The 255,126-nt window shown below is 43.2% G+C and overlaps 11 protein-coding genes across 23 annotated transcripts in view; 5 read left to right on the top strand and 6 right to left on the bottom strand.

Moving 5' to 3' along the window:
• Positions 1 to 25,819: 25,819 nt before the first annotated feature.
• irf4a (interferon regulatory factor 4a) lies at positions 25,820 to 33,848 on the bottom strand. 2 transcript variants are annotated; one of them, XM_052087837.1, is made up of 9 exons: positions 33,717 to 33,848; positions 32,443 to 32,642; positions 32,140 to 32,326; positions 31,058 to 31,146; positions 30,814 to 30,991; positions 30,647 to 30,727; positions 30,180 to 30,569; positions 28,240 to 28,352; positions 25,820 to 27,563 (listed from the first exon to the last, which is right to left on the bottom strand). In XM_052087837.1, exons 1-9 carry the CDS (start codon positions 33,781 to 33,783, stop codon positions 27,441 to 27,443), a joined length of 1,428 nt encoding a protein of 475 aa, XP_051943797.1. In that variant the 5' UTR covers positions 33,784 to 33,848; the 3' UTR covers positions 25,820 to 27,440. The 2 variants fall into 2 exon arrangements, with proteins under 2 accessions (XP_051943797.1, XP_051943798.1); XM_052087838.1 differs by having other exon boundaries at positions 30,814 to 30,967.
• A 253-nt stretch (positions 33,849 to 34,101) lies between these two features.
• dusp22b (dual specificity phosphatase 22b) lies at positions 34,102 to 39,998 on the bottom strand. Of its 3 annotated transcripts, none has more exons than XM_052087863.1 (8): positions 39,883 to 39,998; positions 39,761 to 39,796; positions 39,480 to 39,513; positions 39,326 to 39,408; positions 37,525 to 37,574; positions 36,147 to 36,221; positions 35,361 to 35,532; positions 34,102 to 34,448 (listed from the first exon to the last, which is right to left on the bottom strand). In XM_052087863.1, exons 2-8 carry the CDS (start codon positions 39,779 to 39,781, stop codon positions 34,311 to 34,313), a joined length of 573 nt encoding a protein of 190 aa, XP_051943823.1. In that variant the 5' UTR covers positions 39,782 to 39,796; positions 39,883 to 39,998; the 3' UTR covers positions 34,102 to 34,310. The 3 variants fall into 3 exon arrangements, with proteins under 3 accessions (XP_051943823.1, XP_051943822.1, XP_051943821.1); XM_052087862.1 differs by having other exon boundaries at positions 39,879 to 39,992; XM_052087861.1 differs by having other exon boundaries at positions 39,761 to 39,943.
• Positions 39,999 to 41,676: 1,678 nt separating this feature from the next.
• Positions 41,677 to 50,592, top strand: ripk1l (receptor (TNFRSF)-interacting serine-threonine kinase 1, like). Its single transcript, XM_052087827.1, has 10 exons — positions 41,677 to 42,271; positions 43,303 to 43,459; positions 43,538 to 43,675; positions 44,552 to 44,783; positions 45,483 to 45,632; positions 45,730 to 45,806; positions 45,886 to 45,961; positions 46,818 to 47,414; positions 47,497 to 47,646; positions 48,110 to 50,592. The coding sequence occupies exons 1-10, from the start codon at positions 42,111 to 42,113 to the stop codon at positions 48,403 to 48,405; spliced, it is 2,034 nt and encodes a 677-aa protein (XP_051943787.1). The 5' UTR covers positions 41,677 to 42,110; the 3' UTR covers positions 48,406 to 50,592.
• A 162-nt stretch (positions 50,593 to 50,754) lies between these two features.
• Positions 50,755 to 71,490, bottom strand: LOC127616316 (opsin-5-like). 3 transcript variants are annotated; one of them, XM_052087840.1, is made up of 11 exons: positions 68,325 to 71,490; positions 64,238 to 65,050; positions 61,147 to 61,235; positions 60,832 to 61,013; positions 60,450 to 60,518; positions 59,043 to 59,199; positions 58,007 to 58,094; positions 56,832 to 56,994; positions 55,017 to 55,144; positions 54,063 to 54,397; positions 50,755 to 53,062 (listed from the first exon to the last, which is right to left on the bottom strand). In XM_052087840.1, the coding sequence occupies exons 7-11, from the start codon at positions 58,092 to 58,094 to the stop codon at positions 52,505 to 52,507; spliced, it is 1,272 nt and encodes a 423-aa protein (XP_051943800.1). In that variant the 5' UTR covers positions 59,043 to 59,199; positions 60,450 to 60,518; positions 60,832 to 61,013; positions 61,147 to 61,235; positions 64,238 to 65,050; positions 68,325 to 71,490; the 3' UTR covers positions 50,755 to 52,504. The 3 variants fall into 3 exon arrangements, with proteins under 3 accessions (XP_051943800.1, XP_051943801.1, XP_051943802.1); XM_052087841.1 differs by lacking the exon at positions 68,325 to 71,490 and having other exon boundaries at positions 64,238 to 64,757; positions 64,931 to 68,318; XM_052087842.1 differs by lacking the exons at positions 64,238 to 65,050; positions 68,325 to 71,490 and having other exon boundaries at positions 61,147 to 63,075.
• Positions 64,971 to 72,272, top strand: mep1bb (meprin A subunit beta b). The gene is made up of 14 exons (XM_052087826.1): positions 64,971 to 65,059; positions 65,139 to 65,157; positions 65,259 to 65,309; positions 65,392 to 65,435; positions 65,526 to 65,604; positions 66,254 to 66,371; positions 66,540 to 66,718; positions 68,350 to 68,568; positions 68,672 to 68,824; positions 68,916 to 69,131; positions 69,557 to 70,024; positions 70,091 to 70,270; positions 71,286 to 71,472; positions 72,056 to 72,272. The coding sequence occupies exons 1-14, from the start codon at positions 64,982 to 64,984 to the stop codon at positions 72,270 to 72,272; spliced, it is 2,208 nt and encodes a 735-aa protein (XP_051943786.1). The 5' UTR covers positions 64,971 to 64,981.
• A 172-nt stretch (positions 72,273 to 72,444) lies between these two features.
• phlpp1 (PH domain and leucine rich repeat protein phosphatase 1) lies at positions 72,445 to 126,103 on the bottom strand. The gene is made up of 17 exons (XM_052087807.1): positions 123,318 to 126,103; positions 89,262 to 89,458; positions 88,708 to 88,833; positions 87,151 to 87,299; positions 82,997 to 83,143; positions 81,411 to 81,638; positions 80,193 to 80,395; positions 79,976 to 80,036; positions 79,597 to 79,692; positions 79,194 to 79,349; positions 78,900 to 79,100; positions 78,411 to 78,573; positions 78,112 to 78,242; positions 77,710 to 77,823; positions 77,252 to 77,446; positions 75,965 to 76,193; positions 72,445 to 74,913 (listed from the first exon to the last, which is right to left on the bottom strand). The coding sequence occupies exons 1-17, from the start codon at positions 124,831 to 124,833 to the stop codon at positions 73,618 to 73,620; spliced, it is 5,208 nt and encodes a 1,735-aa protein (XP_051943767.1). The 5' UTR covers positions 124,834 to 126,103; the 3' UTR covers positions 72,445 to 73,617.
• Positions 126,104 to 126,231: 128 nt separating this feature from the next.
• Positions 126,232 to 175,128, bottom strand: LOC127616310 (phosphatase and actin regulator 1-like). 4 transcript variants are annotated; one of them, XM_052087829.1, is made up of 12 exons: positions 174,890 to 175,128; positions 160,452 to 160,616; positions 151,229 to 151,309; positions 150,489 to 150,692; positions 149,416 to 149,761; positions 148,081 to 148,265; positions 145,779 to 145,935; positions 142,220 to 142,275; positions 132,806 to 132,867; positions 131,312 to 131,456; positions 128,200 to 128,272; positions 126,232 to 127,999 (listed from the first exon to the last, which is right to left on the bottom strand). In XM_052087829.1, the coding sequence occupies exons 1-12, from the start codon at positions 174,996 to 174,998 to the stop codon at positions 127,984 to 127,986; spliced, it is 1,599 nt and encodes a 532-aa protein (XP_051943789.1). In that variant the 5' UTR covers positions 174,999 to 175,128; the 3' UTR covers positions 126,232 to 127,983. The 4 variants fall into 4 exon arrangements, with proteins under 4 accessions (XP_051943789.1, XP_051943790.1, XP_051943788.1 ...); XM_052087830.1 differs by lacking the exon at positions 174,890 to 175,128 and adding an exon at positions 168,669 to 168,818; XM_052087828.1 differs by lacking the exon at positions 174,890 to 175,128 and adding an exon at positions 164,081 to 164,534.
• Positions 175,129 to 175,865: 737 nt separating this feature from the next.
• Positions 175,866 to 182,494, top strand: LOC127616324 (NAD-dependent protein deacylase sirtuin-5, mitochondrial-like). 3 transcript variants are annotated; one of them, XM_052087854.1, is made up of 9 exons: positions 175,866 to 176,154; positions 177,356 to 177,460; positions 177,830 to 177,963; positions 178,167 to 178,392; positions 178,554 to 178,641; positions 178,725 to 178,778; positions 180,519 to 180,642; positions 181,332 to 181,447; positions 181,566 to 182,494. In XM_052087854.1, coding segments are annotated over exons 1-9 (921 nt in total). In that variant the 5' UTR covers positions 175,866 to 176,153; the 3' UTR covers positions 181,639 to 182,494. The 3 variants fall into 3 exon arrangements, with proteins under 3 accessions (XP_051943814.1, XP_051943816.1, XP_051943815.1); XM_052087856.1 differs by lacking the exon at positions 175,866 to 176,154 and adding an exon at positions 176,201 to 176,336; XM_052087855.1 differs by lacking the exon at positions 175,866 to 176,154 and adding an exon at positions 176,343 to 176,605.
• A 9,021-nt stretch (positions 182,495 to 191,515) lies between these two features.
• Positions 191,516 to 236,299, top strand: LOC127616301 (adenylate cyclase type 1-like). Of its 3 annotated transcripts, XM_052087817.1 has the most exons (21): positions 191,516 to 192,468; positions 192,574 to 192,738; positions 198,846 to 198,995; positions 199,914 to 200,032; positions 207,339 to 207,450; positions 221,717 to 221,844; positions 224,080 to 224,238; positions 225,052 to 225,193; positions 227,424 to 227,579; positions 228,866 to 229,063; positions 229,351 to 229,448; positions 229,526 to 229,610; positions 229,919 to 230,008; positions 230,081 to 230,343; positions 231,496 to 231,622; positions 232,966 to 233,121; positions 233,202 to 233,348; positions 233,434 to 233,532; positions 234,401 to 234,515; positions 234,619 to 234,743; positions 235,201 to 236,299. In XM_052087817.1, the coding sequence occupies exons 1-21, from the start codon at positions 192,133 to 192,135 to the stop codon at positions 235,579 to 235,581; spliced, it is 3,351 nt and encodes a 1,116-aa protein (XP_051943777.1). In that variant the 5' UTR covers positions 191,516 to 192,132; the 3' UTR covers positions 235,582 to 236,299. The 3 variants fall into 3 exon arrangements, with proteins under 3 accessions (XP_051943777.1, XP_051943776.1, XP_051943775.1); XM_052087816.1 differs by having other exon boundaries at positions 191,516 to 192,738; positions 232,966 to 233,082; XM_052087815.1 differs by having other exon boundaries at positions 191,516 to 192,738.
• An 8,487-nt stretch (positions 236,300 to 244,786) lies between these two features.
• On the top strand, positions 244,787 to 247,126 carry LOC127616328 (insulin-like growth factor-binding protein 1). The gene is made up of 4 exons (XM_052087860.1): positions 244,787 to 245,174; positions 245,250 to 245,380; positions 246,153 to 246,281; positions 246,363 to 247,126. Exons 1-4 carry the CDS (start codon positions 244,832 to 244,834, stop codon positions 246,486 to 246,488), a joined length of 729 nt encoding a protein of 242 aa, XP_051943820.1. The 5' UTR covers positions 244,787 to 244,831; the 3' UTR covers positions 246,489 to 247,126.
• Positions 247,127 to 247,907: 781 nt separating this feature from the next.
• The window catches only part of LOC127616325 (insulin-like growth factor-binding protein 3), a 7,959-nt gene continuing 740 nt past the window's right edge, over positions 247,908 to 255,126 (bottom strand). The window contains exons 2-4 of the mRNA XM_052087857.1: positions 253,079 to 253,329; positions 251,037 to 251,156; positions 247,908 to 249,268 (exon numbers count right to left, since the gene is read on the bottom strand). Of these exons, the coding sequence (XP_051943817.1) occupies positions 249,143 to 249,268; positions 251,037 to 251,156; positions 253,079 to 253,329 (497 nt within the window). The 3' untranslated portion in view covers positions 247,908 to 249,142. The remainder of the gene's footprint in view (positions 249,269 to 251,036; positions 251,157 to 253,078; positions 253,330 to 255,126) is intronic.

Below are 255,126 nucleotides of genomic sequence, written 5' to 3'. Positions count from 1 at the left end.
GAAAGCATTTCAAAAAGGGGGAGTGGTCCAGTTTGTATTTCTTGCATGCACGCTACGAAGGGCACACCAGGCTTGCATGTGCATCGGCAGCGTCTCGTAAACTGTGACTGACAAGCTGCAGGGCCGCAAAAACTGTTAACGACTCGGCGACAGAGGGAAACGGCATACAGACGTTTGAAAATCGGACAATCCGCGGCTTGTATCTACGGTCCAAAGAATAGAATTGAAACATCAATGAGGATTCCGGGCTGATAAATATTCAGGTGCCAAATTTTCAATGCTCTTGCTGCCATTTTCAAACCGATGGACAACCCAGCAGCCGTTTCTCATCTTTTCTGATCTCACTTGAGAGAACGGAAGAGAAAATCATTCACACACATATTATATATATTTTTTTTGCAGAGTGGGACATCTCCGTCATACTTGACAACACTTCTGTTTCCTTAAGCACCTTTTCGTATCTTGCCACAATGGTCGATTTGGAAGAGATGACTTGAATGCACACCCGCAAACACACACACACACACACACAGACACGAGTCAACGTGCCGCTCGTGTATACAAAGTGAGCAGTAACATGCGGGCCATATTTGCAGGGACAATGGTTGCGTGAGGCCATGCTCCGCTGCCCCTTGCATGCATCTCTTGAAAGGCGACATGAGGGAGCGTGCCGGCCCCAATCGCTGATCATCTATCATCATTTCACATCACACCGGTATTCAAGAAGAAGAAATGCTGCATATTTTTTTTCCCCCTCCTCCTCCTCCGCCTCGTATTTTGGAGCCGGCAAGGTCCTGCATCGTCCGTACCATGACAATGATATTTCGGAGTGAGAAAAATGCTTCGGTCTGACAGTGATAAAGAAAAGAATGTGCAAATGAGTGTCACGTTTTCAGACTGGGAATGCACGGCGAGTACTTCACAAAACCAAAACAACGGGAGCCCGACATAGCGTCGTTGTTGCCGACAGTGCCTTTGAAGCACACGTTTACATTATGTGACTTTGTACATGCACAAACGGGAGGGGACGGGCAGTTATTCCACATGCAACTTGTTTTTTCTTTGCCAGGTCATCGACCTTCTGGCTGGCTATTGAAATTGTTCAGTCATTTTTTGGACAACGTCCGGGTATACAACTTTTTGAAAAACACCATCACGCTCCTGTTGTTCAACCGATCCCATCCACAATCCCGAGTGCTCCGTCGCATGCTTTAACAGTCTGAGGAGAACATTTCTAGAAATTCAAATCATCTTTTTGATTTGCATAGTTGGGGCAGAAATAACGAGTTTGGCTTGAAATAGAAACTCATGTTGACGCTGTCAGCAGCGCTAAACCTTTCCCCAAAAACCACGCTCAACTTGTTTTACACGCCTTAGGGCATCTGACGTGAATGAAGGGAAACTATAACATGTTTCAGTGATGGTGTACATCCCCCACCCCCCTCCCACTCCTTCGGTTCTGATAGGAAGAGATAATGTCATGTTACTCCAGCTCCAGGGTTTGGAAGGGCTTTTCTCAACAGTGGGGAAATTATGACGCAAAAGGCAATTGGAAAATGGATGAAAAAGGAGGAACACTGTGGGGGTGGGGGGGGGGGGGGCGGTTATTTGTCAAATAACTAAGCCCCCACAAAAGTTTAACAACGCACACATCTATCTCCATCTGCTTGGATGTTAATTACAGGGGCAAATACGGTCTTGCCGTCAAAATTTCATGTACTGCGGCGCTCTGGATTCTAAATGTGTGTGTGTGTGTTTACGTGTGTTTGGTTGCCGTTATTTGTTGCCGCAGTTACCAGGGATTTCTTTCCTGATTGAGTCGCCGTGTTGGTGTAAACACTCCGGAGGCGAGATCAAATGCGAAAAGTACGGCCTGTAAAGAACTGAGCGACACGGCAGCAACTCCTACTGTGTGCTTGGGTCTTTGTTTAAAATGTCTTTGTCTGTAATCATAGCATGATGCGGGGATATTTGCTCTGTGCCCTACGACCAAAAAAAAAAAAGACAACAACAAAAAAAATGTGTCTATTGAAATCCTTTGTGCTGAAATAAAGGCAATGTCTGTTTCTTATTTCTTGGTCTCTGGCACATTCCATAAACACATCTCCCTGGTGGTCTGAGACTGCGTGTGCGTGTGTGTGTGCGTGCGCATTTGAGGGGTGGGGAGCAGGGGGGGGGGGGGGGGGGGTAAATTGAGAAAGCCAAGCCATTGATGGCCAAATGCTCGGCACAGCCCAACTCAATCTGACAGCTCAGTTAAATTATATTTATTTCCAGGCCACATGCTTCCAGAGCCACTTTCCGATTCATTCCCGCAGGTGGACCGCCCGATGCCTCAAAACAGCGGCGTTTGACGATAGCGTGTGCGTGTGAACAGACATGTGTTTAGAAAATGCCTAACAACTATGTGTGTCGGGTATGCAAGGTGGATACACAAATTAAAGTGAGACGAATGCTACTTCCTTGTACTTACAACACGCCATAAGGTGCATTTAAGTAATCAGCCAGCTTCTAGCTGACTGTCATAATCCACGCTGTTGCATAAATACCACTGTTGAATCACGCCGCAATGCGACACTATTAAAAAAAAAAAGTCAGCTTTTGCCCTGGAACAAAAATAGGAGTTACTGACATTTCAGTGAGTGCAACAAAGCAAGCCAGGCACTTTTACTTATATCTTTAAGTTCAATAAACTGAAGTCAACTGTATTTATAGAGCACTTTAAAACAGGACAGGACCGGACAGGTGTGTATGGGCGGAGAAAACTCTTCTGTCAACTCATTTCTTTGTGGTGAAATGCAGCGCAGCAAATTTTTGCAACAGCAAAATGTCAAACATTTAAAATGTGATCAAGGTTTGCTGCCTTGAAATATTGAGTTCACACAGTTTTTTTAATTTTATTTGTATTTTTTTTACAGTGTCGGACCCAGTCCACACCCTTGATCGTATCTGACCAATCCTGCAATACTGATTGTTCAGAAGTATAAAGCTTATGATGAAACTACTGAGCCCAAGCCTTAAAATAATAATAATAAAAGAAATTCAAAAATTTATGTTGAGTGAGTCATTTCAATGAGAATGGACTGCCTTCCATATAGTCAACGTAACGTAACGAATTGTAAAATCTGAATAACCTCTTCCAGCCATGAGTGTCACACACAAGGGGCATTTACAGTGTTTCACTGCATGGTTGTGATTCACTAGATATGAATACACAAATTACCCTTTTTTGGGATGGGGGTCTGTCACTTTGGTGACATGTTAAAGTGGAGTGGTATGGAAGAGCCAAATGTCGGCTTACAAACGTGTGCCCCAAGCAGCCTTGGCTCATTTGCTCAGGGCCCGTTGCCATGGAAACGAAGGCCAGATGTAAACGCTGGTTTCGAAGGCCGCATGAATTTTTGACGCCGGCGTGCGGTTGAGGCGCAGCGGAAATTACGTCATGTGGCCTTCAAATGGAGGACGCGGCTTACAAATTTGGACACAATCTAAGGAAATGTCGAAATTCCATTCGTGTTATTGCTAGAGTGGGGAGTTGAACTGATTTGAATGTTATTTTTCTCCCTCAATAATTTCAAATGTCCACACATTGGTGCATAAAAGTGCCGCATTGGTGCATTGGAAAAGGTTTGACCTGAGTTATGCGGCTTCAAGCCACAAAACCTTTCCAGAAATTGAATTTCCGTGAAAGAAATTGAGGGGGAGTGGTGCTACCCTTCGACATCAGACACATGGGCCAGTCAGGCCGTGCGGTAGGACAACTTATCTGATCATTATATATTGTTCAAGCATTTAAAAATAATACATTAAGGATTCTCCGCAGTAGTTACACAGATCTGGTTGGCTGGATCAGATCGGCAGATTATAATTTTTTTGCATTCTGTGCAAGGGTTGTGTTGTCACATTTTACCCCTCCCCTCCCAATTTTGAATTTCGCTCTGTACCCTATGACAAAAAATTACATTTATTACATACATTTCAATAGGCATCCGTTAAACATTCATTTTGGCGATTCGTGGGCCAGGAGGAATACTGGAGTTGAAGATCAAATAAGGTCACGGTAAAAATAAATAAGCCTGAGTAAAATGAATACATGAAAAAAAAAATCTGAATGAGAAAATCTGCCAAAGCCTCCTTTTAAAAATATTGACGTTCTCTGCAGCCCTGAGGTCCTCCTGCAGGCCATTCCACAAACGTGGGCGGAAAACACTTTTTGGCATCAGCAATTCGACAGGCAGTCGGCTCGTCATGAAAAAGAAGTCTAACAAACAGAACGGATGAACCAACAAGAAAAACTAGAAAGTGGTGGGAAACCAAGAGCGAACTGCCAATGGATAATGACGAAAGCGTCCTCCTTCAAGCACCCTCTCTCTCTAATTCCTAATCGCAATATTTTGTCACCTCGCACAGACGACGTGTCCATGCAGGCGCCATTTCATGGAATGCCACTGGTCCAGATGTCACACTGGAGCATTCATGTGTGTAAGCACCTGACAGACACACAGACGCAAGTGTCATAACTCATCTTCGTAGCACGTGTCAAAATCACAGACGCTGCTTTCCCAGCCCATCGGCACATGTGTTAAGCCATCAACAAAGTCGACATGTCACACGTTCAGCCAGTTAATGGGCGTCGTGATCACTGGTGTTGACGGTAAGACGTGAGTGATGAACTACATGTTAAGACATCGGACTGTAAATATCTTGGGGGCTGGGGGGACGAATGCAACAAAAAAAAAATGCACGCCCGCATGCCTGTGCTGAGTATGCAGACAATAATTTGTGGAGCAGCACGCACTTTCGGGCTGCTGCAAAACGACCACCCCCCCAACCCATATCGCGGTGTGTGGCATGTCCACAACAAGCGGAATGTCAACTGCACTTGAAATTTGATCCGCACCTCTTGGAAGTCGTCCGTTTTGGAGATCTAAGGGCGATTACTGCCGCCCGCATTGCTGTTCGAGGCCCAAGTTCAGCTGTCAACCTCAGTCTCATAATCATAATTTCTGAGCAGGCACCGATACCCGGGGGGCATAGCAACTCCTGGCGTTGTTTATGCTCTCTGGTTGCCGTTGAGGCGTTTGCATAATCGAGGGCTAACCTGGGCCTCGCTTGGGAGACTCCGCGGCGCGGTGCGAGAGGTTTTAAAGGAGTCTTGCGAGAACACTTTCACACAACCCGCCAGCCGCTCGGTGCCAAGTTAAGTTGCGTGAGAGACTCTGCCCCACCCCATTTCATGACTCATTCCCCATTTACTCGGTGACATCTGATAAAGGTGAATAAAACAGTCATCTATATAAACATTCCTGATTATGAGAGGCGAACACGAGAGATTATATACGCGCCAGCTCTGCGTGTGATTCATGTGGGTAAGGCTCCGACACCATGACAGAATCTAATGGGCTGATATGCAACCGGTCTACAGACAACTAGGGCGGAAGTCTAAAACAATCTCGGAGACGCTGGGCAATCTCACTTTTTGTTCAGATAGGGAAGCATTTTTGTCATACTAAAATCATACAGGCAAAAAAAAAAAATGTAAGGAACATTCCGAGGGTAAAAATGTCATGTGGGAAACACTCAATCCTAAATTCAAATGAATTCGATAAATGATAGTCGCAAGTAAGGCTGTCGTCAACTGGAATTTTTCCTCAAATCGGCTACTTCAAAGCAAAATGGTTGAAGGTTGGAGCAGGTGCCCTTGATATTTTCTTGAGCCCTGTTATGATTCCCAGACTCCAAAGAAATTAAACGCCGTAAATAATTCAATATCCGTCCGTCATGGATACCTGGTTCCAAGTGAGCCTCATTTGGGCAAATTTCCAAAAAGCCCCAAAATGGCGGCTGCTTGTTCTATTTCATATACAGTAAATATTCCCATCCCTGGAATTCTATGGAAAGGAATATCCTTCACCCGGAATTAAAACCTATGTATTAACATTTTGACCTCGATATTACGTGTTACCGGAACTTGCATAAGCGGAAATTCCACTACCCGTAACCCGGATGGAGGTGTAATGCCGCGGGAGCTTAATTACACACGACGCCCACCCGATGCGACGGAAAAGACACAACACTGAAACGAAGTTTTTACTTCGCCTTTTTCGATCATCCGATTCTAAACAACGACATGTGAGTTTTTATTGCCGTGCGTTTTACTGTAATTGTGAATGATTTTAACTTTATTCACTTACGTCCTGTAGAACGCGGCACTAGCTTAAAAGCAGCACCCACTCGACGCGACCGAAGAAACGTGTTCGTTTCGCCGTTTTCATTCAGCAGATTCGAAACGAAGACGTGTAAGTGACTTTTTATTGTCGTGCGTTTTACTGTAATTGCGAACGATTTTAACTTTATTCACCTACGTCGTGTAGATCATGGCATTGAAACGTAGAATAACTGTAATGACTGGAGCGCAGCGAGTGAAATGCATCCGTTTGAGCGAGGCTGGACACAAAGTTAAAAACATCCAGCAGACACTTGGAGTCGGAAAGACGCAAATCTACGAAACTTAAAAAAAAAAAAGGCATCGATTCAACTCCTGATGACAAGCCACCATCCAGCAAGGAAGCAATGCAAATGGCAACAAAAATCCTTCAGTATGCACAAGAATTACCAGACATCGGTGGTCAACGCGACAGTTACTTGCAACTAGCAAGAAAACTGTATGACACGCAGGCAAATATTGTCATAAACCAAAGAATGCATCCAACAAAACAATCCAAAATACCATTTTTTTTCCCCAAGACAGAAAAAAAATAAACATTGAAATACTGTATGTATTTTTGTCACGTCGCGTGCCCGCCAGCAGGTGGCGGGTTTTTTCCTCCGCCTGTTCTGCACACCTGTTCGTAATCTCGGACTGATTACCCTCCTATATGAAGTGACTCCGGCAGTCCTCTCACTGCCGGAGAATTCCTTACCGTGCCATTGCTCTCTCTCGCTATTTTTTCGTCGTTCGATAATTCTTGCTGCCCTTTTGCCTTACGGCCACTACCATCGTTTATTCGCGTTGCGACCAAATTGTTATTTGCTCTAGTTCTCCGATCTCTGTACTTCCTCGCTCTTTATTGTTTCGCGAGCGTTTTCGGTTATCTTCCTTATTTCCTGGTCCTTATTTGACCAGCGTTTTCTGTTACCGTTTTCCCTGTCGGGCTCTTTTTGTTCATTATTAAAACCCTTTTTGTTTCTTACAAGATCTTTTCGTGTCTGCCTTTTCCTGGGATCCACCTCGTTTTTTTCTGTTGTGCACGAGGCGATTTCTCATCGCCTCGGGCTCAACGTGACAATTTTACTGTTTAGATTTTTTTTGGGATACACCTGCATTGCAGTTTTTGTTATATAAACAGTTTTTGGACAGTATATTTTTTGTATTTTATTGATTGTGTTGTTACACGTGCATTTTGTCAACATACTTGCAGGTTCATAAAGGACATGTACCATGCTCATTTCCCAATTGAGGAATTTCTGTTATCAGGACAAATTGGACAGCGCAAACGAGTCCGTACTAGAGAATATTTACTGTAATAGAGTTCTGCTCACCCATCTATGTCCACCTATTTCTTGATTCACTGGTGAAACAGATACTCCAGCTACTGAGTTAATATTTTATCTGGGTCGTGTTTAGGACCTCTAAAACACTTTTTTTTTCAGAATATTGTACACACTCAGCAGCAAAAAAAGTGTGAGTTTTTGGGCATGTTTTTGGATTTCGCTTCGCCTCTCAGCTTCAGTCTGCACAGACGGGTTGTCACGCTTCATCGCTGACAACGAATGCCATTACATTCCAAAACCTTTCAGCCAAGGTAACAGTCAAGGCAAAAATAAACAATTTCATAACATGACAAGCCCTTAAAAGTTGAGAATCGCTGCTCTGTGTTGAGGCCAAACTTGTTCCAGGTAAATAATCGGTGAGAATCTGAGGTCAATGCGATGACTCACGAGCAGCCTGTTGTTGCTGAACAGGGAAGTTCAGGTTAGACACTTTGCATGTGGCAGATACCTTTCTCAGGAAATTGGGCGCGGGACAAGTTGTGAAAGGATGTTTTTCTTTTCTACACCCAACGTTTGGCAAGTTGAGAGGAGGGTAGATGGGTTCGGAGGTCAAAAAGAGAGCTCGCGGGAGTTGAAAATTCTATTCTTGTGCCCTGCGAGCCAGACGAGGATCTCACCCCTTTTGAGGCTCCACGGGCCCGTCCCTTACCTTTCACCCAGAATACGCGTTTGACGTCAAGGGCAACAGCCAAAGAAGCCCATTTGAGACATACGGGTCAGGTGATTGTGCAGTAGGTTCAATTTTTTGGAGCACAAAGGGCGTACGTGTAATGAGATACGATACCTTGTCCACAGAAATAAATGTGAACAGTAGCAACGTACTGTATGTAGCAGGGAATGCCATAGAAGCGGGAAAGAAAAGTTTTAAAAACCAAAACTACAAACTTCCGCTTCGAAGTAATCTTCTATGCAGTCGAATGCACTGCCACCTTTCTCTCCCACTCCTGGAAGGATTCTTGCGGGATCCACCACAGCTCTGTTCGTCTAGGCCAGGGGTCGGCAACCCAAAGTGTTGAAAGAGCCATATAGGACAAACAAAACCCCCCAAAAAATATGTCTGGAGCCACAAAAAAATAAAAGCCTTTTCTTGGTGTGAGTGAAGTGATCATTAATTTCCGTTTTTCGGAGGCTGTCTTTGAATGCCTCTCAAGTCGAACGAGAAGGGAAAAGGCACGGAGTCGGACGCAGACGTGGCCGTGTTTGTCGAGACTGTTAAAAGCATAAATAGAGTGTACGTTTTAAAAAAAACAACACCACAGCTTTTTTTTGGAGTTGCAACATGTATCTATATCTATTTGAGCTATATTAGCCTGCTATCAAAATCTTTTCCATTTTCAAACATTTTTATTAAAGCTCCAGGGAGCCACTAGATGTCACTAAAGAGCCGCTCTGGAGCCGCGTATTGCCGACCCCCGGTCTAGGCCAGGAAATGGCAGATGCTCAGGGCATGACGAGCACGCATGCCACGCCGAAGCGTTTTGCAAATGACTAAATTGCGTGATCCTTGAATGCAATGTTGGACAAAGCAGCCAAGACAACGAGGTGGGAAAACTTTTCCACGTCACATATCCATGTATGACGTCCATTTACAGGGCCAGTCCAAAAAAAAAAAACGTACTAAATACTCACTGCACTGCGTTATATTTACACAAAATCTGTGAAATGATAAATACCCGTCATGTTCTTTTACTCTATCCTTCATTATCAAACGATGGAACAAAAATTTTTATGTGTTCCCCCACTTCAATAATTTATGTGGCTCTGCCTCTTTGGAATGTTGTTCACGTTTTTGACCCTCCCCTTTCCATGTGCATTGAGGAGGGATACATCTTTCATTTACAAGTTTAAGTATTGATACATCGCTGCATCACTATAGTTGACGGGAGGACATTGTTTTTTTTTTTTTTGCTATTTCCATCAGGCTTTGTGACTGAGACGATCAAAACGCAACCGACAGGAGAAACCCCGCGGTGCGTCGCCAATATTCTAAAACACGACGCGGTCGGAAACCGCCGGTTAAAACACGGTTGCTCATTTGTCTGCATTTATCCACAACATTTGCTGACACATCAGACGTCCTAAACTGAGCTGCCACCGCCCCCCTACCCCCAACCCCCTCCATTGTCTAGAAATGTTATGTAAAATTCCATATTGTAGCAAATATCGGGCATTCCCTTTTTCAGGATCCAATGTTTATGCAAATGCTGGCACCTCAGTGAGATGTGGGAACAAGAAGATCAACACAATGGACGGCCAAAGTCAAAGAGTCAGAAACCATGAAAGCATTTCCCGTCCATTGACCTATTGTCAGTCCGAGCCTGCCATGGTGTGGAATGAGAACAAAACAAGTCCTTTGTAATAGGATCCTCATCCAGCATCAAACAAACTCGACCAAAAAGAAAAAGAAAACAAAACAAGGTAAAAGGTCACAAAAATAGTCGGGGACAAAGCAAACAATGCCATTGTAACCGTTGGGCGACAAGTCGGGTACTCTGATATTGAATTATGCCACACCTTTAGTTTGCTGTTAAATGTTCCAATTACCTGACACGGAAAACTAAATAAAATGTATGCAGATAAATAAATCAAAACAACAAGGTCAAATGTTTCCCACTGTACAACGGAACATGAAAGAAACAACGCTTAACACAGTCTCTCATGTTACAAGCGAGTCTGCAGGAATGACTTTTTGAGTCAATCCGTTTCCTCGTAGGACAGCTGCAAGCCAAGCTCCGGAGTTACCATCCATGTTTTGTAGTCCGAATGCGTATCGCATGATTGAAAGCGCCTTTTGTGTTTGTTGAAAATGAAGCAGACAGAAGAAAGGAGAGAGAGTGGCTCACGACAGTCACAAAAATTAAAATCAGCTGACACGAGAAGGAAAAATAATTAAAAGATTTTGCCTTGAAAACATAATGGGAAGGGAAGTGCATTGTGAGAATAGAAAAACAAAAAAAAGGGAGAACTAGAAGAGCAGAACGTCAAGTGGGCCTTACAGGCACAAAGTTGAATAGAAGTTTGGTAGCAATCATATGCGACGTCTACTCGAACCTGTTGCTGAAGTGACATCTTAGTCACAGTATTTGCACCTGATGCGACCAAACAAACAAAATAAGCAGTCGGATCCCTTTCAAACACCGCCAGCGGTGTAACCTTTTGCTTTGACAGAGTGGAAGTTTTCCAGACGTCTCATCTTTCTGACAAGAAATGTCAATGTTTATTCCCGTGGAATGAGTCATAACTCTCTTGTATTTTGAATTTGATGAATGCGATACAGTCAAATAAATAAAGTCGAACAGAGACACGTTTACCACTTCAAAGTGTTTTGAAACTGAGGATATCGAGTGCTGAAACTTTTTGGGTGGAATTTTTTCCCGTTTTTGCTTGTAAAATTGGAGTCGCGCGACAATCAGACCACATCTCCACCGCTTTTGTCTTGCTGACATTGATGTCACGCCTCCCACAATGCACCGCACCAAATGTAAATGACGCCTTCTTTGGCAGGATGGAAAACGTTGGAAGCGAACGCTGACTCTGAATTTTCTCATTCGAGTCCGAACGGTCAGAGCATGTTGTCGTCAGAGGAATGTTGGGCCTGCACGTGCCGTTCTCCCGATGTCTGACGTAGGATGGTGCAAATGCACGGAAGAAAAAGTAACACAAAAACACAAAGTCCTTAAAACCGCAATACACCAAAGTAATAAAAAAAATCAACGATGACAGAACCACAAAACAACGTGACAGTAACAGAAAAAATATATATATATGATCCGACCGAGAGCTGGGAACTAAATGCAAGCAAACCAACGAAACAACAAGGAACACCTGGACTAGACAAAGGGGTTGAGGGAGCCGATTGGCTAACGCAAGGGACCCAGATGACAAGAACAGGTGTAAACAAAAACCAAATCAAATGGAATCCAAACAAAAACAGAATGAGTAAGATGCAAAGTGGAGAGAGAGATAGTTCTTGTTGTAAACAGTAATGACTCAACATAGCTCAATTCTCTCTACCTTGGCATTGGTGTTGACACGTCTCACTCCCTTTTGGCACGCAATGTGGGCTAAGGAACATAAACAGGCTTGCGTCCGTCTCCACCCGAAGCTTACACACACGCTTCACATGTCTGATTCAAAAATGTCCCGCAACTTGGAGCTCAAGACAATTTGCCGTCGGGTTGAATTGATGCCGTAAAGCCCGTTGACTGAGCGACATTCGACCAAAGCGAGACAAATGGATTATTTCTGTTGTTGGTCTTCGGATTATGGAGAAGAAAAAAAACAACAACAACAAAGGCAATGTGGGAGAAAAATTGGATGTTGGTGTTTTTCTGACATCCATCCAGTTCTTCAATCACCTCCAGAGGGTGGTTGAAGGTCTCCAACTTTGTTTCTGTTCAGCAACTATAGCCCCTTTTACGCTGCTTTCAAGCTTTGGATGCCCTCGGTTGCAGTTGAACCGTACCGACATGGTAAAACGGGATGGTTGAAGTCTGCGTGCAAATGTGACACGTGATACCCGTGTCTCGAGTCCTACTGCATTCAAAGCAATTGGCATTGTCCTGTGAATAGTTCAGACATAACACCAGATGCTGGATTTTGCAATGAAGAAAAGTCAGATTGAGTCAATATTATCTCGTAATATATCATGGACTAAAAAGAAGAAGAAAACACATTGATGACAAATGGGTGGGAAAAAAATACAATAAAATGCAATTAGGGAAATGACAGAGAAAGTGAGTCAGCTGTGCAGCAACAGGCTGCATGCTAAGTGCTCGGAAGTCCCCATGATTACCTGTGTTGCCAGTGTCATGACTGGAACCCATTTAGATGCAATTTTTTCACAAGCTAGCTGGTTGGGAATTTTTTAATTATTTCGGCAATTATTATTATATAAATATATATATTATTATTATTAATTATTCGCTTGACATTGTTGGCAGATTATTAATCATCCATCATTACTTCCCTCTTCTTTTTCAATCATGCCACATGGTATTAGTCATCGAAATGATTTATGGTGTAATGTTGCGGTTAATCAGAGTTAGATTTTTTTTTTAATCATTTATCAGGTTTACATAAGCGTATCCGGAAATATTTCTGGAGGCCATCTGACGTATGGACGCTCCTTTAGATAATATTAGAGCGTGTCTTATCAAACCGTGTTACCAGCTCAAACAAACAACACAATGGCCATTTATTGACACCACCCCCCTTTCCCCCTAAATTGCTGCAGATTTACCGGAATGCCACAAATGACTAACTCGTTTAATTTTCGAGCTTGGAAATATTTAAATAAACACTAAAGAAGTCAATAAGAGCTTTCAGGACAAATAGGCAGATTTGACAAGAGGACGTTTTTCTGTCTGGGTTTGGTCTATCCATGAATGTGGGTGTGCACGTGTGTGCGTCTTGTCAGCTGTTTTCACAGCTGAGCGCAGCAGAGAGGCCTTTCTGCACCTCTTGACAGACGGTTTGTAACAAGTCACGCTATTGTAGTCCTCACCTACAGGGTCTTTTCCAGTTCAAGCAAGTACTCTGCCGTTACGATGACAACCGGTCCACTTTACACACAATACCTTGAATCATGAGGCCAAAGGAGCGCTGAATTCCTGATTTCGCCCGAGTTTTCTTCTTCATCATCGCTGACGGAAAAGCTCCATTAACCAATCTCGTGTGCACGGTGTTTATTTGATCAAGTTGAAAATGCCAAGCCAGAAAGAGAAAGATGGAAGCAATAAGGGGACGCTTATTACCGGGAAGTCGCAATGCCGGCAGTCAAAGTTCAGCTACACAAAGAGTGGAAGTGTTTTAACTTCATTTGGGAAAAAAAACAGTAATTTAATTTTGAAAAACTTTAAAATACGAACTACTGACATCAATAGCAACAATGCTTCTCTGCGCAACACAAAAAAAGCCATTTGTTTGTCCAAAAGGGACAACTATTCTGCAAACTCTCTTTGTTGTGAAAGGCAGGAAAGACAATCTTCACAACAACAAAACCGAAAACATTTCGTTGAATTGCCCAACTGATAAATGTTTTCAAAGTTTGTTGCCTTGAAATTGACGGCGTCGTTTTGCACTCAAAAGGAAAAAGACCAGAATCATACAGTCAACAATTTCATGTAAAACACGAGTGTGTGTAATTTACAAGACCTTTTGCTTACAGTGCCAAAGTTTTTGGCTGCTTTGTTGTTTCACTTCACTTTGAAAGCTACAAATTTAAAAAGACAGACCCTGCTTGAAACATTGAGCGCATGCACACACACACAAATGCATTACAGGTTTCGACCTAACTTTGGAGCATCATTGTGAGGAGGAAGCCATTGAAGTTTAGTGAGGCTGAGGAGAAATTGTTTATTTTCAGTTAATATGGTATTAATACACCCCCCCCCCCACAACGCCCGAATCATAATTGCACCATCCTTATTTTAGTCAGTCGCCATACACCACGAACGAGCCTGGAAAAACAAAAAGCCAAGAGCCGTGGCAGAGGTCTGCGTTCTATATCATGACATTCTAGTGGTCAATTGCAAAAAAAAACATCCAATGTAATCGGACCTAACACTTTTGCATTTTACTGTATGGGGATTCAAAACTTAAAAGCAGTTTTTCACGCAAGCCATATTTGTCACACCATTTATGAAAGTCAAATAAATATTAAAAATGCACCGTTGAAGACAGACTTTGGTCATTTCAGTTGCGGTCACACAGCTAGGGTGTGTCTACCAGCCACTTTTTCAGATGATTTTCTGCCATTTTGGGGAAAGAGGGGAAAAGTAAGGTTGAAATATCACGTTTCTAAACTTGCACAGTTATAACTTGGACGCAATAACGCAATGTAGTGAATGCAAAAGAAGGTTCAACAGCAACAACCAAACAAATTGATCAGAGCCTGCTGATCTTTTACTTATTCCATTCATTAAATGGCTTCGCATTTGGGACAGTGTCACCGATTTCACATTCTGTTTTGACAAACCGGTGAATGTAAATACACAGCCATATACTCACACAGCAGCAAGCGCCACTCCGAATGTTTCCACATCTACAAACACGGTAGAAAAGTGTCGTTGTATCATTGTATGATATGAATAAATCGTTTATTTACGTTTGAGTTAATGGCTTCTAAAAGTGCTTATCTAAACATTTTCAACACAACCCCTCCGTGAACACCTAACTGCACAGCGCCCCCTGCTGGATCTATGTCCTCTGGTTGACCTGTTTATTCATTCATTTCTATCTGACAGAGATCGAATGGTCATTAAACACATGTAACGAAGAGAATGAAGTTACTTTCATTCAAAACGTTTTCACATTTGGAGATAAAAATGTCAATTTGTCAAACTTGGTGCATTCAAGAGTCAAGAGGTGAAAATGCCAAGACGAAAGAGGAGCCTATGCCAAATGACTTGGGCAGAAGTCAAAATCAGAGAGAGAGAGAGAGAGAGAGAGAGAAAGAAAGAGAGAGTACCATTGCCACTCACATCTACGCTGACACTGAATGGCAACTACGAGCAAAATAATCATCCGAGTATTTTGCTTATATTGTCCAAATATTTAGTCGCGATACAGCGGTTGCTTATTCAAATTGGTGTAAACAAAATAAGAAGTGCTTTCATATGTCAATCAAGTTTTCATAATCTATTACATCATCATCTCTGCACTGTATTTTTTTTTTTAATTGGGTGAACTCAAAATTTTAGGTTGATGAATTCAACGAAATGTTTCAATTCTTACTGTTGCGAGAATTGCGTTTCACAACAAAGAAATAAGAGTTACAGAACGCTTGCTCTTTTTATAGCACCTAAAAATAAACAACTTGTTAGCTTTGTTGCGCTAACCGACATTGTTGCCATAAAGGTCATTGTAGATTTTTATGCTTCTAAATTACTTTTTTGTCCCCCTCTCACTTCCAAAAAGCAAGTTGTCTTTTGACAATGTGCCCTTATGAGGGGTGTATTTTGTCAAACATTCTGGAAATGTTGTTTCAAATTTAAATTATTACGGTCCAGACAATCCAGACGATGAAGCAAAACAGGACTAAAACTAAAGACAAGTGTGAGTACATAGCACACAAGTGTGCAATTCATACGGTCAGAACTGCGTAGCTTATGACTAATCTCCATTATCACACAGCACATGAGCATTCCTTGGCCAGATACACTGAAATGACGATCGCGCTGACGTTCTGCAAAGCGTTTAATCCAGCAGCGGGGTGTTTCCCCGTCGTATCAGTCTGCGCGTGTGTTGTTCTAACCGAGGTTGTTCAAACCTGTACGCCGTAGTTAAAATACATTCCCTCGCAGCAGACTTCATATAAAAGCAGGACAGAGCACTCTAAAGCTCCTGTAATGGAAGGTCAATATTGGTATGCAGTTCTCATTTTCACGCTTCATGTGGTGCACTTCAGGCCGAGCGCCGCCTTACGGCCTGCGGTCCCTGAACGCGAGGAGTTCTTGACTTTGGAACACAAAAGGAGGTGGAGTTTTGTACCCATGTCGTCGTTGCTTCTCACATCTCGCGTTTGCATTGAAATTTTTATTTTTCTATTTTGACGTACTCTCGATAATCAACGATCTTTGAGGTATCATAGATATTTGGTTGATGTAGAAAAGTACACAGTAAAAAATAGAAAAAATTATGCGGCAAAAACGAAGTCATCCTAGAATTAATATATATATATATATGACATATATATATATAATATGACAAGATGGTAATGGCGAACCAACCAGACATCGTGATCATAGATAAAGGACAGAGGAAAGCCGTTGTAGTGGATGTAGCGGTCACACGTGATGGAAACATCAGAAAGAAGGAACACGAAAAAACTCGAGAAATCCCAAGGGCTCAGAGAGGAGCTGGAGAGAGCCTGGAAGGCAAAGGTGACAGTCGTGCCTGTGGTGGTCGGAGCACTCGGGGAAGTGACCCCCAAACTAGATGAGTGGTTGCAACAGATCCCGGGAACAACATCGGACATCTCAGTCCAGAAATGTGCAGTGCTGGGAACAGCAAGGATACTGCGCAGAACTCTCAAGCTTCCTGGCCTCTGGTAGATGACCTGAGCTGAATGAGGGACGGACACCACCCGAGGGGGGGTGAGACGAGGAATTTTTTTACATTACAGAAGTCATTTGAGAACTATTTTCTTTTTAGAAAAAAAAACAGGAAAAATAGTTAATGTATTGATAGAAAATAAACTACTCAGAATAGACTTAATTTTTCAAGATTTTTTTAGCAGATTACATCAACTGGTATAATCAATGAATATATAACATATTTTTACTTCTTCCTACTCCTTTGAACATATAATTTGTGATGATGACTATTTTCTTTTCCTTTCTTATATCTTGCCAATTTGTTGCTGTATTGTATATTCAATATGTTCAATAAACAAACTTTAAATCTTCTAAAGTTGCAATTTGTGAAGAAAAGAAAATGCAAAATTGGACACAAGTGATGATTAAAAAAAAAAAAAGGAATCCAACAAACTTGTACAACCCCCCCACTGCAAAAAATAGTCAATTTCATCATACCAATTTAATTTCTTGAAAAAGTATGCTAGTTTTCAGAGTGGGCTAAATTCTCCTTCATACAACCCAACAAACTTCAGAAATATCATCTCGGGATGGCATGCTGACATTAGTTGAGGGAAGGATACTGCACGCTTTTCCAGATCCCGTAACCCCTTTGCCTTTTTCCACCAACCACTGCCATAGTATCGGCCGCTCCTGAGCCATTTACCTCTACAAACGTCAGCTAGCTTAAAACGCGATGAGAACACAAGACACCAGCTGCTAAACATAATCACCCACCTCAAATCTGTCCGAGCAAGGCGCGAACCGCCAGTGACATGCATCTTATCGTCTTGAGTAGGAACATTTAAAAAAAGAAAATAAAAATCTGAGTAGCAATCCACGCAGTTCAACAAAATCTTTCAAATTGTCTCATCAGCTTGTGTGTATGTGTGTGTGTGTTTACAGTTCAGAGTGGGGGCCTGAAAGAATCTCCCGGGTGCTTGTGTTTATTCTGCTGGGTTCCTGCATGGCTGCGCGCGGGACACTGCAAGTCAATTCAACGTAAACAACGGGAAAAGGGGATGCGATCCCAAGGCATTATCGGTACGGCTTCCATTAGGGATGACTCAGGCAAATGTCCCCAATGGACTCTACCCGCTCTGAAAGCATTAAAATCGTGAAGAAATGCAGCGAATGTCCTTGGAGCCATATTTGGAGTAAAAGTGACTCTTAACTCGGCGTCTCTCCAGAGCAATTACACTAAGTTGTGTGTTTATGTTGGCTAATAGGCCCCTTGATGTTGCTGAAGCGGTGACCAACGGCCCCGTTGGCTCCCCGTGGAGGGCAGATCCAGTAGTATCGTATCAACGGGACCTTGCCGAACTATCAAAGCACAATCTCCTTCGGGATAACCTCTTATCACAACATGGACCCTGACTCTGCTTGCCAGCTGCTCCTGGGTGGTCTGAAGGCGTAGCAATGCAGTAACGCGGCCTGGCTGCACTCAGGAAAACGGAGGAAATACAGTGCAAAGGCCTCATTTCACACAGATTGGATTGATAAAGCCAGACCGAGTTTCTCAAAAGGAGGTAAATTCCTGTTTTGGAGCAAGAGATGTGAAAACCCAACATGAAGTGGGATTGAAAGGGTTTTCGGAGGTTAACATTGCAGCTTGTTAAATTCGCGGTCAACACGTATGACTCAAAGTGTGAGGGCTCTGTGTTTGAATCTTGGCTCCTTGGCTTTTTTTTATAAATTATTTTTTAACTGTCATTCTGTATTCCTCCCTCACTCCTAAAAGAAGAGCCACACACCAAATGATGCTGCCAAACGGGACAATCAAAAAGAAAAAAAGTACACCCTGCAACTTGCATCTGTACACCAAGCAATTGACCCTTGCACACAACAGCGACGGGACCCCTGGCTGTACTACCATGTTTTTTTTTTTTTAATCTAAATCCCAATCATGGCACAACTGGAAAAAAAAACAAATTATCGGGGCTGCTGTCAAGCAAGAAAAAAAAAAGTGGAAATTTGAAAAGCAAATGGAAATGATGGCACTATTCATTGACTGCAACCATGCATTTAGGTAACAGAGACTCCCTCCACTTCACTTTTTAGAATGTTATTTTTGTGTAGTTAGGTATAAAAACTAAATCTCTCATCATACCCAAAAACATGTTTTGTAATGAAGGCTCATGTGATACGACATGACATTTGACAATTACTCACTAGATCTGCATTCACCTACAATCCCACCTGCAATTTAAATTGAGTTTTAGCAAAACAAGTGGCCAACACGAATGAAAACTCAACTCTGGCACCTCGCAGACTTCAGTTGTATTTGGTCGCTTCTCTCAGTGAACACTTTAAAAGGTACGAGATGTAAAGTGTCAAATGTTTGATCCCGGAACAGATGGTTTCTATCTATTACAGCAAAAACAGTTTCCAAATCTGAACAAATTGGGGTCATCGCGCAGTGCGTTCAACCTCCAGCGTATGTTGACGACTTAAGATCCTCGCACTCAATCCTGCGAGTGCTGAATGTGCTTTCCTTTCAATTGTTACACCCCCCCCCCCGTCTTGCCACATGTCCCTGACCCGGACCCTTTTAGAGAAAATGGACAGAAATGGGCGCGGGGGTGTGGTCTGTCCTCGTCTAGCACGTTTCCTGCCTTCCACACCAACTCTAATTGGAAATACGGGTGGCCGTGTTTATTTGCATGGTTGAAATGCGGCGAGGTTGTATTTATATTTTCATGGCGCGTTCTCAGCAGTGCCGCATTACATGGCCTTCCCTTGAGATCACTGTGGGAGAGGGAGAGGAGCCCCGTTGGTTGAATGAGTCGAAGGGAAGTATGAGGTCTTATTTCCTTCACTTCGTCCCTAATGTTAAACAATTGTCTTGAAAACCATAAACACCGTAATGAGCCACATTTTAAGCTACTCAAATATGCTTTAAACCACCGTGGAAATACAGCAACAGTAATTGATTAAAAATTAATAGCACAGCTTGAACCTTGTGCTGTCGCCGGACACAAATCAAGGCGCAAATGGTTGTGTTCAGTGTTTGTATGTCACAGACTTGACAACATCCGGGCCGCGGGCTGCATCTGGCCGATCCAGTCTTTGTCAGTATTCAAAATAAAATGTAAAATATGTGGTGCTTTTATTTTGAAAGCAGCACCTTTATTTTTCTGCACAGGCATGTGGACGTTTCAAAAGATGTAACTACATCTGCATATACATACTGTATATGCAGTGTTGTCAATGTTGAAGCATTTTTGCTACTTAGTGATTTTTTAAGCACATTATAAATTGCAGAGGGGGAAAATTGTATGTGATGTTAGTATGTGTATCCCTGAATATCATCATCCACATAGCATAATTGCCTCTCATTTTTCAATTTCAAATTGAGAAAAAACTCTTGAATGCATTGCAGTTTTTTTTTAATTGGCCATTTTTCCTATCGCTTACTTTTTCACCCATCTGGTTGAAGTTTTTGTTACATCAATAAAAAGAATACCAAAACATGTTCTAAGAATTGTGGGGGGTTTTGTCTTCCAAAAATACTGAAAATGTCACCAATGACATAATTTTAACGACTCCTTGCAGTGTTTGAAAAATGTATTTTATAATTAGAATCATACAACTACACAATTAGCAGATTGCTCAAACAAGGCAATTTAATATCTAATATCACAGGTATCAACATCAAGGCTCGGGGGCCAGATCTGGCCCACCACATTAAATCTGGCCCACGAAAGCAAATCAAGTATATCAAGTTCCAGGATGCTTGCTAAAGTCTGAACCAAAATTTCAAATTTTCATCTATAATGTAATAATTACAATGTTTAAACAATCCATTATTCTTGACTTATTATGTCAAAATTAGTCATCTGTTTGTTGCTCGCTGTGCATTTAATATGTGGAGGTGGTTAAACATTTATATGGTTTCACACAATACTGAGTCATAACGGCCCTCCAAGGAAAATCGTAAGTACAATGTGGCCAGCGACAAAAATGAGTTTGACACCCCAGCTTTATAGAAATAATCAATATGGAACATGGATGAGATTAGCATATCGCAAATAGCAATTCCAGTTCCTCGTGTTTTGGAATATTTCCCCACCACTGGTTTAATTTACAATAAAAGTCATTCCACACAATTAAAAAAAAAAACAATTTTCAACCGCAATTCAGTAACCAGATAAGTTGACAGTTCGCCTAGCTTCTTCGCGAGTCTTTCTTGTTTGCATTTTCTGGCAGAGAGGAAACTCTGTGGCACCTTGCTGCCAGTCAGTTTTGCATGGTACGATGACAGATGTCACATGTGGCTTGCTGTGTTGAAGAGCAGTAAGAACACAAATGTCAATTTTCTCCTCGTCGCAAGTGGCGTCTCTCACATTTTAAACATTGGCTCGGCTGTTAAAAATCATGTGCGTATCAGTGTTGTTTCTCTCTCAATGTGAAGTACGAGGCCAACTTTAACAAAAGCGCATGGGGCCAATTTATTGAGCCGAGCGTGGCAGACAATTGTATATTTTGTAAGATTTTAGGCCAAATTAGAGATGGGGAACATGACACATCCCCTCAAACCCCCCCTCCCAAAAAAAACCTCAAAAAAGAAAACTATCACGTTCTGTTTTTGTGTGAAGCTTTCCCTGAACAAAATGTACGAAAGAATGAATTCTTGGCGGTGTACAATACTGTACCACTTAGCAAGATCAATACAACTATTGCTTTTAGTGAGGCTTGACTTTCAGAGAGAACAAACCAACCCCTAAAGACCCTCTCGCGTGAAGGTCTCATTGGTCCCATAAGTATACACAGATAAAACCGATCTTAAGATGAGCTGTGTCGGGGCAATGGCGCGGAGTGTTTATCCATTTCCACTGAAACCCAGTGAGTGCCGGAAGGCCGGGCTTTCTCGTCAAGCTGTGGCCAGAGATCCCGGGGCCTGACTCTGGATAAAGTAAACACACACACACGAATGCACTCATGGAAGGGGCTCTCCCCGTCCTCCCCTTAGCCTGTCAGCTGGAGACCACACACTCAGACCACACAGAGTCTGAGAACAGGCCCAGTCAGTCTCACGCAACATGGCGGCGGAGCCGTCACTCGGCGTCTCTTTCGTCACGCCGGGGCACTGATCACATGGCGCACCAAACAAAGTCTGTCTGTTGTCCGGAAAAAAAAAAAATCTGGATTTGGAGGGAGACCTTCCTCACGTGAAGTAAAATCTGCTTGACCGTTACATTAATTAATACATAATTAAAAGTAAATCACTGAAAAAAATAGCTTTGAAACCAGCATGTCTGTTATCGGTGATTGGATACAGAACTTTAGGAGTGATTCATCATTTGATGATTGAAGTCTGAGTCCTGGGCATCGGGGTTCTTTTCTGCCACAGGCTCGACACTCACTTGAAGCATAGCGGTCCCTGCTGGTCATTTATTTTACTGCAGTAACCTGGGCAGGTCATGACAAAAACAATGAAAATAACCCTAGCCTTCCATATGACATATTTTATAGGACTCTTGGAGCTCGTCATGGACGCTTAGCTTAAGATTGGTTGAAATATTGGAGGTGGAAAAAGGCAAACAGTGATTGAATGGACTTCTCTGGTGCAATTGCTCATGTATGACCAAAAGGAATGATCGAAAAATCGACTAAAAAATGAAAGCATTCCTTGCTTTCTTTACTACAGATGATTAGGAACTCATTTCCCATATTTATTTTTTTCTTGGAAAACGACCGCTTGACTATCATGAGATTGGGACGAGTCTCAGTATTTTTTTTTTCTAATTTAAAGTGTTGAACCTATTACTCTATGTTTTGCAAATGAATGGGTATTAACTAACAAAAAAATAGAAATAAAATGGTAGAGCGAATTCAGACGGCAATAACTTCCTGTGCACTTTTTTTGATTAGTTTTTCTACTCAGCAATGGCTTGTACTAATAATTTAGCAAAGTACCCAACAGTACTTGGTGGGGCGCTGGGGGGTCAAGACAACTTCAGCCAATTAAAAATATTAAAAATTGACTTGAAAACCAAAAATGACACAAAAAGAACTACTCAATTCTAGCAATCCAAATAAAATTCATTTCAGTATGAAAACCTACGTTCCAGTCTGCGTTGTACAAACATGCATTGTTATTAATCAACATTTATCTATTTATATTCGGGCAGCAAAGAAGACCTGAGTGACGCACGGTGTCGGCGCGTGACAGAAGGTACATAAAGCGGCAAATGAGGTCAATGGACCCCTAACCGCAGGGTCAACAAGCAGGATCAGAGGCGGCGAGGGTTAAGTAAAACTGTCATCAAATTGCGGCTTGGGGTGGGCTCGGTAAAACTGCTTACTAAACATGCTTAGGTCACAGGCCTTGAGTCTGGTGTAGGGTTATTACCACAGGTATGTAAAAAGTAAGTACAAGCGGTCCAGTTGAGCACTTTTTTTTTTTACACATTAAATGGTGAATGCACAAAGTAAAATACACTGCCAAGGTTAGCACAACCTTTTTTTCCCCCCAAAAGTATCAATGCTTCCAACATGATCTTTGTAGTTAATATCCAACACTAAGGGTATTCATGCAAAATGCTCTCATGGTTATCTTCAACTGACTTTAAAACATCCACGTCTTAATTAAAAAAAAAAAAAAAACAATGCAAAAGATGCTTGGGTGAGCTTTTACATGTGACAGTATTGGGCAACGAACAACAGCGGTGGGATGATAAAAGTAACTCGCAGCAGAGGCCCTAAAACTTTACATTTTCAGTTGTGCATACTTATTTTTTTTCCTCTCTCTCCCCATAATTCTCTTGATTGGTGTGTCAACCTAAACTTAATTTTTAGTGCAATGAATAATACAGAACAGCTAATTTCAAGTTAAAGCGGAAGTTTGTAAATTACTTTTTTGGGGACATATTTGTCAAAACAGTCAATAAAAATCTGTCAATGGTATATTCGTAAAACGATGTGTGGGAGAAAAAAAACACCATCCGTCTTTAGCCATATTCCCACATGTTGCAACAGTGTAAAAAAAGAATCTGCTGGAGAGAGAGAGAACAGTGATGGCTGTTTGAAAGTGCTCTCTAAATACAGTTGAGTTGAGAGTCAAGTTAGCAAAAAGCAATCTTAGGCTACCATTGTCTGTGCTATTAACGATCGACAAAACTAAACAAAATAATTGCGCCAAAGTCATTTAAGTCAATTTTTCATTGACAAAATGTTTTTGCTGCACGCACGGACTGAGGGCCGTTTCGTTTCTCTGTAAAGGCCACATTGTGGTGATGTTTGAGGTCTGGTATATGAAGGTGATGCCACGCAAAGTAACGGCTGAGACACCCTACAGACAAAGTGGCTTCCTGCACAGGGGAAAGGGGAAACGCGTGGCCAATATGTGAAACAAAAACAAAAAAATTTCAGCGGGCGTTTTGTTTCCATTTTGAATCTTTCTCAGTTTATATTCCATGAAACAAACTAGCACAACTTAGTGTGGTCAGTTTATATTTCACCCAAAAACATTGACGCGTTGTAATAATAGACTAGAGATCAATGGCCGAACAGCATTTCTTGTTTCATGACTCGCTCCGTCACTCAGTGGAACGTTTTTACGTCAATAAGTTATTGGTGGTGTAGGTGGGGAATTACCATCTGTTGTTTTTTTTTTAGTTAAAAAATGTCAAGTACCTTAAATAGTCATAAAACGGTGAGTGATGTGAACACAGCTTCACCCAATTCCATTTCCATTCAAAATCATTGCAACAAATGCATTTTGAGAAAACGGGGTTGCTGGTTAGCACGCACGAGCCATTTTGAGAGTGATGTGGTTTTGAATGAGAAGGAAGTAAACACTGTTGAAACTCTTGAACCACCACAATAATACAGCACGCAATACAACTTGTGACCAGAACAGGGTTTCAACAGTATTTATGAATGAGAACAGAAAATACCATTCAGTTATTGTTAAAAAGAGGTTGTTGGAATCCAGAATAAACAATCGCTTCAATTTTAATGCAGTGGTGTAGCTCGACGAAGTCACAGGAAGCAAGACGGCTCCTCCCTGACCGGAGCCACAAAGGTAGTTTTTCTTCCCATTTGTATGGCCGCTAGTTTCAGGTTAAAGGGGAAACGGCAAGACGATTGTCAACTTTCCCAGCATTGCCGTTTTGAGCTCCGAGTGAGTATTCTCAACTACGCTTCCAATGTCAGTGTTCAAAAGAATGGCATGGATGACTGACTTTGTGGGCTGGTTGGTCGCAGCAGAATGAATTCTGAAGTCTCCAAAACTATTTCGTGCGTAAATTTATAAACAAATGCATCCAAAGTAAATCGATAGAAGCTTCATCATGACATACTGCCGACTCAACAAAGGACTTTATTAGGGAGGGAAAATGGAAAGTTTTGCACTGGCCAAGTCGATCACCATACCTTAACACAGTCTTGAACTCTGGTACGATAGAGGGGATGAGGGTGGCGGGTTACGTGCGACTCTGGGGAACACGTGTTTTTTCGCAGAAGAAAATGGAATAAAGTGTTGTCGCACATCCACTACAGCAGTTGGCAGTGACGCCCTCATTGTCAGGGAGGATTAGCTGTATGGTGTAGGGCAGGGGTAACCAAACTTTTTGGACCGAAGATCTACTTTTCCATCAAGCAACCTCCCGCGATCGACCCGTTACCGTGCACGCACACAGACATGCACGCCACGATGAGCACCTTACACGGAGGCATGCAATGCACTTGTGCAGCCTGTTAACTATCGTAGCTCACACGAACCGTTTTGAAGTGCTTCCTCGGCCCTCTACATTCCTATTCCTTGCCCGTGCCCTCGGTGAATTGTACACGAACAAACTCTGAATGAGAATCATAACGATAAAAGATATTGCGCAACAGCTCTGATCACAAGCTACAATTGCAGACTGCTAAGCACTAACAACTTAGGGTGACGCAGGTACGTGGTAGTTTAAATATTTACCTGCTTGATTTTATTTTATTATTATTGTTTTGATGATTTTTGTGAAAATGAGACTGATAGGACGATTAGGGTGCAGTGTACACTAACGCAAAAAAAAATATATTAACATGCACAAAGACACACAAATGGTTGGTTGTTTTTTTTCTCCTCTACACCCCTAACGATCGACTTGGGACCAGTCCGCGAACTACCAGTCGATCGCGATCGACATAATGGGCACCACTGGTAGGGTTTTGTTTTGTTTGTTTTTTTTGCACCGGACAACAGGGATGAAAAGAAAGGCGGCGAGAGACGAAGATAATGAGACAAAAGAAAGTCGCCCACCTAAGACCAGGAAATATGACGTAGCTTATGTAGCGCTTGGCTTCACGCTGACGATCAAGGGAGACAGACGAGGAAAGACCGGTGTGTTGACTGTGTCAAAAAATGCTGGCTGCGGACAGCACAAAGTCAAATAAATCAAGGCGCCACTTAAAGACATTACACCTCAATCACGCTGATAAGCCGGAAAATTGTGCTGTGCAAAACGTGCTCATCGTAGCCATCAATCCTGACTTCAATTCGATGTAAAAAAAATAAAAATCTGCACAAATTGTTTTTGTGATTTTTCTTTTGGAGACTAAAGTGTTATATATATATATATATATATATATATATATATATATATATATATATGTATTGTGCTCCTGAGTTAATGTTGCTGACCTGAATTTGAATTTGTTATTTCATTTTAGTTTTCACAATGAAATGGTGCAATAAGTTAGTCAAAAATGTTTACAGTTTAAACAAGGATTTTTTTCTTCAAGCAAATTGATGCATGTAAAATCCTTTCTGCTACAGACTAAAAAAACAATACTGTATTCATAAAGTTATTCTTTGCTGTAAGTTTAACTGCATTCGTTTTATTCAATGTTAATAAGGACGTAATATAATGCAGAGTTGTACTCGTATTTTTACATTTCTTTTGTGCATGCAAATACTTTGTGCTTTTTCTACTTTCTTCCCTCCAAATTTTGCTGCTGTAAATTACAAATTTCTCCATTGTGAGACAAGGTTTTCTTATAACAATTTTGGAGATAAATGATATTTTATAGTGGCGGCAGAAAGTGGGGTGTATGAATTGTTATGTTCTCGTTAGGGCGTGGGGGGATAACAGAAAACAATATAGAAGCACTGCCTTAAACCAATGGAGCACAATTTTTTTGATCCTGAAAAGGAGACGGGAGCGGGAAACCCCAAAAAACAAACAAGAACTGAACGTGGCTGCAGTGAAGGATAGGGATACCATTTCAAATGAAGGACGCAACGGTCAATGGGGGGTCAGGCTTGATGCAGTTATTGCAAATAAGGGTCACACCAGCAAATATTCTATGTCATTCACTTTCAGTTCATGTCATTATTAACATCCATTTCAGTACTTCTGCTCACTTAAAAAGTGGTTGGATTTAAAGAAATGCAAGCTGGAATTCTCAACTTTTGTTTCACATTCATCTTTCAATCGCTAACCCAAAATGTCACCAGTACAAACACTCGGGAATTTGACCTTGTCGTTCCAATGCTATGAGAGAACTTGCACATATTTCTTCAAAGAATTGCGTTATCCCTGTGTTTTTTGTGAGGGGTTGTACATCCTGTGCACCTGCGGTAGCATTTCCTGTTCGAGTGCCCTAACCTCATAGCCTCGCTCGGAAACCGCATCCTTCACACACAGTCACAAACACTCACACTAACGTATAAAGAGACTCGGCTCTGTGTAAGGTGTGCTGGGGGGTGGGGGGTGAGTGGGGAGCAGAGGGGTTTCGGTAGGTGACTCTCTGCGTTCTATCATTTCGAGTTGTGAAAAAAGTCGCACTTGTATGTGTCACTCCTTGATGTGCGAGGGTCTATGGGAGGGGGAGGGGATTTGGACGTGTGTTCTGTTCCTGGTTGTGTTGATAAGTCTGCCAGTAGTCGTCATTGCTCTTCTGGTAATAGTTGGCCAATTTTCTGGCAAAAACTGGCTCCACCTAAAAGGAAATTACGTGTGAAATATGTTGGTTACTGCTGACTTTTATACATACATAAACAGGGGCCTTGAAAGGGGTAGTCGGGGTGCCAGTTTCCTGTCAGGGGGCTGTTTCAGTTTTTACAAAATCCTCATGGGATGAATTTGAATTCATGAAAACATAGGATGTTGAAACTGAATTTTTTTTTTGATGATACATGACGAGCGATTGTGGAATACTTGTTTTTATCGTCACAGTTCCCTTGACGTTATATCTGTATGTAGAGTTGCATGGGGAGGGAGTGTTTGCCCGTTTCTGGGTTCACAAAGATTCTTTTAAAAATATCAGTCACAATTCAGTCACATATTACGCTTCATGGTACATTAACCAAAAGTAGAAAAGGTAACATTTTAATTTCATATTTTGACGAAGTTTGATGTTGATAGGTCAGTACACAAAAAAACCCAACAAATTTCTTGTTGCGTTTGCGCACCTCGATTGATATATTTCCATGTTATAACGATGGACACAATTTGCCATTCAGCCAAAGCTTCAGAATAGAGTACCGGTATGTTAATAAATCCACGAACATGTTAATCATGTCAAAGCACATTGCTGTCAGAAGCCATACTAAAAATATTTTCGCAAACTGCTCATGTGACTTTGAATACATGCAAGTGCTGTCGTGCGCGAGTACCTGAGCTGTAATCATCTTCCTTGGACGCTGTGGATTGGGGTACTCGTCTCCAAAACAGAGAACCACTTGGTGTGGCGGTACACGTCGTCCATTATGGGCAAAATCTTGAAGCTCTGATTGAAGTGACAAGAGGATATACATAGAGTAGAACATTATAATGGTGGAAAGTAACAAAGTACAAATACATCATTTTTGTACTTTAGTCGGTTTTTCAATTATCTGCTTTACAATTAGATTTATTGCTCTGACGACAGGGGAAATCTGAAAGTTTCCCCCCCATGAAATCTTCCTTGTCAGACAATTTATCTGAAAGCAACATGAGAGTTGGGTGAAAATTTGGGGCGTGAAACTGCACAGAAAAACAATGCGTTGTCATTGCGGTCAACCACAAAAGGTGGGTTGCCCTACGATAGGAATGCGCTTGGGCTCAACGCTGTCAGGGACATGAAATAAGCCTTCTCCATCTTCAGTCATCGGAAATATGTGCACTTTTCGCAAACAGTTGAAGGTCATAGGATGTGCTGTGGTCACCATTCCAAAGGAAATTATTTTAAAAATGGTCTTGCACTCAAAGTGTCGAATATATTCCGTATTTTACAAGAGGGTGTGTGTGTGTGTGTGTACACATACATACATATATATACATACATATATATATATATATATATATATATATACACACACATTTACACACACACACACACACACACATTAACGCTTGGAATGTGACCCCCCCCAAAAATTATACAAACACATTTCAAAGCCAATCATGAAAAAATTCTAACATTAATCCCGAACGTGTCTTTTAACACTTGAACACTTTGTGCCCTCAGAAGGGCAAAATAATTAGCATGCAAAAACGAAAGCGTCATTACCTGAGTATTTTTAATGAGACGCAATTGAACCACACGGGGAGGTAAAAAAAGACACGAAGCTCCCGTTTTGCTTTTCACGTGTGCCATAACCCTGCGACATAAAGCGACTGCTGAAAATTACATGATCTACTTTGCACGCGGCCGCCGTTTAGCACGTTGTTAAAGTAAGTTAACATGAGCGCAGACGCTCTTCACGGGTGTCCTCGACGGTCGTCTCCCGTCTTCCGTCACACCTGATTCAAATGATCAAGATCGTTATCGGGCTTCTCGCAGCTTGCCGATCAGCTGATGAGAGGCAACCAAATTCCCTGCGTCATCGTAATTTACAGAGGATGAGCTAAACATGTCAAAAATACATCTAAATAGAATTCATGCAGTTTGTATCAAATCCAGAGAGATGTTTCCAATGTATTAATCTCATTATGACCCCTCGGAAGAAAAAAAAATCAACCTCATATTCTGCTGTAATGTTGTCAGTTATAATAATAATAATAATAATGATCAAAAATTTGTGTTTTATGATGTCATCAAAAGTTGCATATAATAAACTAGTTTTGCAATTTCCAATGATTCTAATAATCAAACTACTATTTTGTCAATAAAATCAATCATTCAATTTGATTTTTGTCATTTCCCTTTTACTAAAAAAACAAATAAATAAATAAAATAACGGAAACATTGTTCCAAATTGAGTTTGCTCTGTGAGGTGTCAGAAAATTGGCAAAAATATTGATAATTGTTTTCCAAAGTAAAAGCTAATGCTTGATTTTGATTCAACACAAAAATAATCAGTCTGCTATAGTGTAAGGCAGAAGTCTCCAACCAATGGCCCGGGGGCCAAAAACATGCAAGGCAGGTTCATGGAAGACTCTAAATTGTCCCTAGGTGTGACTGTGAATTATTGTTCGTCTATGTGTGCAATTGGCAGGCAACCAGTTCAGGGTCTACCCCGCCTACTCCCCAAAGCACGCCTGCAACCCTCGTGAGGATAAGCGGATTAGAAAATGGATGGATGGATGTTACATTAATAATAAGATACCTAAATCATTGTTTGACTTTGCTTACCAATCAGAAATTGCTGGGTGTCAAACAATTTACATGGCAGCTCTTTCTCCAGCTTATTGGGTTTATCCACATGGGGAGCGAGGGGCCCCTCCCAGAATACGCGTCCTTGGCAAAGGCGCCGGGCATACAGGCCGTCGCCCGTCATCCACAGCAGCACTCCCCGCTCCAGGATATCAGCAAGCCTCTCTGCACCCCGCCTTTGAGACTCGGGGAACGGCAACGGAAAGAGAACAATATCCGCCCCGCTGTGAAAATCTGGCAAGCAGGAGGATGAAGATGGCGGTGGCGAGGAGGAGGACGGAGGGGTGATGCGGCAACCTTCTGGGCTGCTGGTGGTCGCCTGCTTCACCAAAGATTCTCTGTAGAATAGGGACACATGCAGGCTACAATCTGGGGGAAAGAGACATGATGTCATGGGGCTTGTATGAGTCCCTGTTATGTGATGCCCAGGTGTCATGTTTCTCGACCTGCTATGATACTGCTGTTGTCCGTCATGGCCAAAGGTTGTTGGGGCTCTGACAAGTAGGGGCGCAAGGAGAACGGAAAGCCTGCGAGGTGTCCGACAGAAGGACTATCAAATTGTTACAGTCCAGGCCCTTTTGCATACCCATGTAGCACCTTGGCTATATTTTACCGTTTTCTGAAGGTGGCTCAGGCCAAGCTCGGCTCATCGGGAAAGGGAAGTGACACTGAGCATACGGCAGCTCTCCATGCGATCCACAGTGATATGCAGCAGCAACAACGGGGTATTGTTCTGCAGGTTTGTAATCCCTCCATTCTCTTATCTCCTGCGGGAGCACGTGTGTTTGCATCTGCGGACGGATCATGAAATCTGTTTCCAATAGAGCAGAGGTTGATCTGAGGTAGAAGGCGCTCACCTGGCTGTTTGCTGTTGAGTATGAGATCAAACCAAAAGATTGCGATGCATCCTCCATACTGACGCTCATCTTGGGTATTGCTACTGCACCTGGATTACATTTTGTGATTAATGAGATAGTGAATGTGATTAGATTTTTTTTTTCACAAATTGAAAGAAATATGCAAATATATGCTAATAAACATTCGATATATTTTTTTCCATGGAAATTGTGTGTGTGTGTGTAAAATAGAAAAATAAATAAAACACTGAAAAACAAAACATCTGTGAATGGGCAAACCCACTGGTGCTGAACTGTCGATATGCAGGGATTGAATGAAGTTGTAATATCACCAATCACCACTAGATGGCAGACATGGTTGTTTGTGTTTTAGTTGTGTTTATGCGAGGTCTTGGCCTGCCCTATTTGACAGTGTGAGTAGGCCTAATAGGCCTAATATTTGTTGGGAGGTGGTGGGCGATGGGTCGGGAGGGGTGGGGGTACTTTAGAATGATACCCAGAAAGACCATAGTACCTCAATAATGTTAAACATTTTGAGTGAGTTGATTTTTTTGTGCAAAAACTTTTAAAAAATGAGTTCTTGTACTCGGTGGCTCGTTCATTAGTTTCGTGCCATCCTTGAATGGTCATTTCTATTCAAGAGAACATTTTGCACAGGAAAAAAATGACAGAATGTGATTATTTTGTTGTTTGGTTGAGAATAGTGGACATTTCATACATGCCTTAAAAAAATCAAAGACATCATCATCATCATCATCTGTATGGTGTTAGTTATGTTGGTCGTCTGGTGTACAGTATACATCAATAAAAGGTTTTGCAGGCCCAAAATATGTTGAACCGATGAACTAATACTTCTCAACATTTACATGGCAGCTTACGTTTTGCTTCTCATTCCGTTGTGCAAGTGTGCCGAAATGCTGTGACAGAATTAGTTATGCTTAATTGCTTGACTGCACTTTTGCACTTGGTAACTGAAGCGCTCAAAGGACAAAACAAAAAAGCACTATGTCCTTTTTGGTGCAGGCTTCAACTTCCTTTGTGCTTCCTGCTTCGTCGAAGTCGGTTGTCAGCTTTCATGTTACCTCTCTTTGTCGCTTCTGGAATGATCCTGTAGACTTTGTAAGGCTCGGAGATGTCCAGCTGGGTTCGGTGCGTCAGCTCATCAAAGTCGTTGCTCTTGTTGAGGGCGCAGCGAAGTCTGGTTTTCCACGTGGTGTGATCTGGCTTGTCCACGCCTTCTTTATATTTCCCCTTGAACAAAGCCCACGCCTAGAACATTCACAAAATAAGCCAGTTTCCTCGTTCCTCCATACCAAACATACCCAAAATGTAGGCGGTGAACAATGACTTTTCCTGAAAACATCAATAGAAATCAGATGTGTGACCTTGAAGAGCGCAGCATCCTCCTCTCTGTTGTAGTCCTGCTTGCCCGCATGCTTCCAAGGAATCCTGAAGATGGTTTTCTCATGGTTTTCCCAAACCAGGCCAGGGTATTGCCTGCTGTTGATCTGATCGATCAGCCACTGCCTGAGTTTGCCATTGCAACAGCCCGTTGCCGGGCCGTTGTCCTCCACCAGGCTCATCTCTGTGGAAGGAAATTGAAGCAGAAAAGCAGGTTGCAGTATGACATATATATATATATTTTTTTTTCTGCACTCTTCTGTACTTGAGTACATGCATATTTTTGGAAACAGAATGTGGGTATCTGTGCAAGTAATCCATATAAGGATTGTTTAGCATTGATGGGGCATTCGATCTTAAATGCAAGACGCAAATTAGAAATGCAGTTTATTGCCGGGAACTAAAATACTAATTCTTTCCATCACATCAACATTCACAACACTGCACGTGAACTAATCGTAGAAACACAAGAGACGAGAATCAAAAGTTCAATATGACACCTCACCACTTTTTTGTAACCTCTGTTGTACAATGAGTGACATTCATCATTGTGGGATTGATACTTTGGCTCGTCTATGCCATGCCGTGTCTTCTGTAGTCATCCTTGTAGCTGTTTTATATTTGCACACTTCTGTTGTTAATCAATATTCCAACTCAGATTGCTGAATGCCCTATGAGCTACGATATAACTGCTGCTATAACCAACAGTCCCATTTTGGACGCTGACCTTGAGCGTGGAAACTCCTGCTCCAGAGCCATACTCGAGTCGACAAGATTAAATTCAACCAGATGAGGAATGCTGTATATTCATTATGTATTCATGCATGTATATTCACTTTTGCTATGATTGAGATATGATGCAGTGTATCCTCAAAGAGGTCCACAATATAGTTTTTATCATTTTTGACATTTACATGCTCCTGAACTAATAAGAAAAACATTATAGGCAAAAATGTATTTTTTAACTAATGTGACAATCAGCGACCCAAAAATAATCCTCACAGGACCCACATTGGGCTTCGACAGAGTTTGTGAATGTCAGCTTTTAAGATCACGAAGGTTCGATTCAATCCATCCAAGCCGTACTGTGTCATCACATCTAACATGCCTACAATAGTTTGGCTCAATGACCACAAAGCAAGCAATTTAAAACCCATAATATGATCAGATATTGGAAGTACAAAAAAGGATATTGAAGCTCATTTATCCTCTCATTATACAAAGGGGGGAATACAGAAAACCATGAGATGTGGCTTACCTTTAGCCAGAATAGTTGCCTGACTGCAAGGACTCTCCCGTAGTGTCTGACTCTTAAATCTTCTCATATGTTGATTGGCTGCAGTGAGCAGGGAGGAGCCTGACCTGCCAAGATCTTGGTGCCACACTTCAGCACAAGAGTCCAAAGCTGTGGGGATTCCCTTCACTAGAATTTTTGACTGTATGGACACAAATGTCAGCAGAAAAATACAACTCCAGGCATAAATATTTCATTTTACAGATCTGAGGGGTCCCTTGTGTTCGCATTTAGTGCAATTCCATTTTCTTTAATGGAGCGTGACAAAGAAACGCTGTCTTGATGTTGTTGTTGTTGTTGTGGCCACACATGATCTCTCAAGCACATTAGAAAACAAGAAGACATTCAGTCAGTCAGAAAAGCATCCCCATAATGTAAATGGACTGTTTTTTATTATTTCTGAATTTGAAATCGGAGTGACATTGTATTTAAAAAAAAAAAAAACAGCGGAAGCGTAGCGCAACCTATAAATTAGGACAACGTCAATCAATGGTAAAACAAGTTCTTGGTGTTTGTGTGAGCAGCCCAGCATTTCAGGCTTTCTCAGCTTGAATGATGTCAGAGAGATCCCTGTGAGCTCGTTTCCAAGTTTTCCCCTTGGTCACCTTTGGCTTTCGAAGAATCAAGCAGCTCCATAATGTCTGCTTCGTCGTTGAACTTGGTATTCGTATATTCCCTCTGGAGCCATTTCCTGAACTAGAAGAAGCAACATTTTTTAATTAAAGCAAAACCGTTTTTTTTTTAAATAAAGAACAACCTGAAAGAGGCCATCTGATGCAATCTTAAGCTTTCCACAGTGCAATGATTATATATTACCTTGGGCACAATGACGATCTAATTTGTTTCAAAATATGAGTTATTTTGGAGGATGTTTAACCCCGCCTCTCCCCATACGGCTGTCGCACATCTTTCATGACGTCGTCTTAAAGCTGGTTGCTATGCTCAGTGCCCAGGAAACGGTAATGAACAGTTGTTATTACTCGGCAGACTCGTCCCGCTTCTCCATTGGTCCTAAACAGCCCCACACCACACACCACTACGAGCTCAGTGTCCTTTTGGTTGCCCCTCCGAGCCAACGGTTCATTGTCTTTACTCGGAATATAATTTAATCGGCATTTGGTTCAGTTTTCAAGTTTTTTTTTAAACATGACGTAGGCCATTATTTTAGGAGGGTGATGACATGGTCAGTGAATAAAAAAAGCATGGAACTGGATATCTTCCAATTGAAAACAGGTCCCTTCCAAATGTGGATGAAAATCAGATACATGAGTGCACCAACTTACTTACGAGTTATTCATAATTGTTTTATAAGTTAAGAATCATAGGGTTTTTTTTGCTTTGTTTTTTTGCTCCTATGGTTTAGAGGAAAGACATTTCATCTGCTCTGTTTGTTGCACATAGAGCACATTTAACAATAAAGTTGACTTGACATGACTTGCGAGCCAAAAATGTCAATACAAGTGGGCATCAGGTACATCGCAACGAGATGCAGTGGTGAATGCCACAACAGCAGCCCGGCATGCCATGTCTCATTCACATCTCACTCAGATCCATTTATAGATATATTGAACTAGTGCATATCCAGTCCAAAATTGCAACCTAACTCACTTCATGAACATGAGTCGTCTCGAACTCCTGTAGCTGGCGCTGAAATCCTAAATTGGGCCCAGCGCTGGGCCGGACCACTCTCACTGCAGCCAGAGCCTCCTTCCAACCCAGTCCGGTCACTGTCATGATGTAGGCGACCACCAGAGTGACGCTGCGGGACACCCCTGCCAGACTGCACAGGAAATGGGGATGAGCGCGCATGATGTTGAATAAAAAATACCCAATGGTAAAACAGATCCTGTTATGTAAATATGAGTAGCCCTGTTAATTCTATATTATTTCATATAGAATATTCTGTTGTTAAGATTACACGAAGACACTTGATGCAGCGTGTAGGATATACTGAAAAACAACACTTTGTCATACTCAGAGAATATCCTGTGTCACCAAATTATCCATCCATCCATTTTCCGATCCGCTTATCCTCACAAGGGTCACGGGGGTGCTGGAGCCTATCCCAGCTGTCTTCGGGCAGTAGACGGGGGACACCCTGAACCGGTTGCCAGCCAGAGACGAACAACCATCCACGCTCATACTCACACCTAGGGACAATTTAGAGTGTTCAATCAGCCTGCCATGCATGTTTTTGGAATGTGGGAGGAAACCGGAGTACCCGGAGAAAAACCAGCACTTGACACATGCCCAGTACTTTCTGCTCTAAATGAGGAGTACTTTTGTTTAAACACGGAAGGAATACTTGGCTCCCGTTTCAGTTGCATGTACAAGCAAAGTGCCAGTCTATAGTTGCGACATATTTACGATATGACATCACTGTTTCTGTCTCACCAGTGAACCAGGCAGCCTTCTCCTTTCAGCCGTGACTCATGCATGAACATGATGCTCTGTTTAAAGTGTTGAGTCCTGTGAAGGTCAACAACAACAAAAAAGAAAATCTCACGACATGTTTCTGTATTGCATTTTGAGGGGTGGGGGGGGGGGGGATTTGGGACGTGCTTGCTGGAGAGGAACATTTGGCACAGTGGAGGTGTTGAGTGTGTTTTTTTTTTTGCACCTGGAGGGCCGAGATGGGGCTGCGCTTGGATTAGAGTCAGATTTCACAGTTTACATTTCAAACACGGTTTGGAGGCAAAAGGGGCAGTCAAGAGTTACAAGAGTACGGTATTAGTGTTTGTGTGTGTTTGTGTGGACACACACACATGTCCTTTAAATGCATGACTTCATACATGGCATGTAAAACGGGTGCATATAAATAGCGCCGCAGGAGAGCAGAGAGACTTCCTTCCTAACTTCATATTAAAGAAAAATGACTTTTTAATGGCCTACACACAATTAGTAATTTCAACAATCAATTCAATCTTTTGGTTTCTGTCTCTATATGTACATTCCTGTGACCCAGCCCGACTGCATTTGCGCCCCACTGCTACGTAGTAGAGAGGATCTTTTCAGTAACACCCTTATCCAAACTGAGTTTCTCTGCTCCTCACAGGATCCGCAAGATTGTCCAGAACCACAGTCACTATAAAGCGATGGTGAGAATGTGACCCTGGTCTACCCTGTCTGAAACATGATCAGGCAATGACACAATCACACTGAAACACACACACATGAAAAACTCCCCTGGTCACCATTTTGTCCTCGGGCCAAAGCAATAAAAGCGGTAGTAGTAGTCGCAGTAGTCGTACTCAGAGATGGGCACTTTACCCTATTTTGCCGGTCCGTCCTCTGTCCGCAACGTAGGTACCCTTCCGTCTGAGCATCTGTACTCGTAATTTTAAAACGCTTATGATTGTGTACATGCTTGAAGCATAGTGTTGTGTTGTGCTTTGTGATGCTTTCCATTTCAAACGGCAGCCATCTTGTGCCATCTACAACATGATCACAAATCTTTTTTTTGGAGGGCGTCAATTATTAGTGGATTTTGGCAGCAAGCGTTCACTGTTAAATTGTGGGGGAAAATGCCAAACATACCCCCCGAATGCCAAATGCAGACACATGAAACAAACACCTTTATTCATGTCTCCTCAAGCATCCTTAAAGCTCAAATGTGGCAAAAGTACATTGTGCGCTTGTGGAGGCATATCATTTACACATTTAGCTTGAAGAAACACAACCTGCCACCCACACTGCCGCACCGTAACGGGACACAAAACTGTCCTTTTTCTCGTTGTCATTTATTGTTGAGCACTGTGTGTGTGGAACTTACAGGTTTTCTGTGGGCAGGTCGGCCGCTGAAATGCACAGATAGGTCATCTCCTGGGGGACAGAGCGTACTAGGTGTTTAATTAACACAACGACTATTAGGATCCCAGAGGAAATGCTAATGATCCACACTGGCTGCAACATCAGGAGCCACCTACATGCACACAGTAAATTAAGCAAACATTTGCAGGCATTCTGTATCCCAGTCTGCCGCAGTCAAGGGCTGCACTTATAAAAGCTCCGGTGGCCATTGCAACTTACTGAACAACCTGGCAGACTGGAAGGTGTACTCCTGTTTAAAGGGTTAGATAGCCCTAGTTTCTGGAACTCGAATGTTCAGTTTGGACAATGGTACCAGGTCACTAGAACATTTACATAGTAGTAACTGCATGATAACACAAAAATATAAAATCAAAACACCAGTATGGCGGAACTAGGAACTTTTTGACAACTCTTGTGTGTTGAACCAGTGTCATGTTTTGTCGAAATGTAGTTCCACGGTCAAATGAAGACATTGCTCAAGGGGTCATACTCTCGAAAAGTTCAGGAAGCTTTGGGGCGGCGCCTACAGTGCTGAACATTGATTGGATGACTGTTAATTGATGCTTTTTAACCTATTCATGGTTTGTTCTTCACTAATTGACCTATTTGTGTTTTTTGTGCTCCATCTCTATTGAACCAAGGTGCAACAAGGCATGGCCAAAATGCATGCATAGAGGAATGTACTAATTTTTGTCAAGAGCGTATTGAAGAAGTGAACCGTGACTATGTTGTTTGTCTAGGAAAAGCTAAGTTGGGGAGGCTTCACAGCATGTGTGTGTTTGTGCTCAGCTGAGTACTTTATTAAAAACGATCAAGCTAACATTCAGATGGAGGCCTAATTATTGAAATGTGAAAGAACCAGTTTGATTAAAAGGAACAAAAGAACAGCTACAAATATCTGCAAGTCGGAACGCTGTATGAAATGTTTTCACTTTACATAATAGATTTGTTGACAAGATGTAAGAATTCCAAGATGCACATTTACGTGTGGTTTTGGAAGGTTAATGTATAGTTGGTGTTTACAGTAGATATGGCTTGGCATGCTTCCATTTTTGGAAAAGCAGGCGAAATTACTGGCACTAAAATTAATCAATCTCATGCAACTGGGAGTAAGCAGCATTGAATGAACATTGATTATGATAAGAACCTCCAATAAGCCGACTTAAAAGATCCTGAACAGTCAATCAGATTCCAGGTCAGCACTCACAAAGATAATTGACTTTGATAATGCTGTAACTGCTGGGAACAGTTAGCCTACCTGGGACAGCTGATTCAAGAGGAAATTCAAAACAGAACCGGCTCCTTTAGTCAACATTGAGGGAGTAAAACAGGTCAAAAAGAAGTTTCAGCATGCAAGTACACTAAACAATTCAGCAGACTCTCCATCAGCGTGTCAAAAACTTAGGGCACAAAATCTGACTTTAAATACTGTACTACAATTATGTAAGGTACAAAAATGGTCCAACACAGAGGGGTACACAAATTTGACTCAAAAATATATTCCCGCATCGTTCTGCTGACCTATGAAATGAAAATTCAGATTATCGATGCACAAAATACAGACCATGACACTTGTGTAAATTGAAGTTGTCCTGAGACAAAATATATCTGTAGCTGCAATCAAATAGATTCCAAAGTAATCATTTAAATACTAAATAGCACTTGAGCACCACTCTTGTCCCTCCCATTGGATGACCAACTCACATATGGCCACATATAGGTAATGGGCCGGAACCACCCTTTGGTTGGCGGAAACTAGATACCTGGAGGATGGGTGCTGCTGTGTCATGGATGGACAAGATGTGGGTGATGTTGTTCCTGGCTAACTGCTCTCGGTCTCTTGCATCTGACATGAACCAATCATCAAAGAATATACATAAAATGTCACACGCACAACAAATTTGCACCAAGACCCACCTCTGAAATTTCCCAAATACAAGTGAGGTAGGACCTGAAGGGGAAAGAGAGGTGCAAAGCATAGTGAACGGCAGCATCACAACAGCAGTGTGGATAGTTGCTTAATAGCTGATAACATAGCAAAACCATAGGCAACGGCTTCATGGACAAACAGATGTTGAATGTTACGTTTTCCATCAAGCATTAATCAGAATATGTGCCCAAACTGTTCATTAAGAAGGCGTTGCCTTTACACTTGAACGTCCTGATAACTTGTCACCTCAAGTGCGAGGAGCACTCACCTTATTGATTCCATTTCCCATGTTGAAGGAAGGCGGCTTGAAACAAAAAACAGGTCCGACAGTGTTTACTTATGGACGCTTGACAGCTTCCCAGAAACGACGCAAATTGGTCACATACTCACAATAGAACGCGTATGTGTGTCTGAACCAGACGGTTGACTCCAGCTTCACAGCTCCCCGCAGTGCATTTTGGGAATTGTAGTTCGGAGTCCAAACCAGGAAAAAGTTCCCCAGCATTAGATAGATGGTCTCTTTTTTTAAATATCTATATTACAAAGACGTGGCATTTGCTCGGGAATGCAGACTTCTTATACTATATAGACATTTGATTTATAAAGTATGTCTTTCATGTTCATGGTGTCATTATTTAGTTGCGTTCTCATCGTGTTTCTACAGAGCGATATGTAAGGCACAAAGCAAAGCAGACAATTGAAGTTGTATTTGCCTGACTGATATTGTAAATACGAGGCACACACGCAACATTCAAAACCACTGCACCGCAGAAGCTAACATGAAGCGCTGCAAGATGAAAAGAAATCACTACAATTAAAGAGCACATGTATTCATAAAAACTGGAACCTCAGTGTTCTTCCCACACTATGATAGAACTTGGCGATTAGTATTGAGCATTATTGATTTAGGGAAGGAAGAGATTGTGGCACAGTTCACTAGACAGTATATATCGATTTAATGGGGTGTTTTATGGGCATAAGTTGTGATGATTTGGGGTGTTTTTAAGGGAGTAAAGGCGCCGTAACTACGTTGAAACCCTAACAAAATAGAGGACACAATATGTAAATATTTTACGTGATGTAAGAGACGACTGCCGCCTTTAGATGGCGACATTTCCACACGAATAAGCAACATCTTGAACAGAAGAAATAAAACCGAAGCTATGAAGTAAATTGCCGCAGCACTGTATGCAGGAGAAATTCCACCAGCGTTATATGTCCAATAGTAGGACGTAACTAAGTAGAAAAGCGTATTTGGTTTAGTTTAGTCGATGTTTCAAATATCTGTTGAGTATTTATTTTTTGACAGTTTTTTTTTAATTGTGGGAAAGTGGGTGAGAGTTCTGCTCACGCCCTGAACATTTGACAGTTCCTGGTTGAAAAAAAACACTGGCGTGCTGGAGCAATCTCACTTCTCAGCTGGCCAGAGATGGCGCTACACCGGGGGAAAGGCTTCTAAAGCCCCGTCAGAAATCTGTGTAGCCCCTCCAGTACTGTATATTATTTTCTCAGTCCCTCTATGTATCAGTCAAGCCTTCTGTAGCCCCGGGAGAGACAAAAAAAATAAAAAAATCATGGAACTGTGCCTGCAGCTGTCTCCAAGTACTTTTTCCCCCTTTCTTTCTCAAGCTAAAGGTGTTGATATCGTGAACCCATTTTAAAGACATGGACGACAGATCAAGAGAGAGGGGGTTATGTTACTTTCGTGTGTTATTTCTTCATAATGAAATATATTTTCACTTGATTTCACACTACATAGATAGGTAGATATATGGATCATAAAATGTAAACGATAGCCATGACATGGAAATATAATTTACAGTAATTTGGGGGATGGAGCGGAGTCCATTAATTTCAAAGGGAAACGTTACTCGATCGATGACAGAGTCACGGTACGAATCAAGTTACGAACTTTAGGTACCAGTATATCATTAGCAGCAGTCTTGGTGCTTTTCTGACACACCTAATAAATAATATTAAAAATCAATTTTTACTTTTATCGTCAAGTACATTTCAGATGCTGTTTTTTTTTGTTTTTGACTTTAAGTTACTCAATAAGGAAAAACGTATTTTTTATGCAATTAACTGTACTCCTATTTGCAAACTACTTTGAGTACCGCTTTAGCCACAGCCCAGTTATTAACCAAATTGTTTTGTTGTTGTTGTTGTTTTGATTACAGTCGTCACACAAACAAAACGCAAAAATGCTCTAGTTAATAATTATATAATTAATAAAATAATAACAGGAAGAAACGCGGCGCAACTAGCTGTCCTGCTCTGGAATCGACTGGAATGACTGACTGAAGTTTGAAGATAACCTTTTTTTAATTGTCTTTTTTTAAACCTTACTACGTCACTTCAGCAATTCCAGGAAGTCGAGCACTATCAAATAGCACATTCTGACGCCGATTCTGCTCTCTGTTTTCCACCACTTTTGCTCTTTTTTTGTTTTTTGGACTGCTGCAAAACGTCACGGGGAACTAGCTTAACATTTGTGCTAGCGTCAAAACTTTTGGTCGCCTTCTGCCCCCCTCTCACATGACAAGCTATCCTTCCGCGATAGTTTGCTTTTTTGTTACGATATTATTACGCCGTTAGAGTCGGTTTAAAGTGAAATTATGGCCATCACGCCGCCGTCTTCACTCCAGCTGCGAGCGACAGATGTGCTTCGAAAAGAGCACCTGGACGACGGAGGTTTTGGAGAGGTGTACCTGTGCTATCATGCCCGCCTCGGTGCTGTGGTGATGAAGACCATGTATACGGGGCCTCTTCGCAGTGAGTAAGTTGTTTTCTTCATGTATTTTGCACTGGGGATTTCCACTTTCCAGCATGCACACTGAAATTTGGATCACTTGCCAGTCAGACTGCTGCAGAGAGACCACAGATTATTTTCATAAATGATTTGGTTGTTCAGAAAACAGTTGCGAAAGTGCTTAGGGTTTGGGAAATCGGTGTGAATTTAGACATGGAAGAATGTGATACTACTTCCCCTATGACTATATTGTCTCAATCTGGAGGCGGGGCTCGCTGGCAAGCGTCTGGTGGCCGGTCCAGCGCCCATGGGGCTTTCAACCCGAAAATCCAACATGTGTCCCCCTTCCCATAAACTCACTTCATGTGAGAAGGTTCAAAGGGGGTTGGGTGCCCTGTGAGCTGGGTTAAGGCAAAAGCCAGCGACTTTGGCAGTCTGACCCACGGCTACAGAAACGTCCTCAAGGGACATGGACTGCAGAAATGCGTTTCTTCTGCAGGGTGTCCGGGCTCTCCCTGGAAGACAAGCTGAGAAGCTCGGTCATCCAGTGGGGACTCAAAATCGAGCCGCTGCTCCTCCATGTCTCCCTGGGCATGCCCCACAAGGCGGGAGGCCCTGGCCATGACCCAGAACATGCTGGAGAGCCTGTGTCTCAGGACTGGTGTTGAAATGCCTTGAGATCCCTCTGGAAGAATTGAAAGAAGCGACCTGACAATGGATGGATCTTGTCGCAACTTCCCTATTGCATTCCGCAGTGAAACTAAAACTAATCTGCAACATCCCCTTTCTACCTCTTTCCATCTCAAACCAAATGTAATATCTGCCTAGTTGTCTTAGTAGAAGTCAAAAACAGGCTTCAAATTGCTCTGCATTCAGTATGAGTATTTGTTTGTTTTTTTGTTTTGTCTTTTTGTCGAATCCAACTGTCACCTCTGTTTTCTGCCATGTCAGTCTAATCTGCCCAGGGCCATCAAAATCAGCAGTGGTGGCTGGTGGAAATAAGCATGTACTATTCTGCCATCACTTAAATCTTCTCCATTCTCTCCAAATTAATCCAGGGAGAGCAAGAGGTCTCTACTGGAAGAAGGTAGCATCATGGCGAGCCTGAACCACAAGCGTGTGGTCAGGTTGCTGGGCGTCATCATGGAGGAGCGAGGTTGCTCTTTGGTCATGGAGTTGATGCCCAGAGGCAACCTGCTGGCCATGCTGGAGAAGGTGAATGCTGCGCCCGCTCTATAGTTTATAGTTTATGTATGATGAAGTCTAATATACTCTTTCCTGCTATATATGTAGGTCACTGTGCCGGTATCAATCAAGGGGAGAATTATCTTAGAGATCTTAGAAGGGATGGTGTATCTTACCGAGAAGAAAGTCGTACATCAGGACATCAAGCCGGAGAACATTTTAATTGACAAAGATTTTCACATCAAGGTAAAATGTTCCCCATCCTGTAATGTGGTTTTAGTGCTCTATTATATTGTACTTGTTTACTCTCATACCCTTGCACATGGGAGATCCACAGTGACCAATGCACTTTTCAGCTGTTTATTTAATGCTGAGGCAACGGTAAAACCCAAAAATCAAATGAGCACATGCACTCAGGAATTGCTGTTTGCGATAAACCTCGCATACAGAATCAACAATGTCACAGATCACAGTCACGGCAATAGGCACATCCTTTTTACCCCATTTTACATATATTAAATTATATAGATCCTATTTGGCAAGCAGAACTTTTTGTGTTTGTTGTTTTTTTGTTTCTCTCCACTGTCTTACAATGTTCTACTGGGTTCAATTCTAGGGCCACTGCTGTTTGCATTGTATTTGCTGCTCCTGCGTTCCATCTTAAGAAAGCCTGGTGTTTTTTTTCACCGCTAGGCAGATAATAGTCAGATCTACTGTATGTAATGTCTCTTTCAGGAATTAGGACACTTTCTTCTTTCTTTCTTTTTAAAGCCACTTTTGCCCTGTCTGTAAACCAAAATCTGCAAGGCATGAAACTTCTTCAATGAAAAGAAAACCGACAATATGGTGTTTGGTCCGCTGGCCCTTTGTCCATCTCACCCCCCTTGACATGAGGCTCCTTGGCATTTTATCTAAAGGCAACAGTCTTGATTTTTGGTTTGAAATTGGACAGTGATATGAAACCGGCAAATTGGTGCTGTTGGTCAATCAATTTTTTAAATCTTTGTTCTTCGTTAAATATATTTGCAAGGTCATATTGTCTCTCCAAATTGTAAATTTTCACCAATAGCGCATGGTTCTGAATGTTACGCCTAGCGATAATTGCTTTTCCCCATTGGCCAGATTGCCGACCTTGGCCTTGCCACCTGCAAGACGTGGAGTAAACTCACTAAGGAGGAATCTCTCAAGAAAAGTCGCACGGGCCTGTCAGTCAGGACGAGGGCTGCGGGCACGCTAAGCTACATGGCGCCCGAGCACCTGCAGAGTGTCAACGCCATCTCCACTGAGAAATCGGACATCTACAGCTTCGCAATCGTGGTCTGGGTGGTCGTCACAGGGAAAGAGCCCTATGCAAGTAAGATGGCATTGTTTAGAATTACTTAAATGCGGCCATGCCGATTTGTTTTCATGAAACTTGTACTTTTCTTTACTAATGAAGCCCACCATGTATGTCTTGATTTACAAATTTCCTATAAAGTACTTTTTCTCTTGTTTGTATGCACTTGGAAAACCTTCTGTCGCCCATGTGTTTCCCAATATGTTCCTTCTCTGCATTGCACCTTCCAATTGGATGAAGTTTGTTAAACAATTCTAAAAGTGTAAAGGGGAAAAAAATGTGCTTGATATGGATCTTCAATGTCAACTTCATCACTATCATAATTTGAAGGTCCATCTTTAAGGCTTGACTTGGAGCACGTGTTCTAAACCTCACTGCCCTATCGTGATAAAGACGACGGTCACTTACTTCACTGAAGCCAAAAAACAGAAACTTACTTGTGAGAGAAAAGCAAGTTGTGCAAAAATACAGAAATGTTGATGAACAATTGGACATTCAAAATCGTAGACAAGGCCAAATTACGTTCACTAGTAAAGGTTAGTGTACTTTTGGTTCATCTTCGCATTTCACCGGAAAGTTGAACACCCCCAAATTTTGGTGAGTCATAGCTCTGGAAATCTTAATAAAATTAGTAAGACCGCTTTGGAATTAACAGCGGTTCACTTGCATAATTTAACAAGCGAGATCAAACCAGGCATCTTTTTTCTATCTGTCCAGATGCCAGAAATGAAGATCAAATCAGCCAGTGCGTCCGCAACGGCGACCGCCCAGCGATGGACCTCATCCCCGACAACACGCCGGCAGAGATCATAAACCTCATGCTGATGTGCTGGGAACACAACGCAGTACAAAGACCGACATTTATAGGTCGGCTTGCCACCACACAATTAGTATATCATCCTTAAATGGACTTATTTTCAGATGTGCGACCTTTTTCTTCCTCAATCGACTTCTTTCCTAACAGAGTGCTACAACATATTTCGTCCCTTCTACGAGACGGAGCTCGCACCACATGTGGAGAAAGATTTAGTTCATCTGCAGGTGGATACATTGCATACGTTTGGATTATGCTCACACCTTGACGACATTAAGATTGACTGATTAAATTTTTTGAATGCAGGCTCTGTACGAAGGCCCAGAGCAGCTTGTTGACAAAATGAAGTCTCTATCAATGACTGATGAATGTATTTCAACAGGTAAGCACTGACGGCTGTCCTGACGGCTTGAATTAGGTCATTAGGTATTTATTATTCCATCAATGGATCATTTCTATTTTGACGGGTAAATGTGGTTATTAACAATTTTATTGAATCAATTTGTGGCAAAATTTTTTTATTTTTGACAACAATATTGGATCAAAATATTCATATTTGAAATGTGGGTTTAATAAAAGACGTGTGGCATAACATGTCAGAAGATGCCAAAAGTAATTTCTACTTTCATTAAAAAAAAAAGGTTTCTTCGTAGGTACGAGAGATACATCTAAATATCATGGGAATGCACATTTATTTCAGCTATTCAATGCAAAACATGAAATTCATATTGGTTACAATCACTACACAAAGTGAAATATTTTCTAATTTTATTTTCTATAATTTAAATGATTGTAGCGTACAGCTAATGACAAGCCCAAGTTTACAATTCAAAAAATTGGAATGTTACATACTGGGAAGTGACAATATTTTTGTATGCACTAAAGTAGAAAGGAAAATGATTTTCAGGAGGTCATGTCCTTTTTGTTAACTGAATCTATTTCCTGAACACATTTCACTTTTGGAATTTAACAAGTTTACCACACTCAAATGTATTGAGAGCTCCTGTAATTTTCTTCACAGCTAAACAAACCACATTGTTTAAGCAGAATAGAAAGGCAAAAGAACATATGGCACTCAACATTCAAATAAGAAAAAAAACCCTCCAGCCCATAAACCTGCTACATCACTGACGTGGATGAACTCAATGAATTAATATCAACTGTCTATCCTGCTGTTGATGTCAAATGCTGCGCATGCTCAGAAATAAAAAATGATGTGAACTGTTCTTACCTTACAGATTGTCCAGCTTTTCTGGAGAGCACAGAAAAAAGTGTCAATGGGCCTGTTGAAGCCAGTATTGAGGACATAGATGCCATCTCACATGAAACAAATATAGAGTCAGGGGCAGCCCACATTGACCCAGAGGTCTCCTTGGAGGAGAAACTGCAACAGGAGTTAGACTATCACAGACATGGCAGCTACAAATGCGACAGCCAGTCTGACATTCTCAATAGCCAGCCCCAGGAAAACTCCCCAAATATCCTGTCTAGCGTTACAAATAATAACAGACCTAGCCAACCGGAGCACAACATTCCGTTCGTGTCCTCTGTCCATTCCTGGACAAAAGCGGAACCTGTGCAGCCCAGCAGCCAGGAAGATGCTCAATATCATCCTGCTGCCCGCCTCCACGGGTCGATGACTGCTTCCACGCCAAAGTCATCCCTCTTACAAACATCTACCAGTGTGAATTCCCTGCCACCTTTCAATCAGGAACATCCAGATTCCCACTATATCCGCCAGCAGTCCTGGCCTGCCTCCTCAGTGTCGGAAACATCGGGGTATGCTCGTGACTTGAAGAAGGGTGGAGTGTCACAAGATTTCGGTACATGGACAGGTAGACCTCATTTTGAACAGCTGTGATGTACATTATATGACAAATTCTGATGATGCTAACATAGCTTGTGTTGATCTTGAAGGGTCTCTTTGCATCAGTAATGCAAGGGGAATCCAGATTGGTAACAACAACAACCTCAGTATCCACAACTACGATCCCACTCAATGTTTTTCATTACTTCCGGGAAAGATATGGACCAGCTCTCAGCTCAGAGAAGGAATTCAGAAATATGGTAAATCTTGTCATTTCATTTTGGTTTTATTCCAGTTTATTTACATGTTTAATGCAAGCAAATTTATTCTAGATCCTTAAATCAACCCAAACATTTTCTTGACAATATGTTCTTTGCAGCCTCTTCTAACGAAACACAGCATTCTGATTAATATTGTGTTTGTGGAAAATGAGTTAAGCAGTAAAATCCAGTAGGCGGGGTACACCATGAACTGGTTGCCAGACAATGGCAGGGGACAAAAAAGGTTTACATTGTTTTTATTACATATTCAGTGTTGCATTTACCCGAATATTGGCCTTGATATCTTCTTTAAAATCAGGACTATTATTTAGGTTACTCCAAGTATCGCACATAAAACATATGGGATCAATGATGGATCCTTGTGGAACACGGTTCCACATTTAAAAGTGCTTAGCTGTTAAGCAGTGGTAAAACGTGCTGTACTTTCCCTTTTCACGTGTAGAGAAGTGTGCTGTGACCGAAGAGCACCTTGAAGTTCTGAGGAAAAACATTGGCGCCAAATGGAAGTTGTACGCACGGCGTCTGGGTTTGAGCGATGTGGAAATAGAGACCATCGAGCATGACTTCTCCCTGGACGGCCTAGCGGAGATGGTGCACCAGACGCTTCAACGCTGGAAAATGAAAGAAGGAAGCCTTGGCTGTACAATTGGGAAGCTCTGCTACGCTCTTGAAGGCGTCATAGACGTTGATGTCATTCAGAAAATATTGAACATATGTGCTTCAACTTCCAGTATCTAATGAAATTCTGTCTTACGTAGTTCCCCTTAGATTTCCCAAAATCTCCTTTGATGCCTATAGTTCCAATCAATGTAATGCGTTACTGTGTATTACGCTGGGATTAGGGTGCTCCTCCTTCAACATGAATTCTAATTGGTCTAGAGCAGTGGTCACCAACATGGTGCCCGCGGGCACCAGGTAGCCCGTGAAGACCACTTGAGTAGCCCGCCAGTGCCTGGACATTGTGATTTGCTAGTAGAAATTATGATTTAAAAATGCAAACATTGGCAGTACTGTGAGACATTTCGAAACACGATCAAAGTCTGACAATTTAAATCATCAAGTATTAAAAATAACACATCCTCATATTATTGAAGGTATTTTGGACAAATATGTTATTTCAGACGTGTATCAATTTGGTAGCCCTTCACACAATCGGTACACATGAAGTTGCTCTCACCCTCAAAAATGTTGGTGACACCTGGTCTAGAGCCATATAGAAAATCTGTTTGAAAATATTCAACTCTTGTTTGAGATTATTTTTGCATTTTGATGAATCATCATGCTTGTGAGACAAAAGTTCATGTACCAACACCGAAATGGTTTTCTAAGATGTGGGAACACACAAATGTTGCAACAAAAAAAAAAAGCGCGGTGTGTGCACCGCTCTTAAAGGGCCATATTCTTGCGCACTATTCTGGCAGCGCAGATTCATTTCCGCAAATGAATGCTAGATATGCACTTAGGGTGAAGCAACATTAGCATGCATCCATTCCCTGACAAATCTACATTCTCGAGACGAGGGGTGCCCAAACCTTTTGGATCGAAGATCTACTTTTCGATCAACTAACCTCCCGGGATCTACCCTTACCGGCACGCAGGCGCGTACACGTACACGTACACACGCACACACACACACGATGAGAAATGGCCTGAAACAGAGGCATGCGACGCACTTTTGCAGGCTGTTAACTATCGTAGCTCACACGTTCCGTTTTAAAGTGCTTCCCTGGGCCCTCCTAGATTCCTATTCTTTGCTCGTGCCCTCGGTGAATTGTACACGAAGCAAACTCTGAATGAGATTAATGATGATAAAAGATAGAGCGTAACAGCTCTGATCACAAGCTGCAATTGCAGACTGCTGAGCGCTAACAACTTCCGGTGACGTAATCACGCGCCACCGTAAATTTATGATTTACCTGCTTTATTTTATTTTTAAATATTTTTTGGGTGAAAATGAGTGATAAGATGATTAGGGTGCAGCGCACATGAACACAAAAAATATGATACGAACATGTACAAAGACACACAAATGGTTGTTTGTTTTTTTTCTCCTCGACACTCTTCGGATCTACTTGGGACCTGTCTTGGATCTACCGGTAGATCAGGATCGACGTAATGGGCACCCCTGCTCTAGACAAATTAAGCACTTTTACTCTTAAGAATTCAAGGCCTAGAGAGCTGTAAGTCCAACGGCCTGTGAAGGTGAAAAAAATCATTGCATTGCAAGTTTGGATTCAGTTACAACATGCGTTGCCACACATTGTAAGAGACTCCTAGAAAGCTATTCAATATTTTTTGAGAGACTGAACCATCAATATTTTTTTGAGCCGATCAAAGAGGCACTGTGAGTCGACTTGTAACAGTATTTTTGTTGTGATAATTACTGGCAAAGAATATCGACAGCAGCGGTCTTATTTTCGCTTACAAATGCCATGAGTTGCTTCAGGTATAGTGCCGGCATGAAAAGACGAGCTTTTTTATTTTTTTAAACCCATGTTGGAATTGCTTCCATGTTGGTCATCAAAACATGTGAATGTGATCAAATGACTTGATTGTTCTGTCTTGCAAGGAAGTTTGGGCATTGATCCAAGGAAGGACAAGCACACCCCCTTGAAATGATGGACCTCCAAACATCCTTTCAGCGATCTCTTTCTCTCGCTCGCTCTCTCCCTCTCTATGTGTGTGTGTCAGGCTATCGGGCCTTTGCTGAAATTAAAATCACTTCTCACGTTGCCTTTGTATGAAACGTTTGGCATGTAGTTTCAGTTTCACAGCACAGAAACTGAAGTCTTCTGTCCATTAAATGGCTGACCACATTAATAAATGCCATGCTGTTGATTTTCCATTCACCTTTTGTCACGTTTGATCCTCTAGATTTCATAATTTTCTCAAATACACTTGGGAAAATTAAACTCTTGAAACGTGGTATGGTGTCCTTCAAGTTTAAGTTGCTGGTCACTTATTGCCATCTACACAGTGTCACTGTTAGTTTGTACACAATCACACTGTGCTAATTTCAGACCCCTGCAATCTCCATCAGCTGACACAGTGCAAAAAATGTTCATCTTTCCTGGAATGGGATATGCATTTATTTTTTTTAAATACGATTATTGACAGCGGATATAAAATAGCTGCACTCCCTGTTCAAATGACCATGATATATCATGTTAAAAGTGTGTTTATGTGTGTCTGATTCAATTGGGGGGGGGGGGGGGGGGGACAGAATTCAATGTTTTGAAACGGTTAAGTCAAACAACAACTGAGATTATGAAGTTGCATAAGTGTGCACACCCTCATAACTGGTCAATTCTGAACACAGCCACACCCCTAGTTATAAGATCGTGTGCAACCAACCACATTATCTCTGTTGTATATTTTTACTTCTCTTGAAAAGATTTACTTTTTTTATGTTGCATCAATTGTGGAAAACAAGTTTTTGTTCAATGATGAATCTTTTTTTCAAATCACAGAAACCCACAATTTAAACGAGGTTAGAGTTTTTTACACTCAATGTACTGTATGAAGATTGAGTCATCTCTTGCAGCCTTTTGTCACATACGTTTTTTTTAAAATACATAAATATATGGTTGTACATTTTTTCATGCTACAGCTTCACAAAGACAGTGTAACTTCAATGCTGTGGTTCCAGTTTCTCAACTAAATCAATACAATGGCACCCTGCTCTCTCAAAGTGAATTTTCCTAATCAATGACTATTGACCCAATCAATCCGCAAAGAAACATTGCTGTATAAAATAACCACAAATTACAGAGAACATTTATAAAAATTGCAGTTGTGCATAAATGTGCAACGTCACTGGCGTTATAATGTGGTTATGTCTTCTAAATGAAGTTTATATACGTGCTGATATTGATCAAAGAGAATTGTACATACGGTTAATGGTTTAATTAATACATAAAATATTGACTTTCAATAAACGTGACCACAGAGTAGGCCATACAATATTTTCTTGATTTGTGATCATATTTAGCAGCATTTGAGAACGCAAACTAGGGTATATAGCTTATTTATACGAAAAAGTACTTTTGTCATTGTTCCAAATGGTTCATTCCCTTCTCCGTTTTGCTCTAAAATTTAAATGACAAGAGCCTTTTCTTCATCATCTGTGCTTTTTTTCAGGGCCACTGCAGATGAGTTGCCAATCACAGAGCACACTCAACGACTATTAATTGTCGCAAATGTTCCCAAAAACGTTCGGCAACAGTTTTTGTGATTTTTTTTTCCCTTCTCGATGAAAAATGTTCAAAATTCACTTGAAACAAAAAAAGTACAGGCATAGGTCAGGCAACTGTTTGGCGGACACGTGAACACTTTTTTTTCGACTTTCGTCAACAGTTGGAATTGTTCGCCCCTCATTGGAATAAAGGCTTTAGTAATACTGTATTTATGAATTAAAGATTAGGCTCAGCAACAGGTGAATATTTTTTTAAATGAGTCCTCATAGCTATCAATTACAGTACAACACATTGTAAAATCAGTGTTCTACATGTTTTTTACAAGTTTAAAAACAAACAAACGGATGTGCTAGAAAAATAAGTAAAGGCATTTTGGAAATCTGTGTCAAAAATACATTCTGGGACACATAAAGCCATCAGTGATGAAAATTTGCAGTTGACCGACGCAACTAAGACTTTCATTTTGGAAACGATTTTTTTGGGAGATCCAGCGACACCCTGTACACCTGTAAAACATGGAAACCAAGGTCAATGTCATGGCTAGAGCCTGATGATTAGATTATCGTACTTCCCTTAACAATGTTTCATGCCATTGCTCAACGTCATAAAGAACACCCTGAAAAAGAAATGATAAGGTAAAATTAAGGCCAGGCCACTTTTGCTTTGTCGGGAACCAACTCCAAATTAATATGGAAACTATCTGGAGTTCTCTTTGCACACGTGAGGCACAGCACGGACCTGGTGTGGCTCACACTTGGCCCAACCCTCTCCTTGGACGATTTGTCATAGGCGGCAGCGTTCGCAACACAGAACACTTGAGGACCGTCTCCGGAGCATTCAGCAGTATCTTTGTGACGGTTCAGCACTATCATAGGAGGTTGCGTGGAGGAGGTGGGCAAAGGAAACTGCTCAGTCCGTCTTTGGCCTAACTGAAGTCTCACCTTGATTCTTGGATGGCAGCAGCACTTTCCCGTGTGGTGTTTTAATGCGGCGAGGTCCCTGAATATTACCTTGCGAAAGTTGGGCCTGATTGCGAGGTAGACGATCGGGTTGTAGATTGTGGAGGACTTGGCAAACATGGCCGGTATGGCGAACGCCACAGGCGGGATGTCTTTGATGTTGCCGAAGGAAGCCCACATAGACACCAGAGCGTACGGAGTCCACGCCACAAAGAAACCGATGCTCACCGCCATGCTAAGCTAAGGACAAAAAGCACACAACACGGTAGTAAATACAATTTTAGGAAGAGACCCAAAAAATAATAATAATAAATTAAGCAACGATCGCACAAATATTTTATGATGATCAATGGGTTCAATGTTTCGGGGGATTTTATAATGGCTCCTCTGTACCTGCTTTTGGAATGTGGGAGGAAAGCGGAGTACCCGAATAAAACATGCAAACTCCACACAGGGAGGCCGAAGCTGGAATCGAACCAGGGACCTCGACACTACGAGGTCAACGTGCTAACCGCTGGACAACCGGGCCGACCACACACACACACACACACACACACACACACACACACACACACACACACACACACACAGACACACACAGACACACACGCACACGCACACACACACACACACACACACACACTCTTCATCTGCAAATTACAGACGCCTACTATCTATTTGATTTCTTATCAAATAGAATTACTGATATGATTGTCTTAAATTTATATGATAAGGACGTCACCCAATTGAATATAAAAAAAAAAATACTGGGCTCCAGACTAACTTCTTTTTTTTATGAGTAGGAGCATCATTAACATCCATGATAATAATACTGTACTTTGTACTTTAGCACTGATGTAAAGTTTAACTGTAAATGATAGAAGAACAAGTAGGGGTACAAATTTGATACATAGAGCAGTGTGAAGGGAATGCCATTCTAATTGACTATTACGAGCAGGGTAATGTTAGCTAGCCACATGTAAATACCACATGCGAAAGTACTATTACTCCTGCTACATATTTAGTCATATTAATTGGGCAATGCTTTAAATTGGCTTATGCATTCTAGGAGTTTCTAGAAATAACACATTTCAATACAGTACCATTGTATTGAAAGTGCATTTTGCAATGACCTGGCATTACGAGGATTCCTGTCTTTCAGCATTTTATCATCATCTATGAATTGTGTTCTTTCAGTTAACTAGACTAAAATATTGAAGAACGGTATTTGCCCCTTCACCTTAATAATGACGATCTGGATGCGGCTCATGTGCATGTGTCTGGACGCATGATGCTCCATGGTCTTGTGCGACGCGTGCACGGTGGTGAGGATGCCCGCGTAGGATGCCAGGATGAGGGCGCACGGAAGGATGTAGCAAAAGAAGAAGAGCACCACAGTGTAGGAGCGCACCGTCGGCAGCCGATTGGACAGGCGCCAGTCGATGCAGCAGGCGGTGCCGTAGGGCTCCGGTCCGTACTCGCCCCAGTGGCCCAGCGGGCTGCAAGCGAACAATAACGCGTAGAGCCACGCGAAGGCCACCAGCAGACGGCCATGAATGCAGCTGAATCGGTTTCCTGTAAACATAGATAAGTGCAGGTTAGAGCCTGAACACCCGAATTGGCACCCATCCCCTAATTCCACAACTGTCCACTTGGGGGTGCTGTTCCCTTATCATTTGGTAGTGCCCCTGAAGACCTCTGAGCAGCCTATGTGATTTTCTTCAGGAACTGCGAAATAAACAACTCACTTTGACACTTTCACACACCGATGATGTAACATCAACATCATACATGGTGGTTCATTCATTATTCTGTTTGAGAATCCTGACAGGATGAATCCAATTCAACGAATCATCAAATTACGTAATCATGTGTGTCATCAGCTAAAAACATACTTTGGCCAGCACACTTACACAGTTAGCTTGATCATGCTTCACGTCCACTCAATTTAAGACGTCTGTGCCCCCAGCTGGGAAACGGGCAGTTTCTTGAGGTCAAACGGAGGGCTCCATTGCAGCGCATTAAGCAACATCACAAGCCATACTCATCAAGTGTAGTCCGGCGGACTCGTGGGTCATCAAAGAGAAGGCTTAACATACGGCTCTCGGTGGGCGGATTAGGGCGAAATCAACAATGTGCCATTTGGGGATGCCGCTTGTGCACCTTTCTGAGCCTGTTCGCTTTGAAGACTTACCGTACAGTGGGTAACACACTTTGACAAAGCACACCATGCTGAACAGGGTGAGGGTGCTCAGACTGCAGATGCCGAACAGTATGCCGCAGAAGGCGTAGATGGAACACACCGTAGTCCCGTACAGCCACCTGTGAGGGAGGTGTGAGGGTGTGGGAAAAGCAAAGTGAGGGAGGGAGAAAGAACACCTTCGTGTGCTGACAAAAACAAACAGAGGGATCAGTGACGTAGGAAAAGTGCATTAGCATGGTACTCGGTAGTGTTGTCGTAAAAACCACGATTAGAAAAGTCAAAGGTGCCCTAAAACTGTAATGGGCAACATTTTCACAGCCAAGCTTTGTTCAGCGGAACGGTCGGTGCTATTGGACAGGCTGCGGCTGGGTGGATGCATGGCTTGAGGAGCCGACGATGAGAAGAAAAGAGCATCAGCACAGAGCGCCGATGCGGTTGTGGAACTGGGAGTCGCGGCATGGAATTGAAGCGGATTTACATGGGACTGGATAGGTGAGCTTTTTTCGTCGATGGACGCTACAGCTTCTTGTTTGCTTTCAGATTTAGCTTGTATCAGAGGTGCACAAATTTTCAGCATGACGTCTTTGATCCACTGGTGAAAAGGACACTTTGATCGCTTATCTTTCATCTATAACTGTTTCAAACTTCAAAGTGCGGCCCGGTAGTCCAGTGGTTAGCACGTGGGCTTCACAGTGCAGAGGTACCGGGTTCGATTCCAGCTCCGGCCTCCCTGTGTGGAGTTTGCATGTTCTCCCCGGGCCTGCGTGGGTTTTCTCCGGGTGCTCCGGTTTCCTCCCACATTCCAAAAATATGCATGGCAGGCTGATTGAACACTCTAATTGTCCCTAGGTGTGAGTGTGAGCGTGGATGTTGTTCGTCTATGTGTGCCCTGCGATTGGCTGGCAACCGATTCAGGGTGTCCCCCGCCTACTGCCCGAAGACAGCTGGGATAGGCTCCAGCATCCTGCGACCCTAGTGAGGATCAAGCGGCTCGGAAGATGAATGAATGAATGAACTTCAAAGTGTATGCAGGAAAAGTGGTTACGATTGTACGACTGTCTATGTCTTATGTTTTGTGTTGTATTACTTTGTCATTTTATGTTAACTGTCCTTTTGATGGCGGTGCGGGCACCCGCAGAGACTCCTCTAGTTGTCTTGTTGTCTGATTAAGAGGGAAGAAATTTCATCGGTGCTGTATGTTGTACATACAGCGCATTTGATAATAAAGCTGTACTTGACTTGAATATTTTCGCATTGAAGGCATGGCTAATAAATACTGTGGTACTGTATGTTTACAACATGAAGAACGTCCTTTCTGGCCACAACACTCTGGTCGCGATGGTAACGTTTAAACGTGCCTTTAAAACACGACTCACCCTAGCCGCATATTACGCAGAGTGGGCTGGGTACATGGGAATCTCCCATTGAGATAAATCCGTATTTTAAGTTGGACTCCTGACACTGTTGATTATATGTAGTTTTCTTTTTGTTGAAAGTCGTCAGCTCCTCTACTGTCTCCTGGCTGGGCATTTTCCCCTTTCCAGAGACGTTTGTTTTTCACTCATTTTTGAGCTCCTGGTTTCATTTTAGCGGTAACCTATTACATGACCATAAAGCGCGCCTTGACCTGCGTCAAGAGTGACATACCGTAGATGGATGTAACAGAGACACCGCACACTTCAGAGAGCAGAACGAATACATATCCACATGGTGATTTTCTTCTTTGTCATGTGTGGGGTGGCTCACACTTTGAAAATCAGTTGAGCTAAATAAAAAAAAAAAAAAAAAGAAGATAGGCAACAGCACCTGTGGTAGAAGCTGGATGTTATAGCCAGAGGGTAGAGAGACAGCGTCAGGCCCAGGTCGCTGACGGCTAAGTTGATGATGAAGAACTCGGCCGGCTTCAGGAGATGTTTTTTCTTGTAGGATACATACAGCAGAGTGCTGTTGCCAAACAATGAACATATTCCTGCACCGGGGAGGAATCACACAAACGAAACCAAAAAAATGAGGGTCAACCACAGCAGTACTTCAGAATAATTAGCTTGACGACCTCAAGATTTTATCATTCATTCTTTGGCAATAAAAAGTGCCGTTCAATTGTAGGTGCGAGGAGTTAACTCTCGCCACCTTACATCTAACAGACATTTTTGATTCCAGTGATAGATGCAATACTCATAGATCCCTTGATACGCTGCCACATAATTTATATTAACTGTTCATTTTGAAAAAACAAACAAAAAATAAATAATTGATAATTTCGTGAATAAAAACAGCAGCATATAAACAGTCTGTCAGTGTGTAGCATTTCAGATTGATTTATTTGATTAGAAAACTCTTGTTCATAACTGAACTGCACTATATTGTGTAAAAACCAGTATGATTAACGCACTAATTGTGCGAGGAATAATTTTAAAAAAAAATCCATATTGTGCAACATTGGAGATCACACAGTGAGACTATTTTACAGGTAAATATTGTGCAGCAATGTCCCTGTCAAACATGGACATGAATGTGTGTTTCTGACTCACATGGCATTAGATTATTCTATGCAACACACACACTGTATATTTATGTTTGTTTGCTTGCTTGCGAGAAAATGATTAGATATCGCACTGCATATACCTCATACATACTAAACATCCATCTAAAGATAATCAAATACAAGTGGTGCCAATATCTATGGTACAAGTCAAGTCAAGACAAAAGTATTTATAGAGCACTTTCAAACAGCCATCGCTGCATACAAAGTGCTGTACATGGAGCAATTTCACATGCACAATAAACAGTAAGACAAATCGGTAATAAAGGCGGTAGAAAGCACCAAACAGTAAAAACTGTACACGGAAGCAGTCGGACTCCGGCAACGTTGTTGTTTAGTGCTAGCAGCCAAGCTATTCACAGAGATATTCAAAAGAAAATGAAAAGTCAAATACATTAAAAAAAAGAAAAAAAGAAAAACTGTAGTTACTTTAACTCACCAAAGAGTGAATACACCACAGCCACAGTGATGTCCAGGGGCACGGGAATGTTGGACTGGAATGCAGTTTCGTCATCAAACCCTCCCATCTAAAGATGACGACAACACCGATTTCACAAGCAACTTCGATATACATATACACAAATATGCTTGTAGTGTAGTATTTTTCCATCCAAATCTTAGATAATCTGCCTATACAATATTTGCCCTCAATTCAATACATAGTCGGCAAGAGGGGCAACTATACTGTACAGGCCGGGGTGTTAAATTCATTCTGATCGCAGGCCACATTGCAGTTATGACGTCCCTCAAAGGATGATGATATTATTACCTATACAGATACAACGGCATGTGTATTTCATGTTATGATTTGTATTTTTTAGCAACAAATTGAATTTGATATCAGAAGTCAAAACAGTGTCCAAATATTTAAGTTGACTGCTATAGTTCAATTTAGGAGATTTGGTGGGTGGAAAATTCAGGTTTTATCTGTAAAAAGTTGAGAAATTTAAATGCAATTAGGTTACATATTTTCTGGCGGTAAAAGAGAACAGAACAAATCTGATTAGTAAAAAAAATAGGTCTAGTTTGCGTTAATGGGCCACATTAAAAAAATGATGTGCTGGGCCCTGAGTTTGACACCAATATCAAACAAAACATATATATTGTATTTACTTGATGTAAATACAATATATATTTGTACTTGATGTATACTGCCACGGTTGCCCGGATGTAGTTATTGTGATGTTATGAAGTGGGGAAAAAAGTGTTCAACAACGTAAAATTAAAATTGCATACTGTAAATAAGATTGATGTGTGCATTTTTTTTCCAAAAAAGTGACAAACTTGCTTGTTTTCACTTGGTTAAAAGATATTATCAACCCGTGTCACACAGTTGAACCACCTGTCAATCATTTTAGAGGCAAACTGTTCAATACGTCTAGTCTGAAAACAAAATGGGTTATCGGTAATTATTTCCCCCTTAAAACAAATTCATAACACAAGTAACACCAAAAAAATGTTGTGGTCCTTCTTACCTTGTGTCTTCATTGACGTTTTAAATGGACCTAATTAAGTTCCTCAATCAATTAGGGAAAAGACAAATGTTGCTGGAGGGGCGGGTGACGCCTTGGCACCAAAAAGTGTCCCCGATGTGCTGAGAAGCAGCCGAGGACGGCATTTGTTCGTCGGATGCTATTGACACACAGGAGCAAGAGAATGTGATACAGAGGCTCGTCTGCTCTCCAGAGAGCTTCTCAGCAACCCCCCTGCTAAGCCACCCCCACCTGCCACCCCGTGCCTTCCCATGTCCCCACCCTCCACTGTGCTGCCCACACAATTCAGCATGACGATGTCAGTAGCAACATCCCCTCTCTTTAATACTGTACATCAATGATTCCCAATTTGGGTGGGGATGCTACAGGAAATGTAAGCTATTCAGTCTGTCCCCAATTTTTTTATTGATTTAATTGAAATAAAAAGTAGTTTTCTAATCAAAACTGACAGTGAGCTTAAATTTAAATGCTTAACAGACCGAAATCAAAGGTGCAAATGCCGCTTCATCATGTTTGCTTTGAAACTTGGGCTCCATTGATTGATTCGAGTCCGCAATAAGGTGACAACAATCAGGTCTACTGAAAATAAAAGCATGTATACATTTCTTCTAGTTTGCTCGTGCTTCATCTAGTTTTAGGACTGTTCCATTTAATCCCACCCAAGTTTCCAGCAAGATATTCTTATAATCAGTGTTCAATATTACCGGTATATCATTTGGTAATTTAAGAAGATAACTTGACTCCAAGATAAATGACTATTTAAAATTGAGACAGGTTTAAATCCTGCATGGCGCTTATCTTCTAAGAAGCAGGTTAGATCCGATGTTGGTCGATTTGCAGTCAAGCGCAGGATCTGAAAGAGGGTGGTGTGCACACTTGTGGGAGTGGTCACAGTCAACTTCAACCATAGCCAATCAAAGTGTCTCCTTTCCGTCCAAACATACTCTATAGCTTTCGTCCATCCATCCATTTTCCGATCCGCTTATCCTCACAAGGGTCACGGGGGTGCTGGAGCCTATCCCAGCTGTCTTCGGGCAGTAGACGGGGGACACCCTGAACCGGTTGCCAGCCAGAGACGAACAACCATCCACGCTCACACTCTCACCTAGGGACATTTGTGAGTGTTTAATCAGCCTGCCAAGCATGTTTTTGGAATGTGGGAAGAAACCGGAGTACCCGGAGAAAACCCACACAGGCATGGGGAGAACATGCAAACTCCACACAGGAAGGTCCGGAGCTGGGATCGAACCCGCGACCTCTGCACTGTGAGGTCGATGAGCTAACCACTCGACTGGTCCGCCCTCTTTAGCTTTAAATGGCGGGCATTAGCTGCGCAGTAGAGCTGTGAAGTAGGCGCACAAAATGGAGTTACAATACAGATCTGCTTACCTTATGGCTTTGTTGTGAGAGTAGTACATTTTCCACACAATGTCCACTTGACAGATTTCAGGAAGATATCTAGGAAGATGTGTTTAAATGAGAATTAATTGTACTGTGCTTTTGTACCCCCCCACCCCCAATTACTGTTGCTGATTATTTTCTGACAATGTCGTAACACAACGCTTACAAAATGCTGCTGATTGATCTCCAATGGAGATGATGCATGGAGATTTGAATTTCTATGACCCTTGAATGATTTTACCACTGAAGCTATTCATTTTGTGAGTTGCATGATGGCTACGTGCTGAACAAAAAACAGCCACGGGCAGGTGCCGCTGATATAACCAGGCCTCTTTGAGGAATGGCACTAATTTACAACGTGCCGTTTTACCTGATGTGTGGGAAGGCGCTCAGTGAAAGTGCCTCAAGCACACTGGATGTCTGTTGTTTGTTGAGTGGAAGCAACATATTGCCATGTTTGCACCAGGTCGTCCGCATCGGCATGCAGCGGGTTCACGTAGCATGAGGATGGCCGGCACGGTGAAGATGCTCTTGTGACGACGACAAACGAGTCTGTAATAAACAGCATTAAAGAGGAAGTCAAGACCAAAATCTTTTAGTTCTTTTTATATATATTGATATATATATATATATAGGCGAAAGGTAGTCCCGTGGTTAGCCAGTCGACGTAACAGTGCAGAGGTACCGTGTTCGATTCCAGCTCCAGCCTCCCTGTGTGGAGTTTGCATTCTCCCCGGGCCTGCGTGGGTTTTCTCCGGATACTCCGGTTTCCTCCTACATTCCAAAAAACATCCATGGCAGGCTGATTGAACACTCTAAATTGTCACTCGGTGTGAGTGTGGGCGTGGATTGTTATTAGTCTCTGTGTGCCAGCGATTGGCTGGCAACCGATTCAGGATGTCCCGCGCTTACTGCCCAAAGAGAAGCTAGGATAGGCTCCAGCACCCCCCGCGACCCTTGTGAAGATAAGCGGATCGGAAAATGTATGTATGTATGTATGTATGTATGTATGTATGTATGTATGTATGTATGTATGTATGTATGTATGTATGGATGGATGGATGGATACACATGCACTTTTGTTCTTCTCCCTTTCATAATTTTGCTGCTGTAAATTGGGAATTTATCCATTGTGAAGCAAGTAAAAGTTGTCTTATCTTAACTAAGCATTCAGATTAGTTCGTATATTTGCGGAATATGAATTTAGTAGTAAAATCCACCTCTTTTTGTTTATCTCAGTGAGCAGCCATTTTGCCACTTGCTGTCGACTGAAAATTACATCACAGTTACTCAAGAGAGTGGCAAAATGGCCGCCCTCTGAGATGGCTAAAAACGGGTGGATTTTCAAATGCGGTGTTTAAACTAGTGAAGGCGCATAGAACATATTATTGTCAAGAACATTTGGGGCTGGGGGGTTGACTTCCCCTTTAAGCTTTGCATCCCAAATTGTTGTGGTCATCTGTGCCACCATGCATGACTATCCTCGAGCAGCACGTCACAGTTTCAACGGGTTTATAACACACTTTTCCCTCAATCTCATGTTCAGAGTACGCAGACGTATCGGCTATAGTACGGCTTCATTTACATATAGATTAAAGCTCAAATTGAAAGTAACATCACATCATGGCAATTCTCAGGCAAGTGTTTAGCGGCTCCACTGAATTATCGTTATCGAATTATTATTCTAGAAGTCAAGTGGAATGGACATTGATTTCTCATCTATTTGCTCCTCCAATCACGCCAACTGCATGCTCAAGCGTAAGCACGTGAACGTCAACTCATGACAGCTACTTCTTTGACATGTAGATGGTTATGTCAGCCATTTTTTTTCTTGATGACCTGCATAAGAGGCCTCCCCCATAACTAGTACATTGGTCATTCCACAATAAAAAGACCTCCGGGGAAACATAAAATGTCCTTCAAATCACCACTTACGGTGATTACATTGAGACAAAGATTCAAACATCCACTCATCGATTATCTGAGCCGCTTATTCTAACGAGGGTCTCACTGAAGCGCTCATAAAAAAATAAAAATAAAAAAAAACTAAACTCTTCGCGAAAGACCTGGCGATTGCAAATTAGGTATCGCTGCACAAATGTATTGAAAAGTCACAAAATCTGTCAAATGTTGTTATTGTTGTTGTTTTTCGGTTGTCGATAAAGTAGGTCACATCTGTCGATGTCATTTGTATTGAGGGAAACAATTAGAAAACAGGTTTTGGATAGAACATCAGTATAAACAACTCCCAAACAACTTTTTTCAGGCCATTCTCAGGGAAGTGAATCGATCCAAACTGGAGTTTTGTGGTTTTCTTCGGTCTTGGGAGATCAATTCTCAGAAGCCCAAAGAAACCACAACAGGAGAACCACAACAGGCCAGTGCAATCAATTCATTGTCCTCACAGAGAAATGACCCAAATGAAAACACTTACAGGAATTTTTGGGTCATCTCTTGCTCTCTCTCTCCGTCTGTCTGTCTGTGTGTGTGTCTCTCTCTAATATTTAATTAAAAAAAATATATATGTTTTTTTTTTTAACTTGTGTCTGCAAACTTTGTTACTCCAATTTTTTGGGAGCGAGGTATGTGGGTATTATTTTTTCGGGTCGTGTCAATGATTAAAAACAAATTATGCCTCATGTCGTTTTCTTCATTTGCATCTTTGGGTCACATTCTTCATTTTTTATTTCACATTTGTGATTTTTGTGACTGTATTTTAGGTTGCAACTGTCTTGATTATTGTTTATTCTTCTCAGGTCTGTTGCTTTTTTATTTGTATGTAAAATCAGTTGCTTTAAAAAAATATATTTTATTACATCGATAAAGCAGAATCCATCCATCCATCCATTTTCAATAGCGCTTATCCTGAAGAGGGTCGCGGGAGTCACCGGAGTCTATCCCAGCTGAGTCCGGACGGAAGGCGGACGACACTCTGAACTGGTTGGCAGTCAGTCGTAGGGTACTTATACAGTAGAGACAAACGACCATTCACACCCATATGCACACCGTCACTGAGTGGGAACCGATCCCACGCTGCCCGCACACAAGACCGGCGAGTGTACCACTACACCATCAACAACTAAGGCAGAATTTCTCTTTAAAATAAGTAATAAATAGTTTTGAAATATTTTTGACCATGTTATTTTAAGATTATGTCATATCGATAGATTTGCATTTCTAAGTCACATCCTGTATAATGTATATATGTATATTCTATATTTTATTTCCTACCTAGATTGAATTTCTTTTGAAAGACACATGATAAAACAACCAACCCCCAAAAAACTGCCAGAACAATACGCACGCAGGCACATAAAGGGGTGCATACACACAAGTCAGTAAACAAAAAGTACAGGAAGCGCATCAGTTCAGCTCCATTAGATACATCTCTGTGCCGAGCTCATATTTAAGTGTTATAAAGTGTGGTGCCCCAAAATATCAATAAGTAATCAGCAACATCCAAAACAACCATTCAGTTTGCATGAATTTGAGGGCCAAATTTGTTGGCGCCTGCTTTGGCCCACTTACAAAATACATCGTTTCAAAATCGATAAAGAAAGGTTGATTCGGAGATGAAAGTTTTAAAGGTTAAAAAAAACAACAAAACACACGAAAGTCTTCCTCCTTACTTGGAACGAGACCTTCTACTCATCATTTCTATCACCTTTCAAGTTTTGGCCACGTCATCAGAGCCAAAATGGAGCCCACAAAGCTTCACGATTACAAGCGGGGCAGCTAAACATGTAGACAGACAATACAACAATACAGTAACCTACCTCCATTGGGAGTTATTTTCCAGACTTCTCCCGCCGATAGTGAAATCCGTGCTATAGAAATAAAATGAGCAAAAAAATAGTTAGTTCTTGAAACAGTTTGCAAATAATACAAAGGTAATGTATTGTTTTGTGTAAAAAAAAATATGTTGAGTCAGAGGCGACACTATGGTCGAATGGTTAGCACGTCCGCCTCACAGTGCAAAGGTACAGGTGTCAATTATGGGCCTTGGCCTTCCTATGTGGAGTTTGCATGTTCTCCCCTAGCCTGTGTGGCTTTTCTCCGGGTACACTGGCTTCCTCGTACATTGCAAAAGCATGCATGGCAGGTTAAAGGAACTCTCTAAATTGTCCCAAGGTGTGAGGTTGTTTGTGTATGCGTGTTGTGCAACTGGATGGCAACCTTCAGGGGTGTACCCCGCCTACTGCCCGAAGACAGCTGGGATAATTCTCCAGCACCCCCGCGACCCTCGTGAGGAATTTCAAATGAAGAGAAAATCTACTGAGCTGGCATTATTAAAAACTGTGAAAAAGAAAGAACAAAACAAAACATTAACACGACATTTAAAGATTTGTTAGAGATAGCAGAGCCCGTGAATCCATTTGAAGTGACTGTATCACTTTGACCCTTTAACAATCTGTCAATTATTCACCTGCTGCGCATGAAGTACATCTCATGAAAATCTCATCATGTACCTTACACTAAATGAGGGCTCACGACGCCGTCGATGAACATTATTGTTGGACATGGCTGGAGAAACATCCACAGGTGTATCATTGGCTCTGCACATCGCGTGTTTGCTGTGTGGCGCCGCACTGTGCATGGTGAGAAAATGACATGAAAGAAAGAAATGACATGTATTCATGATTTTATCATTTACATTTTTTTTCTGGATTTCTTCAGCCTACAGAAATAATACAAGGTAAGTAAGGGACAATAAAGGAGTTCGCAGAGTTTGAGTGTGTATGTGTTTTTTTTTTGTTTTAGTTTTTATCACTAACCTAACATGATATTTTATTGCAGACTTTGATGTGGATGGTGGCCGAGATTTGGATATTTTTGAAATCAATGAAGGTATGTGCGGGAAAGCCGGAAAAAAAAATTCGCTAAAATTCTTCCAATTTTGAAGCTTCATTATTGTGCTTTGGCCATACAGAAGCAGGATTAAATCTGGTAGAAGGCGACATTGTGCTTGGCGAGGTTTGTGGTCCTCATGAAATAATATTATTATTCATACTGGAGTGAAGTATCATGTTTTGCTCTCACGTGCTTCTCATTTCTAACCAACAGAAGCAAAGTCGGAACTCCATAATAGGCGAAGAGTACCGGTGGCCCACGACCATCCCTTATTACATGGGGGATGACCTTGGTGAATTTTGGATTTTATTTTATTATTGTGCTGATAGTTTGCATTCTATCATTCTGAAAGCTGTTGCTAATCAGGTCAGGAAAATACAGTGGAATGCTTGTCACAATTTGTGGGGATTTTTTATTTTTTTTTAATGGAAAGCACACCTCCGACCGCGGCACAACTATGTGTTTGGGAGGGTGGTTGTTTGTCACACACAGATGCATGATTGGGGATAGAAGGTGGTCTCCAACGGCGGCCAACTTTTGCGATTTGCAAATGGTGATCTTCTTGCATGCAGTTGTTTTTAAATGTCTCCTGCATTTCCATGCGGCGCAAACTGCACAGCACTTTGCGAGGAATTTAAAGGGAATGAGGGGAGCTGCTTCCATTGGATGGCAAACACGTCGTCTGCGTGCCCTCCCACAACGGCGCAAACGCCCCTTTGACTCGCAGCAATATAGGAAAACATCAAAAGAAAGAAAACTCCAGCCATGTCTACAGTTCGAATGCGCTTGGCGCAAGACTTGCGCTGGGCCCAAAAATAGGGCCTAATTAATCTATGATGAATGAATTTGGTCAACTAGTCTTGCTGCGCTGCGTTGGACCACGAGATTAGACACAGCTTTCAGTATGACAAAAGTGCACATGTGCATTTTTTCGAGTGCAGAAATCAACGCAAAAGGTGTGATCCTGAAGGCTTTTGAGCAGTACCGCCTTAAGACCTGTATTGACTTCAAGCCGTGGAGTGGAGAAGCAAACTACATCGGCATTTTCAAAGGCAGCGGGTAAGGCGCGAGCACAGCACTGTCAAACTTGCTTTTACTGTGCGTCATATCGTACTTGTGGTTAACTTGAGATAAGGCAGGAGTACAGTATGAACTTCTAAATTTGAAGATTTTTTTTCCCTTCTATTTGTGATTTGAAAAATGAATGCTTTCCTTGCGTTCTTGAAGCTGTTTCTCCTCGGTGGGCAACCAGCGCATCGGGAGGCAGCGCCTGTCCATCGGTAAAAATTGCGATCGCATCGCCACCATCGAACATGAGTTCTTGCACGCTTTGGGCTTCTGGCACGAACAGTCCAGAGCGGACCGGGACGACTACGTGCAAATCATGTGGGACCGCATCTCAGAGGGTAAGCAACAGCTGCATTGTAGACAATAAAATATTAGTAATTCTTCGATTAGACTATTTGATAAGTTTTACCACATTTTAACTTTTTTGGGGAAACCCATCTATCAATCTGATCATTAAAAAAAAAAACAAAAACAAAAGTCTGCATCGGCCGGTCGAAGTCATGCACAGAAGTGATCACAATACAGGACGCATTATTAGGGACACTTGGAAAATAGCAAGACGATGATGTGTATTTTTAAATGTCACTGCCAGTTAGGTATTCTTTGAATAATATTGTCATTATTAAATGAGGTTGTGTAGAAATGTACTGTATCTAATATTTGGGTTGCTTTATTTGTTGACGAGTCAAAATATTAAAAACAGCTCTCAGAATGACGTAGCTGATTTCTACACCACAGCTACCTGCTAGCAACATACTACTATATATACACACATACATACACACAGTATATTGTATATACATATGAACCGTTATACTTTATATAAAGAGTGTGAGTGGAAGAGAGATGTCACTGCACTGCATTTAAACGCAATTATTAAAACAATACAAGTGTTAGCAGCGTGCTCAGCATGATTCAAACTGCTATGAACAGAATGATCAATTTATATTGCAAGTCATTAAATTATACGAGAAGGAAACACCCGTTGAGTATTGTACTTTGTTGTGGGCTGTCGTTCATCAGTTTTAGTGCTTAAGTGATAAAAGAGTTGTTGGTGTGCGATAAACAGAGCAACGTGGCACAACTGCACCACCATTTGGACATGAAATCATCAATAGCTGCTGTTAGAGTGCATATAACTTTGATTACACGGTGAGTCATAATAATAGAAAGTCAACACACCCCAGTTTGAAGGCGAGGGATTTTGTCATTTAAAAAAGGAAGCAAGACAAATCATTTCAAAACTTTTTCTGCCTATATTCTTTACAAATCAAGTGAAAGTTGGTTTTATTGGATAGTTACATATTTTCATGTGTGTTTTGGTCAAATGTAAGCATGCAGGCATGGATGTTTTACTTCGGAAGATAAGCTTTCTGTCTTACCCATAACTCAGACATACAAAGTAGACGGGAGACTGTTGTCACATGTGCTAAGAAGCCAGTATTTGCCAGAAATTCTTGCAGCTCCTTCACTGTTGCTTACCTCTTGGCAGCCCAACGGTGGCGACAAATTGGGGCCCCCGCCAGAATTGAGGTTGCCCATCAATGCTATATTTAATTCCTTGGACATTCTTTTGTATCCTATTGCTGTCTGATACCTTTGAGCATCTCTCTGCAGATGATGGCTTGTGCTGTATGATGTGATGACAAAAATGTCAGGAAAAGCCACTGAGAACAGCTGAACTTTATTTGGGTTCAATCAGAGGCCCTTTAAATGATGACAGGGGTACGCAGATTCTTATTTAACATGTAACTGTAAGTTTGAATGAGAGTGGTTAATACAGTATTTTACTTACCCCTCTAAAAAAGTTTTTTTTAATTGTAGACGCGATAGGTAACATTCATGGTGGCGGTAAAAAGTAGCAAATTGAAATGACAAAAAAACCCTGAGCATTTGAACAGAGGTGTGTCAACTTTTTATACCCACTGAATGAATGTAAGTCACCAGTCTTGTTTTGTGCGGCATCCAGGCCGAGAGCACAACTTCAAGATCCACAACGACACCACCTCCAGCTCGCTGGGCATCCCCTACGACTACGGTTCCATGATGCACTACAGCAAGACGGCCTTCCGCAACGGCTCCGAGCCCACCATCGTCACCAAAATCCCCGCCTTCACCGACGTCATCGGCCAGAGGATGGAGTTCAGCGACAGCGATCTCCTCAAGCTCTCCCGCCTCTACAACTGCAGTGAGAAGAATGGCTTTTATTGTCTCGTTTTGGTTGCTGTTCATGAGCCGATTGACATTGACCTGACAAGATGGCCGTTCACAGCCGTGACTTCGTCTTGCAGCTCGGGGCTCCACTTTTCTGGACTCGTGCGACTTTGAGCAGGAGAACATCTGCGGGATGATTCAGGGGCCGGGCGACCAGGAGGACTGGCACAGGCTATCCAAGGCAGCAGGCGGACCCGACACGGATTACTCCAACATGGGCAAATGCACTGGTGAGAGGAGGGCCATAGAAAATCAGTCTAGGAAGTATAAATATGCCCGACGTCAGTAATATGTCATTTTTATATGATTGACTGTCGTTAGGTTCTGGCTATTTCATGCACTTCAACACGAACAGGGCCAACCCCGGTGACACAGCCCTTCTCGAAAGCCGAATCCTTTACCCCAAGCGAGGTTATCAATGTCTGCAGTTTTTCTTCTATAACAGCGGCGGCCTCAACGATTCGCTCAAGATCTTTGTGCGGGAGTACGACAAAGCTCACCCTGCGGGGACACTGCGCTTGATCACCACCATTGACGGTTAATATCACTCACTCTCTTATATCTGTGAAAACTTGGTCAGAGGTGTGGAACCGAAGGCCCGCAGGCCAAGTTTCGTCTGCAAGAGAAATTCAATCTGGCCTAAATGTGACGATGCTGCTTGAGGGAAATTTCAAAGTCTGGAATTGTCTTCCTTTGTCTTTTCAGACATGGGTTTCTCATCATGGCAGGCATGTGACTTTCAAATGTGAGATATCCCATACAATATGATATAAGATACGATATGATATGATATGATTATTTGGCCAATAGCAACAAGAGACTTGAAGAAACTGCCTTAAAAAATGTGAAAACATTGAATCCCCAAATACATGCTCATGAAATGGGCCCCCAATAGGAAAAAGGCCCCCACCCCTGGGTGGTCTTAGATGCTCCTTAGTAACTAAGCTCATTTGATGTAACAGGACCCCCTCAGGACCTGTGGCAGCTGCACCATGTCAGGCTAAACGCCACAAAGAAGTTCCGTGTGGTCTTCCAGGGAACCAAAGCAGGTGCGGGACCATCTGCAGGTGGATTGTCTCTGGATGACATCAACGTTTCCGAGACCATGTGTCCCGAGTTTGCGTGGCGCGTGAAGAATTTCAGCCACGTGATGGAGAACACCCCTGTGGACACGGCCATCTACAGCCCACCCTTCACCTCCAAGGAGGGCTACACCTTCCAGATGAAGCTCTATCCCAGCGGGAAGGCCAGTTCCTTGGAACAAATGGCGGCCTACGTGAACTTGGTGGCCCGCGAGGGCGACAGCGGGCAGAAGTGGCCTTGTTCTTGGAAGCAAATGACCATGATGCTTATGGACCAGCACCCTCACATCCAGAAGCGCATGTCCAACCAGCGCAGCGTCACCACCGATCCCAGCAAGCTGATTACGGGTTTGCATGTTGAAAGACGCTCCTCTCGTGCGAGGCTCGTGTTTAACGTTCGGCTCTGTCTATCAGACTCCAACAGGCTCTTCTGGGATGACCCTCGAAAGGTGGGCGTCGAGGTGACGGACTCAGACGGCTCCAAGTACTTCCGAGGACCAGGCACCGGGACGTCGGTGTACCTCACCCACCTAAGAGCCAGGAGCAGAGATTTCATCAAGGGAGGGGATGCCATCTTTCTCCTCAGCATGGAGGGTAAAAACACTCACCATATAAACCAGGGGTGCCCAAGCTGGGTCGGTCCTCAAGAGCACCGACCCAGCTTGTTTTAGATGTCCCCCTCCTCCAACACTCTTGATTTAAACTATCAGCGCATTAGCAAGATTTGCGGAAGCCTAATGATGGTCCTAATCATTGAAATCAAGTGTGTTAGAGGAGGGCGACATTAAGGCTGGATAGGCGCCCTCGAGGACCGGATTTGGGCACCCCTGATATAGGCTGGACGGACAAAAGTATTGGGTAATTTTGCCCAGTCGTTCTCAAATGCCTCGCACTTCCTATTGTTTGGAGTTTGAATCTCAGCTCCAGTGTGGCATTTGCATGTTCCTGTTTCTGTCCGTTTTCTCGAGCTTCCATCCAGATTCCTAAAATCTTAAGTCCACGGAAGATTCGCAATTGTGCAAATTGTATCTTTGCAAAAATCCTAAAGTTCCCATGGAAAAGGTCCTGGAAACTTTGTTGACACGAAGGTCAAACCAAAAGGTCAACAACCTTCTTGAAAAGTCAAAGCTACATCTTGACTAGCGCTTAATGCGGCTAATGGATGATAGACATCTACAGTGTCCAAAGAAAGCCACTAAATCAATCAGTCATTCCTGAAAAATAATGATCAACATTTTTTTAATTGCGAGGGGAGGCCACTGAGAAATATATTTGCCACACTTGATTTCTACAATATTTCCAATTTCAAATGATCAGTTCGAACACGTCTCATTACTGGTGAACTATTTTTAGAACGGGGCTGCCCCCCATGGCTGGTCATGCATGCCTTGGGGGATATCTGCTGCCTATGGGCAACATGTTGGTGATCCCTGATCGAACAAAGCTCCTTGATAAGTTGATAAGTAAGATAACTTACATCACGTACAGTACTGTACATTCACGTTCTGTCAAACATAGTATCGGACACTAACCTTGTTGCCGCAATCAACAGTCTTTGGATTCATCTGAATTGAACTCAACATCCCTCTCGTGTGCTTTGACTCTTCAGACGTGTCGCATCTGACTGAAAGCCAACCTTTGCCAACCACAACCCCTTCGTCGAGTACATTTACAGCCCCTGCCAATTCATCCATTAGCATGCCGCCTACCACCAACACCGAATCTCCCCCTGGCTCTTGCGTGCGGTGTCAAAATGATGGCGTGTGCGTGCAAGAACACGGGAAGGCGGTTTGCCGGTAAGAGCACACATCTCACACACATACACACACACACACACACACACACACACACACACACACACACACACACACACACACACACACACACACACACACACACACACACGTGTGCGCACAAAGACAAACCCGATGATATTCAAAATCAAATATGTTGCAATTGTTTCAGTTACTGTATGATTTTTTTAACGTTACATTGAATAATGCTGCCATTGAATAATGCTACCGATTATCATGCTATCAAATGTGCACATTGTGCTTAATGCTTTATATCTGGGTTGTACAGCATCAGATCTGGTGCATCAAATTTCACGGTTGGCCAACATATTATTATACACCGACTCCAACACAGCGCTTGCTCCATATTTGACTTTTTCTTGACATTATGTTGTAGTTTGCAAGCAGATAGAAATGTCAACGGGGGTCAACATTCAGCAAGTTCAAATGGGAAAATTGCCACGCGCCTATGATTACAGACTCAGGAAATACAATCTTAAACAACACAAGATAAGATGTTGACGATGGAGGTGAACGGTTATCATCATGTGACGTGATGGGTCTCCAACCTGCCTGCTCATCTCAGGTGTGCCGTGGGGGTCGATTGGTGGTTCTACGGCGACAGCTGCCAGCATAGAGGCTCCCAGGCGGACAACAGAACCCTCGTCCTGGCCTCCTCGTTGTCCGTGCTGGGCGTCATGCTGGTGGTGACCTTGACCACCGCTGTTTGCCTGAAGAAGAAGTACATGAAGCAAGGTTATGAAAACAGCCTCGTCATGGGGAACATGGGAAGAGTAGCGTGAGCGGTGACGGAAAGACCAAAAGGACAACGTTGAAACGAGTCAGCGTTCATCAATACTGTAGTACGATGATCATGCTGCATGTTTCAGATTGCCCCTTGCTGGCCATTTACACAACGGGCCAATTCAATGTTGTCAAGTTAATTTCAAATCATGAAACACCCAGACATTTGAGTTTATATTCACAAATTTAAAATTTATTATACCAAAGACGGGAACATCTGTGTTGTCTCTTTCCCACGTGGATATATATTTTGTTTGTATTATTAAACTCGACATGATCATGCCGGCGGTAACATGGGGCTGTGTTATGAAAATAGAATGTCAATCTCCATGTATGTGTACAAAAAAACCCTAAACAAAACAAAACCAACAAAAAAAAGTCTATTGGTGTTTATTTGATACAGTGTTGACTACAGGACATTGAAATCAAACAAAGAAGGGAAAGAATTGTGTTGTTGCTTGAAATGTTTTGAACTGCAATTGCACATGTATGTGTTGTTATTGTAGTATGTCTAAACGGTATATAAAAGAAGGGAATGGGCATGGTCAACCTCGATAACAGCAAATGCCCTCACATTCTCCACTAAAACCTTCACTGACATTGATCCTTTAAAAGCATCTGGATACAACATTTCTCTTATTTACAATCATTGGAAAAAAACCCCACAAATCACCATTTCTCTCAGAGAAGATTAGTAAAAGTGACCGAGTCACCATATAGAGTATGCAACTCCTAGGAGTTAGTATTCATAGTTTCTACCAACAACAACAACAAAAAAAGGTCTATGCCATTTTCTAGGCCGAGCCATGAATTACTGAAGAAATACAGTATCTTAAGTGCCCTATCTACAACGGTTACGTGTGGTATTACCGGTGTACCATTCCACAAAGTTGAGAGTAAAAAGATGATGTGTGTCGCTCTTAAAAGGGTTTCTGCTGCTTTCAAGTGAAACGATATGGTGAGTTCAAACAAGTTCAACCAAAGCGTGGGATTCAGATTAACACGTATTTGTGACTAAAAAGAGACTAGTTTTGGTTACTGGGGTGTCTAAACTAAAAAACAAAACAAACAAACAAACAAAAAAAAACCCCAAAACAAAACAATGGTCCATTGCTCCAACGTTTGTGTGAACACAAGAGGATGTTCACAATGGATCCAGTTTTATTAAAGGGCAACATCTGCATGTTTTTCCATTGGGGGAGCAGTTGGGAAAGAAAATGCTCAGGAACAGAAAGGCAGTTTGGAAAATAAGTGTGAAGTCCTCAGGTGTGCGCGTCGTCATGGTGATGGCGAGGGAGGGGCGGGATATTGCGTGCATGCTGAGATGAGGTTGGAGCTGGTCTTCTAGAGCGGGGTGTCAAAGTAGTCCACCGGCTGGTCCGTCCCGGGCGGCTTCTGCTGCTTCTGCTGATGCTGTTTCATGATCTCCTTGACCTCCTCTTCAAGCTCGGGGGGGATGATGAACTGGTCGTCTGGGTCGGGCTGTGTCGGGGCGTTGAAATACCCGCCAGACTTCTTGGAGGGGGCGTCGGTGGCCACCTCGATGAGGTTGTGACTCTTCTCCTGGCGAGCCACCGAGCCGTTGACCCTCCGCTTTCCGAACGCCGCCTTGGAGCCATCGCCGCCACATTGCCACGCCTCGTCCCTCTCCGGCACGTTCTCTGTACCCGCTATGCTCATGTCCACTCCTTCATCCGGGGGCTCGGGGGTGCATGGTGGTGGAGGAGGAGGCGGTGGAAGAGGGAGCACGCCGGACTCGTGGCCGGAGGAGGAAGACGCTTGCTTTGACGTGGAGGACTCAGATTTGAGGCAGTGAACATCCGCTTCGACTTCCACGCGGCTTCCGTTGGAGAAAACGCCGGTGATGGGCTCCTCGTCCTCGCTGTCCAGCCCGTTGTCTGAGAGGGCGCTGGAGAAAGTGGCGCTGGACAGCTGGCGCTGGAAGGAGCTGGCCAAGCAGCCGGGGTGAAGCGTGCAGCAGCTGCGGGCTGAAGGGAGCTCAGGGCCAGTGAACAGATACTGGAAGGGCTGGGCGGCGGCGTGGGCCTGCTGGGGCTGCAGCGTCGTGGGGTGGGCCTGGTGGTGCAGGTGAGGGTGGTGGCCCTGCTCGTGCAGTAACACCAGGGAACTCTGCGGGGGCTCGTCAGACGAGGCGGTGGAGCCCACCTCGCTGCTCATCTCGCTGGTGCTTATCTCACTGCTCATCTCGCTGCAGGATGACGGCGGCACGGGCAAGGAGCTGTCCGAGGGGCGCTCCTTCATGCCCGACGATGACGGCGGGTAGGGGCCCAAGCCGGGGCTGGGAGGCGGCCGGGGGGGCTCCGAGCAGCAGCAGGAGCAGCAGTCTTCGCTGACGCTGAGCTGGACAACTACGGCGCTGAGGCTGTCGGTGCAGCCGTAGCCCTGCGCCAACGTGCACAACTTCTTGGCGGCGGCCAGGCCGTCGGGCACGTTCCGCACCGCCTCCACCGCCTCGCTGGGAGACACGGCATCCCACAAGCCACGGCTGCCCAGAATGAAGAATTCGTCCTGCGGGGTGAGCGTGACTGTCTGCACGTAGGGAGACGGGATGACGGACGGATAGAGGAAGGAGTAGCCCATGATGCGGGTGGAATCAGTCACACCGTTGACCTTGTTGTCCTGCAGGAAAAACACAAGATACATTTAGAACATCGTGGGCCGGAGATGCCTTTCCTGCTTGAGTAATCACTATTCTATGCATTGGCCTGCATTACTATTGGTTCTATAAAACTGTATTAATTCCATACTCTTAACCTCATCTGCCCAGGGATTTAAGATTCGGTTGTGCTGGCCAATTTAAGGTACATTGTATTCACAAATGAAATGTTTCTTTAACCAAATCTTAAATTCTCCTCACAGCGCCATTCAACTGGCCGACAACGGGGTCAGTACTGTTCCATCCTCCAATTATGGGTCACAGTATAAGTGTGGCAGCCGAATTCAACTAGCAATACAACATGAATACATTGTCAAGATGTTTCCCATGTTTTGGGAAGAGGCAAATTGAGTGTGTGCCATTATTCGCGGGGGACACGGACTAAAAAAAACATGAGTAACTGACCACTCCACCCCACAATGTTTATTATTGTATCTCCATCCAGAAGTATTCATTTAAAATGCAGCAGTTCATTGGCACCAAGACATATTGTGGTAATTTTAGGGCTATTATAAAAGACTTTGGCACCATCTCCTGGTCATAAGGTGTTGCAGAAGTTTTTTCCAGTGAAAACGGGGAATAATTATTTTTTTTAAAAACATCAAGAACACTTTTGTATTAGCGATGGGAGTTCAGATTTCAAATTCTCCTCACAGCGAAAGTGACCTGGCCCACAATCAAGTCAGCAAACTGCCTTGATCAGTTGTTTGGAGCAAAGCTCTTGCAGCTAAATTTGATTGCATCAATACACTGGATTTTTTTATAGTGGCCGACGGAGAGAGACATTGCCCAAAGGAACCATTTTCAAGGTGGGATTTTCCAGAAAAACTAGACCACGTGAGGACAGTTAGTTTAAACCCGAAGCTTGCTCCCCATTATTCAGCCACGGCCAGCTCAACTGGGCGATTTAGTTAGTGTAGGTAAGTGCCAATTGAAGGCTAAAGTATTAAATGTAGAGCCTGCCAGTGTCTGAAAAGTGATGAGGTCACACATTCTCCACGCTTTAAACGTTACCTCTGTGACGATGGCTCGGTGCTGCCTGATCCGGCGGTATTCCTCCTCCACGCCGACATTATGGAGCAGGGACAAGGACAGGGGCTTTCCGTTGCGGCACAGTATGGCCTGACACTTGCCCACATTGGCGGCCGTCAGAACAAAGCAGCCGCTGGGGTCGGTGGGATCGTGGCGGATGTGACAAAGAGCTGCCGAGCCGCCCAGCTTCTGCCCGGCGGTTCCCAGCTTCCTGCGGTGGTGACAAGGGAGCAAGCACTGATTTATGGATTCTTCATTTTAAAAACATCAAGTTGATATAATGAAGGTTTAAGACAGATTTGTGAGGTAAGCTTTGTCCTGAAATAAAGTGTATTACATTGATCCATTTCTATTGCGCTTGTTGTCACTCATGCCACGGGTGAATTGGAGCCTATCCCAGAAGATTTGTGGCAAGGAGCAGGGCACACTCTCGTCAAGGGCTGGACGATTATGAAAATAACACTAACCACGATTATTTGGATTGACATTGAAATCACAATGAATAAAATGATGATGCACTGACTTCAAACCTTAGAAACCGCAACAACTCAAAACTACCACCATAGCCTTCATGCCCATTCATCCCTGCACAATGAACACTTTATTCTTGAACTCTCATTTCGTTTCAAAAAATGAGCTTGTAAATATGAGGTGAAATTCAAACCTCTCGCATTTTTACTTGACTACATTCACACCTATGATGCCTTGCATCTCTACACACATTCAAGTCATGAATAAGCAAGCATCTGCCTTTTCTCTCTGTCATATTTATTTTATCTTCTGCTATTATGCGCCCTTTATTTTCATACGTCTTGGGACTTACTGGGCTAATCAGGTACTATGGGTATCATATTTTGTGCCGTATGATGTGTATGTGTGTGCTGATATAATGACTTGGATCTTTGTATCCTTGAATTTTGAGGAAGTGGGTGTCCATTAATTGCCCTGGCCTACATAGGACCGGTCACCAGCCAGCTACTTGCAGTGCAAACACACAACGACAAGCATTTACACATTCATTTGTACCTATGGACACTTAAGAGTCTTCAATTAATCCAAGGCATGTTTTCGTAATGGGAGGAAGTCTGTGCACCCATGCACTCTCGGCAAAAACGCAAACTCCACACAGCAGGACGGGAGCAGAGATTAGAATCTCCAAGATGAGGACGGTTAGATGGCCGTATTAACCACTGCCCGAAATAAAGCACTATTTAACAACCAATAAATGCATCACAACACATCCATAGCTATGTTTAAACACATAATGACCTTTGCATGACAAGGAACGTGTTGGTCATGTAGTCTTCTTCGCTCTTGGTCTTGTGCAGCTCCTCCGCCAGCACATCATTCATGGTGCACTGTAAAAGGTAGGGCACCTCCACGTTCCTGTCGCCATCGAACACGCCGTAAAGAGCTTCGCGACTGCCGCAGAACCGGTTCACCGAGAGCGCCGCCACGCACAGTCTGAAACAGAAAGAAATCATATTGCGCGGTCGCGATATTATTGAAGAAAGTCTTCTGCTTGCTTATCGATTGCTCAGCACGCTGATAACCATGGTAACACCACTCCAGCCAGTATAACGAGCAAGAATGGCATGCACAGCTCGCCTCTCTGCGCTATGTCCGCATGGAGATGTTTTAGCACGTTTTCAATCGGCACCCTTAATGACTTAGTGAGGCTCCATTGATTATTCCCCCCCCCTCCATTATTGACTGATGAAACTCACTTGTTTTTTACGCCTGAGGCCTCCGTGTAACCATGACTCCACACGGCGGGCCCACCAGGTGCCTCGTTCGATGAGAAGGTCGGCGGGGGATCAATACGGAAGCAGCGAATATTACTGGGAGAGCAACAAGAAGGGAATTAAATCCACTCGTTTTGAATGAAAGAGAGAAGAAAAAAACAATGGTAAAAATAAAAGCAAGCACATGATAAACCAGGAGTGAGCAAAGAATGCACGGGCGCACTTCTACATAGCACATACAGTCCACTCCATATTTTTAATCTGTCTCATTGAGCATTTACATTCTTGTCAAATCACTAGCGCTCATGTTTCCTGAAATTAGTTAATTTAAATGTAGATTTTAAGTCCATATCAATTTGCTTCATTACACATGCACGCACTCACTTGAGTTGTTCAAGGGTCTTATGGTCCAGGTTGAGACGTGGGTTTCCAGTCAAGTCCAGTTCTTGAAGCTTGGGAGGCAAATTCTCGGGCACCGTCACTTCGCTCAGTTCGTTGCAGCTCAAATCTACACACTAACGTCACAAGAAGACACAAACACGTGCACAAAACACGCGGGCGGCATATAGACTTGTTAGCCACTTGAGTAGGTATGCTTCCATCATCTAATCTTTCAATACAGTTTGAAATTTGATCCCGTTGTCATGTTTTATTGCATGCAAGTGTATCTAAGGTTGCTTTACCTTCATTTCCATCAGCTGCATGACCTCAGGGAAGACCTCAATGGAGTTGGAGTGAGCAATGAGCGTGTGCATACGCCGGCAGTTCATGATGGTAGTGGGCACAGTTTTCAGTGTGTTGCCGCTTAGGTCGACCTCCTCCAGCTCCTCCAGCTTGGCCATTTTGCTGGTGGAATGAGGACAAAATATTGAATACTGTGGAGACTTTCAGTTAGTGCAGAAGGTGTTTTTGGACTAGAGGCCGAAATGGGGCACATAGTATAATCAGGCTCATTCTGTCCAAAGTGAGCAAAGGCCAGATGACCCCGAATGAGATTATCTTTATCTTTTAGAGACGGCTCATGGACAATTTTAGATGATTTTTTTTCCCTCTCCAATTTCTTCAGAAAACTGTGATTGTCATCATGTGTGGAGTGTATCACACTTCAAAATGTGTTGTGCGCAAACCCCACTTTCGATGCTACTTTGGTATAAACTACGAGTGAGCGTTACCTGGCAGGGAAGGTCTGCAAGTGGTTGTAGGCCATGTGAAGAACCCGAAGGTGCGAGTGGCCCGTCAGCATGGGCACGCACTTGTCCGTCAGGCGGTTGTTGGTCAGATAGAGCTCCTGCAGGATGCTGTGGCTCTCCTCAGACAGTGTTGAGGGAGGCAAGTGCTCCAACTTATTGGCTGAAGCATTCACGCATCGTAAGCTGGGAACAAAATAAAAAGGTGAATGAAAAGGAGGTGACACTATCCACACAAAAGACAATGAAAATGCAACAATCTACACTCTTTGCAGCTACCTGACACATTTGAGGAACAGGTTGCAGGGCAGCTCCAACAGTTGATTGTGGTGCACGTCAAGAACTTCCAGCAGGGGGCGCTCCACCCTTTCGGGCAGCTTCTGCAACTGGTTGTGCCCAAGGCTCAGCTTCCTCAGGCTGCTGCTGCATAACAACCTGCAGTAGTGAGCAGCACCCAGACATCTTTGTCAGAAAAGACCTAGCATGGACACTTATGTATATACAGAAAGATGAGTGATGTGCCGCATACAAAGTGACTTCTTTAAGGAGGGGAAGTGAGAATGTTTGGTGTGATTTATGACCCTCTGTGGAGGACAGATGAGCGGCTGGCATAGGGCAAGCTGGATAAATCAGCGCCATACTCCATTTAGAGACTGCAGACGCGCCGCAGTGGGACACTCACCGCACTGGGAGCTCGCCGACAAGGTTGTGGCTGGCGTCCAGCACTTCCAGTTTCTTCGCTTCGCACAGCCAGTCTGGCAAAGACTCCATACGGTTCCTTCGGAGGGGCAGAGGAAAAAAATGGGGCGATGATAAAGACAAATGGTGTGCGGTTTGTTAAAGCGTGGCAGCTAATATTTCTCCCGAGTGTGTTTAATTCATGGTGGTGCAAGGAGGAAGTGTTTTCAAGCCTGAGATACTGATTAAGTGCTTTGAAACATAAATCGAACTCATAGATTACTGTCTTTCTATTGACCTCCGTTTTCGTGTTTCACATTAAAGGTCATTTTATGTTCTTGCACGTGTGTGTGTGTGTGTGTGTGTTTGGCAATTTTTCTCACCGCGAGATGTCCATGTAATTAAGATTGGAGGGCACGGGACTGACTTCCAGGCTCTGCAGCTCTGCGGGGAGAAATCCAAACTCATTAACCTACAGCAAAGACATTTGTAGTAGTCTACAAAAACAGGTCGCTGGGAAAAGGGAGGACAGGCGACCGTTACGTTACATATTCACATCAGCCGGTTTTGTCTCAAATGAAGGAGGAGCTTCAGACCCACCGTTGTTGGAGGCGTAGATGCCCTTGAGCAGGCAGCCCTTGACCTTGAGACTGGTGATTCGGTTTCTCTCGCAGTGAAGCACCTCGAGGCGGGGAAACACAGAGACATCCAGCTGTGTCAGTCGGTTGTCCCTCACGTCCAGCTGAGTGACGTGCCTTAGCAGGTCAGGTTCATCCGGCACCATGTTGGAGATCTTATTGAGCCTGGTAGAACACAGAACAGATGTTTTAAGGGCGCGCGTTAGGGAAACTTGAATTCTTAATTGCTTGTACACAAATACTAATAGTTGGGCCTCTGGTGTGTCACATCAAGGGTGAAAATAAATCCTCTTGCTCAAGTGGCCATCTGTTGCATATTTTAGAACAACCTTGACTAAAAGTATGTCATACTGTGAGGTTAAGTCATGTTTTTTGAGGGGAAAAAAACAAACCAAAAAAAAAAAAACCTCAATGAAATGTTTCATTGAATAACAGTGAAGATTCCTGCACATGTTTTTCAGACCCTGCAATACATTTAAGGTAAATAGGAGTCCTAAACCTAGACAAACATCATAACAGTAACTGAATGGTTCCATACCATCTTTCCCATACAGCACATTCAGAATATTATTTTGTAATTAACATTATGTTTTAAATCAGCCATGCATTTTCTACAATGCTTATTATCCTCATTCAGATTTCCAGTGAGGCTTTGGGCGAGAGGCACAAAATATCTAGGACTGCAGGGGACATGTACACACAAGCAAGCATTCACACATATAGACAATTTCGAGCCTAACATGCAAGTTTCTGGAATGGGGGAGGAGCCAGAGAAGACTCAAAATTCACAAAGGGCAGACATGCTACGAGGCCATGCTAGCTGTTTTAAAAACCTGTGATTCATAACGTATTCTGATGCTGACAGGCACAAAACAACTGCCCTAAAAACTCTACTACCCGGTCGGTGACACGTGAGCATGGCGCAGAGCATGTTGGTTTTCCAATTCTTTTTACTGATTGAGCAAAGTTACAAGGGGTAAGGCATTAACTTGCAAATAGTGCAAGTCATTGCAACTTAACCTATGGCGAGACACCTGTCGGAGTCGCAATGAGCAAATCATTTCCTGATTCTCTGCAGTCTGGCTGTCTCCCTGCTTTGGTTTCCATCATTAAGGGCACAGTCAAAGTTCAATCTTCTAGAAACCACCTGACACAAATTCGCTCCGTCCTTTGCTGTTACCTGAGATCGACGTGTTTGACGCGGAGCAGCCGGAAGTTCTGCAGGGTGAGCGTTTCCAGGTTGTTGCCGGCCATGCACAGCTTCTCTATGGAGGCCAGCCGCTCGAGCACCTGCGGCACGTGACTGAACTGATTGAAGGAGAGGCCCAAGTACGACAGCCTCTGCAGGGAGCCCAGCTCATCGGGTAGTTTACTCAGGTTGTTGCCGTCGAGCAGAAACGTTTGCAAACTGCCAGTGGGGGACAGAAACGCGACACTGATTGGAAAGGAAACCAAAGAGTTGTGGCCTGTCAAGCAGTGAAGTTACAGAAAATGGTCAGCAGATGGCAGCAAGCGCCCAACCGGCCCTACTGGCCACTTCTGGAATGTGCAGGCCGACCAGATCATTCCAACATATTAACTTCTCATCGCTCTCACTCTTGCAGGATGCATGGCTTCGTGTTCGTGTTGAATCAAAGCTGTCCAAGCAGAGCTGCTAAATCACGCATTGGCAATGGTAGTGGTTTGCATAGCTATCTGAAAACTATAAATTGGCTCCACAATATGAATTCTCGCCTCAGTGATGATATTTAAAAAATAAACGGCAATCCATTTTTTTTGAACGGTTGTCAAACGTTCTCAAAAGTTGAATGTGACTCATGCAATGACTTTTAACTCTCGCCCTAATAAAAGCGTAGTCGAAAACTTCAGGTATAAATATTCAGGGAAACTTTTGTTTGTACAAGAAGGTTTGGGTCTTTAGAGTGCCAGCCCAACCATCAATTGAATTTAACAATCGGGTAAGGCTTTTGTTGTCGTTATGCACTTCCACCCCACGGTTATGTAAACAAGTCGCTAATTTATGCAATAAAAATTACTGCCCGCACACATCTACCTCCTGCCATATGATCAACTAAGCTGGGCTCAACATCGAACCGTGCCACTTTCAAACAACTACGCCGTCTGAATACCATGCAGAAACACTCGCATCCCCTATGGATAGAATTGCTATCACTTCAAAGCCAAAACATTGGATGCGCACATTTCCGCTCGCTAAAACCGTTACCTTGTGATTCCAGGCACATAATGTATTTCTCGTGGAGTTGTTGATGTAGTGCCGAGGGTATTTGTGTTTGTTGATATGTCCATGTACCACATACAAAAATTATTGCCTCTATGGGAAATCACCCAATCTGATTATCAGTATTAGGTCACACTGTCACCAGACAAAACCTCAAATAATCTCATGCGGCCTTAAACAACACGATTCATTGTGAGATGATTGTAAAACAAAGCGAAGCTGAGGGTTAACAACAGACAGAGAGTAAACATTTAATTCTGCACGTTAAACGAGCTGAGCATGAATGGCGAATCCCACAAAAGGTGTTGAGCGTGTTGAAACTAATGAAGCGCTGTGTGGCGTTTGCGCTGCCTGGTGTTGTTACTAGGTTACAGCTACATTTGGCTTTGCAAACTATTGACAATCGGGTCAGGTGAAAAGTTCAGCCACTTTGAATCGAGTGATGGCCTGACCTAAGTTCTAATGTCAATAACAAAAAAGAAAAGAGGGCAAAAAAATTTGAAGACTGACACCCTACTGTTACCTACTTGGTCATGGCCCCCACAGAGCTGGGAACCGAGAGCAGGTAATTGCAGCTGAGATTGACCTCAGTCAGCATGGGCATGTCACAGATTGCCAGCGGGAACTGGCTGAGGTGGTTGTTGGACAGGTTGAGACTCCGCAGGCGAGAGAACCTACACATTTAAGAGACACAACACGACGTTAAGATTCATGGAGACTTCCCGTTTAGCAAACAGTCGCAATCCTGACGTCTGTGTTGTCAGGTCAAACAACAGAGCCCGGTGGTGACATTTGGAGCGGCGTCCCGTAGCTGAGGGGTGACCTTCATATGGGTCAACAGCCCCTCATTTGTTTTTACTCACATGCCTGCAAAGAGACAATGTCGGGGTAGTTGTTTAAAATGGCCACAATGGATGTTTTTCATCTTACTATTTACACATACACTGCACATGAAGGTAAAAAAATAAAAATAAAATAAAAAAACACATCTCAGCGATTGATAAGAGCCGGCGAGTCATTCCTGCTGAGGGTGACTACCGCAGGCATTGTGTGTGTCATTCAGCCATTCAATCAACCTCTGCAATCTGCTGAGTAATGCCTGTATCACTTTCCTACTCCTCTGCTCATCTGTCCTATCGTGCCATCGTCGACTACGCTCCTGCGCCCTCTCTGTATCTCTCTGAAGCCGCTCCAGTGATTTTATCTCCACCAGCGAGTTTATGATCAAACAAATCTGTTTGTCTCTAAGCAGGATTAGAGGACAGTTTCACTGCACACAATGGGGGGTGGAGGGGGGGGGATTTGCATGGCCTGTGGTGAAAGAAACCAAAGAGATTGGATTTATTACTCTTTGACTAATATCGCAAAAGCAAATGCACTGTGTAGGTCTGTGCAAAAGTGCACAATTTGGCAGTGGTTTGCCAGCTATTGCTTTTTTATGAGCACTGGTCACGACGTGACCAATTTCCTATTTGCTGTGCCACCACTGCAGTGTGCTTAATCAGCCAAAACCACACGGCACTGATCACATCCTTTGAAACAAATGGAATAAAACGGAGTTCTGCGCCACCAGGTCCATGCGCTGAATTCCCACTAGAGACCAAAGCAGGTCAACTTTGAGAGATTCAATGCCCTCGTCAACACTGTTTTCAAAGCCTATTTGTGCGTCATTTTGCAATTGGGTGGTTTTAATTTCCGTGTCATGTCTACAGAATGAAAGAGCACCAGACAAAACGTACCCTTTCTAATTCAGCACCATGACATCAGAGCAAATAAAATAAGTGCATATATTTTTCTATGACACCCAAAGGGAACTTCTGGCGGTGGGTAAACAAAGAAAAATACAGACTATTATAAATGTTTTCATTATACTTGACTGTTCTACAGAACATCTCCCTTATTTGTGACATGAGAGGTATTTATGCCAAAGTGTCCACCCGAAATTAGTCGTGAGTCGCAAATGTTGTTGATGGTTCCATTCATTTAAATCTCTGCTTTACCGAAATGCTACAATTATAATCTATCTGTGGATTTTTTTATGACCAGAATTGAAGAATTAAAGTCATTTTTGCATATATTTAAACGAGGCCTTCATTTGAGATATTTTAAGCATCGCGGTCACACTTGGTCAACTTTTACTATGAATACCTTCATTCGTGGCAAAAGCTGTCCCTCGTGAATTGCAAAAGCATCCCCACAGATATAAATAAAGAAGCCAAAAGCATTTGCATGGCCAGTGAGGAATGAGCTCAGGCTCAGACAGAGAGAGATGCATGCTGGGAACTAAGGCAGTTTGATGCCAGAGGAAATGGCGAGTCTGATTATTGCCTATCTGATCTGCCACTAAGTATTTGGCCAACAGAGCAAAGATGGCAGAGAAAGGAGGCAGGCAGCATGGCCACGCGTGGCCCTCCTTTTGGGAGATCTAACAAAATCCCAAGTTTGATGTTATGAACAAACAACCAAACAAATAAAACACACACACACACACACACACAGCTGGTATTTTTATGCAACCCAAAACAGCTTTTCACAAAACTGTCCAAAAAGTACACACACGCATGTATGCACACACACATCCATAAAGGCTTTGGTCCTTCTGGTAACGCTGCAAAAAAGAATTCGACTCTCGGCTAAACACGTCTTTCTCATTACTGACCTCCTTTTGTGTCATCAGGCTGAGTCAAATGAGGATGAGCCTACTCAGGTTTGGCAGCACTAAAGGAATGTTTCCATGTTTGGCCAGTGCGGAAAGCTGTGCTTCACTCACATTTAAAAGGAAACATTATGAAAATTAACTTTTTAAGTGGTTGCAAACAAATCGTTGGGTGCCTGGAGTCCCTTGCCCACTCCATCAAGTGTCAAATTAAACAACCAAGCACTCTCTTTTTTCTTCCTGGGACTTGTACGTACATATTAAAATTAGAGGTCAGATTTCCACCCGACATTCCGTTTCCTAATTGCGCAGTGAACGAGTACCAGTTGGACTTGAAATGTGCGCCTCTAATCATGTAAATGTTTTTCTTTTTAGTTTAACATGGGTTATCTTACCTAAAATTCCACGTCGGCTTGTGGCCAAAGGTTATGGCAGATTTCACTTGTTTGGGGGGGTGTTCTGTAATCTAACGCCCTCAATGGAAGGTCATCATATTCCACTCTGGTTTTTGTTTCAAGCAGAATTCGCTGTGGACAGGCTGCCCCGAGTCAGCTTCACAACCACAGCCTAAGTCGCCATTGACACAGCAGTATATGTGGCGCGGTATGCGGTCATGTTCTTGCCTAAATTGGAGTGGGACAGCCCCTCAAAACGACTACCGGTAAATTCATCAAAAAAAAATAATAATAATGTGAAGGAATGTGCAGTGTGGTACACAACGATGGATCATTTGGGTATTTTGACTAACGCATGCCACAGAAACATTATTTAAAGAAACGGGTACTGTTTTAAATTGTAGAATTAAAAAAAAACATAACATGTTTCTTCTCTATGAATGACCATGGAAGAACATCATAAGCGGCCGACTCATTCAGGAACCTCAGATTACACGAGTGCAACCACACACGCACATTCCAGGCATTGCATTTGAACAACAAGACTATGTAGCCGATGGACATTTACTTTCCCTGGAAGAGGTCGGACTTTTCTCTTTCTGCAAGCGCATATAATAAACGTAATCCGGCAGCAACCTTAAGCAGCACAAAAAAATAAATAAATAAAGCCACCCGTGGCCTTTTGCATTCACGTGACTGCACATATAATCACAAATACTGTACTGTCCATAAACGTTGGCTGTGGTACTTTAATCGAGTACCGCAATGAGCATGCAGCAGATGGTGCCCATGAAGACAGGGAGCGAGAAGGGCCAGTCAGTCAGTGACATTAAAAGCGTCCCTGCTGATGAAAATGGCCCTCTGGGCTCATTTGGCTCTGCCTGATATATACAATACAATACAATACATGCTGATATGGCTAGTCTCTTCGGCCCCTGTGTGTGCCCCCCTTATTCCTGTTGTTCAGACTGCAGGTGGACATATAAGTGGTCCAAACTGGTCATCTGCTCAACGGGCACGGACACAGACACACAATATGGGGGCGAGTATGAACATTTTCCCCTATCGTGATCAATCAAAATCAGTAAATATGAACCTATGAAATGCTGACTTTCCCCCTTGATCTGCCCAGAAAATAGTTAGGGTTGATCATTGCAAATGTCAAGCAGAGTATACACCTGCCCGCCCGCGCACACGCACACGCACACGCACACAATTCAAATTCAAGCCTTATCCTGCCCTTGCAATGGGAGTCAGTATTGGCCGAATTGTCAGATATATCTTACTGATTATTTGATGCACAAAGCTGCCTCTCACAGGAAGCCTCGCTACTATGACAAAGATCTTGTTTGGCGAAGGAGATTTGGGCTGGTCAGTGGAGATATGGTTAGATGTGCGGTATGCTGTATTGGTCATCTCGAGTCCACCACACAACATAAGAGCATCAAGAACATGCTGGGGGTTTTTTTCCCTTTGTCACATGTGCCCTTCTCTCACTTAAAAAAAAAATCTGGTTGGGATCTTAAAACACACTCTCTCCTTTCACAATGGCTCATCTTATCTCATTCTACAAAGATTTCTCTCAGTTTTAATCAAACAGATGAACGCTAATTCTGTTATCGCGTTGTACCTCTGCAGCTGTTGCAGCCACTGGTCTGCGGGAAGGAAGTTGTGTTTGAGGTTGAGATGGGTGAGGTCATGACTGTAGAAGAGGTTGGAGGGAAGCTGTTCCAAGCTGCAGCAGGACAGATCCACAGAGTTGATCCTCTGCGACACCATCTAGAAAGGACGAATACACAGCACATGAGAGCAAGCAGTTCAACAAGATTAGCTGGACGACTCTGTGTGCATCCAGATTATAGTTGAAGGGTCAAATGGCATTCAGTGGCCAATCTTCTTTGAACTCGCAAAGAAGAAAGAGAAAGTGGGGTTAGTTCGGTGACCTAATGCACGTTACATCATCGTGTTATTCAGCTAACTGCTTGTGTTCGCATCACTTGCTCGTTGGCTAGGACATCAAATATAGACAGTACGGGACTAATATGTGGACACTTTCTTGTTCGACAGCATGAAATTCGGTGTCATAAAATTATCAGTGGCACCTTACAGCAAAATAAATATATATAGAAATATATATATTAATATATAAAGGACATTTCTGGTGGTTTCTGGTAGGTGAAATTATTTATCATCCTACGGCACTGATCCCGAAGGGGTCATTCTCCACAACTGGTGGTAGGGGAAAAAATGTGATGCAATATACTTTACTGATGCCCAATGGGGAATTCTCCCTTAAATAAATACATGAATAACAATTAAAAAAAAAAATCATCATTATTGAGCCATCCATCCATCCTCCTCACAAGGGGTTGCAAGGCGTGCTGGAACCGAACCCAACTGTCTTCATGCAGTAGGCTGGGTACACCCTGAACTGGTTGCCTGTCATTCGCAGGCGTTTACTGACCCCTAAGGGGAAATTCTCCACAATGGTGGTAGGTAAGTAAAATAAAATCAATGTCAAAGGGGAAGTTGGAGAAGGTTATGTCCTTTATCAGCTGGTATCTTTGTGTCTTGCTCGAGGCAGTGCTTGAATGCAAACTACCCTGTCGCAACATTCTCCGCAGTGGAAACCTTCAGTCCTACTTTACCCGGGCCAATAGCCTGAGAGACTGTGCAACTGACACTTACAGCAGCCACCTTTGTCTGAGGGGAGCCAAACAAAAGCGTTTGTACGGCCGTGGCTTGGGCATGTGCTGCCTCGATGCAGGCTTCTATTATGAGTGTCCCTCTGGGTGCCGGCGACACGCATGTCCCTATTAATATTTAGAAAAGAGGTTTTCTCGCAATAACCTACTTGAGTTCAAATGATAGAGAGAGAGAGAGAGAGAGAGAAAGAGAGAGAGAGAGAGAGAGAGAGAGAGAGAGAGAGAGAAAGAGAGAGAGAGAGAGAGAAAAAGAGTGGGGGCAGGGGGTTAGAGGGTGATGTGACCCTTGAGTTCCACACTAAAGTGTGGACTGCGATGAAGTATGCTCACTTTGCTGTGCTTGCACATGCTGTGTACTCTTTGGGGAGGTTAGAATTTTTTTATCAGTGCTCATGTGCGCGTGTGATTTGTAATGCGGCTGACCCGCGAATAAAGTATATGCATAAGCACAACCCATTCCCTCGCTTGCTTTTCTCTCTTACCTTGGCAGCATGTCTGTGCCAGCGGAGGTGTTCTGTGAAGCTGTCGAAGCTGACATAGTACGTCTGACTCTGGGGCCCGGCCGAGCTGAAGGCCAAACAGTGATTGTGCTTCTTTACTTCCTCCACCTGCAGACATTAACACCCACGCACACACAAATGTAGCAAGAGGGTGTTGTTGGCCATTTCATTGGCTATGCCCGCGGTAAATTAGTTCAAAATTAAGTTATGCTACCAGTGCCGACAACAGGGGTGTCCTGCCTGTTTTCCATCTCACCCTGTTGAAAACAACACCTGATTCAAAGGATTGGTTCATCAGCAAGCTAAGAAGCAAGGTACCGATCCTGGAGAACTTTTTCCTCCTTCTATATAACACACATACGATTGTATTGTATTGTGTATTATATGCAGAAACATTGACTAGGTTTGAAAATAAACAGACTTCAAGGTGAACACATCAAGGACAACTGTTAGTGCTCTGGAGCATATCTGAAATGGATAACGAACCGCATTGGCAGAGCAATTTGAGGACACGACAAATTGACGACGTGACATACTTTCCCTCCTATGAGCGGCAGGATGTGCATCTTCCCCGTCTGGCTCTCCTTGACAGAGGAGACGATGAGACAGGTCCCGCAAAGGATAACCTGCCGCCTGGTCCAGCGGTTGACGGGCAGTTGCAGCTTCCCTTTGCGGACGTTGTACATCCCCGACAGCTGGACCCGCTCGGAGCTCTCAATGTTTTGGGGTTTCCCTGGATCACAAGAGAAAGGGAGGGGAAGGGGGATTATTGTGTGGTTAGCAGAGGCATGTGATGGGGGGGTTGAGTAAATGTTCGCCCTCTGGGGAGAATGAGGGCGCTCTATGAGATTTTACTTGACAAGACGTTTGGGTTTTTTAAGCGCATTTCCAAGACTAATACAATTTAAGTGCCACGTGCACGAAACCAAACTAAACCAAAACACAATGGAGACAGAGGGTGCATAATATTAATATACATGACAATGTGATTTTATGGTATATATACTGAATGTATATATATTTTTTCCATAAATCTTAGAGAATACTGACAATGCTACTATAATACTGCACAGTCCGGTCGTGCACCCGACCTTTTTTCTTTAGTGCACCAACACAAAAGTTAGGTGCGCTCAAATTTTCCACTAGACTTTTATAGCTTGACTTTTTTTTTTTAAACTAATCTACTTGTCTTTTTAGGTGAGATTGACGAGCCAGTGATGAATTAACAACCTGGTCATCAAATAAAGTTCTGTATTTTAATCAAAAAAATTTTTTTAAATGTTAATCACAATTCAAGTCAACAGTATTTATAGAGCATTTTCAAACAGCCATCGCTGCATACAAAGTGCTGTACATGGAGCAATTTAACATGCACAATAAACAGTAAGACAAATCGGTAATAAAGGCAGTAGAAAGCACCAAACAGTAAAACCAAGAACAATTCTAAGTCATGCTGAGTCGAATACCAAAGAATACAAGTGAGTTTTGAGGAGGGCTTTATAGATGGGCAGCGAGGAGGCTTGCCGAATGTTCAGTGGGAGGTCATTCCAGAGAGAGGGACCAGCAAAAGAAAAGGCTCGATCCCCCCTGAGCCTCAGATTAGTTCTTGGTACTTCTAACAAAGACTGGTCCACAGACCTGAGGCGCCGGGCAGGTGTGTAGGGGCGGATGAGTTCAGAGAGGTAAGGTGGCGCGAGATTATTCAGAGATTTGAAAACAAAGAGGAGGATCTTGAAAATAACTCTAAAATGAATGGGGAGCCAGTGAAGGGATGCCAGAGTAGGAGTTATATGCTCCCTCTTACAAGTACCAGTCAAGAGGCGAGCAGCGGCATTCTGGACCAGCTGATGGCGCTTAATGGAGGACTACATTGCAGTAATCGAGCCGGGATGTGACAAAGGCATGAATTACTGTCTCAAAGTGTTATGTGAGAGGAGAGGTTTTATTTTGGCCAGCTGTCTAAGGTGAAAGAAGCTGGATTTAACAACAGCACCAATTTGCAGATCGAGTTTGAAATCACTGTCCAGTTTAAGGCCCAAGTTTGAGACTGTTGACTTAAGATAAGGAGACAGGGGGCCCAAGTCTACAGGATGGAATGTACAAGGGCCACTTGAGTACAGGGGATTCTGTACTCAAACCCCCTCTGCCTACTTGCTCGGATTCTTCACCCGAGATGTGTAACAGATTCCTTCAGTTTTTCATTGATAAGGTCTCTACAGCTAGGACTCCGGTCTCAAATACCGCATCTGACCCCTCTGTCCACGTTCCATGTTCAGCTGTACTAAATTCTTTTGAAACTGTGTCCTTGGCGCTTTTGGAGGATGTAGTTTGCCAGACGAAGCCATCTGGCTCCCCTTGATACTCTATTCCCCCGCACTTCTTTCAGGAGGTTCTCCCGAGTGTAAAACAAGACAGCTAATGTACTACTACAAAGTGATGGTGCTTGAAGTGCTCTGTATGAGAGGACTTTTGAACATATTGGGCCTGACCTTAACATTCATAAAGTTGCCAATCATTCTGAGCATCTTTTCATCCACAGCTATTTGCATGAGGCGAAACCCATTGTGGAGGGGTCGCCAGCCATTCCTAGTGAACATGTTGACACCATTGACACACACATTTGGATCTGTGTGACAACTGAGGGCCGTTTATATATCTGACATGTGAGTTTCTGTAATGTGGAAGAAGCTGGAATATTGGAAAATCGGAAAACATGTAAACCACACGGCAAGACCATCATGCTACCTGCTTGCGAAAACCCATATAATCCAATATTAACAATAAAATTAAAAAAAGGTCACAAACTACTTAGACACAGATCCTGTGTTGAAATTGTGATTGTGTGAGAATTTAAATGGGTCCACTAAAGGTAAATGACTTGTAGCTTATATTAACAATCCCAGATGCAGTAAAACAGTACATCAAAAGCAGAGGGCCTCAAGGGTCAACCATTTTGGAAATTGACCAAAATTCCCTCCATCCATTTCCTTTATCACTTGCTTTAATTGGCGTATCGAGTGAGCTCTGAGTCAATCCAAAATGAATTTGAGCGAATACGGCTGGATAGAACCTGGACCGGTAGCCACTTTGGAGGTTGCCGAATGTGTTCGAGTTTTAAGGTTCCACTGAGGTGTGACCTGAGTGGTGCAACATTGAGCTTGTAGTACTACAATACTTCCACAAAACAGGGCTAGGATCTGAGCTGAAGTCATTCGGCACAACTGTAAGCCTCACATGTCCTACTTAGCATATTGGAACGGAATAGTCAGGATTTGCCTTCAGTGATGAGTATAAGCTCCAATTCAATGCCAGGTGCACTTCTGCTGAATTTTGCTCAGGCGTCACTTGACAAACCGAGCAGCCTGCCAAACCCGACAGTCAGGTTTGCTTATCAGGTGTCCTGTCGACTCACACCGCCTTATCGCCGTGTCGAAACATCCACCTCCACAAAAAGCTTCCCTGGGGCGCCATGTGCCAGTCACTTCCACCATGTCCAGTCTGTTTTAGTGTCTCTATTTCCCACTAGAGGCGTCATACTTGTTGGCAATGTTAGACAAATACATTTAAAAAAGGACCTCCCTGACCAACAGTTTGGTTTGGTGGAGGAAAATGTTGCGCAATCTCCTGACCTCTCATTCACATATTTGACTACAGTGCAAACACAAACTGGGGGGAGGGAGAGATTCTCAAATAAGCATGTGCGAACTTGTATAGGCTCTTGTGTTTTTCCAATTATTGACATGGTGACTGGAAGGACGTACTGCAACCTCCGCTTTTGTTTATTTGAATCATTCATTATTATTCCCAAATGTCTTTTTGAGGGACTAAATATGCCCCAAAGCTTTTTTGTAAACACATGTATCGCTTTAAATGTGCTCAATCTAATGTATTATAAAACTCACTCAATGGTCCCTTGACGGTTGTGCCCCTAAACACCAGTTTCACCGATTGATACAAAACGTCGCCTGCATGGAGGTGAAAAAAGAGGCAGTCATTTTTAAGGAAACACAATCTTACGTGGGAGGAGCACGGCTTCAAAGTTAGATGATCATTTTCAGGATTCGCCACGAAAAAAATCTCCTCCCTCAGTAGCGCCCGTGGCATCAGTCTTAGAGATTGCTGCAATTTAAGCGGACATGTCTAATTTTACTAAGAGGATGCAGGAAAAAGTCTGCTTGAAAGTGAATTGGGAGTAAGCCAAGTCTGATGCAGACATTTTAAGGCTTGTGCTTTAACAAATTCCAATGTGGGATCAGAAGTGGGTATCCCACAAATGGGTAACACTCATCTGTCAAGCCTTCAACATCAACTAACGTGGGCTGAGCATGGCGTCAAAGTTTGAGTGCCAGGGCCCGTCCATCATTGCTTGCAGCTATAATGATGTTTCTAACTATTGAATCAAATTATTTGCTGCTCTGTACTTTCATTTCGGTGTTTTCTGATCATCACTGTAGCGAATCAGATCTGAACGCTTTTCTACTAATCTTGTGTTTGCAACACAATCAATTGCTTAGTTTGCAGGAACTGTTTGCTTTGACCGGTTATTGTGTGGATAACATGTCGATTGTACCGATTGTACATTTTTGTGCTGGGGCAGCAAAGGTGAACGAATTGTCCACGTGTCGCCATCGACTCGTCTTGCGTCTTTTAAAGTCATGTTGCACGTTGGTGGTCCACTGTAATGTTCCATTTCTGAAACAAGTGTGAAGGAAGCAAATTAAGTTCAGCTTTTCTATCTACTTTTAAGGGACCGTTTAATGTGCCAGCACGGTCTATATACAGGTGCTTTTGGCCTATTGTGAGAGCGTTTAGACAATTTACATTTTTGATGCGGTAAACAGAAACAGCAGCTACCTCGTTTTTTTTTTTTTAATTCTAAATACAGTAGATGCTAGAAGGTCTAAGTCCTTTTCACATTGCTCTTGGTTTTTGTGGTGCTTACCACATGGCAGGATGGTGCAAGTCGATGATGACAGCAGTCCGGCTTGTCCATATTTGGTCCTAGTTAATTGCGTGCTGTGGGTAATCTCAAAATATCATATGATGAGACTGCTTAGCTTTTGCTACTGCACTGAATGGTGACGCCAGTGAGTGTAAAAGCGACATGACCACAGATGCACTTTAATTGGAAATTGGAAAAACGTTCAGTTTGGAAGACAGCGCGCAGTGACGAAAAACAACGCGGCCAATAGGAGAAGTGGTTTGAGAGAGGTGTTGAATTGTACAGTAAACGAAACCGGTGAATAAGGAAGAAATATCTGTGAATGCAGTGTCTCAAGTGGGGAGTGTGGGCAGAGAGGGGTTTGCACATGTCGTACTAAACAAATTATTCAAAAGCTTTTAGCCTCAATATGTCACATGGGCACATTTGTACTATTTTTAGGACCTTTTGTTGAAACGTGCAGTCTGCTATGCCAGCGTAATATGCTCCTAATTTACTTCTTGTTCATTGCTAATATGCACAAACATCCACTAACAAAAATCGTGTCCATCTAATCACCCCTCCGAAATGTTGGAGCATGAAAGTCAAAGCCTGCTGCAAAGTTGTTCCTCTGATGATGCATCATCTCGCTCGGATGAAGGAGGCTTCAAGGTTGGGCTAGGGGGACTATGCTGGAGGAAGTGGGGAGATGGGAGGGACGCTCACGTGAGCATCCTGTTTACATTGGCGATCCCGGAAACAACGGGGTCTCCTGAATAACCACTGCAGGCAATCGTTCGATGTTCTTGTCTTAGCTCAGACGTCAACACAATTTCTGTAGTCCACATGCGACACCTAAACCAAGAGTATTTTAAGGTGGGATGATGTTACTCATGCTGGGCTTCCAATTATCTTCGAAGGCTGCAGCAGTAGGCACAATAGAAAGGCCTTGCCGGATGGGTGTGTATTGGACAAATCTATTCCTAGACCTACTGTGACAGGAGTGTGTGTGTGTGTTCCTGGTGATACTTCCTTCCACTTCCACAAGTTCAGGATATTTTGCCTCCATACACATTCTCGAAAAGAACATGTATGCGATGAGGGAAGCCGTTTAAATCGACTAAGTGTGGTTGACATGTTTGCCTCACAGTTCTGAGGTTGTAGGTTTGAATTTTGGCCAGGCCATCTTGTGTGAAGTTTGCATGTTCTTCACGAGCTCATGTGCATTTGGTCCGACTCTGTTTGGTTGACTGAAGACCACCATTGTGAAACCAAACCTAATTTAAGACCTATTTGAAAACCCTAATCCTACTTTGAAACCCTACAACCTGAAAGTTCTACTTTATTTTTGATTTATTTAGTTTTTATAGAACCAGTGGATATGTTATCTTTATACATGGGGTCCTTGGTGTACATTGGTAATGGCATATGACCTTTTGAGATCAGTTTGCAGAATGGCGTAAGAATACGTGGTAATTACTTTTATACTGTATTTTCCGAATTATAAATCACTCCAGCGTATAGGTTGCACAAGCCATAAAATGCATAATAAAGAAAAAAAATGCACTGGGGTATGGGTCACATTTTTTGCGGAAATGTATTTGATAAAATCCAACACCAAGAACAAACATGGCAATTTAAAATAAAAATAAAAAAGAGAACAACAAAAATGTGTTTATAATTTCACATATTATTTGTTCCAGAGTACAAGTCGCAAACCCTGGCCAAAGTATGAAAAAAAAAACTGCGCCTTTTGTCCTTGAAAATACAGTTCTTGTACTATAGTTGTGATTTTACAGCTGTGTTTGCAAAAGTAAGTGATAAAGGATATAGAAAAACATCTTGGCTGTAAACCTACGATGCGCTGTACTGACAGTTTGGGATAAATGAATTCTTTTCATGAGTATGCTACTTCAGTTCCAATTGTACTCCAGGAATAGATCAGTACGATGTCTTCCATGTGGCCTTCAAGCTGCCCCGCTGGCATTGATATCAGTCATTGTTAGGAATCAGCACCCAAGCCCGAACTGCCTTCATCCATCCCTGCATTTACCAGTCTCATCTTTTTATTATTATTATTATTATTATTATTATTATTATTATTATTATTATTTTACTCTTGAAGCTTTCCGGAGCTAACAAGGACACATCCTCGGTTCATCATCCTGTCTTCGCTAAATGCAAGCTGACATCGGCACACCTCGGCTATACGACGGGGCGTGCTGCACCGTAGGGCATGGGTGACCCACATAAGTCACCGCCAGGCATGTACGGAAACGCATTTGCTGCTTCTATAGGGGCAGACAGATGTGATGGATATGAATAATCCCTAAGACTCTGTTCCGCTCTTCGTAGCATTAGCAACTTGATCAATCTATTATATCCAGTGTTAGTGGATATAACGTCATGTTAACCATCAACGGGAGCTTATGCTAATCAACAGCCATGGAAGCCTCTGCTGATGCTGATCTGTTCAAATTAGGATTAGCACCAAACCACATCCTAGAGCAGACCTCCCGCACAGAACTACCGGTGCTTTTTATTTTATCAAGTTACATAATTATTCAATGATATCGAAATCATCTGGCATCATGAACAAGACTTTGAACACATTTCTGACATTTCATCTCACAAATCTACCATCCTTGCCATTGGTAACAAAAGTGCTAAACAATCGGCAATGTTAGTGTGGTTTTCATTGCCTATAAAAATGTACTGGAAATATTTTGAATAATCTTCACAAACAAACCAACATGAAAACAATTTCTTTGTCAGTGTAAAAAAAAAAAGAAATAACCTGAACATGTCACCAAATTGTATCCCTCAAAATACCTGCAAATATAAATTTATCATAGGAATTTAACCAGTTCCCCTAAGGCAGAGGTGGGCAAACTGTGGCCCGGGAGCCGAATCCGGCCCGTTGGTATTTTTAATCCGCCCCCCCGAAGATTGGTGCAAAATTAAGGTTTGATTGCATTCATTTCGTTTGGACCTGTTATGACAGGTATTTCAACACCAGGCGGCGCAGTTATTTCAAGTTGCAGAGCACAGGGAAGGAGGGGAAGACAAAGAAAGAGGGAGAGAGTAATGACCATGGAAGGGAAAGTTATATGTATCTGATTAAACGAAGCGGGTGACAAAGTACAAAACGCCTAGGAGACGCCTGGAGTCGGAAAGACTCAAATCTACGAGACTTTGAAAAACATTAAGCGATTCTTACTCAATCCGATTCCGCCAATTCCATGCTCTGAGTGAATTGCTTGTGGCTCGAGTAAATGAACATTTCCTAGAATGGTTTGATTGTTATCATGTTAAAACCTTTCCGCAAACTGGACCGCTAATAAGAGTCGGAGAGCAGTCAATTGTGTAGTGCGTGAACAACAGGGGGCTCAGTACACATCCTTGAGGAGAACCGTTGCTGAGTGTGATGGTGGAGGAGAATGTTACACTATTACTGGCATACATTGTGCTATCTTTTTTATTTTCTATTTCTATTTCTAACTTTTGGCCCGGCCCTCCACAATATTTTCTGCTTCTCATTTGGCCCCCTCGGGAAAATAATTGCCCACCCCTGCCCTAAGGCCTGTTCCTGAGATGCCTTGAAAGATTATCCTAAGATATTGTTCTGTGCATTACCAGTGATTTTTTTCAGGTCCTCTTCTTGCTCAACGAAATGGTCATGACTAACAAAGAAATGTTAGACCTGGTCAACAGTGAGTTCAGTGTTTCACATAAAACAGCCAATTAGGGAGAGACTTGCTTTCACTACTCCAGGACAACAAAAAAAAGAAAGAAAAGAGGAACAACTGGTTTATTGACTGTTTGTGTAGCAGGTGTCACAAGTCACTTAGCACAACAAAAATGACAAAGAGCTTGCAAACACAATGTAGTGACCAGACGAGCTAACAGTTAGCCTTGCTTGATCTATAACGAGCCTCCCATTTGGCACCGATATCTGCTTTGGGAAAGGAGACTTGAATGTGTTTGTGGAGCGATAGTTATCTGTGACGAGCACTCGACTGGTTATCTCGAGTGGGAACAAGAGGTGCACACATGCCATGTCATGGAGTTACACGTTTTACAAATCGGTCACAATGCTTAAGGCATGTTTTGAGCAGTCCTTCTCTAAACAAATTGACAACTGATGAAAAGTACACAAATTAATTTCCAAAGGACAAAATATATTTTACACAACGGGATAAAAACGGTGAAGTGACACAGATAAGACAGAGCGAGACCAGCTGTTAGCCTGTGACGCAAATAGCTGCACTGTTACAAAACACAGACACGCATATTGTCCAGATTCCTCTACCTAGGGGTTTGTTTGCAGGCAAATGGACCGGTTATGGTGCCTTGCCGCCATTGTTTCACACCGTCATACGTATTTGCAGCTCCCCCTTCGCGGTGTCTATTAATGTGATGACTGCGATGCGAAGCGACGGCCCATTATTTGGCTGACTGTCCTCTTGGGCGTCATCTGGCAGTCTTGCTGCGAGGTTGCAAAGGCCACCACAGGTGAGTGACCACAGTTAATGTGGTGTTCGCTTCTTGCCTCGCACCGCCTGTTACCCTTCAGACACAGGAAGATGGGACATTTTTCCAAATCGATCCCAAAGCGCTTAAATGCCACCGCTTCACATCAAATGATCTTTAATTTGCATCTTATTTAAGAGTATCGGATGTCCTCACGCAAATGGGTGCACAGAGGCGAGCAGAGGGAGGATGGAGTTGTGAGACGTGTTGATGTGAGAAATGTGCCACCGCTGATTAGTGTAATCGTGAAAAGGTGATGTGTTACATGGCTCTCATGAGAAATAAGGAAGGTGGTGGTCATGCAATGGCTCACACTCACGCACTCGCGTTATTAACTCGACAAGTTCAAAACTAGAATGAATAGCGTCTTTGATTTTTAGGCTGGTTATTTTTGGCCAATAAGAAGAGAAGCAGGGAGTGAAAAAAAAGGTGACGTTCAACATCAGAGTCTCCACCGTCCAACCTTGACCTGACTGTAGTGAGTTGAAAAGAGCCCTGGTGATGCAAAGTCATGTCAGAAGTGCATTACGCACACGCAGTTGCAAAATCATAATCATAAATGTAAATCCCACTTTGTTTAAATGGCGCCACGAGCAGTTGATTAGCTCGCTGAGCTTCTCGTTTCAGCTTGTGCTCATTATGTACGCCATTAATCGAGCAAACAGGATTAAGTTGAAATGCATTTTCTGCATGCGTTAAGCCTCATTTATGAATGCGTGTTTGGGCAGAGATGGCAAATTGAAATGATCTCGATAATCATATGATTTGCGATAAGATGACGGGAAGTGTACGCAAGTGGAAAAGGCTTTGTGACATGAGAGTTGGCGCTGCTGTTTACTGTCACGGAGCATCTTTCAGCTTCAGCAACTCAACCGTTGTGTCCTCACTTGCCTATGCAGCTATCAACTGGCGATGCAACTTTCTTCACAGTTCAAAACAGGTGTCATAATAACATGTCTGTGACAAGCTCTTGTCAAAAGACTGAATGAGCACAAAAAATATAGCACACTCCACACCATATTTATTGCCTTGTTGAAATTGCTGCCTCATGTTAGGAGGGCCAATAGCTGGTGTGGCTTTCGTTACAATGACAATCAGGGGCGGAGCCTGAGCCGAGCAGTTCATCCTCGCGCTAGCAGAGCCCAAAAAACGAGCACCAATAACGACAATACAAGGCAGCAATGAAACTGTGTGTATGTGGTGCATTGACATATCAGCAAGCACAAATATTACAGCAACATATCAACAAGTTCAAAGTGCAACGTATTAGAAGCTAAAACTAATCTGGACATCCAACAACAGTCTGTTCATTTAAATATAGGGATGTTGGATGCCACTTTTTTCCCACACCAATACCTGAACGAGTAGTCACTCTTTCATAACTCAGTGATACCAAGCATGTCAAACTACTTCTGATATATAACATTTGAATTCACACAAAAATTGTGAACAAAGACCCTATCTGATGCACATGGTGGTTCACCAATATGCTATACTTGAGTATACCAGCCATAAGTATCAATGGCTGGTATCGACCATGAGTACCCAATACTGTACCTTAAAATAAGGCTAGTATCGGCCCAGTCGCAGTGCTTGGTATTGGTAATCGGCCATTTGCATTTACGTCTAACATTTAAAACCAAAAAGACTACTTGGTTATAAAACTTTTGAATTTCTCGTGATACTATTTCTTCATTTGACTTTTTTTTTTCAATTCAACTCGCATCAATTCTGAAAGCATATTTGTCGATTTTTATTTTGACAATGCTTGTTTTAGTTTAGGTCTTATTACTTTGTGTTTTTTTTCTTTGTTTATATAAATGGCTGTGGAGTGAGTATATGTCAAGCGCTAAAAAAATAAAAGTCAATCAGTATTGTATAATAATGTGAAGTAGACTACAATCCCCAAATGACTGTTCGACTTTCCTTCCTTCCATACGACCGTACTACAGTAACAAAATAAATACAATTAAAATAACTCCTGAAATCTCAAGTCTAAAATGCACATTTGTACAATAATTGTACTATTCGGTAGTTTTAGCAATCTAAAATGTAGTTTGAGTAAAATATCTTTTGTTTGTTTCACGCACCCACTTTTTTTTAATATACAGTTTAGTGAATGGATTTTTTTTTCAGTTTTGATAAGCTTTTGTCGCTTGTGTCAACTGGACAGAAATTGACACTGACTAAACTGCTCTGTCAGTCAAGTGAAACAAATCCTGAAACTAGACAAGGTCACAACGTGCAAGACCCTCTTCAACAAACTCGTTTGTTCTCATTTTGTGTGGGAAGGTAGCAATTTAACGGTCTTATGCCGCTGCAGGCTTTGTAATCGACCCACATGCACACTGTAGGCATTACAGTGATCACTAAAACTCAGACAAACCAAGACAACCCGAGGTTTATACCTGGTAGAAAGCAGAATCAGTGGAAAAAGGTCTTATGTGAAGACACTTTATAAATCAATAATCTGCGGGTACAAATCTTTACAGAACTGACTTTTAGCGCGATACGGTGTCAGCAATGGTGACATTTATGCCAGCGGATGCGTCCTTCACGACCCTCCGGTGTGCCGTGAAAATACTTTATCATGTAATTTGATCAATATCTGCTAAAAATAGCCCCAGATGCTGCAGACGGATGTTTTGAATCACAGGTGTTGGCAACATAAGGAGGATTTTTTTTCCCTTTCTCCCTCAGTGATTCCCACAGTTTGTCAGCTGTGTGTGTGTGTGTGTGGGGGGGGGGGGGGGACGCTGACGTACATGAAATGTGTGCACACCTCCCCTCGCAACCCCCCGCACAGACCCGTCAGCCCCCTCCCCTTCACTTCACTCTTGCTGCTGTTATGTAATGTGCGTGCATGTTACGAAACCTTACACTGGAAAACACGAGCCCGCTGATCAGCCACTCAGAGAGAAACACTTGTACTCATATAAGAGCTGTGGGGGATTTTTCAATGCCCCCCCCCCCTTTTGTTCAAGACAAGCTGATGTTGTCACCCTGGTGGACAAATGTGTGTGCAAGTGTGCGTGCTGCCTCAAGCACACAATAAGCCTGCATTACATGTATGCCTGAGAAAGTGTGCAAAGCTCATCAATGAAGGTTTGTAGGAAAGCGTGCAGGTATAATGCATTTCGTACTTATTTGTATATATTTGTATTTATATAGTATTTCAAGTGGGATAATGAGGGGCTCATAGTGCCTACTGCCTTCAGTAGCAAAAGGGATAGAATGAGGATTGATTGGAATAATGAACAGGACGCAGTGCAAGAAAGCAAAGGGAAACAAGGCAGAGGTGGACAGTTCTCGGTATGTGCCACACAGACCTCAGCAAAAACCAGTTGCATTAACTGATATCTGGTTAACTGGTTAGCATGGCGGCCTCACAGTGCAGAGGTGTAGGGTTCGATTCCGGCTCTGGCCTTCCTGTGTGGCGTTTGCATGTTCTTCCCATGTGCCTGTGTGGGTTATCTCCGTGTACTCCGGTTTCCTCCCACATTCCAAAATCATGCATGGCAGGCTGATTCAACACTACAAATTCAAAATACAAATATATATATATATATATACACACACACACACACACACACACACACACACAGTATATACATGTGTATATAGCTTGCTAGCAAAAAGGTTGGGTGTATATTCACTGACAAACACCAAGAGTCTTGATGTAATGCTGTGTCATGTAAAATCAGCTCAAAAGTTAAAAGTTGTCAATGTGCACACTTGCCTACTTGTGAAAGATGAATTAGCAGCACTTGTACTCACATACACAAACTCGCAAATGCATGTACACGTGAAGTGACTTACTGTTGTGTGGTTGGAAAGCGGGCCGGAGAGCCAGGGTGGCCTGTTATGTAACGTGCGCCTCTTTTCTCCCTCTCACACACACACACACACACACACACACACACACACACACACACACACACACACACACACACACACACACACACACACACACACACGCAGAACAAGTCTCCACTGTGTCAAAGACTCATTGCTTATGCCTTCAAATTGAAAATATGAGCGTGTAGAGATGCTGCTATCCATTTTCCTCCCCCTCTTTTCCTCCGTTCATATTTAAAGCCTCACTGGTTTCATGTGTCAGCCACTATTTCTAAAGCAGTATACACACAGCCTGACCTCATTCTTTTTACTCTGACAAAACCCGGTTTGGGAACTGTTTGGGAACATGTCACTAAGCATCCGTGTGCTTCGGTGCGCAATCTGTGTTCAACAATTCCAGCTGATCTCCAAGAAGACGAAGGTAAAGAGACTGGTAAAGTACGAAACTATTGTGAGCGTGTCCTCAGTAGTCAGAGAATGGCTCACCTATCCCCAAGCGGCGCCCAACGCAAGCCGGCGCCGTGGCACTCAACGGGTGTGCGGTTGACAACTACGGGTCAGCGCCATCCAGACACAAAGTGCGTACGCGCGCGCGCACAGGCACGCACGCACACACACACACACGCACACGCACACACGCACGCACACACACACACACACACACACACACACACGAATGATGCAGCGCTCGCCCTCGGTCTTCCCGCTTACATGTGAGCACACATAATCAGCCGGCAGCATGGAGAGAAGCCCACGCTGCGACGGCTTCTGTGACCTCAGTGGTTGCCCAAGCTGGTCCGAATTAAATGAGAGAACAGGTGACCAATTTAGCCGGAGAAATGTAATCAAGAACAATTACACGCTTGATTAATTGATATTCACTGCTTCCAAAAAATATATAATAAAATAAATAAACGGTGGCATTTTCACATCTTCTACTTGCTGAGCAAAATATCGCACATCAGAGCACAGAGCTCTGCAAAGGTGTTCATGTTTTTCATTGCAAAATCAATGAGTGAACACTTCTAGAGCTTCTTTTAGCTATACATTCCCAGACAGAAGCACTACTAATTACAACCTAACTTGATGAGATCTGACAGACATATTAGCATGCTAAATGGACAGCATGTTAAATGAGATCCATTGATTTTCTTCCACTGACAGGGGTCCGAGGTTTACGATGGAAGTTTGCTGAAAATTCACCTATTCGCTGATTTTATGTTTAATGTTCTGTTCAGCGCCTTGCCACAGCTGCAGGTGTTGTTAAAGTGATTTATAAATAAAGATTGCATTGTATTTTTTTCATCAAGCTAAAGCCTTATTTTAATGTTTGTGTTGTGAGAGGCAGTACCTTGAGGGGTGGTGTCACTGGCATTTGACAAATCTACGTACGATTGTCAGGCGAGAGCTGTGGCTGACACCAGCTCTTGCTTTCATGTGGTCATTATTTGTGTTGTATCGTTCTCCCAACATTCAACAAACGGCTAAAAAGGCCAACAGTCATTGCGCATCTCCTTTCCCACTTGCGAGGTCATTCCAATAATTATATTCTCCATCTCCTGTGGTTAAATCCTCCTGGATCCCCCGCACCCTGCCCACCACCTTTTTCAGCCACTCCCCTCAGGCAGACGCTACAGATCCATGCGCACCAAATCCAGTAGACACTTAAACAGCTTCTTCCCTCTAGCCATTAACTCCTTAAACAGTCACTGACGTAGTCACTCTTCTTGCACCACAAAATGGTACTACAAAACTACTGGTTACTCTAAAATGGTTCAATGACTTTGTTGTTTACGATGATACTAGTGCAGCGTGTTATACCGGAGACAAATTCCTTGTGTGTTCTACATACTTGGCCAATAAAGATGATTCTGATTCTGAAAGACGAAAGTAATTTAATCTGTGCTGTATGTTGCAAATGTAGCACATTTGACAATAAAGTTGACTTGAATTTGAACTATATGCTAACAGTACACACACACAAAAAAATGCAGTAAATCATCCATTCTAATGAGAAGCACGGATTTGGTGATAGGCAGAAATGTTTGACACACACACACAAAAATCTGCAATATTATGAGGGAACGAACGATGAATGGAGATATAGCGAAGGAACACTGCCCTAACTGCACTTGTGTAGTAATTAGGTCATGATACAGTGCATTTTGAAGGAAAGAAAACCCATCACAGCCATATATATAATATAAAACAAGTGAAAACAGGAAGTACTGGTACGTGAGCCTGTTTTCATGTGCTGTGATGTCATCAAAATGTCACAGGTCAGAGCCATCGTGATCCTAGGAGCCCCTGTCATGTGAGTTGAGGCCAATCAGCGGGTAGCACTAGAATTTCTCAAAAACACACATTACCTCATCACCCAGGGCACCAGTTGCTCATCACTCATCACTATGTCACCTCAGCCTCCGCATTTTCTGAAGTGGCGGAATAGCATGGAAGTGAAAGGCCTGCGTGGCTGTATGTGCAGTGCTTTTATTCCCCCTTGAAGGCGCAGCACCTTCTCCCGTTTAATGTTTCGGGAGCTCGTAAGAAGGCACGAAAAAGAAAATGTACTGTCATCTTCAGATCAAGTGCCACGTAACCCTTTCTGTGTGGTGCAGCATTCAAACGCCACCGACAGACACCGCACCCTTGGGGAAGCGCTGCAAGGGATAAAGGGAACACAGCGCTATTGGAGCGGGGCTGACAACACCCCCTCTTCTGAAACGCGGACTGAAGAGGCGAGATGAGAAGGCTAATTGGGAAGCGAGTGAGCGTTGGATGTTGTGCCTGTAAAAAAAGGTTCAAGCCGTTCATGGCGCAACGCATGCACACTTTGTGTTTGCGTGCGACTGAGCTCACATTCATTTCAATCACAAATCGGGCAGGGACTCCCGACTTGTTTTGAGGCCCTGCTTTTCCCTGTTCATTTGTACCACTGCATGAATAATGCCAGCTGAAAATTACGGAGAAGATTTTCCATTCAAAGTCATTGCTGTGTCTGTCACCATGAGAATATACTGTAGTAGGATTTTTTGAAAGCACCATGAGTCTAAATATAGTGCACCTTTTCTCATCCGCAGAGGTTAGAGACCATAGCTGCAAATCCGTTTCAAAGGTCTATGTGAGACAGCAGAAAATAGTGAGATCGTCAATAGATGTTCTAATTATAGACGCATCAGGGGATGCACATAAAAGAATCCCGAATTATTGTGCTGCTGCCAAAAGCCTCTGCCTCCTCATGCCGTAACGATGTGACAAAAAGATGGATGGACAACATTGGTATAAAAGTAATAAAATTTCTTGTGCATGCACAATGCAATCAATAAACATCTGAATATGTGATTGTGGAGTTGTGTTGGTAAACAGGTAGACCAAAAATGCTGCTGGCCTGCCCCAAGCATCCAACAGATTGTTGGATGACTCTAAAAAGGCATTTCGAGCAATTACCCTGTGGTGTGGCGTATCATGGTCACTGCCCAATCGGCTTGGAAAACCGTCGGTGTCTGCAATCTTTTTAAAATGTATGTTCTCAAATCCTTATGTGTGTAGGTAACACTGAAGTCGGCCTGAGCCACAGATGCTGTGACTGTGAATTGGGCAGAACATGCTGTTGTGTGACACAAAAAAACAACAAAAAAAGGAGGAACAAAAATTGTGTTGTTGTTTGTATAACCTGACTCACAAGTCATTCACCACAGTAAAAATTATAAGGTGGTTCAAATTCCTGAAGCCCAAACCATGTAAGAATTTCCAGGATGTATTCAGCGTCAGCGTCATCGTCGCACATATCATGTCACGAAATGTCATATCATGTCACTGCGCACAATCAAACTTTGTTGAGTTCTGCATAAAATGAATGGAAAAAATAAATATTGGGTCTTGTGCTCCAGCTCCACCAATTTTCTCTGTGAGAAGAGGCTACTGACAACTCAGCCATAACAAACGATCTGTCCATACAGAATCCAGAAATTGGAAAAAAATATATAGATATTGTGTGCAACTTGATGTCTGCAACATGCCCATCCAGGCAGCATTTCTTTCGAAAAACAATTTGTTGAATCCAGACTGATAGGCAATCTTTTCTCTGATCAACTGTTGATTTGCGGCGCCTTGTTCTTAAAAATGCGAGCAACAGGCCTCGAAATCGCCTTGATCCTCACTTTAAATTGCACGTCTCCCAAGAGACACACCAAAGAACACATCTTGGTTATCACTTGCACTTAACGTCTGATGCCATTCAATATCAGGCGGTGTGAAGTGCACGTGGAGCTGAGCTAAATCTACCAAAGTCCAAGTTACCTTAGTGAAACTTTTGATTACTGTATTTTCACGACCATGTGGTGCACCGTATTAAAAGGCACTACGTAGTGTCAGTTACAGGTGCTATTTCCGTATTTAACACATACACATGACAAATTGTATTATTGGACACAGGCATTGTAAAACATACACTAGCCTGAAAAATAGGGTTGCACACAAGCATGGTATTTTATTTCTTTATTTTTTTAAGAGGACAAATGCTGACTCTGAACTGGACCTTGGACAAAATCCGGACCCAAGGCAGAAGGTCCTAATATGAGTGAAGGTCAAAAGAAAGCAAAGACGTCCAGCAAAGTTTGGATTTTCTTTTATCGGAGATGCAACAGAACCGACTCCGTTGTGCTTGGTATGTGGTGAAAAGCTCTCCCAACAGCGCTTTGGACCCAAGTAATCTTAAACACCAGCTTCAAAACAAAACACACTTCACTTCGAAACAAAAATGTGGAGTATTTTGTTCGCCTGCGTAAACACACGTAGAAACAAGCATGAGAAAATCCGCAAAGGTAAATGAGAGAGCCCTTATAATAACAACGTAACATTTTAATTGTTAAAATAAGCTTTTTTTCACATTTTCAGCTAGTGGTGTGCCGTGGGATTTTTTTCAATGAAAGAAATGTGTCCTTGGCTCGAAAAAGAACACTGGGATTAGTTGATCTTGAATGCTCTCGCAGCCACTCGATTCACATGGTCCTCCGCGTAACTGATAGCTTCAGAAGCGTGTCTCTTCGTAGGTGCCATTTTTGAGATGTTGTTTTGCACAATATATATACTAGAGCAGGGGTGCCCAAACTTTTTGGATCGAAGATCTACTTTTCCATCAACTAACCTCCCGGGATCTACCCTTACAGCCGCGCACGCGCACACGCGCGCACGCACACAAACACACACAGACGCGCGCGTGCACGCCATGATGAGAAACAGCCTGAAATGGAGGCATGCGACGCACTTTTGCAGCCTGTTAACTATCGTAGCTCACACGTACCGTTTTAAAGTTCCCTGGGCCCTCCTAGATTTCTATTCTTTGCTTGTGCCCTCTGTGAATTGAACACGAAGCAAACTCTGAATGAGAATCATGACGATAAAAGATATAGCGCAACAGCTCTGATCGCTAACAACGTCCGGTGATGTAATCACACGCCACTGTAAATTTAAGGTTTACCTGCTTTATTTAATTTTTTAAATATTTTTTTGTGAAAATGAGACTGATAAGATTATTCATGTGTAGTGTATATTAACAGAAAAAATATATTACTGAGATGTTCAAAGACACAAAAATGGTAGTTTGTTTTTTTTCTTCTCGACACTCCTCGGATCTGCTTGGGACCTGTCTTAGATCTACCGGTGGATCAGGATCTACCTAATGGGCACCCGTGTACTAGAGATTATATACACCTACTGGAGGCGTGCCTTTAGCGACCGCTTTCACGCCCACACTTCCAACTTGAACGTCCGCATGCTTGCCTCTATATATAAACAGCCTGTCGGCACAACATCAGTCAAGCTGACCCCACATCGAAGTCACACAACAGCATTCACAGATTTTGGAACTCGGTGCATACACAAGACGACCCGGATTATTAGGCGCCCTGTCCATTTTGGCGAAAATTTAATACTGTTGAGGGTGACTTTTGGTCATGAAAATATGGGAAATGCTGCTTCGCTGCAGGAGGAGGGTCGATAACGCAAAACAGTATTTCTTATTATTTGCGGAAGCGCTACGGGATAGTCTGGTGTAGGAATGAATGCATCAGTGAGCATTTGCAATCTGGTAACTGCTGCTACCAATTCAGTTGTTCTCTAATCCTGTAGAAGGGCACGGTGCTGAGTAATCAGACCCCACATCTGTGGTTAAAGCTACAATCAGTCCAGCTCAGAGTGGAGAGAAAGGGCTTTCGGGGAGTGAAGGAGGGTAGTGAGAGAGATTTAAAGGGCTACGCTCCCCGTCAATGATGCACAGGAACACGACAAGTGAATGAACGGGCACTGCCATGTTGTTGCACATTCCCGTGGCCCTGACGGCCCTCCCTCCGCCTTTCCCTTTGTTTTGTTTAAAAATTAACAAGGCCTGGAACAGTGGAGAGCTGAGGCGGGCATCCGGGGTGTTTTGGCTTACCATTGTGTCACATGCCGGGGCCATGTGAACGGCGTGCCACAGAGACGGGAGGGGGGGGGGGGGGCACAGTCGGCTAGAGGGACAAGCGGGGGGGAAAAAAGGCACCGGAGAGAAAAAGTTCTTTCTGTAATGAGGGATATTTGAGAGGAAGTGGCCCAGTAAAGTTCATGGCAAACAAGTGGCAACAAACTCTTTCTAGTAACTGCAATTTTAATATAATCCACCCAAATGAAATGGAGAGGACAACTGTACAGAGGGTCTGAGGTTTTACACCCTAGTTCAGTCCTTAACTACGGTTACGTAGCCTGACATAATACAAGTCGGAATGTGTCATAGTCTAGACTCCATTTACATCCAGTCAAGAACTTCCGAGGCCTGAATTTTGGTGCTGTTTTAGAGTGTGAAGGAACCTCACTTCTTAATTTCTGTGGTGAGTGACATGAACATAATGTGTTTTATTGGCGAGAGAAAATAAGAAGCGCAAATGATGTTTATTTGCATCATGAGCTTATCCGTACGTCAATTGTTAAGATCAGGATATTCCACGTGATCACAATTACCGGGTAACTGTCACGCATGTAAACGTGTTATCCTGAAATGTTTCAGAAAACAGAATTTTGACCTTGAACCGTATATCGACTGCATGTAAATGTAGTCCATTACTAACCTAAAATAGTAAAAAATAAAATTGTAAAAGGTAAATACAGCATCTGCATGAAAAACACATCTACAGTATTAAAACGATAAAAAAATTGTATGTAAGGTGAGTAAATGAGCATCAATAAGGATTCTTAAGATGCACACGGCCGGCAACCGCGGGACAGTCAGTCGATTGGTCATTCAAAATGCGGTGGGTTTTAGTCCCACCCGTAAGCTGTTGTTGAAGTGTTTTGATTGCTGGTTCACACTGCGCTTTCAATCAAGGAAATGCTGTACCCTTCAGCAAGAGGCTGATTGTCACTGTCAATAGCATGTGAAGGAGCCATTTCCTTCCACAGCAAACTGCTTCATCATTGAAATGAATAAGACAAAGGCCATTGAAAGAACTTCTCTACTTGAGAGGGCACCAATGTAGCGGTTTATGAAGGTAAAATGATGCCGTCGTTTGCATGCTGAATAAGAATATATTGAAATGCGGCAAGAAAGCAAGCTCAGAATTTCATTTGACTGATTATACATGCGGCTTCACAGTGGTATTCAAACACATGAACAATAATGACGACTTTACCGGTGCATTACAGTAGGTTAGTGACAGAGTTCGGCAAGTTGCGACTTGCATACAAACTCAGGTTATGTTGCAACCGTTGGAATTGGACTCTTTCATGAAATGATGACTCTCTGTAATGTCTTGGAGAAGCTAAACACAATAATCCAGAGAGCTTCACCATAAACTGTAAATGGATATATCGTGTCATCCAGACCTCAAAGAGACATCTCCTTTTTCTCCTCGGGAAATAAAAAAACTGTGTCGGGTGGTTTTATGACCTTTACTATGACATCAATACAGTGGAACCTCATTACAACGTACCTCGAGGGGCGTAACAAATCTGTACGTTATAACGGTAGTTCGTTGTAACCATTTTCAATTCAATGGCCACCAACTATGATGTATAATACAGTATGAACATTTATAGATGCAAAAAGGTGAACATCTAATCCAGTATAAACATGGCAATTATAGATACGAGCAAACAGCACGAAGACAAAAATTATTTTATGAGACATGAAACGAACAGCTGTGGCGTTCCCATTTCATCTCCGAAAACATTAAGTCAGCAAATGAAAAAGTGCTTTCTCCAGTTCAGCATGTGCCGCGCCCCAAAGCCGTTTACGATCATCTTTCAGTCTGTTGGCCTCAAACTGTGCCATGATTTTGTTGCCGTTACGGATGGTTGTCGAAATCGTTGACATTACCAATTCGTAGTTTCGGCTGAGCATCGTCTTGGAGACTCCCGTTTGAAAGTGAGAGACATTTTCAGCCTTCACGGACAGCGAGATATGCTTCCGTTTATCAGACTATGTGCACAGGACCGCGCCGTGCCTGAGGAATTACGAGCCGATCAATAGCATTGCTAAGCAACGGAGGGGAATCCCGCACTGTACATTTTCTTTAGAACCGAGGTCGCGGCGACAGTTTTCACAATTTTGTGAGAAATAGCGAGTGGTTATAGTGAAGTTTATGTTATAAAGGTGTTCGTTGGAAGCAAAGTCAGCAAATTTGGAAAACTATGTTAAATCGGGACTTTGAAATGTGACTATGAAACCGTAAACAGGGTACAATTGAAGAGGTCCGAAAATACCACTACATTAGGTGCGGTACCTATAAAGGTGAATCTTAACAACAAAGTACTGCTCTATTTTTTTTTTATCATAATAATGATAAAATAGATCTCGGAAGCTAAGCAGGGTCGAGCCTGGTTAGTACTTGGATGGGGTAGGCCCGGTAGTCCAGTGGTTAGCACGTCGGCTTCACAGTGCAGAGGTACCGGGTTCGATTCCAGCTCCGGCCTCCCTGTGTGGAGTTTGCATGTTCTCCCCGGGCCTGCGTGGGTTTTCTCCGGGTGCTCCGGTTTCCTCCCACATTCCAAAAATATGCATGGCAGGCTGATTGAACACTCTAAATTGTCCCTAGGTGTGAGTGTGAGCGTGGATGGTTGTTCGTCTATGTGTGCCCTGCGATTGGCTGGCAACCGATTCAGGGTGTCCCCCGCCTACTGCCCGGAGACGGCTGGGATGGGCTCCAGCACCCCCCGCGACCCTAGTGAGGATCAAGCGGTACGGAAGATGAATGAATGAATGATAAAATAATAAAATGATAAAAGATAAAATAATAAAAAGAAGTTTGCAGATACATGCTTTCTACATAATGACAGCATACACCTGTTACACATGCAGGCCATTATATAAGAAAGGGCTTGTAAAAATCTCTGCGGATGAGTTACTACAGCTAACGTGTCATATAACAAAGAAAAAAATCGAATTTGAGATTATTTATGAGCCAGTCTTATCCGTGACTCCTGTGGCATTAAAATATAGCATTTTAATACAGTAATGTCAGCAACTTTTGAGGAGTGTGTCACTGCAGGCGTGACGCTGCATTTTTATGAACTAAGGCAAAATAGTGCTTACATTTTATGACCCGCGTCCAAATCATCCTCGTGAGAATTACCTTTTCATTTTTTATAATAAGTATCAGAAACCTCAATGGCACTAAAATAGCAAGCATGTCCATCCAAGTCCCTCCTTGCTTCATCTTTTCGTGTTTCCGTTCACACGCTGGCCAATGAGGAAGTGTCATTCCAGTATTACAGCATTCTTTGAAGGAGATGACCTTTGAACTAGGTGATTTGAGACCAACAAGCTTGTCCCACCAACACCACCACCCCCTTGCCCTTCCCATCTTGTGTCAGGGCTGAGTCCAGAGAAACATGGCAAACTACCGTTACCTTGTTCAGTACCAGCCAATTCTAGACCAAGTCTGAGAAGACGTTTAAAAACGTCTTTGGGAGTGAATGAGTTAAAAAGCTCATCTCGCTATGTGCAGACAAGACAAAAAAAACAGTAGGAGAATTTGGTGAATTCCCTTTTGACAACCTTTAGTTGCTAAGCGCCCTGCGATTGGCTGACAACCAGTTCAGGGTGTCCCCCGCCTACTGCCCGAAGACGGCTGGGATAGGCTCCAGCACCCCCCGTGACCCTAGTGGGGATTAAGCGGTTCGGAAAATGGATGGATGGATAGTTGCTAAGCATCGATTTGGGCTTGTGTTTCTGCAGTGATAGAATCTATTGATTATTTTATTTTTACATTCAGTTACATTCCTGCCGTTGGAAAATATATTGAAGTGGAATGGCATTATAGCACCAGAGGTACTGATGCACTTGTCTTGCCTAATTGTAATTTTGTTCCCCCCCTTTGATGGCGAGCGCTGCAGATGTTGCGTTGTATTAGGCTGTGCAGCAGCTGATCAAAGCAGCGGCGGCGAGCGCCCCCCCTCCACCGCCCCACCCCCAACATACCCCTAATCCTCACCCCTACTTCTTGCATGTAGCCTAGGCGGGAAGCCGGTGCTCAGCTCAGGGACAAAAATATTCTGTGACCCCGGCAGAAAGGGTACACTTTTCATGAATTTCACAAGTGGAGCCATCTACTATTATATGGCAGACAGGTGGCAGATGGGGAAAAAAAGACTCCAGCATCTCTCTTCCATATCTCCACCCACAATTGCAACTCTCCTCCCCAAATCAAGTCAAGTCAAGTCAACAGTATTTATAGAGCACTTTCAAACAGACATCGCTGCATACAAAGTGCTGCACATGGAGCAATTTAACATGCACAATAAATAGTAAGACAAATCGGTAATAAAGGCGGTAGAAAGCACCAAACAGTAAAACCAAGAACAAATCTAAGCAAACTCCAATGCCAAAGAATACAAGTGAGTTTTGAGGAGGGCTTTAAAGATGGGCAGCGAGGAGGCCTGCCGAATGTTCAGTGGGAGGTCATTCCAGAGAGAGGGACCAGCAAAAGAAAAGGCTCGATCCCCTCTGAGCCTCAGATTAGTTCTTGGTACTTCTAACAAAGACTGGTCCACAGACCTGAGGCGCCGGGCAGGTGTGTAGGGGCGGATGAGCTCAGAGAGGAAATGTGGCGCGAGATTATTCAGAGATTTGAAAACAAAGAGGAGGATCTTGAAGATAACTCTAAAATGAATGGGGAGCCAGTGAAGGGATGCCAGAGAAGGAGTTATATGTTCCCTCTTACGAGTACCAGTCAAGAGGCGAGCAGCGGCATTATGGACCGGCTGAAGGCGCTTAATGGAGGACTGGCTGACTCCAAAGTAAAGGGCATTGCAGTAATCGAGCCGGGATGTGACAAAGGCATGAATTACTGTCTCAAAGTGTTCATGTGAGAGGAGAGGTTTTATTTTGGCCAGCTGTCTAAGGTGAAAGAAGCTGGATTTAACAACAGCACCAATTTGCCGATCGAGTTTGAAATCACCGTCCAGTTTAAGGCCCAAGTTTGAGACTGTTGACTTAAGATAAGGAGACAGGGGGCCCAAGTCTACAGGATGGAATGTACAAGGGCCAATGGGACCAAACAATATCACCTCTGTCTTCTTTTTGTTGAATTTCAAGAAATTTTGTGCCATCCAGGTTCAGAAATTCCACACATGTCATCGTACAAAGAAGCTGTGAGAGGCAGCCCGGTGTCACAAGGCATCCAGATATATGGAAAAAAGATTGAGGGTCGAAGAAGAAATGAAAGAAGAGAGGCTCATTGTTAGCTTACATACAATGTTGTGTCTTCATACATCACAGCTGAAACTTCTTCTCCTTGTCATAACTTTTGAGACTCGACCAAGCGTCCAAACACTCACCGCAAGCAGTCGCTTCTCGATTTGTGTCCTGCAATAGCTCATGGAATATGAAACTATTACGGTTTTGCAGTCGGTAGACTCGGGTCAATTAGTCGAGCGCAGAGTTCAAGGCAAACAAGGTGCATCAGCATTGAGCTGTTAATGCTACTCACAAATGGCATAAACTACCAACAGAGGTGAAGTCAGCCTCAAGGCTAAACACTTAAATTCGGGCTAAAAACTCGACATTGTTTTCCCATACTTCTAATTACGGACTTTGAGAGCTTTTCTGTAGTCAATTTGCAATCTGCAATTCCTTATATGGAAAACTTTCATTGTGTATGAACGAAGAACGGCCGTGGGAGGCAGGACCAGCAGCTCATATCTTTGATCATTTTTTTTTTTTAGGTGGCCAGTGATTGTTTGGCTGAAGAGCAAGATGCAATAGAGAGATAGGGCGAGACAAATGCAAACTGTCAGATGGTGTGCGCGAGGAGAAGATCTAAGGAGCAAAAGCGAGCATCGAGGGACGGGGTAGAAATCGATCATGGGAGAAATTGAGAATGGGAGCGCGAGGGAAGAAGTGGCTGAGGGAGGATGTCAGCCAAGGAAACAATCTATATTAAACAGAAAAGAGTTCTATTTAATATTATGACTGAAGGGCAACCCGGTGGGTGACTGGTTAGCACGTCGGCCTCACAGTGCAGAGGTGCAGGGTTCGGTTCCGGCCTTCCTGTGTGGAGTTTGCATGTTCTCCCCGTGCATGCGTGGGTTTTCTCCGGGTACTCCGGTTTCCTCCCACTTTACAACAACATACACGACAGGTTAATGGAAGACAAAATATTCGCTAGGTGTGCGTGTGAGCACGAAAGGTTGTTCGTCTAGGGGTCAGCAACCCAAAATGTTGAAAGAGCCATATAGGACAAAAACAACAAAACACAAATATGTCTGGAGCCAAGAAAACAATCTATATTCAACAGAAAAGACTTAAAACCTAATATAAAACTTACAATGAAGAAAACACATGCTGTAAGTATGAAGGAGACTGGACTTTCTCAGAATTGTTTATGTTATTCATTCCTTTATTGTGTGTTCGCAAACGCCCCCATAGAATTTATTTTGTAATTTCCTCGCTTGATTTTTTGTTTTGGTGGATTATTTTTGCTTTTCTTCGTGTCAGTGACGTGATCATTCATTTCCGTTTTTCTGAGGCTGTCTTTGAACGCCTCTCGAGTCGAACGAGCAGAGAGAAGGCACGGAGTCGGAGCAGACATGTCGGTTTGTCGAGACTGTTAAAAGCATAAATAAAGTGTGCATTTTAAAAAACCAACACCACAGCTCTTCTTTTTCAGAGCTGCAACATGTAGCGATATTATTTGAGCTATATTAGCCTACTATCAAAATCTTTTTCCATTTTCAAACATTTTTTTTATACAGCTCTAGGGAGCCACTAGATGTCGCTAACGAGCTGCATGCGGCTCTGGAGCCGCGTGTTGCCGAACCCCGGTCTATGTGTTCTTATAAATTGGATGGGTATGTATGGTGAAGGATTTAAATAGTGAATATGCCTTCCACACTAAAGAATCTTCAATGAACCTATGCATGTACGAGGCAGAAGTGCTTAACCACTATTTCACTTTGTTGCCCGCACACACTTTAATATGAAAAACTTAAATAAGTGCAGAGGGATGTGAGCATATTGAGTTTGAGCTCTGGAACGTGTGAAATCTGATTATATAATTACATAAGGACTCAGCGGCGGGGCGTTTAGAAAGACCATTAGATGTCTGGTGAGGACACGGACATCAGCATGACATGATGCTGCCGATTTAGCACGAAACCCCCTAAGTAAAATGGTATTTCAAAAAAAGAATTTGAACATGAACAAAATTCATTTCATTGGATTTGCGGAGTGAAAAGACCTGAAGAGGCTTTCTTTCTACATACATTCTTGCTGCTGGAGGCTGTAAATTTCCCCAGTGTGGGACGAATAAAGGATATCTTATCTTATCTTATCTTAATCAATGACCACCATCCTGGCTGTTTTCCATTTCACTGCTTTATATTTATGGTTTCAATGTGTTTTTTTATGCTAGTTATATCTTTGCAAGTGCCTTACTCGACGTTACTGATAAATCACAAATCTGATTTCTAATTCGGATGACGTCAACATTGCCATTGGAAACCAAGGACCCCACTGTACAGTTATCTAGTCCTCTTCCTTTAGGTGGATTGTAGTAAAATCCACTTTCTCTTTGAAAGTTATGAAGTGAGTTTATACAAATATATGATGATTACAGCATATATTTGTATTATTATTGCAGAGCCAAATGTTTCTATATCCATTGTTTCAGATGGGAAATTACTTTTTAATCACGAGGGGATCCTTCCAAGAGGGTATTCATAAAAAGACCAAACAATACAGTCTTCTCCTTCAGGCTGGATACGGAGATGCAAACGTGAGCCCAATCTGCACAAGTTAAAGAGACACAAGGGAAGAGATGACAAAGTGAGTGATTCTCTCTCTGTTTTAGCAGCGACCAACGAGGTGGGCTGTAGAAAGCCGGGATCTTCATTAAGCCTTTAAACCCTGCACAGTCCTTCATCAGGTCAGGAGCCCGCATCCGCAGAAAAAGCCCAAGGTAAGAACGGAAAGACGTAGTTGAGCTTTTAGAGTAATTGAACCACCGTTGTCTTTTGAACAGGTCTCCAGCCTACGAGGAATAGAGACATCAAGTAGCCGACTCGCAACTTAATTAATATAAGTGAGACAGCAGCGGGTGAAAAGCATTGCATGCTTTCCAATTACCACAGTGCGGTATTATATCTCCATGTTGCCATTTGGCCATATTGATTTTGTGTTCATTTGAATTTTAATTACGCCGAATGTCTTAAGGAGACCTATTACGTGCATTCATTAAGTGTGGACAAATTCAACCACAGGCTGTGCAAGGCAATAAAGCCCAAACTTATTACAGTATTTGCAAATGCGCATCACAGCAACACTGCAATATGGCTGCTGTTGCAATATGTTTGGATAATACCAGATCACGGTGCAATAAAAAAGGATATCATTTCGAATGGTAGTAATATTCAGGTAAAAACAAAGTACCGGTAGTCATTATCAGTTAGGTTTGATCAGATAGCGTTGCATTTTATTAGTGTCACATTGACTTTTTCCTCATACCTCATAAGTAAAACAACACGGGAATTACGCAGAAAGCATCTTAGAGAACGTTCACGGACTTCACACAAGGAGCTAAAAAAAAAACGGTGCTGTGGTTTGACAGAATGAATTGTAACTACCGATAGATGGTCTCTCTGCTACTTTTCACCTTTGGTCATTCATTTTGGTCATATAAAAAAAAATAATAATTGAACAAAGCATTAGTTTTACAAGAGTGTGCAATTTAAGAGCTAACAATTCCAGTTTAATGGGGTGAGCAGGGTGCAAAATGCCACAATGTGCTGGCGTGCCCCAGATGAGAGTGTTTGCAAAGCTGGGTAGGGTAATTAATCTAAATAATTTAGCACGCTGCGTTGGCTTGGTAAAGAACTCAAGGTCCTTGGCCTCTTGGGAAACTTGGTGCCAAGGTGCATTCGGGATCACTATGCGATTTCCTTTGCAAGAACACAACACACACACACACACACACACACGCACACACGCACGCACACACACACACACACACACACACACACACACACACACACACACACACAGTGTTTTTGGAATAGGGCCATCCAGGCAGTGGACAGTTGGCTTCATTACTTCGTTGAGTAAAAGATCGACCGTCTTCAAACTCATTACTATGTGACACTGACCTGTACGCTATTCAGATGAAAACATAACTTGTTGGCATATCACCTTTGTGCAAATAGGAACAAGAAATGTATATTATTTTAATGTTCATACTTTTGGTGTCATTTTTTTTGTGGTGTGCTCTGCCATTTTCCTAATTTAAAACGCTAATGCTTGATTCAAAAAATGTTGCCCAAAAGCATCACAACAAACCACCTGATGTTACACCTCCTCTCTTACAAATTGCAAGAATGTAAACAGGAAGCGAGTGAGTGAGTAGTAGTGAGCGAAAATGATCCTGTCTTGCTCCTAGCAGGCACATAAATAGCCAAGCCGCAAGCCAATTATCCTCCACGGGACAGTGAAAACACGTGCGGCTTGAGCGTGTATGGTGTCATGCTAAGCTGATGATTGGTTCAATCATTTGCAAGTTTCATTTTTTTTTTACTAGCTCTACTTGGGAAAACATGATACCAATTGGGGTCAAACCAGCCGTAATTTGTTAATTGTCACTTTGGCACCAAAAGTGAACACATTTTGAGAAGTTGGCACTGAGAGAGAGCATTCATGTCTAAAAATCATTTAACTGATTGTCAATCAATTGGAGGAATGAATTCACTTGACAGACACACTTTATCATCTTGTCTCATTCGGACAGTGGTATCGAAACAAGGATTCAGCAAATTCCAAAAATGTTTCTCACATTTCTTTGGAAAAAAAATAAGAATATTGAACCGATGACAGATTTTTTTCCGAAGTTCACCAAGGAAATCTGGTCGAATGCCAAGCCCATATAAACTACACACATCTATTGTGCTTTTTAGAGTCAAAATGAATTTTGATTCATTTTTGTTTGAATGTTGTCTCTTCGCAAACAAAACATGTCAGTTCAATGGCAACCATCCCAAGACCAGGAATAAATAGCTTTAGGTCTACAACAGACTTCAAATTCTACGTTCACACTTGACCAACAGGTGGACTACACAAAGACAGTATGTGAACTTAAGTCAATTAAAAAAAAAAAATCTAAAACGCGCTGTGATGAAAATGGTCAAACTTAGGATTGCTTTGTTACAATAACTGAAGGGGGCCAACTTCAGTCTGTCTGAAACAGTACCGAGACAACAAACTACTTGACTAAATGGTGTTGGATTGAGGAGGCCCAAATTCTTCCGTAGAAGCACACTGATTTTATGCCAGTTTGAGTAGACTGACGCTGGATCACCTTCTCACCATAATTTCCGTCAAGTATGCTTGGAACAGAACCAAGACCATACACCAGTTGGTTTGGTCTGCATGTGACCCGAGGTTGATTTCTGTGTTTACACCTGATGGCACAAATCACACTATGGGTGGTAAATGAACTTAGGTTTGACTAAAGAGAGTGAATTTCAGAATGAAAGGTACTTTGAGTAACAATCTGGATCGAGCTCCGATCACTTTCTCACCGTTCATGAACTGGGAGAAAATTGTTTGGAACCATACAAAGATCACACGCCAGGTGGTTGGGTCCGAATCACACATGACATCGGGTGCCAAGTGGCCTTTAGTTCAATTGAAATAAACTTAAGGGTGCTCGTGTGAAAACAGCCCAAGTTCTTGAGAGGACTTTCATTTAGAGTAAATCATGCTGCGATTGCTTTCTCATGTAAACATAATTGGGATTAATTTGTTTGGAACAGAACCAAGAACACACAACAATTGCTTTGGTCCACACTGGATGTGAGTTTGAGTTCTGTGTTCAATCCCAATCAACCAAAACAAACTAAAGTGGCTCTTTTGAAACTACATTACGTTCTTGAGCAGAAACAAACAAAGTTTGGATGTAAGAATATTCATGTGGCCGTTCGTTTGTGTCCCCTGCGCTTCAGTACAAATAAAGCAGTAGGCGAGGCACTACAGAGGCTCCTGTGTGGGCCGCTCTGAGCGGATCACTTGTCAGTCTGCCAAAGAGGACAGTGACTCTTTGATCCGGGATGGCCCTCTGTACATGCACATGTTTGCATTTGTGTTTCGCCAGAGCAAAAGTGAGCTCCTTCGTCTGGTCATACAGCAAAGCTTGACCTGGCACGCCTCGCTGAAGGTCTGTCTGCCCTATGCTGTGGCCAATGTGTCCAATTTTGCTACATAAATGCATCAGGCGTGGTCAGATCCAGCTTGTAAAAAAATAAAAAAAGGCACAGTGCTTTTATTGAGCCACATAGCAATAATACAATACATACTGGACTTCCGGTATCAAAGGTCTGTGCAGACAAGGAGCCCTTTAGTGTGGTCGAGGTCTACAGTTGCGACAGCTGCGTCTGAGAGTCAGCCAGAAAGTCAGCTGAGGTTGACTGTCTCCACTATCTGGCCTGATCGACCAGTCAAAGCCAGCTCAACATGTGTAAGAATGGCATGAACCCCCCCTCTCCCACCCAAAAAACCCACTCCCTCCACAATAAACGTGCTTGACATTCTTAAGAAGCCGGTGAACATTCCGCACATGCTTTCAACATAGCAACATGCGAAAGTGCACGGCAGATGTCACGGGGGCAATGACACCCACCCGCACACGTATCAAAGTGCTATTTGGTGTCCCTTTGTGCTTGGCTGAATGAGCATTAAGGCCTCGTGTGCGGAGTGCCGTCGCCTTGGAGCTGAGTGGAGAGGAGGGAGGGGTTGCTTAAGTGAGTACTCAGGTGACCGGAGTTAAGCCGTCTCACATGGGACGTGGAGGCGTCCCGCTCAGAAATGCAGTTTTTTCCCCATTTTATTTGAAGACTGCTTCTGACATGGGGATCATTGTACATGAACACAATCTGCCATTAAACACTACCAACACTCAAACTTGACTCCAGCAAGTTTCCACCAAGTGCAACTGTCACAATAAATGTTAATCTTGTGTATGTGTGTGTTGCCTGATGGCGATGGATAACTGCGTCAGCCACGGACTGTCAAAAGCACTGTATGTCATTTACCTTTGGGGTATTTGAACAAAAGCATGTGACAGGCATAAAATTAAAACACCCTAGGAAATGTTTGAAATTCAGAATGCAATGCATATCCTTTAACCAAACAGTAAAGCTACTAAATTGGGTCTGAATCGACAGACGCGCCCATGACATTGGATGCGGAGCAAACTAAGTAGTTCACCCTCAAGTGTAGCTGGTAGGAAATCCCTGGAGATCTTTGCTATCACAAGACCGAGGGAGTCGTGGGGGGCTTATGTGCCTGCACTGAAACCCACGACGATACAACGGTGGGGGCACAATGAAGGAAATCTCACAGCGGTTATTAAGAAGCATGACACGTCAAGTGATGTGTCATGTGTGTGTGTGTTCATGAGCGTGAGAGCGGGAGTGCATGTGGCCATTGCCAATGTCACATTTTATGACCTTTGGCCCAAGAAACGAAGCTGGAGAGTGTTGGATCACTTGAGTAGTCCCCATCGTGTAAAACATTCACTCACCACCCCACTTTCACATCCCAAAGCGCCATCAGCGACTGGACACAGTGGCACTGGGAAGGCTTCCCGAGCTATGCAACAGCACGTTAACCCGGCTTGGCAGGAAGTTAGTTACTGTGACAGATGCGCTGCTGCAGGCCAGTGGGAAAGGCTCTGTAGAGCATCTCAATGACCACAGAGTCCACAGAGGGAGTTTTAGACCACTCACCCCCGCCCCCCCAACCCCCGGTCATGCTGCTCCCAGCCCTATTCTCCATCCAACCACAAAGGCATTGAACCTTTTCATGGGGGGTTGATAATGGGGTGAAAGCTGGAACAGGGCCCCTGTGTCGGAGCGCCATAAGTTGTGGCGGTGGCGGCTTTGTGGTGATGTCATGCATGTCCATGGGAGCGCAGTGTGCGGCTGAGGTCTGACAATAGCACCCGAGGCCCGGAAGAAACAACACAAACAACAATGAAGACACAGATATTTCTGAGAGGCACAATTTGCTCCTAGTTCGACTGCAAACCTGGATCCAAATATTTTGTTTGTACGCCAATGGGCGCCAGCAACCACTGGTCACAAGTGGTAGGACTATTAGGATACTGCAGTTCAGCTTGTGAGCTTGGGAACCTATGAACCGTGAGCCGCACGAGGCCTGTGAATTAATCTGATGTAGACCAAAACAATCTCAATTTACTTTTGGTCAAGTCCGACAATACACCCTGGACTTGTTTCCTGTGATCGGCAGGGCACATCCAGACATAAAATTTACATTCATACCAATGGACAATTTAAAGTTGTCGATGTACTTCACATGCATGTTTTGGGAACACGGTTGTACCGAGAGAACAGGGCGAAAACAGTACATTAACAGTGACTCGGTTGCCCGGTCGCCATGTGCCTGACAGACCCTGAGCGGACAGGACATTTGTTTGTTCATTGCAGTATACACAGTGCTCTTCATAATCATTGGCACCATGGTCAAGATGTGTCCTTCGTCTTCTAATGATTTTTTTTTAATTCAAAATGATAGAGTAAAATTTTCAAGAAGAAAATCCAACCTTTAATTGAAGTACTCTACATTTATTCAGTGTGGAAAAAAATCCCACATTCAGAAAATATTATTTGACGTCAAATCATGTCTGCCACAATTATGATTTATACATTTAATAATATTAATTATTATTATTTGCGGCTTGGATTTGAAGCGGATTTACATGGGACAGGAGATGAGAGCCAATCTCTTTTTCGTTAATGGACGCGACAGCTTCTTGTGCTTTCAAACCTAGCTTGTAGCAGAATGCACATTTTCAGAATGACGTCTTTGATCCACTGGTAAAAAGGACACTTTGAATTGCTCCTCTTTCATCTGTAACTGTTTCAAACAACAAAGTGTATGCAGGAAAAGTGGTTAAGATTGTACGACTGTCTGTGTCATATGTGTTGTGTTATTTTGTCATTTTATGGCAACTGTACTTTTGATGGCGGCGAGGGCACCCGCAGCGGCTCATCTTGTTGTCTTGTCTGGTTGAAAGGGAAGAAATTTCATCTGTGCTGTATGTTGCACATACACCGCGTTTGACAATAAAGTTGTACTTGTACTCATAATAATAATAATAATTAAATTATGTGAAGAAAAATTGTAAATAGTATTGTGATTTATCCATTGTGTTCATATTGTATTTAATTGAAAGATGTTTGTTGTTTTTTTTTGTCTCTTTCTCCTTTCTACATACATTCTTGCTGCTGGAGGCTGTAAATTTCCCCAGTGTGGGACGAATAAAGGATATCTTATCATATCTTACTTGACTTGAATTATTAGCGCCCCTGATGTCAACACTTAATAGTAACGTCTCTTGCCCAAAAAAAACTGCGCAATTGTGACCATTTCGCTTTGCTCAACCTCTTTATACTTTTCGGTATTTAAGAGTATGCTTCAAAAATGAAAGGTTCATTTATTTTAAGGGTTTTAACACATCCTAACAAGGAGTGCCAATAGTGATGGAGGGCACTTATGACAGTTATCACCAATTAATTGGCAAGGAATACCCATATAATGGTAATTTCACGGTAACACACACAAACACACACACGCGCACTGTATGTGTGTATTGCCTCTACCTCTAGTCTGTCAGTGGGCACAGCGGAAATACGTCAACATCCTTGAGGCTCACACAAGCACGGGGGGAACACACCAGCATCCTCGAGGCTCACACAACGCAGCACTGCTGCAACAACATTCAACAAATGAAAAATAACATACCTGCGTAGAAACGTAGCAGGGAGCCGATTTCTGTGTTAAGCCCTTCCTCTTGAACTCTCCAAGGGTCCTTAAATCCAAGCTTAAAGAGAAAGTCATTCTGGATCTGCAGGGGCCTCTCATCTGGGCTAAGCCTCCTGACTGCTTCGCCGTGCAGCTGAACATACAGCATAGGGCTGGATTCCTCTGAGGAGCCTCCGCTGTGGCCAGGGGTCAGCACTGATTTGCCAGCATTGCAGTCTGGGTCCTGGATGTCAGGTGTGTTACCTGTGGAGCTATTTCTGGACAAGGAGCCAGCACTGCTGCTCGTGGGCAGGCCGTTGGCCACATCGTTAAGACAGACATTGCTGCACTGCTTGTAGCTGACACCGTTGGAGATGGGATCCAGGCTGGAGCTGGATGCAGGGCAGTCCAGCTCGAGCTCATCTGAAGAGCTGCCGTACACATCGTGGCCCTCCGTGGCGCTGTCAAACGAAGGGCTCAGGATAGACGCATCCGTGCCGAGAATCATGTCGTCGCTCAGGGAATCCCTGTGCTCGCTGAGCCGGGCCCCGGAGCTCAGGTCGTCAAAAGCGCTGCTCTCCACATCAGAGCCAGAATTGAGTCCGTAGCTGTCAGTGCCATTCCTGTGCTCTGAGTCATCATCATTAGGCGTATCCATGTTGGAGTTTAAGTTTAAGTCTGAAAGAGAGCATGTTATGTTGTCTTGGGACACTGACTCAGGGCTGAACAGTTTTCCATCCTGTTGCCTCTCATCTGCATTGGCCATGAGCAGCAGTCTCAAATTGTCACCGGGGTGACCTCCTAAATGTGATGTTTCCAGGTCAGATAAGTGATCATATTTGATAACGGGGTCTTCGTTGACCTTGCACAGATTGTAGTTATACTCATACTTGGCACTGCAATTGCCGTTTTGGTCCATCTTAGGATTGTCTTTGCTAATAACGCGCATGACAGAGCTGGACTTGCCGCAGAGTTTGCTGAGGCGTATTGCGACCTCCCCGGCCGTGGTGTCTACGGTGCAGAGGACCGGCCTGGGAGACGAGGACGTTAGTCTGTCGTAAATGTGGATGGAGCCTCGGTGGAGGTCGGTTCTCACCCACTCGCGGTCGGTGGGCTGCAGCTGCATGTTCTGCCGGTGCTTGAGCAGGGTCTTGCGATCCAGACTCCGGGTGTGCAGAGACGCAGAGGACAGGGCCGAACTCATTTTGCAGGCGGCCGTGACAGCCGAGGAGGAGGAGGCAGCGGTGGTTCCGGACGCGGCCGGAGCGGCGCTGAGATTCCGCTTCAATCGCCTGCGTCTTAGCAGCAGGGAGCCGGAGTTACCGGATAAGACTCGGCCGTTCAACGCCGCAGTTCGGCTCGCGTGGGGAACACCATTGCCGTTCTTTGCGTCTATGGAGGAAGGAGACAGATGCCCGCCGCCGCCGTCCGCTGGAGTCCGCCAGCCGCTGGACACTCCACTGGGCTTCTTCGTTAACTTGTTTCCATCCTCAGATGCAGCCTGCTCGGTCTCCATTGCCGCCAGTAAGAAATCACCCCCCGCCTCAGACTAAATGACGGTGCGCACTTGGTTCCGTCGACCGCTTCTGCATTTAAAAGCCAGAGTACGTTCCCACCGTGGTGAAGACACACCAAACGGGCGCCGTCGGTCACTTGTTCCGTTAGGAGTCATTCACTCCCCGCCTTTTTGTTTTCTCCTGTCGCTGTCTCCTCCGTCGCTCCGAGGGAACATTTTACCGATTAAAGTCGATGAGAAAGAGGAGGCAGGGCGCGCGTAGGGACATTTCAGGGCGGAGACGTGACTGCGCGACCCGCTTGGACGAAAATGCACTGCTCGAATATGCAATGAACGTCGGCCGACCTCCTACGCAAATACCTTCTGATTTATATTCATGAGGAGGAGTCAAGATGGCGCCGCGACACAACAACAACGCGGTGCACTGTGGTATTTGTAATGCACCGGCTCGTGTTCCCTTTGTGGCCGGATTGGGAGAAAGGTCTTGAAAACTACATCTCCCATGATCTCGGCTTTAGGTCACGTGCGGCTGCTAGCGGAAAAAGCATCGGTTGATGCCAACCGTTGGTTTGGCTTAGCCCCCTATAGCTACGTACATACTTCACGACTGTTAATCTGTTGAACATCAGTGACGTTGAAGAGACGACGGCCCTATTTTAGTATCCGCTGATAAAGTTGTAAAATCCGCAGAGGTTTATGAATGAAAGCTTGACAGCATTTCTGTAAAGTGTCGAAGCGAATAAGTTTCGATCGGGACGCCATTTCACATCACCGGCTGTGCCAATTTGATGGCATTTCCCGCCCTCTAGAGGACAAAAAGCGAACTTAAATTCCTATCTGCGGCCCACGGCGACCCCATAGGCGAGGAGGGTGTACTGCAAATAGCAGGAAAAGTTGCACGAATAAGAAAAAGGATTTATGAGGTTTGTGAAATTGCGTTTTTTTATCTGACTGATTAGTTTTGAATAGCTGTGTGGTGTGTTGCAGGCAATTTCGTTTATTAGTACTGTAAGGCAAAACAGTATATAGCGCATTTCATACTCACATGGACCCCTACTATTGCACCACCCGTGTAAATATTTTAGCAATACATAGAAAATTGTGGCAAACAAATGTTTTGGTAAACAACTATCCAGCTAATGCCAAGTATGGAGTTGGAGAAAAAAAGAATACTCTGAATATCTGTTAAGTTTTTTTACAAAAATGAAAATATTTACATTGCAAATGTTAGTGTGAATGCTTGGCTACACCACATTACAGGATAATCTTTCCGATATCCAAGAATCGGTCATAAATCTGCAAAAATTTGGCCCCATTGTTGTATATTTGTACCTCACTTAAAATAGATTGGTAAGAATTTGTTATCTCTGTAATGGAAAAACTGCACACTGCGGAAAGGCATTCAGAAATTGGATTTTAATTGGCATTATGTATCCTTTACATGGCATTCAGTATTCCAAAAGTGTGTGTGTGGGGGGGGGGGTTAAAAAAAAACACTTGGAAATCTATTCGAAAAGCTGTTCCAAATTTCCACAGGAGAGCCAAAGTGTTATTGCTGAGTTCATTTTCCCTTTTTTCTTTTTTCCCCCCCTTCAAATTTGGCTAAATGGAAATCCTCATGCACGTCTTGGCAGCTTGTTTCCTTGATTGTCATGTGGACAATCAACTAAAGTGTGAAAATCATTCCTATTGTGTGGAAATTAATTACTTATAAAAAAATATCATGGCGGTAAAAATGCCCGCATTTACAACACCAGTGAGGCGAGCCGACCAGGTGAAACTTTTATAATGTAAACCGAACTGTGCTCCAAATGAATACAACACCCATGCAAACGACACAGCTTGAAATCATTCTCCAAGGGAGAAGACGTACAGTACTATATTTCCCGCACCTGGCACACAATTCACATCTTAATGAAATGTAATACAGAAGAAAAGACAACCTTACGTGTCTGTAAAGCTTATGAGTGACGGTGCAACTGACTTGAGTTGTGGAGATTTAGAGCAAGTTCAAAATCAGTCCATTAAAATCCACTTCTTGCAAAAGTGTTACCATGTTCAATTTAGAGTGGGGCAGATATCCAATTGGCTCAGCGGCATTGACAGCAGGAAACTTCATCCTGATATAGTCCACTTAATTTAATACTAATGCATTAACTGTATAGAGCACAAAAATGAAAGGGTGGCGTGATGTTCAACCCTTTATGAGCAAAGACTATTGCTTGTAAAAAAAAAGTGTACAATAAAATGCAGGTTATGAGGGATAAATACTGATATTTAAAAAAAAATACACTACAATGACTTTTGCCCTTGGTAATAATTCCAAAATACTTCCACCGAAAGAGCAAGTACATGTACATTTAGGCCTCAACCCCGCCCGGCCACCCCCCAAAAATATAAAAAAAGAAATATAAAACATACGCACATCTGTCAGATGCATTTTTTTTTACATAAAATGTACACAATTCTGACTTGAGTGAAGGAACTTGGTTTCGTGACTTCTTCAATATAAACAAAAATGTACATTTGGAGAGAGTTTCCTCCCCGGGATTCACAGTCAGCGACTTAGATGACAACATTGTTCGGTACATTACAGGACAGTACATGGGAAGAACAGAACTGCGGATTGAACTCTAGAGGGCCCAACAGCCTTGGAACTAAATCATATATTGCACACTGTGACATGACACTCCTCCCCGCCAATGCTATAAAAGATGGATAACCCCCCCCCCCCCTCCCCTCCAGCGAAGGTGTATCCTCTTACATAGCTGCTCCGTGGGGGACGACATCATCATTAAGAAGAAGCATTGTGACAAGTCTGCTGGTGACTGTAATGTTCCGTCACCGTCTGACGCCGGCAAACACAACTGAGCACCTGCCTGAGAGCTCAGCATAGAGACGATTCACTCAGCTAATTCCACAAAATGGAACAAAGGGCGGCCTCGGGGGGCGGGTGGTGACTGAACTGATGTGCTACTACAGCGGGTGGGCTAACTGGCAGGTGTAAGTACTGACGCAGTTTTGTCTGTGGCCTTGGAGGAGGGGGAAAAAATGTTGAAAAGACATGGCCTTATTGACAAAAATGGGCACCGTTTGACTGTCCAGCACTTAAGGTTCTACCCCTGCAGTACTGCTTGACACAGCAATGGTCTATGGTCGGTGAAACCTGTGAAAGAAATAATAATAAAAAAAAAGATTTCAACACATTTCATCACGCTGGGAGCTTTGCATCTCTGACCAATGCATGCTGCATGTAAATCCAACATGTGTTCACGTACTGCAGCCAGTTACTTAAGTGATGATCAATACCAGGTGGTTATTTGACAAGGCATTTAGTTACTTCACTAGAGAGAGGCGTCACTTTACCTGGTTAAATGACGACTCGACTCATGGACTTCCATCTCAGTGCTCTTGAAGTCGTTGAGCTCTTTTCGAATAGCTGCCTGGATAAGAAAAACAATAACGGAGAATGAATACCCGGCGGCAAAGCTTTTCTTGTTTTCTTGCAAATGTCGAGTAAGTACACTGAAAGAGAAACTGTAAGATAAAAGCACACCAGTCAGGTTGGATTTTCACACTGCACATTTTAGGTCACAGATATGCAATCACAATTTATTTAATACTTTCAATCTTGAAATCAGGTGAAATTTGGCACTTATGTAAAGCCAAGTTGCGTAAAAGGCTAAGAAAAAGCAGGGTTTTTTTCTTCAAGACCGCAGTGCACGATGTCTTTCGGCAGGGGGCACTGTAATGCAAAAAGACTATTTATCTGATTAATTCAGCGTCATTTCTGGAAAATGTGAGTGACGTTAATATATGGTTTTTGCGTGTGGATTTAAAATCACACGTAATACGCTTGATGGTGATTCAATTCAATTAGTGAACATTATTACACAACATTGACTGTATACACACACACCTTTTACGCAATATACTTTGTATGACTTGGAGCAGGGGTGCGCAAACTTTTTGGATCGAAGATCTACTTTTCGATCAACTAACCTCCCGGGATCTACCCTTACCGGCACGCGCGTGCACACACACACACACACACACACGCCCTGATGAGAAACAGCCTGAAACTGAGGCATGCGACGCACTTTTGCAGCCTGTTAACTATCGTAGCTCACACGTACTGTTTTAAAGTGCTTCCCTGGGCCCTCCTAGATTCCTATTCTTTGCTCGTGCCCTCTGTGAATTGTACACGAAGCAAACTCTGAATGAGAATAATGACGATAAAAGATAGAGCGCAACAGCTCTTATCACAAGCTGCAATTGCAGACTGCTGAGAGCTAACAACGTCCGGTGACGTAATCACGCGCCACCGTAAATTTATGATTTACCTGCTTTATTGTAGTATTGCATTGTTTAACCCTCCAAAACCCAAGGGGTGAATGTTTTTTTGAACCTGTGAAAATGTGGTGTAAACATAGATCTTTCTCAGGGCTGCATCAAACTGGCCCTTGAACACTGTTACGGATGTCCAATAAACACGCAGGCACATGAATTATACATGGAATGTAGTTTGTTTCATTTTAAAAAAACTTAAAAAAACCCTCAATTACCACCATTTTACTTTCTTGAACACACTGGTACAGGAATTGTAAATGCCAATTTATTAGACATGGGACAAATGTGACCATGTGAGAGAGACAGTGTACACATTTTCATTTTTGTATAATTTGGGTCACTTTAGAAACAGTCATCAAATTTCAGGCCAAAAGAATAACATTATCTCTTTTTATGAAGCAGAGAGTTCCTTAAAGTGGAAGGCAAAATATTAAAATGCGCCTTTGATGTTGGAAGCGGAAAGTAGACATGTCGGCAGCTCGCCGTCTCGCGGCGCCGCTTGTCCGATTAGTCCCTTACGTAAGGGGAGCTATTGCGTAATCAAAACAGTCAGTGCCCCCGTGATTTCCACGAGTGGTCCTCAGGTGTGATCTTGCATGCTCACAAGACAAGGAAAAGAGGATGGAAAAGGAAAAAATAGTGAAAGGCGAGGGACGCAGCGGCCTTTCGCTGCGTCCCTCTGCCTGCATCTGAAAATGAATACCGGGTAGTTGTCGTTAACACACAGTTGTTGTCTCCAAATTATTGGACATAACCTGACGATGAAGCTTCACTTTGTATCGCTGCCCTTTTTCCTCACCAGTGTTGTGAAAAGCAAGCAACGACTGCAATTAGACTCAAGATGTTAGTTTCCAGCTAGCGTTGGATTCGCCTGCTAACTTGCGTTGCCTATGAGAAAGCAGTGACGCATTACGTCACTAGAGCCACAGCTGCTCTTTTTCAATCTGCTTGAGAAATGTCACCCAAAATATTTGTATTTTTTTAACCCTTTCATGCACCTTGTAACCTGATAACACGACAAGCTGTACACTGTTGTAACCACTGTCCCTGAAAGGTTAATTAACATTTAGTGTTACGGACATAACGAGGTAGTAGCTCTGACGTTGAATAGCAAAACTAAGAATCACAGACTTAAGTTTTCCTGATAATTGAACCGCCCAGGAACGTGGGAGGAAACCAGAGTACCCGGAAAAAACCCACGCAGGCCCGGGGAGAACATGCAAACTCCACACAGTGAGCCCGCAGCTGGAATTGAACCTGGTACCTCTGCACTGTGAGGTCGACGCGCTAACCACTGGACCAAAGGGCCACCCAGAGTATATTTAGATACCAGGAATGTTATTTCTTTGTTTTCACAATACAGTCCAGAGTTTTGATCGACTTTTGGGGTCTGCACAATAAGTGACCTCACAATTCCGTAACAGTGGATCATCCATTTTTATTAATTCTTTTTTTAGGTTTCAATTCAGGTTTTGCAAAAGCCCGTGTCTCACTCAGCGGCAAAGGTTAGGAAGTGTGTGGGTAAAGGTTTTTTTTTTGTTTTGTTTGTCTTTTTGGGGTCAAGGTTCATTCAATGTTGGAAAGAGTTGCAAAGGCATTTGCCAGGTATTTACTAACAGTTTTTTGAATAGTTGCGAATATTTTTTCTTGTCACCATCAAATTTTGAACATGTTGAACATTTTTGTGCACCAAATAAAATTGTTGTTGAACGTATTTGCGATCTTCAACCCTGATGAAAAAAAACCCAACAACATTCGCGACATGTGCATGCACTTGCAAACCTTCACAGCTCAGTGAAAAATGTTTCTGGACAAGAAAATACATTTTGCTGCTATTTGTGTATTTCAGAAATAAAAACAGCTGATAGTATAAAATGAAATTCTGGTAATTCATTATATACATATATAGTCTTTACCGTTTAATAAAACCTTGGCTTCAGGTCCCTGGGATTACCCCACAATTTTTTTTTTTCAAACACAAAATTGTTCCTTATAATTATAATATTGCTCTTCAAATAAAGTCCCCAATTAGAAAAACGGAAGAAAATGTTAAATATTTGGAGCCTTGAATTTGTTTTAAACTGTGAGAAAACATGCAGAATATATCTAATTAAGCAGGAAGCACTACTGGCCTTGTCAGCTGCGGTAAGCCGGGTCCACGGTTTATCTGCCCGCCGGTCGTAGTCCTGGGCGTCTGAGACCTCCACATAGTCACTGAATCGGATGAGGATTTTGGCCTGCCTCAGCTCCTCCACGGTGGGCCTCTGGCTCAGCTAGAACAACAAAAGCTGTATCAAAAGTGTGTCGACAGTCACGCTGTAAGAGTTTTAACAGTGTTGATTATTGTGGTGTGAAACCCTAATGCAGCAACCATTTTGTGTCGTCAAATGTCTAAAGGCGGGACTATATGGAATTTGCAAATTACCAGCTGTCTATTTCAAGTAAGGTGTTTGGTGAGGAATTTAGATGGGAGTCCATTTGAAGTCAGATGCTTCTTTGAAGAGATATTTCCAAACTTAATTGCAGCTCATCAGAGTCTATTTGACGGAAGGTGTTTGAGGAGGCATGAGATTATTTACCTGCAGAGAGTAACAGGAATCCATTTGAAGCCAGGCATTTATTTAAGAAGGCATTTAATTTCTAACAGCAGGTGCCTATGCGAAGCAAGGCGTTTAAGGCATGTCTCATTGAAGTGAGATCTTTGAGAAGGAAAAACCCTTTATTCCAATGTCAACGTGTCTATTCGCAATTCTTCCTGAAACCATCCATCTCCCGTTATTTGCTGAAAACCTCGCCTATTTTGTTCCTTCTGAAATTCCACTAGAAGGCGACAAAGTCCTGTCTAATATCAAAGTAGTGCACATGAAATCCATAGGCAATGATACAAACCTCTTGGGTGGCGCAACATTTATTTGGGCTTTTTCGCAGTCGTACATATAGAGAGAATTGCAGAAGATTATTGCAAATAATTGTATTTTGATTCAGCAATCAAAAAAAGTTTGACATAGTCTAGGGATCAAATTATTTATTTTACTCATGTTTATTTTATTATTTATAATAAATTGATTAACCAAATTAACTAATTAGATGAATGATTAAAAAATAAACTGGGGTCGGGGGGATTATCGGTAATGCAAAAAATATTCCTGGACTGTTGATACTAATGTAAATGGATGCTGGGCCAGATTAAAGAACGGAGCAGATTTTATGTACTTTGGCGCACCACTGCTTAAGATGTTCACTGAGCTGAAGTCTCGCCTCATATGCTTTTAACTTTGCAGAATATAGTCCAAATATATTCTGCATCTAAAACCAAATGATACTACCACTTTTCGGGGAGCTTGATTTTGTCAGTCCCACTGTATTAACAAGATATATACAGCGCAGCAGATGTAGGATCATAGCAATTTTTTTTCTTTTGTCAAGAGCAGGATGCCTGCAGGGTTGCAAGAAGAGTTGCTTAATTGAAAACGACAGGAGCACGCTCAACACCTCTCAACGGGGTACGAGGGTTTTGGCAGCCGACATGCTGCCGGGGCCAAGGGCAACAAGGACGGACGTCAGCCAGGAGGGAACACATAACAATGGCCCGCCTACCATTCGTCGTGTTGTTTCAACTCACCTTTCGAGTCAGCCGCCGCTTGATCTCGCACTTCTCCTCGATTTCTTCTTGCTCGTTCCGAGCTGCGCAGAAAGAAGAGTGTTACTGCAGTCATGCAATTATGAACGAGGAAAGCAAACATGCGCTCTGCCTAATGTGGCCAATTAGACAGCAATGTTCAACTAAAGTGAATATGCTTGTGTAACCCCAAATAGCATTTATCATTCATTGGCTGTTTAATAGCATTAGCGATGCGTGTCAGGGGAGCGCGATAGCTTCGCTCTCCCAACTTTTCCCTTTGGTGCGTGCTCATGATTGCATTGATTAGCCAACTGGATTAAAATAGAAGTCCCATCTCATTAAAATGCACATGTTAATAAGTGGCCAAGCTTGCCATTTTGTGATGTTAGCATTTTCCCTTTCTTTTGAGATAGGGTACGGTACCTGAATACATGTGCAAAATCTGCCATAACACATATTATGTTAAAGATGCTCTTGTAAGAAATTTGATCATCCATTCTTAATAGTCTTTTTTGAAATAATGCCAGACATGAATACACAATGTAATTTATTTATTTTTTTGTACAAAGTTTGCTACTTTCCTACAGGCCACATTGCAAAATCCTTAAAGTTGCTTTTGCGCTTTTTGTACTTAGACTGCCACTGTAACATGTGAAAAAACATGTATAACACTGCTCAATAAATGTTACCAGACCAACTATTATCAAGTTAACATTGGATCAATTCTTCATAGTAGGATCTTGCGGAAGCATGGAGCAAAAATATTCTGACAAGAAAATACACATTCCCACAAGTACGTTCGAACATGTTCGCAAATGTTGAAATGTTCTCACAATGTTGAATGTACTTGTAGGGTAAATGCTACAAATATAACATTTTCCCACAATACCATGGAGTGATGGACAATGTCATACTGACTTGCACATCCATCCATCCATCCATCATCTACCGCTTATCCGGGGCCGGGTCGCGGGGGCAACAGCTTTAGCAGGGAAGCCCAGACTTCCCTCTCCCTAGCTACTTCTTCCAGCTCTCCCCGGGGGATCCCGAGTCGTTCCCAGGCAAGCTGGGTGACATAGTCTCTCCAGCGTGTCCTGGGTCTTCCTCGGGGTCTCCTCCCGGTGGGACATGACCGGAACACCTCACCGGGGAGGCGCTCAGGAGGCATCCGAATCAGATGCCCAAGCCACCTCATCTGGCTCCTCTCGATGTGGAGGAGAAGCGGCTCGACTCTGAGCCCCTCCCGGATGACCGAACTTCTAACCTTATCTCTAAGGGAGAGCCCGGACACCCTGCGGAGAAAACTCATTTCAGCCGCTTGTATCCGGGATCTCGTTCTTTCGGTCACGACCCATAGCTCGTGACCATAGGTGAGGGTTGGGACGTAGATCGACCGGTAAATTGAGAGCTTCGCCTTTTGGCTCAGCTCCTTCTTCACCACGACAGACCGATACAACGTCCGCATCACAGCAGACGCTGCACCGATCCGCCTGTCGATCTCCCGCTCCCTCCTACCCCCACTCGTGAACAAGACCCCAAGATACTTGAACTCCTCCACTTGGGGTAAGATCTCCTCCCCGACCCGGAGGGGGCATTCCACCCTTTTCCGACTGAGGACCATGGTTTCAGATTTGGAGGTGCTGATTTTCATCCCAACCGCTTCACACTCGGCTGCGAAACGCTCCAGTGAGAGTTGGAGAGCCCCGTTTGAAGGAGCCAACAGCACCACATCATCTGCAAAAAGCAGGGATGCAATACTGAGGCCCCCAAAACGGACCCCCTCAACGCTTCGGCTGCGCCTAGAAATTCTGTCCATAAAGGTTATGAACAGAATCGGCGACAAAGGGCAGCCTTGGCGGAGTCCTACCTCCACTGGAAACGATTCCGACTTACTGCCGGCAATGCGAACCAAACTCTGACATCGGTGGTATAGTGACCGAACAGCCCGTATCAGGGGGTTCGGTACCCCATACCCACGAAGCACCCCCCACAGAACTCCCCGAGGGACACGGTCAAACGCCTTCTCCAAGTCCACAAAACACATGTAGACTGGTTGGGCGAATTCCCACATACCCTCAAGGACCCTGCTAAGGGTGTAGAGCTGGTCCACTGTTCCACGCCCGGGACGAAAACCACACTGCTCCTCCTCAATCTGAGGCTCGACTTCCTGACGGACCCTCCTCTCCAGCACCCCTGAATAGACCTTACCAGGGAGGCTGAGGAGTGTGATCCCTCTGTAGTTGGAACACACCCTCCGGTCCCCCTTTTTAAAAAGAGGGACTACCACCCCGGTCTGCCAATCCAGAGGCACTCTCCCTGTTGTCCACGCGATGTTGCAGAGGCGTGTCAACCAGGACAGCCCCACAACATCCAGAGCCTTGAGGAACTCCGGGCGGATCTCATCCACCCCTGGGGCCTTGCCACCGAGGAGCTTTTTAACCACATCAGTGACTTCAACCACAGAGATAGGAGAGCCCACCTCAGAGTCCCAAGGCTCTGCTTCCTCCAAGGAAGGCGTGTTGGTGGAGTTGAGGAGGTCTTCGAAGTACTCTGCCCACCGGTTCACAACGTCCCGAGTCGAAGTCAGCAGCGCCCCATCCCCACTGTACACAGTGTTAGTGGTGCACTGCTTCCCCCTCCTGAGACGTCGGATGGTGGACCAGAATTTCCTCGAAGCCGTCCGGAAGTCGGCTTCCATGGCCTCACCGAACTCTTCCCACGCTCGGGTTTTTGCCTCGGCGACCGCCGAAGCCGCGGCCCGCTTGGCCAATCGATACCCATCAGCTGCCTCTGGGGTCCCACAGGCCATAAAGGCTCGATAGGACTCCTTCTTCAGCTTGACGGCATCCCTTACTGCTGGTGTCCACCAGCGAGTACGGGGGTTGCCGCCACGACAGGCACCAACCACCTTACGGCCACAACTCAGATTGGCCGCCTCAACAATAGAGGCACGGAACATGGTCCACTCGGGCTCAATGTCCCCCGCCTCCCCCGGAACATGGGAAAAGCTCTGTCGGAGGTGGGAGTTGAAACTCCTTCTGACAGGGGATTCCGCCAGACGCTCCCAACAAACCCTCACAATACGTTTGGGTCTGCCAGGACGGACCGGCATCTTCCCCCACCATCGGAGCCTACTCACCACCAGGTGGTGATCAGTTGACAGCTCCGCCCCTCTCTTCACCCGAGTGTCCAGAACATGCGGCCGCAAATCCGATGATACAACTACAAAGTCGATCATCGAACTGCGGCCTAGGGTGTCCTGGTGCCAAGTGCACATATGGACACTCTTATGTTTGAACAAGGTGTTCGTTATGGACAATCCGTGACGAGCACAGAAGTCCAATAACAAAACACCACTCGGGTTCTGATCGGGGGGGCCGTTCCTCCCAATCACGCCCCTCCAGGTCTCACTGTCATTGCCCACGTGAGCATTGAAGTCCCCCAGCAGAACAAGGGAGTCCCCAGCAGGAGTACTCTCCAGCACACCCTCCAGGGACTCCAAAAAGGGTGGGTATGCTGAGCTGCTGTTTGGTGCATATGCACAAACAACAGTCAGGACCCGTCCACCCACCCGAAGGCGGAGGGAGGCAACCCTCTCGTCTACCGGTGTGAACCCCAATGTACAGGCACTGAGCCGGGGGGCAATGAGTATGCCCACACCTGCTCTGCGCCTCTCACCGTGAGCAACTCCAGAGTGGAAGAGAGTCCAACCCCTCTCGAGAGAACTGGTACCAGAACCCAGGCTGTGTGTGGAGGCAAGTCCGACTATATCCAGTCGGAAATTCTCTGCCTCACACACAAGCTCGGGCTCCTTCCCTGCCAGAGAGGTGACATTCCATGTCCCAAGAGCTAGCTTCTGCAGCCAAGGATCGGACCGCCAGGGTCCCCGCCTTTGGCTGCCGCCCAGCTCACATTGCACCCGACCCCTTTGGCCCCTCTCATGGGTGGTGAGCCCATGGGAAGGGGGACCCACGTTGCCTCTTCGGGCTGTGCCCGGCCGGGCCCCATGGGTGTAGGCCCGGCCACCAGGCGCTTGCCAACGAGCCCCACCTCCAGGCCTGGCTCCAGAGGGGGGCCCCGGTGACCCGCGTCCGGGCAAGGGAAACCGAGATCCATTTATCGTAATCATCATTGGGGTCTTTGAGCCGTGCTTTGTCTGGCCCCTCACCTAGAACCTGTTTGCCATGGGTGACCCTGCCAGGGGCATAAAGCCCCAGACAACTTAGCTTCTAGGATCATTGGGACACACAAACCCCTCCACCACGGTAAGGTGACGACTCACGGAGGGGTGACTTGCACATGTGAGTAAAAAAAAAAAAAAAAAAAGTTTCTAAATCTGAACGTATTGGTATAATGTCAGGCAAATGCTTGGAAAAAACTTTTTTTAAGTATGTATAATTGTTTAGACAGAATTTTAATGTATGTTTTTATTGTGTGTGCAGTGTATTATTTATCTTCTGCATTTTTCCCCCAATAATGCCACGGCTTTTTGACTTTTGCATGCACAAATGTGGCATTATGGAAGCAATGCAAAATGGAAAATATACAAATACGTTCGAAAGTCAAGTAAGTCAATGTTGGTTTTTATGTATTTTCTTTTCATTGATTTATCATGGTCTGCATTGCATTTTTTTTTCCTGCTCGGCATTGGTTCCCATAATGCTATGGGATATTTACTTTTGCATGCGCATACCTCGTGGCATTGTAATGTAAACCATATAATTACAAATCAACAATGTTGACTAAATTTTTTAAATTAGTGGTATAATGTGTGACAAATGCTAAAAAAATAAAGCTTTTTTTGACTCGCGCTTGCCTAAGTCACTGTGTGGCGTTATGGGAAAATGAGACGTTTGTAGCATTTGGCCTACAATTACGTTCAAATGTACTTGCTAGTATGCTGCAAATTCCGTGGCAATTAAAATGAATCTCTCAAAGATCTGGCATCGAGGCGCTTCTCTGCGATTTATTTGATTCTGCACACGAGCGAGTGATGGAGGAGGCCATGATGGGTTGTTCGTAAATTCTTTTGACTTTTTTTATCACGTGTAGTCTCGTCGGCGGAGCCTCCGGGTGGAACAGGAATGTCGGTAAATCACACTTTGATGTCAAAGTCACAGAGTACCAGGCAAAAGGGCTGCGCCTCTCAGATATAACTTGGGTGTGCGATGACGCTAAGAAAGCAATCTCGCCAGAGTCTACTTCCTCGGGGAACCCCGCTTGCCTTTTGCAACATGAAACGTCAGGCTGAGATGAAATAAATTGAAGGCTTGTGACACAAATAGGCAATACATTTTACCATCCAACTCAGTAAATATGGACTTAAGCCACACGGAAATGCACCAATATGATGATGAGAACCACTTATTATTCTGCCACAGTGCGGTGCGTTTTAATGCTGCTGTCTTGCTCGATGTCTGCCTTGTATTTATACAACCGGTAATTTATAAGTGACCAACTATAAACCCAATTCCAATGAAGTAGGGACGTTGTGTTAAACATAAACAGAATACAATGATTTGCAAATTCAGTTTACATTTATTCAGTTTACAGCCTGGGTTCTGGTACCAGTTCTCTCGAGAGGGGTTGGACTCTCTTCCACTCTGGAGTTGCTCACGGTGAGAGGCGCAGAGCAGGTGTGGGCATACTCATTGCCCCCCGGCTCAGTGCCTGTACATTGGGGTTCACACCGGTAGACGAGAGGGTTGCCTCCCTCCGCCTGAGGGTGGGGGGACGGGTCCTGACTGTTGTTTGTGCATATGCACCAAACAGCAGCTCAGCATACCCACCCTTTTTGGAGTCCTTGGAGGGTGTGCTGGAGAGTACTCCTGCTGGGGACTCCCTTGTTCTGCTGGGGGACTTCAATGCTCACGTGGGCAATGACAGTGAGACCTGGAGGGGCGTGATTGGGAGGAACGGCCCCCCCGATCTGAACCCGAGTGGTGTTTTGTTATTGGACTTCTGTGCTCGTCACGGATTGTCCATAACGAACACCTTGTTCAAACATAAGGGTGTCCATATGTGCACTTGGCACCAGGACACCTTAGGTCGCAGTTCGATGATCGACTTTGTTGTTGTATCATCGGATTTGCGGCCGCATGTTCTGGACACTCGGGTGAAGAGAGGGGCGGAGCTGTCAACTGATCACCACCTGGTGGTGAGTAGGCTCCGATGGTGGGGGAAGATGCCGGTCCGTCCTGGCAGACCCAAACGTATAGTGAGGGTTTGTTGGGAGCGTCTGGCGGAATCCCCTGTCAGAAGGAGTTTCAACTCCCACCTCCGACAGAGCTTTTCCCATGTTCCGGGGGAGGCGGGGGACATTGAGCCCGAGTGGACCGTGTTCCGTGCCTCTATTGTTGAGGCGGCCAATCTGAGTTGTGGCCGTAAGGTGGTTGGTGCCTGTCGTGGCGGCAACCCCCGTACTCGCTGGTGGACACCAGCAGTAAGGGATGCCGTCAAGCTGAAGAAGGAGTCCTATCGAGCCTTTATGGCCTGTGGGACCCCAGAGGCAGCTGACGGGTATCGATTGGCCAAGCGGGCCGCGGCTTCGGTGGTCGCCGAGGCAAAAACCCGAGCATGGGAAGAGTTCTGTGAGGCCATGGAAGCCGACTTCCGGACGGCTTCGAGGAAATTCTGGTCCACCATCCGACGTCTCAGGAGGGGGAAGCAGTGCACCACTAACACTGTGTACAGTGGGGATGGGGCGCTGCTGACTTCGACTCGGGACGTTGTGAACCGGTGGGCAGAGTACTTCGAAGACCTCCTCAACTCCACCAACACGCCTTCCTTGGAGGAAGCAGAGCCCGGGGGCTCTGAGGTGGGCTCTCCTATCTCTGTGGTTGAAGTCACCGATGTGGTTAAAAAGCTCCTCGGTGGCAAGGCCCCAGGGGTGGATGAGATCCGCCCGGAGTTCCTCAAGGCTCTGGATGTTGTGGGGCTGTCCTGGTTGACACGCCTCTGCAACATCGCGTGGACAACAGGGAGAGTGCCTCTGGATTGGCAGACCGGGGTGGTAGTCCCTCTTTTTACAAAGGGGGACCGGAGGGTGTGTTCCAACTACAGAGGGATCACACTCCTCAGCCTCCCTGGTAAGGTCTATTCAGGGGTGCTGGAGAGGAGGGTCCGTCAGGAAGTCGAGCCTCAGATTGAGGAGGAGCAGTGTGGTTTTCGTCCCGGCCGTGGAACAGTGGACCAGCTCTACACCCTTAGCAGGGTCCTTGAGGGTATGTGGGAATTCGCCCAACCAGTCTACATGTGTTTTGTGGACTTGGAGAAGGCGTTTGACCGTGTCCCTCGGGGAGTTCTGTGGGGGGTGCTTCGTGGGTATGGGGTACCGAACCCCCTGATACGGGCTGTTCGGTCACTATACCACCGATGTCAGAGTTTGGTTCGCATTGCCGGCAGTAAGTCGGAATCGTTTCCAGTGGAGGTAGGACTCCGCCAAGGCTGCCCTTTGTCGCCGATTCTGTTCATAACCTTTATGGACAGAATTTCTAGGCGCAGCCGAAGCGTTGAGGGGGTCCGTTTTGGGGGCCTCAGTATTTCATCCCTGCTTTTTGCAGATGATGTGGTGCTGTTGGCTCCTTCAAACGGGGCTCTCCAACTCTCACTGGAGCGTTTCGCAGCCGAGTGTGAAGCGGTTGGGATGAAAATCAGCACCTCCAAATCTGAAACCATGGTCCTCAGTCGGAAAAGGGTGGAGTGCCCCCTCCGGGTCGGGGAGGAGATCTTACCCCAAGTGGAGGAGTTCAAGTATCTTGGGGTCTTGTTCACGAGTGGGGGTAGGAGGGAGCGGGAGATCGACAGGCGGATCGGTGCAGCGTCTGCTGTGATGCGGACGTTGTATCGGTCTGTCGTGGTGAAGAAGGAGCTGAGCCAAAAGGCGAAGCTCTCAATTTACCGGTCGATCTACGTCCCAACCCTCACCTATGGTCACGAGCTATGGGTCGTGACCGAAAGAACGAGATCCCGGATACAAGCGGCTGAAATGAGTTTTCTTCGCAGGGTGTCCGGGCTCTCCCTTAGAGATAAGGTTAGAAGCTCAGTCATCCGGGAGGGGCTCAGAGTCGAGCCGCTTCTGCTCCACATCGAGAGGAGCCAGATGAGGTGGCTTGGGCATCTGATTCGGATGCCTCCTGAGCGCCTCCCCGGTGAGGTGTTCCGGTCATGTCCCACCGGGAGGAGACCCCGAGGAAGACCCAGGACACGCTGGAGAGACTATGTCACCCAGCTGGCCTGGGAACGCCTCGGGATCCCCCGGGGAGAGCTGGAAGAAGTAGCTAGGGAGAGGGAAGTCTGGGCTTCCCTGCTAAAGCTGTTGCCCCCGCGACCCGGCCCCGGATAAGCGGTAGATGATGGATGGATGGATGGATGGAAATGCACCAAAACACGGGTGGGCCATAATAATACTAAACATTTCCATACTTGGGTTCTTGCTAGCATAACAGCTTTTAGCATTTTATCAACTTTCAAAATAGAAAAAAAAACACCAAACTATAGGTGATGATGAGAACCACTTATTATTCTGCCACAGTGCGGTGCGTTTTAATGCTGCTGTCTTGCTCGATGTCTGCCTTGTATTTATACAACCGGTAATTTATAAGTGACCAACTATAAACCCAATTCCAATGAAGTAGGGACGTTGTGTTAAACATAAACAGAATACAATGATTTGCAAATTCAGTTTACATTTATTTTGAATACACTTCTAAGATGAGATTTCATGTTCAAACTGATCAACTTATTTTTAGCACATCATCCAGCCATCCAGCTTATCCTCACAATGGTTGCTGTCATGCTGGAGCCTATCCCAACTGACATTGGACAGTAGGCACGGTGCACCCCAAACTGGCGCCCACCAATTGCAGGGCACACTTAGACGAACAACCATTCGCGCTGACAATCACACCTAGGGACAGCTCAGAGAGTTCCATGAACCTGCCATGCAGGAAGGCTGGACCAGGAATCGAACTGTGCACCTCTGCATTGTAAGGCAAACGTGCTAGTCAGTCGATCGCCATCCCAATCTGGAAAATTAATCATTAACTTTGAATTTTATGGCTGCAACACGTTTCAAAAAAGCTGGGAAAGCATTTTGGAGCATGTTGAAGCCAAAGATTTTCAATAAACGGGGAAATGAAGACACCAATTGTCAAAGCTTTGTAAGTGCAATTCTTTCCCAGTCGTGCTTGATGTACACCTTCAGCTGTTAAAAGAGTCCAGTATCTCTTTTGTCCTATTTTATGCTTCATAATGCGCCACATATTTCCAATAGGAGTCAGGTCTGGACTACAGGCAGGCCAGTCTAGTACCCGCACGCTGACGACAAAGCCATGCTGTTGTAACGTGCTGAATGTGGTTTGGTATATAAATAAATTCTGTGCGTGTTGAAGTGTGAAAAGTAAAAATGCTTACGTTTGAGGATATTCCTCTGCTCCAGCTCCTCTGCCGTCGGCCTCTGACTTAAACGTCTAGTGAGGAATACAACAATTAACAACGATCAGCACATTATTTGACATGTTTGGTGTATTGGACATTGTGGTTATTGAGTGTAAATGTTCCATTAGACATTAGACGAAGACTCAAAATACTTTTGACATTGGAACTATATTTCATCAAAATACACAAAAAAAAAATATTTGGAGGGATTTAAATTGATAAGCAGATGCAGTGACAAAGATAACCAAAACAATTGCTGGTATTCTTATTATAGCAACTGTGTCGGGGCCCTGCTTTCGAGCAGTCGGCAGGCACTGGATCGATTGTTGCCACCTCATTAAAAATAACAGCCATCTGGATGTGCCTGCCCAGTATGAAGGTTTAATCTAAGCATGGCCGATTCGTTAAAAAATAAACAACTGCCTTTATCTGAAAACCATCAGATGTCCCCAGAAAAAGAGGAGGAAGGGTGACTCCAAACATGCGTCACAAAACAACAAAAGGGTGGCTTCATCGGAAGCAAACTAACAGTCCAATAGAACACCTGAAGTGCGCATGTGCAAATCTGACAGATTTGGAGCACTATTGCACAAAAAAAAGGAAAGAGTGGGCAAGCATTAAGTCAAGATGTGCCACGCTGATAGCCTCCTACACATAAAGAATTCAATTGCCAATACGCCTTGGTTTTTTTTTTCCTCTCTCCTCATTCCGGATGAATCTTCAGTGATCCAATCCGCCAAACAGGAGTCAATAACACAATATGAACTGTTGTGACAATTTGGGACATTTCACACGTCCAATTGTGCTGCTCATTTGACAAATGTTATCTTTTAAAGCGGAAATGAATAATTTTTCCAAAATGTATGCCATTATAAGGATGAGCAAATGCACCTTTCTAAATGGTTTGTTACAGATTTAATTTTGAAATTATTCACGGGGGATTCTCAGTTTATGACACTCACAACATTTCAAGGTTAAGAACGGTGCGCAACAGATTAGTTTGTGCAGCAGTTTAAGTGAGCAGTAGAACATGGGTTGGTTTGACCTATTTTGGACCCCCACCTCCACAAAAACACAGAAAACAACCGCATGCACAACGGTGACTTCTACACAAATAATTTAACTTTAGTAACACCTCAAACAACTGAACAGTTTTTTTCTTCTATAAACATGCGAGCAACAACAATGAAACTGTGCTTTTGATGGCAAAATATATTTACAGAAAAATTTAGTCAACATTGTTGACTTGTAATTTTATAGTTTACATTACAATGCAAATAATTTAACTTTAGTAACACCTCAAACAACTGAACAGTTTTTTCTTCTATAAACATGCGAGCAACAACAATGAAACTGTGCTTTTGATGGCAAAATATATTTACAGATATTCACTGGTGTAACAACCTTACATTCATATTTAGTAGTAGTATTATTTCATAGATGGTGCGTGCATTATGCATAGATGTGCGTATGTGTACATTATATAACTGATACTATTCCCAAATTTTAAACAGCTCTGCCATCTTTTCTCTGTTTTGTGACAATCTTGATTGTAATTAAATGTGAAAAAACGTTTGACGAATCATAAACGGCTTGTAACAGTCAAAGTTCCAGAGGTCCGCTATTTTCACAGGCATCAAGCATTGTTTCGATACAAGGTGATTTCACCCAAAACAGACAATACTGCCGTATGATGGTCATTTTTTTCTTCTTCTTTTTTACTTTCCAAATTTAATGATCAAACCACAGTTGGCCAAGACTCAAGACTTCCTATAAAAAAATATCGTAGACTGCAATTGACGTCAACAGCACTCAAAGTATAAACCACTGCCACAAAGTTAAAATAATATATAAGCTTTCCAATCTCCTTTTGCTGTCTTGATACATGTCTCTATATAAGCAAAGGACGTTTTACTCCATTCCTGAACAATTTTGCCGAACCTGGCACAAAAGACATGACCTTACGGGACACAACGCTGTGAAAGCAGCGGAAAGAGAGGAAGAGGATTTTTTTGGAAACACGACAAGAAAGCAGGCAGGCCTTCTGGGAACATGCACTATGTTCCAATCACAGAGGGGAAAGCTGACTCGTGTGCCAACATTGACGGATGATAACATTCCCTTCATATTCCCGACTTCTCCTTTCTTTGTAAATTGCTGGTGTCTAGGTGGCTTTAAGTGGTGCTGCGATGTGGAGGAATCGGATACTGTGTGGTGATTCAGTGTGATGAGCGAGCACTGAAAAGAAGATAAGCGAAGGGGTGGGTGGGGGGGGGCGCGTTGCCAAAATTAGGTCAGCACCATTTTAAGGGCCTCATTTCAGCGAGATAAAGAACTTATCGTTGTTGGATGTTAAAATGGGAACACGATATATATAAAGAAATGTTTGAATGGGGGCGGAGGTGGGGAAATAAGGCTCGAATGTCCATTAGCTTTATAGCGACTCTGTTGGACAGGAAATTGAAGTCTTGTCAGCTCAAATTAAGACAAGTACTACTTACTTTGGCAGCCAGGAAGCAGGAGTGTGATTTCTAAAATCTTGCTTGTTGTTGACCGAAAAGCAGCGTTGCGATGTCCATTCACGATTCATATAAAACTACTCTAAAGCCGGACGTGATAAAATATGATTCATTTATTTATGTCAAAGAGACCACTCCTTTTTGGCACCCTGTGTACATAACTCATTCACTCCCAAAGACGTTTTTAAACGTCTTTTCAGACTTGGTCCAGAATCGTCTGGTACTGAATGAGTTAAGCAGGGTCAACGTACTGACAACTGGGACACATTTGAGCATTTTAGCCACTTTCTGTTCAAAGGCTGCAAAGGCCCAATAGTTGGATGTCTCTAAAGAATATTCTGATTATCCCGTGGTGTTCCCCAATCACATTTATTAAATATCATCATTAAGAGCGAAAATGTTTTAAATTTTATTTTAAAATTGTAAAATGCATCATTCAGGTCAATGTAGTGAAACCAGGAAACATATCGAAGCTCTATTCTATGCCGAGTTGTGATTGGCCGAATGGGGTACGCACACACCAAATTTGAGGATTGGAATGAAAGAGTTAAATGTCAGTCATTATAACAGCAGCACTGCTTGGTCCCAATATCTACATAAGGGGTAAAAGATTTTTGACAAATATTTTGGAGGTGAATCCATCCATCCATCCATTTTTTGACCCGCTTTATCCTCACAAGGGCCGCGGGGGTGCTGGAGCCTATTCCAGCTGTCTTCGGGAAGTAGGCGGGGGACACTGAACCGGTTGCCAGCAAATCGCAGGGCACACAGGGACGAACTAATGAATTTATACATTGTGATTTGTGACTCTACAACAAAATAGTTCTTTTTTTGATGTGAAAGTAGATTTGGTATTGGTGTCATACTTTAGAATTCTCCAGTAACTCAAAAATTAACACAGAAACAACGGATTTTACAAAATTTAGAAACAGAAATATAGTTTTACTTTTGACTTGCAACGTGTACAATATTACGTTCATTTGCCCAACACAAACAACATCTGCACGCTAGTTTACCTTGTGAGTTTGGTGCCAATCTGCTGCCTGGACTCCAGCCGCTCCTCATCCGTCTGCACTGGCAGAATGTTCTTCTCCTCCAGCTCCCTCTTCGACGGACGATTGCTCAGCTTGATAGCCAGTGAGTCTTTGCGGAGCACTTTCTGAGCCAGCGTGCCTATAATTCAACATTACAAGGCCTTGGGTGTGAATACAAATCTAGAAGGTGGCACCAAAAGTAGCATTGGAGAGAAAAGGCTTACGACTAGCACTGAATAATGAATGCGTAAACAACATGCGGGAGGGGTACCTGAATGTTTTGAATATTTTACGAAATTGCTTGAAGTGTTCCAGAACATCCATAAGACACATCAAGTATTGTTGTAAAACTGTCTTTTGTTTCACTACAATACCATTACAAAAGGTGGCCTAAGGAATCCAAGACGCCACATCTCGATTAATCTCTCACTGCAGAGACCAAAAAGTGCCATTCCATAAACCGCTGACTCCCCCCCCCCCCACACACACACACACACAAACGCAGAGAACTCAGGCACATGTACATTTCTTGCTTGCTAACACATTCACAAAAACACTTCATCTTCCAGAACACAATCTGTCTCGATCTTTCACACCTCATTCTCTTTGCCTCACAGACCGACAGATACACACACACTTTCTAGATTAGATTTTTGTATTTTACATCAGGAAAATGGTGAAATTCACTGTGATGATGGATTTTTGTCATCATAACCCCCCGCCCCCACCACCACCAAAAAAACCCCTGCACTGCAGACCTGAACAGTTATGCAAATGCATTATGGGAGACATCAGGTGACACGGCAAGTACTGAGGGCCTTGATTACTCGAGCACATGTGTCAAAATAACATGTTGCACTCTGAAATGGTTGGTAATCCTGCTATACCAAAAATGTATCTTTGTCATTTTTATTATTTTATTTATACACTCACCCTCTCTTAAATGAAAGAACAACTACACTCATTACAAGTCCGTGCGGTCTTAGCAAAGACAGCTAAACCAATCTAAGTCACAACAAATGCAACAAGATCAACAGAGAAATAGCTACAGTAGAAAAGGAGTGGCCTGACGTTCGCCTTATTTATATTAAGGTTACTCAACAAAGGCGGATGAAAGGTCTGCCCGACTCCTTAAAGTTAAGGGAGTGAGAAATTACACAGGTCTTTCTCGACGCCAGTTTAGGAAAAGTCCGGTCCCCTCCTTTGACTGCATCAGAGCAGCTGATGAATAAGGGGATTTTCAACGCATTGTGCTAGAGTTGGCCTGGACTTTCCCGATATTCCTATTGGTAAGCAGGATATGACAGAGCTTAAAGGCGCTGTATTTTACAATTACAATAATTCAAACAAAAAGCAATAAAACTACACTAACAAACCAGGACCACATGGGTAGCCTTGTTAAAGTAGCTAGCTAAATTTGCTGGCACCATGGATAGTAATAGACAGCAAGCCAGGATTGGCAATGTGGCTTCTAGTCCAACAACAGCACACCATTATTTTACAGTACAGGTATGTTGTTCACGTTAAAGCGGGGCAAGCAAGTGTGCCAGTTGAATTTTTGAGTTTGACTTTGAGGACGGCCGCATTAATTCAGAGCTTGCGTTTATCTGGGTTAGGTTGGGGATTTGGAAACAGAGAAGGGGGAGAAAAAAATGGTTCCATTATTTTGCGGGTGCCTCAAGGACATTGACTGTATTGACTTTTTAAACGAGAAAAAGTATTTTTACAGTAAGTTAAGTGTTCTATTTAATTCAATGGCGCCATCAGGAAAGCGTCATGCCCCTAATTGCAGTCTGTCAGTTCTGACAATTGTAAATGTAATTTGCGGTTCCAACATTTATGATGGCAAAATCCTTTGGTGTGTGGTAAATACCAAATTGGGCCATTCGCCAAATTCCATGATTGTGATTGAAAATGGAACACTAGATAGTCAGAAAGCAAAGGTTTTTCTGACATACAGTAGATCAAGAATAAACTGAGCTGAGTTATGTTGAGTGTCTTGAGAAAATGTCTCTCAACCCATTCACCACATTGACTACAACAAGAGTTAGCAACAACCATCTGCAGCGTAGCTAGGTTAACGATTAGCCTAACTTCTTCTGTTTCTTTGTTTGTTTGTTTGTTTATTCAACATAAAACATTTGTCAAATACTACAGCACTTATTTTGATTTCTTCGTATAGTAAAACAAACACTCGAGAACAGTCAGCAGATTCGCTCTTTTTCCATGTCACATGTCTGCAGAACACATTTAAAAAAATCACCAACGCCACTTCTCAACTCACTTGTAAATATGGAGTCGTCGTCTTCATCATCGTCGACGTCATCCTCATCCTTGTACATGCTAGGCAGATCCTCATAGTCGGACTCGCAGGGCATGTTCTCCTTGTCGTCTTCATAGTCAATGATCACTGACGGCACTTGTCTTCTGTCCTGAGGAGCGCACTGATTGTTGACGTGCAACAAAGAGCTAGGACAGAAGGCAAAATGAGACGACGACTGTGAGTTCCATTTTTTTTCTTCAGAATTTCCACCAGTTCCCAAAGTGTCTCGATAAAAGGTTTGAAAATAAAAAGGAATTACTGCACACTTTGTTTTGAGCAGTGTCAAAATACACGGGCCGGGTATAATCAGTTTACCGCCATCACTTTTGATACATCCTATTGATTAATAGCTTTATTCGCATCAGTGTTTCATACGATGCCGCCCGCTATTACATAATCATTTCCATCTTTCGGACTAATTATACATTATGTCATGACCATTTACATCCTTCCATCCCCGCCCAAATGGCTTTCGGCGACAACAAGACGGCAACGTAGGAGCTTACATAAGATCCAATCAGATATCATGTTGCTTTTCTACAAACAGGAAGATGGCAAGGAGCTCTTGTAAAGGAGCAGCTGATCGCGTTATGTCAAGCCGACTTGCTGCCGGGGACGCCTACGCCGCACACAGTTGTCTCCACACAAACACAAATCAAATAAATCAGGCCACGTTGCACGGTGTTCCCTTGCAGTTTTGATTTTGGACCGAAGCGACCTCATTCAGGTGTGTTTGATGTTAGCAAGCAACCTGACATATCGACACACACAAGTAAACACCTAATAAACAGCATGTGCTTTGCTAATTAAAGTGTCTTTATGCTCTGATTACAGACAATTCAGGTGGTAAATCCTGCATGCAACATGGGAGACCGTTGGGGATGTGTCACAGCAGCAAAAAACTCCTGCATAGAATCGAATATCCTTCGGGCATCTAAACGCTGTGTAACATTTAATGTTTGTCAATTCTGTACTGTGACTTGTTAACTTTGGTGAGTTGTTTACATGCGCAAGAGGCAGCTGCGCATGTGGGTCGTTTCACGTCAGTGTAAAAATGGTCAGACTAGATATGTAGCCATCATGTGAAATTGATTCGAAAAACTGGACACAGACGCGGCCAATTTTTTTGTATCCAAAATATAAATGGAAACTCAGCACTTGGTGTGAGCAGAGTGAATGAATCCAGCCAAGTGTGGGCAGCTAGCCTACATATGGAACCATATTAGGATTGCGCAAGACACATCGGAAAAGATGCCAAACGGCTTGAATGACCCCCGGCGTCTGGTGGCGACTTACCTCTCAAACCTCTGCATGGACAGCGCAAGCGTTTTATTAAGCTCCTCGATGATGCGGCTGGGCGCATGTAAGCTGCCGTACTGCAGTTGCAGAGGATGGCCGTGGTTCTGGTGGAGAGCGGACAGCGCGGCTAGCTGCGAGGGCAGCAGGGCGCCATGGTGGCCCGGCATCACCTGGGTGGGGCCGCATTTTTGGGACAGAGCGCTGAGGGGGTTGGGTGATGGAGACGGGGACGTGGTGCAGTCCAGTCCCCCCGGAGGCATGCAGATCATGACTTTCTTGGGCGGGAGGGGAGGCGAGTGCTTTGCCCCAGGCATGCAGGGCAACTTCATTGGCTGGCAAGAATCTGGAGAGGAAGGCAAAAGTTCAAATTAGGCCTTTCATTAACACTTGTGTTCGAGCAGACAGACACAAACTCAACAAATCTTGCGGAGCTCAGACACACCGTGATGGAATTAGGTCAGCCTAATACCACTTTGCGCTGACTGACAGATTGAATATGACGGCCAAGGCTGACCACGGGATTGAATGAGAGTACTACAATATTGTACTTAGGAATTGGCTCTCAACTCCAGTAGAACAATGCAAAAACGTATTTTAAGGCCCAATTAAAGGTTCCGGACAACCCTTTCTCCCCAGAGAATTTCACCATCGAGAAAAAAACGTAACATTGCTTCGTGTTAGAAAAATATGTCGAGTTGTTACAAAAATTCACGTGCACATCTGTACCCACGCCCACATCAATCTCTGAAAATATCAAAACGATTTCCTAAATACTTTAGATTTTAAGGACATTTTGCATTTTCCTCATGAAGCAACACTTTAATTAGTTTAATTAATTCACATATGAGCTCCGACTGATTACGGCCATATTCGCCGTTTTTGATTGTTTTAGATTTGAGGCCAAGATTTTTTTTTTAATATAATTGGTAGGAGTCAGTAACCGTCCAGGTATGATATGGGTTCCGTGTTATCTTTTTTTTGTGTGTAACCCTACTTCAGTAACTTAGATATCCCAAAATATTTTTTTTTTAAAGCATACTAGTGATTTAAAACAAAAATGATGAGCTGACCTGTGCTATGGTTTGGGATGCGAGCAAAAGGCTTGGGAGGGAGAGCTGGCGGCTGTTTGTGGTACAGCGGCGGCTTGGCGTGGTTGTCCTGAAGGTCACCTGGATATGTGACAGACTTCTTGGGGGCTAGGAGCACAGACGACTTGACGGGGGGGTCCTGAGCACAAACTCCGCCTTCCATCGGGGATCGAAAATCACCCGTTGCTGAGCAGAGAGAGGGAAGGAGAAAAAAAATATATAGATTTTTAGTCAATATTACAATCATAAAAATATCTATTAAAATTACTTTGGTTGCATAATATTACAACTTTATTCTCTAAACAAATGTATTCTGATAAAATTACAAGCTGTTGTACAGTTAGGACCTATTTATTAAGTATTGTAATATATGGATCAAAAACAAAATGACAACTATTTGTATGATTATTTGCTGACTTTTCCCCAGATTACGATTCAGTGTCATAAAATTGTGACTTTTTTTTCAAGGAATACTGCAACTTTATTATCGGATAGAAGTATTTTTTTTCTCTGCTCACTCTGCAAAATTGTATAATGAAAGATTGTTTCAGTCGATACTCTGTGTGAGTCTTGAAAAGTGCACTTTAGAGACCGCTGATTAAGGAAGAGATGAACTCCAAAGAACAGCCAGTTGCCGTCAAGCTTTTTTTCTTCTTAAAGGAATTATTTAAAAGCGAAAGGGCCGCACCATTATGATTATGATACGGTTCGAGGCAGCTTACCTTTCTCAAAGATCTCCTTTAGCACTCCCCTCTTGATGAGCTCATCTCGACTCTGTCGCACGGACATCTTCCTCTCCAGTGCTGCGTGAGCGGGGAAGGAAAGAATATGAATTCAATCGTGCATTTTTTTTTCTTATCCTCACTGAGCTGCAGCCTAAGAGGAAGCCTAACGTGACCTTCTCGAAACTTTTGAATGCACACATTTTAATGTTTCAGCAGCTTGACACGCAACTATTCAATGCCGGATTACACGGTCAAATCAAAGCCAAATGGTAAGCAGAGCTGCAAGGGTTAGCGCAGATTATCTGACAATGCTACTAGTATCCTGGTTTCTCGATTGTTTGGCTAAATCATCCACATGGGCGAGAGAGGTATTCAGTGTTTGGGGATGTTTTTATTTTTTTGGGGAAAGAGGGTGGGGGGGATGACAAACCTACATTGCAAATTGTGGATAATTGCTCTCACCGTGCTTCTCTAGAGTCCTAAAGCTTCAGGAATGCCTTTGTAACCCTTTGCACACTGATCGATATCAATTACCGGTACTTTATTTCTCATCTGTCGTTTCGCTGGCATTTTATTGCATCACTTCATTTTGTCAGATATGTTCCATTTCGGCCATTTCTTGACTGAGCAGGTCTAGGGGGCAATCAGGCTTGGGTGTGGACAGTGAAAATGAACTGAAACATGTCATAAGCCACAATAAATTTAAGATCTACCAATGAGGAAAGTACTTTTCCACACAGGATCGGGTAGCTTTTAAATAGTTTGTTTCCGTTAAATAAATCAAATTGCACTTTAAAAACTGCATTTCGTGTTTAGTTAAGTTTGTCTTATCTTCCCATTTGTTTGGTGATCTTAAACATCCAAGTGGGACAACCATGCAAAACAAATGAGAATTTCATAAGGGGGCAAATAATTTTTCATACTGCATTTGGTGAAGTGCTTGCTACCTTCAAGAGGGAAAATAAAAAGCTTCGTGGAGAGAAAGAGGGGATATGGTTAAAGTAGCCCGTCATGTTAGCACTATTCATCTGCAGTCTGAACGCGGAGGGGAGAACTTCTCCCGCTCTATCATCACTATCTCGTCTTGCTGTAGATTTCAGTTTGATTAAAGCACAATCGTAGGAAATTGAGTTGAACACCGTTAAAATGCTGAATGGTGTTGTCGAGATATGAGCATCGGGCCTTGATTAAGAGGCGCGATAAAAGCACAAAAACCCCCCAAAAACTACTCCAATGACACTTTAGTGTGCTGCATAATGCACAAAATGGCCTGGAGCTACTGTGCCCATCTATTTTTAGGCTTCAAAACGTAGAGGCACTTAACATTCTCTGTCAGGAGTGCTTCAGCAAAGATGTTAAGAAATCACATTCCGTGTTTGAAAATCTACCCCGGCATAAAAAACAATTAAGGAAGTGCAATGAGGATGAGGTGCAACACTGTGCACCGTGTGTGCTTCACATAAGATCCAGGAGCGCCGGCTAAAATAATTCCTCGCTGTCTTTTCGGAGCATTTGTGACTTCAAAATTAACTCGCCCCATGTCAGCGTGGATTAAAATAGCATCCAAAATGTGGACAATAAAGAAACGAGATTCTTGCAGCTACACTCATTTCACAATAACAAAGCTCTTATTTTCGTCAAGTTTAAGTTCTTCTTTCACATCAAGTAGGATGGACAGAGTAGAAGTGGGGCAATTCATTATTTGATCCCGTGCTGAATTTATAAGTTGCAATAAAATGATCAGGGCGGTCCAGTGGTTAGCGTGTCGCCACGAGGTGTCTCCTGTAAAGACGGCACAAGTGCAGGCCCGCCTGAACTATCCCGCCGAACATCTAAACGACTCAAGAGATATCGGGCGCCATTTTATTCCAAAGTGGAAAAAACACAAAAAAAATGCTTCGAGCTCATGAAGGGAGAATTATCATGAGAAAGGTAACTGAGCGGCCTCGAATGACAACACGGGAACTTTTTGATTATATGATAATTTGATCAATTCTATAGAATTGGAAAAAAATGGCAAACTAGTGAGTACACTAACTTGGGTGCAACCAGCAGATGTGCTGTCAAGTCAATCTCGAACAAAGTTTGTTTTTTAAAGAAGTACGGTCAGCCATGGGGAATTGAGCTCTATTCCCGCTTAACACAACAGGTGGTGTTATTGTGCTCACTGCCATAGAAGCAGGCGATTCCACCCGCTTCGCTATCCATTCATTTCACCTTTATTTCCCACCGGGTCAAGGTCAAAACGTAATCAAATCCATCATCGGACAGCAGCAAAGCATTCCCAGCACCTGTGGAACACCCCGGTTTACATTTCCCAAGTATAAACCAGTAGGGGCAGAATAGAGTGAAAGAAAACCTGGCTAAAAAGGTCAACACACGACGGCCGGTGCTGCCGTAAACTCAGGGATTATAGTTCAGTTGCATTCAATATGAAAAGTACACAAAGCTTTGCGTGACATAACGGCTAGGCGACAGGATGTGCGCGGTTACGCAACACCATTAAGTCAAAAGCCTTAATGAGGATTCCTGTGTCTTTGAGATTTGACAATCATCGTGTTTTTTGGCAGACATGCCCATCCCGTTTTATGCGAGCCGGAGCTACTCAGCCCAAAACAGATGCATCAGTAGAGGCTTAAGACTTGGAATTGCAGGCGATTTCATCAGAAAAGTCCAAAGAGCACAGAAAAGACATTCAGTGCAAATAATGACATACTGTAAAACCACTGCAATAGATTGCCTCGAGTCACACGTCATTACAAAATTACTCACACTAGACCATTTGAAAGGTGCACGATTTCACCCTCCCCCTCCTTTCCTCCCGCTGCGGATTGCTTCTAGTCGTTTTGTTTCTTTCTACTGTGCAAGGTAATTGAATAACTGACGCCTACACTGCCTTTGTGTGACGGTCCCGAAACCAGCAATGACCTTTTTTTGACCCTGTGGATTATAACCAAGTTCTTTTGTTTATTTTGATTATGAGAGACGACAGTTATCATCAATAACTGGCAAGGAATGATCGCTCTACAGTGATTGTATGACAAGTCTAGGCTGTGCAGACATGCCTTTGTATGACTGCTTTTTTTTTTTTTAAACGAAGACAGGTAACAACAATTGGCAAGGAATGCTCATATAACGTTAACTTTGTGGTAAAATGCTGCGCGCGCACACACACACACTATAGAGCGTTTCATGGACTTCGGAGTAATGAATTTTACAGACGATAAACCGCACCCGAGTACAAGTACAGTGGTACCTCTACTCAGGAACGTCTCTTCATACGAAATTTTCAAATTAGGAAACGTCTCAACAGGAAATGATTGCTTCTTGTCACGAAAGAAATTTCAAGATACGAAAGATAAAAATACAGTATGGGCTGCTAATCGCAGCTCAGAGTTTCCTGATCGCAACATATTTGTAGCTGCTCTACCCTTGGCTATTACTGGGCATCATCCTGACATCCCATTGGCTAAGAGGGACCTCGACCGAACGTGCGTGTGTGTGTGTGTGTAGATAGATAAATAGATGCGCGTCTATACAACGTCCTCGTCATTCGCTCCTCGGGCCATGAGACTTTCCGATAGGTTTACGTAAATGTGAATCACGCAGAAAAAGTGTTCACCAAGTCGGGCGATCGCTCACGATGCTTATGTTTGCTTTAGACATTTTCGAAGGATTCTTAAAAGCCAACTAAAGCAAACGTCCTCAGATCAGGTCTTTACAAAACGCCAGGCAAAAAACACTTCTGAGAGAGAACATGAACAAAAGAGCAAAAAAACGATGAGGACGCAGTGAAAAGTTAAATGACCATTTTAATTTTTTTACGCACGTTGTTTTTTACATGATGCACAACTATGATTTATTGTGCAATAATCTAGTTGTAAAATGTGTTTGTTACATATTTTGATGCATTTTCATGCATTAGGAAATATTTATGTCAGAATTTTGGTGGGGCTTGGAACGGATTAGGGCCTTTTCATGGAAAACGTGTCTCTATTTACAAATTTTTCTAGTTAAAAAATTTCTTCCAGAACCAATTTAATATCGTAAGTCGAGGTACCACTGCATCATTACGATGAAGAAAAAAAAGTCACCCTGGATTTTTTTGAAGATATTTTACAAAAACCAAGACCAAGAACAGTAGAGTTCAGACTCAGTCCCAAAATCCCCATTCCCGAATCATGTGTGTGTTCAGAAATACGCTAAAAGCGCACACTGCTTCACTCCAACTATTTGGAAACTCAGAGCATTGTTTCAATGTGCCGTTTGATTATTCAGGGTGCCCCAAAAGAAAAGTGCCAGAGTCAGTCAGACAGTAGCAGGAAAGGAAAGTTCAAGCATGGATTTTCATCGTTGCTCTCATTATTACTAATATGAAAGGTGATGCTGATCAAGAATAATTAGCAAAGATGTAAAGCCAAAGCCAACTGATGTGCTAAAAACGTCTCAGCGCTAAAGACACGTGCATGTAGAATGGTGCTAATCAGGAAAAAGCCTTAAAATAAAGTTCTATTTTAGGACGGCCCTGTGTTGAGTTGGAAGGGCCCGAGTAGCCACTCAATCTGCAGCGCGAGATGAAAAGATTAGGCGCTCATCAGAGACTCGGCTCAGGGCATATTAAATCAGACTGGCATATCTGAGCTCTGCCTGTATTGATCTGAGAATGCTTCACTTCCACTGCGAAGTGACCCAGATAGTCGGAACACGTCCTACCAAAGCCCATAGGCTCAATGTTGATTTATTCATTTATTTTTTGTTCCTGAGGCAATCCTGTAAGCTTGAAAAAGAGAGTATTAAAATTTTCATGGGGACTTATCAATGAAGAGCTCGGGCATTAACGGAAAAAAACAACAGAGGCTTGGCTAAAACTCAATGAGACTCATACACTGGGCTTTAAATCTGTATTTGGGCCTTACACACGCGTACATAAAAGCAGCGTCCTGCATATATCAGATATTCTGAATTAGATATGATGCATGCAGTTCTAGCCAATGAGTATGTACTGTAGTTCAATCACACCACGGCAATGAAAAGTTTAGTTATTAGTGGTGGTGGTGGTAGTTCATTATGGTGCCAATACAGAAAGGTTGTACATTGAAAAGTATAGCTCCACTTTTGGACGTTACGGTCCGCTTGCAGGGGACACAAATGCAGCAGGGCCCCATCAGGTCGAGAAGGTGAAGCTATGACGAAAAATGAAGTCTGCTACGATGTCATGAGTATGACAAATGAAAAAATGTAGTTGTCATGCAGATAGGCATTCCACTAAAATCTCCTTTATATATCAACTGGAAAAACTACCAAAATATTCATTTGAAATATGTTGCCCAGAGAAGTTGTGCCAAATCAGCGGGAGTTAAGGTGGATTTAGTGCGACTTGTATTGTGTCTATCCAAATTGGTGGCACAAAAACATGCTTAGAGAGTTTAGAATTAATATCACATTGATGAATATTTTGTGTGGTCGACATCCTGTTGTACTTGAGCGTAAGAGCGTTGAGAAAGAATCATGATTTCTGATGCAAAGTAGTGCACGTCATTCGACCTCAATTGCATCAAGACAACTGATCAATTGTCCACCACCGATCAATTCTTAATTGGCTATTTATTCATTGCTTACGCCACCCGAGTGCTCAACGTGACAGAACCAAATAAGTAATTTGTATGTTTGTTGAAGAAAACTGCACCTAATCACGTATAGAATCAGAAGTGTGTCATCCGTTTTCCTTCAAATAAGGTCAACGTGGCGATGTTGCCAGCTTTCTCAGCGTTGAGTGATTGCATGCGGCAAATGTGCCATTTTCCGAAAGCACGCCGATCAATTTGAATGGGGTTCAAAAGGTCCATCTGAGTCAATACTCCTCACTGAATGAGAGCACTCGGGATGACCTCTTCCCAGTACCACTGCTTTCTGTTGTGTTTTAAAATATCACTTTTGGCCTCAGATCAAAATGTGAATAAAATGGAAATGTACAATTATGGCTGACGTGTGTTCCATGACTCTCAACCCCAAACGGTTCCAAAAATATGGGACACCTTTACGTGAAATGAACAAATGGTGATATTACAGCCAGAATAACAATGATGTCATGGCATCATAAAACGTTCCGAGCACTTAATGGCATCCAGGCAGACTAGTCTGACATCATCCAACTCCTGAGGGGGCATATCTGCTTGCTATCCAGGGGGACGGCAAGGTGAGCTGACGCAGATACTTAACTTATTCAGTCAGCACAAGCCAGTTCTGGACCAAGTCTGAAAAGACGTTTAAAAACATCTTTGGGAGTGAATGAGTTAATTCATCCCCAAGGAAATGTGACCATTAATGGGTTGTGACAATTTGCTTGAATAAAACAAACAGTTTCCTTTTGATTACTGCTCCATTCGAGTGATCTCACTGGCTTAGAGAAAGCGCTTTTCAAGCATTTACACAATTTATGAGAGAAGACCAGTTTTAAGTTTTGTTCTATAGTTTTCAAAACAGTTTCCGGTGTCTCCCTCAATTTGATGCGGCAGTTGAGGACCTGAGCCTCCAAGCCACATGTGACCCAAACTCACTTCAACGCAACAACGCGTTTGACTCAAAAGGGCACATTGTGTGAAGTGCGCATGCAATCCACTGCTACCGCAAATCAAAACAATGTCACAACAACAAAAGCAGCCAAGTGGATTAGTTGTCGAACAAAACAGGTGCTAAATAAATATAAAACAATGAAAAGAGCTTTTTGGTTGCATGGAATATCTATTGCCTTGTTATGTTGTCCAGTGACACTTGTGAGGAGACGCTGCAATATAGACTGAATGTAAACAATACGATAATACATACAGTTGATCCATTTCGGGATACGTAAAGCTGATCTCTGATTCAAATTTGCTTTTGACCGGTGTTAAATTTGCAACAAAAAGAACACTTTTCTATCAATTACTCAGTGGGGAGCAGCTTAATCCTTATGCAAAAATGTGTTGAGATAAAGGACTTTTAAATAAAGGCTTGGTGCGCAGAAAGCCACAAAAACAAAGAAAAACAAAGAAATCCTGCACAAATGCATGAAAGTGTGTCCCCTGCACAAACAGAGGTCCTGCCTAAATGCGGTGCCTTCCGAAATAAATGCCTCTTCCCCAGTTAGACGCCTCATTTTAACAATAGCAGCCGTGACAATCCTTTATCAACGACTGCTTAACTTTGTAACACAACACATCTCACTCAGTCAACCAATCAACAGATGGCAGCATGTCCAATGCCACAAGTAACAAACAATAAAGGGCCTCCTGTCGAGCGATAAATGCTTGTGTGCAGAAAGCCACAAGAGAAATGAAACATACTATATGTCTTCAAGCAGACGGCTCGGCTCTAAGACACAATCCGCCTCAAGAAGTAAGATCCACTTGAATTAACACCTCTCCACAAACAGATACTTTTAATTTAATACATGTAATTTAAAGTGCCTGATGTGCGGAAAGCCACAAGAAATAGGCTGCTTAGCAAACGTCCTAAAATAGCAGGCTGTGCAATATTCAACGCCATGCCCTAATTCGTCAACAGGAGTGTGTACTTGAATGAAAGCCTCTACCCAAATAGCCGGATCAGTTATGTACCTGAGGACAATTTTCCATCAATCAGCAGACATCATGTCTAACGCCATTCCAGCACAAGCATTTCTGCAAATCAAGTTCTGATCTCAAATGGATGCCTCCTTCCAATAAATCCCTTGTGCACAGAAACCAAAACTAAAACTACCGGTAGTTAGTCTTAATTCTCAGAAAAACAAACAGAAAAGTCATTGTAAAATGTAAGTAAACTAAACAATGGACAGAATTTGGTCTACTTTCACCCCAACAAGTCCTCATCTCAAATAGATTCCTTCTTCTCTCCAAGAAAAAAAAAAATCGGTCTGAAAAACACAGAAGTAACAATTCTCGATCCACCACTGAATGAGCAGTGCCATATCAAGCATCCTCTCTCACAAATTATAACATCTAAAAAGGCCTCCGCTCAAATAAATGCCTCCTGTAAATAAACGCTGTCAAAACTGTCTCTTGGATCCAAACGTACTTTTGCATGTTCCCAACACTGCAGAACAGTAACCAAAGACTAAAATAAACACGAATGTCCTTTTTTTTTAATTCATTAGTCCTTTTGAGCACATCTTCGGGGAACTAAGTAAACCAGAACATCCTGTCCTATGGAGACAAGATTCAGCTCTGCTTGTCTCTTGCGTTCCCAACCTGAGAAGATGCAGTCTGACAAAAGAACCTCCCTGCCATCAACGGACTGACAGTCGAAATCGGGGATGCGTCAGCACGGACAAATTACATCCTGGCCACATCCGACACGAGACCAGCTCCTTCACGTAAGTGGTGTGCCAGATGAGAAAGAAATACAAAAAGAATGCTTGAAAATGCCAAACAATTTGCGTCATCTTCTAACAGCCTCGAGACTGCAACTTAATACATTTTTTAAACGACCCCCGCCCTTCACCACAGCCAAACAAAAACAATATTTTCACTTGAGATAGCAAAATAAGATAGTCACACTCTTCTGACTGAGTAGAATTGGCTAAAATTACACACAAAAAATTGCGGGAAACTGAGTCTAAACCCATTAGACACCCACTCCCCCACCCCAGAATTCATATGGTACAGTCCTGTTCATCTAATCCCAACGTCTTTATCCATTGATGATAAAGTAGCTAATATAAGAATGGATGGCCAAATAACAGAAAGAATTTATTATGTACATTTTTTTCTTGTTTTTTGTCATTTTAGACCGCATGCAAACATTTTACGTTCTCAATGGTTGACAATTTAGCTTGCTGGCAAACGAATAAACAAAGAAAAATGACAGTTGTGAAAATGCTCTTATTTTCTCAATTCAGTTAGATTAGAATAGTTTTTCCACAGGCCAACAAAAACATAGCACTTCAAAGACCCCCCACACCCACTTTTTAACAATACGGCTGAGCCCTTCGACTGCCTCTCAAGAGTCACCTACTTTGACTTCCCAATATGCTCAAAGCTAGTATTAGGAAACAAAGTACCATTAACTCATTCACTCCCAAAGACGTTTTTAAACGTCTTTTCAGACTTGGTCCAGAATTGGCTGGTACTGAATGAGTTAAGGTGCATCCCAAAACAACATCATAAAATCACAACTTTCACAATCACAACTAAACTCAGACAGGACACAGATCTTCATTTTTCCACGAGATCACGAAACATACCGGCTGAAGTCTGCTTGAACTTGTCGCTCTTCTTCTTCCTCCATTTCCAGGGTTTGAGGAGGCGTCCTAGCGTGGCAAACCTGCTCCGACATCGGATGGGCGGTGTGTGGGCGCCGGAGACGAAGGACTCGGATCGCATCACGGCCAGCCTCTCGACCTCCTCGGCTGCCAAGGAGCAAACGATAGACAACGGAAGCTTAGATGAGGCTGCAAAGGTGACGCTATCGGTGCCAAAAGAGTGAGCAGTGGATGCAGCACGTAAAATCACTACAGTCCAAGCAACATGAATTTGGGCCAAGCCGCGTCCAGAATTCTGAAGTAACGGAGGAGCATGAAAAATGATTCTCCACAACAGGCTGCATGAATGAAGACAAAAAAACCCTTCTCTTTGCCCCCCCCCTCCCATTTGACAAATTATTATTTTAATATAAAACTCTAACATAATTTGGGGGAAACCTGCCATGTTTTTTTTCAGATGGTGGTAATTTTTAGACACATCAGTATGTCAGACACACTCAGAACTGCCAAACAGGATATGCTGCAAGTGTTTGAGATAAATCTGCCAATAAACTCTTAGCAGGCTAAACTGCGCATCGTCAAGAGGAACTCTTGCTGAACTTCATTCAATATTAAAAAGACGACACCCTTTAAGAGTGTCGTGTTTGGTTACGCATCAAAAACTTGATTCATTATACCTCCAAGTCACAGCAAAGTTGTCGAATCTGAAGGCCTTAAACAGCTCCCTATAGTAAACAGACAACCCATGGTACACTCAAAAACATAATTGACTGTGAAAGCTATTAAATCTTAATTCACGGTCAGGCCCCCTCGTACCTGTCCAAACTTCTACCACCCATACACTCGTTCCCGCACCCTTCGCTCGTCAAATGCAAACCTCGCCATCCCCATGGCCACGCACAAAACCTTGGGGATGACCGAGCCTTCTCTGTGGCCACCCCCACTCTTTGGAACTCTCCATCTACCTCAACACATTCGTAACTTCCCATCCATCAAATCATTTCTCAAAACTCACCTGTTCCGAAATGTTTTTAATATCTTTCAATCTGTGTTACTCATTTCTTGATTTTGTTTCTCTTTTCTTGACATTTGTGAGTTTTCAAATGTGTGTATATTTTTGCTTTTGTATTATTTTTATCCTGTATTTCTTCATTCTTGCTGTAAAGTGTCTTTGAGTATTGTGTATTGTTAATTCTGGCAGTTTTGTAGAAATGATGAACAAGCACTCCAAAGACTGGAGCTCGCATATTGCTGTCTCGTTCGTCACTGAATTATGTCTATCGTTCAGCTAAGCATTAGCAACCAAGATGGCAGAGCTCAGAATGCCTTGATGTTCTCATGATGATTATTTGTGCCATATTGCAGTTCATTTACAATAGTACACACGACATTTTTTACACTGGCCTGTCTCTATATGGTTAGATGGTTTGGTCTTCTTATGTGCTGGCATCTAATGATTTTTTTCTTAGCATTAGCAACCAAGATGACGGGGACCACCAACACAATTACTCCAATATTGATTTCTTTTAAGCGCAATTGACGGAAGGTCATCTTCCCACTCCCGGCATCATAATTAACCATTATACTTGTTTAAAAATGTCGTTCAAATTGGATAATACCATTGGTGCCCCCTTGCACTCCACACAGCATGAAAAGCAACGCCTACACTTATATAATCCATGTTAGCTTTAATTTAACATTTTTCCATGGAATTCTAACAGAGCGGTAATCTCTATTACCACCACCTACTGGAGTGCTGCGCCACCATTTGGGGATACAGTAATCCCTCGAAAATTACAGTGGTTACGTTCCAAAAAGAAATGAGCCGTGAATGATGAATCGTGTTATCACGAGGGATTACTGTATACCGCCAATAGTGAAAATCTGCAAGCAATTGATCCCTCCTGTCCCCTAAAAAAGTGTTGTAATGGCTTATAGCCATAAAATGGTGGTAAAATAACTTATGTACAACTGAAATGTTTCAACTCACTTCAACATGCTTTCCTGACACCAAGATGGCTCTAGATGGGAATATTGTTTTGTTTTGGTCTGGCCACAAAATCAGCGAATAGGTGAATTTTCAAGCACATAACAGATTCCCACGCAAATATCTGCCAAACGGCTAATTCGTAAAAATGTGAGGGTTTACTGCATACAGGTGATCAGAAAGTACATTTTCCATTCACAGCGATGCTTCAAGGTAAAATGGAATGCTCAAACAAATAAAATGGAAAACGCTGACATGACCTGCTGCGTCAACTGTGAACGTGCGCGCCGACCTCTAGCCAAGTGTGAAATGCGTGCCAAGGTCAGCACATCAGTCAACATGAATACCCTCGACAGCGGGCCAGTGGCTCATTGTAATTACGTCAGAGTCGCTCCCGTGGTGTTTGCCAAAACAAATGTATCACTTCAGAGGAACGTCAGCCTGAGGTGTTGTGGGACAAAATAACGTAATGCACGGCGCGCGCAGCCCACTACTTGGCTGGTCAGCTGCCTCACAGCAAACGGGAATCCAAACCCCAACGTCACAATACCTGATAAATAACACCGCGGTCGATGCCGTCTGAATCCAGGTGGAATTCAAACAGGAAGGAAGTGATTTACACACAGGAGCCTTCAACATCTAATCAGTGCCAAATCAATTAATAGGGTTTTTTAAAAATAACACTATCAGCAATGAGTTCATTGTGTGGCAACAAACTGTGAAAATATGATGTTGCTTTGACCCCCCCCCCCCAAAAAAACGCTAAAACTATAAAAAGACAAAATAACAACTATAATTGAGTATGTACAAAATATGTAGCATTATTAAAGAAACCTGCATAAAAACACTAATATAAACAAAAGTTAAAACTTAAAAATCTTGAAGTCTATAATCTCAAAAATAATGAGATGATTAAAAAAGACACCAAAAAAAAGTTCAAATCTATGATTTAAGAAAATAAAGACCTAATGATGGCATGCGCACAATGTACAATTTTTGTACTGTAACGATACTAGCCTAAAAATATACGACAAAATTGCGGTGAAAAAAATATACAACATTTAAAATATCCTGAAAAGATAATGGTATCTAAAATATGAAAATAAAAACACTTGTACATAATACATTAAAAAAGTGCTTCCACTCATCCAAATGCAGAGAAAATGCCACGGGTTTTTTTTTTTTTTTTGAAAGGTAGGTGGTCCTTTTGGACGCCTCGCTAAGTCAACAACACCCAACATAATGATAACTAAGCCATAATTTTTTAAAAACAAACGTTCCTTTCCATCAAATGAGGGCTGAGAGATGATGTCATGAGACTCAAGTGGAAATGGCTTGAAAGAGCCTTGTAATCAATACAAGCTTCTCTCACCATGTCATTATTTCTTTCTTTTTGTATGTGTGTTTTGTTTAATGTAATCCAGCTGCTGCGGGTCAGCATATAACCAAATCGGAAGTTGTAACGGGTGCACATGCTTTCATGGACAGAACGCGTGTTGCACGGCGATGAAGACGACGTTGGTGATGTGCGTATCCGGTATGGAGGTGCCGCAGGCAGGCAGCACCCCCCACCACCTTTGGGTGCACGCGCGTCGCCGGCCCACTCACCCACCCACTCACTCACCGTCCTGCGTGTCATTCCCGCGGCTGCAGTTGCTGCAAATGTGCTTGATTTCCTTGCCAATATGGCAGTGGATGGCGAAGGGCGTGTTGTTGTTGTTGTTGTAGTGCGCGTCGGTCCCGTGCCGGCCCTTCTTGCCGCCCAGGGTCATGATTTTAGCGAGGCTGAACGCGTTTTTCTTGGGTTTTTCCGCGGCCAGGGTTAGGGCCGGGTGGGCGGGCGCCGCGCCGTGCCGGGCGAGCCACCAGGTACCGTGCATGGCGGTGGGTGGGGGCTCCACGCTCGGGTAGTGAACAGTCCTGAACATTTTCGCTCCGGTCCTGCTTGAAGCAACGTGGAGTGACTGGACGGACGATGCAGAGCTGCAGTCTGCGGTCGTCTTTCGTGGCTAATCCACCATCGGGGAGCAGAGCAGCACGCACGCACCGATTGGTTGAGCTGTGCGCACCTCTAATAGGCGAGCGCAGGCAGGGGAGTTTATTATGCCTGGTCACGTGACAAACGCGCAAGCGCACGCAGACAGCCGAAGTTGCACAGAGGGCCGCTTGGACGACAATTAGGCCAATCAAAACGGTTGATAAATCATTTCTATTTTATCATTTATTGCAAAGTCACCAGAATGACTGCTGATCGCAAGCCATGCCAGGAAAAGTGAAAAAACACGCATTCTTATTACCCCACCAGCCTACATTCCAGTTTAGTTCACTTACAGTAACACAATTTAAAACACTACAATTATGTGACCAGGTCCAATATGGACACCCCTCAAGGACACTGCTCGTGGAACCATAACAAACCATAAATAAATTGAAACACACACACACACAACAAAACTCTGGCCCAGATAAGCATTAAACTGTTTTTTAGTGAGTTAATGACCTCCACACCAAGGTGAACCCAGTTCTCAATCACCGTGTTCTACTAGCAACTGGCCCACATGTGTGCTACTGACCCACTTCTCACACAGCCACACACACCAGACCCACGTCGATACTAATAGATCTTATGTTCATATTTAGTATGGATAATAATAGAAAAAAATACTTTGATGTTTTAACAGGCAAAACAGCCATCTTTCACAATGTCTCCACACACCCCATGCACACAGCAAAGTGAAAAGATTCCCAACTAAAGTGGTGCGACACACTAGTGTGCTGCTACAGATGGTCAATGGTGCCACAGAGAATGATCAAATTTCAGTTACATTTCTAGAATTTTTTTTAATTACATGCACGCACATTCATTCATGCCAAGTAACTCATAACACAGACTGACTAGAGTTTAGTCACTAAACAGCCAGCCCTATCCTCAGTAAACAGCAGCCAAATCAACAGTCATTCACTGACTCCAACAGATCAGGCGCCACCTATTAAAGCCACAGACATTAAAAATCACAAATACTTCAGTGTCGAAAGTAGGGATGGTAACCCCAAGTTGACAAAATGCTTGTATTGGTATGATGCTTAAAAAAGTTTTTAAAATGTTTCCAACATATCCTAAAGTAAAATAAAGTAAAACTACTCAAGCCATACTGTCAGTTTCCAGTGTTTTAAAGTTATTCTGACTGTAAATACAGGAATTGGCTTATCTGGGCCAGAGTTTTGTTGTGTGTGTGTGTGTTTCAATTTATTTATGGTTTGTTATGGTTCCACGAGCAGTGTCCTTGAGGGGTGTCCATATTGGACCTGGTCACATAATTGTAGTGTTTTAAATTGTGTTACTGTAAGTGAACTAAACTGGAATTTGTATTTATGGTAGTATCTCCTTAAGAAAGATTAATGCCAAAATTGTACTGATCAGTGATGCTTTGCTTTGTCCCAGTCAGTCTCATTTCTGGTTCTTTGTTTCTCATCATACTTGTGTACGGTATGTTTACATGCACTGTAGCTGATGTCCAAGTTATGGAATTGGGCGAAGGTTTGACTAGCTAAATTTGATCAAAAGGGATCATCCGCAATTAAGCAACAGAGCCACTGACACTGCAATGCCTCACTTATTTATGAACAGCAAAAGGGACAACAGACATGAATGTAATGCAGGCAGAGTAACAAACAAGCGCCCTGAGGGCAGACTCATTCAAATCGAAGCCCAGAGAAGCAGTTTTGGGAGCTTGATCAGAACTTCAAATAGCTTAGCCTCAAATGAGAGGCACATTAAACATACCCAAGAGGCCTTGGTGTTACTTCATCAGCAGTTAGCGCAATTGTGGGTAATTGTTAACGCAGGTATCAACATTGGGAGAGATCAGACACTGCTCATGTTTGAAGCAAAATGAAGAAAAGCGTCATGATAACCTTAAACTGAAAACGTGTCTGTCCAGATATTTCGAATTCCTCTCACATTCCGAAAAACAGAGTTAATTAAAGTCTACATTGTCTATAGATGTGAAGGTGAATGGCACTGTGAGTACTTGCTTGACTCGACTGCGATTGGCTGCAGGATGTACCCCACGATTCACCCAAAATCAGCTGCTATGGGCTGCAACCCACCCGTAACACTCATGAAGACAAGTGCAATAGAAAATGTTTGGCCCTTGAACTGAAAAACCTTTTTTTTTTTGACACAGGAAATTGACACAGGAAACACGAGTGCACTTTAAGTCTGACGTTTTTCATTGTCGTGGTGCAGGTCTTTGTCAAGGAAAAAAAAAAGTTGTGACCAGCCAGCCTGTCACTAAAATCTGTTGTTCCTTCTGTCCATATCGCCCTGTCCCTACCCATCTGTCATTCTCACCCTGTATTCCTCCACACTATGTGCTGTTTTGTTTACACTATATACTTGAACAATTTATCCACTAACCAAACCGTCATCCATCCATTTTCTGTTGCATGTACAGTAATCCTCGTTCAGGCCGATCCCAACTGAGTTTATGCACAAGGTGGTGTGCACTGGACAGATCGCTCGCTGATCGCCGGGCACATATAGAAAAACAAGCATTCACACCCATGGACGATTTTAAACTACATTGAACTTAATTTTGAAAAAAAACCATATTTTTTGCAGTGTCGGAGGAACCTGGAGCCAAGGTTCTAACCTCAAAACTCTAAATTGTTAGCAGACATGCTAACAACTAACATCATGTTGCCTATTTTGACCCTAACCTGTATGTGATCATCCATTATTCAAGCTGCTTATCCTCGTGGGCATGCCGCGGTCGATCTTAGCCAATTTTATGATTAGGACAATTTTAGAGTGTTCCATGAATATGCAACACTGTAAATATGTAAGTGTTAACTTTTCAAACGTTCACTTCGACAGCATTCCTAGGAAATCACATTGTTCCATCACTGGTAAGCTGTTTTTAGAGCAGTTCCTCTGTTTTAGGGGATAGCTGGTGCCCACCGGCACCGTGTTTGTGACAAAAAGTGTAATGTTTATGTTATGTAATCGTTTTATACACTACTTGAAATTGGGTTCTCATTGCGGGTTAAAAGATGAATATGATTCAATTGCTTCAAGAGAAGACCAAACTCCTGCAGTTGCATTGTACTGTATCAGTTAACGCTCACTCCAGACAGTAACCTTTACAATACTTCCACCTAGCGGACATATTCTTAACTTCAACAAACTGACAAATACTGTATATTCTTGACGCCCAAAGTTTGTGTCGTTTACATTCCACTGATACTATTTTAATACATTTCGAGTTATTTGCTATTCTTTACCTTTTTTTAGGTCATTTTTTACATTTTCGGTAAGGTTGCAAAGTTGCCCTGCGGTTGCCCTGATTATAGTTGTTAGACTACCGATACAGCTCACCTCAATTACCGTGTTCTCCGTTATCAAAGCTGTATGACAAAATGACAAATAAAAACGTTGCAAATATTAAACACAAATGTTTGGCCTCTTTCACTGCTACAGTAATGACTTGAAGCAAATTATGATTGTTTTAGGTCATTTAGTCACACTTGGATGAATGGGTCAGTTTTGACCCATGTGTGTAAACGTCATGTAATAATATAAAAACTGCTTTTGTTCATATAGTATGAAAAGAAGAATAAAAATAATGATCAGTGGTAATCAAAAACAAGGTATCTAAAAAACCCTTGGAATATCTGAAGATTTAAATTTTACTTTATTTTAAGAAATGAATTTAAAAAGATAGAACAAAAAATACTCCGCCAGGATGAAATAACACCAGAAAATTAATGCAGTTCATCTTTGACCAATGTTGTGCATCAAAGGGTTAAAGAAAAAATCTCTTTGAAGATTCGGTACGTCATGACACGTCCGTATGTAAAGCCCAGCTAATTCTTTCGTTTCGACATGTCAGATATGCTAATGTACTATTTACAGTATATAATTACACGCTTCCGGTATATTAATCGAAAGAGTTTCATATTTATGGGATACGGTTCTGTACCTTCTCTTCATAAAGAGTAAGGGGTTAAAAAGTTTCGACCAGTCACAATCATCATCAGACAAGTTGAATTAAATTGTTAAGTATTCAAAATGCAATGAAACTACTACCAATCCAAAAGACGTTGGTGTTTAGTATTAATTCCACATTATTAAACTTTTAAATGTTGAATCCGCTCATAGCCGAGCTCTGTTAAAAAGTCATGCCATAAATTCCGATGGTCGAATTTACCTTTTAAATGTTGAATCCGCTTGCCCCATCTACATCCAAACACATTTGCGATGTCCATGGTGTCAACGTTTCCACTCAACTGCGAATGCATTAAAAAGATGCCGCACGGTAAACAAACGTAAACGGTTCTTTTCGCTCCAAGCGTAATGACGTCACGATATACGTCAGACGTTTGCCAAGGTTGACATCTTCGCAGCGAGCCACTGCCACTGCACTATCCAATCACTTTTGTCCGGAGCTGCAATAGGATCTGATTTTACGGCGCCGTCGGAAGCTCGTATTTAACATTTATCAGCGTGTTAGCCAGTGGAGATTGATTTAAAAAAAAAGTCACCGACAGCATCATCAACGGATTCATGAACTTTGTTGTTCGCTTGCCAGCTGCCAATGCTACTGCAGAAGCTGCTGCTGCAGAAATGTCTACAACACCAGAGGGAGGTAGTGCTCCATGGACCCCTTCCACTCTATGCACAAACTCGACCCCCCCGCCACACACACCAGAGCACAGATAAAAACTAATAATAATAATAATTAAGATTAAGATATCCTTTATTTGTCCCACAATGGGGAAATTTACAGTCTACAGCACAAGATTGTGGGTAGATGAAGAAAGAAGGAAAAAAACTAAGTTTTTTTTTGCATTCACAGATAAAGATAAGGTGGCTGTGCTATTTACCAATGTTTCTCACATCATTTCATTTTTTATTCGGCAGCTTGACAGCAGTCGGTAGGAACGAGCGGTGGTATCTCTCCTTCTTGCAGCGCGGGTGTAACAGTCTCTGGCTGAAGGAGCTACCTCGTGCTGTCAGGGCGGACTGGAGGGGGTGGGAGGGACTGTCCATCATAGCTTTTAGCTTAGCTAGCATCCTCCTGTTCCCCACCTCCTCCAGAGTGTCTAGGGTGCAGCCCAGGACAGAACTGACCCTCCTGACCAGTTGCTCCAGTCTCTTTCTGTCCCGGGCCGAGATGCTGCCTGACCAGCAGACAATGCCATAATGGTTGGCCGAAGCCACCAACGAGTTATAGAAAGTCTTAAGGAGTGACCCCTGAACCCCATCAGGTGAGACGTAATAATAATAATAAAACTTTTTTAAAGTAATTTTTATTTTATTTTATTGTAGTAGCTATTTTTGTATTGTGAAATATAATGTTAAGTTGTTTATCACTAGCCTAAGACATCAAAAATAAAAAGAAATAAATAGTGTGATTTTGTTTGATAACAACAGCCTTTCACAGACTTACTAAAAATAATGTCCGGAGTACAGGCCTACATGCACCGAATATGACAATGTTGCTGTGCAAGCAAGAGCTCCACACATTTTTCTTTCTTTTTCTTTCTTTTTTTTTTGGGGGGGGGGGCATTGTCGAATGTGGCATGACATGTCTGTAAAATATGAACATAGACTATTGGTTACTAACACGAGCGTGGTCACTGTGGTAGACATGGGACAGTCTAAAACTCAATGTAAGCATTTTAAAAAAGCTTAACATGCAATCACTTGTCACCAAAATATATGTGGACAAGGGTTATAATGGCTTTTAAATTTTCATTGCAGAAATTTTTTGGGAGTTTTGTGTTTTGAAAATTATTGGGGGTTTTTTTGTGTTGTTTGTTTTTGGTATTTTTAACTGGAGATAGAGCACTGAAGGACTGCTGAGTGGTGCAATGCAGCTTTGACTTGAACGGACTTGGAGTGTCTGTTGAAAGGACACTTACTCAGCAGAAATTCTGCAACATGGTGCACAGTGAGAGCAGCACTGGGGACAGCAACAATAAATAAATGCCACTCAACATTTATCACGCTCAATTAATGAATGGCTCTCTTCTGTCAAACACCTTCTGTTGAGAATATAAAGACCGCATGACTGATTACAATGGCGCTGCTTAGTTTGCTTTATGCATCAATATAAATAGTCAGGAGGTGTGATGTCCAATTAAAATGGAAAAAAAAATAGACGCCTTTTTCTCATCAGGACAACAAAAACACATGAAGACTTCACTGTAAAAACACAACTTGTATTTTTTGGCTAGTACCGGTAATTTAAGTGGATAATTTCAAAATATAATATCATTTATGGCAACAATGTTAGCACAACAAAGCAAGTTGTTTGCTCCCAAACAATTTGTGGAGCTGTTTTTTCTTATGTCCTTAAGTTGTGCGGTGCTCTTATTTCTTTGATGTGAGACACGGGAAAAACAATTTTCACATCAGCAAAACTTGAAATATTTAGTCAAATTGCCCAATTTCCATTTTTTATCAAATTGTGTTGCCTTGAAATTTTGATTTCTTTTTGTCTCAAAAGGGTAAGAACAATTTTGCAAAATCTCAACGTTATTTGTTGCGCATGACGATTTGACATTACAGTACAGATTTTAGCAAGGATCTTGCAAGTTAACACATAAAATTATGTGACGGGCCGGATCTGGCCCCCGGACCTTGAGTTTGACGCATGTACTATCCATGTACTAAAAAAATTATCTAAATGCAGATAATCCCATTGTGTGCTGCCACTTTACAAAAGAAAATTGAGTGAACACTATTTTTGTTTTTCAGTGTGCCTGTACTGTTAGCCCAAGCACATATATTAATTTTTAATGGTCCGTATTTTCTCGTCATAATAGTAATCTTTAGTGGCCATCTAATTGTATATGCCGGGCTCAAATTACTCAGGTGATGCAAACCAATAAAAATAAAGGATATTGCAAACCAGCAAAAATAAACAATATCTTATCTTATCTTATCTTCCACCAAGAAAAAAAAGAAAAACTGCGCAGTTAATGTATTTGTCTCAGTTCTCTTTAGTGCAAGTAAGGACATTAAAGAGAACACTACTTTATTCATTTGCACCCTGAGGCTAAACAAAACAGCAGCAAACTGTCTCTCTCATGAATGAAAGTATAAATTCCCCGCTCAGCAAACTCTCATCTTAACCCCACTTCATTATTATCCACACTACGACATTAAATAGTGAACTGTCGATTCCATTTCAATTGCCATTGCTGACCAAAACAGTAGCCAACATTGCACGTAAACAGTCTTTGAGATTCATTCACATATGAGCATGACAGAAATCATAAGATACCTGTAACATTATTTCATGTTATTCAATAAGGGAATCACGTAATAAGGACACAAATGGCCCGTGGGTTGCAATTTGGCCACCGGTATTCATTGTCAAAAAGGATCAGTTCAGTATTCTCGCTGTCCTCTGTTGCTTAAATATTGCATTGCCTATCTTGCCTCTCTGTGCCCACTGAGCTGACACACTTACTATAAATATGAGCCATAAGCACATTGTCATGCAGCTTTTCTTTCCGCTTGCTTGGTGGTAAAACAACACGCGTGCGCATGCACGCACGCACACACACACGCACACATACACACACACACACACACACACACACACACGCACACACACACACACACACGCACGCACACACACAAGAGAAAAAGGTTTCTCAGCTGACCTGTGGGAAGCAGATCACAGTCAGGAGCTTTCCCATTTCCCATCAAGTGTGCCACAGAAGAGCCATTAAATGAGACCGAAAGGAGCGCACAGTTCCATTATTATTGAAACCTTCTTTCTTTTCTCCGGGCAGTCTTGGATATGGCATTACTATTTTTACTCATATTTTTTTTCTTACCAGACTTATGTTACATTCAGCACAAGAAGGCCCGCGAGCAACCAGGCGGGGAAGATGGATGTCTATTTTTTTAAGACGCAAGACTTAACACAGTCTGAACTGTCAGTTTATGTGAGGGTTTGGGGGTTAACCACTCTTGCCACCCACTAGCACCATTCTTGCTGCGCAGAACGCGTCACATTGTTTGGCAAACTGAATTTTGCTTCATTCTCTAACCATTTTTTTCTTATCGCGCATTTTACCTTGGTAGTTCTTCCGCGTCTTAATGACATATCTGTAACATGGACTGAACAAGGAAGTATGTGTTGCTCTTCAACAGTGAACGCTGTTAGCTAATGCTAATCTAGGCTTGCAACAAAACTCAATACAGATTTACTTACTGTGACCAAGTCACTGAACATTCACGACTCCACTGAACACAAATATTCCATCACCCTCTTTGTCCGAAACTTCGCCGAACATTCGAGTTTGGGCCAATTACCAGACACAAACACCACTAACGCTAATTAGTGCTACTTCGGCATGTCTGCTTACGTTTTTAGCTTTGACATGATAGTGCTTCGGCCTTCACTTGAAAGTGACTCTTTCAACTATGGATCTTTGCTGGTTATTTGTTGAGTAACTCATGTGATCGCTGGTTGTGATGTGAATGATTCCTACTATTACATAACAGTGGGACAAAAGAGCAGCTCATGAGCGGCAGAAAACAATATTTTTGGATTGATACTTGGTGGTAAATTTTACACCCCAGCTATTTATCTATAACCAATAAAAAGTCATTTTTTTCCTGATTAACAGTGATTTTGGATTCCATTTCCCCCCCCCCTTCCCCCCACTAGATGGTACATTCATACCTCTTGATAGAAAGGCATGGAATGCGTGCCAAGCTGGCTCTGCTGCAGAAATGTGTCCTATCCCACCATGCATCTGGAGAATATTGATTGGACTTTTTTGGGCACCTTGCAGCATACAACGTTCAGGGCAGAAACAAAAAATGTTTTTTTTCAAACCTTCTGGCTGCAGATCAGTGTTTGGTTAAGAGTTGTGATTTAGTAAATGCGCGTATTCAGTATGCAGTATGTGTACGGTACATATTCATTGTTACACGGGGCCAAAAAAGAACGACAAAAAAATCGGGCTGAAAGGTGAGTCTTGCCTAGCGTATCATGCCTTTTGTTGTCTGTACATTACTGTTTTTCTCTTTTGTGTTAAACAGACTTCTCTCCACTGAAAGCACGGCAAACCTCAAAAGCATCTAAGTACTGTATTGCAACATAACACTGATAGGTGTGCCCCAAGTAGCACTGATGAAAAATCGTGGCTCTATGTCCATCTGGGGTTATGCTTTGAATGTTGTCCTTATTTTGCCAAGCTCTTTTACATCTTGGTCAGTTTGTAATGGAAGTGTTGTTTTTCCATCTGACAAATCCTCACACAAAGCTCATCCAAAAGCCACAACCTTGCCCACCAGCCTTTTGGTTTCCTTGGCAATAAGCAAGCTAAATTCTGCTCTACTTCTTCAGGTGGAAGTGAGTCAACAGTGCTGTTGTGCACGTCGCCCCCGTGGCGTCCGAACGCTCGACGGGTTTGTTGTAGAGTAGAGAGAGATAACTAATGCACAATGTTACCCACAACAAGCTGCTCTCAATAGGACACAAAAATGCAAACCCATCGGCAGGCCATTAATGCCTATCGAAAAGACAACATGTATGCATGTGCACATATACACTGATTCACTGTGCGCACACGCACACACGCACACACTCACACACACACACACACACAATAATAGCAACTCTGTTTTGGCCTTCGTGTGTCTGTTTATATTGGCCCTCCTCTTTTCAGTCAAAAAGATTTATTCATCTGTTTGTATTTACCCTGAAAAGGACCCTTATTAGCCATTACAGTTTACTTACTCGACTGTAGATGGGATGCTCTGATCACATCTCTCTCTCTCTCTCTCTCTCTCTTTCTCTCTCTCTCTCTCTCTCTCTCTCTCTCTCTCTCTATCTATCTATCTATCTATCTATCATGAATGGGTGTGACTCGAAACTGACCTGCTTTGTTTTATTGAGCACCATCATCCTGGTGTGACACATGACAGCACAATATGGATGTGGCATGTATAACAACAACACAGCTTTTAGTGTACTGCCCCCCTCCAACCGCAAAAAGTCATGTCACCATAGCAACGAGATGCGAGCTGCCTTGTAAAAGGTAACGGAGAAGTATAAATATTAAGAATGCATTGCAGAATGTTTGATCAAAAATAAGCAGACCGTTTTTTGTTGTTGTTTTTTTGTGTGTTGTTTGTCCACCAGCCGCCGCATGGGGCTACTCCAGGACACGTTGACGCCTCTTTTCCTTACGTAATCGTACTGGTAGTAATTACCAAGCATTAACAACGCTGCTATTCACTTTAACATTTAGTGTATGAGTCCACAAAGTTGCGTAACATCTCAGTCCCATCCGCCGCGGGGAATGGGCGCAGCCCAAATAGCAGGAAACAAGCCTAGACTGTATGCGGTTACAGATTGATCAGCATGACGACATAATGTCAAAAGGATGAGCCTACCTGTCCGCAGGTTGAAGGAGAAGCGGGCTTCGACCAGATGAGGGGTGTCGCTCCTGGAGCGCAGTCTGCGGATTAATCGACGGTCAGTGCTGTCTGGAGTGGTCGCCATCAACCCGGGCCAGGGTCCACCGGTGACTGCTCGCCGACTGGGGCGAGCTCAAACACCACCACCAGAGCGGCGGCCACGCCGGGAGGAAGATTTCGTTTAGGAAGAGGAGGGGGATGGGGAGAGAGAGAGAGGGGGAGAGAAAGAGAGAGAGAGAGAGAGAGAGAGAGTGAGAGAGAGTGAGAGAGAGAGAGATACACGCACACACACACACACACGAACGTGTGTCTTTATCAGGGCAATTTACGGAGTGACATTAATTGACTCAAGAATTGGGTAAAGATCCTCAAATAAAAAAAGGAAATAATTCACAACAAAATGGAGAGAAATTTCCCCGTTGTCTATTGAAAATATTTTTTTTCATAAAGCATTTTTGAAGTACTACTTGATGTTCAATGACATTCAAAGTGCTGTGACGCAACCAAGCGTGTCAATCTGTGTGTGTGCTTGTATCTGTTTGTGCATGTGTATATGCACATTTGATATTTAGGTAAATTTATTTTGATGGAAGAAGCCATGTATTACTGCATTCAGGAACGAGTTCAAGCATTCTTTTCAAGCAGACATTCTTTGAAACTAATAGCAGACAAAATTGTAGCTGCTTTTATTGAACCTGTTGTTCAATAAATACGACTAATAAATATAATTAATAATAACTATTAATGAATATGACAATACAACATTTTATTATATACATATGCATATATTTTTACATTCCATTCTCCGATAGCTACTGTATATGGTCTTCTTTCTATGCAAATCTTGCTGTAAATTGTTTAGCGTTAAAGTGCAATTTTAAAAAGATCCCACAAGAGGTCTCTCGCTCCTCCCCCAACAACTTTCAAAAGCTGCACGACACTTGTATGAGTAGATTTCTGACGGCTAATTGAGGTTAATTGAGAACAGTTAGACACGATCCAGGCCCATCGCTAGCCAATCGTGAAGGTCCCAAAGCAATAAAATAGAATTAATTGGGTCGTGAACATATTTGCGATGAGAGCTCCTTGATGATCGACGACTCATGGTTAAAGCACCGTTTACGACACTCGTGTAAGATTTACGGCTGTTAGTTCTGGCTAGAAAAGTAAACAAGCCCAACCCTCTCCGCCGCTTTGCAAGTTTGTAAAGTTTGTAGACACCAAAGAGCTACAAAATACAAGTAAGTGCATCTTGAACAGCAAAACAATGCAGTATCCTTTTGCTGCACATTCCGGTGAAACAATTCGCTTTAAACAACACTTAAAAAAATGTTCTCCTGTCGCTGACGCGTCGTTTGTGAACATCTCGCGAGGTTTCAACAGTAAACCAACAACACAAACAAAAAAATATCCCCAAATACAGGTAAGTTCGTCGTTAATATATTTGCATCGAGAGCTTGTTTACCAGTATAGACGTATTGGTTTTGAAATAACTGGTTTTAAAAAGTTCCTCCAGCTACAGCGAGCTAAACTAGCCTTTGTCCGACTCCCGTAAATTAACATAATGCGATATTGTGTACGCAAATAAACTACAGAAATCAAAAAAGGTAAACGTTACTTTTCTCTTTGACAGACATCGCATCACCAACATTAATGCGAGTAATAAAAACAAAACAGCAACACTCTCAAAAAGTAAGTGGAAGTCGTTCATGCTTATTGCGAAATTTTAGATTCCATAACTGATGTGACAAACCTGTGTGTTTAATTTCGTAAATCCTGTTCGGGCACATTTTCCTTTTATGCTTGTAGGACGCACCCATAAATCAACACAGCACTTATTATGAAAATTAAACGGCTGTCATATTTTCCTTTTTGTGAATACAGCACTGTATTTGAGTAAATCACAGCCCAAAAAACCCCATCAAATTGTATAAATGCAATGTTCAGATGCACAAATTGGAATGGAGGACATTCTGCTAATGCAAAAATATTTCTGTTCCTGTGAACCTGCATTAACCATTTGGATGAGTGTTAAAGCCCTTACTATTATTATTTTCCACTCTTATTTGACCCTTCCATGTTTCTAATCCAATTTAAACATTCTATCTTGAAGACATTTTGCACCATCCAAGGTATTATTTTTTTTATTAGCTCCTTTCAGTTTCCCAGCATTGCACATCCCCCTTAAAAATCTTTCCCAATGAGGCATTCGAGAAGAAAGTTCACATTCCTGCATTATTCCATATTTTACATTATTCCATATTCCCATTTACATATTCTTGTCATTTAACCAATGACAAAATATTTTTCAAATTCCACAATTTACCACACTTAAAAAAAACAAAAATATAATTCCACAGTGTTTCAGCTCAGCTTCACCTTTTCTAAATTCACATCATGTAGTATAATTTAGTTCTTTCTTTTTTTAAACCTCTTTTTCAGTGACAATGCTGCTTCAACGTCGAGCTCTTATGTCAGTTGGCCTCCGCTTGTTTTCCAGTCATGCGACCAGCGGACCTTTGGCGGACAGCGCATGCTCCAGCTCAGGTAGAATCGCTATCAATCAACTTTTCGATAGAATGTGAAAAATATTTTTGTGGTGATATTTCATCAGTCATGAGGCACAACCCCCCGCCGCCCCCCCCAAAAAATCAAAGTTATACAATGTTGCTCATTTTATTGCTTTTATAGTGTTGCTCATCAACTCAGCCAGAATTTTAGCTTCCGCAGATTGTTTCCCCCCACTGTATGCATGCCTGAGGATTTCATTTAAGGATAATAGTACTGTTATTCCAGCGACTAATATAGAGCAGTCGTAAAATTCCACCCTCTAACTCTAATACTTCCTGTGCGTAGTTTTATTCTTAAAATATCCCATCAAATATTCGGGTTTAGAAAAGTTTGCTTGTTTTGCAGACATGTCGGAATTCCGAAAGGTCTTTTCCAAAGCCCAGCACATTGCAATCATCACTGGGGCTGGAGTGAGCGCCGAGAGCGGAGTCCCGACATTCCGGGGTGAACATGAGAAATGGAGGAAATGGCAGTCCCAAGTGTGTCCTTTGTTTTTATGACAGATATACCTGCCTCTCTGCCATTTTTTAAAAATAATTTGTTTCTGAAACGGCAGCCAGCAAAGTTAGAAGCATTATTTGTTGCATATTTAATGTTATTTACGTTATGCTGCCTTCCCTTTCATTTCCATTGAAGCAAACGTTGATGAAAAGCACTGCAATGTGTCCCTTGGATTTGACAGGACCTGGCTTCCCCAGAGGCTTTCTCCCGCTACCCGTCACGTGTGTGGGAGTTCTACCATCACCGGCGAGAGGTGGCGTTGAGCAAGAAGCCCAACGCGGCGCACTTGGCCATCGCGGAGTGTGAGGCCCGGCTGAAAAAGCAAGGCCGTGAAGTGGTGGTCATTACACAATGCATTGATGACCTGCACCAGCAGGCCGGCTCCAAACATGTGCTGAGGATTCACGGTGGGTGGCCATCCTGGACTGAAAAACAAGACTTCAAGTTGTTTGTCATTGGCAAAATGGAGGCCTGAGATTCAAATATCAACATTAGTTGTGTTGTCAGGAAAGCAGTTCAATTGCCTGATGAATAAGTAAATACTTCTTCCCACTGCTTCCATCTACAGGCAGCCTGACGGAGACACGTTGTTTGAGTTGTGGCGATGTGGAGGTCAACAGGCGCAGCCCCATATGTGCTGCTCTCAAGAACAAGGGGTACCATGCACAGCCTGCCCGAACACCATAAAAACTACCGTGCTTATGTTTTGCATTTTCCCCTCCCTCTTCTTCTTGTGTAGCTCACCGGACCCGAATGTGGCCGATGCAAACATTCCAGTGGATAAACTGCCAAGGTGAGACAAGTTATCCGATTTTCAAAATTCTTGGTGTGTTGTACTCAGGGTGAAGTGGCCATTCCAATCATACTCAGCATTTTGTCAGACTGTCATTTTTGGGAAATCTTGTCATGGGGCTTCTTTTATACTGTGTTTATTGGAAAATATGTTTATCTCCATCTGCCCAAAAAATACTTTGAACTTTCAGTTTCAACATACTCACACACACTGTAACTAATAGTTTGTTAGATAGGTAGACCAGGACAACTGAATAACGTAGACGTGTGCTTTGTGCTTGGCTTGTTTTGCCACTCTTCGGAAAGTTAAAGTTACTGTAAGTACAGCAAAGGACAGTTCACCCACAATAATGTTAAATTATCATCTCACGAACAGTGTCAATGTCAATTTATGCTGTTGTTTTCCTAATATACTCCTTGTTTGGAGCTCATTAGGTTGTTCAGTGAGACCATATAAATGCAAATACTGTATTGTTTTTGTTTTCCTTACTCAAGTTAAGCACTAGAGGGCAGCAGTGTTCTAAAGATGGATTTACCGTGCAGCTCCAAATTAAGATTAAGATTAAGATTAAGAAAACCTTTATTTGTCTCGCAATGGAGAAATTCCAGATTCACAAGACAATTTTCATGTAATATGTCAAGTGATACATATCGGGGATGGAATTTGTTTATATTGACAGGATACAGAAAACAACCATGTAAATCCATAAGCATTAACACCGCACAGTGGCAATGAAGTTAAGTAACCATATCCAAACCTCACGATTATCACTATATGAACCTCATGATACAATAATTATCACAATATTGTGGGGTGGTTGGTGATTAAAAAAAAAGGTTCACAATACTGTATTAAAAACTCACATAAAAATCTCAAACTGAGATAAATGAGTTGCACAGTTAGGGACTGGTGAGCATGTCTGCCTCACAGTGCAAAGGTGCAGGGTTTGATTCCGGTTCCGGCCTTCCTGTGTGGAGCTTGCATGTTCTCCCCGGGTCTGCGTGGGTTTTTTCCGGGTATTCCGGTTTTCTCCCACATTCCAAAAACATGTGCATGTTTTTGGAATCACAAGGCGGATTGTGGGGGTTGCTGGAGCCTATCCCAGCTGTCTTCGGGCAGTAGGCCGAGGACACCATGAACCGGTTGCCAGCCAATTGCAAGGCATACAGAGACGAAAAACCATCCGCTCTCACACTCACACCTAGGGACAATTTTGAGTATTCAATCAGCCTGCCCTGCGTGTTTTTGGAATGTGGGAGGAAACTGGAGTACCCGGAGAAAACCCACGTAGGCCCAGGAATTGAACCCGGTACTTCTGCACTGTGAGGTCGACACGCTAACCACAGGACCAACGGGCCGCATGTCCCTTTCATACAGTTCTACTTGAGGTCATAATTATACACAGAGTTCAAAGACGTAATACTTTGGTTCAGTGTTAAATGTGTTTCTTTATTGACAGTGAGTACACTCCACAAAGCACAATTCGTTATAATGTACCCATAACTTATTGGTCACTGCATCAACAAAACTGTTATCCCATATGAAACCACAACGCACCGCACAGGTACTCCTTGCCAAGAAACAGACTGATTGCTCAAAGTGAACTTTATGCTTGAACGTTCGTCGCCCAATAAACCTCAGAGTGTATAAACCTTTGTTCCCGCGTCATCAATATTGGTCATGTAGGATCTTGTCTTGAACAAATGTAATCACCAGAAACGTTACTGTGCTCTTGAAAAGGTGTTCGGAAAGCGATTGCAAGGGTCTGCTGAGGCCGAACGTCGTGTTTTTTGGGGAGACGCTGGACTCTCACCTCCTGACCAAAGTGGAAAAAGAACTAGAAATCTGTGATCTCTGTCTGGTGGTAAGTAGTGTCGATGTTATCTTGTTACTAATGATACAAAATTTAATGGTTTTGATTTTGGCCTCTCACGATCATAAAACATTCTAATCGGAGAAAAACGTTTCGTGTGCCGAACGACGCAGTGTTTTCCCGACATTGTGGAAGCAGCTTGAATACACCATGTTGCAAAGTTGCAAGGACCCTCTATACCTGCTTGCAGCTCGAGTCAGAGTCTGACCAATGACCACTGCGAGGTCCTTGTTGTTCCTGTAGAAATTCTTCTTATTATTATTATTTTCGATCAATAATTGCATTGGGGCTGGTGAAAAATGTTACATTTTTAAGTGGTTTTACATGAGCACAAAAAGTGGGTTTGTAAGCACCCTCTACAGAGGTGTACCGCAGCACTGTTGCCGTGGCAATGCGCTGTTTACAAAGAAAAAGAATGCATTTTTTGCAGTTCTAAACATGGTTGAAAACTTTGCACACACATCAGACAGATTTTCCAAAAAATGGCTCGACAGTGCCCTTTACAAATGTTTATAAGTTTAAAAATTGTATCTGCGTCCCAGTACCAAGTGGCCCCGGCTGCATACTGGTGGTTGGGAACCACTGGCCCTCCCTCGCCCATTATATAACAAAAAAACTAACATTTTAAACAGTGTAGGTTTCAGCCGTTTTAACTACTACTCAATGTTGTTACCCTCGAGGTGGGTACGTCGTCTATCGTCTACCCGGCAGCCATGTTCGGCCCCCAGGTGGCATCCAGGGGCGTCCCGGTGGCAGAATTTAACCTACGAACAACACCAAAGTCCGAGTACTTCACGTAAGTAGGAGTCAAAGAACACACGAGTGGTTCAAATGATGCGGGAGATGTTGGCGTGATGACGTCTTCGACACCATTGGCCCTTGGAGCGGCTTAGATTTGTTTTATTTTGGCGCAGGTACCACTTCCAGGGTCCGTGTGGAACGACGCTGCCCGCAGCCTTGGCTCCACACAACTCGGAGGTGGTCTAAAGACAAAAGAGGATTGTCGCCGTTGTTTTCTATTCCAAGTGTTTGCCATATAAGCAGTTCTAATGGCTTGGGTGCTTAGAATGTAGCTCTGCAGATCTGTCAATACTTGAATATAGTGCTCAGTCCATGGAAATGGGCTATTTTCTAACTATGCAGATTGATCGATGATTAAGGGGGAGGGAGTGTTACACATGCAGTTGTTTGCGTATACAGCCATTTCTTACTCTGTTTACAATATTACTAGACAGTGGAACTACCAGTTTGCTCCCACTGGACATAACGTGGAATGACTTCATAGATTTTAGACTCAAAACTGTCGCCATCATGAAGCATTCTGTCGAGGCGTTGTTTTGAGTAACCTTCCCAACCATCATTCATGTTAAGTCCGGGAAAATGAAAATCAAATAATGGACACAAAATGGATAAGAAGGTGTTTGCAAAGTGTCGTCGTCCCTCGGCGGTATTCCTGCTTTAATTATTTTTTTGGGGGGGTGGGCGGCACTGGGCTTTGGAGGTTCTGCTGTATACGTTGGCCGTTTTATATTCTGATAGGAGGCGCAGAGTAGAATGTCATGAGGAGTCATCAGTGTGAGAGGAGAACATTTCTTGCCTCGACCAAATGTGTGCTTTAAACTTTACAGGGCAATAGTAGCTCACGTTACAGGCGTTTATTCTCAGGCTCATTGTCATCAATGTGCTGACACATTATTTGTGTTACATTTACTTTATTCTTACAAGCAGGGTAGATGGCAGCAAAATGATTGCTTTAGGTTTCTCTTAAATGATCATGCACACTTCCTTACCAGATTACATTTAATGCAATTATTCCGAAACTGATTAAAACATTTAATATGCACCAGCTGGTCTTGCATTGTTATTCTATTTGATGTCCTCAAAGTGAGCCACAGAGCGATTTTTAATATCTTAACCAAAGTACTGTAAGAGACATCACACAATGATGAGGAACAGTTTTTTAGATGATGTAATTTGCCACAAAAGAACAAAAACTTTTTTTCAGTCAGTCGGCTAGCCAAAAACTAATGACCCATTTACTCGTCTCACTGTGTTTTAATTTCACAAAGGATGCATACTTATATCGGATCACACAGCACCAATGAACATGACTACTGACATGCCCAACAAATGCCCTGTGGCCGCACTAGGGTTTCTTGGCGCAACAAAAAATCCAAATAGTATTGTGTGGTCTGTTCCGCCCTAATGAGAAGAACTATCCGGCTGTAAACTCCATGGATCGACGCACATATACAGTCCAATATAATGTGAGCCCGTGCATGGGCAAATATTGATTTCCTTTTTCTGCGGCTGACTGATTATCATGTTACTGGCGAGACGTGAAGCGGAACTGTTTTGTGCTGCAGACACAACATGATGATCATTCTTAGCGAAAATGTTTTTGTTCTTTAATTTGGTTACAATAATTGACATGATATAGACAGCGCAGTTGAAAAGTGTGCGGTCGCCCAGACTATATTATGTTTCCTTTAGTTTTTTTCCTGAAGAAAGGCTTTTTTTAAAGCACATTAACAATAGCTAGACCACAGATGGCAAAGTCAAGGTCCGGGGGCCAGATTTGGCCCGCCACATCGTTTTATGTGGCCCGCGAAGGCAACTCAAGCATGTCATGTTCTAGGCTGCTTGCTAAAGTCCGAACAAACATTTCAAATTGTCATGTGTAATCCACAATAAGACTCATTATTCTTGACTTCCGATTTTAAAACTAGTCATTCATCAATTTGTTGTGTGCTGTCTATGTAATATGTGGAGGGGATTCAACATTTATATGGTTTTCCAAAATTCACAATGGCCCTCCAAGGGAAACCGGAACAAGAGTGTGGCCCGGAACAAAAATGAGTTTGACACCCCTGACCTAGACGATATCCCTGATTAATTTATAGCCATTTAATTTTTTCTTCTTTAAAAAAAAAAAACATATTCAAAGTGATTGAATGCTTATAAATTGTATAGAGTGAAAAGCATATAAATAAACATTTAGTTGCCGTTTTAAAACGTATTGACTAATATAATAAAAAGTAACATTAACAAAAAATTAGATTAGAATAAATATAGTACCGGTATTTAAAAAAAAAAAAGCTTTTAATTTGTCTACCACAATGTATCCCACTTCTTTATGTATTCTAAATGAAATGAATGCACATTTAAAGTGATAGTTGCTCCACGTAGCAGCGAAGTTTTGTGAATTACAGTCAAGTCAACCAAGCGATGGGCTTTTTTAGGTCACACGATGGTACCTTTTGGTAAAACCCAAACAACAAAATGATATACAGCAGGGGTGCCCATTAGGTAGATCCTGATCTACCGGTAGATCTAAGACCTGATCTACCCAAGTAGATCCGAGGAGTGTCGAGAAGAAAAAAAAACAAACAACCATTTGTGTGTCTTTGTACATGTTAGTAATATATTTTTTGTGTTAATATACACTGCACACTTATCATCTTATCAGTCTTATTTTCACAAATAAATAAATAACATAAAATAAAGCAGGTAAATCTTAAATTTACGGTGGCGTGTGATTGCATCACCGGAAGTTGTTAGCGCTCAGCAGTTTGCAATTGCAGCTTGTGATCAGAGCTGTTGCGCTCTCTTTTATCGTCATGATTCTCATTCAGAGTTTGCTTCGTGTACAATTCACCGAGGGCACGAGCAAAGAATAGAAAAAGAACTTTAAACGTACGTGTGAGCTACGATAGTTAACAGGCTGCAAAAGTGCGTCGCATGCCTCCGTTTCAGGCCGTTTCCCATCATGCTGTGCGCGCGTGTGTGTGTGTGTGCGCGTGCGCATTCTCGTGCCAGTAAGAGTAGATCCCGGGAGGTTAGTTGATCGAAAAGTAGATCTTCGATCCAAAAAGTTTGGGCACCCCTGATATACAGCATAGTGTACAATAATGTCCGTTTTCTTCTTAATAAGGGCCTTTAAAATAACCACACAAGGTGTACGCTGTAAATCCATTGAAGGTATTTTCTATTTATAGCATGTCACAACAACAACACTGAGAGGGAGACGGGCGCAGAATCCGACTTATCACACGCGCACACTCGCACAATCTTCTCACACTGTCATCTTGCTAACCTTACCTTGAACCATGTGTGTGTACACGCGTGCGTGTGTTTAAAACGACCCGGCTGCCATGACAAATCCTTACAGTTAATCCCACTTTTACCACCATCCTTTTATTACTATGGGACCATTGTGATGCCATCTTTGTGTTTGCCCTCCTTGAGTTCTGTGACACAAAGACAGAATAATTGTAATTTTTTTTTTTTAATTTAACATCCTAACAGAGGTGGGCATTCCTCACCCACCATCTGCCACGCCACGCCACGCCACGCAATGCAATTAGGGAGGGAGTTGTTGTTTCTAAAATCGGGGCCCAGGGACAGGCTAATCTGTTCGAGTTCGCCACTAATTAGAATCAAGGATCGCGGCCACTTTCACTCGACTATTGATCACTGGCCAGAGAAGTATTTGTCTCCTATATGAGAGCAGGACCTGGAACACATTTACAGGCTCCCCGCAGGCCTGTTTTTTGATGCTTAAATGTATCAGTTGGAATTACGTTTTTTGTAATCAGTGGAATACAATGTGTTTCCGTGAAGCTGGATTACCCGGATAAAACCCACGCAAGCACGGGGAGAACATGCCAACTCCACATAGGAAGGCCAGCGTCCAAAATTGAACCCCTGACCTCCGCACTGTGAGGTGGCCATTCTAACCAGTCGATCACCATAGGAAATGATGACTCTCGTGTCAATCAAATTTTATCTTGCTGAATGCATCTATTCACCAACTACTTTTTTAGGTTTTCCATCCAACATTTTCTAACTCTTATCTGGGGTCAGGTTGCGGGGGCCAACAGCCTTAGCAGGGAAGCTCAGACTTTCCTCTCCCGAGCCACTTGTTCCAGTTCCTCCCTGGGGATCCTGAGGCGTTCCCAGGCCAGCTGGGAGACATAGTCTCTCCAGCATGTCCTGGGTCGTCCGACATGCCCGGAACACCTCACCAGGGAGGCGTCCAGGTGGCATCCTACTTATATTCCCGAGCCACCTCATCTGGCTCCTCTCGACGTGCAGGAGAAGCAGCTCGAGTCTGAGCCCGGACACCCTGCGGAGAAAACTCATTTTGGCTGCTCCTTCGGTCACGACCCATAGCTCGTGACCATAAGAGAGGGTTGGAACGTACATTCCTTCTTTCCCACGATGGACCGATACAAAGTTTAATTTTTTTACGTTTTCAAGTCAGGTATTGCAGATGTTCAGCGAATATGGTCTATTTTAGGATGACATGTGATGTCATCTACTTGAAAACACATTTCCAGCAGGACTTAAGTGAGCGTTAGATGGCATTCCACCTTGTTTGGCCCGCCTTTTAAACCGCTGCGCAAGCGGCCGGCGTGACCTTGCCTCGCCGCCCGTGAACTGTCAAGTAGACTATCAAGAGATGAATTATGTCTGAATCGCGGCTTTAATGTAGGTTGAGGCCGCACAAACTGATACCGGCAGCGTATGGGTAAGATGTGAATCTTTTTCTTCTCTCCCTTTTTTTTCCGTACTTGTGATTTTGTTTTCAGATGTGAGTCTTTCAGTTTCATGCTGCAAGGTAACATACGCTTGTTCTCTAGAAAGAATTCCCTTAGAAACATGTCATGCTTTTGTCAAAATACCTCCAAGAATCAAGTACACGTTATGCTCCCCAGTTCTTGCCTTGCTGAAATGAGCCCCTTGAAAAGGGTGGCCCGGTCTCATGCAACTGTGACATTGGTACCCGGACTGCTTGGCCGAATCATTTCATTACATTATTTCATTTAATTCAGTGAGACCAAATGCTCTTCATACATTTACATGATTCTTTTTAATTTTGATGAGGATGATGACTACTACACCGGTTAACAAGTTTTGAACTATATTTTGGAATTGTAAATGGAAAAAAAAACTTTACTAGATTAATTTTTTGCGCAACTTCCGCATTTTTTCTCAAGGACATTACATTTCCATCATAACTTCAGAGGCATTTAAACACTGTGGTGCCGCTCTGCTTTACATTTTTCACCATATTCCAAGCCGTTATACGTGGATGATCCTGCACAGAGTATCAGCAGGACTTATCAGGAGTAGCAGCGAGCTACCTTAAGTGGCGACTTCCTTCCTAGCACATTTTAATTAAGAATGACACAAGCTCATTCGCAGTGTGCCGACGTTTCCTCTCAGAGGTCTTTTGTAGGCGGCTGTTTCATTTGCTGGTGTTGATCCAAGGCGTCTGCAATTTTCAGGGCGCGGGACACCTCGTTTCGCCTGGACCACATTGATTACAATCATCTGCTTTCAGGGTCTAATCATGTTGGTTTGAATTCAGGGGTACACGCTGATTTTTAACTCAACCGATTTTTTTTACATGCCAAGAGACTCCCAAATGTATTTGTTATGTTTCACGCCCACAAGAGATGAAAAAAAACATTATTTGTAAAATGGTGATTCCAATGAAAGTGTGGTCAGGTGTTACTCAGTGCTGCCCCCAAGTGGCAGTTAACAACACCACAACCAAGTCAAGTCAACAGTATCGTGAATGAATAGTAATTCATACTGTAACCATTTTTTGTGTGAACTGCTTATCATTGTTAATGGATATACAGTAACAAATTGTGTTTCTGGCAAATTAACTGTAGTCAGATTACTTCACTGGGAACAGCATTAAATAAACTCATGCGTTACTTTCTAACATGTTGCCGGCATCGCTGTTAACCAACAAGATCCCCTTGTAGTATAGAGCGACTCATGTCCGAGTAGATTGTAATTGCCACCAATGAGGTGTTGAGTCATCAGGCCGTTATCAAATGCTGACTTTGCCACGTAAATATGTCAGATGTGTCATCATTTCAGATACTGTCCAGATGCTCGATGCCTTTCAGTCTGAGGGGATGAGTTTAGTGTGATGAAAGACTAGAAGACAAAAAAAGGAAGTGAAGATGAGAAGGCGAGTACTGTATCTCCTTGCCTGGTGCCCTTGGTGTGGCGCTTGAAGGCGTCCAACTCCCACAGGCCCCCCATGTCTTTTGTTCTCACAGGGTATATGAGGAGGAGTGTGAGCATGCGCTTACACCTGAAGCCATCCAAAGTGCATCGAAGAACACTTTTCGGGGTCATTCATGGGCTCGACGCCCCAAGATTCCTGCTCACCTTCACATCGGGAGCCACCTGTCAATCAAGTTCAAGTCCTCACACATGAATGAGCACGTGAGTGTCACATGTTCGACTCACTGTGACATGGCCTTATGAAATGCAGGGAGGTAGGGGTGGGCGGGGGGGGGGGTCGGGGGGGTACAACATTGAGCATCATTGAGATTTTTGGGCAACTCCTGCAGGAAGGAATATTGAAACACTGATGAGGCAATGATGACACAAAATCAATGCGAGATTAATCACGCGGCGGTCAGGTAGCTAAAAATAACAACGCGGTTTTGTTGTATTTGCATATCACCTTTGTGGCGGATGACAACAGTGTCGCTGCTAAAATCTCACCAGTAGAAGAGCGCTAAAAGCCCTGTACTCTGTAAATGCCAGCGGTAAGCATGTCCTCACCATGCTTTCCCTTGACGGAAAACAAAATAGACCATAAGAACGTATCAAAAGTAATACAACAGCACATTTTATAGTGTTGCGCAGCAAATTTCCGATTTTCCGATTCTGAAAAATTGTCCGATTTTTTTGTTTATTTGTTATTTATTGAAAAACTCGGGCGGCCCGGTAGTCCAGTGGTTAGCACGTCGGCTTCACAGTGCAGAGGTACCGGGTTCGATTCCAGCTCCGGCCTCCCTGTGTGGAGTTTGCATGTTCTCCCCGGGCCTGCGTGGGTTTTCTCCGGGTGCTCCGGTTTCCTCCCACATTCCAAAAACATGCGTGGCAGGCTGATTGAACACTCTAAATTGTCCCTAGGTGTGAGTGTGAGTGCGAATGGTTGTTCGTTTCTGTGTGCCCTGCTATTGGCTGGCAACCGATTCAGGGTGTCCCCCGCCTACTGCCCGAAGACGGCTGGGATAGGCTCCAGCACCCCCCGCGACCCTAGTGAGGATCAAGCGGCTCGGAAGATGAATGAATGAATGAATGAATGAAAAACTCACCTATTGTCTTTGCCTGCGCTCAAGCCAAAGCCCTGACTTATCCAAGTATTGCTTTGTTGTCTAGATGGCAAGGACTCATGTTGAAGCAAGGGGAGGAGCTTCATTTAGTCAGGCCGTCGAACTCTGTTAATACAAAAGTAGTGCTTTGCTGCAATCTTGTTGCATCTATAGGGACTTCAAAACCTTTTTCCCGTCAATCACTCGTGGGGTTTTGAATTGAGACCAAGCCTTTCCATAAATAGTGGGGAAACTGTGATGCTCAAGCCATACCTTGAAAATGAAATGCCTTAAAGGAGTCACATTCTGCATTTTTTGGTCACACCTTAAAACAGTTCCCAGGTGTGTTAATTGCATGACCATGACATGCTTTTCTCACCTTACATTAGCTTCACAACAGGTGTCGAAGCCCTTATTCAGCGGATTCAAATTGACTAGGGCAGAGCCCTGAGTGTGTGTGTAGTGGGGGCTGGGGGGGGGTCGGGTGGGTGAGCAAAAGCCGGTAAAGACAATAATAGAGTTTTCAGTCCTGGAGGCATGACTTCATATATCCCACTCTAAGTATTGCACACACATTCACATCGGGAAGCACAAATACTCAGCTGGCGCGTCAATTTCACTGAGTAATCAACTATGCGCTCTTTATCATATGCTATCCTGTTAGCTAATGCTAATTTGTTCAACCAACAAAACGCAGTGCAGCTATGCTAATCCTGTTAGCTAATGCTAATTTGTTCCACCAACAAAATACAGTGCAGCTATGCTTATCTTTTGGTTTTGTTTCTGCAGGTTTAGTGTATTTGACAGGGTAGCCCAGCAGTTGCTGAAAAGTGTCTGGATTTTTGCCCAGCTGAGCTGATTATGTCATTCATAGAGAAACTCATTGTAGAGACATTTAACATTTAAATTGGGCCCGCAGTGAGGAGCAGAAGGGCTTGCTCAAAGCCCCATTTTCAGAAATGGGCAGATTGCAAAAGATTTAGTCGGCTGTTTAATTTTGCACTTCATAGAGAGGCAGGTCCTCCAGAAACACAATTATTTATACAAGCCATCAAAAAGTCAAGTTTTAAATGGAAATGTGTAACGTTGATAACCAACTTTCAGTAACATCCAGTTACACTCCATCTATAATTTATCTCATTTGGAAAATATTCTGAAAGTTGACCAGTGAGTGCTCTTCTATGCGTTCCCATCGGACTGCAGAGTTGGACTCCTGTGAGTGGAATAGCGGAGAAGGGAATTGGGGGAGGCGGGCGGGGGGGCAACAGAAGGCATGAGTGTCCTTGTAGCTTGTATGGCTGGACTTGTGCATGGACTATCCATCTGTCAACTTTGTTCCTCCCCAGTCTGTGACTGCATGGTGACTAATCTTTCTGTGGTAATGAATGAAACAAGAGCTGCTGCTGGTGGTGGTGCCAAAACAGAAATGATCTATTTACATACATGCATGCTGTCACTTATTTGTGCTCTCGAAGAAAACCATGCGAGAGGCTTCTCATTGGGGTTCTAGCCCTCAAAAAGGCTGCTCCTTTTTTCAACTCTTTATTTAAACAACAAAATATCAATCAAACCACATCATTTCGTCGAACCAAAGTGTGCTGGCTTAATTCTAGCATATAATGCAACCCGCCAGACGCAGGCTGACTAAAATAGGCATCGATCTTACGAGTACGTATTATGTAAACAATCAACCAACTGCCACTTTAAAACACACAGAGCAGAAAGACGCACAAATAGTGGATACAGCAATACTCACAGGCATATATTATCTCTGATCTGTGTGAACGATGACTATTACCGGAGCTTATGGGTTGGCAACCTTCTCAGCCTCTTCGACTTGCTTTTGTCTATTATGTAAAGTTTGCACGCTGAACTGTGATTGGTCGTTACCTGAGCTCTGACCAACTATGATGTCATTTTCAGTCAACAGCAAATGGCAAAATGCGCTTTTTAAAAGTGTTAAATTGTAAAAAAAATTATGAAGTTATCACATTCATTACAGATAAAATATTTACTTTTTGCTGTTGAAAACTGCAAAATGTGTATCCCTTTATTGCCTCATCATTTGGAATGTTGTGTCATTTGCCAGCCGCCTTTTTATTATGATGCTTCTGTATTCAATAATGACTGATCAATAATCAGTATTGTCAGAAATAAAGGTCCCGGAATCCAGGTTTGCTCAGGGGGCCTTCAGTGTATAGAGACTAGGACCTAGTCTCAAGGTGGGAAAACTAAGGCCCGCGGGCCGGAAGCGGCCCGTTGGTCTTTTTAATCCGGCCCGCTGAAGATTGGTGCACAATTTATGGTTTGATTGCATTCATTTCGTTTGGACTTGTAATTACAGGAATTTCAACACCAGGTGGCACAGCTACTTCAAGTTGCTGAGCACAGGGAGGGAGGGGAAGATGAAGAAAGAGGGAGAGTAATGACCATGGAAGGGAAAGTGATATGTATCTGATTAAACGAAGCGGGTAACAAAGTACCAAACATTCAGGAGACGCCTGGAGTCGGAAAGACTCAAATCTACGAGACTTTGAAAAACAAGGAAGCGATTCTTACTCAGTCTGATTCTGGCAATTTTCATGCTCGGAGTGAATTGCTTGTGGCTCGAGTAAATGAACATTTCCTAGAATGGTTTGATTGTTATCATGTTAAAAACTTTCCGCAAACTGGACCGCTAATAAGACTCGGAGAGCAGTCAAATGTGTAGAGCGTGAACAACACAGGGGGCTCAGTACAAATCCTTGAGGAGAGCCGGTGCTGAGTGTGATGGTGGAGGAGAATGTTACATTATTACTGGCATACAAAGACATTGTGCTATCTTCTTTATTTTCTATTTCTATTTCTAACTTTTGGCCCGGCCCGCCACAATATTTTCTGCTTCTCATTTGCCCCCCCCCCCCCCCCCCCCCCCCGGGAAAATAATTGCCCAGCCCTGGACTACGTGGTCGTTTGGTCTCATCGCACTTTTTTGGTCCTCAGGCGTTGATGGATGCGAGCAGGATGCAATTGTGTTAAGCAAATTGGACTGTTTTAATGACGAAAAGGCGTGTAGGTGGTAGACGAGAGAGCGAGAGAAAGGGGCTGCTGTGTGTGGACGGTCCCATTATTATGGTCTTGAGACTTAACGTCGGCCTCTCACTGCGCACGCGTGATCCCAGCTGAGCCTGAGCCCCGTGAAGCGCCGCTAAGTTGCGAGTGGACGTCGCTCCGTCTTCATTACTGATATTTATATTTTTGTACATTTGTCTTGCTAGAAAGAGATGAAGCTCCTCGTGCCTTGTCGTGGATAAAGTGCGCCCCCCCAACCCCCCCAAAAAAGGGAAGCGGACTACATCTTCAGTTTATGAATGGCCCCGACATGGAGGAAGCGCCGATTGAGAAAGTCCGAAGCCGGCGGAAGAGGAGTCCGTGTCCGCCGGGCTTCCCCGTGAGCAGCATCGCCTGCGAGGACGAGTTCGATTGCAAGGAGCTCGAGTCTCTGTTCCAAAACTACAACCTGAAACTGGAGCAGACGTCCACGCTCAAGGCGCTCGCCGTGCTCATCGTCATGTCGTCGGCGCTGGCCGGCGCGGAGCTCCTGGGCGGCCCCGGCCACCTCACCATCTCGAAGGGCTCGCACCCGGTGCACTGCGTCGTCTTCGCGTCGCTCTTCATCGTCACCAACGTCAAGTACCTGCAGGTGACCCAGTTGCAGCAGATCGTCAACCTGAGTCTGCTCTTTGGATTCACCTTCGCCTTCCTCTGCTGTCCCTTCTCGCTGGGCGCCCCGGGCTCGGAGCCGCAGACGTCGCCCGACCAGGGCGTGTGGCAGCTGATCCTGGTCACCTTCGTCGCCTACGCGTTGTTGCCCGTCCGGACACTGCTGGCCGTACTCTTCGGACTCATGGTGTCCATGTCGCACCTCATTGTGACCGCCACCTCCGTCAGGACGCAAAAACTGTGGAGAACGGTGAGTACACTTACGAACGCGCGCGTGCACAAGCACACACCCGTATAGTACACGTACACGTATACGCGTAAACGCGGGGCACCCACGAAAATACACACAAATACACGCGCGGTCACACGTACACTTGACACTCGTACTCGCACGCGCGCAACCATGCAAACGTGACACCCGTGTACACAAATACCCATCAACAAAACAAACAAAAAAAATCAAATGAAGGAAACAGTCGCTCACACACACACGTGCACTTTCATACTGAAAGTCTTAGTGTCTCATTCGCGCGTTCAATCACGCACGTACACTCATTCACGTATTCGTGTACACGAACACTCGCGTAAACACGAATACACGCACACGTGAGAACGCTCGTGCACGTGCACTGACACACGCTCCAACTCAGATTGAGTGTGAGATGAGGGCTGAGTTCACTCGGTTGTGGCAGAGGGTCTGGGCACGTGCAGCGGCTCGGGAGGAAGAAACCGCCCAGCCGCAGGTTGTCCATTGCGGCCCAGCGCCTTCCACTTGCCAGACATTTGCAGCGGCAGTGTGGGGAAGGCGAGTTCCTCTCTGCTTTTCTTGCCTCATGCCTCACTGTCAAACCCGCGCGTCGCATTGACAGCTTGGGGCATCTCCACGTAGCTATTTCTGCGCATTTATTTTCAGGTGACCATCCTTGCATTTGAAATTAGCGTTCCCATTTCACCCATCTTGGGATGCATCTTTGAATGTTTTTTTTTCTCCAGCGTTGCATCTTCTCAGGTGTTGTTACCCATATCAATACTCACTGCATTTATTTTAATTACATATGTAATTGGGTGGGGCGGACCGGTAGTCCCGTGGTTAGCACGTCGCCTTCACAGTGCAGAGGTACCGGGTTCGATTCCAGCTCCGGCCTCCCTGTGTGGAGTTTGCATGTTCTCCCCGGGCCTGCGTGGGTTTTTTCCAGGTGCTCCGGTTTCCTCCCACATTCCAAAAACATGTGTGGCACACTGATTGAACACTCTAAATTGTCCCTAGGTGTGAGTGTGAGCGTGTATGGTTGTTCGTCTCTGTGTGCCCTGTGATTGGCTGTCAACCGATTCAGGGTGTCCCCCGCCTACTGCCCGGAGACAGCTGGGATAGGCTCCAGCACCCCCCGCGACCCTAGTGAGGATCAAGCGGTTCGGAAGATGAATGAATGAATGAATGTAATTAGGTCAGGATTCACTGCACTGATGACACGTAGTCAGCCTTCATTTTATTTTCAGCCTGACATGTATACAGATGGAAATTTGGAGCCGATATTCGTGTACGAAAAACATTAGTACAACCTCCCAAACATTGAATGCCTGAAATATTCAGGTACTAGCTGGGACGAAAACTCGGCCCAAGAATAGCCATATAGCGGCCGTCACTTGCCGAAAAAAATAAATCAATACATTGTTTTTTTCGGGGCTTCGTGCGCTGAAAATGCACGATTGTGATGGGGCTGTAACCATCACGTGTTGAATCGTATATGTTGAAGGGGATAAAGTAGGGAGCTGTATAGCTGCTCTTGAGACTTTTATCAGACTTTTAAAGGAGTCCAATGCTTCCAATGCTGATTATGTGTCAAAATACTCAATATTGGCATTGGCTGAATGTCCAGAGTGAAAATTGCTCTATCCCACACGGAATCCGGGTCTTTCCCGGCTTGGGGTGGACGGATCCAGGCTGAACCGCACAACTGCACACGTCGCCGAAGAACCGTCTTGTAAAAGGCCTGCACTTCTTCTTGAATGACACCAGTTCGCCCTTTCCTGACTCCAAATTTCCCCTTTTGCGAATGTTATCTAGCTACTTTTTCTCTCTTTTGGAAAGCTTTACCCTTTGGCAACATCACATTTGTCTTAATGTGCGCATTGTAGGTATCGAGCCGCCTTTGCACAAGGCTCAGTGAGCATTTTAAGGAATAATGTCTCTTATTGTATATTCTTTTTGAACTTCTTTTTTGGCAAGAAGAGTTACCACTGCACAAGTGTGTTATCGATCTGTTACTCCAAATATTGATGTAACTATATCCACAGGACACGAACGGAAGCTATTCGCCCCAGACGCTATTACAGGCCGACCGGGGTTGGTGCAGGTGTGGTCTGTGTGTTCGGGGCTCATGCTACGACGCTCATCCCCAAGCTTAATGGATTAGCTCTCTCTGTCTATCTCTCTGCGACCAACACTGTCCTTCACACAGCTGCCGAGGTGTCTCGTCGGCCGCATCGATGAGGGGGGGAGAAAACAATCTCCTCAGCAAATACGCTGTCATCGGCCGAGCGCGTGATCTACTGATCAAATCTCAATTATTTGCTTCCCCCCACCCCACCCGGAGAAGCTCACATGGCAACCGGGTTGCGCTGTGACTTTCTGAGTGATGTGACTGCTTTGCTCACTGAAAGCTTGGGTGGGAAGTAACCAAGTACAAATAATTTGTTACTGTACTTAAGTGGATTTGTTTTAGGTGTCTGCACTCCTGTAATTGCTGCTTTAAAGTAACCCAAATTGGGTGAAAAAGATAACCCCCACTCTAAAAACCGTTGGCTCTGTGTAACCAAAATGGGTCAAAGAAGGACCAACCCAACTTTTTGGGTTACTTACTGAACCCAAAAATTGGAGTCAAATCAATGACCCCCCCCAAAATTGCTGTTCATTACAAAACAACTCCAAAAAATTGGGTGGTAAATAAACAGACCCAGCAGTTGGGTCACTCCCATTTTTTGGGCTATTTTTGACCCAACTGTTGTAAGAGTGTAGTGCTGGGTCCAAAAAGAACCAAGTCATTGCTCGTTGTTTATACCCAGACATTGGGTTGAGATCCAGCATGTTGAGTCAAGATTAAGATCCACTAAGGGGTTAGAACAGGGGTGGGCAAACTACGGCCCGTTGGTCTTTTTAATCCGGCCCGCCGAAGGTTGGTCCATAATTAAGATTCGATGTGAATGATTGCATTCATTTCAATTGGAGTTGTAATGACAGGCATTTCACCACCAGGTAGCGCATTGGCTTGAAGTTGCAGAACAGGGGGGGGGGGGGGGTCTTTTCGACCACCTAGGACCTCTGTATTGCTCTACTTCTACTGGTCTGACACAGACTAAAATAGATCATCAACAACACTGTTGTCATTTAAAAAAAATATTAATACAGTACCCTCATGCTTTTGATATGGACTGTCAACAAATGCAGTTTTTTTTAAATGTACCAAAGCTCGTGCTGACCTAGCCCTTCTGTCAAATTTTAAAAGTCAATGCGGCCCCCGAGCCAAAAAGTTTGCCCACCCCTGGGTTAGAACGATCCATACTGATGAGTTAATGAGACCAAGTATTGGGTTACCAGACTAGCAGTATAGCTGGGGTTAAAAATAATCAACATTTACAAACATTATATAAGAAGCAACGTTTACCTCTCAGGGGTTACCTGCTGGGTCAATATAATGTACAAAAACCACAGCTACCCAACAAGTGGGTTAGGAAACAATCAAGCAGTTTTTAGATGCTGCCAAAAAACGGACTTGTACTCTAGCTTTAAAGGCACCTTTAGTTTAATTGTTAAGAAAATGTGCCATGTGGTGTTCAGACTTGCCCTACTTCCACTGCTGCTGGCAGAATGTCGCTCAACTCCTTCGTTTCCAGCCACCTCCTTTGAGGCTGATTCTTAGCCCCCAGGGTAGCCGTCACACGGTTTCTCCCTCCCCATCACTCTTATTTGTATGCCTCAGCAGCAGCTCTGGTCTGCTTAAGTTCACTGTTTTTGTTGAATCATTCCCCAGCTTGTCGTTTGACTGTATATTGCAAGGAAGAGACGGCATGAATACTGTCGATTCTGAGACGTTAGTGCTGAATGAGCTGCAAGGAGCTGTCCTTAGTCCTGAACTGGCCTGCTAGTCCTCTGCTCTGTGTCCTTCGCTGTCAGAAAAACGGTTACAGCAGGAGTTCCTCAAAAGGCAGGCTCTCTATTAATGTTGGTCCGGTGAGACGCGAAGTCGTTCACGCAGTCAAAATAGGAAGGGGAAGAGTTTGCAACCACAATGCACTTGCTAGCTAACTACTACTCCCCTACTACACTGTAAAAACAAACAAATGAACAAACAAACAAAAAAAAGTTCAGTGAACTCAAAGTTTCCAGACAACAAATCTCAAAATTTGAAGTTGGTCAATTAAACAGAATATTTTAAGTTTTGATTAAATGAAAATGGTCTTTTTTGCATTTCACCATGAATAAACTGTATTGTTCGCCAACTCAAAAATATTTATAAAAACAAATCAGCAAATTGTTTCGGAGCACAGAATTTGCTTGCCTTGTTTTGCTAACATTGTTGCCATAAATGCCAATAATTAATATTTTAAACTTGTACCAACTTCAATTACTTTTTTAGTTCAATATATATATATATAATATATATATATATATATATATATATATATATATATATATATATATATATATATATATATATATATATATATATATATATATATATATATATATATATATATATTTGGTCAATGTACTACATTTGTTCCGACTGTATTTTTTATGGTTCATAAGAATGAGCATTTCACTAAATGTTCACTGTAGTTGGGATGAGCTAATGAGGCCAAACACTCTATAAAATGCATGGATGTTTTGTTTTTGTTTTTGTTTTTTTTGTTTTTGAAAGAAGATGGGGTAATGTGTGTGAATGTTCTACTGTAACCATACAGGTCACAAATCCTTCACAGAAAAGGATTTTTCAAATTGCACACACATCAGGCCTGGCAAGAGCATTAGTATTTTATTAGTGTATTGTGCAAAGTTTCATGAATTTTCATGGATGTTTAGACCCTCAAAATGAACTTACCGGTAAACTTTCCATAGCTGATATGTAATCGAAGTCTTCTTTACACACCGAACTAGTTGGGATTGTAATGGACAGTACAATCTATCAAAATGTTCTGAGCTCCGGTTTCCATTGAAATATCATTTAACCACATTAAATCGGCCCCTAGAAGTTGCCGTACTTCAGTTTCCCATCTTGACGTCACATTGTACTTCTTGAGACTGTGAATTATTTGAGGAGTGAATCAACATCTCTGTTTGCGGCATCCAAGTCGTGGACACCCACTTTGCCTCTATTGCTCCAACATATGGATAATCAACCATCAAGTGCACACAATCGTTAGAGTAGTTCATTATCAACAGGATGGCAGTGTACACATATCTTGTTTCCATGCCGATGTTGCATTTCCCAGAATCAAATATCTGAAGCATTATCAGACTGTGAAAGTCATTCAAAAACACCTGAAATGCATTGCAACAACAATTCCAAAATCAAACGCCCGCTAAACTGTACACAGTTGCTTTGTAACGACATCCAATAAAACCATCGCTTTTTGTCGGTGCAATTTACAAATAAAATGGCCGTGTTCATGCCTTGCTCATAATTCCTCAACAAAATGAGTTTATAAAAATGTCACTGCTTACGTCCTTGTGGACGGTGGTGATCTAGATGCACTGACTCCAGTCAGTGCCGTGTGAAGGCCTGCTACAAAAGAGAGCTTCCGCATACTTTATGGAGAAATACGCGCATTCATATTCACTGCACATGTCTGTTGTGCTGGAGCTGTGTTTATTGTGAGACAAATCATGGCAGGATCGCACTAATGTGACTTTATGGCCAAGTAATGCATTGTGAATTGGTTTCTTGTTATAGGGACCATTAATGACAAATAACCTGAATATATACTGAGAATCCATGAATACTCGGCTATTAACGGTGCCTACAGCAAAAGTAAATGTGAGGATGTAGTTTGGTTGTTGTGCAATGCCAACCAACCTTGGTGAAATGGGGGATGGGGGCGGGGTGGAGAATCAAGGTTGAAAGCAGCCATGCTGGCGTGCGGTCATCTGTTGTGATGGATGAAGCCGATCACACACCCACTCATGCTTCCATGTCGTAATCCCATTGAAAACTTCACATTCATCACTCATTCTCCTTTTCGATACCTCAGATTGATGATTGCCACTTTTCAAAAACAGAGAGCAAACACAAGTGCACGAAAAAAAAGCATATGCAAAGTTAAGTCATATCTGGTTTGTCGTATTTTTTGTGTTGTTAGCTGGCGGCCAACACGGTGCTGTTCACCAGCGTCAACTTGTCGGGCCTGTTTGTGCGCATCCTGACGGAGCGAGCCCAGAGGAAGGCCTTCCTGCTGGCGCGCAACTGCATAGAAGAGCGACTTCGCATGGAGGACGAGAATGAGAAACAGGTGCATGCCACAAAAGCACTTTGGTGCCGGGGAATGTCAACTCATTGGGTATAATGTCTAGACCCCGAATATAAGACGACCCCCACCTTTTCAGTCTTATTCCAATGGAAAAATCACCGTCTTATATTAGGGACAATACGGTAGATACTATATAGTATAAATGTGAACATGGACAGCAGCAAGAATAGTTAGCAGTAGTTTTCTCTCTTAGCTGCACGCGTGAGCAATTGCACACACCATGACACTGGCACGCGCCACACACACATGACTTTTCCACACTCATTTCTTCATTTCTATTCCAGTTGGATCTACAAACAGGACACCACACCATTCCCACTTCCCTTCCAGTTTCATTCATGCAACAGAGTTTGCAGTATTGCTCACCTTGGCACAAGGAATGCCGAGGGAGTTTGGATGCTCAGATGCATGGAAAAATTAGCGGGCTGCAGCAGCACTGCATGTCGCAAAATGTGACTTGTATCAATACATGGCTAATATACAGTGTTCCCTCACTACTTCGCTGCTCTGTTAATCCGACTTGACTCAATCGTAGGGGTTCTCATTTGTGAGCATAACCGCATGCAGTGCAGTTTTGCTGATTTTTTAAAATTCATGTGTAACGGATACAAACACGTTGGGGGCTGTATATAGGTGCAGATGTAAATGAAAAAAAATATATACACGAATAAATAGATACTATACTGTATGTACGTAAGTGAATGTCAACTGTAGAAAGAATATTCAGCAGCATTTGTATGTGGCAGCAACTGTGTATGTTTCAATAAACAGGAAAGAATAGGCTTAGCCAATTGACTAACAGCTACAATTTGTAGTAGAATGAAATTAACTGTAATTCTAACAATCATGGTGTTTTTTTGTTTTTTTGTTTTTTTTGTTTTAATATAATCTTGCATCCAGGAGCGCCTCCTCATGAGTTTGTTGCCCAGGAACGTCGCAATGGAGATGAAGGAGGACTTCCTGAAGCCGCCAGAAAGGATCTTTCACAAGATCTACATCCAACGACACGACAACGTCAGGTAAAACACCCGCTCAGCTCTACGAGACTCCAGGGCTTAGTTTTAAACTTCCCACCCGATTTAAACTCATTAAAGCACACCTAAATTTATAAAACACAATTTTAAAATACTTCTTTGTGCCTTTTGCTCGTACATTTCTCCAAATACAATAAGAGACAAATTGTTTATTTTTCACTCCCAGTTTATTTTTCAAACTTACACATACAACTAAAGAGAATTAAACATTGTTTAGGCAGCACCAAATTGTTTGAGCGTACCATATATAATAAACATAAGTCTGCTAGCTCAATGCTAACATTACATGGGAAGAGAACTAGACTGGCTAACATAATTTAGCATTTACGTCAATATACAGTAATGATAAACCTTTCAACAAGTGCAATTGCAACACACAAAAACAAGCATAATCATATTCTGTCTGCTCTATGAGAACGACTATTAATGGATTTAAATTCGGAACCTTCTCTGCCTCTTCTTGCTCTTATTGATGGTACACTTCCTGCTGTGGACCTAAGTGCTGCGCGGCATGTCACGGCATAACATGGTACTCCAGGTGGTGCGCCACTCTAAATTCGGACTTCGCTCTACACTGTAAAAAAAAAAAAAGAAAATAAAAATTTAAATATGATACCTTAAAAATCTGCAGTATATCTGGGCGTAAACAATGAACTGAGAAATTGAAATGACAAAATTGAAATTACAAAATAACTTCATGTGGCGTGGTGGGAAACCGAGAAGAGAGTCGTACTTTACAGTGGAAAAGCAGCATCAGATAAGCTCATCCATGCATTTCACAGTGACATCAGACCCGTCTCGGCCCCTCCAAGGAAATTCACCATCAACGCATTGAACGCTCGCATTGGGACATGTCTGCCTGCCAGCATTAAAACTGTCTTAGTGCATTTAAAGATTTGTCGTTTTGGATCATTAAACAGAAGCGAACCACCGTCCGCTGACATAAAAGATCCAATTAGGGACTTGCTAGGAATCAGATAATAGGCCACTAGTGGGCAACTTCGGGGGTCATCGAGACTCAGCAGCACCCTGGAGGGAAAAAAAGGCGTGTGAGGTTCTGGAGGAAGAGAAACTTAAATGACATTTAAACCAATTTCGGTGATAGTCGATTGAGCAAATTATGTTTCAGCGGAAGGAAGGCGCGTCATTATTATTGGTTTCCCCATGAAGTGACACTCCAGAGAAACATCTTACTGTTGTTAATCAACATACTACACTGTAGTTTCTCTTACCAGCTCATAAAGCAGGGGTGGGGAATCTGCGGCGCGTTGGCCATATGTGGCCCGAAAGAACATTTAATTCAGCCCACCAAGCATTCATTCATTCATACATCTTCTGTACCGCTTGATCCTCACTAGGGTCGCGGGGGGTGCTGGAGCCCATTCCAGCCGTCTCCGGGCAGTAGGCGGGGGACACCCTGAATCGGTTGCCAGCCAATCGCAGGGCACACATAGACGAACAACCATCCACGCTCACACTCACACCAAGCAATTAAAAATAAATACATTAATTAATAAATTAAACAGAAAGTCCAGAGGCATGCCGACAAAGGTTTCTAATATATGAAAATAAATGTTGACGATTTGATTAGGTGCTCAGTCAGATGCAACGCAAAAACTGAAACACATTTTTTGCATTTTAAACTGTATGCTTTGTTATAAGAAGCATTCATTCATCAAATAAATTTTAATTTTATTGCAAAGTCTTTCTTTGACATTTTGTTGACATTTTGGTTGATCAAATTAAACTGAATTGCAAAGAAAACGTCTCGTGATCATGGAACTGTATAAAATTTTGAAATATACATTTCCTAAAGGAATTAGTCAAATTAACACATTTACGTCAAGCAGAAATAATATAGGATAGCTAATTTCAATGATTAATTAAATCAATTCAACAGCCATTATTCATTTTAAACATGATAATGCATTCTTTTGAATTCATTCAACAGAATTTCTATTTTATTCATAATTGTGTCATATTTCAAGCTGGGCATGTACCTGATGGAGTGTCTCACTGAAATGTCGTGTATGTTGGATCGTAAACTACAGTACAGCACGTTTGAACCCCGCCCAACCCGATACTGTGACCCCCCCACCCGCCCCTCCCACCACATATTGGACTCGGCACAGGATTTATGTCATTCGGAAGGACTTTAATAACAAGACACAGTGCGTGGCTCCGTTTCTTTATTATGCTTAGCCAAGGTGGGCACTGTTTTGATCTGATTAGAGCCTGGCCAGGCGGATATTGTTGTGATCAGCTGCTAAAAATAAAAAATGGGATTTAACTCAGACTAACGTAACCACTGCCTTTCAACAAGATTTGGCATAAAAATGTTTTGTTTTAAATAAAAGACCACACCTTTTATTGTGCTTTTTTTCGCCACAATTTTAGGTACTTTCTAGGTGTGGTGACAATAACATTTCTATAAAAAGTCGATTCTGCATATCATGTGCACTTTAATGCGAAACCCCCATAACAGGTACAGTATTTAAAACATTCAAAAATATCCATGCCTGGATATACAGGTACACCCTTTTCTAAACGCAGCGCATTTAATATTTTATCTGAAATCAAAATTTTAAATTGCTTCCAGAACCACAGGGTTAGATAACCAAATATGCAAATACCAAAATCAGTTGGGAATATTCATAGCAGAGCTAAGGATCTTTACAAAGTCAAAAGCAATTCTGAATAAAATCTTTGGCTACTTGAAGAGCCGTCTTACGTCCTATTGGTGGATCACCAGGGCGGGGTATGGCGTTGGTGTGCATAAGGTAGTTTTCAGTGGGGGTGGGCAGGTGTCCTCTTTGAATCTGCAAACAAACGTGTAGACGTCACCCTGTTACTTGTTGTTCCGTTCAACACAGAGAGCAGCCTCGCTGCATAGCTTCGCTTTGCAATGTCAATTTGTCAATTGGTTTCGGGAGTGTTTGCACCCCACTTTCGCTTTTCAAAGTTTCGCAGTGAATTATGGCTTATTATTGTTGAAGGAGTGGAAGGACACACATCCTCACAGAAACTGATGTATGAAATAATGGTATTTTTATGTCATCATTGCTAAAATATATTTCATTTGATTAAATTCAAAGTAGGCGGCCTGGTAGTCCAGTGGTTAGCACGTCGGCTTCACAGTGCAGAGGTACTGGGTTCGATTCCAGCTCCGGCCTCCCTGTGTGGAGTTTGCATGTTCTCCCCGGGCCTGCGTGGGTTTTCTCCGGGTGCTCCGGTTTCCTCCCACATTCCAAAAATATGCATGGCAGGCTGATTGAACACTCTAATTTGTCCCTTGGTGTGAGTGTGAGCGTGGATGGTTGTTCGTCTCTGTGTGCCCTGTGATTGGCTGGCAACCAATTCGGGGTGTCCCCCGCTTACTGCCCGGAGACAGCTGGGATAGGCTCCAGCACCCCCCGCGACCCTAGTGAGGATCAAGCGGTACGGAAGATGAATGAATGAATGGATAAATTCAAAGTCTTCAAATAATATAAAATATGCTTTCCCTCCCTTCAAGCGTTCACTTTACAACACAGACTATTTACTTCATGTGAAGTATTTCCCTCATCTGCTCAAGGCTATTCAGTCCACCCCCATACATACAGTCCACATTGCTAGCTTAATGAAAAAATAGAATTGTGACATTTTGTTGAAAAACAAAACCATAACAATAACATAATTAGTTCAGATTTTTTTATATGAAAATCCTGCATGTTTTTCCACTGACAGCTCCTTTTGAAATGTGTCAAACAAAGCTGCAGAAACACCCCTCCCTCCTCTGGGAGTAAAATTATGTATGTACAGATATATATTTGTAAAATGGCTCTCCTTTGATGGCTTTATTAGGCAATATTGTATGATGATGGGTCAGGGCATGTTCGCATTCAGAGTCTTAAATCGTTTCAGTGCACCCTAAAAATTATAAATGGCTCTAAGTAAATGATTTCTTCTTCACACAAAGGCTTATTCCGACAGTTAATATCTTTGGCAGCCTTGCAGATCACAAGTTCACACCAGCGCTAAATGTGGCTTTTACACCCCTGCGTTCCACACGGATTTTAAATAACTTAAAAATTATGCAGAGGCGAAATATGCGAATACAATAAAACGACGACAACAACAATAACCTCCGAAAGTTTCATCAGCGTCTCTTGAACAAACATTCGTTCATGGCCAATAATGCATCCATGTTTCTTCTGCTGCATTTTTAGTGGGGAGAAGGTCACATACTGTTTTTAACAGCTGATGACTGACGGCCTCACACATGCTGAGCAAGAAAATCACTAAGTGTGCTTTCTGCTCTTATGTGTGCTGTACTCCAGATGACCAACACAGCAAACCACTCATGCAGTATTACCATATCACTGACATTTATGTTGCAATACCAAGACTAACCTGTGAGAGGCAGTATGTTGTCACAGGTCTACCCAATTTCTGGAAAATACAAACGAACAAGGAGTAGAAGAAGAAATGTAATCCAAGCCAGTTGTTTAAGTGGGCCTGGTGAGGAGTACCAAAACCTCTTAATATTAGCCTCTAGCATTGCGGGACTTTACATGAACACACAACTCTCTCTTGTCCTGGTTCTCTCTTGCGCTGTGTGATACTCATATGACTCTTTCACTAATTTGTGTCTTTCAAATAAAGAAAAAATAATAGAGCATTTATGCTTCGGAGGACAGTTTATTTTGCTGTGTGCGCTGTCATGTCAACATATCAAGGAGACATACTCAGAAACGTAACATGCCGACAACACAAAGGCTAACTTCAAAAGAGAAGCTTAACAAATAATACGTGGGGCCAATGCAGGCAAATGAATGGCTTTCATTTTGAGGTTGCTCCCTGTGCTGGCGTCACTGTTAGTTTGACTCGTCTTTTCGACATTTCGACTTGCCTTCTCACAATTTTTATTGCCATTACGACTAACATCGACACAGCACATATTCAATATCATATTCAGTCACTAATTTAGGATGCTAAGAAACTCCGAATAATTACGCCATCATTGTATGATCTGGCAAAAGTCTCCCGACGTTTGCGGCTCACGGCTAACCTCCAAGCTAGCAACTGTGCCCAGCCGGCAAGAGCAAGAAGGTTGACGGCTGTTGCTTTGCTTTGCTTTGCTTTCTTTCCTTCTTTTTCACTGATGTGGACACGGATGTTCCAAAAATCTAAACGGTTGTTTTTGACATTGGGTGTCTGTCTCATCTAATATTTGTCTGGTATCCCATGATCGGGCCTTTGTTGACTTTGTTGCAAGGGGTGCTCACATTTGTCAGTATGTGTATATCCCTAAAACAACAACTTGCTATTGGAAATACTGGAAGGAAATATTCACTTCAGCAAGAACTAAATGAAAAATAACAAAAACATGATTTGGCTGGAAGCCTTATGTGGGCCCCGCGACAGAATCTATTGTGTTTTCTTGAGGGATTAGATAACAGGACATGTGTTGTGTAGGCTGCCTATTCAAATTCAATTTGGGTTTTCTCCAGTTTTTTTGCTCTATTATTGGCCGCTGTATGTACCCACAATGCAGTTAAGTGTCACATTAGGCCCACTGTTTGCAGATTTGCACAAATGCAACATTCAGCGTTCTAAATATTTGTCTATCACAGATGGCGGTCAATTCAAGTGTTGGCATGAATTAATCCAACTGCCTTCTCCTTCAGTGGCATCTTTCAGTGGAAATGTCTCTTATGCAGAATGGAGGGTCAAAGTGAAACTGGCAATTTTCTGACTGAGGACAAGGATGGGCTACTTCAATACTGGAGAGGGCCACCAGTTTTCATCACTGCTCTTCAGGGCCTCACATAGGACCACACACACTTCCTGACCAGATGTATGGCAAAAATGCAATTTTTAAATATGGACAAGATACGTGCTCTTTTTTCATAATACACTTGTCATTCAAGGATGTCACTAAACTGCTGAACAGTAATTCAACATTAAGTGCTCGAACTAAAATTGTGTATCACAAAAATCAACACACTCAAAATTTTCACATTATTCTGGGACAATGTTTGTCCTGCATATCATTCCAAATCCCCTAGGCCTACTCACGTTGTAGTATAGGGCAGTATAAAACCCAGTGTAAGCACAACTAAGAAATGTCTGTCATCTAGTGGTGAGTGGTGGAATTACAATTTAAAACTATGCACATTTACAGTTTGGCATCTGCAGTCGCATATTCAAAGATTTTTTTTTAATTTTTAGTTTCCTTTTTCTTTTAAATATTTTGTTGTTTTTTTTCCATGAAAATGAATCTTTATCGTTTTATTTTTTCATGGAGAATTTTGTGTGTCCGTAAAGTACAGGTAAATACATGAATAAATAATCATTTTCTGCCCCCAAACCGCAAATTCCTCATTCCTGGCTTTGCATTCTGCATCTCATGGCCTTAATATGGAATGCCATGTTATTGTGAGAAAGCACATGCAGTTGAGTAAAAAGGCAAGATGATTCGTAGTGGGACTTCTTTTTTTTTGGGCTCTTAGGTACCATTCACGAGTGTGATCATCTTATAGAACAATCTTATATGGGAGAAGATAGTCAGGTATTTGCTGTTGTTGGGTCGGGAAGGGTCCAAATCGGGACAAAAACACCTCCATTATTTTTATAAGTGTGCGCGGCCTGAAATACAAATTCAGTTACGTCGCCACATTTGGATCGGAACTCCGTTGTCAAGCGAGGATGGCCTGTATGCTTGGGGGAAATGCCAATGGAAGGATCACCTATATTTTCTTGGAGGAAAGCACTTCTAAACATTCCTGTCATCAAACACTAATCTCTATCGACCAATCAACCAATCAACAGACTCCAATCATTAGCAATTCTACCACTGCCATTTGTAAAAAGTCAGTGTGACTATGTCGGCAGCCTACCAACTAAATTCCGCACCAACTGGCCTGCTTTTGGAGAAACGGTGCTAACAAGGGCCTGACGGCTGCATAATATCCCTGAATGACTCCTCCAACAGCAAACGTCTTCACCTTGATCCCCGTGAGAATACTCTGGCTCCTATTTTCAGTCACTGTGTGTTCGACTGTGCCGTCAGTCAAAATGGGGCAAATACTCCCTCACTCTCTCTCCGTCTCTCTCCCTCTGTCTTTTTAATCTTTCTTTGCCTGCTGCTGGCCACTAATTGCCATCTCTGATTCGTTTGCGTCAAAAACCCAAAGTTGCGATTCAAACTGACCTCCTAAATGTCATTTGTAGAGCTCCCTCGCTGCTAATCTGATCTGGCACCATATCATGACAGTAACAAGCCATTTCTCTTTTTGCCTGTGGGCAGCATCCTGTTTGCAGACATCGTTGGCTTCACGAGCTTGGCCTCGCAGTGCACCGCCCAGGAACTGGTTAAACTCCTGAACGAGCTTTTTGGAAAGTTTGACGAGCTCGCTACGGTGAGTTTGTTTGTGTTACGGCTAATTTTGAATAGCGGTGTGTATGGCTGTTTATTTGTCACACGCAGTTGAAGTTTACTGTAAAACTGACACGATGCAAAGAATACAGTTTTCTCTATGGAGGTTAAACTGACATGTCAGATCAGAATTAAGTGCTTGGGTGAACGAGTACACTTTTTACAGAAGTCTGTCGAGAGCCACATGAAATCATATACAACTTCAAACAGAAAAGTAGCAGGCAATTTAATTGTCTTAGTTTTATTGTGGAATAAAACCCTTGCTTTAGGTTCCTTGGATTAACCGGGGGGAAAAAAATTGCTTCTCAAAATTTGAAATTTGCTCCTCAAATGAAATCACAGGTTAGCAAAACAGCAGAAAAACAAAACGAGCCCCGAAATTGCATTGCTCAAATGCCATTTCCTGTTCTATGGTATCATCACGTTTCACATAACAAAAATCATACAAAAAAGCCAAAGGAGCACTTGTGGAGATAATCCTTTGTTTGACTTTAGAAGCATATTTTCCTTAGTGGAAGTCTATACCACTCCTTAAATCGTTTGTATTATATTTTTTGCATATTGCATATTTAGCAGGGCCCCTGGAGGATTTTCTCTAAAGTGAAATGACCCCTGACAGGAAAACAATTCCCCTCCCCTTGTCTACCATGAGTTCTATGCTCTTGGCTGTCAGCTCAGCATGGTGTCACAGACAATACTGGAAGCCCTTATGATGTGTAATGTGATTACCGATATTATTTCCTTCATTTGAGGAAGACTCTAATGTGGTCCGGATTCGCCCCGGGCTGAATTTTTCCTCCACGCTGGCTGTGCGAAATGACTGACTGGAGTTGCATTTGCAACTCCTCTCCATTTTTGTAAATTGTTCACTGAAAAAAAATGCATTTGCGCATAGTGGCTGCTTCATTTTGTTTCTGGTTTGAAGTCAGACCACAAGATATGTCCGACTCAATGTGTAATTTGACTTTAGGTTGGCTGAGTTCTATTTTTAACTAGCATGTTTACATGCATCAATGGAAATGACTGAGGCTTGATTTACACTGTTTGCTTCAAGTGATACAATTCAGATGATTTTTCTTTCAAGTGACCCAATTGGGATATGAGTCATGGCAACACATAAGAAAAAAAAAAGGCAAACCCACTCAACAGCCGGGTGAACATGAAATTCATCATAGCAAAAACTGAAATCCTGAATCAAACCAGGGCGGCCCGGTAGTCCAGTGGTTAGCATGTCGGCTTCACAGTGCAGAGGTACCGGGTTCGATTCCAGCTCCGGCCTCCCTGTGTGGAGTTTGCATGTTCTCCCCGGGCCTGCGTGGGTTTTCTCCGGGTGTTCCGGTTTCCTCCCAAATTCCCAAAAACATGCATGGCAGGCTGATTGGACACTCTAAAATTGTCCCTAGGTGTGAGTGTGAGCGTGGATGGTTGTTCGTCTCTGTGTGCCCTGCGATTAGCTGGCAACCGGTTCAGGGTGTCCCCTGCCTACTGCCCGAAGACAGCTGGGATAGGCTCCAGCACCCCCCGCGACCCTAGTGAGGATCAAGCAGCTCGGAAGATGAATGAATGAATGAATGAATCAAACCATCAAACTCAGAACTGGGAGGCAGATGTGTTTTCCACAAGCCCGCTGTACAGCGAACCTAAATCAGTGATTCTCAAAGAGGGCTCCCTCAGGTGGTACGTTGGGTTATATTTAACTTTTGGAATAGAGAAATTGTTTTTTTTAAACTATAATTTACGTCCAAATTTAGTTTTGTGTGTACTGATTTTCATTGGATCATTATTTTTTTAAAAAGTTGGGTGAACTCAAAATTTATAATTGCTGAGGCAAACAATTTTCTTGCGTTGTACTGAAAACCAGCATTGGTGCCATAAATGTCAAGAATTTATACTTTATTATTCCAATGTATTGTTTTAGCCCTCCGCAAAGTACAATACAAGTTCTGTTATTTTATTGTGTATTTCCCCCTCAAAAAAACTATTCCGCAACTATGTTTTAATTTTCTCACCATGGTTGTACTTTCATAGCTTAGTATCTTTTTTAAGTAGTACACTACTTTGATATCGGAATAATAAGAAATACTTGCATCCCATTCTATTAGTAACAGGCAGCCCAAGGTTATTAAAAATTATTTTCATGTTTTATGTCCATTTTGGGGCCGCCCAGTGTCCCAGTGGTTAGCGCATCGACCTCACAGTGCAGAGGTACCGGGTTCGATTCCAGCTCTGGCCTCCCTGTGTTCTACTCGTGCCCGCGTGGGTTTTCCCCAGGTACTCCGATTTCCTACCACATTCCAAAAACATGCTTGGCAGGCTGATTGAACACTCCAAATTGTTCCTAGCTTAGAGTGTGAGTGTGGATGGTTGTTTGTCTGTGTGTGCCCTGCGATTGGCTACCAACCGGTTCAGGGTGTCCACCGCCTACTGCCCGAAGACAGCTGAGCACCCCCTGCCACCCTTGTGAGGATAAGCAGATCAGAAAATTTTGATGCAACCAGCTTTTTCCAGGTTTATATTTCTGAGATTGTTGACGTGATGGCTTGCAACATGTCAACCGATGTCGTAGCCTCACCCCGACCCAAAGCGTTCCTTCACTCTGATCCATTTAGGCAGGAATTGGCGACTCGCAGTCACTCATCATAGCAGTGGTTACTTTTCTTCTTCTTCCTCTTCTCTCTTTCTTTTTTTTCCTTACAAAGAACGGGTGATGGCACATCGCCACTGGGCGTCATCTCGTAATCGCATTCCAGCACCATCCCCACACCACCTGTCCACTCTCTGGACCAGTCAAGCTGCATGGGATGTGTGCCAGGAACACAGAGTCCTCCTAAGTAGCGCTTCATAATGCACACCAGTCACTTGGTTGTTCCTCACGTATCTCTACCTTGTAACAATAATATTTGTTTGCTTTTTGGATAAAAAGAAAAAATGCGGGGCCACACTGTGCCCTCGTGGTTGGCAAGTCTGTATCACAGTTCTGAGTTTTGGTGTCCCAATTTCTGCTCCGGCCTTTCTGTGTGGAATTTCGACACTGTTCTCCCGGTACTCTGACTCCCGTGTCATAAAAACATGCAATGTTAGAGGCTTCATTGAAGACTCTAAATTGCCCCGACCCTAATAATGAGTACATTGTACAACAGTAAATGCCTCCCTTTTCCCCATCAAGAAAAAAAGTGAATACTAAGTAATTATCTCTGTCCATAGATAATATTGTTCACATGGATAACGTGTGTATTTTATCCATCCATCCATTTTCTAATCCGCTTATTCTCACGAGGGTCGCGGAGATGCTGTTGCCGATTCCAACTGTCTTCGGGCAGTCGGCGCAGTTTATGTATTTAAAATTTAAATGAAAATACTTTAGCAGATGTCTTTCAAAACGATCAAAAGAATCAAGTATTCAAGCTCACTCTACACACCCTACATTTACTTATTTTAAAGTTGGGTACAAAAAGGATGGAGCACATTACACTATGTTTGACTTTAATAGCTGATAGCTGATTCAATCAGCATTATACTGATATATGGATAAACAGTATATTTATACACGGACAGTGTCACACAACTGCCCATCTCGTTTTTTGTCTTTTGTCCTATGGACAGCCATTTCCTGCAAAAAGCTGATAATAAATTGAGTTAGGCATTTCAAATAATTACTGGTAATTTTAAGTACTACACTACCTTTTTGCTAAAAAACAAAAAAACAAAAAACAACCTTGTTGTCTCCAGATTAGCACGTTTTAATTAAAAAAAAGTATTTCCAGTGATGCTGGTAATACGTCACTGTAATATGTCGACTTTTACAGTAACAACGAAACTAAACGTGTTGTTTTTCTCAGTGAAGCAATCTGACGACAGTTACTTGTACTTCCTATGATGTAGTGGCAAAACTGGTTGGCAATTTTATGTTAAGTGAGGTATTCAGCCTCTGTTCAATTTAACTAATGAACTAACTCGTAATCTAATTGAGTTACTTTTAAAATGTGGTAAACAGGAACATAACATAAGTAGTTTTAAAGTCAAGTCTTCAGTATCGTAACTGAGTTACTTTATAAAGGTAACTGAGACAACTGTGTATAATATTACAGCCCCCCCACCCCCAAAAAAACCTCTCCAACTTTAAGAAAATATTTCTAAATAGTCATGCCAAACCCCAAAAAAACCCCTCATTCATGCAAGATGATACGGAGCCCCTAAGGGGACATGGAAGGAAAAGAAAAACTTTGCGAGATCTCGCATTTTTTTTTTCCTTCTCAAAAATACATATTTTTCTCATAGTCATTTTTTTCAGGAATAGATTGTAGTTCAAAAAGTATCAATTTTCGGGCATCACTGCAATTCCGTGTCTGATTAACTCAACCAATGTTATTGTTTCAGAGCTTTAGCCCCTGTTAAAAGCCAACTTGGTCTTCTTGTCGCACGGGAAAAGAATACATCAAAATTGGGTTTCCAGGAATCCCACTCACACTGATAGGTGTCGGCACTTTGATTCCCACCACCCACTAGAACGCAAGCTGTGAGTAATTATAACTCTTCAGCGCCGTCGCCAGAATCTGCTGACGGCTGCTGAGATGCAAGATTAGCGCCGTTAACACTCTGAGAAAGCATGGGGACCTCGCCACTCCCCCCCTCTCCCCCCCAGAAAACCAGAGATTGTTGTGAACAAAACCCCAAATTTGCCGCAACGCGTTACATCTCAAGTTCTGCTGATGTACATCAGATTGATGGCAAATGTTCACTGGACAGCTACGAGATGGTAGTTCATTTCCAAGCGTGCAAATTGACACGCCAACTGGTCTCCTCACTCGATAAACACTTGCTCTCCTTGGCTGAGTCTCCAGCAGGCTGCCCAGCACCCTAAACAACAGTTTCTGTGGTGAAAGGCAAACTCATTGCAGTGCTCTGAAACATTTAGAGCACTGGCTACCCTCTTAAAAAAAAAAAAAAGTAAATAAAATGGCTGTGAAATTTACAATGAAATGCAGTCTTGTCCTTCATTAAATAATGTTAAATGGGCAGCAATATTTTGTAAATTGCTTCACCATTTTCAAATACAAATACGTGAATCATAATTTTTTGAAGGATTTACAGATGACTGTAGTTTGTACATTGTAAAATTGTCATGGAAAAAACAATACAACCTAGTGAATATAAGAGTGAATATAACATCACATTTCATTTCAAATCCACCAAAATCCCGTATCACCACCTGCGCCACAACTTAGACCTGGTTTTATCTGGTCTAAAATATCATGTACTTTCTGTCACCAAATTGTCAGAGATTGTCGTATCTTTTCTCAATCAGGCTTGTTCGATATATCAGATTCACGACATCAAATGGCATCAGCCATCAGTGACAACCGATCACTCTGATTGGCTGTGAGCCAGCCAACGAGACAAAAAACAAAAATTACAATTACAAACAAATGGAAATGGAATTTACTGAGACTCCTCTTGCTCAATTTTGCTCTTTTCTTTGCTTGGATTTATTTCTTCCCGCATCATGAGTGTGTTGGGCAAGGTTTTCTAGAATATGTGTATATATGTGTATAGGTGCAGGCCCATTTTTGTCCTGTGCTTCATTGTCGTCTTTCCCGTTTTTTTTTTTCTCTCCTGTCAAAACACCTCCGTGCATCACCACCGCTTCCAGACTCCTCCGCTCCTTAGTTTCTCAGCTTCTTGATTGACGCGCAGCAGCCTACTTTCCTCAGCGCCGTCTGTTATGCCCCGTGGTTCTCTCGGCGCTCAGTCTCACGCTTCCATTTTTAGATGGCTCAATGATTTATCCATCGACCGTCTTCTTGCTCTTTGAATGGGGCAAAGTCCTCTTATCGTTCTTGCTGTGTCAGCTTCAGAAATTCCCTTGGTTGTTGCATGTGGTTTTACAATGACAGAGCAGTGGGGCAAAGATGTAATTACTTTCAGCTTTAAAAAATAAAATAAAAAATGAAATAATGAAGACAAATGTTTTCCAAACAAAAACAAACAAAAAAGTTTTTCCCGTGCCTGTGTGGGTTATCTCAGGGTACTCCGATTTCCTCCCACATTCCAAAAAACATGCATGGAAGGCTGATTGAACAGTCAAAAATTATCCCTTGGTGAGAGCGTGAGTGTGGATGGTTTTTCGTCTCTGTGTGCCCTGCGATTGGCTGCCAACCGGTTTAGGGTGTCCCTGAAGACCGCTGGGATAGGTTCCAGTTGTGGATGTCCAATTGTCAGGCTTTATAGCTACCATCTCTGCACGATCCACAAGTGGAGATCTTTGTGCAGTTCTTTACAAATGTACCGGTAATTGTAATCTCTGTTATATGTGGCTGTAATGTCACCAAAATGTAAAAAAATAAAATTTAAAAAAATGTGAGAGAAAAACGGTTACATTTGTCATGTTACAAGACACAAAATCATATTTTTCAAGCAAAATAAGTGGCGAAAAAACACATCATAATAGTTGATGGTCCTCATCTTAAAGCAGGTGCATACGCCTGTCCTAAATCAATCGAACTGCACCTATCCTGTCCCCCCGATGCAGCTCCCCCCGCCCCCTCGCTGAAATCTGCCTTGTAAACACAACCAGTTGCCCTTGTGGGGTTTGCCTCCGAGCAGATGCGAGGATCACCGTTAAGTCCCGTCGTTCCAATAGGACGACAGTGGGCTTGCTGCTCGAAGCTGTGCTGATCTGCTCAAACCAAACAAGCCAATTTTAGACTTTAACAGCATGTAACCCCCTCCCCCAGCCCCCTGGCTGTTCTTGAATGTCCAACGTAAACATAATTTCACTTACACTGAATGAATTTGTCATTGACTTCTGAAATCTGAAGCAGGTTGTCCCACAAATGAGCCGCTGCTCACCCGCAGCCCTGCATACCTAACAATGGCTTTTGTTGCCATGATGACGAGTGGTGGCGCAAGAGGCTGGCATGGAATCATGCAGAGAATGTGGGATAAATGATTACTTTGAAACCCACAGTCACGGTTGACCACGAAACAACTAATAGCTCAGTGTTCCAACATCCAAAACGGCAACTGCTGTCACAACTTTTTTGTCACAAAGATTGATGAGGTACAACGCAGGTTCCATGGTGAAGGGCCCCAGGCTGCCAGATCAGGGTCTTACCAGAGATTGGGAGGCAAGCCCCAATGAATGTAGATGATGAGATTGGGAGGCTAGCCCCAATGAATGAAATGCTGAGCGAGGCAGCAACTGACCTGAAAGCTAAGATCATGGCGAGAATGAAAGCTGGGCAACCTGGAAACCGATTACAACGGCTATGTGAAGTACCACCTGAAAGTCTCATGGAAAGTGTGAATGCAGCACTGAGGGCGATCCCTACCGTAACTATCACGGAAACCATTGAGCTGATATACAGTACGCTTGGCTATAAGAGCAACCATGGAAGCCATGAGATACGTTACCCACCATGGAGAAGACGGTTGGAGGCTAAGATCAAGGCGGCTCGGAAAGATGTGAGTCAATTGACAGAGGCCCAGAGAGGTGTGATGAAAAGGCAGATACCAGAGAGGTACATCCAGATGACCATACCTGAAGCACTCGAAACTGCCAAACAAAGGCTCCAAGCCTTGTCCAGCCGCCTAAAGCGGTACACGAAAGAGAATGAAGCCAGACGAATAAACAGGCTGTTCGCAACACAACTTGCGAAAGTGTATGCTCAGTGGCAGGGTCCTAACAACAGAGCTGACCCACCAAGACTGGAAACTGAAGGGTACTGGAAAGGCATATGGGAGAAGGAGGTTGCACATAACAGCAGTGCACAATGGTAAGCGGACCGCGGCTTCGGTGGTCGCCGAGGCAAAAACCCGAGCGTGGGAAGAGTTCGGTGAGGCCATGGAAGCCGACTTCCGGACGGCTTCGAGGAAATTCTGGTCCACCATCCGACGTCTCAGGAGGGGGAAGCAGTGCACCACTAACACTGTGTACAGTGGGGATGGGGCGCTGCTGACTTCGACTCGGGACGTTGTGAACCGGTGGGCAGAGTACTTCGAAGACCTCCTCAACTCCACCAACACGCCTTCCTTTGAGGAAGCAGAGCCTGGGGACTCTGAGGTGGGCTCTCCTATCTCTGTGGTTGAAGTCACCGATGTGGTTAAAAAGCTCCTCGGTGGCAAGGCCCCAGGGGTGGATGAGATCCGCCCGGAGTTCCTCAAGGCTCTGGATGTTGTGGGGCTGTCCTGGTTGACACGCCTCTACAACATCGCGTGGTCAACAGGGAGAGTGCCTCTGGATTGGCAGACCGGGGTGGTAGTCCCTCTTTTTAAAAAGGGGGACCGGAGGGTGTGTTCCAACTACAGAGGGATCACACTCCTCAGCCTCCCTGGTAAGGTCTATTCAGGGGTGCTGGAGAGGAGGGTCCGTCAGGAAGTCGAGCCTCAGATTGAGGAGGAGCAGTGTGGTTTTCGTCCCGGCCGTGGAACAGTGGACCAGCTCTACACCCTTAGCAGGGTCCTTGAGGGTATGTGGGAATTCGCCCAACCAGTCTACATGTGTTTTGTGGACTTGGAGAAGGCGTTTGACCGTGTCCCTCGGGGAGTTCTGTGGGGGGTGCTTCATGGGTATGGCGTACCGAACCCCCTGATACGGGCTGTTCGGTCACTATACCACCGATGTCAGAGTTTGGTTCGCATTGCCGGCAGTAAGTCGGAACCGTTTCCAGTGGGGGTAGGACTCCGCCAAGGCTGCCCTTTGTCGCCGATTCTGTTCATAACCTTTATGGACAGAATTTCTAGGCGCAGCCGAAGCGCTGAGGGAGTCTGTTTTGGGGGCCTCAGTATTACATCCCTGCTTTTTGCAGATGATGTGGTGCTGTTGGCTCCTTCAAACGGGGCTCTACAACTCTCACTGGAGCGTTTCGCAGCCGAGTGTGAAGCGGTTGGGATGAAAATCAGCACCTCCAAATCTGAAACCATGGTCCTCAGTCGGAAAAGGGTGGATTGCCCCCTCTGGGTCGGGGAGGAGATATTACCCCAAGTGGAGGAGTTTAAGTATCTTGGGGTCTTGTTCACGAGTGAGGGCAGGAGGGAGCGAGAGATCGACAGGCGGATCGGTGCAGCGTCTGCTGTGATGCGGACGTTGTATCGGTCTGTCGTGGTGAAGAAGGAGCTGAGCCAAAGGGCGAAGCTCTCAATTTACCGGTCGATCTACGTCCCAACCCTCATCTATGGCCACGAGCTATGGGTCGTGACCGAAAGAACGAGATCCCGGATACAAGCGGCCGAAATGAGTTTTCTCCGCAGGGTGTCCGGGCTCTCCCTTAGAGATAAGGTGAGGAGCTCGGTCATCCGAGAGGGGCTCAGAGTCGAGCCGCTTCTCCTCCACATCGAGAGGAGCCAGATGAGGTGGCTTGGGCATCTGATTCGGATGCCTCCTGAGCGCCTCCCTGGTGAGGTGTTCCGGGCATGTCCCACCGGGAGGAGACCCCGAGGAAGACCCAGGACACGCTGGAGAGACTACGTCACCCAGCTGGCTTGGGAACGCCTCGGAATCCCCCGGGGAGAGCTGGAAGAGGTAGCTAGGGAGAGGGAAGTCTGGGCTTCCCTGCTAAAGCTGTTGCCCCCGCGACCCGGCCCCGGATAAGCGGTAGATGATGGATGGATGGATGGACAATGGCTGGTGACCCTGAGAGAGGAGCAGAGCAACCTCCCTGAACAGAACCCAGTTACCATAACAGTGGCAGACATACATGAAGGAGTCTCAGATATGAAGAACTGGACAGCACCAGGCCCAGACATGGTCCAAACCTACTGGCTAAAGAAACTCGCAGCACTCCATGAGCGCCGAGCAGTACAAATGAACCAGCTGCTGAGGGATGGGACTCACCCAGGATGGCTTACCAAAGGACGGACGATCCTGATCATGAAGGATCCCTCAAAGGGTGCAGTCCCATCCAACTATCGGCCAATAACCTGTCTCTCCACAACATGGAAGCTCATGTCAGGCATCATTGCGGCTAAGATAAGTGGACACATGGATCAATACATGAGCGAAGCACAGAAGGGCATTGGTAGAGATACCAGAGGAGCCAAACATCAGCTCCTGGTTGACAGAACAGTCGCACTAGACTGCAGGTCCCGGCGTACCAACCTGTGCACAGCCTGGATTGATTACAAGAAAGCCTATGACTCAATGCCACATACATGGATCACTGAATGCTTAGAGTTATATAAGGTGAACAGGACCCTAAGAGCCTTCATTGCGAACTTGATGAGGATGTGGAAAATCACACTTGAAGCCAATGGCAAGCCACTTACCCAAGTGTCCATCAAATGTGGCATATACCAAGGTGATGCACTCTCCCCACTGCTGTTCTGCATAGGACTGAACCCCCTAAGCCAGGTACTCACCAAGACAGGCTATGGATACCGCCTCAGAAATGGAGCTACGATCAGTCACCTCCTCTCCATGGATGACATAAAGCTGTATGCTAAGAGCGAAAGGGACATAGACTCCCTGATCCACACAACCAGGATCTACAGCAGCGAGATCGGGATATCATTCGGGCTTGAGAAATGTAGTCGGATGGTGACAAAGAGAGGAAAGGTAGTCCGCACTGAAGAGATCTCACTCCCTGAAGGAACAATAGAAGACATTTAGGACAGCTAAAAGTACCTCGGTATACGACAAGCCAATGGCAACCTCGAACTGGCAACAAGGAAAGTGGCTACGGTCAAATACCTACAGCGAGTGAGGCAAGTCCTAAGAAGCCAGCTCAATGGCAAGAATAAGACCCGGGCAATAAACAGCTATGCCCTGCCAGTGATCAGATACCCTGCAGGAATAATAAGGTGGCCAAAGGAAGAGATTCAAACCACGGACGTTAAGACCCGAAAGCTCCTAACCATGCACAGAGGGTTCCATCCCAAATCCAACACCCTTAGACTGTACGCAAGCCGAAAGGAAGGAGGCCGGGGACTAGTGAGTGTGAGAGCCACTGTCCAGGATGAAACATCTAAGCTCCATTAATACATCAAAGAGAAGGCTCCAACGGATGACGTACTCAGAGAATGCCTCACACAATGGGGAACAGAAGATGAGGCGCTGGAAGAGGGACCATCCTGGGAGGACAAGCCCCTACACGGGATGTACCACCGGACCATAACTGAAGTGGCCGATCTCAAGAAGTCCTATCAGTGGGTAGAGAGGGCTGGCCTGAAGGACAGCACAGAGGCACTCATCCTGGCTGCTCAGGAGCAGGCCCTGAGCACCAGAGCCATTGAGGCCCAGATATACCACACCAGACAAGACCCAAGGTGTAGGTTGTGCAAAGAGGCACCTGAGACGATCCAACACATAACTGCAGAGTGTAAGATGCTGGCAGGGAAAGCCTACATGGAACGCCATAACCAGGTGGCTGGCATAGTCTACCGAAACATCTGTGCGGAGTATGGACTGGAAACCCCAAGGTCAACATGGGAAACACCTCCGAAGGTGGTGGAGAATGACAGAGCAAATATCCTGTGGGACTTCCAGATCCAGACTGACAAGATGGTAATGGCGAACCAACCAGATATCATGATCATAGATAAAGGGAAGAGGAAAGCCGTTGTAGTGGATGTAGCGGTCACAAGTGATGGAAACATCAGAAAGAAGGAACACGAGAAACTTGAGAAATACCAAGGGCTCAGAGAAGAGCTGGAGAGAGCCTGGAAGGTAAAGGTGACAGTCGTGCCTGTGGTGGTCGGAGCACTCGGGGCAGTGACCCCCAAACTAGATGAGTGGTTGCAACAGATCCCGGGAACAACATCGGACATCTCAGTCCAGAAATGTGCAGTGCTGGGAACAGCAAGAATACTGCGCAGAACCCTCAAGCTTCCTGGCCTCTGGTAGAGGACCCGAGCTGAATGAGGGACGGTCACCACCCGAGGGGGGGTGAGATGAGGAATTTTATATATTCATTCATTCATTCATTCATTCATCTTCCGTACCGCTTGATCCTCACTAGGGTCGCGGGGGGTGCTGGAGCCCATCACAGCCGTCTCCGGGCAGTAGGCGGGGGACACCCTGAATCGGTTGCCAGCCAATCGCAGGGCACACATAGACGAACAACCATCCACGCTCACACTCACACCTAGGGACAATTTAGAGTGTTCAAACAGCCTGCCATGCATATTTTTGGAATGTGGGAGGAAACCGGAGCACCCGGAGAAAACCCACGCAGGCCCGGGGAGAACATGCAAACTCCACACAGGGAGGCCGGAGCTGGAATTTTATATATACATATATTTTTTTTAAATCATAAACTGCTAATCAGGACCTTCAATGATATGTCAAGCCAAGTGGCCCAGATCCAAGGAAGGGCGAAGGCTCCAATTTCAATTTATGTGCGGGATCATCAAAGTAATAGCACAGGATGCAACAGGATGCATGTTACTGCACAGATGCATTTTCCACTTGTGTTGATGAATGCTCAACTAATTTAGCCGACGGAAGGCCCCACTTGCTTTAATCACATTCAGGAAATTAACATGTAAATCAAATGACAGCGACGGCCAAAGATTCAGTTCTCCCCTCGAGCTCTTTTGGGTCTAAACTTGGAGGATGTGTGGATTTCGAACAAATAACAACATATCCTCGTGTCTGATAGTACTGCTGCTGCTGTCATCTTCTCATATTTGTGTGTGTGCGTGCGTGCTTTATTTTACAGCTTGTTTGCCACTTGCTTTGTGTCATCCTCTTTGTTGGGACCCTCTGAAGGGTGTACTCATTTAAAACCATATGCATATGTATGGAGTTTTTGTGTGTGTGTGTGTGTGTGTGTGTGTGTGTGTGTGTGAGGCCACCACAGGTTGTACGGCCACATCACACCTGTTCCATTATGATTATGATCATTAATTTCTATTGATGGAGAAAAAAAAGAGTAAATCTACTGTATGCGTCTTCTTCACATCTTTACCACATAGTCCCCCTCCCGTGGGTCACGTGACGTGTGGTAATCTCGCCCGGGTTCTCAATCAACTGCTAAAGCCACAGTGCAGATTAGCACAGGAAAAGTACAGAGTGGCAGACTTTAAGCACCAGGTCTTTCCCCCCGCTTGCTGCAGCCTCGCCTCGTTGCCATTGCGCCATCTGTTACTGATCCACCACCTGACCCGAGCTCGCCCAAAGAGGCCCGATTGGCTCACTAACAGCACAATACAATCTTTTATCTTCACGTATCTACTATATTAGAAACTCCATTGTCCGGAACACCAAACATGGGCATCAAGGCAAAGTGCTTTGTGTGACTAGAGTGTTGTCGTTACATCTCTCAACCGTAAATATTCTCCTGTTTCTGTCGCCTTCCATGAAAGAAGAATGATGACAACAGCATTTTTTTAAGCCTTTGAATGCACCCTGTAATCTGATAACATGACAAGTTGTCCACTGTAGTAACCGTTGTCCCTGAGAGGGTTTATCAATGTAAAAAAAAATTACCTAGGACATAAAACCGTCTCTGGTTACAATTTGCTGTTGACAAGTGGAATTGTGAGTTGCAGCCCGAATATTACCACTATCGCTCGCAGCTTTCAGTTTCTGAAGGCTAATTTAGACACACTTAAGAAAAGATAGCTGCGATGCGCGACACACGATGCTTACGTGAAACAAGAAGAAACTGAAACGTCAACATCGATGCCAAACAAATTTTGTGCTTGGCCTTCAGCAATATTTCTTCTTTGTAAATGTGATTGTTTGTTCATGAGGTCATTTGTGCCTTTTGGTTGTCCTTTGTAAACATCTGCAAAATCTGCGAACCTCGCAGCTAGCAGCAGCAACATGCAAACATGCAGATAGTCCGTCGCCGCAACACAGGGCGGCTGGCATGTTGAAAAGAGCCCGTCCGCGCTGCCGCCAATGTGCATAATTATGAGTCTTTGTTGCTCTTCGCATACGCGGCCAGTGATCCCATTACCTCCATGGAGACAATGAAGGGGTTGTGAGCGACGGCGTCAATGGTAACCCGCTACTCGTGGCTCATATGCTCCGATAATGGCGCTTTGTATTCTGTTTTCTTGCTTACTGCCAGTGAGCCATGGAGGGACCAAATCTTCACATCGCCTCCATATATCAGAACCAAATATGCGTGGCTCATTTGCATAATTTGACATGCTTTAAGCAGTTCGGGGTGACTGTGATGTAGGATCAAATCTTCCCCAGCCTCATTTGACCTTGTTTGGCATTGATCATGCGTGATTATACGCCACATATATGCTGTTATTGTCCCAATGACAGCGTGTATTTGTTATGCGCGTGTTGCTAGGAGAACCACTGTCGCCGCATCAAGATCCTGGGTGATTGCTACTACTGCGTGTCTGGCCTGACGCAGCCCAAGACGGACCACGCCCACTGCTGCGTGGAGATGGGACTGGACATGATTGATACCATAACGTGAGTGATCTGACGGTCCAGCTGTCCATTGTGCCACCATTGTGAATTGTTAGGATACAATAATACTAAAATGCCATTTTATATCGCTTTACAATCGATTTTGCTCGCCGGAGGCTGAGCTGCACTGAGTTTGTTTACAGACTAGTCATGTGACTTGACCACACTTGAGTTCCATTTCTCGTCCCTTACTTAGGCTATATACGGAACAGAAGTTTAAATGCAACACTTTTGGTTTTTATTCATTTATTTATGTATTTGCTCCCATCGGGGTTATAATAATTTGGGATTTCCCTTGTTTGCAAGAAATAAAATTATCTAGATCCAGATACATGTTTGCAGTAGACTCTACATCTACTGTATGTATCTGGATCCAGATGATTTTATTTCATGTACCAGTAAATTTAATTTTGAGTAAATTCAAAACAAATCTTTTCCTTTATTGGGGAGTGCTGGATGTTCTCCTCTTGTTTTTGTGAAAGTGGGTTTGATAATTGTGTTCAGTACTTGTGTATCAATCCATTTCATGACAATTGCCCAATGGGATACATTGGCTTTGTCTACTCTATACGCATACATTTATAATGTCTCTTGTCAGATTGCGTTCCATAAAATATAATCCCTGGAGTTTCTAATTGGACATCCTCCACAGAGAGCTTGAAGGACAGAGAAAGATCATTCCTAATTTGATACGTTCACGACTTGATTTAAGTTTGACTATGAATATTGAGACATTGCTTAAAGTTGCTGTGATCCTCTTTGGTCACGTTACCTCTATTTTGGGATTGAAGAGGAAATTAGAGAACATTTGAAGAAATGTAATCCTTGTGCAGCTCTGCAAATGTTCCTTTTTATACTTAGAAAGAAGAGAAAATCATATTGGTTATGTTATACTGTTCAAGGTTAAATAATTGAAGAGCATTTAGTGGACATGTTTGCTGCAGGTATGCTTTAGTTTCCAATCAGCCATTTCCTATCGTGCTTGTATTAATTTAGTGTCATGAATTAGATGAAGCCTATACCACGTGACTTTTGGCAGGGAAAGCGAGGTGCTGTTTTTTTGTTTTTGTTTTAATTCTGCCTCCCATTTATTTTGTGTGTAACTCCACTGATGACCACCAGACTAGACTTTACAAACTATTCATTCATTCATATTCCGAACCGCTTGATCCTCACTAGGGTCGCGGGGGGTGCTGGAGCCTATCCCAGCTGTCTCCGGGCAGTAGGCGGGGGACACCCTGAATCGGTTGCCAGCCAATCGCAGGGCTCACAGAGACGAACATCCACGAACCATCCACGCTCACACTCACACATAGGGACAATTTAGAGTGTTCAATCAGCCTGCCACGCATGTTTTTGGAATGTGGGAGGAAACCGGAGCACCCGTAGAAAATCCACGCAGTCCCGGGGAGAACATGCAAACTCCACACAGGGAGGCCGGAGCTGGAATTGAACCCGGTACCTCTGCACTGTGAAGCCGACGTGCTAACCACTGGACTACCAGGCCGCCCTCTTTACAAACTAGAAAGAACGATTTTAAAAAAACTGAAGTTTTTCGTCTCAACCTAGTTTTGGCTGGAGATTAGTGAATCTCAACTCAACTCGGTCCAATTTAAGTTTAAGACCCAAGTTCGAGACTATTGGTTGGGATAAGGAGCCAGGGCGCTCAAGTCAGCAGGATGGGGTGCACAAGGGCCACTGGGACCAAAATCCATCACTTCTGTTTTCTTTTCATTGAAATTCCATTAAACCAATGCCATTCAGGTCTTGATTTCCTCCAAACAGAGTAAAAGTGGCCTCAATGAGAAAGCATCTTTTCTGCTCAGTAAAACATAGATCTGACAGCCATCCGCATAGCAGTGGAAGCAAATCCTCTTCCATCCTGCTTTTTATGCCAACAGAAAGCAAACATAGATTGTTTACTGTAAACGCAGAGGGATTGGTATACTGTAACTCTCTGCAATATTTTTGATTTTCATTGCTCTTTTTCTCAATATGTCAATATATCTTTTTAAATAAATTTGTGTTGTTTGAAAAGTGTGTTTCAAGACCAGAGAACAATAATACCTAGGACGTATTTAAATTCGGTATTTCTATCTCGCCGATTTCACTTATTTCAGACATAACCGCCACGATGGATGGGGTTTTGCTGTAATGCAAAATATGTTTGTCCAGTACATTGCAATGCATTTCTGGATGTGTCATCATGTTAATACAATTTGTTGTTGGTACTCTCAGGTCAGTGGCAGAGGCCACGGAAGTCAACCTGAACATGCGTGTGGGCCTGCACACGGGCCGGGTGCTGTGCGGAGTGCTGGGCCTCAGGAAGTGGCAGTATGACGTGTGGTCCAATGATGTCACTCTCGCCAACGTGATGGAGGCCGGGGGACTGCCTGGGTCAGTATTGGGCAAAAGATTGAAATTGACACCAATCAGATCTCACATCATCCTGAAATCATGTTCAAAAGCTAATTTCAGAAGCTAGAAAAAAAAACTCTACTATCAGGGACAACCATTCATATTACCATGAGTAATAATAATGCCCATGGGTATAAACAAAAAAATCGGTCAAACTGTGAATACTGAGACACGAGCATTCACACTGACACAATCTGCATGACAAAATAATTATTGAGGGCAGTGTGTGAGAGAAAAATATTCACTTACATGGTACTGCTCATCAAAAAATGGAGCATTAAGTCTGAGAGACAAACATTCACACAAATGCATTTGGGCTCATTTTTTTTAAACTGTTGCATGCCAAGAGAAAGCAAGGCAATTGGGTCCAAAAAGTACTGCCTGTGAGAATGCCGAAAGAAGTCTATTCACATTGATGTTACTGTTATTGTGAATGAAACACTGTCACACGATAGCGGTGAGACAATTATTACGCAAATGCATTTCCACTCCAGTTTTATTTACTTTTGAATGCTGAGAGAACGCAAATCACGCTGATACTATTGCACGTTGAATCAAATGCGTGTGAGGGATGCGTAGAGATGAGCATTTCGACTTCAAAAATGTTATTGTGAAGGCTTGACAAAAGTAAATCATACATATTAAATACTGTGCAGTATCTGTAAAACAAAAGATGTCTGTAAAACAAAAAAAAAAGGAGAAAATAATTTGTGAATGCTTAGCGACAAGCATTTAGACTTTTTCCATGCTATCTTGCTGACTTCTTAATTTCTTTTTGGCTACCTTCCACAGGAAGGTCCACATCACCAGATCCACACTAGAGTGCCTGAATGGAGACTACGAAGTGGAGCCGGGAAACGGTCACGAGCGCAACGTCTTTCTTCAAAAACACCAGATCGAAACTTTCTTTATTGTGCCATCACACCGACGCAAGGTACACCATTTTCCATTTCCTATCTGTCATGTGCTCTTCATGTCCAGGCCCTGGAGGGGGGAGGGGGGGGGGATGACTACTGTCACACTCAGTCAGTTGTGTTCTTTATGAGGCCGCGGCCCTAAGTGAACCCTTAATACATTCGAGGGTGTACTGTGCAGAGATAATCCACAAGGAAAGTCAGATAAGGCTCAATTGAAGTAGGAGGCTTATCTTTTGGTTGCTTCTCCTGCACTAAAATCTTGCAGGAAGAGAAAAAAAAATACCCCGAGTGTAGCGTTAAAGCATCAAGCGTGATCTAATGGAGCTCTCACACATTTGATGTGCAGATTTTGTCACTTCCAGCCTCTAATGAACTCAACTAGCTGGGGGAGGGGCAGCACAGGGGGTCGAGGAGGGGGGGGGGGGTCGTCTTTCATCATAGATTTGCAGAGTTGAGCATGCATACAAATGCACCCATGTGGCAAACACGTCAACAAGCAGCGCTCTTCTCACATGTTCTGCTGCTCCTCTCGTGGCGGAAATATAAAGCGCGATTTCTGCAAGTCTCCCGTGGAAATATATGATTCAAGTACTCAAGTGCTAAAATCCTAGTAAAAAATACTATTCTAAGTGGTATTCTTAGATTGTAACGACTTAAGTGCAGTGTGTGAAGACTGAAGGTTAAGACAGTTATGTTTGGATACTACACTCACGACTTAAACCCCCCCCAAAAAAAAGTTTTTGAATTTTTTTGTAGATGCCTCAATATGGTGCCATCTTGTGGCATGTTGGAGCCAAGAAACTATGCTGAAATTATGTAGACCAAAGTAGTGCTTTGGTGACATCATGTTGAAGGGAGTTGAGAAGCTTTATTTAAACAAAAGCGTTACTTAGCTGCTGTTCCGTGGCATATTGGGACCAAGAAACTATATTGAAGCAAGTTGAGGAAATAAATGTAGACAAAATTAATGCTCCAAGCCCATCTTCTGGTATCTTGGTGCCAACAAACTACGTTGAAGTGAGTTGAGGAACTTTATTTACTCAAAAAAGGTAGTTTGCTGCCATTTTCCGGCATTTTGGTGCCACGGAACGATGTTGAAGTCAGTTGAGGAAGTGCTTTACTGCTATCTTGTGACATCTATTCTCTATTGCTGATCAATTTTTGCTTTTTACGTCAGGCCTCAATCCTTATCCCGTATGACTAGGCGGTGGAATACTGTTTTGGTCTTCTCACCAAAATATGAGAGAAAGCTATTAGCATTTGGCAAAGTAATTCGACTCTACTGCAAACTGCATCCACGTGAGGATAAGTGAATCAGATGATGCATGGATGGATGAATGGATGGATGTTTACCATCAACTTTCAGTTGATTTTATGGTTAGATTGTCCAGTAAAATAAAGACATAAAACTGCACTGCTCTCTTTTTGTGAACTGTATCTTATATGCGAAAAATAAAATAATAAAATAAATAAATAAAGCGGTGCAGTATTTAAACCCAATTAAACAAATATATACACTGTATATATATATAAAAATATATATACACACAGCATATATGTCTTATTGATTTTTGGATGACATGGTTGCCCATTTTTATACTATCGGAACCCTTGTTACATATCACAATATATGTCATAAAATGCATACAACATACTTTAGTCAATCTGCTCTGTAAAATGAATTAATCTCACGATATACATTTTTATATATATATATATATAGAGAGAGAGAGAGATAGAGAGATAGATAGATAGATAGATAGATAGATAGATAGATAGATAGATAGATAGATAGATACAGGTATATATAATTTTTTCTCTTTCTCGAAACCTTTGCTAAATCATAGATTTTAGTTGAATGGTGTGACGTGACAACTACACTATCTGCCATGGAGCTTTTTTAAAAATATATATATATATCTAAAACTAAATAAAAGTACATTATAATAATATATATAATATATATAATAATAAAGTACATTATATTGTAACCTTGCATTGAGCTCAATGACTCAGCTCAGACGTGCTGAAACTAATAATATGACCCGTGTGATTGACCCACTTTGTCTCTGTGGTTCAGTTCCTAATCCTGCTAGTAATGACTACATGATGATGTGAACACATACCCACACGCGCACACACACACACCCACTTGCACACACGCACCTTAAATACCGGTAATACACCTATTGCAATCCCCGTCAATCACGACTGACTTTTTCAAATCCTCCTTGCCGTCTCACACAGATCTTCCCAGGATTGATTCTGTCGGATATCAAGCCGGCCAAAAAGATGAAGTTCAAGACGGTGTGCTACTTGCTGGTGCAGCTCATGCACTGCCGAAAGATGTTCAAGGCTGAGATCCCCTTCTCTAATGTCATGAACTGTGAAGATGGTGATAAGGTAACCAGTCCCGCTGTGCTTATATTTGTTTGTTTTTTTTTGGTGGGTTGTGTAACTAGACCTTATGTGGCTGTTTTTATGTTCATACGTGGGCGAGTGAGTATTTTTCATCCCAAAAATTCCCCATTCATTGCCAATCAGGCTTAGTTTCCAGCAAAGGTTATCGTTCATTCCAATGGCACATTCAACATTACGCATTTTACAGCTTTCCCATTTGACATTTACATCATTAAGCTGATTCAGTTCATCTTGATAACGATTTTCAACTTGACAACAATTCCCACTGAACACAAATTCAACCTTTTCACCATTACAGTAACCACAAAAAAAAAGAAAATCCTATTTACTGTATTCCCAATGAACACTTTCAACCAAACAAAATTCACGTTCACTTTTTAAAATTCAAAGTGTTCAGCTCATTCAATTTGCGTGCCAAAAAATCTGATTTCACAAAAATTCAACAATTTCCTAAATGAAGTGACCACAAAAAAAAGACTCTATCCATTCTCACTTACACATTCGACAAAAACAGATTCGTGTTTCCCATTGCAAATTCTGAATGTTCAGCTCATTCAGAAATGATTTTCAACATGCCAAAATTTCCGGGCCCCACCAAGAATTCCCCATTCATTCCCAATTACATTTTTAAAAACTCAAATTACATTCAATACCATGTCACATCACTCCATATTATTCAATGTAATTCCACAACACAGTCCACCTTACAATAGTTGTTCATTCAGCGTTTCAGCCTTTTTGTGCAATTTCTCCAGAAATGGCAAATGACGATTGTTCTTGCTTTATTTGTTTATTTTGTTTAGCTTATCTGAAATGGCCCAAGTCTCTTCTTTTTAAAAAGCCGAACGTTGCCCACGAGCAGAAAAGTTTGATCACCCTCGTTCGAGATGAAGGAACAAAAAAATGTATACAAAGTGTTGCTATTTATGTGGACTGTACACTACTTTCTGTATGAGTGCAGACAAAATAAAAAAACAGAGGCGCTCTGTTGATGCTCCAGTGCCTACTATTTTGCACCTCTCCTCACTGTGGCTGCCAAAGACACTTAGTCTCAGCAGGGTGCATCCACTAATGAAGTTAAATGTGACGGCAGCGGTTTCATTTGAAAGTATAATCAGCGGCCCAGTCGTATTATTGAGGTTTTTTTCCAGCACAATAACCCTTCCCAAATGCAGCCGTTACGACCTCTCCTTCTTTTTCTTTATTTTCTTCTTTTCTCTTCAATCCCCCCCCTACCCCCACCCACACCTTCACATACACACACACAGCGGAGGGCCATGAGGACAGCGCCGCAAAAGCTGAGAAACCGGCCCAACGCTCACCAGGCCAACGTGGTCCAGAACAGCCCCAGAACGCGGGTCAACCGTTACATCGGGCGGCTGATCGAGGCCCGGCAGACCGAGTCAGACACGGCCGACCTCAACTTCCTCACGCTCATGTATAAGTGCTCGGAACGCGAGCAGAGGGTGAGCCACGCTCTAGAAAAAACAGTAAATGGCACAGTTGGGTTTAGAACATCACTCCTAAATGGAAGTGATTAAACATGAATATGGTATTTTTCTGCCTTTTTCGGCAGTGTTACGGAAGGTACGGCGAATCCGCCTGGCATTTATCTGCCTTTGACTCTCATTTTTCTTCTGTTCAAGATTATTGTAGATCATGAAAACCAACGAAATAACTCAATCAAAAATTGTTGAAACACTTTCGGAATGATCACTACTGCCCACTCTCTGCTCTTTTTGGTCTGAAAAAGTACCATCAGATTCCAGATGAGTACTTCACCAGTGCTGTGGTTGTGTCTCTGATCCTCGCTGCTTTGTGTGGCCTCGTCTATCTTCTCATCATACCGCAGTATGAACTGTACTTACACCCCTACTGCGCATTATTTGTCGACTTCTTCTTACACTTTTTTTGGGGGGGTGGTTCAGGGGGACAGTGGTGCTGGTGCTGCTTGTCTTCTGCATCTGTTTCCTGGTCGCATGCATCATGTACCTGCATATCACAAGAGTACAGGTGCGTGCAGCTTGGTCACTTGCTTCTCTTTCACATTTTATCATCATCTTCTCAAAAACAGTAGACAAGGCCTGCGTCATTGTATAAAATTCGACTTGATCAGTTCAGTTTGGAGTCGGTGTTTCCAAGGGGGGGGGGGGGGGGCATGCAAACTCCAACAGGAGCCGGAATCGAATCCTGCACCTCTGCACTGTGAGGCCGGCCTGCTAACCAGTCGAACACAATCCCACCTCTCTAATTATTACTGAGCAGAATAACTGATATGTACTGTACATGGACATAAATTCTCTCATGCTTTTGTGAATCAGTGTTTTCCAGGATGCCTGACCATTCAGATTCGCACTGCTCTCTGCATTCTCATCGTGCTTTTTATCTACGCTGTGGCCCAGGCCTGTGTGGTAAGTCACGTGCAAATCGAGTTCATCGCATCATGAAGTGCATACCTTGAGTTTTGTTTGTCCTCTATATAGGTGGGCTGCATGCCGTGGCTGTGGGGTCCCGCAGGCACCAACAGCTCCATCGTCATCATCGACACTGACAACAGCGCCAGCCGTACCATGGCCGAGATGCCCTGCGAGGGCGCCCACTACGCCTTCCTGTCATGCGCGGTGGGCACGCTCACCCTGGCGCTCTTCCTGCGCGTCTCCTGGCTGCCCAAGATGGCGCTGATGCTCCTGCTGGGAGTGCTCTATGTCACCGTGCTGGAGCTCAGCGGTTTTCGCAAGACCGCCGGGTGGGTGAGGCCCCGGGCTCAGCGTGGGGGGGGTGACATCAGACGGGCTGCTCGGCAATCATGCCAATGGGATGCTTGTCAGCGCCTTTGATTTTCCACAATTTCCTGAAATGGAGGGTTAGCCCGCACATTTCATTTGGGAAGTGTTACGTTTCTCTGATGCTGTGAGGGAAACAGATTAGCGAGAGTTTGGGGGCGGCTTTACAGTACATACGCTCTGATGTACAGCATGTGTGTGTGTGTGTGTGTGTGTGTGTTTCTCATTTTCCACCCTTTTCAAGCGCATGCATTCCATTCTCACCATTTGAAGTGAATTGAAGTGAAGTGGAATTCTTTTGATTTAGCCTGGCTTTAGAACCCAAAGTAGGAGCACAGTTACCTACTGGTTAGCACATTTGCGTCACAGTTCTGTGGCTGTGGATTCAAATCTCATTTGTATGCTCTTCACATCCCAAAACATGTCTGTTTGGGTCATTCAAGACTCAAACTTTTCTGCAGATAGTGATTATGATTTTATGAGTTTGAATGAAAGTATTTAATGATGTGATGTGATTGGCTGGTGACCAATCTGGCTGGTGATTGGCTGGGTGAGTTCAGGGTGTATCTCACCCATACTAGACAATCGATGGACGGCTGTTTAGATATATTCTGCTTAAAACGGCTGTCATTTCTGAATGAAAAATACTCTAGTTTGTTGGGAATCACAGTTCCTTGATAACATGCAAATACGCCCCCTAGAGGCCGTGATCTGCATAGACGAGGACATCAGAGCAATCTGATTGGACACTTGGTAAATGCCTCGCTCATTGTTACATGCCCTTTATTTATTTATTTTCCTCTAAATTCTTGTGTATCCCGAACCCATATCCAGGAGCGCTTTAGATGAGGAAAATAACATCGCAGCTCTCCTTTTTTGGACACACATTATGTCATACACGAGTCAGGGATCACGAAATTGCAATTTCTACAATCGATTGATTTTAGTCCAACATTCACGCAACTAGGCAAATGTTGGACTGAAATCCACATTGTTGTATAACTTAACATGTGTTGGCTGTCGACTGCGTGGGGGATCGCCTCAAGCCTCCCCTGTAGTTTTTCTTGGGTGGTCCGGCCCCCGGTGCTGACTTTGTACCTTGGTCTTGTCCACAGTGGGGGGTCCTTCCACATCCGGGGCTACGAGCCCATCCTGTCTCTATTGCTTTTCGTCAGTGCCCTCGCCCTCCACTCCAGGCAGCTTGACCTCAAGCTGCGCTTGGACTTCCTCTGGGCTGTGCAGGTCAGCCAGCATGTCTTCATCACCATACAATGATGTGCTACATCACAAAAGTGGACTATTGATATACATAATACAATAATTATGTATATAGAAGCTGCCAGGTTTCTGTTCTTTGGCAATAGATGGGGTCAGTGGTTTATTTTGGCTGCATTTAATTTGGAAAATTACTATTTTGTATCGTGAGAAGCTGAAGTTGGCGAGAAACGATGTGAGCAGTTAAAATGGAAAGGTTTTACTGACCCCAGCTGGTGAAAAGGGGAAGGAATATTGTGGCAGTAGAGTTGGCTCCAAAATGTCACACTTTTCTACACTGACTGTATAGATTACGTTTTCAACTGAAAAAAGTGTAAAAGAAAGTTGATGGTACAGGTGTTTAGTCAGAAGTAATCGTGGCCATTGACACAGACCAAATGCATTTTCAAATAAAACTCAGAGAGTTCTGATTCCTAAGACAACCGTCGTGTAGGCAGGAAGAGCCACAAACAAGGAAGAGTTCAAAATGTCCAAATACGTATACGCCTAAAATTGCATTTGTGGTGGGTATATTGATCTAAATATCGGGAAAATTGATACCAACTTTGGTTTTGATATTGAGTGATCACACTGAGACTTAAGTTTCTGTTTTTCTATCCTCTCTGCATTATCGCTGTTTCATCAAATGTAGGCCAATATTTCTTTCAGCTCAAGGCCTTTTCGTTACTTTATTTACATTTATACGGACAATGTATTTTTGGTAATTTTTCACAATTTCATAAAGACCTTTAATGGATACTTGAATGTTATTACATTTGTTTCTTCTAATTTTTGAAACGCGGCCACAAAAAAAAAACTTCAACAAAATTTGCTGTTTAACTTGTGCACATTTTTAAATTCAGAAATGACAATGGGGAAATTTTGTTTAGTTGCTGCTGTATTTTCCTCAGCAAAACCTCAAGCATGCGTCACCTATCCGAGGCTAACATTGTTAAATAATGCTAATCACTGTGTGTACTTCCAACAAAACTCAGTGCAGCTCTGCGGTGTTTCTGCACCGTCGTGTTTCAGTGTAGTCCGGCCATAGCTTGAAAGTGGCTCTGGAGCCTTACCACAGCCGAGCGAACCTTGCCCTCATTGAAACGTGCCATCTAAATTAGCATGAGTGCAGAAATACTTGCTCACAGATCACTTTTTAGAAACAGGCAGATCAAAAAAGATTTACTAGGTGGTTAGGAAATTCAGAGACCCATCCATTGGTATACAAGCCATTAAAAAAGTGCATTTTCCACAATATGTCATCTTGAATTTCAAAGTGTATCCAGCTACCTGTGTCGCTAACCGTACAAACGTTGCATGTCTGCGGACAGGCGGAGGAGGAAAGGGATGGCATGGAAAAAGTCAAACTGGACAACAGGCGGATCCTGTTCAATCTGTTGCCGGCACACGTGGCCCAACATTTCCTGCTGTCCAACCCCAGGAACATGGTGAGCCCAGCTCATAGACAAGCAGACACACACAAACAGGTAGACCATCACGAGAAGTGGCAAAAGAAGTCTTCACGGTTACACATAATTTCTTCTCTTTTTTTTTCTTCTTCTTCTAGGACTTATACTACCAGTCGTACGCGCAAGTAGGCGTCCTGTTTGCCTCCATCCCAAACTTCAATGACTTCTACATCGAGTTGGATGGCAACAACATGGGAGTGGAATGCTTGAGACTGCTCAACGAGATCATTGCAGACTTTGATGAGGTTTCGTTCTTTTACTTCTGACTCGTAGTATTACGACGAGCCACACGCTTGCTGTGGATTTTAAACCTGAATGTGCATCTTCCAGCTCATGGATAAAGCGTGCTACAAAGATATTGAGAAGATCAAGACCATAGGCAGCACGTACATGGCAGCCGTGGGCCTCGTCCCAACCATTGGAACCAAGGTGAGATACAACCACGTGTGTGATATTTATGCTTCATGCCTCCCAAAAAAAACCAACTGTATTTACAAGAGACATTCAGATCCATGCCTCTTTTTTTCATTTTACGCAGCCATTTCGCGTATACCAGCTGTGCCACTTGAGGGAGAAAAAAAAAAGATTTTTACTTGAACCACCAATGAGACCTCTTGTGGCCTAACCTACAAAAACAAAACTACAAAACTTGGCTGAAGTTAGCTATCAAAGTAAATATCAAAGAGTTCTATTTCATTCTTACTGACCGCTAGGGGCAGTGCTTAAAGCACTCAATGATCAGTTCGCACATGACAAAATAGTCACTTGTGACCCCTGAACGAGTATATATTTCCTACACAATCTTCTGATGTGAACACGAGGATTCCGAGTAACAGAATGCTCCAGCAGTCAGTAAGGATCCATAGAAATATAGTTAGTGATAACGTTTGAATTATATGTACAATATATTTAAAAGAACCACACAGCTTTGCCTTTAGGAAAATCTGTTCCGCCATATGCTAATAAACAATGAAAAAGCCCATAGAAAGCCGAACATATAGCATCGATGTTGCACCATTATAGCCCTTGAAGTGGTGGCTATATGAACACAAATGATGGAGCAGTTGATGTAGACAGCTAATATACCAATGCTCACAGCCATGTATTTATCCTGTGAGAAGAATGAGTATTATTACTGCAGCTTACTGAGGAATGACCGTCTCCATTTGCAGCATATCCATATGGCCAAATTAAATTTAGAAGCTAGCGAGGAGACTCAAACAGTCCTACACTCAAATACAATACGATACATCTTTCTTGATATGGCACAAATGACATTTTATGTTTGCTTTTTCAGGCCAAGAAGTCCACCTACGACCACCTGAGCACAATAGCAGACTATGCCATTGAGATGTTTGACGTGTTGGATGAAATCAACTATCAATCTTACAATGAGTTTGTCTTGAGAGTGGGTACGTCTACGCATGCTCTCCAATGACAACATACAGTACCAGTCCAAGTATGAAAAGTTGTTCATGAGTTGTTTGGTTTGCTCAATGTCCCATGCCGGCGCAGGGATCAATGTTGGTCCAGTGGTAGCAGGGGTAATCGGGGCACGGCGACCTCAGTATGACATCTGGGGGAATACGGTCAACGTGGCCAGTCGCATGGACAGCACGGGAGTACCAGGGAAGATTCAGGTCAAAAACAAAATTTTGCATATTTTTCAGCCTTTTCCGTTCAAATTAATGATGTCGAGTAGTTTGTGGAATGGGACAAGCCGAAATGGAAAGAAGAGGAACGGTAATGCTAAAATGTGATGAATCATTATAAAATTGAGATAAATCATTTTCGGTTTTTTTTTTTTTTTAGTATTATAGTTTTTTTTTTTTTAATATATGGAGTATTTGCCAAGTGTAAGAAGAAAACAAAAAAAGTCTGAGTTTTGTGTAATAAATTGGTAAACACACAGAAAAAAATTACCTAAGGTAATTAAGGTAATTCATGATATTAGTTGAATAAAAACAAAGGATATTTTTATCATGATTATTATTAGTTTTAGTTTTATAAAAAATTTTTGAAAGCATTTCCATTTTTGTGAACGAAAATGTTATCTAAATTTGTGTTTTTCGTTGACCTTAATATCCTTGAATCCAGGTGACGGAGGAGGTCTACCGCCTGCTGAACTCCGACTACGACCTGGTGTGCCGCGGCAAAGTGAGTGTGAAGGGCAAAGGTGAGATGTTGACGTACTTCCTGGAGGGCAAGGTGCAGGGCGTGGGCACGGCCACCACCTCGTCGGTGGTACGCTCGGCCAGCCTGGCGCGCCGCATCCACTCTTGCGGCAAAACTAGCGTGCCCGCCAACCTGGGCAGCGTCTCCTCCGTCGCCGCCTCCCCCAACAGCCAGCCCACCCGCTTGCCTTCTTCCCGCGTGCCTGCGGTGGGTGAGGAGGAGGAAGAAGAGGTGGGGGAGGATCGAGATGTGACAGCGATTGAGATTGAGGCTGTGGAGACTGCGGCTGATGCTGCGGTGTAGACACAAACACAAGTGTGTGACCTCAGTGAAGGTACAAAGAGCCAAGATGGAGGCCTTGAGGAGAGTGGCCTGCATGTTTCCTGCAGGTGTGACACTCATTGAGGAAATGAGTCCAGACAATCACTTGCTGTTTCTTGTTTTGTTAATTTTTTTTTAGGGAATTTCAGCTGCTCTTTCTTCTTTGGACACACTCAGACATCCTTTCTTTGCAGGTAAAACAAATTCTGCAGAGGGGGCTATTCTACAATATGTGTATTAAAAAAAAAGACTGATCTTGCTATTGCTTTTGCACAGTCCTTCTAATGATGCCAAGGATGCATTGTATTATTTGCAGTCGTCACACAGTGTTTCTTATGGTGCATCTAAGCATGCCTGTGCGCGCGTGCACTTGTTGTGAGTGTGTATGGTGATGGATCATTCGATGACACAGCACAACCACATTTGGAACACTTTTGCTGACACTTTTCTTATCACTGGTGCATGATCTTTTTACACCTCGACAGCCATAGCTACGACCCCCCCTCCCCGCACCCGCAAGAAAACCAAAGGAATGATATTTTCAACATGTCATCCACCAGGTTCACACATATGACTCTTTCACAAACCATCTGATAAGCTCAAATGTGTCTTTTTTTTTCCAACCCCACTTGAACAAACTACAGTGGAACCACTAAGGGTTGATTGTAAGGCATTGAAGGATGCTTTACATTTGTTTTTATTTTAAAAAAGAAATTAAAAAATACCAATGATACTCCTTAATTTGGAATATGTTTTTTCTGGGTGAAGGGGGAGCCAAAGAAAAATCAAAAGAACTCATCCTTTGTGCAGGATGTCAAGTAAACATCACGTCAGTCGTGGAGAACGCTGAAAAATAAGGACCATTTTGCAATTTTGGACTTTTAGAGGCTACGAGTGGCTGGCAACCAGTTCAGAGTGTCCCCTGCCTACTACACGTAGACGGCTGGGATAGGCTCCAGCACCCCCTGCGACCCTTGTAAGAATAAAGCGGATCGGAAAATGGATGGACTTTTAGAGGTTCCACTGTATGTGTTTCACCATTATTCTTATCTATTCTTATTTAATGGAGTAAACATATACCGGTAATTATGCCCTTGAGATACAAACACATATGACACGAGCGGGGAACCTGAGGCTAGTGTGCAATTCTTACAAAAAAAAAAACACCCTTCAATCTACTAATGCTCATCAAAGATTTGTAGTTCTTTATATCAGAACAAAGTTTCCAAAACCAGACACACACAGTATTACGTGACTGTACAAAAGCACACAATTGCACAATACCAAATGTACGCATTTATAACACAAGCACCCATCGAACCAATGGTGCAGTTGTCTCACATTCCTCTTGTAGGTATAGAATGGCTTCCCACATATTCGCGGTTGAGCATTTATTTGGCATCCCATTCTCCGTGTTTTCATTAAAAAACTCATCTGTTCCTGATTTACTGTAACGAGGCGAAAGAAAAGTCAAGATTTTTCCTCCCAAAATAATGTCAACAGTAGCACACTTTTTGTATGTACTTTGGGAAAGCAGATCTGAGGTAACAATGGTTAAAACCACTGGCTGCAAGAAACACTAAGGGCCCTATTTTCGTAGACGTTAAGCTTAGTGTAAAAACTGGTGCATGTTGATTTTCGTGCATGTGCAAGCTCCCTTTAGCTTGTTTGGGAATTAGGCAGACGATGCTGCGCCATGGTGGGCGTTCCAGTGGACAATTTTTTTGTACTCGTCCCCTACACACCTGATAATTTGATGGCAGAAAGTAGACTAAACCTTTTACGGGCTAAGGGCAGGTCTAAGTTGGGGTACAGGTGCTGTCAAGAAAGAAAACTCTGCCCTCGCTTGGCGACACGAAAAAAGGGTCTTGACTATCCACAGGGTTCCCACTCTTCCACTTGCTTTTTATTTCTGGGCCTTTTGAGGGCTAAATTAGGCATGTTTAAGGACTTTTTCTCCATTAAGCAGGGGATTCACGGTGGATTTAATGAACAGAAAGCAACATATCACTGAGCTGGTGTTCAAATCATTGCTGCCAAAGGAAGGGCATATCTTTATTTTTCGGGGCAATCAGCGCACGCTTTATTTGACATACTGGATTTCAAATTGTCCCGAAATGATCCGAAATGATCACGTGATCATCATTGGAACTGATCAGAGGCCGCGGGAATCAGGGAGATATGTAGCCCGACAGCGGGGTTTGAGGGGAAGGGCGCCAGGCGCATTTTCTGACAAAACTATTATTTAGAAGGATGGGGAAAATGACAGACACATATGAAATTAACACCACAGGTTATTTTTTAAGGATTTTTATTGATTTGAGAAGCTTTCCCTGAAAATTAAGGACAAGTAAGAACAGAATTTTACTTCTTTTTTACGGATTCTTATGAACTTTAAGGACCAGTGGGAACCCTGGTTGCAGTCTTGTGTTTGTCTATGATATCATTCACTAGAGCAAACACTACAGTCTTGTTAGCCTCCGTTGGGGTGTAATCACACAGTACGAACGCTGCACTGAACTCCACTGGTAAATTAAAGTTCTACACTTTAGCATTCACTCTTCAGTATCCGTTGAGTAGTATTTCTCCCTCGCCACCATCTGCCACGTTAGTTTTTTGATATGCGGGTTTCGCAGTGGACACAGTAGACCCATTGCTGGATTGCAGATCCTAATAATTTGTTAGTGGTCCACGCTTCCATAAAAAAAAAAATCAGAGCACACTACTATTTAATTTCACTTTAAGATGTTTTCCCGATTCTAAGATCAGCCATCTTGTTGTAAAGAGACCGGACAGTGGCTAGCAACAGGCTAGGTAACGGTGGTCGCGTAGCTCGCCTGCAGAGTGAAGTGCAAGGATGATGTAAAAGAAAAGCGACCGTTAATGTTCGTATGACCCCGAGAAGGGCGTTTGAAAAGCGTTTGTGAGTAGATGCTACATGAGCATGTAGCGCTCTTCTCCTGCCTTATTGACTGTACGTCGCCTCGGGTAAATTGGCCGATAGCTACTTTGTCCACTCGGGCTTTGGGGTTTAGCGATGTAAAGTCCGTTTTGCTGTGAGCTGTTGACTGTAATTTCTATTCAAAGGCACAGTAATGTTTGACAATGGGTGCAGGTTGTGGTTTTGAATCACATTTTGTGGTATTTGGTGGTTTAAATGATGAATTATGCTATTGTCATCACTTTTAGGGGAAGGTTGATAATTGGCGGAAACTCGCTATTTGCGGTCAGTCTTGGCCCCTTCCACCAAATTGTGGTGGTTCACTGTACACCATACAGCAGTATCTTCAGTTTGGATCAGCACCTGCGTACATGTCATATTTCTGCCTTATTTCATGTCAAGCTTCAACCGTCTTTGTAACCTGCCTTTTTACACATATTCATTTTGATATGCAGGTCATAATCGTTAATGTTGTTCTTTGTAAGTACCCAAACACCTGTAAACTCTGTTACAACGTGTACAGTGTAAAGATGGTTTCTTGAATATTTTGTAATAAATACAATATTGGTGTATAAAATGACGAGAGGCAATAGCTTTACGAATGTGGTATGTGTGTGTGTTTATATATATATATATATATATATAAAATAAATTACAAATTATATAAAATTCATCCCCCCCCCCCCCCCCCCCCCCCCCTCGGGTGGTGTCCGTCCCTCATTCAGCTTGGGTCCTCTACCAGAGGCCAGGAAGCTTGAGGGTTCTGTGCAGTATCCTTGGTGTTCCCAGCACTGCACATTTCTGGACTGAGATGTCCGACGTTGTTCCCGGGATCTGTTGCAACCACTCATCTAGTTTGGGGGTCACTGCCCCGAGTGCTCCGACCACCACAGGCACGACTGTCACCTTTACCTTCCAGGCTCTCTCCAGCTCTTCTCTGAGCCCTTGGTATTTCTCGAGTTTCTCGTGTTCCTTCTTTCTGATGTTTCCATCATTTGGGACCGCTACATCCGTCACTTCCTCGTGTAAGGAAGTCAAGAGAAGTGGAGTGGTGCATTTAAGTGCGCTCAGTTCGATCTTAATTCGAGGCATAAAAAAAAAACTCGAAATATTTGGTCGAAAACCGATTTGATCGAAAACAGAGACATTCGAAAACCGAGGTTTGCCTGGATATATATCTTTTATTTAAACTCTTAACAATGAAATAAGATTTTAGTTCGCCCCCGCCCCTACTTTTTACCTCACAATGAAGAAACAGGATTGATTTGATTTTGTCCGCACCTGCTTGCCATTATGCTCCACACTTGACATGAATCAGTCATCAAGCTCCACACCGTCTCCTCTGACTGCAGACGGCGAGCGCTCTTGTTTGAACCACTAAACTGCCACAATGGACAGTCAACTACAGCATGTGAGTTTTTACAACCTCTTGGTCAACGTTTCGCGTTTGAAGCGTTACAGTTGTTTAGTGCAGTGCTATCAATTGTTAGATGTTGTCTTAATCTCATGTTGTCAAAATGTGAAAAGCAGAATGAAAAAAGGCTGTTCTAATACCGTTTCTAATTGAACCAGGAAAACTGGTTCATCCTTTGCAATTCACCCGTTTAGGTTCATCCTTTGCAATTCACCCGTGAAACAAATAACCCCTGACTCTTTGTCAGCAGTTTAAAAATTGCATGTTGACTGATTTGTACGAATGTAAATAATAAGGGAGGCTTGGTACTGAAAAACTGTCTTGTTCCCCAACTGTGGCATTACTTGTCAAATAATTCACAATCACTCCAAACAGTCTCAAATGCTGGATATCATCCCGGAGGAGTCCGAGTTGGAGGATGCACCCGAGACGAGCCCCACACCCGAACACCAAGAGCGTGAAGAACACGATGCGTTTACAACTGACGAGGATGACGACGTCCGATTGAAGGTTCTCAGGCCAAAGCGGATGTCTCGCTCCTTCAGTGAAGAACCTTCGCTGCATGAGATGTCAAACCAAAATCCGGAATCATCAACACTGGATTCACCGTTGGGCGAGGGAAGCACAACGATGCTAAATGCTAGTCTTCACTCATGGGAACGATTCCCAAGGCCAGTAAAGAGGAAGAAGCGCGAAACATCCTTGATGAAGAAACGAAGGAGGAGCAGAAACAGCAGCCTATCCTCAGTGCAATACACGGTAATGTAACGGTAAAATTGACGTTAAACACAAAACTAAGATTAAACCAAATGATCCGTTCATGTAGGTCTCAAACCGTTGCATGATAGTATATTTAACTGTCCATTAAATGGTTCATATAACATTCCTGTCATGCGAGTGAAAATCAAAACGGAACCATTGTAACTGAACAACAGTAAAATTACTCACCCGTGCCTTTCTTTTAGGCTTAAATTGTCAAACCTTTTTCCTCTGGACTAGCATTTTTTTGCATTCCATTTTAACTTAACTCTCATGCAAGTGCAAAAAATAAGTCAACTGCAAAGTAAGTAAAACCCCCCTGTGGATTTGTTCTAGACTCTAACTGCGGTCACCGACTACACTGAGTGACCCCTAATAATTAAAAAAAATGCTTATACATTGAATATGTTTTTTCAGGGAAAAAAAGGGAGGAATTGGTGAAAATCCCTGAAAGCCCAGGTACAATCCAAAATGAGGAAAAATATCGAAGGGAAAAATAAATCGGTATATGTGAACCTACGGGTGTCAAACTGCTTATGCAGCGGTCAATGGCACTTTCTAAGTTGTAATATCACCAATCTCCACAAGATGGCAGACATGTCTTACACAGCCCAATGCTACTACGTGAGTAAGCCAAATATTTTTGGGCGGTTTCATAATGAGATGCAGGGTAAACGGTACCGAAATCAAATGTCATGATTCTGTTCTTGCATCTCTAGCAGGTGGCTAATATTTCATCAGTTAGCCATGTATTTACGGACAGCCTGCTAGCTGAGTCTGTTGGATTATTGAGCTTGTTTGCTGCTCATACTCGTGTTGTTTTCGAGACCTCTCGAGGTCATCGTTGTTTTTGCTCTCTCGTCCCTCCTTAGTAAGTATTGACATTATTTTGTTTTCATGTAATTGAACTCTTGTCAATTTGTTTATATTCTCGGCTTTACCATTACCTTGCCTTTTGCAAGCGCTTGTTGTTTATCTGGGCTCTTTGTGACCAGCAATTTCTGCTTGATTTTTGTTATGGATTTTGTTTGTGGTTATTTGCTTCAACCCCTTTGTTATTGGGTTAGGATTCTAGATCTTTTATGGATACATTGAAAATGCAAGATTAGAATTGAAAGATGGTCAAACTCGGTTTTCGACCATAATCCGTTCTGGAAGGCTGTTCGAAAAGCGATTTGTTTGAAAGCCAAATCTATTTTATTAGCCCATGATTAGGGGCTAATACACTATGCAGAAATAACATAAAAAGTTTTGCGTAAATCACAACAAACGTGTCTGCTCACAATGAACGCTACACGAGGAGGCATCACTTCCTTGCGTATTCGGGTTTGGTCGAAAACCGATTTTCGGTCGTAATCTGAGGCGTATACAGTAAATCTCAAATTTTCTGGTCGAAAACGGAGGTTTGAGTATACTAAGAAAACATGCTTTTTTTTTTTGGTCCATGTATACAATTTCTGTCATCCATGTGGTGAGGAATTGTGTGGCCACAGTCACACCGATGTTAAAATTGTTGCCCCTCCAATATTAAAGATGCCCATCACTGGTATAACACGCTGCATTAGTATAGTAAAAACAAGTTAACCACTGAAATTGAAATGAAAGTCCAACAACTCACTCATTAATTTGTTGAAGGCTCAAACTGGTGCCATCACGTTACCTTTAATGGCAATGGTTCAATTCATAATTGCATTTTTTTTCTTCCACATACTTGGAATATGGAAAATTTATCAATGGTTGATAACTCATAGGTAGGAGTTTTTTTGGGTGGTAATATTGTCTTCAATACCTTTTTACAGAACGAGGAGCTTCCTCAGTGGCTGGTGAACTTGATGATCAACATCGAGGAAGCGAAAACGCATCAGCTAGTCATTGAGTGAACGCCAACCATGTGCAAGTGTGTTTTGTTTATTTTTCCCCTCATGAAACATTTGGATGAATATTGACTATGTTAAACAGGTCACCTGTCAGCGTTGGTTGATCTACACACCGGTGTCAAATAATGCAGCGCAACTTCGGAGGCGGTTCACATACTGTACATGTTATGCATGTTGCTGGAGTTAAGCAGCCCCCCCACAGTGATCACAACTTTTGTTGAAAGGCATTTACTCCCCGTTCTTCGGGTCCTCATTTTGTGAAATTCAGCAAATAGTCACTTATGTTGTTAATGGTAATGATGTCCCGTCTCGAATTCCTATTTGTTCACTGCCGGTGTGCAATTGAATGTTAAGATCAGTGATCAAATAAATTCAACGCTAATAGTCCATTCCCTGCTCTTTGGCACACTCTCTGTACCATCAACCAATAGGCAGATAACAAGCACTGTTTGATCCGATAAGGCATATAAACTGATCCGACGCACATAAAGGATGGCACATTTAATCGAATAAATCTACTCTTACCGTAATCTGGCATTTGTAGTGGTGGGAGGGGGTGAGGTGGATCAAATCATTTTAAAGCTAATTTCTGTTATTATATGTTTCAACTGCGTTTTTTGCAACTTTCTAATTTGTTAAATACGGTCCAAAAAAATCTAGACGCACACATTTTGGAAGTGTGATAATTCTCTTTAGGGGTGCTTCAGACGCCCCCAAAATGGGCTAGAAGCACCTATGATGCAGCATAACTCAACACAAAGTGAATAAATGAGTCAATTGATATGAGAAAATGATTTCAGTATTTTTTGTACATTTTTTCTTTGGTTTGTGTGCTTTGCTTTCCTAATGTGTAAAAAAAATGTTGCTTTGGGAATGACTATTTTAATGAATGTGTCAACCGCTGTATATTTAACTGAAGACCTCGCAATTGGGAAGAGGTTATATTGATGTTTTGCAGACAGCCATCATTCATTGGGTCAGTGGGCCCTGTGTCACCACTTTCAATGCCCAAAAGTTGGCATAGGAAGTTGGCAGAATGAAGCTCAGTGATTCAACTTCGACCAAGTAAACACGAAGTTTTTTTTTTTTTTTTTAATTGGGCGAGGCGGGGGTATGGTAATGCCTTTGTAGAGCACGTCAAAAGTGAAGCCAAGGCAGCTGTGTATTTTGTCACTTTCTACCAATACTACACGGAAGAAAATGACCAATTACCGTCAGTTGTCTTCACACAAACATGTTATGACTCTAGCAGGATTATGCAAGAAAAGGGGATGCCTGCATGAGTGTGTGTTTTCCCGTGTGGGTGTGTGGGTGTCTCATGGTCTTATCTCCCTTTCCTGATAAGATGAACCTTCACCAAAGAGGAACAAAATGGGTTTGTCACGTTGAGCCAGAAGCGACAGAATAATCGCTTCGTGCACAACTACTAGAGGTAAGTGGATCCCCGAAATAGCAGACGCAGAAAAGGAATTTTGTCATAAAAATGAGATTTATAACACAAAATCGCCGTCTAAACGACAACAGAAAACGCTGGTCAAAAGAGGGCCAGGAAATGATAACGAGGCAACAGAAAACGCTTGCGAAACAAAACGGCAAGGAGAAAGTTCTTAAGTAAAATACTAATCAAACATGAGAGGAGTATCAAGGCTCGCAATAATAGTCAGTAGTCATTTAAGTCAGAGTTTTAACCGAGAAGGAATACACAATGGCAAATGGAACGGCGTGGAATACTCCGGCAGTGAGTCGACTGCCGGAGCGCCCAAATATAGCAGGTGCAAATACCAACAAATGGTTGGCAGGTGTGCAGGCTGCAAGCAAGAACGCCTACCCCCTGCTGTCGAATCCGGAACGTGACGTGGTTTAGCGCTGTCAAAACAGCGCACACAAAACCAAACATGTTTTTCCCGTCCCTCATTGAAGCATCTTGAAGCTGCATGTGTTTTCCTAACCTCTTCGCTCACTGATGAGTAAAATACCCACCCCCACCCACCACATCCCTGTGGCCGCACCATCCCAGCTTGTTTTGATGTCCAATCACAGTGTCCCAAAGTCAATATTGACCGCAGACCCTGTGAACCTTCAACCACGCACGTCAAACGGGGTCAACTTACTGTTTATCACGGCTATGACACAAATATGTTATAGCTGTAGGCGGCGTGTCAATCATTAACACTCGCGAGAGGCGATGCTTAAATACGGCCGCGCTGGCAGGCAGCGACAAGAAAAGTGCAAAGAGTTGACATGTGTGGATTACGCGAGAAGAAGATGCTGGTGACGGCCGTGGTTTTGGCGGCGGCGGCGGCTGCGGTGAGGTCATCCCCGATGGTGGGCCCCGAGCCAATTCGTTGCGCCCCCTGCACTCAGGAGAAGCTGAGCGAATGTCCCGCCGTCCCGACCGGCTGCGGGCAGGTGCTGAGGGAGCCCGGCTGCGGATGCTGCATGGCCTGCGCCCTGGAAAGAGGGAGCGCCTGCGGGGTCCACACGGCCCACTGCGCCAGCGGTCTACGCTGCCTGCCCAGGCCCGGTGAGGCCAGCCCTCTCCATGCCCTCACACGGGGGCACGGTGTCTGTGTCGAAGACCAAGGTAGTGTCAGCGCCCCATCTCTCGCGTTTCACTCTCAAAAATGAAAATCTTATAATCTGATGTGTTCATGTTCAGAAAATGCTGACGGGGAAGCGGATCACAGCTCCCTCCAGTACATGCTGGGCTTTCCCAATCAAGACGCCGCAGACGCTCAGGAAAGCATCAAGGCCAAAGTGAATGCCATCCGAAACAAACTGGTACAGCAGGTGAGGGGGAAATGTCATGAAAAAGAAATGTTACTCATTTTAGTGCCTCAAATATTTACCCATTTTTGTCCCTCATTCGAGAGTAAAATTCAGGCTTATAAATAGAATGACATTTTTGTTCAATCATATAATACGCATTTCAAACAACGCAAAATTCAATCTAGTGGTAAAATGTGTGAATATGTATATATATGTATGTATATACGTATATGTATATACATATGTAAATGTATATATATGTATACACACACACACACACACACACATTTGAATTGGGGAAAATGCAATGAAGCGATTACATTTCTTTTAATTCCACAAGGGACTATTTATTTCAATCCTTCAATACAATTTAATGTAGTCATTAAGATGTGAATGTAGAATACACCAAAACAATAACAATGTAGCGATTACAATGATTAAAAAAAACATTTCACTGGAAAATTATTAAAATTAGCAGAACAAATTTTATTTATTTGACCATTTGTATTACCTTAAGAGAAAATTCAATTTAGTAATCTATATTTGTATTAAAAAAAAGTACTCTTTGAAATTCCTCAATTGGAAATTCAATTCAATTTTTTTTAAATGCTTAATAATCAAGCATAATTCAATGTGCGAAAACCTGAAATGGAAAAGTTCCTTCACCTGCATTTAAAGCTATTGTTATTGTTATTATCAGAATAAAATCAAAGAAGCCTTCATTCGATACTCAACAGCATTGTGTGTGGCCAAAAGAATTAGCAGTTGATGGTTACTTGTTTTCCCCGCTCAGGGTCCTTGTCACATTGAGCTAGATGCCGCCCTGGACACCATCGCCAGCTCTCAACAGAACCTCGGCGAGAAGTTCACCACCTTCTACCTCCCCAACTGCGACAAGCATGGCTTCTACAAAGCCAAGCAGGTGAGGAGCACAAAGTGTCTCTCGCCCACCAAATTTGCTTGTCAACCCCACTTGACTTTCTCATTTTGGTCTTTCCTCAAGTGTGAGTCATCTCTGGTGGGACCTCCCACTCGCTGCTGGTGCGTCTCGGCCTGGAACGGCAAGATCCTCCCCGGAGCCGGCAACATCCCAGGCGACTCAGAGTGCCACCAGGAAGTCACTCACTGAAGCAGGAAATTATACACGCACACACACACACACACACACACACACACACAAGGACACCTTCGTCCCATTCACGAAGCCGAATTGTAAATTATTTTATTTATTCATGACAAGTCATTTTTCAAAAAGTGTTCCCATCTTTTTTTTTTTTTTTATTGTCAATTGTAAATAGGGCAAGACTGTATACATTTGTTTCTGACTGAATAACTCCATTCCTCAAAAAACCACAGCCCTGCAACCACTGCCAAGCCCCATTTTAGGGCCTTCTTTTTTTTTTTCTTCTTCAATTCATTCACATCGACACAGCCGGTCATTCATGCAACATGTTGACATTGTCTGCATGCATCTTCATTTTCTCAATGGGGGATACTTAATGTGCCGCAAGTATGTGTATGCTGGTCAAGCACAAACATATCAGGGCTCATCCAAGCTTCTACATTTGTCTACCTCTGCAGTTATCCACCTCCTCCCCTCCCTTTATCCAAAGCGTCACTGCTTTATATATAATATAAAATCTGACATTTCTTCTTATATTTATGGAATATTCCAAAGTTTATTTTGTAATCGAGGACTGATGCAAAGCAGTTACTGTATTTTCTGTTATTTATGTGTATATGCCAAATATATTCTGTTCAAAAGTCTTGTTCACTTGATTTTTGCCATCCTGCCCAAACCACGTACTTGTAATAGAATCGGAAAACGCAAATGTTAGGAAGCAGCAAGTATTCACTCACATGTGGCACTTTTGCCACATGTATAGTTTCCGGGATGCAGCCTGGACACAACTCAGTGTGTCTTTGAAAATGTGAGACTCCACACTGGATGAGAGAGGAAAAAAAGACAATTGTTTTCTTACTGCTCTCCGTTCGTGTGTGTGTGTCTGTGCGTGCACGTGGTACACTTAAGAAGACCGTAATAATCTCCATTGACAATCATGAGGGAAAAATCACTGCTCACACAGCTCGCACCACAGTACAATCAATAAGAATAATCTTTCAAATAATCAGGCCTCGTGGACTTTGATTGGAAGAGGGCCTGCGGGTTGGGGCTTAAACTTGTCAGTGTATACAGTATGTATCGTGATTCTGCAAAAAAAATAAGGCATTTTAATGTAAATGTAAGACTGGTCAAGTTTTCCATTTATTACTTATTTTCATCAGAGATGCAAGTCTGCTTTTTTTGGGCTGATTCCAAATCTGCTTTCTTCTCTAGCCCATTGGGTTTTTTTAATATGTCATCTACAGTAGTTATATATTTATTCCTGTTTGCGTTAATTAATAAGGGTGAGATTCAGCAACAGACTTTATCTGAAAAGACTTTATCTTTAAATGACAATGCACTGTCAAATCCGTATTACATACCTGATTGTGTTCACAAGAAAACCAGAGAAAGGAATAGAACAGACAAAAGACACGCATATGGTAATTTCATTGTGCCTTTATTAGGTAAAAATAGACCTTTGAGGGTTTGCCCTTGTACTGTACATGCAAACGACATATTTACCTCAAGCAGGCTTTGCCACACATTTTCAACAAGCTTACAAAAATATGTCCTGTTAAGCCATCACAACATACGCTGTACACAAGCCAATGATCAATACAAACATGAGGCAAGCACTATTTTGCAAGAAAGAAATGGCGCGCTTGTTCAGCGACGATCAAAAGAGAGAATAGGGATGTTCGATAGCACTTTTCTTTTCCCAGACCGATACCAGGACCACTACTCAGTCTTTGAATACTCACCCATACAGAGTACTATCCAACAACCTGACCGACACAATGGCTACCAGAACGAAGGAGTTGCAGTATTTTTCTTTCTAACTTATATTGATTTAAATATTAGCAGTAACCTAGATTGCTGTGCTAAATGTTGTGATGGGCTATGCATTGAACAGGCAGACTTGCTGGTTAACGTATGAATGTAAAAGCATGTTTGTAATTAGTTGGGTTGAAGCACCAGGCAGTGTGAAGGCCCTCCTAGAATTGATGTTTGATGTTATTAAATTGACTATTTTGGGGGGGGGGGCTTAACATGCTTGAATCTTGGTCAAAATGGTGGTATTTTAGGAGGCCTGAATATGAGCGCCAGCCCCCCCAGAACCGCCCCCATGACCGAAGGCACTAGCACCCCTCAGAAAGTTTGAAGTGCCACTTTCAACGATCAATACAAAGTGCGATGGATGCATAAATGTATGCATCGAAGACTGATGCGTAAAAATGAATAGCAAGTCGGCCATTTTGCTCAAAATTCCAGAACTCATACTTGGCCCAACTCTGACTTGGGAATTCGGCCATAGGGGACTCAGTCGGAAGAAGATCCTAGACAGAAGGACAATTCTTAATTCAGAAACTTTTATGCTGGCATCAAACTGATGATTTCAACCCCCACCCCCCCAAAAGTGTGACCGGTGTGCAAGTTCATAATAATCTTAATTATTATGGCAGCACATCTGTGCGTTCCATCGGCTTAGGACATGAATCGCCCGAGTCTTCATTGTCAGAAACTTTTGTGAAGAATCCATCTGGTTCCTTGTACAAAAAGGTCCCGCAGATAGAGAGAGCAAACATCCACATATCGCCTCTCTCCCAATATCCTCGGTGTCTCTGCTTGTTTACAGATCTTTCGCCCTCCCCCTCCCTCAAGTCCCACTTGGGCTCCTATTGGCTTTGCGAGCTGACGTGTCGGGCGACTCCTCGCTCCTTCCCATCGAAACCTGGCAAGGGCTGCCCGTATTTGTCCACACACCAACAGAAGCCTCGCTTTCTGCCCTTGGATGGACGGCACTGCAAGTGAAGAGGAGGGAGAAGGTGAAGCTAAATGTTTAAAAAAAAAAAAAAACGCGCGTTGAATGTGCGGCATTATGGCTAACGGGCCACTTTAGTCGATGGAGGAGAACGGCAATAGTTAAGAGGCATTAATGGGCAGATTGTGCTTGAGTGGACGCAGCCTTGGCCGCGCGGCGCGCTGTGGTATTTTCAGCAACTTTTATGGTCCACCTCCTGTTACGCACACATATAGAGGCCTTGAAGGTAAACAGAAACCTGCTCAAATATTTGCTTAGGGACTTTCGTGAACAACTGAGAACCCAGATCTATTTTCAGGAGCCGGTGGCAGCACGAATCATCTGTTGCTGATTATACCCCACAGCTCCAAATTATGGGTACTACAAATGACTTACAGAGTCTGCGTGGAGCTACCAGAGGGCTGTTATTTTATTGCCAATTTTACGAAAGGTCAACCCCTGCTCTAGTAAAACGCGCAGATTGGGATGGAAGCTGTGCGTCCTCATCGCAACGCACTTCTGCGAAGAATAGCAAAGCGTTAGAAAATGTCTCCAAGGAGACGTTTATTGCTATTAAGGGACGGGTTGGCCGCAGATGATGTCCATGTCCAAATTAGAGCGGACCACATGAATGGAAGCACCGGAGGCCTGCGTGCACGCTGCACACTGCGCTGCATCCACTCTACATAAACAAAGACGATGAGCCTGGCTGCTTATGAGATGATTGCAGGAGAGCACGTCCATTAAGCAGGAGGCCGGGCTGTGTAATAAGAAAAGCGACGCAGAGGCGCCCTAAGTGCCTCCATATGAACGCATTTATTACAACCCCATTGTGGGCTGAGCCGCTGAGCGAGGGATACAGGAGTGGGGGTGGAGGAGGAGGAGGGTGGGGGGTGCGACGGGGGCACGGCCGCCACTCTATTTCTGGGAGCGCTTCTCAAAAGTCCAGCAATTATGGGGCGAGGACGTCGGGTGCCGGCGGCCACCTTGACGTCTGTCTCGCTGGGAAGATTCCCGAGCGTCGTCTCAGTCAGGCAACGCCACTGGGGTTTGGGCACTGCGGTCGCAGTCTCCAGTGCCAGTGGCTCGGGGTCTACCTCACTGGTGTGGCGGTGCAATGATGAGGCTCTAATAACTACCGATGAATACAGGAGGACAGATTCACATCTATAATTGGGCTGCAGGAGGCCCATAGTTTGAGTCACTGCATTTGGGCTTTGAATCTCCATTAATGCAGCCTGCAAAAAAACAAGTAAGACACTTGGGCTCGCTCTTTTGAAATAAGAAAGTTCTTTGGGGCAGTTCTCGTTTTCAACGGAACTATTTTGAAAGCTAAAAGCGGTCTTAGAGTGTCGTTGCCACAGAGAGTCACTGTTTCTTTTGCCGCGGTGTTTACGTCGCACGCCTTTCTTGTCGCGACCAAGCCCTTTTCGATCTGGCCTTGGGACCAGCCATTTGCTGGATATTGGGGGACTGCCCAGGATTTAAACCCGCACCACTTGCATGAAAGGTCGCGGCACGCTCCAATGCCAATGATAGTGAGAATCAGGTATTGAATTTTTACACCCTTATCCCAGCATTCCCTTCTACACGTGCTCTTGTACTACATCAGAAAATTGGGTTTGACTCCATCGTCTCGTCTCCGCCTCGTATGCAGAACAGAGACATGGTGAAAATTTTCGGCTTTGAAAAGCAGTGAGAAAGTTTGTTTTCGTGACACACGATCATGTGTGTCACGAAAATCCACCGATTGTACTTCTGTTTCCTACCTGCTTTTTCTTATAAAAGCCTTTCTTGTCGCAGTTTGGTATGCGGAAACCTCGAGGGTTGAGTGTGTCCGTAATCTTGAGGCTGCCGAGGATGCTCTCGAGCTCTCGCCGACAGGGACCCTGCACATAAGAGAACACCATTAGCAGTTCCGGTAAGTTTGTCATCAAATTGTTGTGTGTCAGCGGTTTTCTGTTCCTGTTCAGTTATGGCTCAACAAAGACGTTAAAGACATTAAATTTGCCCGAAGGTGTGACTGGTAGCCTGTCCAGACTGCAGTTTGCTTTTCACCCAAAGTCAGCGAGGAAGGCTTCAGCTCACATGGTAGCATGTCTGCTACCATAAACCTCAGCTACCACAGGTGGCGCCATTTTGCGATCCACGTCTTCACCAACTGGTATGTACGTTTTCCATTTCATTGTGTGATAAGAATGGAGCAGTTGGTGTAGTGGTTCACGTCAGAGGCTGACACGGGAGACAGATTGATTCCCACTTGGTGCCTTTTGTCCTTTTCTTGTGATGAACTGGTGGTGCAGTACAGGGTCAAGTTTGCTTTTCGGGTGTAGCGACAGCGAATTTTCTCAAGTTCTTCCTGATTTTCCAGCTTCTTGTCGCTGACTTCCAAGAAAACAATCAGAGAGATAGTCATAACTTGGTTTATGACCACAATCCGTTCCAGAAGGCTGTACGAAAAACGATTTGTTCGAAAACCGAAACCATGCTCTGCTCACAATGGAAGGCTACATGACGAAGCGTCACTTCCTCGTGTAAGGAAGGCGAGAGGAGTCAAGAGGCGCCTTTAATTGCGCTCAGTTTGGTCGAGAACCGATTTTCGGTCGTAATACGAGGCATAAAAAACTCAAAAGTTTTGGTTGAAAACCGATTTGGTCGAGAACAGAGACGTTTGAAAACCGAGGTTTGACTGTAATCTGGGTCCACTTGTCTCTTATCAATGCAGTCAATTGTCTCAGAGCTGTATTATGCGGGTTGTTCTAGCACGGCCATGTGAAAAATTGATTTTGGGAATGGCCAAAGTTATGTTTCCAACCTGGTCCTGTGATCTGAATCAAATTATAAAAAACAAAACATGATGACTAAAGGCATTTAAATTAAGTCACATCCTTAAATAATTATCTGACAAAATGCAGACATCCCCAACAAAAAAATGCTGTCCTCCAGCGCATTTCCGGATTTTTATTCTTGCATATTCATACTTTTACGCTGTCGTTTTTGCTGTCTTGACCCTTGTTTTGGTCTTTGGGTTGTGTGTAGCTCACACTTTAGCTGATCTGACCTGTCAGTGCCTCTTCAACTGTTCTCTGTCGTCTTGTTTGACGTACACAAGGATCCGGACGATGATGGTCTAACTTGCTCAAACACCAGCGTTTGTTTTTAATCCGACCCAACATGATAAATGTGGGGGGGGGGGGGAATCTATTTTCGGACAGACAAATTCCATAATTCAATTTCCGGTAATGTTGACTTGCAACCCGACCAAGGTGTACCCTGCTTCTTGCCCTAAATCCATTGAAATAGGCTCCCTGACATAGCATAAGCGCTATAAGAAATTGATGGATGGATGTGGGAAGGGGGAAGCATGAAAGCGGAGCCAAAAAGGCCTGTCCTAAACTCCAAGTACTCTGGTCGCTAATTAAAGCGACCATGCAGCCAAAGCCCAGTTCTCGTGTGCATTCACGTCTTTGGCCAAAAGAGGAGATGGAAATAGTAGCTGGGCTTCCCAACAGGCACTCAAGCCGGCCAATCCATCACCCGCTGGCACTCCGTGCAGCCGGCACGCGGACGCCTTGTGGTCAAACAACCGCCTGACCCAGGTCAGCCGCAGGGCCACGGTCCCTGCTCGCTACCCATGCCATTCTGTTGGTCGCAACGCCTGCCAACCTTCAGCACGGTCCCGCCCCCACCCCCCCAAAAAAACATTTCATCACCCGCAGGAGGAGAAAAACACCAAAACACAGAAAGAGAAATCGAGAACAGAAAAACATTCCAACTCTGGAGGAAGGAAGCTATTGGTTGTGGTACTTACATACTCAGGCTCCGGTTTGATCTCCAGGGAGAAGTTCTGTTGGTCTGTCAGGAGTGGTCCAGGCACGTCCTCCATTTTAAAGCTTTTAATTCTCTTCTGCTGCTCCCGTCGTAGGATTTCAGCCTTGGCAGAGGGCGGGAAGGGGTTAAGCGCAGGTTTCACGGGTCCCGTGGGTCTGCTATGTGCACTGTGCGTGTTCTGGAAGACGCCACCGGTAGAGTTGTGCTCCTCGTCCGGAGTCTCGATGGTCTCTGCCAGTGTTTTGAAAGAGCACGTGGTTGTTCACTGTGCCGTGTTTTGGTTGCAGACCCGAGCACACACAATCAAATACTGCTGGGTATCGTTGTTTTTCGCGGTCTGAAAGTGATTCCAACATAGTAGAAAGTGCAATCAATCCTTAAAGATACAATTGAAAGGAACGCTCTCGGGGCTTATTGTTGGACTCCATGCTGAAGTCGAACTTTTTTAGCAAGTTATAAAACGAGTGTCAAGGGTATAAAGATGATGCACCCCATTAAGAAGCTACGCTGTGATAAGACTTCTTATCTAACCCCCAAAGAACTCATTATTAGGGTATAAAAGGTGTAAGTCTTTTTCATTGAAGCGCCGCCCTCGAGGCAATCCAAATGTGTATAATGTTGAATTGAATGTTTCACCCCACTATACCATTGCACCCAATTAGGACTTAGACACCCTTTTACCTGTCCAGGTATGAACTCAAGATGTAATTGTCAAGGGGATTAGGGTAATGCATTTGAGTTTACCATCCCAATGACAAGCCATATTGTGATAACAGTACATTTCTCCGTCTCAAACTACCACTTGAGGTTATCACTCTTGCGATATGTCATATTGTCATTTCATTTTACAACAATCCATTAAAAAAAATAAACCAATGCACCCCACCGGGCTTAGTTTTGGACACCCCAGTGCCTTATCAAGGACCAAAATGGTGCAGTCAAGGATGTAACGGCAGTTCATTTAAAGATGCCACAAGCCATACAGTGAATAAATTGCTACCTCCACCCCTAACCTCTCCACCCACAAAGTCATACAATACACTAATGTACCCTATATTGTGCTTATTTATAAACACAGTCGTATCTTCCAGGAATTAAAAGGTTAACGTTATGACCCCAATTTACAGTGCAGTCAAGTGTCATGGAAGTTATACACGCATTTGAGGATACTGCCCCGGTGACTAGCCAGACTGTGATGATATTCCATTTCTACCCCCCACAGAATCCAAATACACCAACTTACTCGACTGGATTTATTTTTAGATACCGTGGTTCAGGTCGGGTGCTGTCAAGTGTCATGGGTGTAAGTGAACTAATTAAACAACAGCTTCGCTTTGCGTGTACCCCCTGCAGTGACAAGACATCGCACCTTTAAGAGTCCATCGAGGACCATATGATAAATGTATGACAGAATAAAAGTAGTCTCACACTGAATTGTCCATCATCCATCCATTTTCTATTGCGCATTTTCTCATTAGGATCACGGATGAGCAGGAGCCCATCCCAGCTAACTTGGGCTGCGCACTGGACTGGTCGCCAGTCGATCAGTGTCCACGTAGAGACCAATCATTAACAGTCTTACTCACACGATTGACAATTTACCTCAACTTTACCACATTATGTATGATCATAAAAAAAAAAAATCCATCCATCCATTTTTTGTCGTGCTTTTCATCGTTGTGGTCATGGGTGACCCGGAGGTGATTCCAGCGGACTTATAAGCGGGCTATTCCGCCAATCGTAGATAATAAACTTCTTAGGTCAACTAATTTCAAAAAGGCTCCCCTAAATGACACTCCCTGACTCACTTCAACGTAGTTCCTTGGCATCAAGATGCCAAACGATAGCGCTGCAGTATTACTTTTGCCCAAATGAAGCAGTTCAACTCGCGTCTACATAGTTCCTTGGCACCAGGTTGCCATAAGATGGTGCCAAAGGAATACCATCATTGCGTTGGGATTAAAAAAAACGGCAAGAAGAGAAACTTTTCAGCAAGTAGCAGAGGATATATTCTCAGCGAATTTGCAA

This window comes from Hippocampus zosterae, chromosome 15 (assembly GCF_025434085.1).
Source record: "Hippocampus zosterae strain Florida chromosome 15, ASM2543408v3, whole genome shotgun sequence".
Taxonomy (NCBI): domain Eukaryota; kingdom Metazoa; phylum Chordata; class Actinopteri; order Syngnathiformes; family Syngnathidae; genus Hippocampus; species Hippocampus zosterae.
This window is presented reverse-complemented; position numbering and strand designations above follow the sequence as displayed.

Excerpts from the sequence above, each read along its gene's own strand:
- ripk1l (XM_052087827.1), top strand. The coding sequence starts at position 42,111 with ATGGCCATCACGCCGCCGTCTTCACTCCAGCTGCGAGCGACAGATGTG. Across the intron at positions 45,633-45,729 it reads ACAAAGACCGACATTTATAG|AGTGCTACAACATATTTCGT; the intron begins GTCGGCTTGCCA and ends CTTTCCTAACAG. Across the intron at positions 45,962-46,817 it reads TGATGAATGTATTTCAACAG|ATTGTCCAGCTTTTCTGGAG; the intron begins GTAAGCACTGAC and ends CTTACCTTACAG.
- LOC127616301 (XM_052087815.1), top strand. The coding sequence starts at position 192,133 with ATGAATGGCCCCGACATGGAGGAAGCGCCGATTGAGAAAGTCCGAAGC. Across the intron at positions 229,449-229,525 it reads TATCTTCTCATCATACCGCA|GGGGACAGTGGTGCTGGTGC; the intron begins GTATGAACTGTA and ends GGGGTGGTTCAG. Across the intron at positions 231,623-232,965 it reads ACTTCCTCTGGGCTGTGCAG|GCGGAGGAGGAAAGGGATGG; the intron begins GTCAGCCAGCAT and ends GTCTGCGGACAG.
- dusp22b (XM_052087863.1), bottom strand. The coding sequence starts at position 39,781 with ATGGGAAATGGAATCAATAAG. Across the intron at positions 39,514-39,760 it reads TGGGAAATGGAATCAATAAG|GTCCTACCTCACTTGTATTT; the intron begins GTGAGTGCTCCT and ends TTTCCCCTTCAG. Across the intron at positions 35,533-36,146 it reads GAAGGCTGCCTGGTTCACTG|TCTGGCAGGGGTGTCCCGCA; the intron begins GTGAGACAGAAA and ends TTTCCTGTGCAG.
- LOC127616328 (XM_052087860.1), top strand. The coding sequence starts at position 244,832 with ATGTGTGGATTACGCGAGAAGAAGATGCTGGTGACGGCCGTGGTTTTG. Across the intron at positions 245,381-246,152 it reads GAAACAAACTGGTACAGCAG|GGTCCTTGTCACATTGAGCT; the intron begins GTGAGGGGGAAA and ends TTCCCCGCTCAG. Across the intron at positions 246,282-246,362 it reads GCTTCTACAAAGCCAAGCAG|TGTGAGTCATCTCTGGTGGG; the intron begins GTGAGGAGCACA and ends TCTTTCCTCAAG.
- mep1bb (XM_052087826.1), top strand. The coding sequence starts at position 64,982 with ATGGCTGGAGAAACATCCACAGGTGTATCATTGGCTCTGCACATCGCG. Across the intron at positions 66,372-66,539 it reads GGCATTTTCAAAGGCAGCGG|CTGTTTCTCCTCGGTGGGCA; the intron begins GTAAGGCGCGAG and ends GCGTTCTTGAAG. Across the intron at positions 68,569-68,671 it reads CTCCCGCCTCTACAACTGCA|CTCGGGGCTCCACTTTTCTG; the intron begins GTGAGAAGAATG and ends TTCGTCTTGCAG.
- LOC127616310 (XM_052087828.1), bottom strand. The coding sequence starts at position 164,384 with ATGTTCAGGACTGTTCACTACCCGAGCGTGGAGCCCCCACCCACCGCC. Across the intron at positions 160,617-164,080 it reads CGGGAATGACACGCAGGACG|CCGAGGAGGTCGAGAGGCTG; the intron begins GTGAGTGAGTGG and ends GCTCCTTGGCAG. Across the intron at positions 131,457-132,805 it reads AGCGGCGGCTGACTCGAAAG|CTGAGCCAGAGGCCCACCGT; the intron begins GTGAGTTGAAAC and ends TTGTTGTTCTAG.
- irf4a (XM_052087837.1), bottom strand. The coding sequence starts at position 33,783 with ATGAGAAGATTTAAGAGTCAGACACTACGGGAGAGTCCTTGCAGTCAG. Across the intron at positions 30,570-30,646 it reads CAACAGCAGTATCATAGCAG|ATTGTAGCCTGCATGTGTCC; the intron begins GTCGAGAAACAT and ends TCTTTCCCCCAG. Across the intron at positions 27,564-28,239 it reads GGAAGATGATTACAGCTCAG|GTGGAGCCAGTTTTTGCCAG; the intron begins GTACTCGCGCAC and ends ATTTCCTTTTAG.
- phlpp1 (XM_052087807.1), bottom strand. The coding sequence starts at position 124,833 with ATGGAGACCGAGCAGGCTGCATCTGAGGATGGAAACAAGTTAACGAAG. Across the intron at positions 79,693-79,975 it reads AATTACATGGACATCTCGCG|GAACCGTATGGAGTCTTTGC; the intron begins GTGAGAAAAATT and ends GCCCCTCCGAAG. Across the intron at positions 77,447-77,709 it reads GCCTCAGGCGTAAAAAACAA|ACTGTGCGTGGCGGCGCTCT; the intron begins GTGAGTTTCATC and ends TTTCTGTTTCAG.
- LOC127616316 (XM_052087840.1), bottom strand. The coding sequence starts at position 58,094 with ATGGGAGGGTTTGATGACGAAACTGCATTCCAGTCCAACATTCCCGTG. Across the intron at positions 54,398-55,016 it reads AGTGTGTTACCCACTGTACG|GAAACCGATTCAGCTGCATT; the intron begins GTAAGTCTTCAA and ends CTATGTTTACAG. Across the intron at positions 53,063-54,062 it reads TCCAGATCGTCATTATTAAG|CTTAGCATGGCGGTGAGCAT; the intron begins GTGAAGGGGCAA and ends TTTTGTCCTTAG.
- LOC127616324 (XM_052087854.1), top strand. Across the intron at positions 177,461-177,829 it reads CAGCGCATGCTCCAGCTCAG|ACATGTCGGAATTCCGAAAG; the intron begins GTAGAATCGCTA and ends CTTGTTTTGCAG. Across the intron at positions 180,643-181,331 it reads TCTGTGATCTCTGTCTGGTG|GTGGGTACGTCGTCTATCGT; the intron begins GTAAGTAGTGTC and ends GTTACCCTCGAG.